This window comes from Planococcus citri, chromosome 5 (genome assembly GCF_950023065.1).
Source record: "Planococcus citri chromosome 5, ihPlaCitr1.1, whole genome shotgun sequence".
NCBI classification, from domain to species: domain Eukaryota; kingdom Metazoa; phylum Arthropoda; class Insecta; order Hemiptera; family Pseudococcidae; genus Planococcus; species Planococcus citri.
In genome coordinates this window covers 6,138,798-6,406,714 of record NC_088681.1, presented here as the reverse complement: position 1 = coordinate 6,406,714, position 267,917 = coordinate 6,138,798, and the positions used below count along the sequence as shown (strand labels likewise).

Below are 267,917 nucleotides of genomic sequence, written 5' to 3'. Positions count from 1 at the left end.
GTTCTCAAGAGTGTCGAATTCATTTTTGAAAACTATTTGATCCCAAACCCAAAATGAGCTCCAAAGAGGGGGGAGGCACAAAATTGCAAATTTTTTGAAGAAGTGCGCTGTTGATGTCAAAATTTGAAATTTTAATGGCGCTGAATCAATTTTTAAAGACCATTTGACCCCAAACCCCAAAATGGGCTCCAGAAGGGGAGGTATACAAAAGTACTTACAAAACCAAAAATTATCAAAAAAAATATATATGGGTATCAAAATCTCAAATTTATGGGTTCAGAATTCATTTTTCAAGACAATTTGACCTCAAACCCCAAAATGGGCACCAATGGCGGAGGTACAAAATTTTAAACTTTTTAATGAAGTACATTATTGATATCAAAATTTGAGTTTTCACTTTTCAATGGCACAGAATCCATTTTTGAAGACCATTCTACCCCAAATCTCAAAATGGGCTTCAATAGGGGAGGTACTTACAAAACCAAAATTTAAAAAAAAAATTGAAAACGTATGTTATTGATATCAACATTTGAGTTTTCAATGGCTCAGAATCAATTTTTGAAGACCATTCAATCCCAAACCCGAAAATGGGCTCCAAAGCTTGGGAGGTACAAAAATGAAAATTTTCCAAAAAAAGTGCAATAATGATGTGAATTGAAAATTTGGATTTTCAATGGTGTAGATCAGACTTACTTTTTGAAAATCATTTGATCATAAACCCCAAAACAATATCCACAGCGGAGATTCAAAACCAAAAATTAAATTTTCTTATATATTTGGACACAAAATTCATTTTTGAGAACGATTTGATCCCAACTTCCCAAAATGGACTTCAAAGGGGAAGTACAAAGTCGAAAATTTTCCAAAAAGATACAAAAATAGTACAATATTGGTATCAAAATTGGGATTTTCAATGCCCAGAAATAATGTTTGAAGATCATGTGACTCTAAAACCCAAAATGAGCCTCAAAAAGGTGTAAAATTGCAAATCTTCTCAAAAAAAATGTACAATATCGGTATTAAAATCTGGATTTTCAATGACACAGAATTTTTTGTTGAAGACCATTAGACCCTAAATTTGAATCTGCAATCCTTCATGTTCAAAATCGTATATACATAATCTGATATCTGCATAGCATTCTTCAAAACTTTTGAATTTTTTTCCTCTTCTCCCACCCTAGTTGGGGTATTTTTAGTTAGCAGGGCAATTGGTTGATGACATCACTGGTAAGGTGTACGTTTACTAGTAAATAACTATATTAGACCATTACTGTTCAGTAGGCAAACATGACTGCTGAGTGGTGCATTGTGTGGTAAATGATTATTGATGTGTAGTAAAAAACTACAACACATCTACTGAGTTGTAGTAAGTAACTACTGAGCCATACTACTCTGTAGGTGAACACCATTGTTGAGTGGTTCATTGAATGGTGAAATATTACCAATGTATAGTTAAAAACTACTAATCTACCACTGAGCTGTAGTAAATAACTACTGAACCACTACTACTGAATAGGTAAACACCACTGTTGAGTGGTGTATTGAATGGTGAAGTATTATTGAGTAGTAGTTAGAAACTACTAGTTTACTACTGAGCTATAGTGAATTACTGCAGAAGTCACACTACCCTGCAGTGCAACACTACTGTCCAGTAATGAATCAAGTACTGAAAGCACTACTGATGTGGTGTGAATTACTACTTAGCACTACTGTTAAGTAGTGAATTACCACTGCCCCCTGTAAGTTTTTTCTACGTGGGTAAAGATACCCAAAGAACGGAAAACTGGCTGAGAGGGAGCGTCCTAGCGTTCACCAGCAACTAACCGAGCGGCTCGCTTTTGAAGCATCAGTAGTGGCCGGATCCAGCATGTAGCCGCACCCCCCCCCACACTGCGATCCCAAACCTCAAGGTACCCTCAAACACAGCCACATAGAACCTCCGAAGATGAACACCAGACACCAAGCCAGACAAGTACCGAATCAGATACACAATTTTAGATAATTTTGCCCTCAAAACCAAACAGTGTTCCCTCCACGTCAAGCACTGATCTACCCACACGCCCAAGTACCTGTGTTTTTCCACCTGTACCAGAGCTGGACAGGAGCAGAGAGCACCGCACTCCCTCTCATGGAGGAAAACCTTACCTCTTAAGTCACGCACATATCGATTTTGAAAGCCAAAAACAACAAGCTCTGACTTCGCAGCATTCACCCTAAGCCCATGCTGAGAAAACCAAAGACTGATCCTTTGTAGGTCACTATTCAGCGCACTTATCAGTTCATCCTCGGAGTCAGCAGATACAATGAGTACCGTATCATCCGCAAAAGCACTTGCAATACCTCTCAAGGGCAATTTAAGCAACTCATTGATATAAATCAAGAGTAGGTAAGGACCTAAGATACTACCCTGCGGAACTCCATGAACAACCGGTACCTCCACACTCAATGAATCTCCTACTCGCACACTCTGAGCTCTCCCCGACAGATAAGAGCGAAACCACTCCACAGCCAAGTTATCAAATCCACAATTTTTCAAGAAGAATTTCATGGTCCACTGTATCGAAAGCCTTTGCAATATCAATATACACACACAGCTGCTACACACTTCCCAGCCTCCATCTCGCGCACAACCAAATCTACGTGAAACAGCAGCGCCTTTTCTGTGCTTCTGCCTGGGAGAAACCCAAACTGTAGGTCTGCAAAAAACTCCCTATCCATGAGATAATTAACCAGTAAAGGGCCTCTGTAGCGCCACCAAAGAATTTACTTTTCAATGAAATGAATTTTTTTTGAGTGTATAGGAAGTATTTTTTACTCGTAAAAATAAGATGGCCTACAGGGTCCTCAGAAATATCGAGTACTCTAAATAAAGTTGTTTTTTGTTAGAAATACAGATAGGTAGGTGTGTTGTCATTACCATTGTTATTCACTGTGACCAAACAAAATACATTACTAAACATATGTAGAACTTTTTTGGAGGGTATTCAGTTGGTGTATTTGCCATTTGAGCACCCTATAATATAATATACTTTATTCGTAGTTTGGATACACAATTATTGAAAAGAAAAGGATGTGTCATTTGCCCTATCCATGAGATAATTAACCAGTAAAGGGCCTCTGTAGCGCCACCAAAGAATTTACTTTTCAATGAAATGAATTTTTTTTTGAGTGTATAGGAAGTATTTTTTACTCGTAAAAATAAGATGGCCTACAGGGTCCTCAGAAATATCGAGTACTCTAAATAAAGTTGTTTTTTGTTTGAAATACAGATAGGTAGGTGTGTTGTCATTACCATTGTTATTCACTGTGACCAAACAAAATACATTACTAAACATATGTAGAACTTTTTTGGAGGGTATTCAGTTGGTGTATTTGCCATTTGAGCACCCTATAATATATACTTTATTCGTAGTTTGGATACACAATTATTGAAAAGAAAAGGATGTGTCATTTGCGATATGATTTTTTTTCTTGTAGGCAGAGGAACAGATGCGGGATTCATTGCCTTACTGCTGCGATATTTGTGATACAAAGTTTCCTTATAAACGTGATTGGACGAGACACCAGGAAGAACATGCGAAGCTATTTCAATGCCAAACCTGTGACAAACAGTTCACTGAAAAAAGCGATTTTATAAGACATGGATTGACACATAGTGAAGAGAAACGCTACAAATGCCGCTTATGTGACGCACGATTCAAGCACAATCACCATAAAGTGAGGCACGAACGCGTGCATGTGGAAAGAGCTTATTTTGAGTGCGCTGTTTGCGGAAAAAAGTTATCCCAGAAATACTCTCTCATTGCACACCTGAGACTGCATTCCGGTGTGAAACCGTTTTCTTGCCAAACGTGTAGCAAAAGTTTTGCTCAAAAAGGCGATCTTACTCGGCACCAACGGACGCATAGTACAGAGAAATCCTTCAAATGCCGCATATGCTACCAACAATTCAAGAATAATCGCAGTTGGGCAAGGCATGAACGTATCCATGTGGAGGGCCCTCGTTTTGAGTGTGCCTATTGCGGCAACAAATTCCGCTATAAGTTCGCGCTAGCCAATCACATATCATCTAAATGTACTTGAATATCAATGATTGACTACCTATCCGAATGTGTACACATTCAAATTTGTGTTTGTTTTTTTTTTTATCGACCTGAAAAAAACTTGACTTGATACTTGAGTAATTTCTCAAATTCAAGTTATACTCAGAGATTGGCGAGTAAATGCCTTATTGACACCCATCTTGTACTTCAACTTACATGGGAAAAAATACACGATGGTAGTTCATGTTTGCTGTTTTTTTTCTTTTTCAAAGGTTATCGATTAATGAAGTTACCAATTAGTCCAGGAAAATTAGATGAAAAAAAAGGGTCGTTGGGAAAAGTGAGGTAGAAAGCTGAATTTTGGTATACTGGTCAATTTTTTTGTGCTGAACACGAGTCCGATGAGTCCCCGGTCGTCCCTGGTGTGCGTTCTCCTCTATTGTGGATCTAAGCCCCCCAAAACCAGTTTTTTGCAATTTTCTCCCCCGCATTGCATTTTAGCGAAAAATATGTGGTTAGATAAAAGAATCTACGTCAGTCTTCAAATTTCCGATCGAATGATATATCAACTTTCCTTCTACACCCAAGTGGGGTGGAGCAGGAACCATTCAAATGTGAGGGGTTTTCTAAAAAACACAAAAGGGCTATCGGTGCATAAGAGGGGTGAAATGGTCCCCGAAAGCGTTCGAGTTGATATCAGCATTGAAAGTGGGTACCATCGAGAAACTACCCCGTGAAAAATTTCAGATCCACACCATCTCCCCTTTTTGCGGAACCCCCCTTTTTTTGAAATATCAGTAACACTTTTCACGCAGCCTCATTTCAAACGATTTCGAAAATTTTTCTGGAGGTTATGTATATCCTTGATAGGTATTCCCACAAAAATTGTCAACCCCCTCCCCTCATATTTACCCCTCAAAATGGCGTTTTTTTTCATTTTTTTATGCCTATTATCAATCAAGATTGCGAAGTACAATTTTGTAAACACGTTTTTTGGATGTATTTTTGGCCCCCAAACATCATATACTATATTAGAAATTTTTGCTTTGGTGCGCCGTGGTGAAAACTTCGGACACATTTTAGTCTATGACATTTTTTGAAAAACAGAATTTTCTAAAAAGCTTTTGGGAAGCTTCAAAACGTATTGAAACTGCCTGCATTCCATCGCGGAATCTCTTAAGGCTCCAGTAATTTCAAAAAATTCTTTTGAGGCTCCAAAACTAGGCAGTTACTTGAAATCTACGTGCGATCGATTTGATAGAGTATTGAAATTTGTTTACAGAATGAATTTCGGATTTCCAACTTCATTTGATGAGAATTTGTGGAAATTCCAAGTTTCAAAAATCTTCTGGAGACCCCAAAACTGCCAAAAACGCTTTGTTACGATTTTCAATAGATTTAGCAGGTCGAAAATTGGGCATATGCTAAACTTCAGCTTTCTAGATCAATTTGGTAAATTTTTCATTTCTTTTCTCATTTTTTGCCCGAATTTGATTTTTGAAAATTCACCCGAAAACGAAAAATAACTACCTACGCTATTTTGCACTTGAAATTTTGACTGGTGACAAATTTTTCCATGCTCATTCGATCAAGCTTTACCTGGTTCCAAAAATTTCTTGCTAATCGTATGTTGAAAAGCAAAATCTGTGATTTCGGCTGAACTGTCAATCAATCCAAATGCACTTTTTTTCGGCAAGTTTGCTTTTATTTAAAATGTTGATTAAGATCTCCCCTTTAAGAAAAAAGTTGTCCCAGAGGATCGGTCAGGGAGGAGGGATGCATCTATTCCTACTGCCATATGAAAAACTACAAGTGGTCTTGGATTTTAGTGGGATTGGCGATCGACGCAGAATCTCAAATGCTATATTTTGGAACTGGCCATTTTAGTGGCCATTTTTCTCGAAACAAGTCGTGTAGTGGCTAAAGCGAAAAATCCTCCAATTTTTTTCGAAAATAGTCTTCTTTGAGCCTCCCTTTGTAGGAGCATAATATTAAACATGAAACTTTTTATGATGGTGCTTACTCAGTATTTTTACGCACCATGCATATGTTTCATTTTGGTATTTAAGAGGCATAACTACTTACTATGTAGTTGACAACACAATTATTCAAAAGAAAACGAGGTGTAATTTGCGATATGATCTTTTATCCTGTAGGTAAAGGTACTAATACGGAATTTATTCCCCTTTCGCTGTGATATTTGTGGTGCAATGTTTTCCTGTCAACGTGATTGGTCAAGACATCAGCAAGAACATTCGAAGCCGTTTCACTGCCGAGTCTGTGACAAACAGTTTGCTTATGAAACCGCTTTAATTGAACATGGATTGTCACATAGTGAAGAGAAACGCCACAAATGCCGGATTTGTGACGCGCGATTCAAGTACAATCACAATAAATTGAGGCACGAACGCGCGCATGTGGAAAGACCCGGTTTTGAGTGCGCCGATTGCGGAAAAATGTTATCCTCTAAAGGGTCTCTCATTGCACACTGGAGAGTACATTCCGGTGTGAAACCGTTTTCTTGCCAAACATGTGGCAAAAGTTTTGGTCAAAAATGTGATCTCACTCAGCACCAACGGACGCATAGTGAAGATAAACTCTTCAAATGCCGCATATGCAACCATCAATTTAAGCATACCAGCAATAGGGCAACGCACGAACGTACCCATGTGGAGGGCCCTCGTTTTGAATGTGCCCATTGCGGCAACAAATTCAGCACTAAGCAAAACCTAGCCTCTTACATATCATCTAAATGTATACATAAAATTCTATAATTTGAATACTCAGCTATCTGAATGTGTACACTGTGCAGATTCAAATTTGTTTTTGTTTTGTTTTTTTTATCAATGTGAATAAAACTTGACTTGGTACTTGAGCTATTTCTTAAATTCAGTTTATTCTTAGAGATTGGCGCGTAAATGCCTTATTGACTCCCAACTTGTACTTCAACTTACATGTGAGAAAAATACACGATGGTAATTTATGCTCGCTGTTTTTTTTACTTTTTCAAAGTGTATCGATTAATTAGTCTTCCGTCAAAAGTAGTCTTCCGTCAAAAGTGTCGGGTTTCATAATTTCTCCAACTATTGGTGAGCAGCGACATTTACCAACATAGAAAAATACAAGTTATAGAGTGGTACTAAATTAAATTATAGGTGATTGTAAAATGCTCTTTTTTAGTCAAGCCCATGACAATAGAAATAATTGCATCCAATCCTCCTATCTCTCCGTTTCACTGAGAGAAGTGCATCTTAGGGAAGTTTTAAAGCAAACTTACCAAAAAACTAGACAATGCAAAGTGTGCGTAGCTAGCTGCCTTTTCTACAGCTATAACCACTATTACATATCTGGGTAGTGCATAAGTGACTCAACCATGTCACAGTGATGAGAAATAATAATATTTTCGAAACTCTCATTGCTTCAAAGTAATAATTGTTTTTCAGTGTTTTCATATCTTCCAAATTACAATAGGTATTTCATAGAATAATTTCTAAGCTTTCATTGCTTCTAAATTGAGTTGTTTTTCATAGTTTGCATTATTTTAAAATTTACAAAATTTCAAATCAATTTCGCGAATTCCCCATTGCTACAATTTCATAAAGTTTTCAATAAATTTTCGAAATTTTGCAGTGCTGCTGAGTTAGGAAACTTCCAATCAATTTTTAGAATTCACATTGCCTCTAAATGACCAAATTTTGAATAATTTTTCAGAATTCTTATTGTCTTCAAATTACAAAATTTCAAATTCAATTTTCAAGTTCATATTGTCCATAAATTGCAAAACGTTTACTCAATTTTTGGGATTAACATTGGCTCTAATTTGTCAGAATTTTCATTATATCTTAATAAATATTACAATTTACATATTATAATAACTCATGTTCACATTATATTATCTACAACTTACAGAACTTTTAATCAATTTTTGGAATTCTCAGTGTCTCTAAATCTAAGTACATAAATGACAAATTTTCATATTATTTTTTTAGAATTTCCATTGTCTTCAAATTTATATAGGTAATTTCAAACCAATTTTCTGAATTTGTCTTTGATTTTAAATTACATATTAAATCTTATAAAATATGTTCAGAATTCCCATTGCTTCAAAATTACACGAAAAAAATATGGATAATTTTTACAAAAAATTTTACTACATATGTACATACTATTTAGCACAATAACCAGATCCCATTCAAAACTACATAATATAAGTACATATCGCACCTCGGGAGTAATAAGGTCAAATCTAAAAAAAAATTGATTTTGATGTTTTTGCATTTTTGGAGTTTGTATGACCCCCCTCAACCAAAAATTACACTTTGAGTTGGGTACATTATCTAGGATCTTGTAAAAAACGCAAATGGCCCAACTCAAAATCTCAACAACATTGCAAGTTGTTTGGAGTTATAAGGGTACATCTCAAAAAACTCCACCTTTTTTGAGCAAATTTTGTACATACAAAGTGTTAACAAATAGTTTTGATTGTTTTGAATGTTTGTCAGTTAGAAATAGTCACAAAAAGTGCATTTTTTATTGGTTTGTACCAAATGGAAACATTTTTTTAAATTGGTCACTTTTCAGAAAAATGAATTTGCACATGTGATGAAATTTTAGTTTTTTGAGAAAAACTCAAAAACTAAGCACTCTAGAAAAAAACTAAGGACATTATGTCGATTGGAAATTTAATTCTCTACAACTTTGTTATCATAAATTTTTTTTTGGACGCTTCTTTTCACCTCCACATCAACTTTAATGAAAGGTTGTAACTCAAAATGTTTTCCAAGCATTGAAATACATATTTCCTCTTTTAAGATTTTATTTTTCAAAGTGTTCTTATGCTAAATGAAGGTAGGATACCAGATCTTTAAAATGAGGTGCTATTCATTCCTCACAATTAATTATAAGTTGATAAAAATAATGATATTAAAGTTTAAAAAAAAAAGAAAATCACTCTCCTGTAAAATTTCACTTTTTTGAGATGTGACCTTATTTCTCCCGAGGTGCGATATGATAACATTTTTTTTGAAACTCAGTATTTCTAACTATTCACATTCAGTTACAATAATAATTTTTACTGTGGGTATTATAGGTAATCTTATAGTAAAAATTATCATTTTAATAAACTTTGCTATACCAATAGTAAAAATCACTTTGTTTTAATAATTTTTAGGTAAGGTGCACCGGGGGAAGTCAGAACGTTTTTTCACAATTTCAACTTTGATCAGCTGTTACTCTCGTACTAATGAACCAATATGGCTGAAATTTGGTATGTAGGTTCCCATAAGGGTTCTTAACCTATGGTAAAAATTTCAGCGCGATTGTCGCAGTAGCTTTCGCACAATCGAATAAAATGTAACTTGTTCTGACTTACCCCACTTTGGGGTAAGTCAGAAAATCTACAAAATTAATTTGTATTATTAGGATTCGACCCTGATCGATGCGCAATATGTCGAATAACATGTTTTCGAAGTCGTAGAATCCAAATCTGGAGTTATTTTTTTTGTAGGAGTGGGGGGTGAGGCGTGGGGAGGGGGCAATTCCAAATTTTTCATACATTATTGTGTAATATGTCGAATAATATGTTTTTGAAATCGTAGAATCCGAATTTGGAGTAATTTTTTTTGTAGGAGTGGGGGGTGAGGCGTGGGGAAAAGGAAAATTTCAAATTTCTCCTACATTATCGTGTTATATGTCGAATAATATATTTTCTAGGTCGTAGAATTCGAATCTGGAGTTTTTTTTTTTTTGTAGGAGAGGGAAGTGAGGCGTGGGGAGAGGTAATATATCAAATTTTTCCTACACTATCGTGTAATGTGTTGAATAATATGTTCTCGAGGTCGTAGAATTCGAATCTGGAGATATTTTTTTGTAGGGGTGGGAGGTGAGTCAAGGGGAGAGAGAGTAAATTACAAATTTTGCCTATATGATTGTGTAATATGTCGATTCATATGTTTTTGAGGTCGTATAATTCGAATCTGCAGTTATTTTTTTTGCGGCGAGGCAAGAGGAGAGGAGAAATTTCAAATTTTGCCTATAATATTGTGTAACATGTTGGTTGATATGTGTTCAAGGTCGCAGAATTCGAATCTTGAGCTAGTTTTTAGGGTCGAGTGCTATTCAAGTATCACCGTTTGGGGAGAGAGCCCCACCCATGCGAACCTACGACTCATCTTCCACCTTCACCATAAAAAATGACTCCGGATTCGAATTCTACGACCTCGAAAATATATTATTCGACATATAACACGATAATGTAGGAGAAATTTGAAATTTTCCCTTTCCCCACGCCGCACCCTCCACTCCTACAAAAAAAATTACTCCAAATTCGGATTCTACGATTTCGAAAACATATTATTCGACATATTACGCAATAATGTACAAAAAATTCGAAATTTTCCCTCTCCCCACGCCTCACCCCCCACTCCTACAAAAAAAATGACTACAGATTCGGATTCTACGACCTCGAAAACATATCAATCGACATATTACACGAAAATGCACGAAAAATTTAGAATTGCCCCTTCCACACGCCTCACCCCCCACTCCTACAAAAAAATAACTCCAGATTTGGATTCTACGACCTCGAAAACATATTATTCTACGTATTACACATCGATGAAGTCGAATCCTAATTATCAATGTTCACTTTTCTGACTTACCCCATAGCACTAATTTAGGGGGTAAGTCAGAAAAAGCGATATAAATAATGAATAATTGAAAATTAACAAAAATTGAATACGTGGGGTTTTACATTATTGTTTTAGGAATACATTCACTTATAATATCACTTTTACTGATCATTTCTTTTGAGGTAAAAAGCAGTTTGAAAAACACTGATTACAATTTGAAATCAAATTCAAAACAGCAACTAAAAATGAACCAATGAAAAGCCTATAAAATGAAACTGGGTCGCGAAATTTTTTATGCTGTGATGAAGTAGGGGTAGTACCCTCAAGTTACCCCTGGGTAGCGCTTCGGCAGATATAAGCCTCTAAGAGCTAGAGCAGTTTTTCTGACTTACCCCAAATTCGGACTTCCCCCGGTGCACCTTACTAAAGCATGATAATAAAAATTACATAAACCAATTGTGTCAAGATTACTCATTTTAAAGTAATTTTTATATCATAAAAAGTAAAAATTACTCATGTCAAGGTAATTTTTACTGGTAGTAAAAAGTATTTGAATAAATGTAATGAAAATTACTCACTCCGAAGCTGGGATGGAAGAACGAACAGGAACGTAGAACAAAAGAATAACCAATTTTTGAAAGAACGAGCGAACGAAAGAACGAACACCTGGAAAAATCCCAGTGAAGAACATTGAGAACAAAGAACGGAAATTATTATTCGTCTTTGAAAAACAGAAGAACAAGAACCGTTCTTCTGATTTTTTATCTTGTTCCTGTTCTTCTTTTTTTCACTCGTGTTTTCAGTGTTTTTTCCATTTTTTTTATTCATTTTTCGAACATTTTGGGATATTTTGGGTCAAAATTTGAGAAAAAAGTGCCACAATTTGGCATATATGCAAAAAAAATTGAAAATTACGAGAACAAGAACACTGGGAATGGAGAACCAAAAAATCAAAGAACGAGAGAACGAACGCATGAAAGAACGAACGAAGTTTCCGAGTTTTGAGAAAGAAGGAAAGAAAGAACATATTGTGAAAATACATTTCAGGAACAAAAGAACGAAGAACAAAATTCCTTGTTCTTCCATCCCTGCTCCAAAGCATATACCTAGCCAATATTTCCAACAAAAAATCCGTCACCTACCTACCTATTAGAGCTGAAAACAGTTATGCTACCCGCTAACCAGTATCTGGTTAAAATACCGGCTAAACCCGCTAGTGGTTGTATCTGGTTGATTTGGATCTAGATAGTAGCGTATAGCGAGTACAACCCGAATGTTTTCGCACTTGGTCTGTGCACGCACCCCAAAATTTGATAATGCTTAAGTGGGAGGAGTTAAGCTTCGACACCTGTCGTTCGTAAGTGTGATTGACATTTGACATGATTGATGACAATGATGATGTCATGCCAGTACACCGTCTACGCATTCAATGCGCTACTAGTTATATCGTGAACTGGTGCGACATTTTTTCAACTTGCTACCCGCTACTAGCAAGAAGCGAGAATTTACAATAAGGGTACAGTAGTTACCCGCTGTCAGCGAGTACCGTTTTCAGCTCTACTACCTACCTCATGGGGATTCAAACCTGGGTCCCTACAGGGTGTCCAGAGATATCAAGCACCCCTAAAAAAGTTTTCTACTAAAATACTTTGGTTGGTCACAGTGAATGATAATAATGATAGCACATGATTGGTTGTTCGACTGGAGAGATAACATTCCACCAATCATATGCATCTATTTCACGTTGCCAACCTATATTTTTAATGACAAAATTTCTTTGGGTACTTGATATTTCTGGGCACCCTGTACAATATCCTATTCCTACCTAAATGTCCTGACCACTCGGCTATGAGTTCTTGTGGAGGATTAGGACATTAAGAGAATATATCACACCTCGGGAGTAATAAGGTCACATCTCAAAAAAAATTGATTTCGACATTTTTGCATTTTTGGGGTTTGTATGACCCCCCTCAACCAAAAATAACACTTTGAGTTGGGTACATTATCTAGATCTTGTAAAAAACGCAAATGGCCCAACTCAAAATCCCAACATCATTGCAAGTTGTTTGGAGTTATAAAGGTACATCTCAAAAAACTCCACCTTTTTTGAGCAAATTTTGTACATACTCGTACAAAGTGTTAACAAACAGTTTTGATTGTTTTGAATGTTTGTCAGATAGAAATAGACACAAGAAGTGCATTTTTTTATTGGTTTACACCAAATGGAAAAATTTTTTTAAAGTGATCACTTTTCAGAAAAATGAATTTGCATATATAATGAAATTTTAGTTTTTTTTTTGAGAATTACTCAAAAACTAAGCACTCTAGAAAAAAACTAACGACATTCTGTCGATTGGAAATTTAATTCACTACAACTTTGTTACCATGAATTTTTTTTTTGGACGCTTCCTTTAGCCTCCACATCAACGTTTAATGAAAGGTTACAACTCAAAATGTTTTCCAAACATTGAAATATTTCCTCTTTAGGATTTTATTTTTCAATGTATTCATATGCTAAATGAAGGTAAGATACCCAATGTTTAAAATGAGATGCTATTCATTCCTCACAATTAATTATACGTAAGTTGATGAAAATAATGTATCAAGTTTTTAAAAAAAAGAAAATTGCTCTCCTGTAAAATTTCACTTTTTTGAGATGTGACCTTATTACTCCCGCGGTGCGATATGTATCTATTGTTTGGTAAACGCCCCACCAAACCACTCCCACTTGAAATACACAGCGGGCAGACTGGGGGTATAGCTGGGTACAATGAGCAGTAGGTGTTCTACAAGTCCTCTTTTCCCTTTTTTAGGATTTAATGCATATAAATAATGAACTAAAATTGCAATTACTCAGCAATTACCCATCCGAATTGGATGAAAAATAATCTATACTCTCCGCCTTAATGATTCTCATATTCTGTCCGATAGGTACAAAAAACGGTTGGATAGTTTAAGAGAACATTCATTTCCAATGAAATTTCATTTCTCAAAGCGAAACCAATAGTGTTGGTCCTACTAACAGAATGGCGGTCATTTCGATTGGGAGGTCAGCTAAAATCGCGGATTTTGCGTTCCAACGTATAGGACTCACGTGAAATATTTTGACCTGGTGAAAGCTAGATCGAAAGAGCATGGAAAAATTAATCGCCAGCCGAAATTCCAAGTGTTGAATTGCTTGTTTCGATTTTTGGTGAATTTTTAAAAATCAAATTTAAGCCCAAAAAGTGAAAAAAAATTCAAAACTTTACCTACCAAATTGACATTGAAAGCTGAAATTCGGGATATCCCCTATTTTCTAGCTGACAAATCGATTGGAAACGGTTTCAAACTGTTTTAAGCAATTCTGAAGCCTTCAGCAGATATTCGTAATTCACTCTGCCCAATACGTGACAAAGTTAATTCGGACAGATTTTATGGTATTTTTTGAAAAACAGGAGTTTCTAAAAAGCGTTTAGGGAGCTTCAAAACGTATGCGGAATTAGTTTCAAACATCAGATGTACGTAAACTGAATTTCATCTTTCTACCACAAATGGAGGAGGAAGGGCAATATATGTATCGAATATTCGAAGGTGTATGATGAAATGGGAGTGGAGAAATAATTATTGATTTTTAGAACTTTTGGTATTATTTTTTGTTGTTGGAAATTTCGAGCTTTGGAAAATCTGCTCAAGGCTCCAGTAATTTCCAAAAATTCGTTGGGGGACTCTAAAACTAGGTACTTGAAATCTACGTGCGATCGATTTAATAGAGTATTGAAATTAGTTTACAGAATGAATTTCGGATTTCCAACTTCATTTGATGAGATTTTGTGGAAATTCCAAGTTTTAAAAATCTGCTAGAGACCCCAAAATTGCCCAAAACGCTTTGTTACAATTTTCAATCGATTTAGCAGGTCGAAAAATGGACATTATGCTAAATTTTAGCTTTCTAGATCAATTTGGTATTTTTTTTATTTTGTTTCTCATTTTTTGCCCGAATTTGATTTTTGAAAATTCACCAGGAAACGAAAAATAACTATATAGTACTTTGCACTTGAAATTTTGACTGGTGATAAATTTTTGGATGCTCATTCGATCTGGCTTTGTCTAGTTCCAAAAATTTCTTGCTAATCGTATGTTGAAAAGCAAAATCAATGGTAAATCAATCCAAATGCCCGCCATTTCGTTCGTAGAACCAACCCTTTTTTGGCAAGTTTGCTTTTATTTAAAATGTTGCTTAAGATGTTCCCTTTAAGAAAAAAGTTGTCCCAGAGGATCGGTGAGGGAGCGGGGATGCATCTATTCCTATTGGCATATGACGAAGTATAAGTAGTTTTGGATTCTAGTGGCGATGACCTACATCCATGCAGACTCTCAAATGCTACATTTTGGAACTGACCATTTTTCTCAAAACAAGTCGTGTAGTAGCTAAAGCGAAAAATTCTCCAATTTTTTTTCGAAAATAGTCTTCTTTGAGCCTCCTTTTGTAGGGGCATAATATTAAACATGAAACTTTTTATGATGGCGCTTATTCAGTATTTTTACACACCATGCATAGCCTATGTTTCATTTTGGCATTTATGGGGCATAACTATACTTAACTAGTCGACAACACAATTATTCAAAAGAAAACAAGGTGTAATTTGCGATATGATCTTTTATCCTGTAGGTAAAGGTACTAATACGGAATTTATTCCCCTTTCGCTGCGATATTTGTGGTGCAATGTTTTCCTACAAAGATGATTGGACAAGACATCAAGAAGAACATTCGAAGCCGTTTCACTGCCAAGTCTGTGACAAACAGTTTGCTCATAAAAGCTCTCTTATTTCACATCGATTGACACATAGTGAAAAGAAAGACTACAAATGCCGCATTTGTGACGCACGATTCAAGAACTACAACAATAAATGGAGTCACGAAAAACGCTTGCATGCGGAAAGACCTGGTTTCGAGTGCGCTGATTGCGGAAAAGTGTTGTCCTCTAAACATTCTCTCATTAGACACCTGAGTGTGCATTCCGGTGTGAAACCATTTTCTTGCAAAACGTGTGGCAGAAGTTTTGTTCAAAAAGGTGATCTTACTCAGCACCAACGGACGCATACAAAAGAGAAACCCCTCAAATGCCGCATATGCGACCAACGATTCAGTCAGAGAGGGGCTAAGGCACAGCACGAACGTTTCCATGTAGAGGGCCCTCGTTTTGAGTGTGCCCATTGCGGCAACAAATTCCGCCATAAGAGCACACTAGCCAATCACATTTCATCTAAATGTACCTACTTAAATTTCAGCAATTGACCACCTATCTAAATGTGTACAGATTCAAATTTGTTTTTTCTTTTTGTTTTTTTTTAATCAATGTGAATAAAACTTGACTTGATACTTGAGCGATTTCTCAAATTCAATTTATACTCAGAGATTGGCGCGTAAATGCCTTATTGACACCCAACTTGTACTTCAACTTACATGTGAGAAAAATACACGAGCGATGGTACCTAGTTTATGTTTGTTGTTTTTTTTTTCTTTTTCACAGTGTATCGATTGATGAAGTTACCAATAGCAAATCATAGTGAATTACAGAATATCTCAATTCGATAGTCGATTGATTTGTTTAAATTTTTGCAATCCTCGCCCAAATTTTCTGGAGGTTACGCATTACTTCTTGAACAATTTTTGTCCGTGCTTTTGTCTATCTCCGCAAATAATTTCAATCTGCATGTATAATTATGACGCAAATCTCCTCCTCTCTCCTTCTACTCTTCCTTCAAAAGTATGGGGTTTCATAATTTTTCCGACTATTGGAGAGCAGTGACATTTACTAACATCAAAAAATAAATGTTATAGGGCGGTATTAAATTTAATTATAGGTGATTGTACATAAAATGCTCTTTCTTAGTCAAGCCCACTGCAATAGGAATAATTTCATCCGACCGCCTACCCCTCCGTTTCCTGGGAGAAGTACTGTCTTTAAAAAGGCATCCTAGGGAACTAGTGAAGTTTTACAGCACACCTGCTAAAAAAAAAGTTGTCCTACTAACAAAATGTCGGCCATTTTGATTCACAGGTCAGCCGAACTCATAGGACTAACACAAAATTTTTCGACCAATCGAAAGAGCATGGAAAAAATCATAACCTGCCAAAATTTCGGGTGCTAATTTTCATTTTTCGATGAATTTTTGAGAATCAAATAATGAAGTAGCCAAAATGAAAAAGAAATCAAAATTTTACCAAATTGACCTGGAAACCTGAAAGGAATAAATCCTATTTTCGACCGATCAAATCGATTAGAAACGCGGTTTCCAATCGTTCTGAGCTGTTCGTGGAGCCTATTACAGATTTTTGAAACTTGAAATTTCCACAAAATTTCATCAAATGTAATTGGAAATCCGAAATTCACCATTCACTCCAGTTTAAACACGTTATTAAGTGGACTGCTGGTGGCTTCAAGTCATTTTGGAGCATCCAGCGACTTTTATTGAAAATGCTTGGGCACTCCGGGACAATTTTTTGAAATTAAAAAAAATTTCAAGATTCAAAAATCTGCTGGAAGCTCCAAAACTGCTGAAAACTGTTTGATACCATTTCCAATCAATTTAGCAGGTCGAAAATCAGCTAGTTACCTACGTCAATTTAGTAAAATTTTGATTTTTCCTCTCTTCTTTAGCCCAAATTTAATTTTCAAAAATTCACCCGGAAACGAAAAATACACAATTTTGCACTTGAAATGTTCGCTGGTGATAAAATTTAGCATGCTCTTCCGATCTAACTTTGCCCGGTTCCAAAAATTTTGTGCGAATCCTACTTCGGAAAGCAAAATCAACGATTTCGGCTCACTTGTCAATCAAAATGGCCGCCATTTTGTTAGTGAGTCCAAGTTTTTTTTTGACAAGTTTGCTTGAAATTGTTTCTTAATATGTCCCCTTTGAGAGAAAAGTTGTCCCAGTGGGTCGGAGAGGGAGGCGAGATGCATCTATTCTATACCTATTGGCATATGACGAACTACAAGTAGGCACATATGATTGGTCTAGGTCTTGGATTTTAGTGAGGTTGGCTTAGGTTGACGCCGAATTTCAAATGCTGCACCTTGGAACTGGGCCATTTTTCTCAATAGGTACTACATAGTCAAATTGGAGCAAAAGCGAAAAATCCGTCATTTTTTTGAAAATGATTCTTCTTTGAGCCTCCCGTTCTGCGGGCATTATATTTATGTTAAACATAAGGCTTTTTAGAGGATACCTACCTTGTACATATATGCTGTATTTTGGTATATAAATACCCAAATACAGTATACTATACAGGGTGCTCAAAAATGCAGAGTACCCCCAAAAAATACAATTATTCAAAAGAAGACGACGTGTCATTCGCAATATGATCTGTTATCCTGTAGGTGCAGGTACTGATCCGGAATTCATTCCCCTACTACTGTGATATTTGTGGTACAATGTTTTCCAATGAACGTGATTGGTCAAGACATCAGGCAAGACATCAGAAAGAACACTCGAAGCCGTTTCACTGCAAAGTCTGTGGCAAACAGTTTGCTTATAAAAGCTATTTAATTTTACACAGATCTGCACATGGTGAAAAGAAACGCTACAAATGCAGCATTTGTGACGCACAATTCAAGCGTAATGACAGTAAACTGGTGCACGAACGCGTGCATGTGGAAGGAGCTCGTTTTGAGTGCCCTGAGTGCGGAAAAAAGTTTTCCCAGAAACTGTCTCTCACTACACACCTGAGGGTACATTCCGGTGTGAAACCATTTTCTTGTAAAACGTGTAGAAAAAGTTTTGCTCAAAAATGCAATCTTACTCAGCACCAACGGACGCATAGTGAAGATAAACTCTTCAAATGCCGCATATGCAACCAACAATTCAAGCATACAAGCAATAGGGCAACGCACGAACGTATCCATGTGGAGGGCTTTCATTTTGAGTGCGCCCATTGCGGCAACAAATTCAGCAGAAAGATCACTTTGGCCAAACACATAGCATCTAATTGTGTACATAAATTTCAATAATTGAATAGCTATCTGAACGTGTACAGATTCAAATTTGTTTTTTCTTTGTTTTTTTTTTTTTCATCAACGTGAAGAAAACTTAACTTCAGTTATAACCTTGTAATAGTGACGCTAGGAATAAATAGCCAAATAGTGTACTGGTTAGATACAATACGAGGGATGACAATTTGAAAACGAGACTTTTGCCATTGCGCGAGTTGTAGTTACATTAGAACAACGGACGAGGTCTCATTTGAAAAAGGAGTGGATTTTCTATTACTGTACAAAATTTCAAGTTGATTGGATGATTTTTGCGTGTTTTACAGCTGCTTGAAGTGAACATCCTCCTTGGAGTCGGTCGTGAAACTTTGAGGAAGTCTTGAGGAGGGTCCTTATATTCAGGGAGAGGCGACTGTGAATTAGAGGAGTGGTGGAAGTCCAAAAAAGTCAAAAATGATGTTTAAAAGAGATAGGGAACTGTTGGAGGAAGCTCACTCAATCAAAACCTCACAAAAAGTAGGTCATGGGGAAAGCGTTTCCTAATGGTTGTGAGGAAACTCCCTCTGAGGTGAGTGTAAAATAATTTTTGGAGGAGATTGACCTCAAATATCTTCAGCGTAGTCATCCTTCAACAGAATGCCCCACAATTATTCTCCAAAAGGCCCTTCAAAAATCTGTAGGGCCTTATTCAGAGGCAGCTTCCTCAAAATTTGAGTGGAGGCTCTTCAGTCATGCTCAATAATGAAATGAATTTTGATTTTCAGGTAAAAACTTTCTGAGAACGAAGTAAAGGTTACTAGGAATTGAATTTGGGGAGTAGAAATGCTGAGGAGGCACTGAGATGTCTTGAGGAGGCAAAAATTCCTTAAGAAAAAATTTGCAACACTCATTTTCACGACGAGGGTAAAAAAGTTGCCAACTTTGAGAGGCTGTAAAACACGCAAAAATCATCCAATCAACTTGAAATTTTGTACAGTAATAGAAAATCCACTCCTTTTTCAAATGAGACCTCGTCCATTGTTCTAATGTAACTACAACTCGCGCAATGGCAAAAGTCTCGTTTTCAAATTGTCGTCCCTCGTACTTACGACGTTGGATAGACTAATTTGTTCGTGGGAATATGTTTAAAATTACTCCCAGGGAAAGGAGATTTTCCCTGGTCGTAGCTAGCTCGAGAGAATGAGTGTCTATCGTTCCTAGGCGACTATTCATCATTAAAAGAAGAGGTTTAAATAAAGAAACACCTCTAAAATAATATGTACATTCTGTTTTATTCTGATTTTTACATATTATACAAATTTATACTCAACGAGTTATTTAGATTAATAGCTACTTAACGTACATCATACAACTAGGCAATTTATTATACACTAGTGTTAGAGAAATAGCTGAATTATGTCACTCAAGAGGTGTAAGGCCTGGTGCGTAAGAATATTAATATACTTACCCTATTGAAGGAGCAATAAATCGTTCCTTGCGTCTGTGTAAGCTGGTTAGGCTTACTGCACATGATTTTATGACGATCACGTCATAAAACCCAGAAAAGAATGGGCGGCAATTATCTTACGATAATTACGGCAAAAACACTGTACACTTTCACACCCCTACTGAACGGCTCACGAATACTAGGCCTTATTGGTGTGTACATATCCTACTCTGCACTTTTACCGGATCACGCGGCTTGATGTCCGGAATCATCAGCCGTGAGTCGAAGATACCTTATTCCCTCAACGACATAACGGGGGACAAGTTAATAACAATTATATCAACCCTCGAGGGGGTTACAACGGGGGATGAATGTACAGCACAACCTAAATTAGATGGGTTGAATGTCACTTGACTAGATCCTATCATCGCGAATAATAAGAACTTGGTCTGTTAAGATGGAGATTCGACAACCGCGACACCACACTGGACCTCTGGTCCGGTGCATAACGACGATGTGAGAAGGCTCTTAAGAAGATGTTACCACTTCGGAAGACTTGAACGAACTCTCTTTCTTTTCTCATCCGATGATCCGTCGAGGCGCTCGCCCGGATCATTGTGGGAGTTAACAGTTTCCCGGTATAGAGAAACTTCTAGCAATTTCCCCTTATGCGGTTGGGCCATACCTGTACCTTACAACCTTATTGATTTGACACCCGACTTGTGCTTCAACTTACCTACAGGGTGCCCAGAAATATCGGGTACCCCTATAAAGTTTTCTGCCAAATACTTCGCGGTTGGTCATAGTGAATGATAATAATGATAGCACATGATTGGTTGTTGGACTGGAGAGATAACATTCCACCAATCATATGCATCTATTTCACGTTGCCAACCTATATTTTTAATGAAAAACTTTCTTAGGGGTACCCGATATTTCTGGGCACCCTGTACATATCTATGTGAAGAAATACACGATGGTATTTTATGTTTGGCTTTTTAGGGTTTTTGCTGCTAGCAGCATAAACCCTATTGCAATTGATTTTATTTTTTTTAAACTTTTAGCCAATCAGTGAACAGTATTTCGGAAAGCCCCATTCTGTGATTTGGATTGGAGAGTGCATAGAGTCTGCGTGACGTCATCACCGCGTATAGGCGACGTTTCGACGAAATGTGAGAATGTGTGTGTGATGTTCTATTGTTCTTTAGTTCTTTATTGTTTTGCTAATTAATTACGCTAATTAAGTAATTATCTCTGAATGAGGAATGACTGAATGTACATGATAGGGATGGAAAGCAGGAAAGCAGAAAGCTATAGCTCAGCTAGCTGAAAGCTGAAAGCTGAGGAAGTTTGGCTAGCTTTATTTATTTTTTTTTTAAATTCAGTTTTCTTAATTTTTTTTTTGCAAATTCATTGCTCTGTATTCTGTAATGTAAATTTCTTCTTTTTCTTGCTTTTGGCTGTGATCAAATTTACGAAAAAAAAAAAAAAAACCTAACAAAAAGCAAAAACCCTTTTGCGATCAGCGCATAGCTGATGGCTTGTTTTTTTTCTTTTTCAAAGTCTATCAATTTAATGAAGTTACCAAAAGCAAATCAATAGTGAATTACAAAATCTCTTAATTCGATAGTCCAATTATTTTTTTTAATTTTTGCAATTTTCTGGACAAATTGTTTAAGATTTCAAAAATGACTTCGCACAAAGCACCAATTTCACCCTCTGCAGTTTATGTATTATTTTTTGGTCAGTTTTCGTCCCCTTTTCAGCGTACCATCATATCCGCAAATAATGAGAAAACGATGTTCTGAGACAATATCAATCGTTATAACTATTGCATAAATCTTCCCTCCCCTCTCGTCCCCTTCCTTCAAAGGTACCAAATTACAAATTTTGTCTGACATTAATGAGCAACGACATGTACGTACTAACAACGAAAAAATTCAGTAAAGAATTAAATTAGGCGATGGTAATATGTTCTTTCTTAATCTGATAAATATACTCGTAATATGATATTAGAAATGAATAATAATGCACCTCTCCCCCGCCCACCGATCCTCTGTGACAACTTTTTTCTCAAAGAATACATCCTAAGGAAGATTTTAAAGCAAATCTGCCAATAAACAGTTGACCCTAATACCTAACAAAAAATGACGGCCATTTTGACTGACAGATCAGCTGAAATCGCAGAATTTGCTTTTCAACATTGAAATTTTTTAGCTTGACGAAGCTGGATCGAAATAGCTTGCAGAAATTCATCGCCAGCCAAAATTTCTGGGTCTGGAGTGCATTTTTCAGATTTGTGGTGAAATTTTGAAAATCATTTATGTGGGCTAAAAGTGAGGACAAAAATCAAAGTTCTACCAAATTCACCTTGAAAGCTATAATTTGGGATATTGCCTATTTTCGAGCTGTGAAATCGATTGGAAACGGTTTCAAACCGTTTTGAGCAGTTCTTGAGCCTGCAGCACATTTTTGTAACTTGAGATTTCCATCAAAATTTCATCAACTAACAAGGGGAGTGCCCCAGGATCGAACATAGTCTACCACAAAATTTTCAGCTGCTGAAGTTGATATTTAAGGAAAAAATTGGTACATAAATTTTTTCTTCGAGAATGTGTTCGGATGGACCCTCTGAACCACCAAAAAAAAGCCGACTCCCCTACCCCCGGAGGAAAATTTTTTAGGGGGCTGAAACCGGTTCCAATTCTCGTTTTTTGCGTTTTACTCCGTAAATATAAGGGTTTTGAGAAAAACTACCATAACAAAAAATGTTCCCCTTCAAATTCTCGACAATTTGATACTACGCTCGATACCCATTGCTCAAGGGAGGTGTCAAAAAAAGGGGGTGGAAAGAGTAGGTGTTTCAAAAAAAGTCAATCCAATAAATTGATCAAAATTCAGTGTTGTGCGTAACGATATTTTTTTTCGTTCCGTTATTTCGTTCCGTTACAAAATTAGCATTTTTTTCGTTACGTTTTTTCGTTACAGTACTTGTAACGGAAAAAATGCTGTAACGGTATTTTTCGTTACACTGGTACTTGAACTTTTTCGTTACGTTATTTTCGTTATTTCCGTTACGATTTTTTCGTTACAGAAACGTTTTTTCAACGTAGAATTGATGATATTTTCAAAGAAAAATGCATTTGTAACGAAAAATTGTAACAAAAATAGCTAAAATAACGGAACCAAAAGGTTTAAATACCAGTGTAACGAAAAAAATACCGTTACATTTTTTCGTTACAGATATAATCATGATACAATTACGTTTATTAAAAAGGGAATTTTTAAAAAAGTCAAACTTGGAAGGTAAAAAATCTCATTTTTTGACTCAACTTGAAAATATTGTAACTAAAAAAATAACAAAAAAGGTAACAGAATTTTTTCGTTTTTCGTTACGTTACATCAAGAAAAATATCGTTACGTTACGTTTCAGTTACACAACATCACATGATCAAAATAACGTTTTCGTTACAGTTCCGTTACCTGTAACGGAAAAAATTTCGTTATTTTCGTTTTTCGTTACAGTTATACCGTTACGGTACGCCAACACTGTCAAAATTACCACTTAAAATCATTAGTTTTCGCTCATTTTTTTTTTTACAAAGGCTACTCACCCAACTGCTAATCAAACTACCATTGGTTTGTCTTCAACCCTCCTCGGGGGTTCGTGAGGGTTGCTTGATTTTTCAAGTAACACACTACTGAATCATATATTTGAAAAACAAATCTGGACGTGCGATATATCGAATAGTATGTTTTCAAGGTCGATGAGTACGAATATGAACTTATTTTTTGCATACAACCCCTCAAAGCCCCTCTGTGCCCCAAAATGGGGGTCAAAATTTTGAAAAATTGTGAAAAGTCGAGTGATATATCGAATGGTACATTTTCGAGGTCACCGAGTGCGAATATGAACTTATTTTCTGGGTCCCACCCCCCAATGTCTCTCTGTGCCCTCAAAATGGGGGTGAAAATTTTGAAAAATCGTGAAAAGTCGAGTGATATATCGACTTGTATGTTTTCGAAGTCGCTGAGCACGAATCTGGCCTTATTTTTTGGGCCCAACCCCTCACAGCTCCCAACTGTCCCAAAAAAAGTCCGAAATTTTGAAAAAATGTGAAAAGTCGAATGGCATATTGAATGGTAGGTATGTTTTCGAAATCGCTGAGTACGAATATGAACTTATTTTTTGCCTACAACCTCTCAAAGCCCCTCTGTGACCCAAAATGAGGGTCAAAATTTTGAAAAATTGTGAAAAGTCGAGTGATATATCGATTTAAAAACTACGAACTGTAAATTTTCGGTTTTTTCTTCCATCAAAAAAAAATAATTTCATTTTTTTGTTTTCGATTGGTAGCCAATAATAAATGAAATCGAAAACTTTACAGGAAAACAATCAAAATGAAAACACTGAGATAGGCAAGAAGATTGACATCTTACCTACTAAAGACATTGAGGATAATTTTGGAGCGTTAGTAGAACGTTTGAATAGTAAAATGAGTGAAATAATAAAAATGAGTCTATAGTCATATTCAGCGATCTTAAAACATACTATTCGACGTAATACACGTTTTTTGACGACCTTTCGAAATTTTATCCAATGTAGGGAGTGTGAGGGGATTTTGAGGAATCGTAAGTAGAGCAGGAAAAAAGTGCATATTCCAGTTTAGTGTCTCAAAAACATACAAGTCGATATATCACTCGACTTTTCACAATTTTTCAAAATTTTGACTCTCATTTTGAGGCACAGAGGGGCTTTGAGAGGTTTTAGGCAAAAAAATAAGTTCATATTCGTACTCAGCGACTTCGAAAACATACAAGTCGATATATCACTCGACTTTTCACATTTTTTCAAAATTTCGACCCCCATTTTGGGGCACAGAGAGACATTGGGGGATGGGACCCAAAAATAAGTTCATATTCGCTCTCGACGACCTCGAAAACGTACCATTTGATATATCACTCGATTTTTCACAATTTTTCAAATTTTTAACCCCCATTTTGGGGCACAGAGGGGCTTTGAGGGGTTGTATGCAAAAAATAAGTTCATATTCGTACTCATCGACCTTGAAAACATACTATTCGATATATCGCACGTCCAGATTTGTTTTTCAAATATATGATTCAGTAGTGTGTTACTTGAAAAATCAAGCAACCCTCACGAACCTCCGAGGAGGGTTGAAGACAATACCAATGGTAGTTTGATTAGCAGTTGGGTCAGTAGACTTTGTAAAAAAAAAATGAGCGAAAACTAATGATTTTAAGTGGTAATTTTGATCAATTTATTGGATTGACCTTTTTTGAAACACCTACTCTTTCCACCCCTTTTTTTTTGACACCTCCCTTGAGCAGTGGGTATCGAGCGTAGTATCAAATTGTCGAGAATTTGAAGGGGAACATTTTTCGTCATGGTAGTTTTTCTCAAAAACCTAATATTTGCGGAGTAAAACGCAAAAAACGTGAATCGGAACCTGTTTTAACCCCCTAAAAAAGTTAGCTCCAGGGGTTGAAGGCGTGGTTTTTTTTTTTGGTGGTTCAGAGGGTCCATCCGAACACATTTCCGAAGAAAAAATTTATGTGCCAATTTTTTCCTTTTTAAAATCCCTATTTGCCCGCCCTAATAGCAGTTTTGAAAAATTGGCCAAATACAGTCGACGCAGGCCGCATACCGAAACCTTCAATATTATTTGGGCATTTCAATACGTACCTATGATAAGACTAGCCCACGGTGAAATTTTCAGCTGCTGAAGTTGATATTTGAGCCCTTCAAGGTGATTTCTTGATTTTCACATGGAAATTTTGAAAAATTGGGCAAAAATGGTCGGCGGAGGTCGCATACTGAAACCTTCAATATTATTTGGGCATTTCAATACATATGATGAGACTAGCCCACCGTGAAATTTTTTATATGCTGAAGTTGATATTTCAGGCTTCCAGGGTGATTTTTCGATTTTTTCAAAATTGCAATGTGAAAATCGAAAAATTGCCCTGGAAAGCTGAAATATCAACTTCAGCAGCTGAAAATTCGAGGTTAGGCTACGTTCGATGTCCTCTATCCAATGATGCAAGAATCGTTGAAATCGGTGGATGTCACCTGGGGCACCTCCCTTGTAAGTTGGAAATTCAAAATTCATTGTAGAGAATTAATTCTCTTTGAGATCACTGTCAACAGATTTTTCCTAAGATGTATGGTTCGTCCGGTAAATGCGGAAAACTAAAGGACAAAAATTAAATTTGTCAAAAAATTTTCATGTTGTGCAAATCTGGTACCTTGGTAAGTAATGGGCCACCCTGTATATGGTCCATTTTGGTATTTATGGGGCATAAATAGTTGGTAACACAATTATTCATAAGAAAAGGGCATGTCATTTATACTAATAATATGATATTGTTTTCCTGTAGGTAGTGGTACAGATGCAGGATTCATTGCCATACTGCTGCGATATTTGTGGTACGAAGTTTTCCTGTAAACGTGATTGGACAAGACACCAGCATGAACATACGAAACCGTTTCACTGCCAAGTCTGTAACAAACAGTTTGCTCGTAAAAGCTCTTTAATTTCACATGGATTGACACATGGTGAAAAGAAACGCTACAAATGCAGCACTTGTGACGCACGATTCAAGCACTACACCAATAAATTGAGGCACGAACGCGTGCATCATGTGGAAGGAGCTCGTTTCGAATGCGCTATTTGCGGAATAAAGGTTCTTTATAAACAGCATCTCATTACACACTGGAGAGTACATTCCGGTGAGAAACCGTTTTCTTGCCAAAAGTGCAGCAAACGTTTTTCATTGAAATGCGGTCTTATTAACCACCAACGGACGCATACTAAAGATAAACCCTTCAAATGCCGCATATGCAACAAACAATTCAAGCATGATAACAATAGGGCAGTGCACGAGCGTTTCCATGTGGAGGGCCCTCGTTTTGAGTGTCCCCATTGCGGCAACAAGTTCCGCTGTAAGAGCACTCTAGCGAATCACGTATCATCTAAATGTAAAAATTTGTTCTTCCCTAGAAGGTTGACTTGAATTATAAGGTTAACTTTACCGATTTTTAAAATTCAATCTTGTGCTTCAATTTATACCTACTTATGAGAAAAAATACACAATGGTATTATGTTTGCGTATTTTTATCTTCATCAAAGTCCATCGATTAATGAAGTAATCAAAATCCAATCACAGTGAATTATAGAATCTCTCAATTCGATAGTCGATCTATTTTTTTTGAATTGTTGCAATTTTCTGGACAATGCAGTCAAGTTTTTAAAAATGACTCCGTGCAAAATGTAGGTATGATACCTAATGATAATTTCAGGAAATTTATTTTTTCGAAACTTTCGGAAACTTTCCAGAAAGTATTTATTTTTCTTTGATGAATGAGGCACCCCATACCTGTTTTTAACTAGGTAATACCAGTTTTAAAATGCTATTGGTCAACTACAAACTGATGAATTTCCAATAATTCTGGTTTTCTTATTTCTGCAATAAAATGTTGTCATTTGTGTTGTGTTTTATGAATTAAAAAGTGTGACCAAGTTCAAGATTTCAACGATTATTGAAAAATAAAAACTCTCTCCTTATTTTGGGAGAGAGTTTTTCTTTTCCAATTATTGGACTCCTTAGTTTTGGTTCATCCTTTCCTTTATCAATTCAACGATTACTTCACAAAGAAAAAAAACTGCACCAGAAAAATTCTAAATGAAGGGAAAAAAATGCAGGGATGCGAACTGAAAGTTTCAACTGTATGTAACTGGAACTGGAATCAACCAGAAATTTTTTGGGCAAATGATTTTTAATTTTCCATCCAATTAGCAGACTGAAATCAAAAAAAAATTGGAATTGGAACCCTTTGAAATTTTCATTTTTCTAACGGGTCATTCCACGCCAATTGGACCAAGAAGTGGTAATTCGGCGATTTTTTTGAAATTTTTCCTGTGGAAAGACCTTCCGAAGGGATGACCAATGGCGCAAATCGCAGCCCTCTAGCCCATTTTTAACGGCAGCCAGGGGGTGTCAATGTTTTCAGTGAACCTAAAATATCATCCATTTCAGCAGTGGATTATTCGATAACCACGATACCTACCAACATAGAGCGGGAAAATAACGTAAAAAAACAGCGGCAAAAAGGAAAAAATTGGCACATCAATTTTTTCTTCGGGAATGTGTTCGGATGGACCCTCTGAACCACCAAAAAAAAGCCGACTCTCCTATCCCTGGAGGACAATTTTTTAGGGGGCTGAAACCGGTTCCGATTCACGTTTTTTTCGTTTTACTCCGTAAATATTAGGTTTTTGAGAAAAACTACCATGACGAAAAATGTTCCCCTTGAAATTCTCGACCATTTGATGCTACGCTCGATACCCATTGCTCAAGGGGGGTGTCCAAAAAAAGGGGTGGAAAGAGTAGGTGTTTCAAAAAAGGTCAGTCCAATAAATTAATCAAAATTACCACTTAAAATCATTCGTTTTGGCTCAAATTTTTTTTACAAAGTGTACTCACCCAACTACTAATCAAACTATCATTGGTTTGTCTTCAACCCTCCTCGGGGGTTCGTGAGGGTTGCTTGATTTTTCAAGTAACACACTACTGAATCATATATTTGAAAAACAAATCTGGACGTGCGATATATCGAATAGTATGTTTTCGAGGTCGCTGAATACGAATATGAACTCATTTTTTGCATACAACCCCTCAAAGCCCCTCTGTGCCCCAAAATGGGGGTCAAAATTTTGAAAAATCGTGAAAAGTCGAGTGATATATCGAATGGTACGTTTTCAAGGTCGCCGAGTGCGAATATGAACTTATTTTTTGGGTCCCACTCCCCAATGTCCCTCTGTGCCCCAAAATAAGGGTGAAAATTTTGAAAAATCGTGAAAAGTCGAGTGATATATCGAATTGCATGTTTTAAAAGTCGCTGAGCACGAATATGACCTTATTTTTTGGGCCCAACCCCGCACAGCTCCCAACTGCCCCAAAAAAGGCCAAAATTTTGAAAAAATGTGAAAAGTCGAGTGACATATTGAATGGTATGTTTTCGAAATCGCTGAGTACGAATATGAACTTATTTTTTGCCTACAGCCCCTCAAAGACCCTGGGTGCCTCAAAATTAAGGTCAAAATTTTGAAAAATCGTAAAAAGTCGACTGATATATCGAATGGTATGTTTTTTTTAAAAAAACACGAACTACGAACTACTAATTTTCGATGTTTTCTTCCATAAAAAAAAAAATGATTTCATTTTGTTTTTGATTGGTAGCCAATGCAGTAGACTCCCGATTATCCGACCTAATCGGGGGTGTAAGGTTGGTCGGATTTCAAAAAAGTCGGATAATCCAAAATTGATGTTTTAAGCGTAAAAATGAAGTGCATAAGCTTGAGACGACAAGCTTTCATTCAGAAAATCAAGTTTTGGCTCAAAACAGGAACAAAGAATCGAAAAAATAACTAATAAACAAAAATAACGTACTTTTGTACATAAAAGACAATGAAATACTGACTCAAATTATAATTTTTTGAGATAAGTTGGATCGATTTCAAGGAAAATAACACCGTTAGAATACAAAATGTAAAGTAAGTCGGATAAATTCGTACCGGATAACCTGAAAGTCGGATAATTGGGAGTCTACTGTAAAAAATGAAATCGAAAACTTTACAGGAAAACAATCGAAATAAAAACACTGAGATAGACAAGAAGATTGCCATCTTACCTACTAAAGACATTGAGGATAATTTTGTGGCGTTAGTAGGACATTTGAATAGTAAAATGAGTGAAATAATAAAAATGAGTCTGTAGTCGTATTCAGCGATCTTGAAAACATACTATTCGACGTATTACACGTTTTTTGGTGACTTTTCGAAATTGTATCCTATTTAGGGAGCGTAAGGGGATTTTGAGGGATTGTGAGTAGAGCAGGAAAAAAGTGCATATTCCAGTTCAGTGTCTCGAAAACATACAAATCGATATATCACTCGACTATTCACGATTTTTCAAAATTTTGACCTTAATTTTGAGGCACCCAGGGTCTTTGAGGGGCTGTAGGCAAAAAATAAGTTCATATTCGTACTCAGCGATTTCGAAAACATACCATTCAATATGTCACTCGACTTTTCACATTTTTTCAAAATTTTGGCCTTTTTTGGGGCAGTTGGGAGCTGTGCGGGGTTGGGCCCAAAAAATAAGGTCATATTCGTGCTCAGCGACTTTTAAAACATGCAATTCGATATATCACTCGACTTTTCACGATTTTTCAAAATTTTCACCCTTATTTTGGGGCACAGAGGGACATTGGGGAGTGGGACCCAAAAAATAAGTTCATATTCGCACTCGGCGACCTTGAAAACGTACCATTCGATATATCACTCGACTTTTCACGATTTTTCAAAATTTTGACCCCCATTTTGGGGCACAGAGGGGCTTTGAGGGGTTGTATGCAAAAAATGAGTTCATATTCGTATTCAGCGACCTCGAAAACATACTATTCGATATATCGCACGTCCAGATTTGTTTTTCAAATATATGATTCAGTAGTGTGTTACTTGAAAAATCAAGCAACCCTCACGAACCCCCGAGGAGGGTTGAAGACAAACCAATGATAGTTTGATTAGTAGTTGGGTGAGTACACTTTGTAAAAAAAATTTGAGCCAAAACGAATGATTTTAAGTAGTAATTTTGATTAATTTATTGGACTGACCTTTTTTGAAACACCTACTCTTTCCACCCCTTTTTTTGGACACCCCCCTTGAGCAATGGGTATCGAGCGTAGCATCAAATGGTCGAGAATTTCAAGGGGAACATTTTTCGTCATGGTAGTTTTTCTCAAAAACCTAATATTTACGGAGTAAAACGAAAAAAACGTGAATCGGAACCGGTTTCAGCCCCCTAAAAAATTGTCCTCCAGGGATAGGAGAGTCGGCTTTTTTTTGGTGGTTCAGAGGGTCCATCCGAACACATTCCCGAAGAAAAAATTGATGTGCCAATTTTTTCCTTTTTAAAACCGCTATTTGCCCGCTCTAAACATGGAACTTTTTTCCATAGTTGGAGGTTTTGAAAGTCTTTTTGGTGATATCATAAAAATCAGTGTTGCGACTTTTTTCCGTACAAAAAATTAGCTCAAAAAGTTTCAAAACGTAGTTTTCATATCGTTCAGACTCTCAAAAATTCTGAAAAAAATATATTATGGACAACTGTTCATGCTGAACAACATATTAAAAAATTGGGATGGTGACTTGTCGCAAAGTCGATTTAAAAAAATTTAAACTTTGCGAAAAAATCCGATTTTTTGATTTAAGACATGAAAAAATGTTGTGATTGGTAAAATTGACCCATTTGACCCCTATTTTTACATATCTGTTGAAGAAGTTGAAAAAGTTGAAAAACCCCTTTCTCTCAATAAAATGAACTCATCACAAAATGAGAAAAAATCAAAGTTCGAAAAAATTCAATTTTTCAATTCCAAGCATCAAAAAAAGTTTAAATTTATTCATTCGTCTTATTTTGACCTCTATCTGACGTATTTCATGAAAAAATTGATAAAAATCACATTCACAGCAAAAAATTAAAATTCGTTAATTTTTTGATTTTTTTTGAATTTTGATTTTTTGTGATGAGTCAATTTCACCGAGTCAAGGGGTTTTTTCAACTTTTTCAACGGATACGTTAAAATAGTGGTCAAATGGGTCACCTCTTCTTCAAGATTATCAGATTTCATAATTTGTCTGACTTTTAGTGAGCAGCGACATGAGTAGTAAACATAGAAAAATAGGTATAGATATCAGTGTTGCAAGAGTGCTGGTTTCAGCACTATACTCACTCCTTACTCACTCCAAAGGAAATGTTAACACTCTTACTCCACTCCTTACTCCCATTGTTTTTCATTATTTTTCAGGAATTTTGACTCTACAGATATTGAGTGATTGATTATATTTCATAAATTAAAGGTGTAAGATGGCAAAAGTATATCAATAATTGATAAAATGATATCATTGATGATAACTAATGAGAAAAACAGTAAAATAAACAACTAAAAAAATTGAAAATACTGAAGATACGTGAGTAACAGCAACATTTTGATGTAAATTAGTCACAAAATTAGGGGAAAAAAGAGGAGTAAGGAGTTTTGATTTGACAACACTCCAACTCCACTCCTACTCCTTTCAAAAATTCTCACTCCTTGCACTCCTTACTCCTACTCTTACTCCACTCTTGCAACACTGATAGATATTCGGTAGGTAAATTATTGTAAGTCTGGTAGGTGACAATAGGAATAATTGCATCTGCACCGCCCCTTTCAGATCCTCAGAAACGGCTTTTTTCTCGAAGGGACATGCACCGGGAGGAACAAATTTGGGTGAACTTTCCAACAAAAAAAAGTGACCCTACTAATGAAAATGGAGCCTACTTTGATTGACAAGTCACTTATCACCAGCCAAAATTGCAAATGGTAAGGTTCTATTCATGTTCATTTTTCGATTTTTGATGAACTTTAAATTTTAAATTTTTTCAATGTTTGAAGATCTGATTTAAATTTAATTTAAGTAAGCCAAAAATGAGAGGAAAATCAAAATTTTATAAAATTGACCTACAAGAAACAAAGCTGAAATTTAGGATATAGGTACCTATCTTATTTTCGACTTGCCAAATCGATTGAAAACTGTTTCAATACCCTTTTGAGTTGTTGCCACAAAATGCCACTGGCTCTTGCCACTTAAGCAATGTCTGAGAACCTTTTGCGAACCGAAACTGAGAACCAGTAATATTCTAAGGTTCTAAGAACCACCACCATCACAACCAATTCAATTTGAAACGGTTTTCAACCCTGCTTGCCAGTGCCCAGTCCCAGTCCCAGTGCCATAGACAAGTGAAGTGAAAGCGTAATATTTTCATTTCAAGTTCTCAAGTTTTTTTTCGTTCTAAATATTTCAATAGGTTTTTATTAATTAAATTAAAATTTTTTTCTCAGTTCATGTTTATTGTTTTCACGTTTTTAGAAAATGTGTATAATTATTAATTTTTCTTGTAGAGTGTTGTAGAAATCCGTAACTGTAACCGTAACCATACCGCATCGGTTGCAATGTTGCCAACGGTCACGTCAAGAAAACTTGCAACGTGTGAGACGAAAAAACGAAAACAAACAATTAATTTTTATTGATAATGTATAAATTTGTTGATAACATAACCGGCTAACCGGGCTTAGGGCTTACTTCAAATTTCAGTATTTTATACAGGTAACTTTTAAACGAATAATCCGATGAATGGTGTATTGTAATTTGAAAAAAATTTCCTCACAAGAACAGACGTTTGTAATAAGAAACCCATTAAATAATTTTATCGACGCATGTGTCAACAATATGGATTTATCTGATGGTTTTTCTGAAGAGAAATCCGAGCAGGGTATGCTTGGAACTTACAGTGATCATCTTACCTCAAACCAGTTCAATAATAATATCTCGTTTAAGATCGAAAATGATGCTTATCCGTCTGCTCAAGAAAAGTAAGTCGACTCTTTAAAAAAACTATCGCCTTTCAACATCTTTTTCTAATTTGTTGTTGAAACAATGCATCTTTTATTTTAATAGCGACGAGCTTTACGAAATTCAAAGCAATACTGAAGAGCAATTTACAAAAAATGAAGACCTATGCGTCGTATGTGGACATGTCTCAGCGTACGAATTTTTTAGGTAAGTAAACAGTAATTTGCGTACCCATGTACAGTGCACATGTAACTATTGATTTCTCATTCTAATTAGCTTGAATTTTTTAAATTCTAGTTTCCCGATCAATGCTGATATTCGACAGCAGTGGGCGAAGTTTTGTGATATAAATTTAGATAGAATAAAACCACATTTTCGGCTATGTGATGGACATTTTAAACCCGAAGACTACCAAATCTCGATGCAACGTAGAGTATTGATGCCGACAAGTGTTCCAACTTTACGACCAAAAGTGAAACACAACTTCATGTCTTCGATTAGTCAGAGCTTTCAATTCGGTACAGATGTAATTAGTTTCTCAATGCCAAAGTTGAATATAAACACATCGCAAAATACGATCTGCAGCTCGGACTTTGAAAGTAAAATACATTAATTTATTATCATACTCGTCGTCTTCGATAACCACGATATAATTTGATAATTTTGGTTTTGGTTTAGGAAATACTACCATCGACGATGCTCCTAATAAAGAATTGTGCGAAAATTTTAAAGATATTACGAATAATCAGGACACCATTCCTCCAAAGACAGCGAAATCGACATCGACGAAAAACTGGAAACATGAAAAGTGTCACCTATTAGAGAAAAATTTACGATCAGAAATTTTCAGATTGAAAATACGATGTTCTCGTCTCGAAGATACTGTAGCCAACTTTGAAAATAAAATCAAGCAACAGGTTGAAGAGTGTTTAGGTTAGTACCATCGACGACGTAGTTCTTATTGCATATATTTATCTTTAAAATTTATCGTTATTTGCAGGGGGAAAATATTAGATTATTTTTACTTCAATTTTCTGTTTCTTTGTTCATTTTTCAGGTACACGAACAAATACTGCCGGAAATGTTGCGAGAGATATTCAAAACTCGACTTTATCGATTAACGCTTCCTCAGAAAAATCGGTGCACAATCTTTGTAATACGGAGGCACGAACTGATCAACGTTCTGTAAAAGGTCAGTAGATATTTAGTATTAGTCAACTTACAATTTCAATAAGTTTTGTTCCAAAAACTATCAATTTATGAAGTGCATTCATGTTCATTCAACTTTTGTAGTGCTCTACATAATCTAATAATCCTGAAGTTTTTACTTTTTTTAATTTCATTTTTACATGATAATTAATTGTTGGAAAATGAAGTGAGAAAACAGATAGCTCATTTGCTATTAGTTTCAATCATTTTTATATGACTCGGAAAATAAGGTCCAGTAAATATACTTCCTTGTATTGGTGAAATAAACAACTTCGAACTATGTTTTTCAGATGCGCTTGTAGGATCTGCCGAGCATGTAACCGAAGATGGTTACTGTACGGATACCAGTGTGGCTTCTCTAGCTATATCGATCGACGATCCTCAGACGATAGAAGTAAAATCAGAACTATTTACCGAAGAAGGTTAGTAATTACGTTAGTTTGTGGAACATGTGGTGTCATCCTAAGGGTTATTTTAAAGCAAAATTGCCAACTAAAAGTGTTTCTGGATTTTCAGTTAGGCTCGATGAACCTGCCGAAAAGGTTGCCGAAGATAATCACTTTGTAAATTCGACTATTTCTCCCAGAGAAATATCTACTGACCGTCTTCATTATGCGAAGGCGAACTTCAAACATGTTCCCATAAGAGGTGAGTAAGAAATCATAGGTATTTTAGAATTATTATTATGGTGTCTGTCATGAGAAGAAACACGCTGTTGGCCTTATACGTGTATTTTTTTTTTTTTCAGTAGTGAACGCAGAAACTTCCAGAATTGTAGCTGAAAATAATCGCTATCCTGTGATTACGTTTTCTTCAGAAAATTCGAATAGCAGACGTTGCAGTACAGAGGATTCACTTGAGCAACATTTCGAAGAAGGTGAGTGTAAAGTAAGAGTACATCGGGTGATTTCATTTTTTTTTTAATTTAATTTTTCGGTACCTTTTTTATTTTTTGAATTTGACTACTCACCTGCTGAGTATAAGAGTACGAATATTTTCAAATTGAGAGGTAAACAAAATTCTATATAAAAAATGAATTATTTCTTTATTTCTCCAAAGAAGATGTACCAGTTAGTTCCCTACCTCCGTTTTAATTCCAATTTTTATTTTTCTGTAGCACCTCCGGAACCGGAATATTCTGACGAAGATAGTCAATCTCCAAATTCTACCATTCCTTTCTCAGAAAAATCGTTAGAGAGACGTAATAACGTAGAGGCGCGAGCAGGATGCTCAAAAAATCAAGAAAACTCCGGTCAAGGTCGGATTACTCGATCTGCAAAACAGAAAAAACATCTCCCAAGCGTAGAAAAGCCAACGCGAAACTCCAGCAGTGTTTCAAACAAGGTTAGTACGTCAATATACTACATTAGGGTAGATGGTAGGGGGAAAAAATGTAAGAGGATTTCGATCGAAATTAGTGAAGACGTGTACTTCAAGTTTAAAGTTGCTCGGAAAAAAAATTAGTTCTGGAGGTGCTCCTGAAGGAAAGATATGGATCCTCGAAAAAGGAGCGTTTTCGCGATTTTTTTTCGCTCTAGCTCCCACCAACCTTTTTTTTTAAAGAAGAATAGCCCAGTTACAAAAGTGTAAAGGTAGATAGGTAGCTTATAGTTATGTATTGTTTAAGATTCCGCATAAATCTACTCCCATTGAATATTCCAGAGCACTTTTAGGGTTCTACTGAAGGATTGGAATGGGATATTTACAAATCTCGTATTTTCGAGTGAATTCGTGTTTTGAAAATTTTTTCTTTCGAAATATTTCACATTTGTTGAGCCAAAATACCGAATATAAGTCAATATTTCAGAATGCAGTGGTGCCAATTTTTAGCAATTATTGCTATAAAATTTCTGAAAACCAAAAAATTTTTAGTTTGATAAGTTTTTAGCTGCTGATCTCGTGAGACTACATTCTGGTGTGAAACCATTTTCTTGCCAAACGTGTAGCAAACGTTTCACTCAAAAAAACATTTTACTCGGCACCAACGAACTCATAATAAAAAGAATCCCTTCAAATGCCGCATATGCAACCGACAATTCAAGTATGATCGCTATAGAACAGTGCACGAAATTATCCATGTGGAGGACCGTCGTTTAGAGTGTGCCCATTGTGGCCACAAATTCCGCCATAAGAGCACCCTAGTCAATCACGTATCATCTAAATGTACCTACTTAAATATCAATACCTGTCTAAATGTGTTCAGATTCAAATGTGTGTTGTCCTAGTTTTGTTTTTGTTTTTTTTTTGAATGTGAAAAAAACTTGACTTAGAGAAATTTTTTTTTTTTTTCAAAATCTATTAATCGATTAATGAAGTAATCAAAATCTAATCAGATCACAGTTGATTGAAGAATCTCTCAACTCTATGGTTGATGTATTTTCTTGAATTTTCACAACATCTCACAATATTTTTTGAACTGTGCAGAACTAGTAGATCGAAGGGTCATGCAAAAATTTGTAATCAGCCGAAATTCCAAATGATAAAGTGCATTTTTTGATTTTTAGTTAATTTTTGAAAATCAATCCGAAAATACATATGTAAGAAAAAAATCAAAATTTTACCATTTTGACCTGGAAAGCTAAAATTTGGGATAGGTCCAATTTCCGAGCTGCCAAATGAATAGAAAACGGTTTACAACCATTTTGAGCAATTTTGAGCAATTTTGGAGCCTAAAAGTTGAAACTCCGAAATCCGTTCTGTAAACTGATTACAATGCGCCATGAAGTCGGCTGCAGGTGGATTTCAAGTCATTTTGGAGCCTCCAGTGACTTTTTGAAAATTCTTGGAATCTGCAATAGTTTTTTTAAACTTGAATATCCCATAAAATTTCATTAGGTGCAGTTTCAAGCGGTTTTTTGAAAACTCCTACAGGGGGTCCACTCTCATGGAAAACATGGAAAAGTCAGGGAATTTGGTGGATGTTTTGTAACTTCCACGCAAAATCCATCGAATTAGAAAAAAAAACGATCAATTGCAAATTTCAGATAAAGACCTGAGATGAAAAGAAAACAAAAAATAAATTCCTCACCTTAAAAAAAAAACCTCGTTTTCGGGCAACTCGAAATAAAAATTTTCAAAAGCTCTCGCTTCGCTTGGGTCAGTTTGTTTTGACTTGCCAAAAACACTGGATACCATGTCCTACAGCCTCCAGAACATTTATCAGGTCATCCCCACCCCATTTTAGGTTGGAGAAACCATAGTCTACCCCTATTTTTGATCCCCTCACCCCTAAAATTGACCTAGGGGGTCCAAATTTTCAGCATAGAAGGAGAGAGTGCCCCTTGAGTGCTTTTTGCAGGATTCAACCTTCCAACACCATTTGACCCCTCTCCAGGGTCAAAAAAGTGTATTTTTACATGTTTTTTGACGTTTAGCCAAACCTACAGCCCCTTCAAATTGATGTAAAGGTAGAGGGTCCAAATTTTCACAGTACAAATGTGTTTTTCAATGTTTAGCCAAGCCTACAGTCCCTCGAAATTGACTTAAAGGGTCCAAGTTTTCACAGTACAATGGGAGGATGTACCCAAAGTGCCAACGCAATTTTGAAAAAAGCACAACGTGAATTTGATAAAATAGCACAACTGAAATTTGCAAAAAAAAGCACTGCACGATTTTGAAAAAAAGCCCTACTTACACAATTTTGAAAAAAAGCACAACACGATTTTGAAAAAAAAGCACAACGCGATTTTGAAAAAAAGCACAACGCAATTTCAAAAAAAAACAATGCAAATTTGAAAAAAAGTACAACGTGATTTCGAAAAAAAACAACACAAATTGAAAAAAAATCACAATGCAAACTTTCAAAAAAAGCACACAGTGCAAATTTGAAAACAAAACGCGATTCTGAAAAAAGAGCACAACGCGGTTTTGAAAAAAAGCACAACGCGAATTTGAAGAAAAAAGCACAACGTGATTTTGAAAAAAAAAGCAACACGATTTTGAAAAAAAGCACAACGTGATTCCGAATACACTATGCTATTCTAAAAGCTCCAGAGCACAACGTGATGTATCTCAAAAGCATAATGCGACTCCAAAAGCACTGTAGTACTGTGAGAACCTCTTGGGAGCACAGCAAAATCACAAATGACTGGTGTGATTTGATTCTGAAAGGGTAACCACCTGCTTTCATTGTCTAGGTACTGAACTTGTGTAAATGAAACACCTGCAGGTGTTCTAAAAACATTTCTCAAAATTGAACAATAGAGAAAATTTTATAACCCCTGTGGTGTTACATTTATGTATAAGCGAGAGCGAGACAATAGGCGGCAAATCACTTTGATTTATAACTTTTAGAGAATAACCAAATTTGAAATGTTTGAAATTGAACAATGGGAAAGATAACACTGTAGATAAGAATATTTTACGACCCCCTGCAGTGTTACATTTTAAAACTGATGTCGGCTTCACTTTTGATAAATATAACGCCGCAGGGGTCGTCTTCGCTTTTGATAAAATCCTTTCCCTTGTTCAATTTTGAAAAGTAAATTCGAAAATTGAACAATAGAAAAAATTTTAGAACCCCTGTGGTGTTACATAAATTTTGAAATTTAACTGAAGTTGGTTTCACTTTTGATATGGCCCTTTTCCCCTTTTTATTCTTTTTTTGGTACAAATTTTCGTAATTAATTGCAATTACTCAAGAAGCTACTTGAGTAATTGTAATTATAATTACGGCATTACATGCCTCAAGTTAGACCTCATCTACCTATGAAAATTTCAAGAAAATTGGCCCATCCATCTAAGAGAACATTTGTTCCAAAAAAATTTTCACTTTCAGAACGAAAAATGGCGGCCATTTTAATTGACAGGTCAGCCACAATCGCGGATTTTGCTTTCCAACGTAGGACTCACGCGAAATTTTTTGACCCGGAGAAAGCTAGATCGAAAGAGCATGAAAAAATTAATCGCCAGTGAAAAAAATTCAAATTATACCAACTAAATTGACATTGAACGCGGAAATTTGGGATATTCCTATTTTTGAGCTGGCAAATCGATTGCGTTTTAAGCAATTCTGAAGCCTTCTGCAGATATTTGTAATTCACTCTGTCCAATACGCGACAAAGTTAATTAAGACAGATTTTATGACACGTTTTGAAAAACAGGAGTTTCTAAAAAGCTTTTGGGGAGCTTCAAAACGTTTTGAAACTGCCTGCATTCCATCGCGGAATTAGTGTCAAACATCGGATGTAAACTTAATTTCATGTTTCAACCACAAATGGAGAAGGAAGGGTAATATATCGAATATTCGCATGATGAAATTAAATTGGAGTGGAGAAATAATGATTAATTTTTGGCACTTTTGGTTTTTTTTTCGAGCTTGGAAAATTTGCTTAAGGCTTCAGTAGTTTCCAAAAATTCGGTGAAGGCTCTGAAACTAGGTACATTGGTACAACTTGAAATCTACGTGCGATCGATTTAATAGAGTATTGAAATTAGTTTACAGAATGAATTTCAGATTTTCTAACTTCATTTGATGAGATTTTGTGGAAATTCCTAGTTTTAAAAATCTGCTGGAGACCACAAAACTGCCCGAAATGCTTTGTTACAATTTTAAATCGATTTAGCCGGTCGAAAACTGGACATATCCTAAATTTCAGCTTTCTAGATCAATTAGGTAAAGTTCCAAAATTTCTTGCTAATTGTATGTTCAAAAGCAAAATCTGTAATTTCGGCTGAACTGTCAATCAATCCAAATGCCGGCCATTTCGTTAGCAGAACCATCTTTTTTTTTGTTGGCAAGTTTGTTTTACCGACTTTGCCGTGAAACGGAAAAGTAAGGTATTGTATTTGTCATGATGGTTGAGGATTTGGGTGGGGGTGGGTTTTCTTGACGTTTTGAAGTGTGCTGATCACGATAAGACATATGGCGCAAAACGAGATAAATTTATATATATATTTATTTATATATAGCCGCATACAGGTAAACTCATAACGTTTTGTATAAACAGCAATCTCAAGACCCCTCTGTAACTTCGTTGATGTGCATACGCTCGACGCGTCACCCCATAGGCCTGATAGTACTCGATGTTAGGCCGCGTTATATTCGTTAACTTGATTTTTGGGTCACCTGTGGAAAGGTATTTCATTACCAGAACATCAATTTTTCAGAAAAGCTTTTTTTTAAAAGTCTCATACGTCTCTGTTTTTCGCAAATGCTTTTTTAACAAAGCATCCTACAGAAAAATAACCAGCTCTGAGCAGAAAGGAAATTTAATTCTCTACAATTTCCTTCATTGCATTTTTTTCCTAGGGTTCATACTTTTCCCATAAAATCAATGTTTAGATTGAAAAACACGAAAATTTGGACCTGTATAATCAACTTAAAATTAAAATTCAGCAGTCAAAAATTTATTTTAGACGATTTTTGACCACGCCATGTGAAAGAGGACATCTTCAACCACCAAAATCACCAAAAAGAATGTAAAAAACGTAAAAAATGATTCTTGGCAATAAACACCTTTTCCTCATGTCCTTGTACATAGTAATTAGCCTATGTACTCATTTGAAAATTGAGTCAAAAGAGAAAGTGTATAAACGGCAATCTCACGTCCCTGCTCAAACTTTGCCAGTAGACTCCCCACACCTTGTAGATTCATATGGCACCTCATCGAAAAGTCACGTCCTAAAAAGGTTACGAGTTTGTCAAAACGTTATGAGTTTGCTGGTTAATCTAGAAAAAAGTTACGAGTTTACCCCCTAGAATATTTATATATTTATTTATATATTTATTTATTTATATATCAATTTATGTATAAATTTGTGTCACGCTGAACTCAAAAGCTCCGAACTTTAAGTCGAAACTGATGATGGCAAAATATTGCTTTGATACTGAACTAGAGAAATTTTTAATTTGGTCGAAATCGGTTCAGCCATTTACGAGATATGAACGTTTAAGTGTGTTTCAACGTTATGGATAAGCAGAAATTTGTGTAAACCCTTATATCTCGCAAACGGCTCACCCCCAACAAACAGATGGGGTGGTTAGGGTGTGTAGGTTGCAGATTGGTACGCCGAAGGTCGGGTGTTCGAATCCCGCGCGAGTCAAGAGGAGAAAATTTTTTGTTGATTTTTTTGTTAATTTTTTTGTTAATTTTATCCGTCCAAAATTTTTTTGCCATAAAAAATCAAAATTTTTCAAAAATTTCTAGTGTAATTTTTGTTTTAACAAAAAACATTAAGTTTTTGGTAAATAGCCAGTAAATTTTGATAATTTTTTTTTTTTTGTTAATTAATAGTAATTTTTAGTAAATAAAATGATTAGTTATTTTTGGTGAATTACTCGTAATTAAAGTTGGTCGAAAATTTTGGTAAATTGCTTGGGTAATTTTTGGTAAATTGGTAAAGTTTGGTAAATTGGTAAAAACCTTTGACAGTAAATTACTGGGGTAATTAAAATTCGGTAAAAAATTGGTAAATTAGTGAGGAAATGTCTCGTAAATTACTGAGGTGAATGTTGGTAAATTGCTAGGGTAATTTTTGGTAAAATGGAAAATTGGTAAATTAGTGGGTAATGTCTGGTAAATTACTGAGGTAAATGTTAGTAAATTGCTGGGGTAATTTTTGGTAAATTCGTAAATTTTTGTAAAGTTGTAAATTTTGGTAAATTAATAAATTTGGGTAAATTCGTAAATTTTGGTAAATTTGTAAATTTTGGTAAATTGGTAAATTTTAGTAAATTGGTAAATTTTGGTAAATTGGTAAATTTTGGTAAAATGGTAAATTTTGGTAAATTGATAAATTTTGATAAATTCGTAAATTTTAGTGAATTGGTAAATTTTGGTAAATCGGTAAATTTTGGTAAATCTGTAAATTTTGGTAAATTGGTGAATTTTGGTAAATTGGTAAATTTTGGTAAATTGGTAAATTTCAGTAAATAGCTAAATTTCAATTCTGGATATAAATTAAGCCATTAAAAACCTCTAAATTTTGGTAAATCGGTAAATTTAGGTAAATTGGTAAATTTTGGTAAATAGGTAAATTTTGGTAAATGGGTAAATTTTGGTAAAATGGTAAAATTTGGTAAATCGGTAAATTTTGGTAAATCAGTAAATTTTGGTAAATTGGTAAATTTTGGTAAATTGGTAAATTGGTAAATTTCGGTAAATAGGTAAATTTTGGTGAATAGGTAAGTTTCAGTAAATAGGTAAATGTCGGTAAATAGGGTAAATTGGTAAATTTTGGTAAATTGGTAAATTTTGGTAAATAGCTAAATTTCGGTAAATTGGTAAATTTCGGTAATAATTTTGTTTTTTGTCAACAATTTTCCTGATATATTATTCCACTTGTAATATGACGGTTACGTCTTCATAAGTACGCTAATTTTTATTTGAAAATCAATTTCATAAAAGTGTAATATGATGGCTACTTATGATTGACTATTTTATTTTGTCGATGTTTTCGACTTTTCGTATTCATTAAATCGGTAAATTTGGGTACTTCCGCGCATTTTGATAAATTGGTAAATTTTTAAGTAATGTCTGGTAAATTACTGAGATAAATGTTGGTAAATTACTGGGGTATATTTAGAGCAAAGTCGGTTGATCTTGCGAACTGCGCAAGATGTTTTTTATTTTTAAAATGGTGTAAGATGTCTCCTTTAAGAAAAAAGTTGTCCCAGTGGATCGGTGAGGGAGGGGGGATGCATCTATTCCTATTGCCACATGAGGAACTATAAGTGGTTTTGGATTTTAGTGGGGTTGGCTTAGATCGACGCAGAATCTCAAATGCTACATTTTGGAACTGGTCATTTGTCTCAAAACAAGTGATGTAGTGGCTATAAAGCGAACACTCCGCCAAATTTTTTCGAAAATAGGCCTTCTGTGAGTCTCTCTTTGTACGGGCATAATATTAAACAATAAACATTTCATTTTGGTATTTATAGGGCACAACTAGCTGGCAACAGATAGAAATTATTTCAAAGAAAAGCACGTGTCATTTGCGATATGATTTTTTTTCTTGTAGGTAGAGGGGCAGATGCAGGATTCATTCCCTTACTGCTGCGATATTTGTGGTACGAAGTCTTCCAGTAAACGTGATTGGACAAGACACCAGCAGCAAGAACATTCGAAGCCGTTTCACTGCCAAGTCTGTAACAAGCAGTTTGCTCACAAAAGCCGTTTTATTGCACATGGATTGACACATAGTGAAAAGAAAGACTACAAATGCAGCATTTGTGACGCACGATTCAAGCACAATTTCAGTAAATTGAAGCACGAACGCATGCATGCGAAAGGAGGTTGTTTCGAGTGCCCTGATTGCGGAAAAAAGTTTTCCGATAAACATCATCTCATTAGACACCTGAGACTGCATTCGGGTGTAAAACCGTTTTCTTGCCAAACGTGTGGCAAAAGTTTTACTCGAAAAGATCATCTTACTCAGCACCAACGGATCCACAGTAAAGAGAAACCCTTCAAATGCCGCATTTGCAACAAACACTTCAGTCACCAAGGGGCTAAGGCAGAACATGAACGTTTCCATGTGAAGGTCCCACTTCCTTCAAAGGTACCAAATTACAAATCTTGTCTGACATTAGAGTACCTTAGAGTCAAACCCAGAATTCTCCACTTTTCACCATTTTGAGAAAAACGCAAAAAACTGATGAAAGGTGGGAATCAGTAGTAGCAGGTTTCTGATCTCGCCTATATATAGTGCTTCAGGTAACAATCGAATTGACAGAAAAAAAAAATTTTCAAGTCTTTCCATAGCAGTAATTCACGATACCATTTTGGAGAATTCTGGTTTTGACTCCAAGTTTGTAAAAAATATCGAAAATACACGAAAACGCATGATAAAATGAGGGATAATTTTAGATTCAAGTCTGTTGAAAGTATCTCAAGGTTGTTTATAGTCGACTAGAATGAAAAAAAATTTGTTTTGAAGTATTTTTTTTCAAAGTTTGACTCGAACTCGGTACTTTGAACCCCCTAACCATCATGGTATCGAATGGGGTAAAATGTTGAATGGCAATTGATGCGTACCTACTAAATGTACCCAAAACGACCATAATCTCATTTTTGAAAATTTTGGACATTTTTCGGAATTTCACTCTGACCCGGTACTTTGGACCCCCCCTGACTGCGTCATTGTGTCAGGTAGGTATTTGTATCAATGTTTTTTGTACCGTCGAACCCGAATTTGCAATCATTTTTTCGATTCCAAGGGGAGGGGGGTGAGACCATGTAGGGGAGTAGGTCTATTTTTCACAAAAAATCGACATGTATATCAAAATGTAGGTTTTCAAGGACGCTGATTTCAGAAATGCTATCAGTTTTTCATTTTGGTTGAAGCTAAGGGGATGATACTGCATTCAAGGGGTGGGGGATGAAATTTTTCACAAAAAATCGACATGTATATCGAAATGTAGGTTTTCAAGGATGCTGATTTCAGAAATTCTATCGATTTTTCATTTGTGTTTAAGCCAAGGGGATGATACTGCATTAGAGAAAAGAAAGCTTGTGCTATTCGTACAATTTTTGACAAAATGAGAATTGCTTTTTCACTTCATTGTGAGTTATAAAAATATTTTTCCAACTTTTTCCTCGGGTAGCTTTCTCAACCTCATTCTCACATTATTCTTATGAGAGGTCTAAGCGTACATTTACATGGAGAAAGTGTCTTTGGAATGAAAAAATGAGATATGAAAGGCTTGTTAAATTATCATGATTATGGAATACATAGTAAAATCATATTCAAGATGCACAAATTTTTTATGCCACAATTTTTATTCTAAAAAATCTTTATCTGGTAACTAGCCACTCACGTTAATACCACGAATAATCGGAAATATTTGAACAAAATTATGTCGAATTTATTCAGACTCTCACTTCTCTGAGCCGGAACACAAAATGTAATTGAAAGAAAAAGATTGATGTACATGTCGATTTTTTGTGAAAAATTTCACCCCTCACCTCTCGAATGCTTTTTCATCCCTTTGGGATCAACTCAAATGAAAAACTGTTAGCATTTCTGAAATAAGTATCCTTGAAAACCTACATTTCGATATATATGTCGATTTTTTGTAAAAAATTTCATCCCCCACCCCTTGAATGCAGTATCATCCCCTTGGCTTAAACACAAATGAAAAATCGATAGAATTTCTGAAATCAGCATCCTTGAAAACCTACATTTCGATATACATGTCGATTTTTTGTGAAAAATTTCATCCCCCACCCCTTGAATGCAGTATCATCCCCTTAGCTTCAACCAAAATGAAAAACTGATAGCATTTCTGAAATCAGCGTCCTTGAAAACCTACATTTTGATATACATGTCGATTTTTTGTGAAAAATAGACCTACTCCCCTATATGGTCTCACCCCCCTCCCCTTGGAATCGAAAAAATTATCGCAAATTCGGGTTCGACGGTACAAAAAACATTGATGCAAACATCATCACCTCGGTTGTAAGAAAATGTACACTTAAGTAGATTACATTTCTAAAATTGATTCAACATAAGCAAGATGAGGGTCAAATTTGACCCCCTCCACTACCTCCCAGGAGGAGCGTAAAAAGTGCCTCCGAGTCTTATTCGATGGCATTTGCTTTGTAGTATTCGAAAATTGACATTAGAACCTTCCCCCGCTAATTGTATCCGGTGCACAGTTCAAAAACCCCGATTTTTGCAAGAAAATGCCGGAAAAACGCCAATTTTTAACCCCTTTGGACCCCTCTGTACACCCAGGGTAGAGATATGCGAAAGTATTGATGGTCGATTCGCATTGTAATTGACCTGTAGAATCCGAAAATGACCATAAAAATGTCGATGGAAGGTCAACGTGTCGTCTAGGGTTAAAAAACTGTAATTTTGGGGTATTTTTGAGAAAAATGCAAAAACTTCACTCAGAAAATCTCAAATTTGAGGCATGCCTTTTCCTCAGATTTTGAAAGTAATGGTATATTCGAACTCAGCGGGGTTCAATCATATGGAATTGACTCCAATATTGCCCGGTTAGCCCCATTTGGAAAAATGGGAGGTTGAACCCTCCCCCCCCAAATCACCCTCATTCCCCTCCTATGGGACTTGGCGATTGCCTCCCGGGCTTAAAAATTTTCTTCTGGTGTCCTTGTTCATCATACCAAATTTCAAAGCTTTATCATAATTTGTCGTTTATCGCCCAGAATATGCATTTTGCCACTGAACAATAATACCTAACAAAATGACGGCCATTTTGATTGACAGGTCAGCTGAAATCGCAGAATTTGCTTTTCGACATTGAAATTTTTGAGCTGGACAAAGCTATATCAAAATAGGTATAGCTTGCAGAAATTCATCGCCAGCCAAAATTTCTGGGTCCGGAGTGCATTTTTCAGATTTGTGGTGAAATTTTGAAAATCATAATTATGTGGGCTAAAAGAGAGGAAAAAAATCAAAGTTCTACCAAATTGACCTTGAAAGCTATATAATTTGGGATATTCCCTATTTTCGAGCTGTGAAATCGATTGGAAACGGTTTCTAACCGTTTTGAGCAGTTCTTGAGCCTGCAGCACATTTTTGTAACTTAAGATTTCCATCAAAATTTCATCAACCAAGTTGGAAATTCAAAATTCATTGTAGAGAATTTAATTCTCTTTGAGATCACTGTCAACAGATTTTTGCCAAGACGTACGGTTCTTCCGGTAAATGCGGAAAACTAAAGGACAAAAATTTGTTAAACATTTTTCATGTTGTGCAAATCTGGTACCTTGGTAATGGGCCACCCTGTATATAGTCCATTTTGGTATTTATGAGGCATAACTAGTTGGTAATACAATTATTCATAAGAAAAGGACATGTCATTTGTACTACATAATATGATATTGTTTTCCTGTAGGTAGTGGTACAGATGCAGGATTCATTGTCATACTGCTGCGATTTTTGTGGTATAAAGTTTTCCTGTAAACGTGATTGGACTAGACACCAGCATCAACATACGAAGCCGTTTCACTGCCAAGTCTGTGCCAAACAGTTTCCTAATAAAAGCAGTTTAATTAAACATGGATTGACACATAGTGAAAACAAACCCTTCAAATGCCGCCTTTGTGACGTACGATTCAAGTCGAATACTAGTAAATTGACACACGAACGCGTGCATCATGTGGAAGGAGCTCGTTTCGAATGCGCTATTTGCGGAGTAAAGGTTCTCTATAAAGGTCATCTCGTCACACACCTGAGAGTACATTCCGGTGAGAAACCGTTTTCTTGCCAAAAGTGCAGCAAACGTTTTTCATTGAAATGCAATCTTATTAAACACCAAAGGACGCATAGTAGAGAGAACCCCTTTAAATGCCGCATATGCAACAAAAAATTCAAGGGTGATTACTATAGGACAGTGCACGAACGTTCCCATGCAAAGGGACCTCGTTTTGAGTGTGCCCATTGCGGCAACAAATTCCGCTGTGAGAGGACTCTAGCGAATCACGTATCATCTAAATGTAATTAAATATCAGTAATTGACTAATTGAGTAAGTACCTAATTTTCTGAATGTGTACGGATTGAAATTTTTTCTTCCTTTGTTTTGTTTCTTCTTTAAGGTGATAGAAGCTTGACCTGAGTTATAAGGTTAACTATACCGATTTCTTAAATTCAGTCTTGTGCTTCAATTTTTTTATACTTATATTATGGGGAAAAAATACACAATGGTATTTTATGTTTGCGTATTTTTTTCTTCTTCAAAGTCTATCGATTAATGAAGTAATCAAAATCCAATCACAGTGAATTATAGAATCTCTCAATTTGATAGTCGATCTATTTTTTTAAAAATTATTGCAATTTTCTGGACAATTCTGTCACGTTTTCAAAAATTACTTCGTGCAAAATGCCACTTTTACCCAATTTTTCAGGAGTTAACGCATCATTTCTCAGAGAATTTTTCTCCTCCTTTCAGCCTACCTTCGCAAATAATGAGGAAAATATGTTTTGTGACAATTTTAATCGATATAACTGCGGCACAAATCTCCCCTAACCTCTTTTCCTCTTCCTTCAACATTACCAGATTTCATAATTTCAAATTTGTCTGATTTTTAGTGAGCGATGACATGTAGTAACATAGAAAAATATATACATAGATAATATGTAAGTAGGCAAGGTAGTAAAATTATTGTGAATCCGGTAAGGTAAGTGACAATTGGAATAATCTACACCGCCCCTTTCAGATCCTCAGAAATAGCTTTTTTCTCGAAGGGGCATGCACCCAAAGGACCAAACTTGAGCGAACTTGCCCAAAAAAAAAAAAAAAAATGGACCCTACTAATGAAATGGAGCCCACATTGATTGACAGGTCACCCAAAATCGCAGATTTTGTTTTCCAACGTGGTACTAGCACAACATTTTTGAACTGGACAAAGCCACTGTAAGCCAGATTGTAAAAGTATGCACAAATTTTATCACCAGCCAAAATTGCAAATGGTAAGGTTCATTTTTCGATTTTTGATGAATATTTTCGAAGATCTGATTCAAGTAAGCCAAAAATGAGAGGAAAATCAAAATTTTAAGAAAATTGACCTACAAAGCTGAAATTTGGAATATATATCTTATTTTCGCTTTTTCGCCTTGCCAAATCGATTGAAAACGGTTTCAAAACCGTTTTGAGTAGTTGCCACTGGCACTGGCACTTGCTAGTAGCAGGTATGTTAACCTTAATGAAAAAAATTTCGGTTAGGGTTAAAGGTTACATTTTCTTTCCATGTTGATTATTTCGGTTACAGTTTTGGTAAAAATTAATAGATGAATAAAGGTTACAGTTACGGTTACAGCTGCAGATTTTTGATGGAATTTTTTCAGTTAATTTGGGTTACAGTTACGGTTTTTTTTTATGGAGTCAAATTTTTAAAACTTGGAATTTTCAAGGCTAATATAAAATGAAAAATCACCAAAAAGTCTCATTTTTCTGTTGAAAATTTCTAAAGTGTCACTTTTTTGCTAAAAATTAGGTCTAAAATGTTGCTCTTTTACTTTTACACAACGTTTCAATTTCCCCCCAAAAAATTCCAAAAAAGATTTAAAAATTTCAATTTTTTCAAAAATTTTCAAATTAGCTCTGTGTTATGCTTAAATTCATAAATTGTTGAAATCTCGCTTTTTTGCCAGTAATCACTAAACGTTCTCACTCTAATGTCAAAATTTCCAAAAAAAAAGTCTTGATTTATTGCCAATTGCCATAAAGCTGCAAAATCATCTCACTTTTTGGATAAAAATGTGAAAAAATCTTTTTTCTTGCCCCAAGTAGTTGACAAAATTGAGAAAAACTTTGAAAAATTGCTCAAAAATCAAAATATTGTTGAATTGAAATTGAAGGGTGACTTTCCAAAACGCACTAAGTCCAAAAACCGGTTTTTTCAGAAATTGTAAAAAAATGCGGATGCGAAGTACTGTGAATTCTCCATCACCAATGATGATAAAGTTGCCTATTCGAGGTGCTTAGGCATCGGTCTCTTTTAAAATCCGGAGTTACCTAACCATATTTTTGACGTACGGAGTTGTGAAATGTTGAACACTGGATTTAGTGCGTTTTGGAAAATCATGGATTTAGTGCATTTTGGAAAACCAATCAAGTTCAAAAAGTTACTAAATGTCTTTAACAAATTTCATCAAATTTGTGAAAATGAATAAAATTTTTAACAAAAACAAAACAAAAACACTACTAACTGCTCTACAAAAACCAGAAGCCGAAGGTGAAAAAAAAATGGAAAAAATTTTGTAATTATAACCAGTTTTTTTAACAATTTTTAACCGCAATTTTTGAAGTTAAGGTTACAGTTAAGGTTATCAAATTTTGGAATAAAGGTCAAGGTTATTGATTGACAGGGTTGCGGAACGATAACACAAAACGGTATTGGTATATTTCAAATGCTGTGGCTAAAACGGTATTGGTATTTCGGTTTTCATCAATTTCTACTTCAAAATTTCGGTTTTCGGTATCGGTTTTTCCAATTTTCATGGATTTTATTTCGGTTTTTTGTTTCGGTATTGGTACATATTTTACCAACATGACACTAGAATGAAAAATGTCAAAAAACAAGCTAATTACAGAACACTTTGGCTTAGAAGTTAAAATTCAGAAATTGAGAGGTAGTTATGTAGTAGTATAAATTATAAAAGTTGAAATTAGAATGAAATGAGAGGAAAATCAACAAAGAAAAGTGATCATTGAAATGAATAAACTCATTTTGTTTGATGTTGGAATTGTTTCATTTGCAGAAATTTGAAAAAATGACTACCAAAATACAGATTTCAAAATAATTTCGGTAAGTATTGGTTTTCGGTATTTGTTTTTGTACCGATTTTGAAAATTAGATTGGTATTTTATAAATCGGGTTTTCATTTGTCAACTTATTGGTATCGGTTTTCAGTTTTTTCAAATTTTTTCAAAAATTAGGCAGTTTTGCCAGTATTGGTTTTTCAGTATTGGTATCATTATTCCGCAACCCTGTTTATTGGTTAAGGTTACTCAAATTTAAATACGCCATTTTTTCCGTTTATTTCCCGAATTGGCCGAATTAAGATTAAGGTTAAAAACCGGTTAAAATCCCTGGCTAGTAGAAGGCAGGGGTGCTAACCGTAACCGCAAAAAACCGAAAACCGTAACCGAAACCCAAACAAGAACCTAATTTTAGCCATTTTCAAACCCAAACTGAAAACAAAAACCGAAATTACATAAGTTTTTTAAAACCCCTAAAAAACCATAACAATAATAATGAAGCAGAGTGAGTGAAACCGAAACCTAAACCGATATAATTTATTTCGGTTTTTTTCGGTTTTCGGTTTGGGTTTTTTCAGTTTTTTCAATTTTTTGGGGGGGATTTTTTCACATTTTCGACTTTTGAGACTCGAAATCGACGAAATCCGGGGAAATTGATAAATTTAATGAACCTATCAAATTGGGTCCTTGGTTGTTGTTGTTGACTTGTTGCTTTTTGGGTTGTTAAATCACTTTGTGTTTTGAGATTGAGAAATTTTGAAGAAATTTTTAAAAAATACGTAAACCGAAAAAAACCGAAAACTGAAACCAAAACCGAAATTTTTGTAAATAAAACCGAAACCCAAACCAAAATTGAAATTTTGAATTTTAAAACCAAAACCGAAACAAAAACCGAAAAATGTCAACGAAAAAATTGGAGTGAAACCGTAACCTTAATAAAAATAATTAAGGTTAGCACCCCTGGTAGAAGGTGAAGTGAAAGCGTAATATTTTCAATTTATTTCAAGTTCTCACGTTTTTTTTTCGTTCTAAATATCAGAGATGGGGTGATTCACAAAAAAAATGAATCGGATTCAAACGGCGCGATTCGCCCAAAAAATTGAATCCGTTTCAAAATCAGCGATTCAGTTTTCAAAAGAATCCGATTCAGAATTTCTGAATCGGATTCAATGAACTCGCGATTCAAAAATTGCGATTCGCGATTCAATGTTGCTATTTTTCAGTATTTTTGCTTTACTTGCTGCTGACCTGAAATGAGGAGGCTCCAGCAATTTCAAAAATGTCGCTGGGGGCCCCAAAACGACTTGAAATCTACCTGCATGGTGCATGCAGTCAACTTTCTGCTGTAATGTGGCCAAAAATTTGTGTTTTCAATTTTTAGGTAAGACATTTTGCATCACAAAAAGTACAAAAATACTCCTCAAAGAGAAAAAAATTGGAAAAATCAGAAAAATGGTTGAATCACAAAAAATTGAATCGCGACCTTGCAATTCAGTTACGCATGCGAATCGGATTCAATTTTCAAGATTCATTTTTATTTTGAATCCGATTCAAAATTAATCCGCGATTCGAATCGCCCCATCTCTGCTAAATATTTCAGTGGGTTTTTAATGTTTTTATTAATTAAAATTTTTTTTCTCAGTTCATGTTTTCACATTTTTAGAAAATTTTTATCTTGTAGAAATCCGTAACTGTAACCGTAACCATACCACATCGATTGCAATGTTGCCAACATACTTTCACGCGCAGAACGCACGCGCACTTGCATTTCATGTGAGATGAAAACAAACAAAATTTATTGGTAATGATAAATTTGTTGATAACCTAACCCGGCTTACTTCAAATTTCTGTATTTTTCATCATGCAACAGGTACTTTTTAAACGAATAATCCGATGAATGGTGTAGTGTAATTTGAAAAAAGTTTCCTCACAAGAACAGATGTTTAAGATGAACACCCCTTAAATAATTTTATTGACGCACGTGTGAACAATATGGATTTATCTGGTAGTTTTTTTGGAGAGATATTCGAGCAGAGCGTGCATGTAACTTCCAGTGATCAAGTTACCTCAAATCAGTTCAATAATAACATGTCGTTCAAGATCGAAAATGATGCTTATCCGTCTGCTGAAGAAAAGTAAGTCAACTCGTTGAAAAAACTATCGCCTTTCAACATCTTTTTCTAATTTGTAGTTGAAACAATACATCTTTTATTTTAATAGCGATGAGCCTTACGAAATTCAAGCTGAAACTGATGAGCAATTTACAAAAAATGAAGACGTATGCGTCGCATGTGGACATGTCTCAGCGTACGAATTTTTTAGGTAAGTAAACAGTAATTTGCATACCCATGTATGTACAGTGCACATGTAACTATTGATTTCTCATTCTAATTAGCTTGAATTTTTAAATTCTAGTTTCCCGATCAATGCTGATATTCGACAGCAGTGGGCGAAGTTTTGTGATATAAATTTAGATAGAATAAAACCACATTTTCGCCTTTGTGATGGACATTTTAAACCCGAAGACTACCAAATCTCGATGCAATGTAGAGTATTGATGCCGACAAGTGTTCCAACTTTACGACCAAAACTCAAACACAACTTCACGTCTTCGATTAGTCAGAGCTTTCAATTCGGTACAGATGTAATTAGTTTTTCAATGCCAAAGTTGAATTTAAACTCATCGCAAAATACAATCTGCAGCTCGGACTTTGAAAGTAAAATACATTATTTATTATCATACTCGTCGTCTTCGATAACCACGATATAATTTGATAATTTTGGTTTTGGTTTAGAAAACACTACCACCGCAGGTGCTCCTAATAAACGATTGTGCGAGAATTTTAAAGATATTACGAATAATCAGGACACCATTCCTTCAAAGACAGCGAAATTGACACCGGAGAAAAACTTGAAACACGAAAAGTGTCACCTATTAGAGAAAAATTTACGATCAGAAATTTTCAGATTGAAAATACGATGTTCTCATCTCGAAGATACTGTAGCTAACATTGAAAGTAAAATCAAGCAACAGGTTGAAGAGTGTTTAGGTTAGTACCATCGACGTAGTTCTTATTGCATATATTTTTCTTTAAAATGTCTCGTTATATTCAGGGGAAAAAATATTCGATTATTTTTACTTCATTTTCTGTTTCTTTGTTCATTTTTCAGGTACACGAACAAATACTGCCGGAAATGTTGCGAGAGATATTCAGAACTCGACTTCATCGATTAACGCTTCCTCAGATAAATCGAGTCACAATCTTTGTAATACGGAGGCACGAACTGATCAACGTTCTGTAAAAGGCCAGTAGATATTTAGTATTACATAGTTCAAAACATTCATCACTACTTACAATTACAATAAGTTTTGTTCGAAAAACTATCAATTTATGGGGTGCATTCGTGTTCATTCAACTTTTGTAGTGTTCAACATAATCTAATAATGCTGAAGTTTTTCCTTTTTTTTATTTTATTTTTACATGAAAAATAATTGTTGGAAAATCAAGAGAGAAAACAGATAGCTAATTTGCTATTAAATTCAATCATTTTTAAATGACTGGGAAAATAAGACCCAGTAAATATACTTCCTTGTATTGGTGAAATAAACAACTGTGAACTATGTTTTTCAGATGCGGTCGTAGGATCTGCCGAGCATGTTACCGAAGATGGTTACTCTACAGATACCAGTGTGGCTTCCGTTGCTATATCGATCGACGATCCTCAAATGGTAGAAGTACAATCAGAACTATTTACCGAAGAAGGTTAGTAATTACGTTAGTTTGTGGAAAATGTGGGTTCATCCTAAGGGATATTTTAAAGCAAAATTGCCAACTAAAAGTGTTTCTGGATTTTCAGTTATGCTCGATGAAGCTACCGAAAAGATTGCCGAAGATAATCACTCTGTGAATTCGACTGTTTCTCCCCGAGAAAGATCTACCGACCCTCTTCATAATGCAAAGGTGAACCGAAAACAAGTTCCCGTAAGAGGTGAGTAAGAAATCATACGTATTTTAGAATCATTATGGTGGCTGTCATGAGAAGAAACACGCTGTTGGCCTTATACATGTATTTTTTTTTCAGTTGTGAACGCAGATACTTCCAGAATTGTAACTGAAAATAATCGCTACCCTTTGACTACGTTTGAAGATTCGAATAGCAGACGTTGCAGTACAGATGATCCACTTGAGCAACATTTCGAAGAAGGTGAGTGTGAAGTAAGAGTACCTACATCGATGTGATTTCATTTTTTTTTTTAATTTAATTTTTCGGTGCCTTTTTTATTTTTTGAATTTGACTACTCACCTACTGACAAGGGAACCTCTTGAGGTGTCCGCCTCCGATTTGAACGGGACCGCGATTTTTGGAAAGAGAATGTTCTAAAACCCCCAAATACAAATTTTCAGCTGCCCAAGTTCATTTTTCGATTTTTGGCGAATTTTTGAAAATCCAAAATTGACCATTTTGGTGATTTATGCTTTTTTAAAAAAAGTACGTACTTGATCAGTAAAAATGTTCAACATAAGTCCTAAAACTGATATTAATCCCCAAATCCAAATTTCGTCATTTCCAGCCATTCTGGAGCCTCCAGCACTATTTTTCAATTTCTCCAGAATTTTCAATTTGATCCAGAAAGCGAGAATATGAAGTTGGGCAGCTAAAAATCGAGTTGTGTGTTATACTCGACCTATTTAACGAATTTATCCACATTTGAGTCGATTCTGGAGCGGACACCTCAAGAGTGGTTTTTTATGACCAGCTTTTTTCATAATAAGAAATCCAAAGAAATCAAAATTTTACCGCTTCCGAGAAAATTTTTGAAATTTGCGCGAATCGCTGTATTTTGTCATGAACTAACCCCACGAGGGCGAATTTCGCCATTTCCAGCTATTCTGGAGGCTCCAGCGCGATTTTTCAATTTCTCCAGAAGGCGTCAATATGAAGTTGGGCAGCTAAAAATCGAGTTGTGTGTTATACTCGACCTGTTAAACGAATTTATCCATATTTGAGCCGATTCTGGAGCGGACACCTCAAGAGTGATTTTTTGACCACTTTTTTTCAAAATAAAAATATTCAAAAATCAATTATAAATTTTCCGTTTGCGAGAAAATTTTCGAATTTTGCGCGAATTGCAGTATTTTGTCATGAACTAACCCTACGAGGGCAAATTTCGCCATTTTCAGATATTCTGGAGGCTCCAGCGCGATTTTTCAATTTCTCCAGAATTTTCAATTTGCTCCGGAAGGCGTAAATATGAAGCTGGGCTAAAAATCGAGTTGTGTGTTATACTCGACCTATTTAACGAATTTATTCACATTTGAGCCGATTCTGGAGGGGACATTTCAAGAGTGGGTTTTTGACCAGCTTTTTTCATAATAAAAATATCCAAAAATAAAAGGGAGGCCCAAGGAGGCTGGAAATGGCGAAATTCGCTCTCGTGTGCTTAATTAATGACAAAATATAGCGATTCGCGCAAATTTCAAAAATTTTCTCACAAACGAGGAATTTTGGATTTTTGAATATTTTTATTTTGAAAAAAAGCCGGTCAAAAAACCACTCTTGAGGTGTCCTCACCAGAATCGGCTCAAGTGTGGATAAATTCGTTAAACAGGTCGAGTATAACACACAACTCGATTTTTAGCTGCCCAACTTCATATTCTCGCTTTCTGGAGCAAATTAAAAATTCTGGAGAAATTTAAAAATCGCGCTGGAGGCTCCAGAATGGCTGGAAATGGCGAAATTTTGATTGAGGGGGGGGGGGTAATATCAGTTTTAGGACTTATTTGGAACATTTTCACTGATCAAGTACGTACTTTTTTTTTAAAAAATCATAAAATACCAAAGTAGTCAATTTTGGATTTTCAAAAATTCGCCAAAAATCGAAAAATGAACTTGGGCAGCTGAAAATTTGGATTTGGGGGTTTTAGAACATACTCTTTCCAAAAATCGCGGTCCCATTCAAATCGGAGTCGGACACCTCAAGAGGTTCCCTTTTGAGTATAAGAATGCAAGTATTTTTAAATTGAGAGGTAAATAAACTTCTACGTAAAATGAATTATTTCTTCATTTCTTCAAAGATGTACCTACCATTTAGTTACCTACCCTCCGTTTTAATTCCAATTTTTATTTTTCTGTAGCACCTCCAGAACCCGAATATTCTGACGAAGATAGTCAATCTCCAAATTCTACCATTCCTTCCTCAGAAAAGTCGTTAGAGAGTCGTAATAACGCAGAGGCGCGAGCAGGATGCTCAAAAAATCAAGAAAACTCCGGTCGCCGTCCGATGCCTCGATCTGCAAAGCAGAAAAAACATCTCCCAAGCGTAGAAAAGCCAACGCCAAACTCCAGCAATGTTTCAAACAAGGTTAGTACGTCAATATACTACATTAGGGTATAGATGGTGAAAAAAAATGTAAGGATTTCGATAAAAATTAGTGAAGACGTGTATTTGAAGTTGAAAGTTTGCTCGGAAAAATGTTTAGTTCTGGAGGTGCTCCTGGAGGAAAGATATGAATCCTCGAAAAGGAGACGTTTCCACGATTGTTTCGCTCTAGCTCTTACCAACCTTTTTTTAAAAAAAGATTGGCCCAGTTACAAAAAAAGTGTAAAGATAGCTTGGTTATGTAATTATTCAAGATTCCGCATAAATCTATAAGCCATTTCCATTGAATATTCCAGTCCACTTTTATGGTTCTAATGAGGGATTGGAATTGGAAATTTTACAAATCTTGTATTTTCGAATGAATTCGTGTTTTGAAATTTTTTTTCTTTTATGGTGACGCCAATTTTTGGCGATTGTTGCTTTATAATATTTTCTGAAAACCGAAACAATTTTGAATTTGATAAGTTTTTGTGTAGCTGCTCATCTCGATTTTTTGAAATTGGTAAAACATTGGTACCACTGTGTTTCGATTCGCACAATATCCACCCACTCAGTAAGTAAGAAACCCGCAATCAGTTTGGTCCCAGCTCCCTCAAAGGGCGGGTAGGAGGGCTTCCATTATTTTAACATTGTCTCGAGGTACTCAACTTCAGCAGCGCATTCCTCCAAAACTATGATACTTTGATCAAAGCTGATTTCACAGTTTAATAGGGTATTCAATTTTGAACTTTTTAAGCATTTTGAAATTTTCCCAATTTGAAAGTTCAAATTTAAAAATGACGCTGTAAGTGGGAGCTACCGTTTAAAATTCGGAGAAAATTTCCATAGATGCACCTTTTAATGCTTTTTTGAAATATTCGAGTTTCGTGATGGGATCTCTTTAATTGTGGGGAAGCACCCCCTCCCCTAATTTTGGGCAAAGCTTTCAAAAAAAAATCTGGGGCATGTGATATATCGAATTGTATGTTTTTGGTAACGCTGAACACGAATATAACGTTAGATTTTTGATTGGGTCCCATCCACGGCCCCCAGCACCTCCCCAAATGGGGTAAAAGTTCAAAATATGGGTTCTTTCGTGCGACACATTAAATAGTATGTTTTTGGTGACGCCGAATACGAATATGACGTCAGATTTTTGATTGGACCAATCCACGGCCCCCAGAACAACCCCAAGGGTGTAACCTTGTTTTGGGTGTGCCCAAATGCCCATTGTGGCAACAAATTCCGCCATAAGAGCCCCTACCTATTTAAATGTGTAAAAGATTTAATTTTTTTTTAATGTGAAAAAAATTTGACTTGACGCTTGTGATGCTGTGTGTCTTAAATTCAGTTTATTTTTAGAGATTGACGCGAATTAAGTTCCTTATTGACATCCGACTTGTATTTCAACTTATATGGGAAAAGTGGTGTTTTTTTTAAAATCCTTCGATTAATGAAGTTATCAAAATGAAATCAGAGTTAATTAAAGAATCTCCCAACTCTGTAGGTAGTCGATCTATTTTTTTGTATTTTCGCAAAGCCCACAATATTTTTTGAACTGCGCAGAACTTGATCGAAGGACCATGCAAAAATTCATAACTAGACAAAATTTCAAGTGATAAAGTGTATTTTTTGATTTTTGGTGAATTTTTGAAATTAAATCCAAAAATAGAGAGAAAAAAATGAAAAATCAAAATTTTACCAAATTGACCTTGAAAACTGAAATTTGGAATACGTCCACTTTCCGACCTGCCAAATCGATAGAAAACGGTTTCCAACCATTTTGAGCAGTTCTGAAGCCTGCTGCAGATTTTTGAAACTTGAAATTTCCACAGAATTTCATCAAACGAAGTTAAAAATCCAAAATCTATTCTGTAAACTACTTGTAATTTCAATACGCCATGAAATTGGCTGCAGGTGGATTTTAAGTCATTTTGGAGGCTCCAGCGACTTTTTGAAAATTCTCGAAGCCACCGCTACATTTTTGAAGCTTGAAATTTCTACAGAATCTCATCAAATGGAGTTGGAAAGTCGAAAGTCACTCTGCATAGTACGTAACGAAGTTAATTCGGACAGATTTTATGGAATTTTTTGAAAAACCAGAAGCCTTTAGAGAGCCGCTTGAGCTTCCAAAACGGATTGAAACTGCAAATTTTTTGGAAATTTCGAAAATTAAAAAAGCTGCTGGAGGCTTCAGTAGTTTTCGTCTGCGATACAATAGGGTGTACAGGTCTAAACTAAATTTCATTGTCTTAACCCAAACGGAGGCGAAACAGTAATTGATCACATTTTCAAACGTGTATGAAGAAGTTGAGGTGAAGAATGAATTATGGATTTCCAGCTCTTTTGGTGAAATTTTATGGAAATTTCGAGCATTGAAAATCTTCTGAAGGCTCCACCAATTTCCAAAACGTGCAATCGACTTCATAGAGTATTGAAATTACATAGTATACACTTATATACAGAATGAATTTCTGCTTTCCAACTTCATTTGATGAGATTTCAGCTCTGTTAAAAACCAAATTTAAGCCAAAAATAAGTTTAAAAAATTCAAAATCCTGACATATGGACCTAGAAAGCTGAAATTTGGGATACCGCAGTACCCTATTTTCGACCTATCAAATCAAAAGAAACACGTTTCAAACCAAACCATGTTGAGCAGTACTTTTGGCTGCAGTAGGTAGATTTTTGTAATTTGAAATTTCCACAGAATTTCATCAAATGAAGTTGAAAACACGAAATTCAAGCTGCACTCCAACTTAAACACACCGTTGCGTCGAAAGTTGGTAATTTTAGGTCATTTTGGAGCATCCAGCGATCTTATTGAAAATTCTCGGAGACTGCAGTACATTTTTAAAACTTGAAAAAATTTCCAAGATTCAAAAATCTGCTGGGAGCTTCAAAACTACTGAAAACTGTTTGATACCACTTCCTGGTTTCCAATCAATTTGGCGGGTCGAAAATCAGCTAGCTACCTATACGTCCATTTAGTAAAATTTTGATTTTTCCCTCATTTTTAGCTCAAATTTAACTGTGAAAAATTCACCAAAAAACGAAGCATACACAATTTTGCATTTGAAATGTTCGTTGGTGATAAATTTTAGCATGCTCTTCCGATCTAGCTTTGCCAGTTCCAAAAATGTCGAGCGAATCCTATTTTGTAAAGCAAATTCTGCGATTTCCGCTGATCTGTCAATCAAAATGGCCGCCATTTTGTTAGTAAGGCCACGTTTTTTTTCTTGGCAAGTTTGCTTGAAAATGTTTCTTAATATGCATGTCCCCATTAAGAAAAAAATTCTCCCAGAGGATTGGCGAAGGAGGGGAGATGCATCTATTCTGTACCTATGGGCATATGCAGTGGCGTAGCCAGGATTTTCTCAAGGAGGGGGCAAAACCAGACTTTTAGGCATGAAAAATCGAAATGAGGGGTAATTTTCTGGAAATGTATTGTAATGTGTGGTGATTTAATGAAAATGAAGGCAAAATTACTGCTCGAGCGAAGCGAGAGCGAAAATTTTTGGAAAAAATGGGTCCAAACATCGAAAAAACGTCCATTTTTGCATCTTTTCTTTCAAATTTTCGCTCTCAAGGGGGGGGGGGCATGGCCCCCTTCGCCCCCCTCCCCCCTTGGCTACGCCACTGGGCATATGATGAACTAGGTAAGTATATAAGTATAAAATGGTCTTTGATTATAGGGCTTAGGTGTGTACTCAGAATTTCAAATGCAGCATTTTGGAACTAGTCCATTTTTCTCAATACTAAAAATGCGCCATTTTTTTGAAAATGATTCTTCTTTTAGACTCTTCTTTTGTGGGTGTAATATTAAACATAAGAATTCGGGCATATGCCCCATATGTACCAAAATAAAGCATATACAGGGTGCCCAAAAATGCATAGTACTCCCAAAAAACAATTATTCAAAAGAAGACGAGATGTGTCATTTGCGATATAATCTGTTATCCTGCAGGTGAAGGTACTGATACAGAATTCATTCCCCTACTGCTGTGATATTTGTGGTGCGATGTTTTCCTGTGAACGTGATTGGTCAAGACACCAGCATGGACATACAAAACCGTTTCGCTGCCAAGTCTGTGGCAAACAGTTTGCTTATAAAAGCTATTTAATTTTACATAGATCTGCACATGGTGAAAAGAAAGACTACAAATGCCGCATTTGCGACGCACGATTCAAGATCTATCACAGTAGATGGAGGCACGAACGCGTGCATGTGGAAGGAGGTTGTTTTGCGTGCCCTGATTGCGGAAAAAAGTTTTCCTCTAAAAGTAATCTCTTTACACACCTGAAACTACATTCCGGCGTGAAACCATTTTCTTGTAAAACGTGTAACAAAAGTTTTGCTCAAAAAGGCAATCTTATTTTGCACCAACGGACGCATAGTGAAGAGAAACTCTTCAAATGCCGTATATGCAACCAACAATTCAAGCATACCAGCAATAGGACAACGCACGAACGTTTGCATGTGGAGGGCTCTCGTTTTGAGTGTGCTCATTGTGGCAACAAATTCCTCAGTAAGTCCACCTTAGCCAATCACATATTATCTAAATGTACTTTTCTAAATTTCAATAATTGACTTCCTATCTAAATGTCTAAATGTGTACAGATTCAATGTTTTATCATTGTTTTGTTTGTTTTTTTCAACGTGAAAAAACTTGACATCAGTTATAACCTTATCGATTTGACAACCGACTTGTACTTCAATTAACCTACATATCTATGTGGAAAAATACACGATGGTATTTTATGTTTGGCGTTTTTTTTCTCTTTTTCAAAGTCAATAGATTTAATGAAGTTACCAAATGAAGTCTTGCAATTTTCCGGACATATCGTTTAAGATTTCAAAAATGACTTCGCGCAAATTGCCAATTTCGCCCACATTTACTGGTGTTGACCTATTATTTTCTGGTCAGTTTTCGTCCCCCTTTCAGCGTACCACAATGAGGAAAAGATTTTCTGAGACAATTTCAATCTTTATAACTATGGCACAAATCTCCCCTCCCCTCTTGTCCTCTTTCTTCAAGAGTACCAAATTACAAATCTTGTCCGACTTTAATGAGCAACGACATGTACGCTAATTTTAATTCCAATAATTATTTAGGAATATGTACTTGTAGGTACAAAGGGGGCAATCCAGAAAAAAATCTCTAAAAAAGAATTCATACCCCCCCCCTCCCCCTCCTCCAATAAGGAAACATGTAACAATTAGGAAAATAATAGTAAGAAATAAAAAATAAACAAGGGACCAGCGGGTCCGCTGATCCAAGATGTAGTTTTTGCGATTGCGTTTTGTGCTTTTTTCATGAGAAATCGTAATTTATTCAACTCAACTATTGAGTAAAAGTGATTTTCGACGAATTTTGAGGTGTATTGTGAATTGTCCGAGCAAAACGAGGGAAATAAACCTCAAAATTCGTCGAAAATCACGTTTACTCCCTGGTTGAATAATACATCATGAGAAGGGAATTTTTTGTTTTCAACTTCGCTGTTTTGTATCATTGTCGTTTGGCCATTGGCATATGAAAAAAGGGACCTTTACAAATTGCTAAAATTTAATAAAAGAAATAAGAAATAACTTTGACAACAATTCTGTGTTTCAACTTTCATTGTGTTATTTCATTTGAACTACACAAAAAATATGAAAATGTAATTTATTTCAGTTTATAAATTCAGTCTCGCAATCGGTTTCTACGAATACTAATCGTTGATTGGTTTTATAGAAACGCTATTCTCTGATTGGTTATATTTTCAAATACTGTATGCTAATTGGCTATTGGCTTTCGGCAATAAGTTTAAAATTCACGATTTTCATGTGTTGGAACAACTGACAAAAAGTGAAAAGTGAAAACAATATAGTTTTTCTCGACCAGCGCAAAAACTATAATAAATAAGTATCAAAATTTACTGATATATGTAGTGAGAGTGAATTCTCTGCCTTTCAAGGCATTACTCCGTTATTTGAGTGCCTATGAATGCAGATTTTGAAAAAAATGTAGTTTAGTTAAGAAATCTTTGTATAAAACGATGCATTTCGCTGTCAAAGACCATAAAACATTTTTTATAATTTGACTGAGGAATGTACGAGTATATGATTGTAGTGGAAGAAAACAAACTCATGAAATGTTTTTAATACTTAGTATATTATGTGACAGGAGCGGAAAGTATGCGATTAACGAGTGCGAAGTTTGAGGAGCAAGGCGAAGTCGAGCGACTTAAATCGCACAAGTTAATCGCGTTACTGTCCAATCCTGTCGCGTATACCATTTTAATTTCATATGAGAGGAAAATAAATGCTGAAATCTTAAAAAATGGCTAATTTCGAATTTGTAAACATGTGCGGAAAACAGTTACTCTAGGGAGGAAAGTGACTGTTTTCCGCACATGTTTAGGTAGATGCGTTAAAGACGTATTTTCCAACCACAAAACTGTCTAGGAAAATACCCATTTTCCGATCATATGAAATTAAAGTTTTATTAATGTTTTTATTTTGAAACACAAAATACGTAGTTTATTCGCGGATTACACTTAACCGAACTTTACACGTCTTATACTTAGTCGCGAATAGTTCTAAGAGAACAGGTCCCAAATGTAGGTAAGGTTTTAACCTTTGCACGTTCAGACAAACCAAAGATCTCCAATAGTACTAGGTATCCACTGGGAGGATCAATGAGATCCCTATACGACAAACCAAAGATCTCAGATGGTACTAAGTATCCACAGTGAGAATCAATGAGATCCCTATAAGGCTAACCAAAGATCTCAAATGGTACTGAAGCAGCCACAATGAGAATCAATGAAGTGCGGCCTACACATAAGCGAAGTTCTACACCTATGTTAAGGTAGGCCTCCCTATCTCTTCTAGCTAAAGAAGATTAGACTTCAATAGCCAGAAGAGAACTGATTTTACCAGTGAGTTGGCTGAGTTTATATACTCTGAAAAAGGTGGGTGCACTAGCTTCTCAGCTGATGAGGAATCTATGTCAGCTGATTAAGATTAGTATCAGCTGATTGAGTTGTATATCAGCTGAATAAGATGTATCTCAGCTGATTGAGTTAATCATAGAAATGTATGGTTAAATAAGACCTATCAGCTGACTGAAAATGCTCCTTAATGGTAAGATAAAACAGCTGACTAAGCATATTGAAATTAGTTTAGGTAGACTTCCTATAGGATCGCTAAGTAGATAAAATAGTTGACAGTTTGTTTATGTTGATAAATCAGCTGATTGCTATGATGACTTGGTTCTTCAGATGTCCTATAGGATCGCTAATAGTATTATGAAGTGGAACAGCTGACTGTTTGAAAAATAGATTAGGTAGAATTTATACCTATAGGATCGCTAAAGTATTTATTTGGTTTTCTTCCACTACAATGATTAAAAATCGTAATGCTTAGAGAAATCGGCAGTAATACTTATTCTCTCCTTAAAAAATAAAATGAAAATAAAAAGAGCGGACAAAAGCCTTTTTACCATTTCTTTACAAATTAGAGTGAATTTCTACGTACTTTTCCTAACAAATTATTGTAAAAAAGTTTTGGGCTTTTGAACCCAAAAATAAGAAAAAAAATTCAAAGTCCTGACAAATGGACTTAGAAAGCTAAAATTTGGGATACCGCAATACCTCACTTTCGACCTACCAAATCAAAAGAAACAAGTTTCAAACAATGTTGAGCAGTAACTACTTGTGGCTGCAGTAGATTTTTGTAATTTGAAATTTCCACAGAATTTCATCAAAATGAAGTTGCTGGAAATACGAAATTCAAGCTGCACTCCAACTTAAACGAACCGTTGCGTCGACTGTTGGTGTTTTTCGGTCATTTTGGAGTATCCAGCGACTTACTGAAAATTCTTGAGGACTCCAGTAGATTTTTAAAACCTGAAAAAAATTTCAAGGTTCAAAAATCTGCTGGAACTTGGAAGCTCCTGTTTGAATACCTACCAAAATTTTATTTTCAAAAAGTCACCAGACAACGAAAAAATACACAATTTTGCACTTGAAATGTTCGCTGGTGAAAAATTTTAGCATGCTTTTCCGACACAGCTTTGCCCAGTTCCAAAAAAATTTCGTGCGAATTCTATTTAGGGAAACAAAATCAACGATTTCTGCTGACCTGTCAATCAAAATGGCCGCCAATTTGTTAGTGGGGCCAAGTTTTTTTTTTTGGCAAGTTTGCTAGAAAAATGTTTCTGAATATGTGGATCGGCGAGGTAGGGGAGATGCATCTATTCTATACCTATTGGCATAATATGACGAACTACAAGTTCATATAAATGGTCTTGGATTTTAGTGAGGTTGGCTTAGGTCGACGCAGAATTTCAAATGCTGCATTTTGGAACTGAACCATTTATCTCAATACTAAAAATGCGCCATTTTTTTGAAAATGATTCTTCTTTGAGACTCTTATTCTGCGGGCATAATATTAAACATAAGACTTTTTAATGGGTACCCTGTATTTCTGGGCAGTGGGCAGTGGACACCCTGTGTGTGCTGTATGGGGCATTGGCAGTAGTTATGCCCCATAAATTCCAGAATACAGCATACAGAGTGTCAAAAAATACAGGGTGCCCAAAAATACTGATTACCTCAAAAAACACAATTATTCGAAAGAAGACGACGTGTCATTAGCTATATGATCTTTAATCTTATAGGTAAAGGTACTGATACGGAATTCATTCCCCTACTGCTGCGTTATTTGTGGTACCATGTTTTCCTGTGAACGTGATTGGTCAAGACATCAGCAAGAACATTCGAAGCCGTTTCACTGTCGAGTCTGTAACAAACAGTTTGGCCATAAAAGCACTTTAATTGCACATGGATTGTCACATAGTGAAAAGAAACTCTACAAATGCAGCACTTGTGACGCACGATTCAAGAACTACTACAATAAATGGAGTCACGAACAACGCGTGCATGCGGAAAGACCTGGATTCGAGTGCGCTGATTGCGGAAAAGTGGTATCCTCTAAAGGGTCTCTCATTACACACCTGAGTGTACATTCCGGGATGAAACCATTTTCTTGCAAAACGTGTAGCAAGAGTTTTGCTCAAAAAGGCAATCTTACTGCGCACCAACGGACGCATAGTGAAGAGAAACGCTTCAAATGCCGCATATGCAACCAACAATTCAAGCATATCTGCAATAGGATAACGCACGAGAGTACCCATGCAAAGGGCTCTCGTTTTGAGTGTGCCCATTGCGGCAACAAATACCGCATGAAGCACACCTTAGCCAATCACATATCGTCTAAATGTACTTAAATATCAATAATTGACTACCTATCTGAATGTGTACAGATTCAAAGGTTTTTCTTTGTTTTGTTTTGTTTCTCAACGTGAAAAAACTTGACTTCAGTTATAACCTTATCGATTTGGCACCCGACTTGTGCTTCAACTTACCTACATAGGTAATAGGTATCTATGTACCTATGTGAAAAAATACACGATTGTATTTTATGTTTGACATTTTTTTTCTTTTTCAAAGTGTATCGATTTGATGAAGTTACCAAAAACAAATTATAGTGAGTTACAAAATCTCTCAATTCGATAGTCCAATTATTTTTTTGGATTTTTGCAATTTTCTGGACAAATCGTTTAAGATTTCAAAAATGACTTCGCACCAAGTGCCAATATTTCACCCTTGGGTATAGGAAGATAAGGTACGGTTTTGGGCCCAAAAATGGATTTCGATGTGGGTCACCCCAAAGGTTACCCATGATGAGAAAATATGCTGAAAAAATTTTCACACCCCCAGACTTTTTTTCAGGGGGGGAGGGGCCAAAATGTGTTTTTTAAACTTTATTTTCAAGTTTTTCGCCAAATGTAGATAAAAATTTCGCGGTTTTTGTTGTATCGATTCTTAAGGGTGAGGGGAAGCCCCTGAAATTTTTTCAAATTAATTTTTTGGACCATATTTTCACCAAATTGTGGCGTTTTGAAAATTTTGAACGGCCATTTTGTAAAGAAGTTGCGGAGGTACAGTCACCATTTTTGCCCCTAAAATACATTTTTTAATCAACATTACACCATAAAAGTTCCAGCGAGTTTGAGTTGGTGCAACATTGTCAAAAAAAATAAAAACTGACCAAGCGTCATATTTGCCGGGGGTGGGTGTGATAGTCCACGACGCTATCGTGGGAAGTTACGTAGCGTTCGCCCGCGTTACCGTCATTCATGAATCATGATTTTCTCGTAGTCTGGTCAAATAGGGGAAAAATGGGTGAACCATATACTCGTAATTCGGATCGAAGATTTTTCTGGTGAATATTGTCCCCCGCCGTCACCCTTAGTGCAAATCATCCTCCCACAGTGGATCAAACCCCTTCAAAATCTGTTTTTCGTCAAAAACTCCTAAAATATCAACTTTTGAGTAGAATGAGCTTAGTGATAATTTCATGTTATCTCAAATACCTATCGAATGAGCTATCGACCAACTCCCTAGCCCCAAGGGGGTAGCTCTACGATCCCTCGAGGTGACGTAATTTCAGTAATAATTGTTCAAGAAAATCTGAAATGGCCTCCGAGAGCTTTCGGGTTGATATTTGCATGGTAGGTAGGTAGAGGTACCAACGAGAAACTTCCGCATGGAAAGTTTCTGACCTCCAGACCCCCCGCCCCATCTTTGAAAAATTCCCTTTTTCTGAAATTGGAAAAAAAATGTTTTCTCAGCCCCATGTGAACCGAATTTTTCCAATTTTTTAGTATCTTGTAGACATTTTTTGTACGAGGTATACTTACCCACAAGAAATTTCAACTCCCTCTCTTCATATTTACCCCTCATAATGACGTTTTTAGCCAAATTTTTGTGAAAAATGATGGCTGTTGCGGTAGGCCCAACTTTGAATAAAAAGGTCGAGGGTCAAAAATTTTGATGGTTCTCGACGTTTTGAGCTCAGACTAGACGATTCCTGGTGTGTCAGATGCTATATATATATATATAGAAATTTCACCAAAACTTGAATTTTTTACATTTATGACCTGGAACCTGTTCTAATTGACCAAATCAACTCAAACTTGGCAAATGGGGTTCTTTTAGCACCTGGAATTGACCCTCAAAGTTTTGAGGGTCAAAGTTGAAAATTACAGAAAAGTCATTTTTTCGGAGGGGCATAATATGGCCCCAGATAAACGAAAAGGGTTCAAAATCATACCATTGGTCAGTATTTCTATTGTGGCTAACATATCCAAATTTCAGCTTCCTAGGTCATCCCCACCCCATTTAAGGTGGAAAAAACAACATTTTACCCCTATTTTTGACCCCCTTGCCCCTCAAATTGATCCAGGGGGGCCAAATTTTCAGCATACAATGGGAGGATGCCCCATGAGTACTTATTGTAGGTTTCAACCTTCCAACCCCATTTGACCTCTCTCCAGGGTCAAAAAAGTGGATTTTTTTGCTATTTTACTCGTTTTCCAATTTTTCAGACAGCCTGTAGCCCCTCCAAATTGACCTACAGTGTCCAAATTTTCACAGTACAATGGGAGGGTGTACCCGAAGTGCCTTTTGCATGTTTCAACCTTCCAACCCTATTTGACCTCTTTCCAGGGTCAAATGTGTTTTTCGACATTTAGGAAAGCCTACAGCACCTCCAAATTGACCTAGAGGGTTCAAATTTTCACAGTACAATGGGAGGGTGTACCCGAAGTGCCTTTTGCATGTTTCAACCTTCCAACCCTATTTGACCTCTTTCCAGGGTCAAATGTGTTTTTCGACATTTAGGAAAGCCTACAGCACCTCCAAATTGACCTAGAGGGTTCAAATTTTCACAGTACAATGGGAGGATGTACCCGAAGGCCCTTTTGCCGGTTTGAACTTTCCAATCCCATTTGACCTGTTTCAAAGTCAAGCCAGGTTTGTTAACATACTTTTTGCAGGAGGAAGGAGAGAGATGGGCGAGACCCCCCGCGAATACATGAAGGAAATGGCGAAAAGAGCTCGGGAGGTTTGAAACATATGAAAACAACACCGTAACGATATTTCAAGAATAATAAAAATTGAGGTAGAGGCTGAAGGCACTGAAGGGGGCTAGATGAGTGCAGCAGAAAATCTGACGTCATATTCGTGCTTAGTGGTATCGAATTATGCGGAAACGACACCTCACTCAATAATAGTTAATTCTCTCAAAATTCTTATTTTACCCCCTCTATGGCTATTTTTTTCAATTTTTCATCATGACGCACCAAAACAAAAATTTCGAAAAAATATATGATAGATATTGAGGGGGCATAAGTAAGTAAGTATGTACTTACATCCTAAAAACGTGTTCAGAAAATTGTACCTCGCACGTAATTTTCATTGTTAAAAAACATATAACAAGATGAAAAAAGCCATTTTGAGAGGTATATAATGAAGGGAGGGGGTTGACATTTCTGACAATATTCACCACAAAAATCTTCGAACCGAATTACGAGTACTTATGTGGTTCACCCATTTTTCCCCTTTTTGACCGGATTACGAGAGAATCATGAATGACGGTAACGCGCGCGAACGTTACGTAACTTCCCACGATAGCGTCGTGGACTATCACACCCACCCCCGGCAAATATGACGCTTGGTCAGTTTTTATTTTTTTTGACAATGTTGCACCAACTCAAACTCGCTGGAATTTTTATGGTGTAATTTTGACTAAAAAATGTATTTTAGGGGAAAAAATGGTGACTGTACCTCCGCAACTTCTTTACAAAATGGCCGTTCAAAATTTTCAAAACGCCACAATTTGGTGAAAAATGGTCCAAAAAATTTTGAAAAAATTTCAGGGGCTTCCTCTCACCCTGAAGAATCGATACCAAAAAAACGCGAAATTTTTATCTACATTTGGCGAAAAACTGGAAAATAAAGTTTTAAAAACACATTTTGCCCCCCCCCCGAAAAAAAAGTCTGGGGTTCTGAAAATTTTTTCAGCGTATCTTCTCATCATGGGTAACCTTTGGGGTGACCCACGTCGAAATCCATTTTTGGGCCCAAAACCGTATCGTACCTTATCCTCATTATACCCTTTCAAGTTTCAAAAATCTGCTGGAGGCTCCAGAACTGCCCAACACGGTTTGAAACCGTTCTCAACCGATTACACAGGTCGAAAATGGGATATATCCCAAATTTCAACATTCTAGGTCAATTCGGTGAAATTTTGATTTTTTTTCTCATTTTTGGACCGAATTTAATTTTCAAAAATTCACCAAAAATCGATAAAAACTATTGATTTAACACTTGAAATTTTAGCTGATGATGAATATTTCAATGCTCTTTCTATCTAGCTATGTCCAGTTCCAAAAATGTTATGGGAATATTATTTTGGAATTTGGGAAGCAAAATCTGTGATTTCGGTTGACCTGTGAATCAAAATGGCTGTCATTTTGTTAGTGAGGCCAACTTTTTTTTTTTTTTGTTTGGCAAGTTTGCTTTAAAATGTTTCTTAAGATGATGTAGATAGACAGAAATAGGTAGAAAAAAAGGGCCAATATGACGTCACCATACAATTTACTTTTTGATGAAATTCACATTTTTTCGAGTATGCAGGATATATTTTTTCCTCGTAAAAATAGGCAGGATAACGGTCATAGTTTTTTTTGTCAAAAATACATGTTGGCAACGTGAAATATAATATGCATTGTCATCACCCTAATCCAACGACCAATCTTAAGCTGTCATTACTGTTATTCACTTGTGACTGTGTCACCAAACTAAATTACATAAACATGGACCTTTTTTGGGAGTACTCTGTAATAATGACAACTCTGTATAAATGTTTTATCTTTTATTTCGGTATTTGTTGCGCATAAGTAACTATAGTTGGCTTCTCAATTATTTAGAAGAAAAGAACGTCTCATTTGTGATATGATCTTTTGTCCTGTAGGCAGAGGTACAGATGCAGGATTCATTGCCTTACTGCTGCGATATTTGTGGTGCAATGTTTTTCTACGAAGGTGATTGGACAAGACATCAGCAGCGAGAACATTCGAAGCCGTTTCACTGCCAATTTTGTGACGAACAGTTTGCTAATGAAAGCGACTTAATTGCACATCAATTGACGCATATTGAAAAGAAACGCTACAAATGCAGCATTTGTGACGCACAATTCAAGTACTATCACAGTAAATTGTCGCACGAACGCGTGCATAATGAAGGAGCTTGTTTTCAGTGCCCTGATTGCGGAAAAACGTTTTCCTATAAACGTATTCTCATTAGACACCTGGATCTACATTCCGGTGTGAGACCGTTTTCTTGCCAAACATGTAGAAAAAGTTTTACTCGAAAAGATTATCTAACTCAGCACCAGCGGTCGCATACTAAAGAGAAACCCTTCAAATGCCGCATATGCAACCAACAATTCAGTCAGATAGGAGGTAGGAATACGCACGAACGTAACGTATGCGTGTGGAGGGCCCTCAATTTGAATGCGCCCATTGCGGCAACAAATTCAGCAGAAAGATCGCCTTGGCCAATCACATAAATTTCCATATCTGACTATACCTATCTAAATGTGTACAGATTCAAATTTGTTTTTTCTTTGTTTTGTTTTTTTTAATCAACGTGAAAAAAACTTGACTTGATACTTGAGCGATTTTTCATAAATTCAGTTTATTCTTAGAGATTAACGTGTAAATGCCTCACTTATTGATACCTGACTCCTGCTACAATATTTACTTATATGGGAAAAAATACAGTATGGTATTTTATGTTTGGCGTTTTTGTTTTCTTTTTCAAAGTCTATCGATTAATAGTGTTACCAAAAGCAAGTCACAGTGAATTACAGAATCACTCTATTTGATTGTCGAGTTATGTTTTTGAATTTTTGCGATTTTCTAGACAAATTAGTTAAGTTTTCAAACATGACATGACTTCGCGCAAAATTAAAATTTTACCCATTTTCTGGAGTTTACATACGCATTATGTTTCGCACAATTCAAGTCTCTCTTTCAACCTAACATATATGTATATCCGCAAATAATGGGGAAAAGATTTTCTGAGACTTCAGCTGTTTTTTTTTTTTTTTTTTTTATCCAAAGAAATATATTCAAATTCAAATGGTTTATTATTGTAAGGTGAAAAAATGTTGAAAAATTATTTTTTTAAAACTCGCTAAAGTGAACAAAAAATCAACTATTGATCATTTCTGATGTTTTTTATGTAAAAAACTCGTCATAGAAATACATTTTTCGTCAAATATATTAGTAAAACGTTAAAAAGGAGCAATAATTTTAAAATTCAGTAAAACTGTTAATCATTTCTCTGACGCGTAACTCATCATGTGACTGTGGAAGTTTATTTTTTTGTAATTTCGGACCATTTTCAAGTTGTTTAGGGCAAAAAAATATTTGTGGTAAGTGCAAAAATGAAAAAAAAAATCGTTTTTGCAATTACCCCGAGTCGGTTTTTTCTGGGGTAGTTGCAAAAACGCAATTTACCGCCAAAATAAGAAAAAAATTTCAAATTGCGATATCTTACCTTAAACCTTAATCCTTCATGACCCTAAATCGTAAAAATTCCAGATAAATCGACAGTTTTTTTCATTTCACATGCATTTGTTTAAAAACCACCTCTCACTTTACTTATGAGTGATTTCAACATGCTTTGGTAAAAGTGTTTCCTACGGAGCAACAAGTTGAACCCCGCAAGTTGTGACCAAGTGAATATGTAGGTAAAGGTTGTTGCTTCGACACCCCCTAGTTGGCACAACCAGAAAATTGATTTTTTTTTGCATGCGGTCACAATTATGCGATTACCTGGTTTTTGCAATTTCCCCACTCTACCTTAGATTAAATTAAATAAGTTATATTTGGGAGAATATTTGCTAATTTGTTACACTGTTATATAGTCTATTTACAAGTGCTATTATTTAGTTTTAGATTGGGTGTTGGGGGAGGTCCAGTTACATACCTTCATGTTGATAGGTATCTCCCTGAACTCTCTTACAATGATTGACCATACCTGGCCCCAGTCAAGCTGGACCAGCCCACATCCAATCCGTGGGATATTGAGTTTTTTGATTTTTCTTCTGGTACATTCCCTGGCAAGATTTTGGATGCCAAGGGAGAAATCCTTATATGTTGGTTTGTCATAGTAATGGATTTTTGTGATGATGCAGAATATTATATTATAGTGACCCTGGCTCACTATTCCTTTGATTTTACGCTTTAGAGTAGCCACTTCCCCAACATTGTGTGGTTGGGTCAGCAGCATCTCTCTACCTCCAAAGTGGCGGATGAAGTCCCTCGCTATCCCAGCAGACATTCTGAGGTCTTGTCTGACACAGTGTGCCAGTGCAAAGGAGGGTCCTTGTAGAAATATGTCTTCGTTGGCTTCCTCCAGCGTGAGTAGGCCATTGGTCTCGACCGCTGTTAAAGCCATATTTCCCAAGCTTCTTCTCCTCATTACTTCTGCAGCAGAGGAGATGAGTCTGGTCTCCACATCACGAGGTGTTGGTTTGTGCATGTCAAGATATTGTTTGTATGGGAGAAGATCCCCCACACTGGCAGCACTGACCGGGGTGTAGAATCGCTCTTGGATTCCACGAAGCACCAGATATTGCATAGCTGGTATGTAGACATGGTCACTGAATATCAGGGAGTATGGATGATTCAGGCCTCCTTGTGTGAGCAACTGTCTCTGGGCTGTTGAGATTATCCTCCTGGGTTCAGCCTCCTTTGAGGCCTCTTCCCAGTGCTGGTATGCCACGGAAGTGGAGAGCTCAGAAAGCACAGTAATTGATATAAATAATTAAATAGAGGGTTAGAGTTTACCCTGGAACTCATCTACACAATAAAATGTCTCCTTGAATTGCCATTTTTTGGAGAACTATTTTAAATAATTTGGTATTATGCATATCTCTGATTTGTGGAGGGAGACATTGAAGATTTTGACTGCCATAGTATCTATATTCCTTCCCTGTTGATTTTGGTCCTCATTTGATCTGCAAAAAGATTGAGTTTATCCCTCTAGTATTATAGTTATGGGTCAGTACTGAAGGCTGAATAGTATTCTTTTTCATCATTATTGATCCCCCACCCTCTAAAACATCTTCTTTAATTAAAGAATGGGGTATCTGTTTGTAAGTATAGAAAATGAGAAAAAAAACTGTCTGGAAAATTGGTCTGGAAAACCCGGAAAAGTCAGGGAAAGTGGATACCATGTCCTACAGCCTCCAGAACATTTTTGAATCTTTGAATTTCCACAAAATGTCATCAAATGGAGTTAAACTGTCGACATTCTTCCTGAGAACAAATTTCAATTCGCTATGAAGTCGACTGCAGGTGGTTTCAAGTATGTATGTAGTTTTGAAGCTTACAGGTACTTTTTGCACCTTTGTGGCTGATAAGGTACACGTTATTTTTTTTCTAAATCGGCATAATTCCAGTCCGAAACATATTTTTGTCTGTCAGTTTATATGCACTTTTTTGATCCCACCTCGATTTGAGGTACCTACTTATAAAAATGAAATTCAGTTTAATCCCTATTTTTGACTTTGATTTCGACTCAATTTGATGTTTTGTGAAAATTTCATGTTTAAAAATTCTGCTGCAGGCTCCAGAACTGCTCAAAACAGTCAGAAACTTCTTTTTCCAATCGATTCGGTGGATCGAAAATAGGGTAGGTTTAGTTACCTATTCTGAATTTAAGCGTTCTAGTTCAATTTGGTAAAATTTGGATTTTTGTCTCATTTCTGGTTTTTTGACTTTCAAAAATTCACGAAAAATCAAAAAAATATATAGCTACTTTAGCACTTGAAATTTCGCTTGGTGATACATTTTTGCATGCTCTTTTGATCTAACTCTGTCCAGTTCAGAAAATTTTGTGTGAATCCTGTGTTGGAAAGCAAAATCCGCAATTTCAGCCGACCTGTTAATCTAAATGGATGCAGTTTTGTTAGGAAGTAGTGCCAACTTATTTTTTTTTTGGTGATTTTGCGTTAAACTGTTCCTTAGGAGGTCCCCTTTAAGAAAAAAGCTGTTCCAATGGATCGCAACTGTCAAATGCACGGATATCAAACTTGAAACTTTTTTGGGGGTATCTACTCGGTATTTTTGTGCACCCTGCATACTTGTATGCTTCATCTTGGTACTTATATGGCATAACCAGTTGGCAACACACTTATATTTGCGATATGATCTTTTATTCCTGTAGGTAATGGTACAGATGCGGAATTTATTCCCCTATCGCTGCGATATTTGTGGTGCATTGTTTTCCTCCAAAGGTAATTGGACAAGACACCAGAAGCGAGAACATACGAAGCCGCTTCACCGCCAAACCAGTGACAAACAGTTCACCTATAAAAACGATTCTATTGCACATGGATTGACACATAGTGAAAAGAAACCCTACAAATGCAGCACTTGTGACGCACAATTCAAGTACAAACGTAGTAAATGGGCGCACGAACGCATGCATGTGGAACGAGCTTGTTTTGAATGCGCTGTTTGCGGAACTATGTTTTCCTATAAACATAATCTCGTTACACACCTGAGACTTCATTCCGGATCCGGTGTGAAACCGTTTTCTTGCCAAACGTGTAGCAAACGTTTTGCTCGAAAATATCATCTTACTAGGCACCAACGGGCAGCGCATAGTGAAGAGAGACCCTTCGAATGCCGCATTTGCAAGCAAAAATTCAAGCAAAATTACAACAGGGCAAAGCACGAACGTATGCATGTGGAGGGTCCTCGTTTTGAGTGTGCCCATTGTGGCAAGAAATTCAGCGATAAGACCAACTTAGCACATCACATTATATCATCTAAATGTACTTGAATTTCAATAATTGAATACCTATCTGAATGTGTACACATTCAAGCTTGGCTAAATACATAAAATGAAAAAAGTTGTTTTTTCTTCGTTTTGTTTTTTTTTATCAACGTGAAAAAAACTTTAGTTGATACTTGAGCAATTTCTTCAATTCAATTTATTCTTAGAGATTGGCGCTTAAATGCCTTATTGACACCCATCTTGTACTTCAATTTACAAATGGGAAAAATTACATGATTGTAGTTAGTTTATGTTTGCTGGTTTTTTAGCCAAATTTTTGTTAAAAATGATTATTGATAGTTCTCGACGTTTTGATGTTAAACTAGACGATTCTTGGTGTGTCAGTTTTTATTGTATGTACGTACTTATTTGTATAGATATTATACAGGTTTATAAGTTTCAGCAGGATGGTGATTTTTACATTTTATGACCTGGAACCTGTTCTAATTCATCAAATCAAGTCAAACTTGGGAAATGGGGTTCTTTTGGGAGCTGGAGTTGACCCCTGCAGTGGGGAGGGTCAAAGTTGAAAATTATAGAAAGGTCATTTCTTTGGAGGGGCATAATATGGCCCCAAATGAACGAAAAGGGTCCAAAATCACACCATTGGTCAGTACCTCCATTGTGATCAACATATCCAAATTTCAGCTTCCCAAGTCATCCCAACCCCATTTTAGGTGGGAAAAACCACATTTTACCCCGATTTTTGACCCCCTCACCCCTAAAATTGATCTAGGGGGTCCAAATTTTCAGCATACAATGAGAGGGTGCCCCTTGAGTGTTTTTTGCAGGATTAAATCTTCCAACCCCATTTGACCCCTCTCAACGGTCAAAAAGTGTATTTTTTGTGTTTTTTGACGTTTAGCCGAACCTACAGCCCCTCCAAATTGACCTAGAGGGTCCAAATTTCCACAGTATAATGAGAGGATGTACCCGAAGTGCCTTTTGCAGGTTTCAACCTTCCAACCCCATTTGACCCCTCTCCAGAGGCAAAAAAGTGGATTTTTTTCTTCTATTTTACGTGTTTTTTTTTTTGAAAATTTCAACGTTTAGGAAAGCCTACAGCCCCTCCAAATTGACCTAGAGAGTCCAAATTTTCACAGTACAATGGGAGGATGTACCCGAAGTGCCTTTTGCAGGTTTCAACCTTCCAACCCTATTTCACCCCTTTCCAGGGTCAAATGTGTTTTTTTGACGTTTAGGAAAGCCTACAGGCCTTCCAAATTGACCTGCAGGGTCCACATTTTCACAGTACAATGGGAGGATGTACCCGAAGTGCCTTTTCCAGGTTTCAACCTTCCAACCCCATTTGACTCCTCTCCAGAGTCAAAAAAGTGGATTTTTTCCTATATTTCACGTGTGTTTTTTTTTGAAAATTTCAACATTTAGGAAAGCCTACAGCCTCTCCGAATTGACCTAGAGAGTCCAAATTTTCACAGTACAGTGGGAGAATGTACCCGAAGTGCCTTTTGCGGGTTTCAACCTTCCAACCCTATTTCACCTCTTTCCAGGGTCAAATGTGTTTTTTGATGTTTAGGAAAGCCTATAGGCCTTCCAAATTGACCTGGAGGGTCCAAATTTTCACAATACAATGGTGGGATGTACCCGAAGTGCCTTTTGCAGGTTTCAACCTTCCAACCCTATTTGACCGCTCTCCAGTGTCAAAAAGTGGATTTTTGATCAGGAAAGCCTACAGCCCCTCCAAATTGACCTAGAGAGTCCAAATTTTCACAGTACAATGGGAGGATGTACCAGAAGTGCCTTGTGCTGGTTTCAACTTTCCAACCCCATTTGACCCGTTTCAGGGTCAAGACAGGTTTGTTACCATATTTTTTGAAGGAGGAAGAAGGGAGTTGGGCGAAGCCCGAGGGGGGTACAAGGGGGACGTATTCCCCCCGCGAATATAAGAAGGAAATAGCGGAAAGAGAGCGTTGGACGTAGCTCAAGGGGGTGCTGGGGGAGTCCCCTACGCTAATATATGAAGGAAACAGTGAAAGGAGAGAATTAGGTGAAGCCCGAAGTGGGTGAAGGGGAAGACGAGGTCTCCCCAAATACAGGCGAAGCACATGAGCAAAGCGAGGGTGCGAGTAGTTCAAGCGAAGCGCAGAACATGAAAAAAACACTTGTAGGAGGTAGTTGGGTAAAGCCCAAGAATGGTTGTTTCTACTTACTAACAGAATGGCGGACATTTTGATTGGCAGGTCAGCCAAAATCACGGATTTTTCTTTCCAACATAGGACTCACGCGAAATTTTTTGACCTGGCGAAAGCTAGATCGAAAGAGCATGGAAAAATTAATCGCCAGCCGAAATTCCAAGTGTTGAATTGCTTTTTTCGATTTTCGGTGAATTTTTGAAAATCGAATTTAAGCTCAAAAAGTGAAAAAAATTCAAAACTTTACCTACCAAATTGACATTGAAAGGTGAAATTCGGGATATTCCCTATTTTCCAGCTGACAAATCGATTGGAAACGGTTTCAAACCGTTTTAAGCAATTCTGAAGCCTTCAGCAAATATTTGTATAATTCACTCTGCCCAATACGTGACAAAATTGATTCGGACAGATTTTATGATATTTTTTGAAAAACAGGAGTTTCTGAAAAGCTTTTGGGGAGCTTCAAAACGTATTGAAACTGCCTGCATTCCATCGCGGAATTAGTGTCAAATATCGGATGTAAACTGAATTTTATCTTTCTACCACAAATGGAGGACGAGGGGTGATATATCGAATATTCAATGGTGTATGATGAAATTAGAGTGCAGAAATGTTAATTTTGATTTTTAGAACTTTTGGCATTATTTTTTTTTTTGGTTGGAAATTTCGAGCTTTGGAATATCTGTTTAAGGCTCCAGTAATTTTCAAAAATTCGTTGGAGGCTCTAAAACTAGGTACTTGAAATCTACGTGCGATCGATGGATATAATAGAGTATTGAAATTAGTTTACAGAATGAATTTCGGATTTCCAACTTCATTTGATGAGATTTTGTGGAAATTCCAAGGTTCAAAAATCTGCTGGACACTCCAAAACTGCCCAAAGCGCTTTGTCACAATTTTCAATTTATTTGGCAGGTCGAAAATTGGGCATATCCTAAATTTCAGCTTTCTAGATCAATTTGGTAAATTTTTCATTTTGTTTCTCATTTTTTGCCCAAATTTGATTTTCTAAAATTCACCCGAAAACGAAAAATAACTACCTACACTACTTTGCACTTGAAATTCTGACTGGTGATGACTTTTTGGATGCTCATTCGATCTAGCATTGTCTAGTTCCAAAAATTTCTTGCTAATCCTATATGTTGAAAAGTAAAATCTGTGATTTCGCCTGAACTGTCAATTAATCCGAATGCCGGCCATTTCGTTGGTAGAACCAATTTTTTTTGGCAAGTTTGCTTTTATTTAAAATGTTGCTTAAGATGTCGCCCTTAAGAAAAAAGTTGTCCCAGAGGATTGTCGAGGGAGGGGGGATGCATCTATTCCTATTGGCATATAACGAACTATACGTGGTTTTGGATTTTAGTGGTGTCGGCTTTGATCGACGCAGAATCTCAAATGCTATATTTTGGAACTGGCCATGTTTCTCAAAACAAGTCGTGTAGTGGCTAAAACCAAAAATCCTCCCAATTTTTTTTAGAAAATAGTCTTCTTTGAGCCCCCCTTTGTAGGGGCATAATATTAAACATGAAACTTTTTAAGATTGTGCTTACTCAGTATTTTTACGCACCATGCATACGTATGTTTCATTTTGGTATTTATGGGGCATAACTACTAACTAGATGACAACACAATTATTCAGAAGAAAACGAGGTGTAATTTGCGATATGATCTTTTGTCCTGTAGGTAAAGGTACTGATACGGAATTCATTCCCCTACTGTTGTGATATTTGTGGTACAATGTTTTCCTTTCAACGTGATTGGTCAAGACATCAGCAAGAACATTCGAAGCCGTTTTGCTGCCAAGTCTGTGACAAACAGTTCGCCTATGAAAGCAAATTTATTGCACATGGATTGACACATAGTGAAAAGAAACGCTACAAATGCAGCATTTGTGACGCACGATTCAAGCGTTATCACCATAAAGAGAGGCACGAACGCGTGCATAAGGAAGGAGCTTGTTTTGAGTGCTCTGATTGCGGACAAAAGTTTTCCTATAAACATCATCTCATTAGACACCAGAGACTACATTCTGGTGTGAAACCGTATTCTTGCCAAACGTGTAGCAAAAGTTTTACTCGAATAGATTATCTTACCAAGCACCAACGGACTCATAGTAAAAAGAAACCCTTCAAATGCCGCATATGCAACAAACAATTCAAGGATGATTCCTATAGGGCAGTGCACGAACGTTTCCATGTAGAGGGCCCTCGTTTTGAGTGTGCCCATTGCGGCAACAAATTCCGCACTAAGCCCTTCTTAGCCAATCACATCGCATCTAAATGTGTACTTAAATAAATTTCTATAATTGAATACTTAGCTATCTGAATGTGTACACTGTGCAGATTCAAATTTGTTTTTTTTTTGTTTTGCTTTTTTTTATGTGAATAAAACTTGACTGACTTGATACTTGAGCGATTTCTCAAATTCAGTTTATTCTTAAGAGATTGGCGCGTAAATGCTTTATTGTCACCCAACTTGTACTTCAACTTACATGTGAGAAAAATACACGAGCGATGGTAGTTTATGTTTGCCGTTTTTTTTTCTTTTTCAAAGTGTATCGATTAATGAAGTTACTAATAATAGCAAATCAGAGTGAATTACAGAATCTCTCCATTCGATAGTCAATTGTTTTTTTTTTTGAATTTTTGCAATCTTTGCGCAAAATGCCAATTTCACCAAAATTTTCTGGAGGTTACGCATTACTTTTTGAACAATTTTGTGTACTTACCTTCTTTCGCCCATCTCCGCAAATAACTTCAATCCACATATATAATTATGACGCAAATCCCCCCCCCCGGCTGACTTGTCAATCAAAATGGCCGCCATTTTGTTAGTTTTTTTGGCAAGTTTGCTTGAAATTGTTTCCTAATATGTCCCCTTTGAGAAAGAAGTTGTCCCAGAGAATCGGCGTGGAGGGGAGATGCATCTATTCTGTACCTTTTTGGCATATGACGAACTACAAGTACATGTAAATGGTCTTGGATTTCAGTGAGGTTGACTTAGGTCGACGCAGAATTTCAAATTCTGCATTTTGGAACTGGGCCATTTTTCTCAATACTAATAAAAGGGGGGCTAAAGCGAAAAATCCGCAATTTTTTAAAAATGATTCTTCTTTGAGCCTCTTCTTCTGCGGACTTAATATTAAACATAAGACTTTTTAGGGGTTACCCTGTATGTGCTGTATGGGGCATTAGTTATGCCCCGTAAATTCCAAAATACAGCATACAGGGTGCCCAAAAATACAGGGTACCCCAAAAAACACTATTATTCGAAAGAAGACGACGTGTCATTAGCTATATGATTTTTTATTTCTGTAGGTGAAGGTACTAATACGGAATTAATTCCCCTACCGCTGCGTTATTTGTGGTACCATGTTTCCCTGTGAACGTGATTGGTCAAGACATCAGCAAGAACATTCGAAGCCGTTTCACTGCCGAATCTGTGACAAACGGTTTGGTCATAAAAGCACTTTAATTGCACATGGATTGTCACATAGTGAAAAGAAACTCTACAAATGCCGCATTTGTGACGCACGATTCAAGCACTACTACAATAAATGGAGTCACGAACAACGCGTGCATGCGGAAAAACCTGGTTTCGAGTGCGCTGATTGCGGAAAAGTGGTATCCTCCAAAGGGTCTCTCATTACACACCTGAGAGTACATTCCGGTTTGAAACCATTTTCTTGCAAAACGTGTAGCAAAAGTTTTACTCAAAAAGGCAATCTTATTGCGCACCAAAGGACGCATAGTGAAGAGAAACGCTTCAAATGCCGCATATGCAACCAACAATTCAAGCATATCAGCAATAGGATAACGCACGAGAGTACCCATGTGGAGAGCCCTCGTTTTGAGTGTGCCCATTGCGGCAACAAATATCGCATGAAGCTCAACTTAGCCAATCACATATCATCTAAATGTACTTAAATTTAAATAGTTGACTACCTATCTGTATGTGTACAGATTCAAAGGTTTTTCTTTGTTTTGTTTTGTTTTTCAACGTGAAAAAAAATTTGACTTCAGTTATAACCTTATCGATTTGACAACCGACTACTTGTGCTTCAACTTGTGAAAAAATACACGATAGTATTTTATGTTTGGCGTTTTTTTTTCTGTTTCAAAGTCTTATCGATTTAATGAAGTTACCAAAAGCAGAGTGAATTATAAAATCCCTCAATTCGATGGTCCAATCATTTTTGCAATTTTCTGGACAAATTGTTCAAGATTTCAAAAGTGACTTCGCACCAAGTGCCAATTTTACTCAGATTTTCTGAAGTTGACGTACTTATTATTTTTTGGTCACTTTTCGCCCCCCTTTCAGCGTACCACATATCCGCAAATAATGAAAAAAATATTTTCTGAGACAGTTTCAATCGTTATAACTTTGGCACAAATCTCCCCTCCCTTCTTGTCCTCTTCCTTCAAGAGTACCAAATTGCAAATTTTGTCTGACTTTAATGAGCAACGACATGTAAGGTAGAATGGGGTGATTGCAAAATTGTGACCTCATGCAAGAAAATATCAATTTTCTGGTTGTGCCAACTAGGGGGTGTCAAAACAACAACCTTTACCGACATGTTCACCTGGTCATAACTCGCAGGGTTCAACTTGTCGCTCCGTAGTAAACACTTTTATCAAAGCATGTTGAAACCACTCATAAGTAAAGTGAAAGGTGTTTTTTTTTTTTAAAAATGCATGTGAAATAGAAAAAACTGTCGATTTATCTGGAATTTACACGATTTAGGGTCATGAAGGATTAAAGTTTTAGGTACGATATCGCAATTTGAATTTTTTTTATTTTGGCCGTAAATTGCGTTCTTACAACCACCCCAGAAAAAATCGACTCGGGGTAATTGCAAAAACGATTTTTTTTTTCATTTTTGCACTTACCACAAATGTTTTTTTGCCCTAAATAACTTGAAAATGGTTCGAAATTACAAAAAAAATAAACTCGCACGGTCACATGATGAGTTACACGTTAGAGAAGTGATTAACAGGTTTACTGAATTTTGAAATTATTGTTCCTTTTCAACGTTTTACTAATATATTTGACGAAAAATGTATTTCTATGACAAGTTTTTTACATTAAAAAAAAAAACAGAAATGATCAATAGTTAATTTTTTGTTCATTTTAGCGAGTTTTAAAAAAAAAAAAAATTTTCAACAGTTTTTCACTCCCCTAAAAAATTTATTGGGAAGTGGAAAAGTTATCGAATTTTTTACCGAATCAAGACCACGAATGCATCAGAAGTTAGCAAATGACACGTAGAATACAGTGAGTGTGTTGAAAATGCAAAAAAAATAATTTAAAAAAATATCCCCCACTTATGCATTTACACCAAGTTAGGGTAAATGCAAAAGTCGATTTTCAAATTTTAAAATTGCAATTTTCTCCACGATCTGTGAACGAAATTGTACCAAAATTTTATCATTGATAGAGAACCCCCTGAAGTATAAGTGGTACAAATTTCAGCTTCATCCGTACAATGGTCTTCTCACAGCGCCCTCTTAAAGTGTCACTAATCAAATAGTGCTTTGCAATTACCCCACTCTACCTTACGCTAATTTTAATTTCAATACACACAGAAATACTCGTTGGTACAAAAAGGACCAATATTGCGCCACCATACAATTTATTTTTCGATGAAATGAACTTTTTTTCGAGTGTTTAGGAAATGCTTATTTTCTCCTAATATATGCTTCATTTTGATATTTATGCACAGGGTGTCTACAGGACGAAAAAAGTACGAATTTACAAAAACGGTACAAAATTGGAAAATGGCCCAAAAAAGTACAAAGAAACGTCAAAAATGTACGAAATTTACGAAATTTGTACAAAATTTTGAAAGGATTTAAATGTTAATTTGACGACAAAATTACCATAATGTATCCTCAACATTTTAATTTTTTTCAAAAGCTTTTGCCCTCGCCTCGCTCGGGGGTCATTCCACGTCAATCGGACCAAGAAGTGGTAGGTGGGTTCGCCGATTTTTTTGAAATTTTTCCTGTGGAAAGACCTCCAAAGGGAAGACCAATGGCGCAAATCGCAGCCCTCTAGCCCATTTTTAACGGCAGCCAGGGGGTGTCAAAGTTTTTAGTGATCCTAAAATACCATCCATTTCAGCAGTGGATTACTCGATAACCGCAATACCTATCAAAATGGAACTTTTTCCGATAGTTAGGGGTTTTGAAAGCATCGACCTTTTATTCCCTATCTGGACAGCGATTCCAATCGGAATTCAAGCAAATCTCTGATGCAAACCTCCCAAATCGAGTTTGTAAAGAATGCCTCTGCGCATTGCGCGAACTCGTCTCTTACCTTACCCCACTTACCAAGGGTACGATCATAATCGCGTGTGGAAGGTGGTTATCTCCTTCCACACGCGATTATGATCGTACGCGGTGGTACGCTTGGTAAGTGGGGTAAGGTAAGAGACGAGTTCGCGCAATGCGCAGAGGCATTCTTTACAAACTCGATTTGGGAGGTTTGCATCAAAATGAACCCTTGGAATCGCGGTCCAGATGAGGAGAATAAAAGGTCGATGTTTGAAAGGCTTTTTGGTGATATCATAAAAATCAGTGTTGCCACTTTTTTTCGTACAATAAATTAGCTGAAAAAGTTTCGAAACGTAGTTTTCATATCGTTCCGACTCTCAAAAATTCTGAAAAAAATATATTACGGACAACTTGTCATGCTGAACAAAATATTAAAAAATTGTTGAAAAAACCCTTTCACTCGATGAAATGAACTCCTCACAAAAAATCAAAATTCGAAAAGATTCAAAAAATGAACGAATTTTTATTTTTTTGTTGTGAGTGTAATTTTTATCAACTTTTTCATGAAATACGTCAGAAAGAGGTCAAAATAAGACAACTGAATAAATTTAAACTTTTTTTGATGTTTGAAATTGAAAATTGAATTTTTTCGAATTTTGATTTTCTTGTGAGGAGTTTATTTCATCGAGTGAAAGGGGTTTTTCAACTTTTTCAACAGATACGTAAAAATAGGGGTCAAATGGGCCAACTTTACCTATCAAAACTTTTTTTCATGTTTTAAATAAAAAAGTCGCATTTTTTTGGCAAAATTTAAATTTTATTAAATCGACTTTGCGCCAAGTTACCATCCCAATTTTGTAATATGTTGTTCAGCATGACAAGTTGTCCATAATATATTTTTTTCAGAATTTTTGAGAGTCGAAACGATATAAAAACTAGGTTTCGAAACTTTTTCAGCTAATTTTTTGTACGAAAAAAAGTGGCAACACTGATTTTCATGATATCACCTAAAGCTCTTTAATACAAGTATGGAAATAGATTATGCTCTCAAGAAAGTCTTAGCATTTTACGTATGTATTACGTACTGCGCATGACAGGTTGGTGTCGTCACGCGGTGGAGGTGGGTGGAGCAACCAATGGGGTGCAACGTTGTACGTGAACAGCTGATTTGATGCTTGCTCGCGCACTGCGCAGTACGTAAAACTTACGTAAAATCCTATGACTTTCTTAAGAGTATAATCTATTTCCATACTTGTATTAAAGAGCTTTAATATCACCAAAAAGCCTTTCAAAACCCCTAACTATCGGAAAAAGTTCCATTTTGATAGGTATTGCATTGCGGTTATCGAGTAATCCACTGCTGAAATGGATGGTACATATTTTAGGATCACTGAAAACTTTGACACCCCCTGGCTGCCGTTAAAAATGGGCTAGAGGGCTGCGATTTGCGCCATTGGTCATCCCTTTGGAAGGTCTTTCCACAGGAAAAATTTCAAAAAAATCGGCGAACCCACCTACCACTTCTTGGTCCGATTGACGTGGAATGACCCTCGCGCCTTTCCTCTTTTTTTTCAAAGTCTTGTTTTCAAGTCTTTTGAAATCAAATTTTCAAAAACTTTCGCCCTTGCTTCGCTCTGGCAAATTCTTCTTTTAGAATTTGAGAAAAAATCACTTCTGGGCCCCCAAAAATTCAAAACAGAAAATTAACATTTTTGTAAGTCTTATTAAATATGATATCAATCAGCAAAATGGGAAGTTTTTCCGTAGTTCTGTTGACAAATTTTCAGTCAAACCCCCTCCCCCTCTCAAAAAACCTCAATGGACCAAATTATATGTATTCGTTCCGGGCTCGCATCGGATGTAGACTACCCAGACCACACTGCTCAGAACGTTAAAATTTTGCTTTTTGCAGCCGAAATGACATGATACACCCCCTCCCTCCAATGTACCTACAAAGTATAACTATTAAAAATATAGTGTACCAAAAAAATACGATAAAAGTACGAAAAAGGTACAAAATTTTGTTTTTTGGATTTAGTAGAGACCCTGAAAAAACTCCACCTTTTTTGAGCAAATTTTGTACATACAAAGTGTTAACAAACAGTTTTGACTGTTTTGAATGTTTGTCAGATAGAAATAGTCACAACAAGTGCATTTTTTTATTGGTTTGTACCAAATGGATAAAAAATTTTAAATTGATCACTTTTCAAAAAATGAATTTGCACATATAATGAAATCTTTAGTTTTTTGAGAAAAACTCAAAAACTAAGCACTCTAGAAAAAAACTAACGACATTTTGTCGATTGGAAATTTAATTCTCTACAACTTTAGTAACGTTAAATTTTTTTTGGACGCTTCCTTTTCGCCTCCACATCAACTTTAATGAAAGGTTATAACTCAAAATGTTTTCCAGACATTGAAATATTTCCTCTTCAAGATTTTATTTTTCAAAGTGTCCTGATGCTAAATGAAGGTAGGATACCAGATCTTTAAAATGAGGTGCTATTCATTCCTCACAATTAATTATAAGTTGATAAAAAATAATAAATCAATTTTTTAAAAAAAGAAAATCACTCTCCTGTAAAATTTCACTTTTTTGAGATGTAACCTTATTTCTTCCAAGCTGCGATTTATACCCTTATCGATTTGCAATCTGATCTTTTATCCTGTAGGTGCAGGTACTGATACGGAATTCATTCCCCTACTGCTGTGATATTTGTGGTACGTTGTTTTCCTGTGAACGTGATTGGTCAAGACATCAGCGGGAACATTCGAAGCGGTTTCACTGCAAAGTCTGTGGCAAACAGTTTGCTTATAAAAGCTTTTTAATTCTACATAGATCTGCACATGGTGAAAAGAAACCCTACAAATGCCGCATTTGCGACGCACGATTCAAGATCTATCACAGTAGATGGAGGCACGAACTCTTGCATGCGGAAAGACCTGGTTTTGAGTGCGCTGATTGCGGAAAAGTGTTATCCTATAAAGGGACTCTCATTACACACCTGAAACTACATTCCAATGTGAAACCGTTTTCTTGCAAATTGTGTAGCAAAAGTTTTACTGAAAAAGGCAGTCTTCTTCAACACCAACGGACGCATAGTAAAAAGAAACCATTCAAATGCCGCATATGCAGCCAAAAATTCAAGCATTATCGCAATTTGACAAGGCACGAGAGTACCCATGTGGAGAGCCCTCGTTTTGAGTGTGCCCATTGCAGCAACAAATTCCGCAATAAGATCACCTTAGCCAATCACATAGCATCTAAATGTACTTAAATATCAATAATTAACTACCTACCTAAATGTCTAAATGTGTACAGTTTCTAAGTTTTTTTTGTTCTGTTTTTTTTTTTTCAACGTGAAAAAAACTTGACTTCAGTTATAACGTTATTATCGATTTGACACCCGACTTGTGCTTCAACTTACCTACATACCTATCTATGTGAAAAAATACACGATAGTATTTTATGTTTGACGTTTTTTTTCTTTTTCGATGTCTATTGATTTAATGAAGTTACCAAACGCAAATCGGAGTGAATTACAAAATCTCTCAATTCGATAGTCCAAATTATTTTTTTGAATTTTTGCGATTTTCTGGACAAATCGTTTAAGATTTCAAAAATGACTTCGCGCAAAGTGCCAATTTCACCCTTTTCTGAAGTTGACGTATTATTTTTTGGTCGGTTTTCGTCCCTCTTTCAGCGTACTATATATTCGCAAAGGATGAGGAAAAGATTTTCTGAGACAATTTCTATCGTTATACATAACTATGGCTCAAATCTCCCCTCCCCTCTCGTCCTCTTCCTTTAAAAGTACCAAATTACAGAATTTGTCTGACTTTAATGAGCAACGACATGTACCTACCCTAATTTTAATTTCAATAATACAGAAATACTCGTTTGTACAAAAAGGACCAATATTTTGCCACCATACAATTTATTTTTTGATGAAATGAACTTTTTTTCGAGTGTTTAGGAAATGCTTATTTTCTTTGATATTTGTGCAGCATGATTAGAGCTCAGATTTTTATGCTCTTGAAAAATCATTTTATGTGCATAAAACATGCATTATTATGTTTTTTGATCAAATTATGACAAAAGATGCCCTCATCCATCAGAATATGCACATTTATGCAATATCAATATTGGTATCTATAGAACAGATTTTTCATTTTAAAGGAGAAGGGATGGCTATAAAATTAGGAAAAATGAGAAGTTTAAATCATAAATTTTACTTTGAATAATCAATTTCAGGTTGAGCGGGAAAATAACGTAAAAAAGCAGGGTCAAAAATGAAAAAATTGGCACATAAGTTAAATGTTTTCTTCGGGAATGTGTTTGGATGGACCCTCTGAACCACCAAAGAAAGCCGACTCTCCTACCCCTGGAGGAAAATTTTTTAAGGGGCCGAAACCGGTTCCGATTCATGTTTTTTGCGTTTTATTCCGTAAATATTAGGTTTTTGAGAAAAACTACCATGACGAAAAATGTTCCCCTTCAAATTCTCGACAATTTGAGAGGGGGTGTCCAAAAAAAGGGGTGGAAAGAGTAGGTGTTTCAAAAAAGGTCAGTCCAATAAATTGATCAAAATTACCACTTAAAATCATTCGTTTTCGCTGAAATTTTTTTTACAAAGTCTACTCACCCAACTACTAATCAAACTACCATTTGTTTGTCTTCAACCCTCCTCGGGGGTTCGTGAGGGTTGCTTGTCGATTCATATGGAAACGACACCAACTTTATGAAAATAGCTCAACTTTTAATTAATTAGTAAAAATTGTGGTGGGGGTACTGGCACTGGAGGAGTGTGGATAAGGGTAATATTAAATTGGACGTCGTATTCGTGTTCGGGGGGTTCGATTCATATGGAAACGACACCTCGTTTACCAAACACAATGATTTACACCAGAATCCATGTTTACCCCCTCTGTAAGCCTTTTCAATTTTTGACCACGGCCCACCTCAAATTTTTTTTTGAAAAAAATATATGTTTTTTAGGAGTCAAAGACACACTTGAAAATGCTATTCCCATTTTTGTGCCGAATCATGGTCATCGCTAAAACGGGTAAACAAAGCTAAAAAAAACTCCATTTTGAGGGGAAATTATGGGATGAGGGGGGGTGACAATTTTTGTGGGGATACCTCTTATGGATGTTCACAACATACTAAAAAATTGAAAAAATCAGTTCACATGGGGCTGAGACATTTTTTTAAATTGTAATTTCAGAAAAGGGGAGGGGGGTCTCAAAAACGGTGGGGAGGGGGATCTGGGGCTCTGAAACTTTCCTGACGTAAGGTGCTTTAGGGTACCCACCTTTCATGCAAATATCAACCCTGATGCTCTCGGGGGCAAATTCACTATACTTATCCACCTATAGCCTTTCCAAAATACGACTGATAAGTGATTAAATGGAAAAAATGGTCAAAATAATATAACGATTATGCGCTTAAAATGTCTGAGATATGTATGCAAGATATGCGTCAACTGCCAATAAGTTGGGTTCATTTTACTCAGAATTGTATGATTCACATAAATCCATAGGATATGCGCGATCTTCTGCGATGAATGAAAATATGACCAATCATGAAAATCCGAGCTCTAAGCATGACTATGTGTTGGCAACACAACTATTCAAAAGAAAAGGACCTGCCAAATCGATTGGATACGGGTCGATTATGCAGCGAATCCTAAATTTCAGATTACTAGATCACTTTGGTAAAATATTGATTCCTCGCCCCTCATTTTTAGTCCAAATTTGATTTTCGAAAATTCACCAGAAAACAAAAAAACACAATTTCGCACTTGAAATTTTAGTTGGTGATGAATTTTTGCATGCTCTTTTGTCTATTTGTAGATCAGAAAATTGCATGCGAGTCCTACGTTGGAAAGTAAAATGTGCGACTTGGCTGACCTGTTAATCAAAGTGGCCTTTATTTTGTTAGTGAGACCAACTTTTTTTTCTAACAAGTTTCGTTTAAAATATTGCTCAAGATGTCCCCTTCAAGAAAAAAAAAGTTGTCCCAAAGGATAAGAGAGTAAGGGGGTTGCATCTATTCCTATTAGCATGCTGAACTATAAAGTAGTCTGGATTTTAGTGATGTTAGGTTAGATCGATGCATGCTACATTTGGGAACTGGACAATTTTTCTCGAAACAAGTTGAATAGGGAGCTATGGCGAGAAAACCGCGTTTTTTTTTTTCGAAAATGCTCTTTTTTGAGTCTTCCTTTCCAGTAGTACAGGTACCATGTCGGTCTATCGTTTCAAAATCGCAAGAGTGGCATCGGAAAGATATAAAATTTTTGCGATATTCCTTCGAAAGGGGACCATTTCCCGACCCCAAAACCACCATTACATTTTTGAGATCGAATTGCAAAACCGATCCAGGGGGTTCCCAAAATTGTGAAAATTGAGCACCTCCGTTGTCATCTGTTTTGGCCAATAAATTCTAACCAAAAGGAGGTAGAGGGGTGCTTATGGTCTCAAATAACTCGTATTGGATCACTCTTGAAATATCTACCCATGACCGTTCTCATTTAGTGATACCCAACATTTCAGTGGTTCCCAAAGTTGAATTTTTGTATTCCAAGTTTTTGAAGTCACGCATTCAAACAAATATTGTCAGTAAATGAATTTTGCAATCAAAAAATGTTTCAGATAAAAAATTTGCAAAATTTTATGACGATTTCAAAAATGTGTCATTTTTTCCCTTAGCATTGATAGGGGTCGAGGTGAGGGGGTTGGAACGTCTAAAAACGTGATCTAAAAAAGTTGCATCCAAACCTGAATTTGAATTTCTCACGAGGTTTTACCATTGAACTGTTCTCTTCAGTTGAACCTAAGGTTGTTCTCGATACACGCGACCACAATCCACTCCCCCACGCCTCAACCCCCTCGCTAGATATTCAATACCTACTGAAAGTGCACTCTGAACCTGAAATAGCTTTACTTATGAGGTGTATGTTGCTAAAGTGTTGACTCTAATTAATGAACTTTACATATTTTCCGATGCACGTATCCACAATCAACCCCCACACCCCCACTTAAGCCTCCATAATCACTCGAAGTCCACTTTTGACCCCAAGATTGCATTTTACGCCAGAAATTGATAGAAAACAACATATACCAACGGCTAGTCGGCTACTAGTGATTTAAAAGATATATTTTCGCGATATTTCCTTGGAAGGGGACCATTTCCTGACCCCGAAACCACCATTACATTTTTGAGATCGAATTGCAAAACCGATCCACGGGTTCACAAAGGTTGTGAAAATTGGTGTCCAGTGTGATTTTTTTCTGTAAATGTGAATTTCAATTTTCGATTTTGAAAAATTGAAATTTATTAAAAATTCTATTTTTAAAGACATCTCATCCATCTTTTATTTTTGAGGTAAAGTGAGTGGAATAAATTGTCACCAGTTCCACCGGAGCTTATTTTGTGAGGGAGAGCGATGGAGGGACGCAGTGTAGCAGTTTTCTCAAAAGGAAAGTTCGAAAATATCGAAAAATTGCCATACAAAACTAAAAAAATAAATTCTGGTAACTTTTTCAAAAAATTTTGAATTTTTTTTAGGTCAAAATTATCCAATTAGTACAAAATCTATCAAGTTTGCCACATTGAGAATTTCGATTCATGAAATATTATTACCGGGAGAGCTAAAAAGTGACCAAAATTTTTCATTTCAAAAAGCTTATATGTATGTACTTCCAAAAATATTTTTTTAGTATTTGATTTTTTTCTCAAAACAGTGCTAGCCACCAGGCGGGGTTATGAAAATTGGGGAATTGCAACTTCAATTTACGATTTAGCGTCCCCTAAAGAAGGAAATACAAAAAAGACCTGATTGTCCGGTCACTATACATGTATATTTTATTTCAGTTTTCAACCCCTTATACTATCCTATAATTATCGTTTTTCTTTTTTCATTTTATTTCATAGAATAATTTTGTTGTAAAAATATTACAACTTTCAAGTTCAGAAATGTATGTACCTTTATTGATAATGGAGCAGTAACAGAAGGAGGAGGGGTGGTATCATGGCCAAGTGCATCGAGAGGTATCTTTAGCTCATTTCGAGTCAACACTTCAGCAACATAACCTCATATAAGTGAAGCTATTTCAGTGCACTTTTAGTAGTTATTAAAGCTCTAGCGAGGGAGGTGAGGCGTGGGGGAGTGGATTGTGGTTGCGTGTATCGAGAACAATCTCAAGTTCAACTGAAGAGAACAGTTCAATGGTAAACCCTCGTGAGAAATTCAAATTCAGGTTTGGATGCAACTTTTTTAGATCACGTTTTTAGACGTTCCAACCCCCTCACCTCGACCCCTATCAATGCTAAGGGAAAAAATGACACATTTTTGAAATCGTCATAAAATTTAGCAAATTTTTTATCTGAAACATTTTTCGATTGCAAAATTCATTTACTGACAATACTTATTCGTTTGAATGCGTGACTTCAAAAACTTGGAACAAAAAAATTCAACTTTGGAAACCACTGAAATGTTGGGTATCACTAAATGAGAGCGGTCATGGGTAGATATTTCAAGAGTGATCCGATACGAGTCATTTGAGACCACAAGCACCCCTCTACCCCCTTTTGGTTAGGATTAATTGGCAAAAACAGATGACAACGGAGGTGCTCAATTTTCACAACTTTGAGAACCCCTGGATCGGTTTTGCAATTCGATCTCAAAAATGTAATGGTGGTTTCGAGGTCGGGAAATGTTCCTCTTTCGAAGGAATATCGCAAAAATTTTATATCTTTCCGATGCCATTGTTTTCATAATTTTCACTTTGGTCCTGTACTACAGGGGCACGTTTGAAGTCAAACAATTTTCTGAGTAACTTTTCAATCTCAAAAAAGTCAATACCTTTATGAAATCGTCTGAAAATATACAGAAATACTCGTAGGTACGAAAGGGCCAATATACAATTTATTTTTTGACGAAATGAACTCTTTTTTTTTTTGAGTGTGTAGGAAATGTTTTTTTTCCTTATAATTTATGCTTCATTTTGATATTTATTCAGCATGAATTTGTTGCAAACACAATTATTCAAAAAAAGGACTTGTCATTTACGATACGATCTTGTTTTCATGTAGGTAGAGGTAAGGATGCGGAATTCATTCTCCTACCCCTGCCATATTTGTGGTACAATCTTTTCCTGCAAACGTGATTGGGCAAGACACCAGCATCAACGTACGAAGCCGTTTCACTGCCACTGTGACAAACAGTTTGCTAATGAAAGCGATTTAATTGCCCATCGATTGACACATAAAGAAAAGAAACGCTACAAACAGTCCAATTCCGATAAATTGAAGCAAGAACGCGTGCATATGGAAAGAGATTATTTTGAGTGCACTGTTTGCGGGAAAAAGTTTTCTTGCAAAAATTCTCTCACTCTACACCAGAGAATACATTCCGGTGTGAAACGGTTTTCTTGTCAAACGTGTAGCAAACGTTTCACTCAAAAAGTACAACTTACTTCGCACCAACGGACGCATACTAAAGAGAAACCCTTCAAATGCCGCATATGCAACCAACAATTCAGGCACCAAGGGAATAAGACAAGGCACGAACGTTTCCATGTGGAGGGCCCTCAATTTGAGTGTTCCCGTTGTGGCAAGAAATTCAGCGATAAGCGCACCTTAGCACATCACATATCATCTAAATGTAGGGCTTACTTAAATTTCAGTATTTAAGTAACTACATACCTAAGTGTGTTTAGATTCGAATGTGTTTTTTCTTTGTTTTGTTTTTCTTTTTCAATTTGGAAAAACTTGACTCTAAACTTGAGCGATTCCTTAAATTCAGTTTATTCTATACCGAAATATCGATAATATCCCATCACGCGATCTCCGATATTCTAATTCGCTAATTACGTATTCATATTCGTTAACGTTTGCATTGTGCGGTTTTCTATTTTTTTTATTTTAATGTACCTACATATTTTTATCCGTTGTAAATACGAGTAGTATGTTTAAATACTTGAATCGAGTATTTCAAAGTGCAGTTTATATTTCATCAATTATAAGTTGATAAAATAATGAAACCAATTTTTAAAAAAAAAGAAAATCACTCTCCTGTAAAATTTCACCTTTTTGAGATGTAACCTTATTACTCCCAAAGTGTGATATATGATATTAGAAATAAATAATAATGCACCCCGCCCCCTTCCTTATTTGGATGTATTCTGTGAGAAAAAAGTTGTCCCAGAGGATTGGAGGGTGGGGGAGGGGTGCTTTATTATCAATTTCTAATATTGGCATAAATGTCGAATTTTTTTTTTCTCATATCTGGTCAACATGCCTAAATTAACATGAAAAACGCAATCTAAATCTTAATCTACATCTAAATCTAAATACCCTTCCCCTGCCAGTACTCCAGGAATCTAACTGCTTCATCATCAAGTGTCCCATTCAGATAGTTCACACTCAAATAAGTGTCTGTCAGTCTGAACATCGCCGCATTCACACAGATCATCATCAGCCAACTGCCATCTATGAAGGTTGTACTTTGACCTTGTGACTCCGCTCCTCAATCTGTTAAGTGTTTTCCACAGTCCATATTTCAAGTATTCTCCACTTGGTAGGCCTTCCTGCCTAGTTCTTCCCTGGCCACCTGCATTCCATATGCGACATCTGTCTGTGCTAGGAGTATCTATTAGTTCTTCAACTGTTTTCATGAAACTGTGTCTAGATCTGAGGCAGGTTTCTGTCAGTTCTTCATATCCATTACATAGGATGCAGCAGATTTTTTAGCATCTTGGTCTTCTCTACCCTGGATGCAACTTCACGTCTGACTGCTGGTGGGGCAATTCCACTCAACTCATATAGGGTATTCCATGGTGTTGGGCGTAAGCACCCTGTCACTAATCTACATGCTTCGTTTAAGGGTATATCAACTTTGCTTGGATGTGCTGAACGACTCCAAACAGGGCAGGCATACTCGCCCACTGAATAGCACAGTGCCAGTGCAGATGCTCTCATAACTTGGGGCTTAGCTCCCCAGCTGCTGCCTGCTAGTTTGCGAATTATATTTGTTCTGGCTGCAACTTTCATTTTAGTTGCCTCGCAGTGCCTTTTGTAGGTCAAAGACCTATCTAGGGTTACATCCAGGTATTTGGGGTTATCTGCATGCTTCAGATCTGTTCCACCACATTGAATATTCAATTAATTGTTCCTTTGCTTCATGGTTTCTGAGATGGAAAGAGCATGTCTCTGTCTTTGTTGGATTTGGTTTGAGGTGGTTATCTTTATAGCATGTGTCCAGTTCTTCTATAGCCTGGTTTAGTGTGTCCTCCACCTCCGCAAACGTATCATGTTGGGCAGTTAGTGCAAGATCATCTGCATACAGAAAGTGGTTAGTATCTGGTCCAATTGGTTGGTCATTGGTGTAAATGTTGAAGAGAATTGGTGACAGAACACTACCCTGAGGCAATCCATTCTTTTGCCGCCTCCAGGTGCTGTTTTTACCATTGAGTGTCACATAGAATCTTCTGTCTTTCATCATCATAGTGACTATCTGTGTAAATTTAAAATCCTTTGTAAGTTGGTACACCTTATACTGGAGTAGTCGGTGGCATACTGTGTCAAAAGCTGCTGTGAGGTCAACAAACACTACTCCAGTGACTTTCTTCTTTTCAAAGCCATCCTCAATGTGCTGTGTTAGGTGTAATATCTGGCCAGTGCATGATTTTCCAGGTCTAAATCCAGCTTGCTGTCTGATTAGCCCTTCATCTATGCAGTCAGCCATGCGATTTAAAATGACTCTTTCAAAAATCTTGTATAGATGACACAACAGGGAGATAGGCCTGTAACTCTTTGAGTCATTTGCATCTTTGCCTGGGTTCTGTAATGCAATAACATGTGCCTGTCCCCATAGTCTTGGCATTTTTGAAGTTTCTATACAGGCATTAAACATTTTTTGGATCCAATTTATTGCCTTTGGTCCAAAGTTTTTGATCTGTTCAGTGTACATGTTATCCACACCAGCAGCCTTCCTATTTTTGGACAATTTGATTGCGGACTTCACTTCTTTGTTAGTAATTGGTGTGGCAAAGTTATTTACTTCCCCATCCATACATCTTACCACTTTTGTTCGGATGCTTTTGCTGTCTGTCTTGCCATTCAGGAGTAGTTGATGGGCTACTTGGTTAGCTGTAATCTGAGTTAAATTACAAAGGTCAATCAACAAGTAAGTTTCCCTTGTTCAGAAAATTAGGAAGGGAAATACCTAGGAACTTGAAATTTTCAGGGAATCTTGATACAACCTTTGAGCACCACTCTGCAAAATTTTATTCGGATCCGTTCAGTTGTTCATTTATAATGAGAGTTTGAAGATGTGGTAGGAGTTGTATAGCGGGTTCGAGTTGAAACTTAAATTGATTTCACGATGGGGATTGTGCCAAATTTGCGAGGCATAGTGATGCACTCAACCCTGTTTTTGGTTACCATTGTGTTAAGGAACTTGTTTACATCATTCTTACACAAATTCTGACAATTCTTTTGACATGCAGCAACATGAACAGCGAAATTTTGTTTGTGATGCAGCACATTCAAATTTTGGGGTACTGAAAATGACTTTCAAAGTTCAATAATGTTTTTTAGGCAGTCAAATATGAAGCATCATGCTCATATATGATGTTTTTGATACTGATATTAAGATTATTGCATATAATTTTATCAATTTTGGCTGCTGAGTTTGTTTTTGAAACTCTAGTTGTGCAACCTACCCTGTGATCACTTATCACACTCGTGCGCTCCCGCTGGATTTTCAGCACCACTCACATATTGTTCAAATTAGGACAATTTTTTCTTCATGGAGGATCAGTAGGCATCTGTAAAAATCCATTGACGTATTTTTTTCGAAATTAAAATTTTTTTTACTCCTAGTTGAGCCTCTTGAACCTCGGACACGCTATAAAACTCCTATCACATCTTCAAACTGTCATTATAAACGAACTACTGAACGGATCCGAATAAAATTTTGCAGAGTGGTGCTCAAAGGTTGTATCAAGATTCCCTGAAAATTTCAAGTTCCTAGGTACTTCCTTTCTTAATTTTCTGAATAAGGGAAACTTACTAGTTGATTGACCTTAGTACTCTGTTGAGTTTTGCCTCCGTCAAGTCTCTTCAACAGTTGCCAGGCTCTTCGGCTATCTTTGCAGAAGTCCAGATTTTCTACTAATTCCTGCCATTTTTTCTGTCTGGATTCTGCTATTTATCACTTGCTAATTGATTTCCTAGTTCAATGGTTTCCTCACTGAAGGGATTTTCATTGAATTTTTTAACATACTCCTTATATTGTGTCATGAGGTGCAGCTCCATTCCGGAGATGTACTCATTTCTTGCTCCCCTTGGAATATGATCTTTTGAGGCTTTCTTAACAATTTCATTGAAGAGTTCATAATTTTCTGGTATTGGCAGTAGGTCGTCTATCTTTTCTTCAATTGCCTGTTTAAAAGATTCCCAATTGGCCTTTTTGAAATTGAATCTAGGAGGTGGGTTTTCACATTTAATTGGGCTGATGACCGCCTTAATTTCGCATATAATTGGCCTGTGTTGGGTTCGGGGAATTGGATCTGCTACTCGTTTGTGACATGAACTATAAGTGCGTGGTCTTGGATTTTAGTGGTGATGGCCTAGATCGACGCAGAATCACAAATGCTACATTTTGGAACTGGACAATTTTTCTCAGAACATGTTGAATGTTGCGAATGGCTTCTCGACATTTTTACAAAACCATCATTCAATTTCTGTTCCCAATTTCAATTTCAATATGTACCTATAAGTACCTATGTTCAAAAATACTTGTTGGTACAAAAGAGCCAATATTGCGCTACCATACAATTTTATTTCTTGATGAAATGAACTTTTTTCCGAGTGTGTAGGAAATGCTTATTTTCTCGTAATATATGCTTCATTTGATATTCATGCAGCATGACTGGAGCTAGGATTTTTATGCTTTTGAAAAATAATTTTATATGCATAAAATAGGTACGCATTTATTTTGATCAAATTATGACAAAATATGGCCTTATCCATCAAAATCACATCAATAAGTACCTATGGGTATCTACAGAAAGGATTTTTCATTTTTTATGTTGGTGAGGGGAAGACTAGAAAATCAAGAAATTCAAAAAAATAAAAGGTTTAAATCTTCAATTTTACTTTGAATAATCAATTTTATGTTATCATACAAATCGCTTCAACGCGATGAGAAAAAATTTTTAAAAAATTGTTTTTCCAATTTTTTCCCGAGTTTTTCCATGTGCATTTATGATAAAAATCCGAGCTCCAAGCATGACTATGTTGGCAACACAATTATTCAAAAGAAAACGACCTGTCATTTGCAATACGATCTTGTTTTCCTGTAGGTAGAGGTACGGATTCGGAATTCATTCCCCTATCGCTGCGATATTTGTGGTGCATTGTTTTCCCGCGAACGTGGTTGGTTAACACACCAGCAGCAACAACATCCGAAGCCGGTTTGCTGCCCAGTCTGTGACAAACAGTTCACTAATAAAAGCGATTTTATTGAGCATGTATCAACGCATAGTGAAAAGAAACCTTACAAATGTAGCACTTGTGGCAGACGATTCAACCGGTATGCCAGTAAATTGAGGCACGAACGCTTGCATGCGATTAGACCTGGTTTTGAATGCGCTGATTGCGGGGAAAAGTTATACTCCAAAGATTATCTCATTAGACACATGAAACTACATTCCCGTAAGAGACCATTTTCATGCAAATCGTGTAGCAAACGTTTTGCTCGAAAGTATCATCTCAAGAGGCACCAACGGGCGGCGCATAGTGAAGAGAGACCCTTCGAATGCCGCATTTGCAACCAAAAATTCAAGCATAATTACGGCATGGCAAGGCACGAACGTATCCATGTGGAGGGCCCTCGTTTTGAGTGTTCCCATTGTGGCAAGAAATTCAGCGATAAGACCAACTTAGCACATCACATTATATCATCTAAATGTACTTAAATTTCAGTATTTAACTACATACCTACCTATATCTAAGTGTGTTTAGATTCGAATGTGCTTGTTGTTTTTTTTTTTTTTTTCAATTTGAAAAAACTTGACATTAAACTTGAGCGATTTCTAAAATTCAGTTTATTCTTAGAGATTAGCGCAGTGTCGCATTAAGGGTTTCGTGAGCTCTAGTCCCTAATTCCGAAAAATTTTGTGTCCTCACTCCCTCCCCCCCTCCCCCAAAAAAACCAATCCAACAAATATGTTTCACCAAATTTTTTATCAGGGCTTGAAACCACCAAAACCTAATAAAACCATCATATTATTATAACCATGTTTTTCAATTGATTTTAACCATTACTTACTACAACCATTTCAACTTCTTATTGTAAAATTTAAAAACAACAACGAAATACCAATATGTTGGAAAAAATGAAAACCAATTTATTCAAAAATAACAATTTAGAAAAAAAGAAATTGAATTGAAAAAACCAAACCCACCATATATCGTTTTCGTTTCGTTTCAGATTTGTAAAGTTTTTCGTTACGTTATTTTTCCATTATTTTGTTACACAGATATTTCTGTTTATCGTTATATTTTAATTTCAGTTTCCCGTTATTTCTTTATTTCGTTTCGTTTTTCGTTAGAGTACAAAAATGCCCAAATTGGGGGTTACTCTGAAAAAAAAAAAAAAAAAACTGAAAAAAGTACAAAATGGTTTAAGAATTTCTCAGTATTTTATGCTCGTGTGTGTGAATCGAAGTTATGAAAGGAGGAGGGTTTTATAAAGTTGCTGTTTGAGTGACCATTTTTTGGTTTTGAATTTTGAAAGAGGCTCTCCTTAATTTGGGGGAAGTTGCAAAATTGTGGGCAAGTTTTTTACAAATTAAATTTCATTTCAATCATTTTTAAAAATCAATTTTCTAGTAATTTCTAATTTGAGAGATTTCGGTGACACCACTTTTTTCAATTTTGAGAAATTTAATTAGAATATTTTCATTTTTTAAAAAATGTATATTTTTTACAGATTTTTAGTCATTGAATTTTGAAACTTGAAAGCAGCAATTTTGTTGATCAAGTTGATTTTGATGTCAATTGACTATTGAGCCATTTATGATTATTTTTATGAAATTTTTCCGTGATTGTCAGTACTTCTAGTTTTCAATACATAATTAGGTATGTATTTTTCTCATGCCATGTGTTTCATTAATTTTTACAACGAATTTCAACTAAGTACAGTATTTTCAAACCAACTTTTTTAATTTTTTATTGATTGATAATTTTTCAATCATTTTGCACAACATTTTAATAATTATTTTGTACATTTTTTCAACAATACCTAGTAGGTAAAAAAACGAAAGAAAATGACGTATTTTTTTCGTAATAAAAATATTTTTCGTATCTTCTTTTTTCATTTTTTTTTTTTAGAGAGAGAGAGAGCAATGTCCTATTACTTAGCCTGTTTATCTAATTTAGGCAAAACTTACGACATATCGCACCTTGGGAGTAATAAGGTTACATCTCAATAAAAATCGATTTTGAGATTTTTAGATTTTTAGGGTTTGTATGACCCCCCCCCCCCCACAGTGGGATGTGAAAATATTTAGGAGGAAAAAAATTGAAATTTGGGGTATAGGGGTTTTTTAATGCGCTGAACACGATTTTGAAGGTATTTTCACTCAAAACCCCAAAGGGGAGGTAGGGGGAGGGGGTAAAAACTCAAAATTTTGAAAATTTTCATGTGGGGTGTCTAAATGTAGGTTTTTTAATGCGCTGAACACAATTTTGAAAGTATTTTTACTCAAAACCCCACAGGAGGGGGAGGGGGAGGGGGTAAAAACTCAAAATTTTGAAAATTTTCATGCGGGGTGTCTAAATGTAGGTTTTTTAATGCGCTGAACACGATTTTGAAGATATTTTCACTCAAAACCCCAAAGGAGAGGTGGGGGGAGGGGGTAAAAACTCCAAATTTTGAAAATTATCATGTGGGGTGTCTAAATGTAGGTTTTTTGATGCGCTGAACACGATTTTAAAGATATTTTCACTCAAAACCACAAAGAAGTGGCAGGGGGAGGAAGTTAAAACTCTTGATGTTGAAAATTTGTGGATGTCTGTATAATCTAGTCAAATTAGCTCATATGAGAACTCAACTTGGAATAAATTGGGGGACATTTTTTTTTGCACAAAAATGCTCAGAATGGTGTCCTAAATGACATACTAAAACCCACTCTTAAATCCGCGTGAAGCTTCTTTTCCCCCCAGACCCACATTTGTGCTGCCTAGCACAGTTTATTGCGATTTTCTAGCGAGGAGTTGAGTTTACGTCGAAAATAGCTTTATTTTTGTGTTCTATGTCAAATTTCCGATCTAGTTAGTGATATATTAACTGTCCTTCTACCCCAAGGGGGGTGGAGCCAGAACCATTCAAATAAGGGGGGCTTCCTGAAAAATACATGAAGGTTATAGGCGCCTAAGAGAGGTGAAATGGTCCCCGAAAGCGCTTGAGTTGATATTAGCATGGAAGATGGGTACCATTGAGAAACTTCCTACTAAGAATTATACATAACATACTGAAAAATTTTCAAAATTGGTTGAAATGGGGCTCAGAAAAGTGTTATTGAAATTTCAGAAACGGGGGGTTCCTCAAAAGGGGGAGAGGATGTGGATCTGAAATTTTTTACACGGAAGTTTCTCAATGGTACCCATCTTCCATGCTAATATCAACTCGAACGCTTTTGGGGACCATTTCACACCTCTTAGGCGCGTACAGCCTTTATGTGTTTTTCAGAAAACCTCCCTTATTTGAATGGTTCTAGCCCCACCCCCTTGAGAGTAGAAGGACAGTTGATATATCACTAGATCGGAAACTTGACATAGAACACAAAAATGAAGCTATTTTTGGTGTAAAATCAACTTCTCGCGAGAAGATCGCGAAAAACTGTGCTAAGTGGCACAAATGTGGGTCTGGGGGGGGGGAGAAGCTCCACGCAGATTTAGGGTGGGTTTTAGTATGTCATTTAGGACACCATTCTGAGAATTTTGTCATAAAAAAATTTCCCCGAATTTATTCCAGGTGAAATCCCTATTTGTCTGTTAGTATGTATCTACCTAATGTACAATAACATGCCTATTTTGTTTGATCGACTACTGAACTTTTTTTTTTTAAATTACGCTCGTTTTAGGTGGCCTCCTGGCCTATAGTGTGTCAAATGTTTTTTTCTCGCGCATATTTCGCGCATTTGGTCAAAATTGGTAGACATAAATCCGCCCATATGCGCAGCGAGCATATGCTCATAACATCACTGGTCATATTTTTACCCACCAAACCCTTATTTCCAAAAAATTGATGATTTGTAGCAATAATACATCAGTTTTGGTTGTATTTTTCCTGTTTTTGCCCAAGGTGGCGAGTTGTGGCAAAAACTGATAAAAGCATGTAAAAGCATACATTTCAGTGGTACTTTTCATGAAAAAAGGTTTTCAAGGAACATCAAGGATTTTTTTATAATTCGAAGTTTATGTTGAATTTACACAGTAAAATGTACTGGCTTTGATTAAAGATTACTCGGCCTATGGATCATCGAAACTAAAAAACAAGCATATTTTTGGAATCTACGTTGAAAATGCTACAAGAAAGCATCAACAGTATCAACATCAACGCACATGTCACGAAAATTCACGCATGTTCAAACAAGTGCATCTTGTCATGAAACCAGGTGCCTCTATTCAACACACTGCCATAGCAACATAACATGTGTTCATACTGCCAGCACAAGTGAAAGCAAATCATTCGAGGGTTATAGTACACGTTGGGATTGAGTTTTGGTCATATTGGTGCAGTTCGTTTTTTTCGATTTCTTGATTTTTTTCCTCCTAAATATTTGCACATCCCACTGTGCCCCCCCCCCCCTTCAACCAAAAATAACACTTTAGAAACGCAAATGGCCTAACTCAAAATCCCAATAACATTGCAAGTTGTTTGGAGTTATAAGGGGACATCTCAAAAAACTCCATTGTTTTTGAGTAAATTTCGCGCATACAAAATGTTAAAAAACAGTTTTGATTGTTTTGAAATGTTTGTCAGATAGAAATAGTCACAAGAAGTGTATTTTTTATTGGTTTGTACCAAATGGAAAAACATTTTTAAATTGATCACTTTTCAGAAAATGAATTTGGCAATATAATGAAATTTTAGTTTTTTGAAAAAAACTCAAAAACTAAGCACTCTAGAAAAAAAACTAACGACGTTATGTCGATTGGAAATTTAATTCTCTACAACTTTGAGAAGTTGACATTTTTTTGGACGCTTCCTTTCGCCTCCAGAACAATTTTGATGAAAGGTGATAACTCAAAATGTTTTCCAAACATTGAAATATTTCCTCTTTAAGTTATTATTTTTCAAAGTTTTCTTATGCTAAACGAAGGTAGGATACCGGATCTTTAAAATGAGGTGCTATTCATTTCATTCTTCACAATTAATTATTGTTGAAAATAATGTAAAAATCGTGTCTTGGTAATTGTTTATTTCGTCGTTATAATTCATCAAACTATCGAGATCATTTCTATAGTATATATACACAGCTACATACAAGCAAAACAAGTTCATCAGGCTCTCATTCAGCCCCAATTACACGTAGGAAGCTAATTTTTTTCTAATAAAAAGCCTTCGACGAGTACTTGATGCGAAACATATAGCGAAGGCCAAATTTTGAATTTAAGGGCCCCAAATTTGGGGAAAAGGGGCCTAAAATCGACATAATTTTTTTTTGGAAATACGTTTTCTTCCAAATTGCAATTTGAACTGAATTCCAAAATTTGAACCGATTTGGTTCCGTAAGGGGGTGGGGAGATATGCCAGAAAAACTCATTTTTGGGCCCCCTCCTCTAAATTTTCGAAAAATGGAACGATAATAGTAGGGGAACAACTGCGGTGGGTAATTCTCAAAAAAAAAGGTCAATTTTGATATGCATAATTTTGAAAAACAAAAATCATTTTTTTGGAAAATTTCAAGTGGGAATCATTTGTATAGGTGTCCCAGATCCCTTTTCTAGTGTTGGCCTCAATTCAATCCCCCCCACTGTGGGCCCTGACCCCCTTAAAACGGCGATAATTAGGATTCGACCCTCTAGATGTGTAATGTGTCGATTAATATGTTTTCGAGGTCGTAGAATTCGAATCTGGACCTTTTTTTTTGGTAGGGGTGGTGGTGAGGTGTGGGGAGGAGGAAAATGTCAAATTTTGCTTGTATTATTGCGTAATATCTCAACTAGCGCGATAAAAGTACAGCTGTCTGAAATTTGGACAAGTCGAAGGACAAATGAGCGCTGGACAAGCCGAAGGACAATCTCAATGTTTTTTCGTTTCTAGCTTTACTTACTGGACATAATTTGATTTTTAACATGTAATAAATGTGTACTTATAATGCAGAATAACTTCCCTTTCTCAATTATCGTTTTTGGCGGGTTCATCCGGGTAAATAAAAAGGCAAGCCGAAGGACACATTTTTTTCCACACATCAAAACTTTATAGATTAATACGATCAGAACGAGCTGTTACGTAGGTTTTTGAAAAACACGGTGCGGGGTAACATTTCTATGAGGACAGTGAACCAGTGTGCAGCCACTCACCAGAAAAAAAATGTTGGATTGGGAAGTCAGCAAAAATAATTGAAAATTGCTCTAAAATTGGCGCAAAAACTGTGAGACAGTTTTCAAATGTGAAATGTGAGCTTCCTATGGACCTATTGCAATTGCAATTTGCACAATAATGGACCTTCGTGTTCTATGATAATGAGAATGTGTCAATTTTTCCCCCAAAAAATGAAGTTCATGACACTTTATAACATTCATTTTCAAAAACATGGTGTGAGACAGGCAAGTCGAAGGACATTTGGGGTATAAAATCGAATGTACACCAATGACGGGAGGGGGGCTGGACAGCTCAATATCAAGTGTAAAATGTGAGGGAGGTGATGCTTGTATGGACAAAAAATTTTTTTTAAAAATTATGCTAAAACCATTTAGAAATTTGCTGTGGACACGAAATTTACCATTTTTTGAGAATTACCCATTTGGGGATAGTCTATACTTTTTGCTTCACAACAAGGCCATTCCGAGCACTGTAGCATTATTTGGTGCAGAGGAATTCGCTTTTGAAAAAAGTGATGCGCAAAATAAAAAAATGGATTTCCATCATTTTTGCATTGGAGTATAGAGTTGTCCCAGAGGATTGGATGGTGGGGGGGGGGGGGGTGGTACATTATTATTTATTTCTAATACAGTAAAAGCCGCTTAATGTTATAACGTTTGTTCCAGGCCAATTTAATAACACAAACCGATTGAGCAAAAAGTGATTTTTTTGCCAAAAATTTTTATATGGTCAATTTTTTACTAAATATGTTGTCATTGAACTAAAATTTCGCTAAAATTGAGAGAAAAAGTGTTGAAAATGGGTTGAAACTTCAAAAAGTGATGAAAAAAGTATTAAAAAATGATGTCAATCAGAAAAAAGTCTGAAATTTCAGAAAAATCAGGGAAAAACTGGGTGAAAAAGTGTTAATACCTAATATTTAAAAATTACATAAAAATGCAAAAAAAAGTTTGAAAATCACTTAAAAATTACATATAACATTAACCGATGCTCTAATTACAATAACCGATGGAATTTCAATGTAATGAGATATAAAAAATTGGGACCAAACCATTTTAATAACATAAAGCGATTTATAACATTAACCGTTATAATAATAAGCGGTTTTTACTGTATCATTTTATCACACATTGGGAGTAATAAAGTTACATCTCAAAAAGGTGAAATTTTACAGGAGAATGATTTTTTTTTTTTTAAAACTTGATTCATTATTTTCATCAACTTGGAGAGGAGCGGAAAGTCGTAGTTGAAGATATCAAAACTAGAAAGCTAAAGTATTTAGCTCATAAAAAACGAGAAAACGGTATTTTCATGCTAGCGGTACAGGGGAAAATCCAAGGAAGATCGACGAGAGGGAGGAAACGATCGGAGCTGTTGACAACAAACTCACCAGCCAACTCTCCCTGTAAGACCCTGAAAGAAACGATCAGATACGCTAGATACCGGCTAATATAGGTGGACATATACGCTATCTCCTGTAAAGGAGCGCGACTACGACGACGACGATCTTTCAAAAAAAGTTGTCCCAGAGAATCGGCGAGGGAGGAGGGATGCATCTCTATTCCTATTGGCATAAATGTCGAACTATTAGTGGTCTTGGATTTTATTTTGGAACTGAACAATTTTTCTCAAAACAAGTTGAATAGCGGCTATATGGCGAGAAAACCACGATTTTTTCAAAATAGTTCTTTTTTGACTCTTCCTTTCCAGGGACACGTTCGAAGTAGAACAATTTTCTGAGCAACTTTTCAATTTAGATACTGAACTCAAATAGTCAATCCCAATACCTTTATAAAATCCTCTAGAATTGTTTTTTTTGCCTTGTGGCATCCTGATACGTATTAATTAGCCTATGTACTTATTTGAAAATTCAGTCTAAAGGCAAAGTGTACAAACAGCAATCTCATGTCCCTGATCAAACTTTGCCAGTAGAATCCCCACACTCTCTTAATTTAAAGCAGTCAATTTCACTGCTTAGCAGTCACGACATTTTGCCTTTTTAAAGCAGTAGTTTTTTTTACTGCAAAACAGTGAAAAATTACTGAATTGGTCAGTCAAAATGATTTTTTACTGACCAATTCAGTAATTTTTCACTGTTTTGCAGTAAAAAAAAACTACTGCTTTAAAAAGGCAAAATGTCGTGACTGCTAAGCAGTGAAATTGACTGTTTCAAATTTAGAGAGCACCTTGTAGATTCATATGGCATCTGATAGCAAAGTCACGTCCTAAAAAGGTTACGAGTTTGCCAAAACGTTATGAGTTTGCTGGTTAATTAAGAAAAATGTTACGAGTTTGCCCCCTAGAACATTTATTTATAAATTTAAATATATTATTATGATTGTGTTCTAGGTTTAGCTCCTTAAAGAAATCACGTCTCATAGGAAGTTTATTAACTCTGTTGTGAACGGCGCGGCTTCTCGAAATTTTTACAAAACCATCATTCAATTTCTGTACCCAATTTCAATTTCAATATGTAGTTATATAAGTACCTATGTACAAAATATTGCGCCACCTTACAATTTATTTCTTGATGAAATGAACTTTTCTTCGAGTGTGTGGGAAATGTTTATTTTCTAGTAATATGTACTGTATGTATATGCTTCATTTTGATATTTATGCAGCATGTATTTTTAGTCCAGTCATTTTAGCAAAATTTTTAGTCGAACCTCGAAAAAATTGGGGGCAAGCTGAATTTCACATTATTTGTTCAGATTGGTCTCTAAAACAACCCATCAAAAGTTGCACCCCCCAACTTGACCGCTACCCCCGCAAGAGGTCATTAACCTTTGCGGATACAGGTTTTTCGGCTGTATCGCCAAAATGAAGCGTCCGAGAGGAAAAATGTTCGAAAAACATTGTTCTATGCTAAATTTCCTATCAGTATGACAAGTCCAGCTTTTCCCAAAATGGCGATTTCACCCTTACTGAGAAGGGGGTGAAATTGTCAATTTTATGAAAATTGTTTTAAAAAATGAAAATCGGCAATTTAAAACGTGAACTCGATTCACGGTAGACTCTAAAATATTTCGACCAAAGTTGCATACTGCAATTTGTCTGCTACCCCCGCAAAAGGTCATTAACCTTTGTCAATCTACGTTTTTCGGCTATATCGCCGAAATGAAGGGTCGGAGGGAAAAAAGTGATTGAACTAAAGTTATTCTACGTCAAATTTCCTATAAGCATGACCAGTTCAGTTGAAATATATTTTTCGATTTTTGGTGAATTTTTAAAAATCAAATATAGGCCAAAAATGAGAAAAAAAATCAAAATTTTTACCAAATTGAGCTATAAAGCTGAAATTTGGGACATGCCTTATTTACGACCTGCCAAATCGATTGGAAACGATTTCAAATCGTCTTGAGCAGTTCTGGAGCCTCCAGAACATTTTTGAAACTTGAAATTTCCACAAAATTTCATCAAATGAACTTAGAATGCGGAAATTCACGCTGCAATCCAATTTAAACACGCTATTAAGTCAACTGCTGGTGGGTTTGAGTCATTTTGTGGCTACCAGCGACTTTTTGAAAATTATTGGAGTCTCCAGCAGATTTTTGAAACTCAAAATTTTCATAAAATTTCATTAAAAACAGTTAGAAAGCTAAAATGTATTCTGTAAACTAATTTCAATACGCTAGGGAGTCGACTGTAAGTACATTTCAAGTCGTTTCGGAGCATCCAGCGACTTTTTGGAAATTACTGGAGCCTCCAGTAAATTTTTGAAACGTGTAATTTCTGCAAAATTTCATAAAAAGGAATAGATTTTGTGGCATTTTTTGAAAAACAGAAGTTTCTAAAAATCTGCTGTAGACTCTAAAACGGATTGAAACTGCCTGCGATCTACCTCGGAATAATGTCAAAAATAAGGTGTCTCTGTTTGGTGAATTTTTATGGAAATTTCGAGCATTGAAATATCTGCCGGAGGCTCCGGTAATTTCCAAAAAGTCGCTGGAGGCTTCAAAACGTCTTGAAATCTACCGGTAGTCAACTTCATATGCATACTGAAATTAGTTTATAGAGTGAATTTTTGCTTTCCAACTGCCTTTAATGAAATTTTAAGTTTCTAAAATCTGTTGGAGGCTCTAGTAATTTTCAAAAGGTCGCTTGAGGCTCCAAAATGACTTGAACCTACTTGCAGTCGACTTGATAGCGTATTGAAATTGGAGTACTCAGTACGCAGTCAATTTTGGATTTCCAACTCTGTTTGGTAAATTTTTATGGAAATTTCGAGCATTGAAATATCTGCTGGGGGCTCCAATAATTTTCAAAAAGTCGCTGGTGGCCACAAAATGACTCAAACCCACCAGCAGTTGACTTAATAGCGTGTTTAAATTGAATTGCAGCGTGAATTTTCGCATTCTAAGTTCATTTGATGAAATTTTGTGGAAATTTCAAGTTTCAAAAATGTTCTGGAGGCTCCAGAACTGCTCAAAACGATTTGAAATTGTTTCCAATCGATTTGGCAGGTCGTAAATAAGGTATGTCCCAAATTTCAGCTTTATAGCTCAATTTGGTAAAATTTTGATTTTTTTTCTCATTTTTGGCCTATATTTTTGATTTTTAAAAATTCACCAAAAATCGAAAAATACCTATATTTCAACTAAACTGGTCATTCTTATAGGAAATTTGACGTAGAATAACTTTAGTTCAATCACTTTTTTCCCTCCGACCCTTCATTTCGGCGATATAGCCGAAAAACGTAGCAGATTGACAAAGGTTAATGACCTTTTGCGGGGGTAGCAGACAAATTGCAGTGTGCAACTTTGGTCAAAATATTTTTGAGTCTACCGTGAATCGAGTTCACGTTTTAAATTGCCGACTTTCATTTTTTAAAACAGTTTTCATAAAATTGACAACTTTTACCTCCTCCTCAGTAAGGGTGAAATCGCCATTTTGGGAAAAGCTGCTGATAGGAAATTTAGCGTAGTACAATTTTTTTCGAACATTTTTCCTCTCGGACTCCTCATTTTGGCGATACAGCCGAAAAACCTGTATCGGCAAAGGTTAATGACCTCTTGCGGGGGTAGCGGTCAAGTTGGGGGGTGCAACTTTTGATGGGTTGTTTCAGAGACCAATCTGAACAAATAATGTGAAATTCAGCTTGCCCCCAATTTTTTCGAGGTTCGACTAAAAATTTTGCTAAAATGACTGGACTAATGACTAGAGCTCGGATTTTTATGCACATTCATAAAATATGCATTTATTTTGATCAAATATTATGACAAAATATGCACTAGCCAACGTTTCCAAAATATGACTGAAAAATGGAAAAAATTGGCAAAATAATGTGACAAGCATGCGCTTAAAATGTCTAAAATATGCATTTATGATAAAAATCCGAGCTCCAAGCATGACTATGTTGGCAACACAATTATTCAAAAGAAAAGGACCAGTCATTTGCAATACGATCTTGTTTTCCTGTAGGTAGAGGTACGGATACGGAATTTATTCCCCTATCGCTGCGATATTTGTGGTGCATTGTTTTCCTACAAAGGTGATTGGACAATACACCAGCAGCGAGAACGTATGAAGCCGTTTCACCGTCAAACCAGTGACAAACAGTTTGCTTCTAAAAGCGATTTTATTGAGCGTGGATTAACGCATAGTGAAAAGAAACACTACGAGTACAAATGCAGCACTTGTGACGCACGATTCAAGCACAATCACAGTAAATTGGAGCACGAACGCGTGCATGTGGAAGGAGCTTCTCTTGAGTGCACTGTTTGCGGAACGAAGTTTTCCTATAAAGGTAATCTCATTGCACACATGAGAGCACATTCCGGTGTGAGACGGTTTTCATGTCAAACGTGTAGCAAACGTTTTGCTCGAAAATATCATCTTACTAGGCACCAACGGGCGGCGCATAGTGAAGAGAGACCTTTCGAATGCCGCATTTGCAACCAAAAATTCAAGCAAAATTACAACAGGGCGAAGCACGAACGTATGCATGTGGAGGGCCCTCGTTTTGAGTGTTCCCATTGTGGCAAGAAATTCAATGATAAGCGCCCCTTAGCACGTCACATATCATCTAAATGTACTTAAACTTCAGTATTTAACTACATACTTATATCTAAATGTGTTTAGATTCGAATATGTTTTTTCTTTGTTTTGTTTTTGTTTCTCCAATATGAAAAAACTTGACTTTAAACTTAAGCGATTTCTTAAATACCATACAAAACCATGTTTTTCAATTGGTTTTAACCATTACTACAACCGTTTCAACATATTTTTGTACATTTTAAAAACAATAACAACTAAAAACCAATAGGTATGTTGGAAAAAATGAAAACCAATTCAACAATTTGGAAAAAAATTGAATTGAAAAAGCCGAAAACACTAACAAGGGAACCCCTTGAGGTGTCACACTCCGATTTGAACGTGACCGCGATTTTTGGAAAGAGCATAGTCATAGTCTAAAGCCCCCAAAACCAAATTTTCTGCTGTCCAAGTTCATTTTTAGATTTTTGGCGAATTTTTGAAAATTCCAAATTGACTGTTTTTGGCGATTTGTGCTTTTTTTTAAAAGTACGTACTTGATCAGTAAAAATGGTCAAAATGAATCCCAATGCTAATATTAATTACCCAAATTCATATTTCACAATTTCCAGTCATTCTGGAGCCTCCAGCGCGTTTTTCAATTTCTCCAGAATTTTGAATTTGCTCCAGAAGGCATGAATATGCAATTGGGTGGCTAAAAATCGAGTTGTGTATTATGCTCGACCGGTTTAACGAGTTAATCTACACTTGAGCCGATTTTGGGAGTGACACCTCAAAAGTGGTTTTTTGACCAGCTTTTTTCAAAATTAAAAAATCAAAAAAATCAAAAATTTCTCGTTTGTGAGGAAATTTTTGAAATTTGTGCGAATCGCAGTATTTCTTTATGAACTAACCCCAGGAGCTAAATTCTACCATTTCCAGCCGTTTTGGAGCGAGAGTGACACCTCCAAAAACCACTGTTGAGGTGTCACTCTCAAAATCGGCTCAAATGTAAATAAACTCGTTAATCGAGTCAATTCAATACACAACTCGATTTTTAGCTGCCCAACTTCATATTTACCCCTTCTGGAGCAAATTCAAAAATTCTGGAGAAATTGAAAAACCGCGCTGGAGGCTCCAGAATGGCTGGAAATTGTGAAATTTCGATTTGAGAGGTTAGTTATGGACAAAATATATCGATTCGCGCGAATTTCAAAAATTTTCACACAAACGGGAAACTTTAGATTTTTGGCATTTTTAATTTTGAAAAAAAGCTGGTCAAAAAACCACTGTTGAGGTGTCACTCTCAAAATCGGCTCAAATGTAAATAAACTCGTTAAACAGGTCGAGTATAATACACAACTCGATTTTTAGCTGCCCAACTGGATATTCACGTCTTCTGGAGCAAATTCAAAATTCTGGAGAAATTGAAAAATCGCGCTGGAGGCTACAGAATGGCTGGAAATTGTGAAACATGGATTTAGGTAATTAATATTAGTTTTGAGACATATTTTGACCATTCTTACTGATCAAGTACATACTTTTCAAAAAACACAAATCGCCAAAAACAGTCAATTTTGAATTTTCAAAAATTCGCTAAAAATCTAAAAATGAACTTGGGCAGCTGAAAATTTGGTTTTGGGGTTTTAGACTATGCTCATTCCAAAAATCGAACCAACTTTCGGTAGGTACTTGTTACATGTTGTTGGATGGTATATGCCTTAAAAACTTTAAGATAAATTTTGAACATCGATTCATGTGTAAATGGGTAGTTCTACCAATTTTACACTTTTTGTGTCCGTGTAAAATTTCACTTACAGTATGCACATGAAAAGTAATGGTGAATGGTTTTGTCAATAAAAGTTGTCCCCATCTAATCATTTTCAGGCACTACAATGAATTTAACCCCCTCCCCCCGGGCCACAGACCCCCTTATATGATCAAAAGTTCCATCGTCATGGCTGTCTCACATCTCGTTTTCAAATAGTTACATCGCTGGTTAGCAAAGAGTCGTGATGTTCTGCAATTTTGACATTCGTTTTTTTATTCCTGAAAACTACACGAAAATTACAGTATGAACACAATTCACTTCAGTGACACCTATATGCTGTGGAGTGACCTCACACCTCTGTCTTCGAGTTTTTGTTCCCTCGGCGTGGTTAATTTTCAATGCATTCCCAACGGCTCACTACTTACAAATTTTGGTGTTTGAAAATGGCAAAATTGTTTAGGTAGTTAACCAAATCTTGTCCCCTGATAAAATACTGAATCCGAACACTGCTACCCAATATAAAAACGTGATTCCATGAAAATATGGTTATTCATCTTTTGCCGATTCTTTCGTCATGGTTTCTCAGCTTCGCCATACACAAACAGAGAAAAACTGAGAAATGTTGAAAAATTATTATGTGGTGAGTACTGATACTACTTACACTAAAAAACACGAATTTAAACAATTTTACATTTATATTATCCCTACTTAATGAAGTTTTATCCACCGTCATGGGGAATGACGTTTTTTCCTTCGTCATGGAATTTATACTTTTTTGACCAAGCCGGAGAAATTTTCACCTAGAAATCCTTAAAATTCGTGGTATATTCTCAATTTAAAAATTATTTTAATTACTGAAACACATTTCTTAATTTTGTAGGTGATCAGTTCTCTCAAAAAAGACCAGTTTTGATTCGAAATTTGCAGAAAAGTCCCACATTTTCAAATGGCTCTCCCCCCTCCCCTGAGAGATATGAATTGGGCACAACACCATCAATGAAGTCTCAAGTGTATATATTAACCATTCCAACCAAAAAAAATTCTCAAAAAATTTTTTTTTTGGCGAGGAAACATACTGCAAAATTGTGTAAAATTGATAGAACTACCCAAAAATCGAAATTTGGAATTCTCAATCAATAATTTTTTTTTTTTTTTTACAAGTGATAGTTATAATGCAATTTGTCGATGATTTTGTTCAACGATGCAACCACGTCGTGGTAAATTTTTGGATCGTTTCGATAAAGTTATACACGAGCTGCGGTAGAGCTCAACATATTTACTCTTTCATATTACGTAAGCAAAATTTTTCGTTTAAATTAGCGTGGTTCTTACTTTGGTTTGCTTATTATTTCGATTACGTGAATTAACAACAGTGCTTTTGATTTTAGATCTAAATGATTACCTACTTACTATGAACCAGCATACGTTTTTATTTTTTTTTTTTCATTTTGTGCTACCTGATTTGGTTTTTTAATTTTTATCAACTCGAAAAGTATACCAGAGATGTGATTTTTTTTATATTAAGAATTCAATTTTTTTTACCAAGGTTAACATTAAGGGCCGATTCCGCATACTTTATTGCATAAGCAGCAGGCAGAATCCTTGACTAAGATTCACACGTTGCAAGTTTACTTAATTCAAGTACATTCACTTTCAAGTACTTGATCATCTCTGATCAAATAAATTTACTTGTATTTATTATTTTTCATCGTGAAACAGAATGGATAATCTGTCAATTAATTAAAAAATCAAGTTACTTGCGGTAGTTTGAATTGAATAAACTAGCAGCGTGTAAACCTTGCTTATCAGCATGCATCTTCAGATCTGGAGATCTACTGAACAGAATTAGATGAAATTTGAAATATATATACTTTGAAACAATTAAAAGAAAATGTCGGAAGCGATTTTCATTTGATTGAGTATTTTTCGCAGAATTTGAAATTGAAAATGAACGAAATTTGAACACTTTTCAATCATTGATAATTCCAAAACTATTCAAGTAATTAAAAATCCCATCCGACATTTTTTTCTAATTGCTTCATAGTATCTATATTTCAAATTTCATCGATTTTCGTCGGATAGATCTCGAGATCTCAACACTCGAAAATCAGGCGGACCGGGTATGCAATCGTGTATGCGGAATCGGCCCTTAAAGTTCCAAGATTGTGATGATTTTTTCCATAGTTTGTTCCATGACGGAATAAAGAACATGTTTAAGTTTTAACAGCATTTATTTTCAATAAAGAGTACAAATTATATGTATTTAGTTTTATAATTTTTTGCATTTTTATATCGTATAAATTAGATACTTAAACCAACTCTTAAGTATTTTTTCTTGATTTTTCTGCCCCTGAAACAAACATATCAACATTAGTAGGTTACGAGATTTTTTACTTTATTTCTTTATAAATATATACATTACACACGTTACCAATCTTTCAGTATAAGGGCTACGTAATATAAGCACTACCATTGGCAGTGGGCCCTATGTCAAACCTTTCATAAAAATTGATCTGGAGGCAAAAGGAAGCTTCCAAAAAAAATTTCATGTTAGCAAAGTTGTAGAGAATTAAATTTCCAATCGACATAATGTCGTTATTTTTTCTCTACAGTGCTTACTTTTCGAGTTCTGAGTTTGTATGGCCCCCTACAACTAAAAATAACACTTTGAGTTGGGTAGTGAGTACCCTATCTACATATATCCTGTAAAAACGCAAATGGTATAACTCAAAATTTCAAACAACAGCACAAGTTGTTTGGAGTTACAAGGGTACATCTCAAAAAACTCCGCTTTTTTTGAATAAATTTCATACATAAGTATACGAAGTGTTGACTGTTTTGAATGTTTGTATGATAGAAAGAGCCACTAGAAGTGTATTTTTTTATCGGTTTGTAACGCTTTGATACCATTTTCAATCAAATTAGGCAGGTCGATAATGGGGCATATCCTACATTTCAGCATTCTAGATCAACCTGGTAAAATTTTGATGTTGGTTCTCATTTTTGCCCGAATTTGATTTTCAAAAATTCTCCAAACCAACTTTTTTTTGGCGAGTTTGCTTTAAAATGTTTCTTATGATGTCCCCTTTAAGAAAAAAGCTGTCTCAGAGAGTCGGCGACGGCATGTGGGGATGCATCTATTCACATTGCCCATTAGCATATGACGAACTACATAGAAATATACTCATAATTGATGTACTTGTGGCACCATTTTATATACTTTACACACGTTCAGGCACCAAAATTTACGTTGTGGCACCACCAAATGGTGCCACAACGTATTTTATTTGAAATCGTGTGGAATGTCATCAGGGCACTGCCAGGGGTCGTTAGGCAAATTTTTGTAATGGTGCCACAACGACATTTAAAAGTCCCTTTTAATATACTGGTAAAATTATATAGTCAACAGACGTTGTGGCACCATTTTCAGGTCTCATTGGTTTTCGATGTATTTTTTTAGTGTGCGTAGCACACTATTGGTTTCGCTTTGAGAAATTGAAATTTCAATTGCAATGAATGTTCTCTTAAGCTATCCAACCGTTTTTTGTGCCTATTGGACACCATTTGAGAATCATTAAGGCGGAGGGTATAGATTTATTTTCATTCAATTCGGATGGGTAATTGCTGAGTAATTGCAATTTTAGTTCATTATTTTAATGCATTAAATCCTAAAAAAGGGAAAAGGGGACTTGTAGAACACCTGCCGCTCATTGTACCCTGCTATACCCCCAGTCTATTCCATCACCAGCTGTGTTTCATTGTACCCTGTTACACCCCCGGTCTGTTAGCTGTAAATTCCAAGTGGGAGTGGTTTGGTGGGGCGTTTACCAAACAAATATATTATTTTAATGCCATAACCCTCGTAGCGAAGTGGTGGCTGAGTGGTTAGGGCATGTAGGTAGGAATAGGAAATTTAGGGACCCGGGTTCGAATCCCCGTGAGGTAAGTAGGTAGGTGACAGATTTTTCGTAGGAAAATTGGATAGATAAATGCTTTGGAGTTACCTATGTAGTAGGTACATGATAATGGGGTAAAAATAATGCTGAAATTGAGTTATGAATTATGATATATTTGCTAACTAAAAATTCATTTCATTAATTTTTTGTCTACCTATAGATATAATTATAGTAAGAATTACCTTGACATGAATAATTTTCAACTTTTTACTTATAATTTAAAAATTACTTCAAAATGAGTAATTAAACTAATTTTTGTACAATTGAAACATGTAATTTTTATTAAGTATCGGGATTTAGTAAAAATTATTAAAACAAAACGATTTTTACTATTGGTACCTATAGCAAAATTTATTAAAATGATAATTTTTACTATATGATTACAGTAAAAATTATTGAATGGGATCTGGTACTTAATTGTGCTAAATACCAGTATTTAGTTAAATTTTTTTGTAAAAATTACCCATATTTTTTTGTGTAATTTAGAGGCAATGCAAATTCTTAACATAATATTCTATAAGATTTAATTCTTTTTTTTTTTTAAATTTCATTTAATGAGCCATATACAGCAACTTATCTTAATTTAGAATAAAAAGCAAGTTCTGAAAATTGGTTTGAAAATTTATAAATTTGAAGACAATAGAAATTCTAAAAAAAAAATAAATTTGAAGACAATAGAAATTCTAAAAAAAAAATAATATGAAAAATTTGTATTTAGAGACGCTGAGAATTCCAAAAATTGATTAAAAGTTCTGCAAGTTGCAGATAATGTGAACTTGAAAATTATATGAAATAAGTATTGTAATATTTATGAAGAAGATGAGAGTTCTGAAAAATGGGAGGCAATGTGAATTCCAAAAATTGAGTAAACGTTTTACAATTTGTGGACAATATGAACTTGAAAATAGAATTTGAAATTTTTTAATTTAAAGACAATAAGAATTCTGAAAAATTATTCAAAATTTGACTATTTAGAGGCAATGTGAATTCTAAAAATTGATTGCAAATTTCCTAACTCAGCAGCAATGCAAAATTCTGATGATTTATTGAAAACTTTATGAAATTGTAGCGATGGGGAATTCGGGAAATTGATTTGAAATTTTGTAAATTTTAAAACAATGCAAACTATGAAAAACAACTAGAAATTTCTTAATTTAGAAGCAATACAAGCTTATAAATTATTCTGAAATACCTATTGTAATTTGGAAAATATGAAAACACTGAAAAACAATTATTATTTTGAAGCAGTGAGAGTTTCAAAAATTCTCATCACTGTGACATGGTTGATTCACTTATGCACTACCTAGATGTAATAACGGTTATAGCTGTAGAAAAGGCAGCTAGCTACGCACACTTTGCAGCTAAGCTTTGCTTAGCTGTCTAGTTGTAAAAATGCGTTGTAAAATGTTTCGATTAGATGGCGCTGTTGCTTATACCCTTAATCATCACTCTATACTCATATAATATAGAGGCACAAGTTGGTTTTTATTAATGAATAATCCATTGCCAGAAAAATGCTCGCGTAAATGACTAAGTTTTCTTCACTTGCTACCTGGTGCCACAACGACGTTCAACTAAATGGTGCCATAACGTTACAAAAGTAGATGTTGATATATATAAGTGGTCTTGGAATTTAGTGAGGTTGCTCTAGTCGATGCAGAATCTCGAAAGCTACATTTTGGAACTGAACAATTTTTTTCAAAACAAGTTGAATAGGGGCTACAGCGAGAAAACCACGATTTTTTCAAAAACAAATTTTTTTTACTCCTCCTTTCCAGGGGCTCTTTTGAAGCCAAAAAATTTTCTGAGTAGGTGACTTTTCAATTTAGATACTGAACTCAAAAAGTCAATGCGTTCATAAAATCCTCTGAATTTTTTTTTTTTTTTGCATTATGGTACCCTAATACGTATTACATAGGTATATGATCTTATGATTGTGTACTGGGTTTAGCTCTTCAGAGAAATCACGTCTCATAGGCACTTAATACAAAAGGCCCAATATTGCGCAACCATACAATTAATGTTTTGATAATACGCTTCATTTTGATATATTTATGCAGCGTGACTAGAGCTCGGATTTTTATGCACTTGAAAAATAATTTTCTATGCATAAAATATGCATTTATTTGTATGCCCTTATCCATCAAAATATGCACTTCTACGAAACATCAATATGGGTATCTATTGAATAATCAATTTTCGGTTAACATACAAATTGCTTCAACGTGATAAGAAAAAATTGAAAAATTGTTTTTCCCAAATTTTTTTTCGAGTTTTTTCATTTATAATGAAAAATAGTACTGAAAAAGGATTTTTTAGCCAACGTTTCCAAAATATGACTGAAAAATGGAGAAAATTGCCAAAATAATATGACGAATATACCCTTAAAATGTCTAAAATATGCATTTATGATAAAAAAAATCCGAGCTCCAAGCATGACTATGTTGTCAACACAATTATTTAAAAGAAAAAGACCTGTCATTTACAATACGATCTTGTTTTCCTGTAGGTAGAGGTACGGATACGGAATTTCTTCCCCTATCGCTGCGATATTTGTGGTGAAATGTTTTCCTACAAAGGTGATTGGACAAGACATCAGCAGCGACACCGTACGATGCCGTTTCACCGCCGAATCAGTGACAAACAGTTTGCTTCTAAAAGCGATTTTATTGAGCGTGGATTAACGCATAGTGAAAAGAAACACTACGAGTACAAATGCAGCACTTGTGACGCACGATTCAAGCACAAACACAGTAAATTGGAGCACGAACGCGTGCATGTGGAAGGAGCTTCTTTTGAGTGCACTGTTTGCGGAACGAAGTTTTCCTATAAAAATAATCTCGTTGCACACCTGAGAGCACATTCCGGTGTGAGACGGTTTTCATGCCAAACGTGTAGCAAAAGTTTTGCTCGAAAATATCATCTTACTAGGCACCAACGGGCGGCGCATAGTGAAGAGAGACCCTTCGAATGCCGCATTTGCGACCTAAAATTCAAGCAAAATTACACCAGAGCAGAACACGAACGTGATGCCCATGTGGAGGGCCCTCGTTTTGAGTGTGCTCACTGCGGCATCAAATATAGCAAAAAGTGGTTACTAGACAAGCACATATCATCTAAATGTAGGACTAAATGTAGGAACTTAAATTTCAGTATTTAACTATGCATTACCTATAAGTATTTAAGTGTGTTTAGATTCGAATGTGTTTTTTCTTTGTTTTTTTTTTTTTTTCAATTTGAAGAAACTTGACTTTAAACTTGAGCGATTTCTCAAATTCAGCTTATTCTTAGAGATTGGCACAGTGTCGCATTAGGGCTTTCGTGAGCCCTAGTCCCTAATTTCAAAATTTTCGTGCCTCCACCCCCTCCCCCCAAAAAACAATCCAACAAAAATGTTTCACCCAATTTTTTTTAGCAGGGCTTAAAACCACCGAAACCAAATAAAACCATCATATAACCATGTTTTTCAATTGGTTTTAACCATTACTACAACCATTTCAACTTCTTTTTGTGAATTTTGAGTACAACAACAACAACAACAAAAAACCAATATGTTGGAAAAAATGAAAACCAATCCAAAAGCAACAATTTAAGTAGAAAAAAAAATTGAATTGAAAAAACCGAAAACGCTAACAAGGGAACCCCTTGAGGTGTCACACTCTGATTAGAACGGGACCGCGATTTTTGGAAAGAGCAGTAGTCTAAAAGCCCCAAACCTAATTTTCAGCTGCTCAAGTTCATTTTTCGATTTTTTGCGAATTTTTGAAAATTCAAAATTGAGTGTTTTTGGCGATTTGTGCTTTGTTTTTAAGGTACGTACTTGATCAGTAAAAAAGGTCAAAATAAATCCCAATACTAATATTAATTACCCAAATCCATATTTCACAATTTCCAGCCATTCTGGAGCCTCCAGCGCGATTTTTCAATTTCTCCAGAATTTTGAATTTGCTCCAGAAGGCGTGAATATGCAGTTGGGCAGCTAAAAATCGAGTTGTGTGTTATACTCGATCTGTTTAACGAGTTTATCCACATTTGAGTCGGTTTTGGGGCGGACGCCTAAAAAGTGAATTTTTGACCAGCATTTTTCAAAATTAAAAAGTCCAAAAAATCAAAAGTTTCCCGTTTGTGTGAAAATTTTAGAAATTCACGCGAATCGCTGTATTTTGTCCAAAACTAACCCTCTAATTCCGAATTACACAATTTTCAGCCATTCTGGAGCCTCCAGCGCGATTATTCAATGTCTCCAGAATTTTGAATATGCTCCAGAAGGCGTGAATATGCAGTTGGGCAGCTAAAAATCTAGTTGTGTATTGTACTCGACCTGTTTAACGAGTTTATTTAGGTACATTTGAGCCGATTTTGAGAGTGACACCTCAAAAGTGATTTTTTCACCAGCTTTTTTCAAAATTAAAAAATCCAAAATTTCAGGTTTGTGAGGAAATTTTTGAAATTTGTGCGAATCGCAGTATTTCTTTAAGAATCAACCCCTGGAGCCCAAATTCTACCATTTCCAGCCGTTTTGGAGCGAGAGTGACACCTCCAAAAACCACTCTTGAGGTGTCACTCTCAAAATCGGCTCAAATTTTGTGGATAAACTCGTTAAACCGTTCAAATAAGAAGAAGTCTCTTTTCTTTTTACCGACCTATTTAAATGACCTGTTTTCTAATGCCTTCTTCTTATTTGAATTATTCTCACCGGCCTAAAAGTAATTTCCTCGCAGGTTGCCTACCTGTACTTCGTCGTTAAACCGGTCGAGTGTAATATACGACTCGATTTTTAGCTGCCCAACTGCATATTCACCCCTTCTGGAGCATATTCAAAATTCTGGAGACATTGAATAATCGCGCTGGAGGCTCCAGAATGGCTGAAAATTGTGTAATTCGGAATTAGAGGGTTAGTTTTGGACAAAATACAGCGATTCGCGTGAATTTCTAAAATTTTCACACAAACGGGAAACTTTTGATTTTTTGGACTTTTTAATTTTGAAAAATGCTGGTCAAAAATTCACTTTTTAGGCGTCCGCCCCAAAACCGACTCAAATGTGGATAAACTCGTTATACAGATCGAGTATAACACACAACTCGATTTTTAGCTGCCCAACTGCATATTTACGCCTTCTGGAGCAAATTCAAAATTCTGGAGAAATTGGAAAATCGCGCTGGAGGCTCCAGAATGACTGGAAATTGTGAAATGTGGATTTGGGTAATTATTATTAGTATTGGGACTTATTTTGACCATTTTTACTGATCAAGTACGTACCTTTAAAAAAAAGCACAAATTGCCAAAAACAGTCAATTTTGAATTTTCAAAAATTCGCCAAAAATCGAAAAATGAACTTGAGCAGCTGAAAATTAGGTTTGGGGCTTTTAGACTATGCTCTTTCCAAAAATCGCGGTCCCGCTCAAATCGGCGTGTGACACCTCAAGCGGTTTCCTTGTAAGAAGTTGTGTTCTTTGGAGAAAACCATAATCACAAGAACCATTTCAATGAATTTCAAACCAAAACCATAACCAATTTATAACCAATTAATGAAATAGTTCTTTTTGGTCCCGTAATTTTTTCAATTTTTCTAGATCAGTTTTTTTTTTTGTCTCAAATAAGCTTTTAGGTAGTCCAGTTTATGTACTCGTACCTTAATTTGTTTTCCAATAAATTTTTTAATTGGGTTTTTGAAAAAAATTCAATGTAATTTGAAAATTTAAAATGGTTTTACCAACTTTCGGTAGGTACCTGTTACGTGTTGTTAGATGGGATACGCCTTAAAAACTTAAAGATAAATTTTGAACATCGATGCATGTGTGAAAATCGAAATTTGGAATTCTCAATCAATGAAATTTTTTTAAATTTTATTTTACAAGTGATAGTATAATAATGCAATTCGTTGATGATTTTGTTCGATGCTACAACCACGTCGTGGTAAATTTTTGAATCGTTTCGATAAAGTTATACACGAGCTGCGGAGAGCTCAACATATCTATACTCTATTATATTACGTAAGCAAAATTTTTCGTTTAAATTAGCGTGGTTCTCATTTGTCTTGTTTTTTACATTACGTGGATGCACAAGTGTGCTTTTGTTTTTAGATCTAAATGATTACTATTTTTTTTTCATTTTGTACTAGGTACCTGGTTTTATTTTGTTTTTTAATTTTTGTAAACTCGAAAACTATACCAGAGATGTGATTTTTTTAAATTAAGAATTCAGTTTTTTTAAAATCAAGGTTAACATTAAAGTTCCAAGATCTTGATTTTTTCCATGGTTTGTTCCATGATTCAATAAAGAGTACAAATTATATTTAGATTTATAATTTTTTGCATTTTTATATCGTATAAATTAGATAGATAAACCAACTCTAAGTAAGTATTTTTTCTTGATTTTCTGCCCCTGAAACAAACATATCAACAATAGTATTAGTATTTAGCAGTACAAATATTCCGTTACGAGTTTATTGTATTTTATTTCTTTGTTACTTAATAAAAATCTAATCAGAGTGAATTACAGAATCTCTCAATTCGATATAGTCGGTTCATTTTTTTGAAGTTTTGCGATTTTCTGGACAATTCAGTCAAGTTTTCAAAAATGACTTCGTGCAAAATGCCACTTTTACCCAATTTTTCTGGAGGTCACGTATTATTTCTCAAAGAATTTCTCCCTTTCAGCCTACCTTCGCAAATAATGAGGAAAATATTTTGCGTGACTGCGACAATTTCAATCGATATAACTGCGACGCTAATCTCCCGTTACCTCTTTTCCTCTTCCTTCGAGATTATCAGATTTCATAATTTGTCTGACTTTTAGTGAGCAACGACATGTAGTAAACAATATAGAAAAATATAGATAATCGGTAGGTAAGTAGTAAAATTCAGATTCTCAGAAGCAGCTTTTTTCTCGAAGGGGCATGCACCCGGAGGAACAAAGTTGAACTTGAGCGAACTTTACAAAAAAAAAATGGACCCTACTAATTGATATGGAGCCCACTTTGATTGACAGGTCACCAAAATCGCAGGTTTTGTTTTCCAACTTGGTACTAGCACGGAAAATTTTTGAACTGGACAAAATTGCAAATGGTAAGGTTCATTTTTTGATTTTTGATGAATTTTTGAAAATCTGATTTAGATATTGTGGAGATAGATTTTACCTGCACATTACGAATAATGTATTTATCAAGCACATCTCACTGTATAGGATCGTCACATGTGCTAGCTACCTACTAGAGGCCTAGCAGTACCTAGCTTCTCTGAGCTTCCCGGGTACCTGGCGACTTACTGCCTCGTTACCTACTTTTCGGACACTGAGTGTATTTACGTAACACAACACAGACATTCATCTTAAAGATAATTATCTTACAAAATAAGAATTCCTTCAGTTGGTATTTGTATCGTTTATTTATCAATTACAAAGTAACAACTTACTCAAGCTAATTATTATACCGGCCTGTACAGTATTACGTAAGGAGAGATGGCATTTCATGCCTAAGAAAGTGCAAAGCACATCTCCACGGGGAATGGGAACTATAAATGGTTGTGGGAAGGTCCATCTACGTTACTCTTTAAGAAGAGATTTTCAATAAGGATCAACAGTCGTTTTACATAGTAACTCCTGGACCCGAGTCCATCTGGTCAACTCAATCAGTATAACTGGAACAAAATCTATTTTGAAATAGATCACTCGCGAATATCTTCACCAGTTGATATTTCGAAATATGACTGGGCTTCCCCGACTTGTTTGACTGCAAGATTTACGCAAACATAAATAGGTAAACTATTTATCTCTGGAACACTGATGTACCATAGCTTACACTATGGGAGTCATCAAATGACTGGTTTCTCTAGCGTTTCTCTTCCAACACGAAGTTGTAAAAGAATTAATTCGCTAGATGTCCTATTACGGAACTATTTCTAATGTTGACTAGAGGCAGAACGAATTCCTCTCGCTTACGCGACTGAAAATGCTGTACAATCTGTCTCTAGAATATGTAAGCCAAAAATGAGAGGAAAATCAAAATTTTATAAAATTGACCTACAAAGCTGAAATTTGGAATATCTTATTTTCGACTTGCCAAATTGATTGAAAACGGTTTCTAAAACCTTTTGAGTTGTTTCCACTTGCCATCACCCGTACAACAATGACCATGCTAATTTCGACGTGAATGTCGACCCATCCACATCCGTCACTTTTGGATGCCACATGTTGATGTGAATTTTGACCCTGTGTCGAGCTAATTGTCGATGTAATTGTCAACTGATGTTGATCTACATTCGTGTTGACAATTGGCTCCACACAGGGTCGAAATTCACATCGACATGGGGCATTCAAAAGTGACGGATGTGGATGGATTGACATTCACATCAAAATTTATGTCGACCTCCTGCTTCGTTAAGTTATAGAATTTGAGTTTAAAAATTTTTAATTTTTTTTCCAAAAATTATTTCCTTTGATGTGGCTATTGCTAGTGCTGAAAACAGCATCGATGCAAAGTCCACTTCCGAAGAACAGACGAAAAGTCTGTATAATCAAGAAGTTCAACAGAAATCCCTTTTATCAAAGATGGTGCAATACTTTATCTGCGAGTACTAAACTAATCCATTTTAATGTTGACATGTCGATGTTAATGTTGATGTGAAATTCGACATCAACAAATACATCCACAATATCAACATCATATCATCTACAACTCCAAACTGCGGAAAAGTGAATAATTTCATCAATTCCCTAAAAAATTTGTTTTCCACATTGAACAAGATCATATTTTTGAATGTTTACTAAAATTTTAAACAGTAAAACAGAAATTTTAATTCTGAAAAATTGGTCTACATAGTTGTGAGGTAAAGTGGGGTAATTCCGATGGCAAAATTCAAAATTTTAGCAATTTCTCATTTTTTGGATTTCCTGTACATTTTGGGGCAAAAATGATGTAACAACTTTATTCCTGCGTCCTTCAGCTACACATTGATGACATTGACTATATTGAAGAGTGATTTGTGTGAAGGCTTCATACATATAATTGAAAAAACATTTTGTGAGGTTGAGTTATCAGAATTACCCTAAAAATGGGGTAATTCCGATAATGAGTTTTATAAGGAAAGGAATTCTCCCAGGGTAATTCGGAGCCAGTAATGTTGAAATATACCATTTATTGCATATTTAGGTTTTTATTTCATGTAAATTGAATCATTCGAACAAAAATTTAATTTTTTTTACAAATAGGTATGCATTTTTGAGGCATAATTTTTGAAAACTAGACCAACTAGAGAAAAATTCCCGGTTTTGAGGATTTTCTTTGATAATTTCGACCCCCTAAAACTATAATACATCAAAACAGAGAAAAAAACATTGCAGGACAATTTTGCTGGGGCTATCGGAATTACCCCGCTGCATGAAAAATGATCGACATGTTTAATAATTCAATGCCACCAAACAAATGATTATAAAAGCAAAATCAAAAGAGGTACTGACACTTTAACATGTATTCATTGATCACTTTTCCATCATATGTTGGAAAAAAACGTAGTTGATGTAAATGTCGACGTTGACAATTGTTGTGCGGGTAGATGAGTAAAGGCATAATAACTTTAATATTTTAAATTTATTTCAAGTTCTCAAGTTTCTTTTTGTTTTCAATATTTCAATAGGTTTTTATCAATTAAATTTTTTTTTCTTACCAAATTTTCAGCTGCACAACTTCATATCTCGACATTTTGCGAACGTTTGAAAATTCAAAATTGACTGTTTTTGGTGATTTATTCTTTTTTCAAAAAAGTACCTGCATGATTAGAAAAAAAAAATGATCAAAATAAATCCTAAAACTAACATTAATTCCGCAAATCCAAATGTTGCCATTTCCAGCCATTCTGGAGCCTCCAGCGTGATTTTTCAATTTCTCCAGAATTTTCAATTTGCTCCAGAAGGCGTGAATATGAAGTTGGGGAGCTAAAAATCTAGATTTGTGTTATACTCGACCTGTTTAACGAATTTATCCACATTTGAGCCGATTCTGGAGAGGACACCTCAAGAGTGTTTTTTTTTGACCAGCTTTTTTCATAATAAAAATATCCAAAAATTGAAGGGAGGCCCCAGAAAGGCTGGAAATGGCGAAATTCGGTCTCGTGAGGTTAATTAAAGACAAAATACAGCGATTAGCGCAAATTTCGAACATTTTCTCTCAGAGGAGAAATTTTTGATTTTTGGATAAGTATTTCTATTTTGAAAAAAGCTGGTCAGAAAACCACTCTTGAGGTGTCCTCTCCAGAATCGGCTCAAGTGTGGATAAATTCGTTAAACAGGTTGAGTATAACACACAACTCGATTTTCAGTTGCCCAACTTCATATTCATGTCTTCTGGAGCAAATTGATAATTCTGGAGAAATTGGAAAATCGCGCTGGAGGCTCCAGAATGGCTGGAAATTATGAAATGTGTATCATCAGTTTTGGGACTTATTCTGACCATTTTTACTGATCAAGTACGTACTCTAAAGAAAAAGCACAAATCTCCAAAAACAGTCAATTTTGAATTTTCAAACGTTCGCCAAATATCAAGATATGAAGTTGGGCTTGGGCAGCTGAAAATTTGGTTTTGGGGGTTTTAAACCATGATCTTTCAAAAAATCGTGGTCCCGTTCAAATCGGAGGCGGACACCTCAAGAGGTTCCCTTGTTAGTTCATGTTTTTACGTTTTTAGTTTTTATTTCTTTTCATTTCAGTTTTTTAAGGTTTTTTCCTTTTTCCAAGCCCGCAGGGCCGCAGCCCATGTGATTATTCTTTATTAATTATTTTATTATATTAATTTATTTCATATAGAAATCCGTAACTGTAACCGTAACCATAACACTTAGTACCACATCGACAGCAATGTTGCCAACTGTGACGCTAAAAACACTTGCATTCAACTATGATGAAAACAAACAAATTTATTGATAATGATAAATTTGTTGATAACCCAACCCGGCTTTTTTCATGCACGTGCAACAGGAGGTACTTTTTGAACGAATAATCCGATAAATTCTGTATTGTAATTAGAAAGAAATGAAATGTCGCGACCGAGAAAAGACGCATGTGTCAACAACAATATGGAATTATCTGATAGTTTTTCTGAAGAGAAATCTGAGCAGGACGTGCTTGGAACTTCCAGTGATCAAGTTACCTCAAAGCAGATCAATAATGATGCTTCCTTAAAGATCGAAAATGATGCTTATTTGTCTGATCAAGAAAAGTAAGTCAATTCGTTAAAACACCCATCGCCTTTGAACATGTTTTTTTGATTTGTTGTTGAAACAATATATCTTTTATTTTAATAGCAACGAACCTGACGAAATTCAAAGCAATACTGAAGAGCAATTTACAAAAAATGAAGACCTATGCGTCGCATGTGGACATGTCTCAGCGTACGAATTTTTTAGGTAAGTAAACAGTAATTTGCGTACCCATGTACGGTGCATATGTAACTATTGATTCGTCATTCTAATTAGCTTCAATTTTTAAATTCTAGTTTCCCGATTAATGCTAATATTCGACAGCAGTGGGCGAAGTTTTGTGATATCAATTTAGATAAAATAAAACCACATTTTCGCCTTTGTGATGGACATTTTAAACCCGAAGACTACCAAATCTCGATGCAACGTAAAGTATTGATGCCGACAAGTGTTCCAACTTTACAACCAAAAGTGAAACACAACTCCACGCCTTCGATCAGTCAGAGCTTTCAATTCGGTACCGATGTAATTAGTTTTTCAATGCCAAAGTTGAATATGAACACATCGCAAAATACGATCTGCAGCTCGGACTTAGAAAGTAAAACACATTATTTATTATCATACTCGTCATGTTCGATAACCACGATGTAATTATTTGATAATTTTGGTTTTGGTTTAGAAAACACTACCACCGCAGATGCTCCTAATAAACAATTGAGCAGGAATTTTAAAGATATAACAAATAATCAGGACACCATTCCTCCTAAGGCAGCGAAATCGAAGAAACACTTGAAACACGAAAAGTGTCACCTATTAGAGAAAAAATTACGATCAGAAATTTTCAGATTGAAAATACGATGTTCTCGTCTCGAAGATACTGTAGCCAACTTTGAAAATAAAATCAAGCAACAGGTTGAAGAGTGCTTCGGTTAGTACCATCGTAGTTTTTATTACATATTGTCTTTTTCTTCAAAATGTCTATTTATTTTCAGTGAAAAGAATGTATTCGCTTATGCTTACTTTAATTTTCTGTTCCTCTGTTTATTTTTCAGTTACACGAGCAAATACTGTCGGAAATGTGGCGAGAGATGTTCAAAACTCAACTTCATCGATTAACGCTTCTTCAGAAAATTCGAGGCACAATCTTTGTTATACGGAGGAGGCACGAACTGATCAACGTCCTGTAAAAGGTCAGTATCTAGATATTATTACTTAATATTAGTTCAAACATATTATTTTTTTAAAAATTTAATTAATTGTTGGAAAATGAAGAGAGGAAAGAGATGGCTCATTTGCTATTTGGTTCAATAATTTTTAACTGACTGAGAAAATAAGATCCAGTACATATCCTACTTCCTTATTTATGTATTTGAGAAATTAACAACTTTGAAATATGTTTTTCAGATCCGCTCGTAGGATCTGCCAAACATTTTACCGAAGACGGTAACACTACTAATTCGAGTACGCCTCCCCCAGAAACATCGATTGACGATCTTCAGAAGATAGAAGTAAAATCAGAACTTACCGAAGAAGGTTAGTAATTACGTTAGTTTGTGGAAAATGTGGGCAGTGGGGTCATCCTAAGGGATATTTAAAAGCAAAATTGCAAAAAAAAATTAATAAGTTGGCCTTATTAACAAAATTGCGGCCATATTGGAATTTTTTGAGCTGGACAATGATAGATTGAAAGAGCATGCAAAAATTCATCGCCAGCTAAAATTTCATATACCAAAGTGCATTTTTCGATTTTTGGTGAATTCACATAATAATCAAATTTAAGCCAAAACTGTCGGGAAAAAAATTAAAATGTCACCAAAATGACCTAAAAAGCTGTTTACTATATCAAACTAATTGGACTTTTGAAACTTGAAATTTGTAAAATTCCATCACAAGTGGTCGGGAAGCTGAAATTCATTTCTGTAATAAACTAAGTCCAATGCACTATGAACTTTTTTGCAAGTACGCTTTAAAATGTTTCTTGGAATGTCCTTTTTCGAGAGAAAAGTTGTCCCAGAGCACTGACAGGCTAGGAGGGTCATTCCATGTTAACTCAACCAGAAAAAGGCGATTTTGAAAGTCATGTATTTCGATTTCGCTCAAATTTTTTCTACAGTATAATATCCACCCAGTAAGTAAGAACCCCGCAATTAGTTTGGCCCCATCCCCCTCAGGGGGCGGGTGGGGGGACTTCCATTATTTTCACATTGTCTCGAGGTACTCAACTTCAGCACCCCATTCCTCCATAACTATGATACTTTGATCAAAACTGATTTCACAGTTCGAATGGGCATTGCATTTAAAACTTTTTAAGAATTTTGAAATTTTTAAAAGTTGAAAGTTGAACTTTCAAATTGAAAGTTCAAATTTCAAAATGGCGCTGTGAGTGGGAGTTACCAAATTTTGAAAAAATTTCCATAGATGTACCTTTTGATGCTTTTTCGAAATATTCAAGTTTCGAGATTGCATCTCTTAATGGTGAGGGAGCACCCCCACCCCCAATTTTGGGCCAAACTTTCGAAAGAAAATCTGGGGCATGTGGTATATCGAATTGTATGTTTTTGGTGACGCTGAACACGAATATGACGTCAGATTTTTGATAGGACCCCATCCACGGCCTCCAGCGCCTCCCCAAAGGGGGTGAAAGTTCAAAAAAGTGTTTTGTTCGTGTGACACATGGAATAGTATGTTTTTGGTAACGCTGAACACGAATATGACGTCAGCTTTTTAATTGGACCCCATCCACGGCCCCCAACACCTTCCTAAAGGGAGTGACCCCCCAAAAAAATGGTTACATTCGTGTGACGCATGAAATAGTATGTTTTCGATATCGCTGAACACGAATATAGTCATAGTTTTTTAAATCGATTTCACCCATGGCCCCCAGAACCTCCTCCGATAGGTAAAAGTCGAAAAAAATTGTTGGGGGCCGTGGATGGGGTCCAATCAAAAATCTGACGTCATATTCGTGTTCAGCGTCACCAAAAACACACTATTCCATGTGTCGCACGAACAAAACACTTTTTTGAAATTTTACCTCTTTGGGGAGGTCAAAAAAAATTGTTGGAGGCCATGGATGGGGTCTTATCAAAAATCTGACATCATATTCGTGTTCAGCGTCACCAAAAACATACAATTCGATGTATCACATGCCCCAGATTTTCTTTCGAAAGTTTCGCCCAAAATTGGGGGTGAGGGTGCTCCCTCTCCATCAAGAGATCCCATCTCGAAATTTGAATATTTCCAAAAAGCATCAAAAGATATATCTATGGAAGTTTTTTCAAAATTTTAAATGGTTGCTCCCACTTACTGCGCCATTTTGAAATTTGAACTTTCAAATTGAAAGTTGAACTTTCAACTTGTGAAAATTTCAAAATGCTTAAAAAGTTTTAAATGCAATGCCCATTCGAACTGTGAAATCAGTTTTGATCAAAGTATCATAGTTATGGAGGAATGGGCTGCTGAAGTTGAGTACCTCGAAACAATGTGAAAATAATGGAAGTCCCCCCACCCACCCCCTGAGGGGGCTGGGACCAAACTGATTGCGGCTTTCTTACTAACTGGGTGGGTAGATATTGTAAAAAAAATTTGAGCGAAATCGAAAGACATGACTCAAAAACGTTGGTTGAGTTGACATGGAATGACCCAGTAAGTAATGATCCCTATTGGCATAATATTCCGTACTATAAGAGAAGAATAAATAATTCTGAGTTGATAAATGTCAGTATTTCTGGATTTTCAGTTATGCTCGATGAACCTGCTGAAAAGGTTGCCGAAGATAATCTCATTGTAAATTCGACAATTTCTCCCCCAGAAATATCTACCGACCCTCTTCATAATGCGAAGGCAAACCCTACACAATGTTCCATAAGAGGTGAGTAAGAAATAATACGTATATTAGAATTATTATGCTGTCTGTCATGAGAAGAAACACGCTGTTGGGCTTATACGTGAATTTTTTTCAGTAGTGGACGCAGAAACTTCCAGAAATGTGACTGAAAATAATCGCTGCCCTTTGACTACGTCTTCTGCAGAAAATAATTCGAATAGCAGACGTTGCAGTACAGAGGATTCACTTGAGCAACATTTCGAAGAAGGTGAGTGTGAAGTAAGAGTACCTACATCGATGTGATTTCATTTTTTTTTTTTAATTTTATTTTTCGGTACCTTTTTTTTTTTTTTGAATTTGACTACTCACCTGCTGAGTATAAGAGTACGAATATTTTCAAATTGAGAGGTAAACAAAATTCTATAAAAAATAAATCATTTCTTCATTTCTTCAAAGATGTGGCAACCATTTAGTTACCTACCTCCGTTTTAATTCCAATTTTTATTTTTCCGTAGCACCTCCGGAACCGGAATATTCTGACGAAGATAGTCAATCTCCAAATTCTACCATTCCTTCCTCAGAAAAGTCGTTAGAGAGTCGTAATAACGCAGAGGCGCGAGCAGGATGCTCAAAAAATCAAGAAACCTCCGGTCGCCGTCCGATGCCTCGATCTGCAAAACAGAAAAAACATCTCCCAAGCGTAAAAAAGCCAACTCGAAACTCCAGCAATGTTTCAAACAAGGTTAGTACATTAATATACTACATTAGAGTAGATGGTGGAAGAAAAAATGTAAGAGGATTTCGATCAAAATTAGTAAAGACGTGTATTTGAAGTTGAAAGTTGCTCGGAAAAAATTTTAGCTCTGGAGGTGCACCTAAAGGTGTGATATGGATTCTCGAAAAGGGGACGTGACCCCGATTTTTTTCGCTCTAGCTCCTACCTTTTTTAATTTTTTTTTTCAAGAAGAATGGCCCAGTTACAAAAGTGGTTTAGTTTTGTTTCTGTATTATTTAAGATTCCACGTAAATCTATAAGCCATTCTCATTGAATATTCTCCAGACCACTTTTAAGGTTCTACTGAGGGATTGGAATAATTGACAAACCTCGTATTTTCGAGTGAATTCGTGTATTGAAAATTTTTTCTTTCGTAATACTTCACATGTGTTGTACCAATACACCGAATATCACTTTTGAAGCTACCCAAGTCAATATTTCGGAACGTAGTGATGCCAATTTTTGGCCATTATTGCTATTATTATAATTTCTGAAATCTGAAAACCGACAATTTTTTGAATTTGATAAGTTTTTATGTAGCTGCTCATCTCGATTTTTTGAAATTTGTAATACATAAGTATTTACCAAAAAATTAGCACCACAATGTTTCGAAATATTTTCTAAGTTTCGGAAACGATACCTACTTAGTTAGATACAGGGTGCCCAGAAATATCGAGCACCCCTAAAAAAGTTTTCTACTAAAATGCTTTGGTTGGTCACAGTGAATGATAATAATGATAGCACATGATTGGTTGTTGGACTGGAGAGATAACATTCCACCAATCATATGCTATGCATCTATTTCACGTTGCCAACCTATATTTTTAATGAAAAATTTTCTTAGGGGTGCTCGATATTTCTGGGCACCCTGTATCATTCGATGTTTTAGCATGGGTAGGTAAGGTACTTATTCCATGCGAAACATTTCAGAAAAAAACATTTCAAAACACCAATTTATCGAAGTAGACCGGGCAAATAGCAGTTTTAAAAAGGAAAAAATTGGCACATCAATTTTTTCTTCGGGAATGTGTTCAGAAGGACCCCCTGAACTACCAAAAAAAACCCGACCCCCCTACCCTTGGAGCTAATTTTTTTCGGGGGCTAAAACCGGTTGCGATTCACGTTTTTTGCGATTTACTCCGTAAATATTAGGTTTACGATAAAAACTACCATGACAAAAAATGTTCCCCTTCAAATTCTCGATAATTTGATACAACTCTCGATACCCATCCCTCAAGGGGGGGGGGTGCTTAAAAAAAGGGGTGGAAAGAGTAGGTGTTTCAAAAAAATGTAAGTCCAGTAAATTAATCAAAATTACCACTTAATATTATTCGTTTTCGCTCAATTTTTTTTTACAAAGTCTACACGCCCAACTACTAATCAAACCACCATTGATTGGTCTTCAACCCTCCCCGGGGGTTGGTGGGGGGTGCTTGATTTTTCAAGTAACACACAACTGAATCATGTATTCGAAAAACGAATCCGGACGTGTGATATATTGAAGAGTATGTTTTCGAGGTCGCTGAATACGAATATGAACTTATTTTCTGGGTCTAACCCCTCAAAGCACCTCTGTGACCCAAAAAGGGGGTCAAAATTTTGAAAAATCGCGAAAAGTCGAGTGATATATCGAATGGTATGTTTTCGAGGTCGCTGAGTACAAATATGAACTTATTTTTTTGGGCCAACCCCTGGAAGCCCCTCTGTGCCCCAAAAAGAGGGTCAAAATTTTGAAAAATCGCGATATAAGTCGAGTGATATATCGAATTTGTAGCCTACTCACTTGTTCTATTTTTAAATCATGAAACAAAAGTTTTAAGACTTCCTTCTGAAAAAATTGAAGTATTTTTGAGAGAAAATGGCTTGTCTTTTCATATTATAACTAAAATTTTTTGCTTTTTTAATTTATTATTTCTTCTTCGTCGTCTTCTTCTTCTTCTTATTTTTTTTTTGCTGAAAACATGAATGTCTAAAAATTTTCTACCAAGTGATGGTAAATTTCAGGGGGAGGGGGGGAGACATCAAAGCATCTGAAAATTTTGATTTGAAAAAAAAAATCGAAATGCTTTTTGAAGTAGTGAAAAAATAATATTGAACCCCTCCCCCTTCCATTCAAATAAAATTCGAGAAATTTTCTTGCTTTCCCTTTTTTACTATTTTTCAATCATAAAACAAAAATTTGGGGCCTCCCCTTTCTGAAAAATATTGAGGTAGTTTTGAAAAAATGGCTCGTATTTTCATATTTTGAATCAAAAATTTTTCAATTTCCCACTTATTCTTCCCTAATTTTGGAAATTTCAATTTCTAAAAATTTTTACTCTAGTAATGATAAATTAGGGAGGGAAAATCTAAACATTTTAAAATTTTGAATTGAAAAAAAAATCAAAATGTTTTTTAAAGTAGGTAGTGAAAAAAATCGATTGTAATAATATTGAACATCTCCCCTTCCTTCAAAATAAAATATGGGAAATTGTCCTGCTTTTATTACCCTATTTTTTAACATCACTAATTGGTGGGAAGTGTAAAGAGTAAAATGAGTGATATATTGAAAATGAGTCCATGGTCTTGTTTTCAACGATCTTGAAAATATAATATTCGACAAAATATTACACGATTTCTGGCAACTTTTCAAAATTTCATCCTATTTAGGGGAGCGTAATGGGGTTTTGAGGAATCGTTAGCAGAAAAACAGTTCATATTCGTACTCAGCGACTTTGAAAACATACAATTCGATATGTCACTCAACTTTTCAAAAATTTTCAAAATTTTGGACTTTTTTGGGGCAGTCAGGAGCTTTGTGGGGTTGGGGGCAAAAAATAATACCATATTCGTACTCAGCGACTTTGAAAACATATCAATCGATATATCACTCGACTTATCGCGATTTTTCAAAATTTTGACTCTCTTTTTGGGGCACAGGGGAGTTTCCGGGGGTTGGCACAAAAAAAAAATAAGTTCATATTTGCACTCAGCGACCTCGAAAACATACCATTCGATATATCACTCGACTTTTCGCGATTTTTCAAAATTTTGACCCTCTTTTTGGGCCACATGGGGGGCTTCGAGGGGTTTGCCCAAAAAAATAAGTTCATATTTGTACTCAGCGACCTCGAAAACATACCATTCGATATATCACTCGACTTTTCGCGATTATTCAAAATTTTGACCCCCTTTTTGGGGCACAGAGGGGCTTTGAGGGGTTAGACCCAGAAAATAAGTTCATATTCGTATTCAGCGACCTCGAAAACATACTCTTCGATATATCGCACGACTTTTCGCGATTTTTAAAAATTTTGACCCCCTTTTTGAGGCACAGAGGGGCTTTGAGGGGTTAGACTCTGAAAATAAGTTCATATTCGTATTCAGCGACCTCGAAAACATACTCTTCGATATATCGCACGTCCGGATTCGTTTTTCGAATACATGATTCAGTTGTGTGTTACTTGAAAAATCAAGCACCCCCCACCAACCCCCCGGGAGGGTTGAAGACCAATCAATGGTGGTTTGATTAGTAGTTGGGTGAGTAGACTTTGTAAAAAAAAATTGAGCGAAAACGAATGATATTAAGTGGTAACTTTGATCAATTTACTGGACTTACATTTTTTTGAAACACCTACTCTTTCCACCCCTTTTTTAAAGCACCCCCCTTGAGGGATGGGTATCGAGAGTAGTATCAAATTATCGAGAATTTGAAGGGGAACATTTTTCGTCATGGTAGTTTTTATCGTAAACCTAATATTTACGGAGTAAAACGCAAAAAACGTGAATCGCAACCGGTTTTAGCCCCCTAAAAAAATTAGCTCCAGGGGTAGGGGGGTCGGGTTTTTTTTGGTAGTTCAGGGGGTCCTTCTGAACACATTCCCGAAGAAAAAATTTATGTGCCAATTTTTTCCTTTTCGCCTTCGCTTTTTTACCTTATTTTCCCGCTCTAAAGAAGAGACAATTTAAAAATTTTTAGTTGCTCAGTAGAACCTTATGCTTAGCAGTCCGGCAAATGACAGTAGGAATAAGGAATAATTGCACACCCCCCCCCCCCACCACTGAAACTTGAAACAACTTTTTTCTTAAATGGAACATTGAAAAAATCTGCTTTCAACCATTTTGAGCAGTTCTGGAGCCTACAGCAGATTTTTGAAACTTGAAATTTCCACAAAATTTCATCAAATGAAGCTGATGGGCCATAACTAGTTGGATACACAATTATTCAAAAGAAAAAGGAAGTGTCATTTGCGATATGATCTTTTTTCCTGTATAGGCAAAGGTACAGATGCGGAATTCATTGCCTTACTGCTGCGACATTTGTGGTACAATGTTTTCCTATAAACGTGATTGGACAAGACATCAGCATGAACATACGAAGCCGTTTCACTGCGAATTCTGTGATAAACCGTTTCCTAATGAAAGCTGTTTCATTAAACATCGATTGAAACATAGTGAAAAGAAACGCTACGAATGCCGCATTTGTGATGCACGATTCAAGCACAATCGCTATAAATTGGAGCACGAACACGCACATGTGGAAGGAGCTTGCTTTGAGTGCGCTGATTGTGGAAAAAAGTTTTCCTATAAACATAATCTCATTACACACCTGAGAGTACATTCTGGTGTGAAACCGTTTTCTTGTCAAACGTGTGGCAAAAGTTTTGCTGATAAAAGCAATCTTACTCGGCACCAACGACGAACGCATAGCAAAGAGAAACCCTTCCAATGCCGCATATGCAACCAACAATTCAGTCACCAAGGAGATAAGGCAAAACACGAACGTTTCCATGTGGAGGGCCCTAGTTTTGAGTGTGATCATTGTGGGCACAAATTCCGCTATAAGAGCACCCTAGTCAATCACATATCATCTAAATGTACCTACTTAAATTTTTATAATTGAGTACCTACCCAACTACCCATTTAAATGTGTAAAGATTCAAATTTGTTTTTTTTTTGTTTTGTTTTTTTGTTCAATGTGAAAAAAACTTGACTTGATTTGACGGGTTTCTTAAGAACAATTTATTCTTAAAGATTGGCGCGTAAATGCCGTATTGACAGCCGACTTGTGTTACAACTTACATAATATGGGAAAAAATACACGATGGTATATTGTATGTTTGGCCTTTTGTTTTCTTTTTCAAAGTCTATCTATATCGATTAATGAAGCTATTAAAATCTAATCAGAGTTGATTAAATAATCTCTCAACTCTATAGTCAATCTATTTTTAAAAATTTTTGCAAACCCCACAATTTTTGTTTTGAACTGTGCAGAACTAGTAGATCGAAGGAGCATGCAAAAACTTATAACTAGCCGAAATTTCTAGTGGTAAAGTGTATTTTTTGATTTTTGGTAATTTTTGAAAATCAGGCCAAAAATGAGGGAAAAAATCAAAATTTTACCAAATTGACCTAGAAAGCGAAAATTTGGGATATGTTCCATTTCCGACCTGCCAAATCGATGAAAAATTGTTTCCAACCATTTTTGAGCAGTTCTGGAGCAGGCAGCAAATTTTTGAAACTCGAAGTTTCCCCAAAATTTCTTCAAATTAAGTTGAATATCCGAAATCCATTCTGTAAACTACATAGGTTCAATTCGCCATGAAGTCGGCTTCAAGGAGATTTCAGGTTATTTTGGAGCCTCCAGCAACTTTTCGAAAATTCTTGGAGCCTCCTGTAGATTTTTGAAACTTGAATTTTCCATAAAATTTCATCATTCATAAAGTTGTAATGGTATATTTGGCACACTTGTGCTAATTACTCATACATAAGCTCATCTACCTACTTGTAGTGAGCTTCTCCTAGACTCTAGGGCTTCACGAGTACCTGGCGACTTACTGCCTCACTGCCCAGTACCTATTTTTCGGATACCTACATACAATTACAAAACACATAACATGTATTAGGTACGAATACTTTAATAATAAAAACTCCTTCAATTATTCTTTTATGCACTGTTTATTCGTAGATATCATAAGCACACTTAGAATAATCTACTCTAGTTATAAGAACCAGTAAAATATAAGTGTTGGGATAACACTGAGTGTTGTAAAGGAGTGTAATAATAAGTACACATCACCTCAGGAGGGATCAACAAACGGGTGAGGGAAGGTCCATCAGTGATACTCAATTAATTAAGATTTGTAATAAGCACTCACCAGACTTATGCACAAATGTTGCTAGGCTAGAGTACATCATTAAGTACGGAACACATCTGTTATCAGGAACCGTTGTATTACAAAATAGATCACATGATCACTGGAACTTTGAACTACATAGTTCATATTTATGGAATGCTGGAACAGTTTTACTCAAACAGATTGAAAAATCAACCATGTCTTACGTAAACTAGACAGCTAAGCTTAGCTGCAAAGTGTGCGTAGCTAGCTGCCTTTTCTACAGCTATAACCGTTATTACATCTAGGTAGTGCATAAGTGAATCAACCATGTCACAGTAATGAGAATTTTTGAAACTCTCACTGCTTCAAAATAATAATTGTTTTTCAGTGTTTTCATATTTTCCAAATAACAATAGGTATTTCAGAACAATTTATAAGCTTGTATTGCTTCTAAATTAAGAAATTTCTAGTTGTTTTTCATAGTTTGCATTGTTTTAAAATTTACAAAATTTCAAATCAATTTCCCGAATTCCCCATCGCTACAATTTTCATAAAGTTTTCAATAAATTTTCAGAATTTTGCATTGCTGCTGAGTTAGGAAATTTGCAATCAATTTTTAGAATTCACATTGCCTCTAAATAGTCAAATTTTGAATAATTTTTCAGAATTCTTATTGTCTTTAAATTAAAAAATTTCAAATTCAATTTTCAAGTTCATATTGTCCACAAATTTGTAAAACGTTTACTCAATTTTTGGAATTTACATTGCCTCCAATTTTTCAGAATTCTCATCTTCTTCATAAATATTACAATACTTATTTCATATAATTTTCAAGTTCACATTATCTGCAACTTACAGAACTTTTAATCAATTTTTGGAATTCTCAGCGTCTCTAAATACAAATTTTCATATTATTTTTTTTAGAATTTCCATTGTCTTCAAATTTATAAATTTTCAAACCAATTTTCAGAACTTGCTTTTTATTCTAAATTAAGAATTAAATCTTATAAAATATGTTAAGAATTTGAATTGCCTCTAAATTACACGAAAACAATATGGGTAATTTTTACAAAAAAATTTAACGAAATACTGGTATTTAGCACAATTAAGTACCAGATCCCATTCAATAATTTTTACTGTAATCGTATAGTAAAAATTATCATTTTAATAAATTTTGCTATAGGTACCAATAGTAAAAATCATTTTGTTTTAATAATTTTTACTAAATCATGATAATAAAAATTACATGTTTCAATTGTACAAAAATTAGTTTAATTACTCATTTTGAAGTAATTTTTAAATTATACGTAAAAAGTTAAAAATTATTCATGTCAAGGTAATTCTTACTATAGGTTGACAAAAAATTAATGAAATTAATTTTTAGTTAGCAAATGAATGGTGCTTTTCAAGAAGGTCCTATCGACAAAAAACTGGTTTTGAGAAATACGCATTTTTATATTTCAGTGTTTTGCCATTTTGGTTTAAAATGATATAGCGAGCTCCGGTTTTTTTTGTTGAATAGAAGCATCTTTCCACTATTTATTTCCTGCGTAGTAATTTTTTTTCCACCACCAACATTTCCATGGGAGCGCTTTACAAAAGAGACCTCGATAGGACCTTCTTGAAACGACAGGACCTTCTTGCGGTTATTCACCTAAAAATCGATTTTATTCCTTCTCAAACCCACCAAAAACATGAAATAGTCACTCTTCAGTAGTAATTTTCAACGCAGAATTCAAATTTTGAGTCAATTTTGCCCCTCGACCCCCAGGGGGGGTGGTACCAAATGAAAATTTGGGGAAAATGTGAAAAAATCGAGTATAGTGTCAAAATCTTGATACTTTGAGTTAAAAACCACGAATTTTGAGTCAATTTCCCTCGTAGCTCCCCAGGGGGGTGGCACCAAATGAAAATTTGGGGAAAATGTGAAAAAATCGAGTATAGTGTCGAAATCTTGATACTTTGGGTTAAAAACAACGATTTTTGAGTCAATTTCCCTCGTAGCCCCCCAGGGGGGGTGGTACCAAATAAAAATGCGAAAAAATCGAGTATAGTGTCGAAATCTTGGTACATTGGGGTGAAAACCCGATTTTCGAGTCAATTTTGTCCCTCGGCTTCAGAGATTCAAATTTCATGAACTCCTCAAAAAGGTCCTATCGGTCGATAGGACCTTCTTGAAAAGCACCATTCAAATGATATCATAATTCATAACTCAATTTTAGCATTATTTTTGCCCCATTATCATGTATGTACTACATAGGTAACTCCAAAGCATTTACCTATCCAATTTTCCTACGAAAAATCTATCACCTACCTACTTACCTCACGGGGATTCGAACCTGGGTCCCTAAATTTCCTATTCCTACCTACATGCCCTAACCACTCAGCCACGAATTCACTACGAGGGTTAGGGCATTAAAATAATAGGTATATTTGTTTGGTAAACGCCCCACCAAACCACTCCCACTTGGAATTTACAGCTAACAGACCGGGGGTGTAACAGGGTACAATGAAACACAGCTGGTGATGGAATAGACTGGGGGTATAGCAGGGTACAATGAGCGGCAGGTGTTCTACAAGTCCCCTTTTCCCTTTTTTAGGATTTAATGCATTAAAATAATGAACTAAAATTGCAATTACTCAGCAATTACCCATCCGAATTGAATGAAAATAAATCTATACCCTCCGCCTTAATGATTCTCAAATGGTGTCCAATAGGTACGAAAAACGGTTGGATAGCTTAAGAGAACATTCATTGTAATTGAAATTTCAATTTCTCAAAGCAAAACCAATAGTGTGCTACGCACACTAATCTATATACATATTGTCGGATGTTACTTATTACTGGGTGATAAAAATGATTATGGAAACTATGAAAGCTAGAAAGCTCAAATCTATATACATATTGTCGGATGTTACTTATTACTGGGTGATAAAAATGATTATGGAAACTATGAAAGCTAGAAAGCTCAAATTTGAGATGTGAAAAGATTTTTGTAACAGGTCATCAGGAAAAATCTAAAAAGTTCAAAATGTCAATTAGGAAAGCTTCTGGAGCAATTTAAAGCTCAAAAAAGCTCAATAATTATTAAAAATTCATCTCTTGGTAACACTGTAGCAAAAAACTTTATGGCAAATGCTTAGCAAATAAGAAATACATCACATTATCGCTTCGTTCATAAAGCTCAATAATTATTAAAAATTTATCACTTGGTAACACTGCAGCAAAAAATTTATGGCAAATGCTTAGCAAACAATTTCTTCTTCATACCTATAAATAAACTTTTTGAAAAATTTGTATTCACTGGCTGCATTTTACAAATAGCTGAGAGAGACTTAGCGGCAACCTCGAAAAAACGAGTTCTGAGAGCGAAAAAAGAAATCAACAGGTGGTTTGGGGGCGTCAAGAGCGAGTTTCGAGGGCAAAGCCAGAGGAAAGAGTATGGGGGTGAGTTGAAAATAGGCCGCGACTTGATTTTTAGCTGTTCAAGTTGATTTTTGTGTCTTTTTCTGAAAACTGGAGGCTTCAGAATGAGTGAAAATGAAGAAATTTGGTTTGTGGGAGTTGATATTAGTTGTGGGACTAATTTTCGTAATTTTACCTAATAAATACCTCAATATGTGCGCTTATTTTTTTAAACGAGCAGAAATCACCGAAAGTGGTCAATTTTGGATTTTTGAAAAACTTTCAAAAATTGCAAAATTAATCTGACGAGAAGTCAAAATTTTGGTTATGGGAATTTCAAGCCATGCTTTTTCTAAAAATTGCGATCCATGCAGGGGCAGACATCTCGATTTGATGATATACTATGTATAATTGGGAGATTTGATCATAATTTGTGACTCTTGTGTCTGTTGGGGGGGGGGGGAATGTTGAGAGTCAATTTTGAAAATTAGTTTATTAAAAAGAGACTAGAAAAGGGTCTTAATTTTTTCAAATTTTTAAATGGTACCACTAGCCTATCTATTCTCTCCAACACAGATACCTAAGTACCTACGCAACGTATATGGAGTCCTATGATGACTAGTTTTTCGTTCGTTTCTCTTTCAACTTCTTGGTTTAAAGAGAAAACTTTTTTTGATGATTGAAATTGAAAATTGAATTTTTTTGAATTTTGATTTTTTTGTGAGAAAGTCATTTCATTGATGAGTGAAAGGGTTTTTTCAACTTTTTCGACAGACTTCAGCAGTTGAAATTTTAGCTAGTGAAAAATTTTAGCATCCTCGTTTGATTTAGCGTTGTCTAGTTCTTTAAATTTTGTGCGAGGTCTTTGTTGGAAAGAAAAATCTGCAACTTTAGCTAACCATTCTGTTGATGAGGCCAATTTTTTTTTGCCAAATTTGCTTTGAAATATTTCTCAAGATGTCCTCTCTAAGATAGAAGTTATCCCAGAGGATGTGCGAGGGAGGGGAGAATGCATCTATAATTCCTAGGTATTAGCATATGCCGAACTATACGTGGTCTTGGATTTCAGTGGGGTTGGCTTAGATCGACGCAGAATCTCGAATGCTACATTTTGGAAGTGGCCATTTTTCTCAAAACAAGTCGTAGTGGCTAAAGCGAAAAATCCTTCAATTTTTTTTGAAAATGAGTCTTCTTTGAGCCTCCCTTTATAGGGGCATAATATTAAACATTGAACTTTTTATGGTGGTGCTTACTCATTTTGCGCACCATGCATATGTTTCATTTTGGAATTTATGGGGCATAGGAAAGCAACTGTCATTTGCGATATGATCTTTTTTTCTTGTAGGCAGAGGAACAGATGCAGGATTCATTGCCTTACTGCTGCGATATTTGTGGTACAATGTTTTCCTGTCAACGTGAATGGACAAGACACCAGCAGCGGGAACATTCGAAGCCGTTTCACTGCCAAGTCTGTGACAAACAGTTTGCTCATAAAAGAAATTTAATCAAACATGGATTGACACATAGTGAAAAGAGAGGTTTCAAATGCCGCAGTTGTGACGCACGATTCAAACACAACTACAGCAGATTGGCACATGAACGCGCGCATGTGGAAGGAGCTTGTTTCGAGTGCTCTGATTGCGGAAAAAAGTTTTCCTATAAACAGAATCTCATTACACACCTGAGAGTACATTCCGGTGTGAAACCGTTTTCTTGTCAGACCTGTAGCAAAAGTTTTGCTAATAAAAGCAATCTTACGACGCACCAACGGACGCACAGTGAACAGAAACCCTTCAAATGCCGCATTTGTGACGCACGATTCAAGCGCAATGACAATAAAGTGATGCACGAACGCGTGCATGTGAAAGGAGCTAGTTTTGAATGCGATGTTTGCGGAAAAAATTTTACCTATGAACGTAATCTCATTAGACACCAGACACTACACTCCGGTGTGAAACCGTTTTCTTGCCAAACGTGTAGCAAAAGTTTCACTCGAAAAACTCATCTTACTAGGCACCAACGGATGCATCGTGAAGAGAAACCCTTCAAATGCCGCATATGCAACAAACAATTCAGTCAGCAAGGACATAAGGCAAGGCACGAACGTATCCATGTGGAGGGCGCTCGTTTTGAGTGTGCCCATTGCGGCAACAAATTCCGCACTAAGCCCGTCCTAGCCAATCACATATCATCTAAATGTACTTGAATTTCAATGATTGACTTCCTATATCTAAGTGTGTATAGATTCAAATGTGTTTTGTTCATTTTATCAATGTGAAAAAAAAACTTGACTAGTTAATTCTTAGTGATTGGCACGTAACTGCCTTATTGACACCAGACTTGTGTTACAACTTACACATTACAGGATGGTATTTTATGTTCGGCGTTTTTTTTTTTTTTTACAAAATGTGTAAATATCGATTAATGAAGTTACCTAAATCGTATCAAGAGTTAATTAAAGAATCTCTCAACTCTATTGTCGATCTAATCAAATCAAATCAAATTTATTTTTTGCATTAGGCAGCATATATGCTGCAATTACAAAGTCAACTTATTAGCTAACAGTATTAGTCCGGCATATGACAATAGGAGTAATTGCACCCCCCCCCCGCCGATCCTCCGGGACAACTTTTTTCTTAAAGGGGACATCCTAAGGAACATTTTAAAGCAAAGTTGCCAAAAAAAAAGTTGGCCTTACTTACAAAATGGCGGCCATTTTGATTGACAGGTCAGCCGAAATCGCAGATTTTGCGGTTTAACATAGGACTTGCACGAACTTTTTCAAACTTTACAAAGGTAGATCGAAAGATCATGCAAAAATTTATCACCTTTCAAAATTTTAAGTGCTAAAGTGCGTTTTTCGATTTTTGGTGAATTTTTGAAAATCGAATTTAAGCCAAAAATGAGGGAAAAAATCAAAATTTTACAAAATTGACCAAGAAAGCTGAAATTTGGGATATACCCCATTTTCGACATGCCAAATCGATTGGTAACGGTTTCAACCCGTTTTGAGCAGTTCTGGAGCCTCCAGCAGATTTTTGAAACTCGAAATTCCCACAAAATTCCATCAAATTGGAGTTGTAAAGCTAAAATTTATTCTAAAAGCTAATTTCAATACGCTACGAAGTATTGCAAGTGAATTTCAAGTCGTTTTGGAGCCTCCAGCAACTTTTTGAAAATTCCTGAAGCCTCCAGCAGATTTTTGAAACTTTAAATTTTCACAAAATTTCATCAAATCGAGATGAAAATCTGAAATTTACTCTTCACTCCAATTTTAACACCCTCTGAAGACGACTTCAGGTGGGCACAAGTAATTTTAGGGCCTCCAGCGACTTTTTTTAAAAAATTACTGGAACCTCCAGTAGATTTTTGAAACTTTAAATTTTTACAAAATTTCATTTAATGGAGATGGAAATCTGAAATTTACTCTACACTCCAATTTTAACACCCTCTGAAGACGACTTCAGGTGGGTTCAAGTCATTTTAGGGCCTCCAGCGACTTTTTTGAAAATTACTGGAGCCTTCAGTAGATTTTTGAAACTTGAAATTTCACCAACAATTTATCAAAATAGAGTTGGCAAGCTGAAATTTACTTCGCAGACTACATGGTGGTTTCAAATGGTTTTGAAGCTTCCAGCTACTTTTAGGAAATTTTAATTTTCCAAAAAAACGTCATACAACCTTTCAAAAAGTTGCTGGAGGCTCCAAAACAACTTGAAATTCACCAGCAGTCAACTTCGTAGCGTATTGAAATTAGTTTGCAGAATGAATTTCGACTCTCCATCTTGGTTTGATAAAATTTTTGGGAAATTTAAAGTTTCAAAAATCTACTGGAGGCTCCAGTAATTTTCAAAAAAGTCGCTGGAGGCTCTAAAATGACTTAAATCCACCTGAAGTTGTCTTCAGAGGGTGTTAAAATTGGAGAGTAGAGTAAATTTCAGCTTTCCATCTCCATTTGATGAAATTTTGTAAAAATTTAAAGTTTCAAAAATCTGCTGGAGGCTTTAGGAATTTTCAAAAAGTTGCTGGAGGCTCCAAAACGACTTGAAATTCACCTGCAGTACTTCGTAGCGTATTGAAATTAGCTATTAGAATAAATTTTAGCTTTACAACTCCAATTTGATGGAATTTCGAGTTTCAAAAATCTGCTGGAGGCTCCAGAACTGCTTAAAACGGGTTGAAACCATTACCATTCGATTTGGCATGTCGAAAATAGGGTATATCCCAAATTTCAGCTTTCTTGGTCAATTTGGTAAAATTTTGATTTTCTCCCTCATTTTTGGTCTAAATTCGATTTTCAAAAATTCATCAAAAATCGAAAAACGCACTTCAGCACTTGAAATTTTGACAGGTGATGAATTTTTGCATGATCTTTCGATCTACCTTTGTAAAGTTTGAAAAAGTTCGTGCAAGTCCTATGTTAAAACGCAAAATCTGCGATTTCGGCTGACCTGTCAATCAAAATGGCCGCCATTTTTTAAGTAAGGCCAACTTTTTTTTTGGCAACTTTGCTTTAAAATGTTCCTTAGGATGTCCACTTTAAGAAAAAAGTTGTCCCGGAGGATCGGCGGGGGGGGGGGGGGGTGCAATTACTCCTATTGTCATATGCCGGACTATATAGGAAATTATAAAAAAGATACATAATAAAATGAAAGCTCGGTGTACAGCATTATAGAGGTATGCATAAGGAAGATTAGCACGCATATTCAATTCTTATATAATTAAGGTGCACCGGAGGAAGTCAGAATTCGGGGTACCTAAGTCAGAAAAACTGCTCTAGCTCTTAGAGGCTTATATCTGCCGAAGCGCTACCCAGGGGGTAACTTGAGGGTACTACCCCTACTTCATCACAGCATATAAATTTTCGCGACCCAGTTTCATTTTACAGGATTTCGATTGGTTCTTTTTTAGTTGCTGTTTTGAATTTGATTTCAAATTGTAACCAGTATTTTTCAAACTGCTTTTTACCTCAGAAGAAATGATCAGTAAAAGTGATATTATAGGTGAAAGAATTCATAAAACAATAATGTAAAACCCCAAGTACTCAATTTTATTTAATTTTCAATTATTCATTATTTATATCGCTTGTTCTGACTTACCCCCTAAATTAGTGCTATGGGGTAAGTCAGAAAAGTGAACATTGATAATTAGGATTCGACTTCATCGATATGTAATATGTAGAATGATATGTTTTCGAGGTCGTAGAATCCGAATCTGGACTTTTTTTTTGTAGGAGTGGGGGTGAGGCGTGGGGAGGGGGTGATTCCAAATTTTTCCTACATTATTGTGTAATATGTCGATTGATATGTTTTCGAGGTCGTAGAATCCGAATCTGGAGTTATTTTTTTTTGTAGAAGTGGGGGGTTGAGGCGTAGGGAGAGGGAAGAATTCAATTATGACAATATTTTTCACATTGGAGGACAATACGGTCAAAAAACATATATGTGACGCAACGCGACAAAATCGACCTTCGGACCTAAAAAATTATTTTTCACTTTTTGACGGATTTTTGGTACTCGGACATTCAAAAATCATTTAAAACCACCCAGAAGTTCCTATGATTTGCATAGCTCCATATACAGGGTAATCCAGTCAGAAGTGTGCTCATTTTTTTGATTTTTTTGATTTTTTTTTGATTTTTTCATTATTTCAACTTTTAAATCGATCTGGAGGCGAAACAAAGCGTTCTACGAGAAAAATACATCGAGCAAAGTTGTAGAGAATTAAATTTCCAAAAACCTATAAGAGGTTTATTTTTCTCGAAAATGCATAGTTTTTCCGTTATTCTCAAAAAACAAAAACCTCATGATGATTACCATAAAATTTCTGTTTTTTGAGAATAACGGAAAAACTATGCATTTTCGAGAAAAATAAACCTCTTATAGGTTTTTGGAAATTTAATTCTCTACAACTTTGCTCGATGTATTTTTCTCGTAGAACGCTTTGTTTCGCCTCCAGATCGATTTCAAAATTGAAATAATGAAAAAATAAAAAAAAACATTGAAAAAATGAGCGCAATCACGACTGAGCCCCCTGTATCAATGTAAATAACCATTTTACCCAGTGATACTCACACAAAACAGGCAAGAAACGTTATCCAAGACTATGTTTAGCTCAGTTCAGCCGGAGAACCTGATTAGAACGTACGCGCTTCCGCTAAACGAGCAGAACTGGACTGAAAACTTTAACCCCCCATAACTCAAAAACTTTTTTTCGGCTCGAAGGTCGATTTTGTCGCGTTGCGTCACATATTTTGATGTATCACAAAGCCATATTTGCTGAATTCATTAATACTCCCCTCACGCCCCTCCCCCCAAAAAATGAAAATTTTGAAAAATTTTGGTGCCTAAGAATCATCTTAGCCATAGAGCATTTCGTTTAACTGCTTGAAAATAATTTTAAACCCAATTTTGTAGCTTTTTATGAGAATTTAGCCCAAAAATATGAAATTTGTCAAATTTGCTCCCCTTTTGACCCAGTCTGGCGGGGCTTTGGCGGCACTTATGGGTCGGCAGACCGATATATTCGGATTCAGCGCGAAAATGCTATAATTAGGCATTAATTTCAGCCATCAGTTTTCTCAGCTGAAAGTTCAGAAAAATTTTGAACTCTCGAGCTTTCACTGAGCTTTAAAGCAGCAGCTGCGGATCGGCAGACCAAGTGTTTTCAAAATAGGGGTATGTATACTAACTTTTGAGACCATCCCCAGCTTTCAGTTATTTTGGCCCAATCACAGTGGTATAGCTCTTGGACTAATATTTTGTGTAATATGTCGAATAATATGTTTTCGAGGTCGTAGAATTTGAATCCGGAGTCATTTTTTGTGGTGAAGGTGGAAGGTGAGTCGTAGGTTTGTATGGGTGGGGGATTTCAAATTTTGCTTGTATTATGGTGTAATACGTCGATTGATGTTTTCAAGGTTGTAGAGTTTGAATCTGGAGTTGGTTTTTCAAAGTTGACAGTTTTTTTTATATGTGTTACCTGACGGTACAAAATCGACCTTCGGACCTAAAAAATTATTTTTCACTTTTTGACGGATTTTTGGTATTCGGACATTCAAAAATCATTTAAAACCACCCAGAAGTCCCTATGATTTGCATAGCTCCATATACATGGTAATCCAGTTAGAAGTCGCACCTCGGGAGTTATAAGGTCACATCTCAAAAAAGTGAAATTTTACAAGAGAGTGATTTTCTTTTTTTTAAAAACTTGATTCATTATTTTTATCAACTTATAATTAATTGTGAGGAATGAATAGCACCTCATTTTATAGATCTGGTATCCTACCTTCATTTAGCATAAGAACACTTTGAAAAATAAAATCTTAAAGAGGAAATATTTCAATGTTTGGAAAACATTTTGAGTTATAACCTTTCATTAAAGTTGATGTGGAGGCGAAAGGAAGCGTCCAAAAAAAATTTCATGATATCAAAGTTGTATAGAATTAAATTTGCAATCGACATAATGTCGTTAGTTTTTTTCTAAAGTGCTTAGTTTTTGAGTTTTTCTCAAAAAACTAAAGATTTCATGATATGTGCAAATTCATTTTTCTGAAAAGTGATCAATTTAAAAAAAATTTTCTATTTGGTACAAACCAATAAAAAATGCACTCCTTGTGACTATTTCTAACTGACAAACATTCAAAACAATCAAAACTATTTGTTAACACTTTGTATGTACAAAATTTGCTCAAAAAAGGTGAAGTTTTTTGAGATGTAACCTTATAACTCCAAATAACTTGCAATGTTGTTGAGATTTTGAGTTAGGCCATTTGCATTTTTTACAAGATCTAGATAATGTACCCAACTCAAAGTGTAATTTTTGGTTGACGGGGGTCATACAAACCCCAAAAATGCAAAAACATCAAAATTCAAAATCAATTTTTTTTGAGATGTGACCGTATTACTCCCGAGGTGCGAAGTGTGCTCATTTTTTTGATTTTTTTTTTTGATTTTTTCATTATTTCAACTTTTAAATCGACCTGGAGGCGAAACAAAGCATTCTACGAGAAAAATATATGATGCAAAGTTGTAGAGAATTAAATTTCCAAAAACCTATAACCGGTTTATTTTTCTCCAAAATGCATAGTTTTTCCGTTTTTATCAAAAAACAAAAACCTCACGATGATTACCATAAAATTTCTGTTTTTTGCTCGTTTTAGTATTACAAAGATTCTCTGCATTAGACTGATATTTGCGCCCCAAAACGCCAAGCCATATGCCATATTAGACTGGAACAATCCATAATATGTAATTGCCATTTTTAAAATTTGCACATTGGTGACACCTTTTAATTGCCAAAGAAGATAATTTATTGATGATAGTTTCCCAGCAAGATGATCTATGTGATCAGTCCAAGTTAGACTGGAGTTGATGTATACCTTTTTTTTAAATTTTCACAAACCCAACAATATTTTTTGAACTGCGCAGAACTAGATTGAAGAAGCATGCAAAAATTTATAACCAGCTGAAATTTTAAGTGATATGTAAAGTGTATTTTTCAATTTTTGGTGATTTTTGAAAATTAAGCCAAAAATGAGAAAAAAAATCAAAATTTTTACCAAATTGACCAAGAAAGTTGAAATTTGGAATATGTCCAATTTCCGACCTGCCAAATCCATAGAAGACGGATTCTAACCACTTTGAGCAATTTTGGAGTCTGTATAGCAGATTTTTAAAACTTGAAATTTTCCCAAAATTTTATCAAATGAAGTTGAAAATCTGAAATCCATTCTGTGAACTAATTTCAATAAGCCATGAAATCAGCTGTAGGTGGATTTTAAATCATTTTGGAGCTTCTGCAACTTTTTGAAAATTCTAGGAGCCTCCAGTAGATTTTTGAATCTTGAAATTTAATTTATTCAGAATTTCATCAAATGCAGTTGATGGAAAGCCGAAATTCACCCTGCTCAGTATGTGACAATTTCGGCTAAACTGTCAATCAATCCAAATGCAGGTCATTCCGTTTGTGGAACCAACTTTTTTTTGGCAAGTTTGCTTTGAAACGTTGCTTAAGATGTCCCCTTAAAAAAAAAAGTTGTCCCTTTGTCCCAGTTGATTAGCAAAGGAGCATCTATTCCTATTGGCATATGACGTACTATAAGTGGTCTTGGATTTTAGTGCGGTTGGCTAATGGGAATGGCTTACATCGACGCAGAATCTTAAATGCTATATTTTGGAACTGCACCATTTTTCTCAAAACAAGTCGTGTAGTGGCTAAAGCGAAAAATTCGCCAATTTTTTCGGAAATGAGTCTTCTTTGAACCTCCTTTTGTAGGGTAATAATATTAAACATGAAATTTTTTATGGTGGTGCTCAATCAGTATTTTTGCGCATCATGCATAGGTACCTAGATATGTTTCGTTTTGGTATTTATAAGGCATAACTAGTTGACATCACAAATTATTCCAAAGAAAAGCACGTGTCATTTGCGATATGATTTTTTTTTCTTGTAGGCAGAGGAACAGATGCAGGATTCATTGCCTTACTGCTGCGATATTTGCGGTACAAAGTTTTCCTATAAACGTGATTGGTCAAGACATCAGCAAGAACATTCGAAGCCATTTCAATGCCAAGTCTGTGACAAACAATTTACTAATAAAAGCCGTTTTATTAAACATGGATTGACACATAGTGAAAAGAAAGAATACAAATGCCGCAGTTGTGACGCACGATTCATGCGCAATGGCAGTAGATTGGCGCACGAACGCGTACATATGGAGGGAGCTTGTTTTGAGTGCAGTGTTTGTGGAGTAAAGTTCTCCTATACACATCATCTCATTAGACACCTGAAACTACATTCCGGTGTGAAACCGTTTTCTTGCCAAACGTGTGGCAAAAGTTTTGCTCGAAAAGATTATCTTACTACGCACCAACGGATGCATACTGAAGAGAAACCCTTCCAATGCCGCATATGCAACCAACGATTCAGTCAGAAAGGGAATAAGACACAGCACCGTTTTGGGTGTGTCGATTGTGGTAAAAAATTCAGCCATAAGAGCACCCTAGCCAATCACATATCATCTAAATGTGTACTCAAATTTCAATACTTACCTATCTGAATGTGTACACATTCAAATTTGTTTTCTTTTGCGTTTTCTTAAATTCAATCTATTCTTAGAGATTGGTGGATTGGTGCGTAAGTGCCTTATCGACACCCAGCTTGTACTCCAATCTTACATATGGGAAAAAATACACTATAGTAGTTGATGTTTGCTGTTTTTTTTTCTTTTTTTTTTTAAAAAAAAGGTTGTTTCTACTAACAGAATGGCGGCCATTTTGATTCACAGGTCAGCCGGAATCGTGGATTTTGCTTCCCAACATGGGATTAACACAAAATTTTTTGACTTGGAGAAAGCTAGATCGAAAGAGCATTGAAAAATTTATCACCACTTCACCAGCCACAATTTCAAGGGCTCATTTTCATTTTTCGATTTTCGATGAATTTTTGACAATCAAATAAGGTAGCCAAAAATGTAAAAAAAAATCAAAATTTTACCAAATCGACCTAGAAAGCTGAAATTTTTAATAAATCCTATTTTCGACCGATCAAATCGATTAGAAACTGTTTCCAACCGTTTTGAGCTGATCTGGAGTCTCCAGCAGATTTTTGAAACTTGAAATTTCAACAAAATTTCATCAAAATGAAGTTCGAAACCGAAATTCGCCATTCACTCCAATTTTAACACGTTATTAAGTCGACTGCTGGTGGATTTAAGTCATTTTGGAGCCTCCAGTACATTATTGAAACTTGATATTTCTACAGAATCTCATCAAATGGAGTTGGGAAGTCGAAGTCACTCTGCACAGTACGTGACGACGTTAATTCGGACAGATTTTATGGGATTTTTTGAAAAACAGGAGTTTCTGAAAAGCCGTTGGAGGCTCTCAAACGGAACAGATACGTCTGCAATACATCCCGGAGTTAATCTCAAAAATAGGTTGTAAGGGTCATTTCTACCTCAACACAACCAACGTTTTTGAGTCATGTCGTTCGATTACCACTCAATTTTTTTTTTACAGTGTCTACCCACCCAGTAAGTAAAAACCCCGCTATCAGTTCGGTCCCAGCACCCCCCGGGGTGTGTGGGGGGGGGGGGGGCTTCCATTATTTTCACATTGTCTCGAGGTACTCAACTTCAGCAGTGCATTCCTCCAAGGCTATGATACTTTGATCAAAACTGATTTCACAGTTCGAAAGGGCATTGCATTTAGAACTTTTTAACCCTAAAACACCCAAGCAAATCCTGAGATGTTATGAAAAAATGCTTTCAATTTCCTGAATAAGATCATCACAAGTATCACTTTTACTCACAGTTCACCCCCCCAGCCCCTTGAAGTCACCTCGATAATGATAGACTTGTTTATTTGATTATCGTCAAAAATTGAGGAAGCAAAAAACCCGATTGGGTCAATCTTGGAACTGAATGATATAGTTTCATTAGATGTAATGAATGAGTGAAAGCATAATTCCAAAGAACACCTGACCCTTTTTTGGGGGGCAAACATTGATAAAAGTTGGGATAAAATACAGAGACCCATGTCCCATTTTTGGATGAACATATTGATGGTTGAGCTTTCACAAAATGAAATCAAGAAAGGTGTGTGCAGGGTGGACCAGAGCAATTTCTTGAAAATTTGATACGCTTGTCTCGATAAAAACCTGAAAAAACAGAGCATGAATACACAGAGTACATAAATTATGGGAAATATTCTCAAGTAGGCTTGAAATGACAGAAACAAGAATTGAAAGGAACACAAACGCTCTTCACTGCACATAAGTTCAGAAAATCTACAATCCACCCATCAAATCTGTTCATCACACCGTGGATATTCTTTCTCGATATTTGTCACCAAATAGTTACATCCCACAAAGGTTAGCAGTACAATTGAATCGGTGGGTGCAGAAAGGGAACAAGTCACATTTTTGGAAATTTTTTTTTCACGGATATAGGGGTTTCAAAGTAAGGCGGATCCACTAGTGATGTCAGATTTCCGCAAAACTGCCGGGAAAGTGGTATTTGGGCGCAGAAAAAGGGCGGATCCGCATTTATGACTTTTTTGTAAAATTTTTAAATTCCTTGAAACATAACTAACATTTTTGAGAAGACCATTTTTTGAAATTTAAGTTAATCTTTGAACTGAAAAATGATGAAAAAATTAACAACTTCGGCAAAAAGTCTTAGAACTCAAGGGGTTTTTGGTCAATTTAAACGAGATAGCAGTCTAAATGATGTACTTAGATGTAGAATCAAGCCCCATTCGTGCCCGAGCAATTTCAAACAAAATTTTGTCGATTGGGTGCAGAAAGGGTCTAAGTCCCATTTGTTTAGGCAGCAACAGCGCCGGCGCACGTGAATATTTTTTTTTCTAAACAGTGCTAAAAATTGTGTCTTGGGGTCCTCTTTCAATGACCTTAAGCATGTTTACCAAAAATTTTTGATTTTCAAATAAATCAGTTTTTTGTTATTCCTGAAAAGTGCGAAAATGGACTTGTTCCCTTTCTGCACCCACCGATTCAATTGTTTTTCTGCAGAAATATCGAAATAGGTTTATCTACGACTTTGAAAAGCTTTACACAGTCAAATTGCAGCGCTACCTGACATTTCATAATGTTCAAGCATTCATGAAGAGGTCACTATCCCTCCTTGATCATATATAATGTAGTTCTACAGAATCCAGTAGTCATAAGCCAGATGCAATCTCATGATTGTAAACAACGGCTTCTGCGTGTGCAATTTTCATGATGTAGAACTACATTATCTATGATCGAGGAAGGATAGTGACCTCTTCATGAATGCTTGAACATTATGAAATGCCAGGGAGTGCTGCAATTTGACTGTGTAAAGCTTTTCAAAGTGGTAGATAAACCTATTTCGATATTTCTGCAGAAAAACAATTGTACTGCTAACCTTAGTGGGATGTAACTATTTGGTGACAAATATCGAGAAAGAATATCCGTGTGATGAACAGATTTGATGGGTGGATTGTAGATTTTCTGAACTTATGTGCAGTGAAGAGCATTTGTGTTCCTTTCAATTCTTGTTTCTGTCATTTCAAGCCTACTTGAGAATATTTCCATATTATGTACCTACTCTGCGTATTCACGCTCTGTTTTTTCAGGTTTTTATCGAGACAAGCGTATCTTCAAAAACTTGCTCTGGTCCACCCTGCACACACCTTTCTTGATTTCATTTTGTGAAAGCTCAACCATCAATATGTTCATCCAAAAATTGGACATGGGTCCCTGTATTTTATACCATCTTTTATCAATGTTTGCCCCCCAAAAAGGGGTGAGGTGTTCTTTGGAATTATGCTTTCACTCATTCATTACATCTAATGAAACTATATCATTCAGTTCCAAGATTGGCCCAATCGGGTTTTTTGCTTCCTCAATTTTTGACGATAATCAAATAAACAAGTCTATCTTTATCCAGTTTTTGAACTTTTACCTATTGTGGGAGGTTCTGGGGGCCATGGATGAAGTCGATTTGAAAAACTGTGGTTATATTCGTGTCTAGCAATAACGAAAACATACTATTTCATGTGTCACACGAACGTAACAATTTTTTTTAGGTCACCCCCTTTGGGGAGGTTCTGGGGGCCATGGATTGGTCCAATCAGAAATATGACATCATACTCGTGTTCAGCGTCACAAAAAACATACTATTCCATGTGTCGCATAAACAAAACACCTTTTCGAACATTCACCCCCTTTGGCGAGGTCCTGGGGGCCGTAGTGGATGGGGTCTCATCAAAAATCTGACGTCATAAAATTATAGTTACATGTGACGAACTAGGTACATAATGTATAAATGGTCTTTGATTTTATTTAGTGAAGTTGGCTTAGGTCGACTCGGAATTTCAAATGCTGCATTTTGGAACTGGTCCGTTTTTCTCAATACTAGTCAAATAGGGGCTAAAGCGAAAAATCCGTCATTTTTTTGAAAATGATTCTTCTTTGATCCTCTCCTTCCGCGGGCATAACATTAAACATAAGACTTTTTAGGGGGTACTCTGTATGTGCTGTATGGGGCATTAGTTATGCCCCATAAATACCAAAATACAGCATACAGAGTGCCCAAAAATACAGAGTACCCCAAAAAACACAATTATTCGAAAGAAGACGACGTGTCATTAGCGATATGATCTTTTATCCTATAGGAGGAGGTACTGATACGGAATTCATTCATCTACTGCTGCGATATTTGTGGTATGATGTGTTCCTGTGAACGTGATTGGTCAAGACATCAGCAAGAACATTCGAAGCCGTTTCACTGCCGAGTCTGTGACAAACAGTTCACCTATAAACGTGATCTTATTGGACATGAATTGACACATAGTGAAAAGAAACGCTTCAAATGCCGAATTTGTGACGCACGATTCGAGAACTATCACAGTAGATGGAGGCACGAACACTTGCATGTAGAAAGACCTGGTTTTCAGTGCGCTGATTGCGGAAAAGTGTTATCCTCTAAAGGGTCTCTCATTACACACCTGAGAGTACATTCCGGTGTGAAACCATTTTCTTGCAAAACGTGTAGGAAACGTTTTGCTCAAAAAGGCAATCTTACTCAGCACCAACGGATACATAGTGAAGAGAAACCCTTCAAATGCCGCATATGCAACCAACGATTCAGTCAGAAAGGGAATAAGGCACAGCACGAGAGTACCCATGTGGAGGGCCCTCGTTTTGAGTGTGCCCATTGCGGCAACAAATTCCGCACTAAGAGCGCCTTAGCCAATCACATATCATATAAATGTGTACTTTAATTTCAATAATTGACTACCTATCTAAATGTGTACAGATTCAAAGGTTTTTGTTTGTTTTGTTTTGTTTTTCAACTTGAAAAAAACTTGACTTCAGTTATCGATTTCACACCCGAATTGTGCTTCATCTTACCTACAATTATCTATGTGAAAAAATACACGATGGTATTTTTTGTGTTCGGCGTTTTTTTTTCTGTTTCAAAGTCTATCGATTAAATGAAGTTACCAAAAGCAAATTAGAGTGAGTTACAAAATCTCTCAATTCGATAGTCCAATTATTTTTCTGAAGTTTTGCAATTTTCTAGACAAATCGTTTAAAATTTCAAAAATGACTTCGCGCAAATTTCCAATTTCACTCACATTTACTGGAGTTCACCGATTATTTTTTGGTCAGTTTTCGTCCCCTCTTTCAGCGTAGGTACCACATATCCGCAAATAATGAGGAAAAAGTTTTCTGAGACAATTTCAATCGTTATAACCATGGCACTAATCTCCACTCCCCTCTCGTCCTCTTCTTTCAAGAGTACCAGATTACTAGAGCTCGGATTTTTATGATTTGTCATATTTTCATTCAACGCAGAAGATCGCGCATATCCTATGGATTTTTGTGAATCCTGCAATTCTGAGTAAAATGAGCCCAACTTGTTAGCGCATATTTTGCATATTTTGGGCATAAATGCATGAAAATGCATATCTTAGACATTTTAAGCGCATATTCGTCATATTTTGGCCATTTTTCTCATTGTTCAGTCATATTTTGGAAATTTTGGTAAAATTTTCATTAAGAATAAAAAAACTGAAAAAAACTTGAGAAAACGATTTTTAAAATTTTTTTTACCACGGTGAGGCGATTCGTATGTTAACTTAAAATTGATTATTTAAAGTAAAATTGAAGACTCTAATCTCTTTTTTGAATTTCTTAATTTTCTAGCCTTCCCTATACCTTTGAAATGAAAAATCCTTTCTATAGATACCCATTTTGATATTGCATAAAAATGCATATTTTGATGGATAAGGGCATATTTTGTCATAATTTGATCACAATAAATGCATATTTTATGCGCATAAAATGATTTTTTAAGTGCATAAAAATCCGAGCTCTACAGATTACAAATTTTGTCTGACTTTAATTAGCAACGACATGTGCGTTAATTTCAATTTCAATAATTATACAGAAATATGTATTTGTAGGTACAAAAAGGCCAATATTGCGCCACTATACAATTTATTTTTTGATGGAATGAACTTGTTTTCGAGTGTGTAGGAAATGCTTATTTTCTCGTAATATGTGCTTCATTTTGATATTTATGCAGCATGACTAGAGCTCGCATTTTTATGCACTTAAAAAATCATTTTCTGTGCACAAAATATGGAATTAATTTTGATCAAATTATGACAAAATATGCACCTTTATGCAACATCAATAATATTGGTATCTATAGAAAAGATTTTTCATTTTAAAGGAGAAGGGAATGCTAGAAAATTAAGAAATTCCATAAAATGAGAGATTTAAATCTTCAATATTTTACTTTGAATAATCAATTTTAGGTCAACATATGAATCGTCTCAACGCGATGAGAAAAAATTTGTAATAATTGTTTTTTCCAATTTTTTTCGAGTTTTTCCATTTTTAATGAAAAATATATGGCCAAAAAAGGATTTGTTAGCCAATAGTCCAGCATATGACAATAGGAGTAATTGCACCCCCCTGCCGATCCTCCGGGACAACTTTTTTTCTTAAAGGGGACATCCTAAGGAACATTTTAAAGCAAACTTGCCCAAAAAAAAGTGGGCCTTACTTACAAAATGGCGGCCATTTTGATTGACAGGTCAGCCGAAATCGCAGATTTCGCGTTTCAACACAGGGCTTGCACAGAATTTTTCAAATTTTACAAAGGTAGATCGAAAGATCATGCAAAAATTTATCACCTGTCAAAATTTCAAGTGCTAAAGTGGGTTTTTCGATTTTTGGTGAATTTTTGAAAATCGAATTTAGGCCAAAAATGAGGGAAAAAATCAAAATTTTACCAAATTGACCAAGAAAGCTGAAATTTGGGATATACCCTATTTTCGACATGCCAAATCGATTGGAAACGGTTTCAACCCGTTTTGAGCAGTTCTGGAGCCTCCAGCAGATTTTTGAAACTCGAAATTCTCACAAAATTCCATCAAATTGGAGTTGTAAAGCTGAAATTTATTCTGAAAACTAATTTCAATAGGTACACTACGAAGTACTGCAGGTGAATGTCAAGTCGTTTTGGAGCTTCCAGCAGATTTTTGAAACTTTAAATTTTCACAAAATTTCATCAAATGCAGATGGAAAGCTGAAATTTACTCTACACTCCAATTTAAAACCCTCTGAAGACGACTTCAGGTGGGTTCAAGTCATTTTAGGGCCTCCAGCGACTTTTTTGAAAATTCCTGGAGCCTCCAGCAAATTTTTGAAACTTGAAATTTCCCCAACATTAATTTATCAAATGGAGTTGGCAAGCTGAAATTTACTTCGCAGACTACATGGTGATTTCAAGTCGTTTTGAAGCTTCCAGCTACTTTTAGGAAATTGCAATTTTCCAAAAAAACATCATACAACCTTTCAAAAAGTTTCTAGTTTGATGAAATTTTGGGGAAATTTCAAGTCTCAAAAATCTACTGGAGGCTCCAGTAATTTTCAAAAAAAGTCATTGGAGGCCCTAAAATTACTTGAACTCACCTGAAGTCGTTTTCAGAGGGTGTTAAAATCGAAGTGTAGAGTAAATTTCAGCTTTCCATCTCCATTTGATGAAATTTTGTGAAAATTTAAAGTTTCAAAAATCTGCTGGAGGCTTCAGGAATTTTCAAAAAGTCGCTGGAGGCTCCAAAACGACTTGAAATTCACCTGCAGTACTTCGTAGCGTATTGAAAGTAGTTTTTAGAATAAATTTTAGCTTTACAACTCCAATTTGATGGGATTTTGTGGGAATTTTGCGTTTCAAAAATCTGCTGGAGGCTCCAGAACTGCTCAAAACGGATTGAAACCGTTTCCAATCGATTTGGCATGTCGGAAATAGGGTATATCCCAAATTTCAGCTTTCTTGATCAATTTGGTAAAATTTTGATTTTTTCCCTCATTTTTGGCCTAAATTGGATTTTCAAAAATTCACCAAAAATCGAAAAACGCACTTCAGCACTTGAAATTTTGACAGGTGATAAATTTTTTCATGATCTTTCGATCTACTTTTGTAAAGTTTGAAAAATTTCGTGCAAGTCCTATGTTAAAACGCAAAATCTGCGATTTCGGCTGACCTGTCAATCAAAATGGCCGCCATTTTGTAAGTAAGGCCTACTTTTTTTGACAAGTTTGCTTTGAAATGTTCCTTAGGATGTCCCCTTCAAGAAAAAAGTTTTCCCGGTGGATCGGGGGGGGGGGGTGCAATTACTCCTATTGTCATATGCCGGACTAATACATATTATGTCTGCAATGGTGTAAGGGTCATTCCACCTGAACTCAACCAATGTTTTTGAGTCATGTCCTTCGATTTCGCTCAATTTTTTTCCCAATGTCTACCCAACAAGTAAATTAAGTAAAAACCCCGCAATCAGTTTGGTCACAGCACCCTTCAGGGGTGGGTGGGTGGGGCTTGATATTTTCACATTGTTTCGAGGTACTCAACTTCAGCAGCGCATTGCTCCAAGGCTATGATACTTTGATCAAAACTGATTTCACAGTTCGAAAGGGCATTGCATTTACAACTTTTTAAGCATTTTGAAATTTTCAAAAGTTGAAAGTTTAACTTCCAAATTGAAAGTTCAAATTTCAAAATGGCGCTGTAAATGGGAGCTACCATTTAGAATTTTGAAAAAATTTCCATAGATGTACCTTTCGATGCTTTTTGGAAAAATCACAAGTTTCGAGATGGCATCTCTTAATGGTGAGTGAGCACTCCCACCCCCAATTTTGGGCGAAACTTTCTAAAGAAAATCTGGGGCATGTGATATATCGAATTGTATGTTTTTGGTAACGCTGAACACGAATATGACGTCAGATTTTTTATTAGACCCCACCCACGGCCTCCAGCACCTCCCCAAAGGGGGTAAAAGTTCGAAAAAGTGTTTTGTTCGTGCGACACATGAAATATGTAGTATGTTTTTTGTGACGCTGAATACGAATGTGATGTCAGATTTTTGATTGGACCCCATCCACGGCCCCCAACAATTTTTTTGAACTTTTACCTATTGTGGGAGGTTCTGGGGGCCATGGATGAAGTCGATTTGAAAAACTGTGGTTATAATATATTCGTGTCTAGCAATAACGAAAACATACTATTTCATGTGTCACACGAATGTAACAATTTTTTTTAGGTCACCCCCTTTGGGGAGGTTCTGGGGGCCGTGGGTGGGGTCTAATAAAAAATCTGACGTCATATTCGTGTTCAGCGTTACCAAAAACATACTATTCCATGTGTCGCATAAACAAAACACTTTTTGGAACATTCACCCCCTTTGCGAAGGTGCTGGGGGCCGTGGGTGGGGTCTCATCAAAAATCTGACGTCATAAAATTATAGTTACATGTGACGAACTAGGTACATAATGTATACTTAAATGATCTTTGATTTTATTTAGTGAAGTTGGCTTAGGTCGACTCGGAATTTCAAATGCTGCATTTTGGAACTGGTCCGTTTTTCTCAATACTACTTACTTAGTCAAATAGGGGCTAAAGCGAAAAATCCGTCATTTTTTTGAAAATAATTCTTCTTTGAGCCTCTCCTTTCGCGGGCATAACATTACATAAGACTGTTTTAGGGATGCTTGGTATTTTTGCGCATCCTGTAAGTATATGCTTCATTTTGGTACATACGTTTCATTTGCGATATGATCTTTTTTTCTGTAGGTGATAGTACAGATACAGAGTTCATTCCCCTACGGCTGCGATATTTGTGGTACAATGTTTTCCTTCAAGCGTGATTGGACAATGCACCAGAAGCGAGAACATTCAAAGAAACGCTACAAATGCCGCGATTGTGACAAACGATTCAAGCACTACTGCAATAAATGGAGGCACGAACGTACGCATGCGAAAGGAGCTTGTTTTGAGTGCGCTGATTGCGGAACAATGTTTTCCTATAAAGAAAATCTCGTTAGACACCTGAAACTCATACATTCTGGTGTGAAACCGTTTTCTTGCCAAACGTGTAAGAAACGTTTCTCTCAAAAACACCATCTTACTCGGCACAAACAAACGCAAGCGCACCTTAGCAAATCACATATCGTCTAAATGTACTTAAATTTCAGTATTTACTTAGTAATTCTCAGAAAAAGGTAAAATTCGTGTACATGGCGAAATTCTCAAAGGTTTTAGCATGAAATTTTTTTTGGACCATGCAAGGATCACCCCCACACATTTCATATGTGGTATTGAGATTTTTAGCCCTCCCCCCTTTCATTGGTGTACATCTGTACATTCTATTTTATACCCATAATGTTCTTCGACTTGTGTGTCACACACTATGTTTTTGAAAATAAATGTTATAAATTCTCATGAACTTCATTTTTTTTTTTTTGGAAAAATTGACACGGGCTCATTCTCATTAAACACAAAGCTATATTTTTGTGCAAATTGCAGTCTCAATAAGTCCATAGGAAGCTCACATTTCACATTTGAAAATTGTCACACAGTTTTTGCACCAATTTTAGAGCAATTTTCAATTATTTTTGCTACCTTTCCTATCCAACATTTTTTTCTGGTGAGTGGCTGCACTGGTTCACTGTTCTCATAGAAATGTTACCCCGCATTGTTATTTTCAAAACCTATGTAACAGATCGTTCTGATCGTATTTATCTGTCAAGTTTTGATGTGTGGAAAAAAATGTGTCCCTCGGCTTGTGTTCTTAATTCTTATTTACCCTAATGAACCAATTACCAAGAAGGCCAGAGCACTGGTTTTCTGACGTCACATTCATCTATCTACCTTCCTCAAACGGAGGCGGAAGGGTGATTTCTCAAATTTTCAAAGGTGTATGATGAAATTGAAGAGCAGAAAGAATTATTCAAGAAAATGTGGTCAAATACCTTGGTATGCACTTTGATAGCAGACTCACATGGAAAGACCATATGAAAAAGAAGAGAAAAGAAACGTACCTACAATATAAAAAAATGTATTGAACAATGCGAGGAATAGCAGAGACTCCACCTAGACAACAAACTGCTTTCATACAAAGTTATACTCGAGCCAGTTTGGATGTATGGTGCTGAAATATGGAGCACAGCAAGCATAAGCAACATATAGAAATAATATAAACAGCCCAAAACAAAATCCTCAAAATGGCATCAAACACTCCTCGCTACACAACCAACAAAGATATCCATGCACACTGCAGTATTCCTTATGTAAATGGTGTGTGTAGTCAATGAGATAAAAACAAGACACCTGGAGAGACTAGAAAAGCACTCAAATATTGAAGCAATTACACTCATGGACAACAACACAGTCAGGAGACATGAAGCGCAAACACATCTTAGATTAGATTGAAAAGTTATGCATAAGAGACCACTAGACCCCCTCCTGTCGAAATATTGTAAATAATGTTAAAATAAATAATTAGGACTGAATTTGCCGTTGTAATTTTAGATGTAAATAAAAATAAAAAAAGGATTATGGATTTTTAGTTTTTTTTTGGTAAAATTTTATGGAAATTTTGAGCATTGAAAAATTTGCTGAAGGGTCATTCCACGTCAATTGGACCAAGAAGTGGAAGGTGGGTTCGGCGATTTTTTTTGAAATTTTTCCTGTGGAAAGACCTACAGAAGGGATGACCAATGGCGCAAATCGCAGCTCACTAGCCCATTTTTAACGGCAGCCAGGGGGTGTCAAAGTTTTCAGTGAACCTATAAAATATCATCCATTTCAGCAGTGGAATACTCGATAACCGCGATACCTACCAAAATGGAACTTTTTCCCGTAGTTAGGGGGTTTGAAAGGCTTTTTGGTGATATTAAAGCTCTTTAATACAAGTATGGAAATAGATTATACTCTTAAGAAAGTCATAGGATTTTACGTAAGTTTTACGTACTGCGCAGTGCGCGAGCAAGCATCAAATCAGCTGTTCACATACAACGTTGCACCCCATTGGTTGCTCCACCCACCTCCACCGCGTGACGACACCAACCTGCCATGCGCAGTACGTAACACATACGTAAAATGCTATGACTTTCTTGAGAGCATAATCTATTTCCATACTTGTATTAAAGAGCTTTAGGTGATATCATAAAAATCAGTGTTGCCACTATTTTTCGTACAAAAAATTAGCTCAAAAAATTTCAAAACGTAGTTTTCATATCGTTCCGACTCTCAAAAATTCTGAAAAAAATATATTATGGACAACTCTTCATGCTGAGCAACATATTAAAAAATTGCGATGGTAACTTGTCGCAAAGTCGATTTATAAAAAATTTTAAGTTTGCAAAAAAATGCGATTTTTTGATTTAAAACATGAAACAAAGTTTTGATTGGTAAAGTTGACCCATTTGACCCATATTTTTACGTATCTGTTGAAAAAGTTGAAAAAATTCCTTCACTTGTTGAAATTAACTCGTCACAAAAAAATCAAAATTCGAAAAAATCAAAAAAAATAAACAAATTTTAATTTTTTTGCTGTGAGTGTGATTTTTATAAGTTTTTTTATGAAATACATCAGATAGACGTCAAAATAAGACAACTGATTAAATTGAAACTTTTTTTTATGTTTCGAATTGAAAATTGAATTTTTTCGAATTTTGATTTCTTTTGTGATGTGTTCATTTTATCGAGTGAAAGGGGTTTTTTCAACTTTTCAACAGATACGTAAAAATAGGGTTCAAATGGGTCAACTTCACCTATCAAAACTTTTTTTCATGTTTTAAATCAAAAAATCGCATTTTTTCGCAAACTTTAAATTTTTTAAAAACAACTCTGCAACATGTTACCATCCCAATTTTTTAAGGGGAAATATTTTTTGCACGACGAAATAGGGTGTCATCACGACAAGCATTTTTTCATTCATAAAATATGAATGAACGACAAACAATGATGAGGTTTCACGCCAGATGAAGCCCGACAAAAAAGTATTTTTGAACGACTATACAATTTAAAAACGAAATAAGCAGTATTCACGCCAAAATAATTTCATACACGACAGAACATTATCGGTTCGATTATGGTTAAATTAACGACTTTACAGTTATAATTTTGAGGGTTTCTTTCAAAAAAATTTGAGTGAAATTGTAACTCAGTAGAAGAGAACCAAACTGGCCTAAGCGAAGCGAGGACGAAAGCTTAGGGAAAAAATGAGAATTTTTCCTACTTTTGCGAAACCGGAGGGGTGCTTACTGTCACCTCGTAGCCCACTTTCGCTTCGTCCCTGAGGTCAAAAGAGGAAGAGGGGTCAGGTCGCCCATCAAAATCCACAAAACATTACTTCTATTAACAGCAATTTTCTACATACCTACTTCGTTTTTTTGGTATCATTTTAATATTTTTTAAACGTTTATTTATGTCGGTGAAATATATCTATTTGACAGAAAAACTTTTGTCGTGCATGGCCTTATATGGCAGTTGCGAAATTATCCCCTTAGGTCAAAAGAGGAGAGGGGTCGCCCAACGAGGTCAACAAAAGCTTTACTTTTATTAACACTAAACAGAAATTTTTCTAATAGATACTTCGTTTCTTTGTACAGTATATTTTTCAAAAATTAATTTCTGTCGGTGAAATGCCTGTTTTTGATAGAAAAATTGTGTCGTGCATTGCCTTATATAGCAGTTGAAAGTAATAAAATGTCGTGAATTTTTTAATTCGTCGTTTGATACAATATTTTGTCGTTGAAGTACCTTTTATGTCGGGGTAAGCTCTTTATTGTCGGGAATTTCCAATTTAGTCGTGGTAATGATTTTTCTGGCGTGAAAGTGCCTATGCTTGTCGTGCTGACGCCCTTTTTTGTCGTGGTATTAAATCACACCCATTTTTTAATATGTTGTTCAGCATGAACAGTTATCCAAAATATATTTTTTTCAGAATTTTCGAGAGTCGGAACGATATGAAAACTACGTTTTGAAACTTTTTGAGCTAATTTTTTGTACGAAAAAAAGTGGCAACACTGATTTTTATGAAATCACCAAAAAGCCTTTCAAAACCCCTAACTATGGAAAAAAGTTCCGTTTTGGTAGGTATCGCGGTTATCCAGTAATCCAATGCTGAAATTGATATTTTAGGTTCACTGAAAACTTTGTCACCTCCTGGCTGCCTTTAAAAATGGGCCAGAGGGCTGCGATTTGCACCATTGGTCATCCCTTCGGTAGGTCTTTCCACAGGAAAAATTTCAAAAAAATCGCAGAACCCACCTACCACTTCTTGGTTCAATTGACATGGAATGACCCTGAAGGCTCCAGTAATTTTTAAAAATTCGCTGGAGGCTCCAAAACGGCTTGAAATCTACTTACAGAAATGTGTACTTGTAGGTACAAAAGGGTCAATATTGCACCACCATACAATTTATTTTTGGTTGATGAAATGCACTTTTTTGAGTGTGTAGGAAATGCTTATTTTCTCGTAGATAATTATAATATGCTTCATTTTGATATTTTTGCAGCATTGCTAGAGCTCGGATTTTTATGCACTTGTAAAATCATTTTATGTGCATTGTGTATAACATATGCATTTATTTTAATCAAATTAGGTAGGTACATATGACAAAGTATGCCTTTATCCATCAAAATATTCACTTTTATGCAATACCAATATGGGTATCTAAAGGATTTTTCATTTTATAGGCGAGGGGAAGGCTAGAAAATTAAGAAATTCAAAAATACCAGAGGTTTATATCTTCAATTTTACTTCGAATAATCAATTTTGACCTTAGGTTATCGCACAAATCACCTCAACGCAATACAAAAGAAATTAAAAAATTTTTTCAATTTGTTTGACTTTTTCCATTTTTAATGAAAATAACTAGAAACCAAAACAGAATTTTTTTAGCCAATATTTCCGAAATAGGTCTGAAAAATGGAAAAATATGGCCAAAATAGTATGACGAATTTGCGCTTAAAATGTCTAAAATATGCATTTATACCCAAAATATGCAAAATATGCGGTAACAAGTTGGGCTCATTTTACTCAGAATTGTATATGATTCACAAAAATCCATTGGATATGCGCGATATTCTGCGATGAATGAAAATACGACCAATCATAAAAATCCGAGCTCTAAGCATGACTATTTTGGCAATACAATTATCCAGAAGAAAAGGACCTGTCATTTGTAATATAATCTTGTTTTCCTGTAGGTAGAGGTACGGATTCGGAATTTCTTCCCCTATCGGTGCGATATTTGTGGTGCATTGTTTTCCTACCAAGGCGATTGTACAAGACACCAGAAGCGAGAACATTCGAAGCCGTTTTGCTGTCAAGTTTGTGACAAACAGTTTAGAACAAAAGGCAGTTTGATAAGACATGGATTGTCACATAGTGAAGAGAAACTCCACAAATGCCGGATTTGTGACGCGCGATTCAAGCACTATCACGGTAAAGTGGCGCACGAACGCGTGCATGAGGAAGGAGCTTGTTTTGAGTGCGCTGAATGCGGAAAAAAGTTTTCCCAAAAAATCCATCTCATTGTACACCTGAGACTACATTCCGGTGTGAAACCGTTTTCTTGCCAAACGTGTAGCAAAAGTTTTACTCAAATAAATCATCTTACTGATCACCAACGCACGCATAGTGAAGAGAAACCCTTTAAATGCCGCATATGCAAACGACAATTCAAGCAAAAACGCCTTAGGGCTAGACACGAACGTAACCATGTGGAGGGCCCTCGTTTTGAGTGTGCCCATTGCGGCAACAAATACCGCGATAAGCGCGACCTAGCCTATCACATATTATATAAATGTACTTAAATTTCAGTGATCAACTACATTACATACATACATACATTCATATACCTATATCTAACTGTGTTCGGATTCGAACGTGGTTTTTCTTTGTTTTGTTTTTTTTTAATTTGAAAAAACTTGACTTACTTGAGCGATTTCTTAAATTCAGTTTATTCTTAGAGATTGGCGTTTGAATGTCTCACTTATTGATATCCGACTTGTGCTACAATAAGCCACAATTTATATGCGAAAAAATACAGTATCGTATTTTATGTTTGGCGTTTTTTTTTCTTTTTCAAAGTGTATCGATTGATGAAATTATCACATTCAAATCAGAGTGAATTACAAACTCAACCAACTTGATAGTCGACTCGTTTTTTTTTGCACATTTGCTGTCTTCGGGTCAAATTAGTTAGTTGAGTTTTCAAAAATGACTTCGTGCGAAATGTCAATTTTCCTCGAATTTTCTGAAGTTTACGAGTTATTTTTTGGACAATTTTTAGCCCCTATTTCAGCCCACCTCCGCAAATGATGAAGAAAATATATGGGAGACATTGCAAACCTCGCCTTTCTTCTTCTTCTCTTCCTTCAAAAGTATCAAATTTCATAACTTGTCCGACTTTTAGGGTGCAGCGACATGTAGGGATAAGGGGGGCCACTTTAATTGACAGGGCAGCCAAAATCGCAGATTTTGTTTTCCAACGTGATACTCGTATGAAATTTTTTGAACTGGACCACAGCTCCTTTTTCGCATGTTTTTACATGCAATAATAAGTCACCCCTGTGAAGTCGACTGCAGGTACATTTCAAGTCATTTTGGAGCCACCAGCGACTTTTTGACAATTCTTAGAGCCACCAGCAGCAGTGGAGGAAAACTAAAACTGAAACTAGAACTGAAATGAGAAAAACTTAAACTGAAAACTGAAAACTTGAACTGAAACTAAAAACTGAAAACTTGAATTGAAAAAAATAAAACTGAAACTAAAACCTAAAAACTTGAACTGAAATGTAAAAGTTTTGCCATTCACTGAATTTTGTCGACAAAATCATCAATCTATTCTCAAAATTATTCTTCTTCTTTTTTTTCAAAAGCTTGCCCTCGCTTCACTGCGGCCAATTTGAATCCCTTCTCTCTGCTTAGAGTGAGAGTTTTAAAAAACCTTGATGAAATTTGGAAAAAGTTGAAATCAGAAAAACCGAATGGCAAATTCTCTCATAAAAAAATTGATATTGTTCTATACTTTTTGAACTAAAAACTATCCGATCTTTTGCCCTCGCTTTGCCTGGGTGGGTCAATTCAATTTGATTTTCTTCTCAGACCTCAGAGTTACAGTTTCAAGAAACCCAATTGAATTTGAAAAATGTTGAGATCAGAAAAACCTAATGTTTTCATTAAAATTAATGTTGTTCTACTTTTTAAATCACAAAGTTTCCAAAACTGAAAACTTTTGCCCTCGCTTCGCAGGGGCCATTCAAGATGCTAAAAGTGCAAAATTTTCACTTTTTCTGAACAAAACAGAACTACAGGATTTTAAAAGTTTTTTGATACTACAGTGCTCAGCACTTTGATTAAAATTTTGATTATTGTGGCAAAATAACAATTTTTTGTCGGCAAAAGGACGATGCAATCCTCCTCTGAAGTAGCATAACTGTCTTTTCTTCGCCCCCCTCCCAGACCCGGATTTTCTCTGCACAGCCCTGCATATTTATTCATAATTTTTGAGTTTGAAATGTTTGAATTTGAAATTTGAAGTTTTTGTTGCCAAGTAGCAAATTAGATTAGTGTTTAAAAATTGAAAGTTCATGAAAGAAAAGAAAAAAAAATCATTCCGTTTTGAACCTTGAGAAATTATTAAAACTGAAACTAAAAATGGAAAACTGAAAACTTGAACTGAAAAAAGTGAAACTGAAAACTGAAACTAAAAACTGAAAACTTGAACTGAAAAAAATAAAACTGAAACTAAAAACTAGAAACTTGAACTGAAATATAAAAGTTTAGCCATCACTGTTGTATTGTACAAAATTTACTTGAAAAAGGCGGAGTTTTTTGAGATGTACCCTTACAACTCCAAACATCTTGCAATGTTGTTGAGATCTAGATAATGTACCCAACTCAGGGCCGGTTTCTCAATTGTCAGTTAGCGGCAATTTAACTGCTGACTAGTCTAACCAACAGTTAAATTGCCGCTAACCGACAATTGAGAAACCTGCCCTCAAAGTGTTATTTTTGGTTGAAGGAGGTCATACAAACCCCAAAAATGCAAAAATGTCAAAATCAATTTTTTTTAGATGTAACCGTAGTACTCCCAAGGTGCGATATAAGCAAAATTTGACATTCCCCCTCCCTACATCTCACCCCCCCCCCCCCCACTACAAAAAAAATAACCCCAGATTCAAATTCTACGACCTAGAAAACATATCAATCAACATACTTGTCAATTCAAAATCATTCAAAACTAGAGCGTAATGCTAACCTAAAATATATAATAAATCCAACCATCAATCATCATCTTCGACCCAGACTTTTCCAAGATATTCAGGTTTAAAATCCTGCCCCTTTAATTTTTATCTTTAAATGATTGTTAATACCTATTATATTTTTGTGATAAAGTTGTAAAAACCATACCAAATAAAAAAAAAAAGAAATTCAAGACATACTTCAAATCAAATCAAATCAAGTATATTTTTTGTAATAGGCAGCGTATGCCGCATTTACAAAGTCAACTTATTTGCTAACAGTACAATAAATAATAAAGATACATAAAAAAAAAATAATAATAATAATAATAATAATAATGAAAAAAATGAATAATAAGATAAAAAAAAAAAAAAAAAAATTAAAAAACTAAAAAATAACATGAAATGGAGGCGCCAAAAGTTAAGCACACATATTTAAATCTAATATAGGTAGGTATCTTTTAGAGGAAAAAAAAAAAGAAAAAGAATGAATACCTAATAAGATAAAATAAAATAAATTGAAATAGAGGCACCGAAAGATAAGCACACATATTTAAATATAATATAGGTAGGTATCTTGAAGATAATGGTGCACTCAGTTATGCAACAGCGTCCATATACTCATCTATTGTATAGAATGCTTTTTTTAGTAGCCATTTTTTCAGGGTTTTTGAGAATAATTTTGTGCAGTTGATAATTTTGATTTCATCTGGAATTTTGTTATAAATTTTTGCAGCCATGGAGTCTATACTTGTTTGGTAAAATTTATTCCTGAATTGTGTGCTATGGAGTTGTTGGCTATTTCTAGTATAATGACTGTGTTGAAGAGTATGTAACTTTACTATGCCCTTCTTCACAATTTGAGCTATCAGATATATGTATAAGCAGGGTAAGGTTAAAATTTCATTTAAGAGAAAGACATTCTTGCATGATTCTGTGGCTTGCATTCGATAGATGATTCTAATTGCTCGTTTTTGTATTACAAAAATTCTCTGCATAAGACTGATATTAGCGCCCCAAAACACCAAGCCATATGCCATATTAGACTGGAACATTCCATAATATCCCATTTTTAAAGTTTGCACATTGGTGACACCTTTTAATTGCCAAAGAAGATAATTTACTGATGATAGTTTCCCAGCTAAATAGTCAATGTGATCAGTCCAAGTTAAACTGGAGTTGATGTATACTCCCAAAATTTTAGACATTCAACTTTAGTAATTGGTAGTGCCAAATTTAAATTTTGTGAACTGTGACCAAAATATATCAGGTTTGTTTTCTCAACATTTAATTTCATTTTATTTATTCTGAACCATGCTACCAAATCATCCACAACCTGCTGTACTGAGATACCCATATTCATAGGAATCAGTGCTGTAGTGTCGTCTGCAAATAGGATCAAATTACTCCTTACATTTTTTGGAAGGTCATTGACATAATAAATAAAGAACAAAGGTCCTAATATTAACCCCTGTGGAACTCCTTGATCAACTGGATATTGTTCAGAGAAATGGTATTCTCCATTTATATCTTCTGTCTTAACAATTTGAGTTCTATTTTTGAGAAAGGATGTGGTCCAGTCCAACGCCACCCCTCTAATGCCATACTTTTCTAGTTTACCTCGCAATATTTCATGATTAATCATATCAAATGCTTTTGAAAGATCACAAAAAATCCCTATAATGTCATTTTTGTTGAGGAGATTTTCCAAGATATTGTGAATAAGTTGGTAAATGGCACCTGTTGTATTTTTATTTTTGCAAAATCCAAATTGAGAGCTGTGTAACAGATTATTATCACTGAAAAATTTAGATATACGTTTATAGAATAAGCTTTCTAGGACTTTGGAAAACACTGATGTTATAGATATGGGTCTGTAATTATTCATGGCACTTCTTTCCCCCTTTTTGAACACATTACACATTGATGAGGGTTGAATTCCAATTATCGCCATTGTACTGCAGTCAGGACCCACTGTGGGGGTGATTGAATTGAGGCCAACACTAGACAAGGGGTTCTGGGGCACCTATACAAATGACTGAATGAGTCCCAGTTGAAATTTTCCAAAAAATGATTTTTGTTTTTCAAAATTAGGTATGCATATCAAAATTGTCCTTTTTTGAGAATTGCCCTGAAATAGTCACAAGAAGTGTATTTTTTATTTGTTTGTACCAAATGGAAAAACATTTTTAATTTGTCACTTTTCAGAAAAATTAATTTGGCAAAAAACTATAAGCACTAAAGAAAAAAACTAACGACATTATGTCGATTGGAAATTTAATTCTCTACAACTTTGTGAATATGAAAATTTTTTTGGACGCTTCCTTTCGCCTCCAGATCAATTTTAATGAAAGGTTATAACTCAAAATGTTTTCCATCCTCTTTAAGATTTAATTTCCAAAGTGTTCTTATGCTAAATGAAGGTACAATAGCAGATCTTTAAAATGAGGTGCCATTCATTCCTCATAATTAATTATAAGTTGATGAAAATAATGAATCAAGTTTTCTAAAAATAGAAAAATCACTCTCCTGTAAAATTTCACTTTTTTAAGATGTAACCTTATTACTCCCAAAGTGCGACATGACAAAGCTAATTCAAACAGATTGTATGACATTTTTTGACAAACAAGAGTTTCTAAAAAGCTGTTGAAGATGGAGGCTCCAAAACGTACCTAGGCTATATTGAAACTCATCATCAACGTCATAGTTGTGAGCGACTAGTGTGCCCCAACAACAACCACCACGCCTCTCGCAATTGAGCCAGTTACGTATTTTCCGAACTGTATCGGTCCACCTTGTTGGAGTTCTTCCTCTCCCTCGTGTTCCAGGGACCTTGCCAAAGACAATTCTCTTTTCAATGTTTTCCAGTCCTTTTCTGGCTATGTGTCCAATATAACTCATTATCCTGGTCTCACATATTTTATTCAGCCTGGTTGGTTCTTGCAGTTGTTCCACAATTGATGCATTTGTTCGGTGCGCAGTGTATGGTATCCTCCGCATCCTGCACCATACCCACATTTCAAAAGCATCAATTCTTCTTCGATCATCTTGCTTCAATGTCCAGGTCTCCGCTCCATACAAGAAAACTGGGAAAACTAGCGTCCTGATTAGTCTCTTCCTTGTTTTTATGGAGATTTTCCGGTTGGTGGTGACTTTTCTCAACCGAGACATCGCTGCTTTCCCAAGAGCTATTCGTCTTCTAATTTCCTTGTCTGATCCTCCATCAGCATCTACCAGTAGAGATGTGCAGTCTGAAAAGTGAAAAGTGAAAAGTACTTTTCATTCAATGAAAAGTTGAAAAGAAAAGTTCCTACTTGTCATCATACTTTTCAGTTTTCACTAAAAAAAAAAGCAAGTGACCAATCAATTTACTCATCAGAGATCACTGGCCACATTGATGAAGTCAAATATCAAGTTTCACTCTCTCCACTCTTCAACCTTCGCAATTCAGCGCCCATTTTTGATATTTTTCACGACATTTTTCACAAAACTGAAAAACACAAACATTTAATGGCTCTAGATAGGCTCAAAACTATCACTAATCGATTAAGTAGGAGAAAAAAATGATTTTGTTTTTTTGTATGCTTTAGATAGGCAAAAAATACATCAATTTGAAGCTCTTACAGAGAGCTTCTCAAACGATTTACTTTTCACACTTTTCACAACTTTTCACACTTTTCAATGAACTTTTCACTTTTCATTTCACCAAAAGTACTTTTCTGAAAAGTGCACATCTCTATCTACCAGTGAACCCAAGTAGATAAATGAGTTCACTTTTTCAAATTCATTCAAGGCTTCAGATTCTGGTAGGTGTCCAGCTCTATCAACTACCATGACCTTGGTTTTCCCCACATTTATGAGGAGTCCCATGTCTTCACTGACCATCCTGACTCGCTTGATCAGTTCTGCCAGTTACTCTTCATTTGCGGCTATTAAGGTGGTATCATCAGCGTAGTGGAGATTGGAGATTCTTCTTCCTCCTATCTTGATGCCACCTTCCCAGTTCTCCATGGCTTTCCGCATGATGTACTCGCCGTAGATGTTGAACAACAGAGGCGAGAGTATGCAGCCCTGCCTTACTCCTCGTTCTGACTGAAATGTGTTTGACTCTTCTCCGCCTACTCTCACCATCATCTCGTTCTTGTCATACAGCGATTTGATCAGCTCAATTAGGTGCTCTGGAACTCCCATCTCGCGTAGTATCTCATATAGCTTTATCCAGTTGACACAGTCGAAGGCCTTTGCATAATCAATGAAGCATAGTACTGCAGGGATGTTGAATTCGCGGAACTTTTCAATTATTTGTCTGATGTTCAAGATCTGCTCTCTTGTGCCTCTTCCAGGCATAAATCCTGCTTGTTCAGGTGGGATCTGCCTATGTAAGTATGCCTTGATTCTGTTGTTGATTATTCGGACCATCATTTTACTGGCATGTGGAATTAGGGCTATTGTGCAATAGTTGACACAATTTTTTGTATCACCTTTCTTGTGTAGTGGGATTAACACTGATTTGCACCAATGTTCTGGCCATTCTCTTTTGTGCCATATGTTGTTGCATATCTTCCAGATCACCTTCCGCATATTTCCCATTAACTATTACCGCTACGCCAGTGTGTTTGCCAGCCCCTGAAGAGAAAACTAGATTTCCCTCTGAAGATCGGTCGACTGCCAACAATCTATTTTGGAAGTAGTGTTAAAAATTGGATGTAAACTAATTTTTTCATCTATCTACCTTCCTCAAACGGAGGTGGAAGGGTAATTTATCAAATTTTCAAAGGTGTATGGTAAAATTGAAGAGCAGAAAGAATTATTCAAAAAAAATGTGGTCAAAAATACTTAGGTATGCACTATGCACTTTGATAACAGCCTTATGGAAAGACCATGTAAAAACGAAGACAAAAGAAATGGACCTACATTCCTACAATGTAAAACAATGTATTGCATAATGCTAGAAAATGCATAGCAGACCCCCACTAGACAACAAACTACTTTTATACAAAGTTAGAGATTTAGAGTCAATCTAATTTGGATGTATGGTGCCGAAATATGGAGCATAGCAAGCATAAGCAACATAATATGCTTACTTGGAAAAATAATACATATAAACAGCCCAAAACAAAATCTTCAAAATGGCATCAAACTCTCCTTGCTACACAACCAACAAAGATATCCATGCACACTGCAATATTCCTTGTGTAAATGATGTAGTCAATGAGATAAAAGCAAGACACCAGAATAGAGTATGTAGAAATAGAAAAGCACTCACATATTGAAGCAATTACACCCATGGACAACAACACAGTCAGGAGACTGAAGCGCAAACACATCTTACAATTAGATTAGATTGAAAAGTTATGCATACTTAAGGGAGGGGACCACAAGGCGCCACATGCCAAAAACATTGTAAATAATGTTAAAATAAATAATTGGGACTGAATTCGGCCGTTGTAATTTTAAATGTAAATAAAAATAAATAAATAAAAAAATAATAATTATGGATTTTTAGTTTTGTTGGTAAAATTTTATGGAAATATCGAGCATTGAAAAATTTGCTGAAGGCTCCAGTACTCTCCAAAAATTCGCTGGAGGCTCCAAAACAGCTTAAAATCTACTTACAGAAATGTGTACTTGTACCTAGGTACAAAAGGGCCAATATAGCACCACCATACAATTCAAGTACTTATTTTTGGTTGATGAAATGAACTTTTTTTCAAGTGTGTAGGAAATGCTTATTTTCTCATAGATAATACATATAATATGCTTCATTTTGATATTTATGCTGCATGACTAGAGCTCGGATTCTTATGCACTTGAAAAATCATTTTATTCGCATAACATGGCTATGCATTTATTCAAAATATGCCCTTATCCATCGAAATATGCACTTTTATGCTATACCAATATGGGTAATTAGGTACCTATAGAAAGGATTTTTCATTTTATAGGTGAAGGGAATGCTGGAAAATTAAGTAATTCAATAAAATAAGAGGTTTAAATCCTCAATAATTTTACTTTGAATAATCAATTTTCGGTTAACATACAAATCGCCTCAACGTAATGAGAAAAAATTTAAAAAATTATTTTTTCCAATTTTTTTCCAATTTTTCCATTTTTAATGAAAAATACGACTAAAAAAGGATTTTTTTAGCCAACATCTCCAAAATATGACTGAAAAATGGAAAAATATGGCCAAAATAGTTTGACGAATTTGCGCCTAAAATGTCTAAAATATTATGCATTTATACCCAAAATATGTAAAATATGCGCTAACAAGTTGGGATCATTTTACTCAGAATTGTATAATTCACAAAAATCCATTGGATATGCGGGATATTCTGCGATGAATGAAAATATGACCAATCATAAGAATCCGAGTTCTAAGTATGACTATGTTGGCAATAGAATTATTCAGAAGAAAAGTACCAGTCATTTGCAATATGATCTTGTTTTCCTGTAGGTAGAGGTACGGATTCGGAATTTCTTCCCCTATCGCTGCGATATTTGTGGTGCACTGTTTTCCTACGAAGGCGATTGTACAAGACACCAGAAGCGAGAACATTCGAAGCCGTTTTGCTGTCAAGTTTGTGACAAACAGTTTAGAACAAAATTTCATTTGATAAGACATGGATTGTCACATAGTGAAGAGAAACCCCACAAATGCCGGATTTGTGACGCGCGATTCAAGCACTATCACGGTAAATTGGCGCACGAACGCGTGCATAAGGAAGGAGCTTGTTTTGAGTGCGCTGAATGCGGAAAAAAGTTTCCCCAAAAAATCCATCTCATTGTACACCTGAGAGTACATTCCGGTGAGAAACCATTTTCTTGTCAAACGTGTAGCAAAAGTTTTGCTCAAATTAATGCTCTTACTGATCACCAACGGACGCATAGTGAAGAGACACCCTTTAAATGCCGCATATGCAAACGAAAATTCAAGCAAAATCGCTTAAGGGCATCGCACGAACGTATCCATTTGGAGGGCCCTCGTTTTGAGTGTGCCCATTGCGGCAAGAAATACCGCGATAAGCGCGACCTAGCCCATCACATATCATCTAAATGTACTTAAATTTCAGTAATTAACTAGATACATACATCATACATTCATTCATTCATTCATACCTATATCTAACTGTGTTCAGATTCAAATGTGGTTTTTCTTTGTTCTTTTTTTCAATATTTCAAAAAAACTTGACTTACTTGAGTGATTTCTTAAGTTCAGTTTATTCTTAGAGATTGGCGTGTAAATGCCTCACTTATTGATATCCGACTCGTGCTACAAGCTACAATATTTATATAGGAAAAAATACAGTATGGTATTTTATGTTTGGCGTTTTTGTTTTCCTTTTTAAAGTGTACCTATAATCCCGCATATGACATTAGGAGTAATTGCACCCCCCCCCCCGACCGATCCTCCGAGACAACTTTTTTCTTGAAGGGGACATCCTAAGGAACATTTTAAAGCAAACGTGCCAAAAAAAAGTTGGCCTTACTTACAAAATGGCGGCCATTTTGATTGACAGGTCAGCCGAAATCGCAGATTTTGCGTTTTAACATAGGACTTGCACGAACTTTTTCAAACTTTACAAAGGTAGATCAAAAGATCATGCAAAAATTTATCACCTGTCAAAATTTCAGGTGCTAAAGTGCGTTTTTCGATTTTTGGTGAATTTTTGAAAATCGAATTTAAGCCAAAAATGAGGGGAAAAAATCAAAATTTTACCAAATTGACCAAGAAAGCTGAAATTTGGGATATACCCTATTTTCGACATGCCAAATCGATTGGAAACGGGTTCAATCCGTTTTGAGCAGTTCTGGAGCCTCCAGCAGATTTTTGAAAATCGAAAATCCCACAAAATGCCATCAAATTGGAGTTGTAAAGCTAACATTTATTCTAAAAACTAATTTCAATACGCTACGAAGTATTGCAGGTGAATTTCAAGTCGTTTTGGATCCTCCAGCGACCTTTTTTTTGAAAATTCCTAAAGCCTCCAGCAGATTTTTGAAACTTTAAATTTTCACAAAATTTCATGAAATCGAGATGAAAATCTGAAATTTACTCTTCACTCCAATTTTAACACCCTCTGAAGACGACTTCAGGTGGGCACAAGTAATTTTAGGGCCTCCAGCGACTTTTTTTGAGAATTACTGGAGCCTCAAGCAGATTTTTGAAGCTTGAAATTTCCCCAAAATATCATCAAACTAAGATGGAGAGTCGAAATTCATTCTGCAAACTAATTTCAATACGCTACGAAGTTGACTGCCGGTGGATTTCAAGTCGTTTTGGAGTCTCCAGCAACTTTTTGAAAGGTTGTATGACGTTTTGTTGGAAAATTGAAATTTCCTAAAAGTAGCTCGAAGCTTCAAAACCATTTGATACCACCATGCAGTCTGCGAAGTAAATTTCAGCTTGCCAACTCCATTTGATAAATTAATGTTGGGGAAATTTCAAGTTTCAAAAATCTACCGGAGGCTCCAGTAATTTTCAAAAAAGTTGCTGGAGGACCTAAAATGACTTGAACCCACCTGAAGTCTTCTTCAGAGGGTGTTAAAATTGGAGCGTGGAGTAAATTTCAAATTTCCATCTCCATTTGATAAAATTTTGTGAAAATTTAAAGCGTCAAAAATCTGCTTGAGGCTCTAGTAATTCTCAAAAAAAATCGCTGGAGGATCCAAAACGATTTGAAATTCACCTGCAGTACTTCGTAGCGTATTGAAATTAGTTTTTAGAATAAAATATGTTAGCTTTACAACTCCAATTTGATGGCGTTTTGTGGGAATTTCGAGTTTCAAAAATCTGCTGGAGGCTCCAGAACTGCTCAAAACGGGTCGAACCAGTTTCCAATCGATTTGGCATGTCGAAAATAGGGTATATCCCAAATTTCAGCTTTCTCGGTCAATTTGGTAAAATTTTGATTTTTTCCCTCATTTTTTGCCTAAGTTCGATTTTCAAAAATTCACCAAAAATCGAAAAACGCACTTTAGCACTTGAAATTTTGACAGGTGATAAATTTTTGCATGATCTTTCGATCTATCTTTGTAAAGTTTGAAAAAGTTCGTGCAAGTCTTATGTTGAAACGCAAAATCTGCGATTTCGGCTGACCTGTCAATCAAACTGGCCGCCATTTTGTAAGTAAGGCCAACTTTTTTTTGACAAGTTTGCTTTAAAATGTTCCTTAGGATGTCCCCTTCAAGAAAAAAGTTGTCCCGGAGGATCGGCGGGGGGGGGGGGGGTGGTGCAATTACTCCTATTGTCATATGCCGGACTAGTATAGATTAATGAAGTTATCACATTCAAATCAGAGTGAATTACAAAATCAACCAACTTGATAGTGGACTCGTTTTTTTGCACATTTGCTGTCTTCGGGACAAATTAGTTAGTTAAGTTTTCAAAAATCGACTCCAGGTCGTTTCAAGCAGTGATGGCAAAACTTTTACATTTCAATTCAAGTTTTTGGTTTTTAGTTTCAGTTTTACTTTTTTCTGTTCAAGTTTTCAGTTTTCCATTTCAGTTTCAGTTTTCATAATTTCTTGAGGTTCAAAACGAAATGAAATTTTTTTCTTTTCTTTCATGAATTTTCAATTTTTATACACTAATGTAATTTTCTTTCTTGGCAACAAAAACTTCAAATTTCAAATTCAAACATTTCAAACTCAAAAATTATGAATAAATATGCAGGGCTGTGCAGAGAAAATCCGGGCCGGGGGGGGGGGCGAAGAAAAGACAAGTTATGCTACTTCGCAAGAGGGTTGCATCGTCCTTTTGCCGACAAAAAATTGTTATTTTGCCACAATAATCAAAATTTTAACTAACGTGCTGAGCACTGTAGTATCAAAAAACTTTGAAAATCCAGTAGTTCTGTTTTGTTCAGAAAAAGTGAAAAATTTTCATTTTTTTGCATCTTGAATGGACCCAGCTAAGCGAGGGCAAAAGTTTTCAGTTTTGGAAAATTTGTGATTTAAAAAGTAGAACAACATTAATTTTAATGAAAAAATTAGGTTTTTCTAGTAGTAGTAGTAGGTAGTAGTAATATTTATTCAATCTGTTACTTAAGTAACATTCAGAAAACACAGGTGAAGAGGGGTTTAAACCTCTAAAAATTAAATAAATTATATTATAAATCTAAATTTTAGATCACTTAGGTATATGATATCTACTAAGTCGATATGTATCTACAGAGTTCACCGTTTCTGATCTCAACATTTTTCAAATTCAATTGTGTTTCTTGAAATTGTAACTCTGAGGTCTGAGAAGAAAATCAAATTGAATTGACCCAGGCAAAGCGAGGGCAATAGATCGGATGATTTTTAGTTCAAAAAGTAGAACAATTTCAATTCTTTTAATGAGAGAATTTGCCATTCGGTTTTTCTGATTTCAACTTTTTCTAAATTTCATCAATGTTTTTTTAAAACTCTCACTCTAAACAGAAAGAAGGGATTCAAATTGGCCGGAGTGAAGCGAGGGCAAGCTTTTGAAAAAAAAAATAAGAAGACGAATTTTGAGAATAGATTGACGATTTTGTCGACAAAATTCAGCGAATGGCAAAACTTTTACATTTCAGTTCAAGTTTTCAGTTCTTAGTTTCAGTTTTACTTTTTTCAGTTCAAGTTTTCAGTTTAAAGTTTTTCTCATTTCAGTTCTAGGTTTAGTTTTAGTTTTCCTTTCCATCACTGGTTTCAAGTTGCTTTGAAGCTGTCAGCTACTTTTTGGTCCTTCATGACCGATGAGACGATGAGGTATCCATCCGTTATTTCTTTTTCAAACCATTTCCAAGAAGAGAAATTTGCTGTTCGTTTGTATTATAATTTTTATTTTATGGTTTTTCAACTCCTTAAGTACCTACCTATTTAGGATGATGTTCCCTTCTCGCAAATTTCTCTTGATTTTATTCCTCAAATTCCAAGTAGGTAGATCCTCGATGAAAAACTAAAAAGTGTATTATTGGTGAAATAAAAAAACAAATTCGATTGATTGGAAACATTTTATTGTCGTCAATTATTATTCATTGAAGTTTCCAGAAATTCAATTTCGGAAACTTTCCAGAAACTAGAAAGTTACTGGATAGGTAAAGGTAGGCATTCATATTTCTCCGAACCTCTCCTTGCCACTTGCCAGTGGCAGTAGACAAGTGAAAGCATATTTTCAATATCGATTATTATGGTTTATGGTTATGGAGATCTCAAGTTTCTTTTCAGTAATTCAATATTTCGATAGGTAGAGGTTTTTGATTAAAAAAATTAGTTCATGTTTTCACTTTTCTTCGCGTTTTTTAGTTTTTATTTCTTTTCATTTTTAAAATTTTTTCCTGCCCGCGTGATTTGATTAATTTCTTGTAGAACGCCGTAACTGTAACCGTAACCATAACATATCGATTGCAATGTTGCCAACTGTCGCGCTAAAAACACTTTGCATTCAACTTGTGACATGAAAATGAAAACAAACAATTGATAAAAAATGTTGATAACGTACAGTCGTACACCGGCTAACTTCACTTCAAAGTTCAGTTTTATTCATGCAACAAGTACTTTTTAAACGAATAATGTGTGGTGTATTGTAATTACTCGTAGAAAGAAATTTCCTCACAAAGAAAAGACGTTTGTGATGAAAACGAACCCAGTTTAAATAATTTTACTGACGCTTGTGTCAATAATATGGATTTATCTGATAGTTTTTCCGAAGAAAAAACCGAGCAGGGCGTGCTTGGAACTTCCGGCGATCAAGACGTTACTTCAAACCAGTTCAAAAATAACATCACCTGTAAGATAGAAAATGATGCTTATCAGTCTGATCAAGAAAAGTAAGTCAACTCGTTTAAAAAACCATTGCCTTTCAACATTTTTTTCTAATTTCTTGTTGAAACAATACATTTATTATTTCAATAGTGACGAGCCTTACGAAATTCAAGATGAAACCGATGAACAGTTTACCGGAAATGAAGACATGTGCGTCGCATGTGGTTATGTCTCAGCGTACGAATTTTTCAGGCAAGTAAAACGTAATTTGAGTACCCATGTGCAGTGCACATTTAACTAATGATTCGTCATTCTAATTAGCTTCTATTTTTAAATTCCAGTTTCCCGATTAATGTTGATATTCGAAAGCAGTGGGCGAAGTTTTGTGATATAAATTTAGATAAAATAAAACCACATTTTCGCCTTTGTGATGGACATTTTAAACCCGAAGACTACCAAATCTCGATGCAACGTAGAGTATTGATGCCGACAAGTGTTCCAACGTTACGACTAAAAGTGAAACACAACTTCACGCCTTCGATTAGTCAGAGCCTTCAATCTGGTCCAGATGTGAATAGTTTTTCAAAGCCAATGTTGAATAAAAACACATCGCAAAATGCAATCAGTAGCTCGGACTTTGAAAGTAAAATACATTATTTATTATCATACTCGTTATCTTCGATAACCACGATATAATTTGATAATTTTGATTTTGGTTTAGAAAACTCTGCTGATTCTCCAAATAAACGATTAGGCAGGAATTTTAGAGACATTACCAATAATCATGGCACCGTGCCTCCTAAGGCAGCGAAATTGACATCGAAGAAAAACTTTGGAAAGTATCAACTGTTAACGAAACATTTTCGATCCGATATCTTCAGATTAAAAATACGATGTTCTCGTCTGGAAGATACTGTTGCCAACTTTAAAAATGAAATCAAGCAACAGGTTGAAGAATGTTTCGGTTAGTACCATCGTAGTTCTGATTACATATATTTTTCTTTAAAATGTCTCGTTATTTTCAGTAAATCAGTAAAGAAAATATATTCCCTTATTTTATACTTTGATTTTCTGTTCATTTGTTTATTTTTTAGTTACACGAGCAAATACTGCCGGAAATGTTGCGAGAGATATTCAAAACTCGGCTTCATCGATTAACGCTTCCTCAGGAAATTCGAGGCACAATCTTTGCAATACGGAGGCACGAACTGATCGACGTTCTGTTAAAGGTCAGTAGATAATTTATTACTAGTTCAGAACAATATTCATGTATATTAGTCCGGCATAATTATGACAATAGGAGTAATTGCACCCCCCCTCCGCCGATCCTCCGGGACAACTTTTTTCTTAAAGGGGACATCCTAAGGAACATTTTAAAGCAAACTTGCAAAAAAAAAAGTTTGCCTTACTTACAAAATGGCGGCTATTTTGATTGACAGGTCAGCCAAAATCGCAGATTTTGCGTTTTAACATAGGACTTGCACGAACTTTTTCAAACTTTACAAAGGTAGATCGAAAGATCATGCAAAAATTTATCACCTGTCAAAATTTCAAGTGCTAAAGTGCGTTTTTCGATTTTTGGTGAATTTTTGAAAATCGAATTTAGGCCAAAAATGAGGGAAAAAATCAAAATTTTACCAAATTGACCAAGAAAGCTGAAATTTGGTATATACTCTATTTTCGACATGCCAAATCAATTGGAAACGGGTTCAACCCGTTTTGAGCAGTTCTGGAGCCTCCAGCAGATTTTTGAATCTCGAAATTCCCACAAAATTCCATCAAATTGGAGTTGTAAAGCTAAAATTTATTCTAAAAACTGATTTCAATAGGTACGCTACGAAGTACTGCAGGTGAATTTCAAGTCGTTTCGGATCCTCCAGCGACTTTTTGAAAATTCCTAAAGCCTCCAACAGATTTTTGAAACGTTCAATTTTCACAAAATTTCATCAAATGGAGACGGAAAGCTGAAATTTACTCTACACTCCGATTTTAACACCCTCTGAAAACAACTTCTGGTAAATTTCAAGTCATTTTAGAGCCTCCAATGATTTTTTGAAAATTACTGGAGCCTCCAGTAGATTTTTGAAACTTGGAATTTCCCCAAAATTTCATCAAACTAAGATGGAGAGTCAAAATTCATTCCGCAAACTAATTTCAATGCGCTACGAAGTTGACTGCTGGTGAATTTCAAGTCGTTTTGGAGCATCCAGCAACTTTTTGAAAGGTTGTATGACGTTTTTTATAAAATTGAAATTTCCTATAAAAGTAGCTGGAATCTTCAAAACCATATTTTGAAACCACCATGTAGTCTGCGAAGTAAATTTCAGCTTGCCAACTCCATTTGATAAATTAATGTTGGGGAAATTTCAAGTTTCAAAAATCTACTGGAGGCTCCAGTAATTTTCAAAAAATCATTGGAGGCTCTAAAATGACTTGAAATTTACCAGAATTCGTTTTCAGATGGTGTTAAAATCGGAGTGTAGAGTAAATTTCAGCTTTCCATCTCCATTTGATGAAATTTTGTGAAAATTTAAAGTTTCAAAAATCTGCTGGAGGCTTCAGGAATTTTCAAAAAGTCGCTGGAGGATCCAAAACGACTTGAAATTCACCTGCAGTACTTCGTAGCGTATTGAAATTAGTTTTTAGAATAAATGTTAGCTTTACAACTCCAATTTGATGGAATTTTGTGGGAATTTCGAGATTCAAAAATCTGCTGGAGGCTCCAGAACTGCTCAAAACGGGTTGAAACCGTTTCCAATCGATTTGGCATGTCGAAAATTGGGTATATCCCAAATTTCAGCTTTCTTGATCAATTTGGTAAAATTTTGATTTTTTCCCTCATGTTTGGCTTAAATTCGATTTTCAAAAATTCACCAAAAATCGAAAAACGCACTTTAGCACTTGAAATTTTGACAGGTGATAAATTTTTACATGATCTTTCGATCTACTTTTGTAAAGTTTGAAAAAGTTCGTGCAAGCCCTATGTTAAAACGCAAAATCTGCGATTTCGGCTGACCTGTCAATCAAAATGGCCGCCATTTTGTAAGTAAGGTAAACTTTTTTTTTGGCAAGTTTGCTTTAAAATGTTCCTTAGGATGTACCCTGTAAGAAAAAAGTTGTCCCGGATGATCGGCCGGGGGGGGGGGTGCAATTACTCCTATTGTCATATGCCGGAGTATATGTACTTAGAACAAGTTTTGTTCCAAAAACTAGCAACTTATGGGGCAAACATTATAGAAATTTTTCGCCATTTTCGTATTCAACTTTTATAGTGTTCAACAATATCTAATCCTTCTGAAATATTTTCATTTTTTCCTCCCCCCCCCTTTTTTTTTGTTTGATAATGAAGAGAGGAGAGAGGATAGCTCATTTGCCATTTGATTCAATCATTTTCAACTGACTGGCAAAATAAGGTTCAATAAACAACTTTGAACTACGTTTTTCAGATGCGCTCGTAGGATCTACCGAACACGTTACCGAAGATGGTTACTCTACGGATACGAGTATGGCTTCCCTAGCTATATCGATCGACGATCCTCAGAAAGTGGAAGTAAAACCAGAACTATTTACCGAAGAAGGTTAGTACTTACTACTTACTAATTACTAATTACGTTGCTTGTGGAAAATGTGGGGTCGCCCTAAGGAACATTTTAAAGCAAAATTGCCAAAAAAAAAAGAGTTGGTCTTATTAACAAAATTGCGGCCATTTTCGAATTTTTTGAGCTGGATAAAAATAGATCGAAAGAGCATGCAAAAATTCATCACCAGCCAAAATTCCATGTGCGAAAGTGCATTTTTCGATTTTTGATGAATTTAAAAAAATCAAAAAGCCACAACAGAGGAAAAAATTCGAAATTTCACCAAATTAACCTAGAATGCTGAAATATGGCATATACCATACCCTATTTTCGATCTACCGAATCGATTGGAAACGATTTCAAACCATTTTGAGCAGTTCTGGAGCCTCCAGCGGATTTTATAAACTTGAAATTTTCACAACATTTCATCACAAGCGGTTGGAAAGGTGGATTTTGCATAGTTTTTGGAAATTACTGGAGCCTCCGGAAAATTTTTCAATGCTAGGAATTTACATAAAATTTTACTAAACCGAGCTGAAAATCAAAAATTCACTCTACACTTCAATTTCAACACGCTATTGAGTCAACTGCTGGTGAGTTTAAGTCATTTTGAAGCCTCCAGCGATTTTTTGAAAAATTTTGGCGCCTCCAGTTAGGCTTTTGAAACTTGAGATTTCCATAAAATTTTATAAAATGTAGTTGGAAAGCCGAAATTTATTCTGTAAACTAATTTTAATACTCTATGAAGTCGACTGCAGGTAGATTTCAAGTCATTTTGGAGCCTCCAGTGACTTTTTGGAAATTACTGATGCCTCCAGCTGATTTTCCAATGCACGAAATTTCCACAAAATTTTACCAAAAGAGCTGGAAATCCTATTTTTGACATGCTGAATCGATTGGAAACGTTTTCAAATTATTTTTAGCAGTTCAGGAGCCTCCAGCGTATTTTTGAAACTTGAAATTTTCACAGAATTTCATCAAGTGGAGTTAGCAGAAATTTACTCTGTAAGCTAATTTCAATACGCTATGAAGTCGACTGCTGGTGGACTTCAAGTCGTTTTGGAGCCTCCAGCGACTTTTCTGAATCTACTGGCTGAATCTACTGTAGCCTCCAGTAGATTTTTGAAACTTGATGGAGTTGGAAATCCAAAATTAACTCTGCACAGAACGTGCTAAAGTTAATTCGGACAGATTTTGAGGATTGTTTGAAAAACAGAAAGCCTTTAAAAAGAAGCTGTAGCCTCCAAACGGATTGAAACTGTAAATTTTTTGAAAATTTCGAAATTAGTTTACGGAATGAGTTTTGGCTATCGTCTGCATTTGATGAAATTGTTTGGAAATTTCAAATTTCAAAAATCTGCTGGAGCCACCAAAATGACTTTAACTCACCAGCAGTCGACTTAATAGCGTGTTCAAGTTCGAATGCATCGTGAATTTCGGATTTCAAATTTCAGTAAGTTTTAGAAATCTTCTGCAGGCTTCAAAACTGCTCAAAACGGTTTGAAACCGTTTCTAATCGATTTGGCAGCTCGAAAATAGAGCACATCTCAAATTTCTGCTCTCTAGGTCAATTTGGTAAAATCACCCCCCCCCCTTATTTAGGATTAATTTTGATTTTTAAAAATTCATCAAAAATCGAAAAATCCGCTTCAGCTCTTGAAATTTTGGCTGGTGATTTTCTTACGAGTCCTGTGATTTTCGCTTACCTTTCAATCAAAATGGTCGTTATTTTGTTTACAAGACCAATCTTATTTTTTGGAGAGTAAGTATGCTTTAATTAAGTTATCCCAGAGGACTGGAAGGCGGGAGGAGCAATTATTCCTATAGTCATATAACCGTACTATAAGAGAAGATAAATCAATGCTGAGTTGATAAATTAATGTCAGTACTTCTGGATTTTCAGTTATGCTCGAATTCGATGAACCTGCCGAAAGGATTGCCGAAGAAAATCATTCTGTAAATCCGACAATTTCTCTTCGAAGAATATGTACTGGCCGTCTACAGAATGCGGTGGCAAAACTTGAACAATTTTCAAACGAAGGTGAGTAAAAAAAATTCATATGGTTCTTAGAAATATTATCATTTCATGAGAAGAAGCACACTTTTGGGCTCATACGCGTATTTTTTTGTCAGTAGCGACCGCAGAAACTTCCAGAACTGTAACTGAAAATAATCGCTGCCCTTTGACTACGTCTTCTGCAGAAAATTCGAATAGCAGACGTTGCGGTACAGAAGATCCACCTGCGCAACATTTCGAAGAAGGTGAGTCTAAACTAAGAGTACATCGCGCGATTTCATTTTTTTTTTCAATTTAATTTTTCGGTACCTTTTTTGACTACTTACTTGCTGAGTATAAAAGTACGAATATTTTTAAATTGAGTAGTAAACAAAATTCTATAAAAAATGAATGATTTTTTAATTTCTCCATAGAAGATGTACCATTACTTACATACCTCCTTTTTAATTCCAATTTTTATTTTTCAGTAATTCCTGCGGAACCGGAAAATTCTAACGAAGATAGTCAATCTCCAAATTCTACCATTCCTTCCTCAGAAAAGTCGCACGAGAGTCGTAATAAAGCAGAGCCGCGAGCAGGATGCTCAAAAAATCAAGAAAAATCCGGTCAAGGTCGGATTACTCGATCTGCAAAACAGAAAAAACATCTCCCAAGCGTGAAAAAGCCAACGCGAAACTCCAGCAATGTTTCAAACAAGGTTAGTACGTCAATATACTACATTATGGTGGATGGTGAAAAAAAAAATTGTGAGAGGATTTTGATCAAAATTAGCGAAGACGTGTATTTGAAGTTGAAAGTTGCTCGGAAAAAATCTAGTTCTGGAGGTGCTCCTGGAGGAAAGATATGGATCTTCGGGACATATCCCTAATTTTTTTCGCTCTAGCTCCTACCAACCTTTTCTTTTTTTTTGAGAAAAATGGCCCAGTTACAAAAGTGTAAAATATACGTATAGTTTAGTTGTGTATGTATTATTCAAGATTCCGCATAAATCTGCAAGCCGTTTCCATTGAATATTCTCCAGACCACTTTCATGGTTCTACTGAGGAATTGGAATAATGGAAATTCACAAATCTCGTATTTTCGAGTGAATTCGTGTTTTGAACATTTTTTCTTTTTAAATATTTCACATTTGTTGAGCCAAAACGCCGAATATCACTTTTCAAGTTAAGTCAACATTTCAGAACGCAGTGTGCCAATTTTTGGCCATTATTGTTAAGTATATAATTTTTCAAAAACCGAAACAATTATGAACCTTGATAAGTTTCTATGTAGCTGCTCATCTCGATTTTTTGAAATTGGTAATATTTATCAAAAAATTGGCATCAATGTGTCTCGAAATATTTTCTCAGTCTCAGAAACGATAGTCAAGTATCTTTCAATGTTTTAGCATAGGTACTTACTTATTCTATGCGAAACATTTTGAGAAAACATTTTTTCAAAATACCAATTTATTGGAGAATAGGTGATTTTCAAATTTTCAGCTGCTCAGTAGAACGCTGTACCTAGCAGTCCGGCGTATGACAGTATGAATAATTGCAATTCCCCCTCCCCCTTCCCCTTGTGATCCATTGGAACTGTTTTTTTCTTAAAGGGGATCATCCTAAGGAACAATTTCATGCATGCTTTCCAACATAGGACTCGCAAGAAATTTTTTGAACTGGAAAATATGAAATAAATGCATACGATGGGTGGAATGTTACCACCCCAATTAAATCCAACGACCAATCATGTGCTATAATTGAAGAGCTCTATTCCAAAGTGGGTTACGTCATTTTTTCCCCTGAAAAATGCGTTCACAATTTTTGATGCTGAAATTGGTTCTGTTTTCAAAGATCAGTGCACCTTTTCTTTCTTTGGACATAGAACCATTGCTTGTAGAAAAATTCACTTTGAAAAATTGATAACTTAACCCGGTTTTGATGTAAAAATCTCCGTAAAACGTGCCTTTTTTCAAAATGACTTGACCCACTTTGGAATAGAGCTCTTCAATTATTGTTATTCACTACGACCAACCGAAATGCATGTTAAACATGGGTACTAAAACTTTTCAAGGGGGTACTTACTCAGTTTTTTTGTTTTGCACACCCTGTATATGCTTCATTTTGGTATTTATGGAGCATAACTAATTGGCAAAACAATCATTCAAAAAAAAAAAAAGTCATTCGCGATATGATCTTTTTTCCTGTAGGTGAAGGTAGAGATGGGGGATTCATTACCTTACTGCTGCAATATTTGTGGTAGAAAGTTTACGTATAAACGTGATTGGACAAGACATCAGCATGAACATACGAAGCCGTTTCACTGCCAACTTTGTGACAAACAGTTTGCTTATCAAAGCAATTTAATTGCGCATCAATTGACACAGTGTGAAAAGAAACGCTACAAATGCAGTACTTGTGACGCACAATTCAACCACTATGGCAGTAAATTGAGGCACGAACGCTTGCATGTGGAAAGAGCTTATTATGAGTGTGCTGTATGCGGAAAACAGTTATCCTCTACAGGGTCTCTCATTAATCACATGAGACTACATTCCGGTGTGAAACCATTTTCTTGTCGAACGTGTAGCAAAAGTTTTGCTCGAAAACATCATCTAACTGATCACCAACGGACGCATAGTGAAGAGAAACCCTTCAAATGTCGCGTATGCAACCAACAATTCAGTCACCGAGGGAGTAAGGCAAGACATGAACGTTCCCATTTGGACTTTGGAGAGCTCTCGTTTCGAGTGTTGACGACTTGATACTTGACGGATTTCTTAAATTCACTTTATTCTTAGAGATTGCCGCGTATAGGTATTAAATGTCTAATTAACATCTGCCTTGTGCTTCTACTTGATACCTATGGGAACAAATACACAATTGTATTTTCTGTTCGGCGTTTTTTTCCTTTTTCAAAGTCTATCGATTAACTAAGGTATCTTACCGAAATCAAATCAGAGTAAATTACCTACAGCTAGTCCAGTCATTAAAGACATTTTTACAGGAAAAATTAATATCAAACGGATCTTTCGCAGATATTGTTCACAGAGGTTCCCTCAACAACATACTAAAAGTCCTGCTCCCTACGGAGTCCGGAATTCCCTCAACGTCGGGTGGACCCCCCCCCCCAATCAGTTTTTCGTAATTTTATCCCCCGCATTGCATTTTAGCGAAAAATATTTGTATGCAGTTAGATAGTTAGATAAAAGAATCTACGTCGAATTTCCCATCTTATGATGTATCGTCAACTTTCCTTGTATGTTGAAAGGGGGCGGAACTGCAACCATTCAAATGAGTTTTTTTTTTTGAAAAATACATAAAGGCTATAGGCGCCTGGGAGGGGTGAAATGTCCCCGAAAACGTTCGAAATGATTATAGCATGAAAGGTAGTACCATTGAGAAACTTCGACGTGGAAAGTTTTAGATCCACACCCCCTCCCCTTTTTGGGGAACCCCCCTTTTCTGAAACTTCAATAACACTTTTCTAAATTTTTCAGTATGTTATGTACATATATCCTTATTAGGTATCCCCACAAAAATTTTCAACTCCCTCCCCTAATATTTACTCCTCAAAATGGTGTTTTTTTTTTCATTTTTTATGCCTATTTAGAATCAAGATTGCGAGGTACAATTTTAGAAATGCGTTTTTTTAATGTTTTTTTGACCCACAAACATCATGTACTTTCTTCGAAATTTTCGCTATGGTGCGCCGTGCTGAAAAATTGAAAAAAATGTGTCTTGTGGGGGGGGGGAGGGGGTGAAATGGGAATTTTGGGAAACATGAATATCGATGAGTAGGGTATCGTTTTCTTATGATTCGATACCGCCGAGCACGAATATGACGTCAGATTTTGTTTTACACTCACACAACCCCTCCGGAGCCCTCAGCCCCCACCTCTATTTTTAAAATTAACTTACTTTGATGATTTTGGTGTCGTTTTCTTATGATTCGATACCGCTGAGCACGGATATGGTGTATTTTTACGCCACGGCGTGGCCGTTGTGACCAAAAAATTAATTTTTTCAGTGTTTCTGGAGGGGGGTCGTATTTACAATACTGGCGCAAAATTTCTGAGTAACTTTCAATTTAGGTAAATCGGGAGTCGATGTAAAATCCGCTAAAACTTTTTTTAGTTTTTTAAGATCCATCGTAATTACTTTAGGTTTATTCGAGCGCTTTCAATTTAGAGCTAAGCGGAAAATGGCTGTACCAAAGATGGATGAACATTATTAGTCAAGAGATACCAACAAGCCAGGACATAGAAGAAGAATGGAAAAATATCAAATCCATTGTGACAAAAGCGGCAAAAGAAAGCTTAGGAATGGTTCCTTGCAGAATTGGGGCGAAGCGAATAAAGAATTGAGACAACGAAATCCAAGAACTCATACAAAAGAAAAGACAGGCATTTAGAAAATTCATGAGCACAAAAAGCGAGGTTGATGGTGAAGAATATCGAAAACAGTCGTCAAAAGTCAAGAGAAAGTCCAGGAAATTAATTGGTCAATTTCTAAACAAATAACTCTGCACTCCACAGTCTGGAGACACCTTCACTGAAAGTACTCAGCAAAAGTTTCAGTTTTGCTGAAAATTGAAAGCGCTTGAATCTTGAATGAACCTATAATATTTATGTCATTATGTGTATTGGGTTAAGCTTCACAAATGAAGCACGTTTCAGTTGCAGTTGTTTAACACTGCAGTGAACAGTTCCTCGGAATTTTTATAAAACGATCAGTCATTTTCTGTAGTTCTGTAGGTATGTAGATTACATATACACAAATACATAGGTAGAAAAAGGGCCAATATGGCGCCACCAAACGATTTACTTTTTGATGAAATGAATATTTTTTCGAGTGTGTAGGAATAATGTTTTCTCCTCCTGAAAATAAGATGGCCTACAAGGTCCTCAGAAATATCGAGTACCCTAAAGAAAGTTTTTTTGGTAAAAATACAGATTGGCAAGTGGCAACGTGAAATGGGTGTGTTGACATCACCCCTGTTATTCAATGTGACCCAACGAAATATTAATCTTAAAACTTTTTTGGGGGTATTCTGTATGTTTGCCATTTGCGAACCCTATTATAAATGCTTTATTCTTAGTTGGATACACCATTATTCAAAAGAAAAGCACGTGTCATTTGCGATATGATCTTTTTTTCCTGTAGGCAAAAGTACAGATGCGGGATTCATTCATCCCTTACTGCTGCGATATTTGTGGTACGAAGTTTTCTAATGAACGTGATTGGACAAGACACCAGCGAGAACATTCAAAGCCGTTTCACTGCCAAGTCTGTGACAAACAGTTTAATAAAAAAAGCTCTTTAATTACCCACGGATTGTCACATAGTGAAAAGAGACGCTTCAAATGCCGCAGTTGTGACGCACGATTCAAGTACAACTGCAGTAGATTGGCGCATGAACGCGCGCATGTGGAAGAAGCTTGTTTCGAGTGCCCTGATTGCGGAAAAAAGTTTTCCTATAAACAGCACTTCATTAGACACCAGAGACTACATTCTGGTGTAAAACCGTTTTCTTGCCAAACGTGTGGCAAAAGTTTTACTCGAAAAGATTATCTTACTAAGCACCATCGGACGCATACCAAAGAGAAACCCTTCAGTTGCCGCACATGCAACAAACAATTCAAGCATAATCGCAACAGGACAATTCACGAAAGTATCCATGTGGAGGGCCCTCGTTTTGAGTGTGCCCATTGCGGCCGCAAATACCTCCATAAGCGCAACCTAGCCAATCACATATCATCCAAATGTACTCAAATTTCAATACCTAATTATTGACTTCCTATCTAATTTTTTTTTTATCGACGTGAAAAACACTCGACTTGATACTTGAGCGATTTCTTAAATTCAGTTTATTCTTAGAGATTGGCGCCTAAATGCCTATTGTTAGTATCGACATCGGACTTGTGCTTCAACTTGCATATGCTAAAAATACACGATGGTATTTTATGTTTGGCGTTTTTTATTTTTTTAATGTCTTGTCTATCGATAAATGAAGTTAGCAAAATCAAATCTGAGTGAATCACAGAATCTCTCAATTCGATTATTTTTTTTTCAATGTGAAAAAAACGTTTCTTAAAACTTGACGGATTTATTAAATTCAGTTTATTCTTAGAGATTAACGCGTAAAATACCCGTTCGACACCGGACTTGTGCTACGACAACCTAAATACATACTTATGGGAAAAAATACGCGATGGTATTTTATGTTTGATGTTTTTTCCCTTCTTTTTCAATATCTATATCGATTAATGAAGTAATCAAAATCTAAGCAGCATTAATTAAAAAAATCACTCTACATATATCGCACCTCGAGAGGAATAAGTTCACATTCTCAAAAAAAAAATCGATTTTGACATTTTTGCATTTTTGAGGTTTGTATGACCGCCCCCCCCCCCCCATACCAAAAATAACACATTGAGTTGGGTACATTATCTAGATCTTGTAAAAAACGCAAATGGCCTAACTCAAAATCCCAACAACATTGCAAGTTGTTTGGAGTTATAAGGGTACCTACATCTCAAAAAATTCCCTACATTTTTTGAGCAAATTTCGTACATACAAAGTGTTAACAAACAGTTTTGATTGTTTTGAATGTTTGTCAGTTAGAAATAGTCACAAGGAGGGCATTTTTCATTGGTTTGTACCAAATGAAAAAAAAATTTTAAATTGATCACTCTTCAGAAAAATGAATTTGCACGTAAGTATAATGAAATTTTAGTTTTTTGAGAAAAAATCAAAAACTAAGCACTCTAGAAAAAAACTAACGACATTATGTCGATTGGAAATTCAATTCTCTACAACTTTGTTATCATGAAATTTTTTGGACGCTTCCTTTCGCCTACACATCAACTTTAATGAAAGGTTATAACTCAAAATGTTTTCCAAACATTGAAACATTTCCTCTTTAAGATTTTATTTTTCAAAGTGTTCTTATGCTAAATGAAGGCAGGGGTGCGGTGATCCCCCTAGGGTCAATGAGTAGCGCCCCCCAAACTAGCATTAGTTTCCCCCCTCATTTGACCCTCTCCTTATTTTTTCAAAATTCGAACTTCAAATTTTCCTATTTTTGGTCTCATTATTACTTTTTTTCTAAATCAAAAAAAATGTTCAAATGATCAACAATTTTGAGTTTTTATTGCACGAAAATGGCTCTCTGCGATGATCTTGGCTTCCAAAAGTGATATTTTTAATGAAATATCCAACGATGAGATGATTGAAATGGTCGCAGGATCATCGAGTGTGTACAGTCGAATATTGTTTAGAAAATGATTTTTGATTTCAACTTTATTTGCTCATTTTTATTTTCTCTAGTAATTAATTATTATGTAGTATCTAATACATAACTGATTTTGGTGATTTTTGAACTGTTATTCAGAAAAAATTTTTTTTTTTTTGAATTAATCGATTTTTTTAGGAAATACGGAGATTACTTTGATTATGGTGCTGGTGGCACTCCAATTTAGGAGGTTGTTCAAATTTAGGGGGGCATTTACAACACTATGTCTATGCGGAATGAAAAAAGTTGATCATTTCCCCCTTTTTTAGAAATGTTGAAGAAATAGGGAAATAGTTGGTCATTTTTTGGTAGGTATTATAATTGTTTTTTAAAAATAGTTTGAAAATATAAGGGATAGGGGGGGTCGTGAAGATTGGGGGGGGGCATCTACCAACTTTTTTTGCTGTGTGCAAGTAAATATTCACGAATTTATATTTTTTTAAAAGGCCCCCCCAAACTCGTCAACGAGGAGTTGCTACTCAAGAAAGTGCCTTCACCGCACCCCTGAATGAAGGTAGGATACCAGATTTTTAAAATGAGGTGCTATTCATTCCTCACAATTAATTATAAGTTGATAAAAATAACGAATCAAGTTTAACCCTTAAAGACCCAGGCTAATCCTGAGATATTGTGTGAAAATGCTCTCAATTTCCTGAATTAGATCATCACAAGCATCACTTTAACCCACAGTTTGCCCCCCAGCCCCTTAAAGCCGTCTCGTAAAAGCCGTACCAATTTATTTAATTTTCCTTGAAAACCGAGAAAGCAAAAACCCCAATGAGGTCAATCATGGAACTGAATGATATAGTATCATTAGGTGTACTGAATGAGTGAAAGCATATCCCCAAAGAACACCCCACCCCTTTTTGGGGGGCAAATTTTCAAAAAAGTTGGGATAAAAAAATTGGACCCATGCTCCATTTTTGGATAAACATATTGATGGTAGACCCTTCACAAAATGAAATCATAAAAGGTGTGAAAATGGTGGACCAGAGCGATTTTTTGAAAATTTGATTCGCTTGTCTCGATAAAAACCCGAAAAAACAGAGCATGAATACGCAAAGTACATAATATGGGAAATATTATCAAGTAGGCTTGAAATGACAGAAACAAGAATTGAAAGGAACACAGATGCTTTTAACAGCACATAAGTTCAGATAATCTACAATCCACCCATCAAATCTGTTTATCACTCCGTGGATATTCTTTCTCGATATTTGTCAACAAATAGTTACATCCTACAAAGGTTAGCAGTACAATTGTTTTTCTGCAGAAATATTGAAATAGGTTTATCAACCACTTTGAAAAGCTTTACACAGTCAAATTGCAGCACTCCCTGGCATTTCATAATGTTCAAGCATTCATGAAGAAGTCACTATCCCTTCCCGATCATAGATAATGTAGTTCTACATCATGAAAATTGCACGAGCAGAAGTCGTCGTTTACAATCATGAGATTGTGTCTAGCTTATGACTACAGGATTCAGGGGATTTGAGATTCAGTAAAAAGCTTTCAACTGTTGTTCAACCACAACTCTGGACTTTTGAATGTTTTGAGAAATTCCTGCTGAAGTTGATATTCTTTCTCGATATTTGTCAACAAATAGTTACATCCCGCAAAAGGTTAGTGGTACGATTGTTTTTCTGCAAAAGTATCGAAATAGGCTTATCTACCACTTTGAAAAGCTTTACACTGTCAAATTGCAGCTGTCTCTGGCATTTCATAATGTTGAAGCATTCATGAAGAAGTCACTATCCCTCCCCGATCATTGATAGTGAAGTTGTACATCTTGAAAATTGCTTGAGCAGAATTCGTTGTTTCCAATCATAATATTTCATGATGTTGAACTACACTATCAATGATCGAGGAGGGATAGTGACTTCTTCATGAATGCTTCAACATTATGAAATGCCAGGGAGTGCTGCAATTTGACTGTGTAAAGCTTTTCAAAGTGGTAGATAAACCTATTTAGATATTTCTGCAGAAAAACAATCGTACTGCTCACCTTTGTAGGATGTAACTATTTGTTGACAAATATCGAGAAAGAATATCCACGGAGTGATAAACAGATTTGATGGGTGGATTGTAGATTATCTGAACTTATGTGCTGTTAAAAGCATCTGTGTTCCTTTCAATTCTTGTTTCTGTCATTTCAAGCCTACTTGATAATATTTCCCATATTATGTGCTTTGCGTATTCATGCTCTGTTTTTTCGGGTTTTTATCGAGACAAGCGAATCAAATTTTCAAAAAATCGCTCTGGTCCACCATTTTCACACCTTTTATGATTTCATTTTGTGAAGGGTCTACCATCAATATGTTTATCCAAAAATGGAGCATGGGTCCAATTTTTTTATCCCAACTTTTTTGAAAATTTGCCCCCCAAAAAGGGGAGGGGTGTTCTTTGGGGATATGCTTTCACTCATTCAGTACACCTAATGATACTATATCATTCAGTTCCATGATTGACCTCATTGGGGTTTTTGCTTTCTCGGTTTTCAAGGAAAATTAAATAAATTGGTACGGCTTTTACGAGATGGCTTTAAGGGGCTGGGGGGCAAACTGTGGGTTAAAGTGATGCTTGTGATGATCTAATTCAGGAAATTGAAAGCATTTTCACACAACATCTCAGGATTAGCCTGGGTCTTTAAGGGTTAAAAAAAAAAAGAAAATCACTCTCCTGTAAAATTTCACTTTTTTGAGATGTAACCTTTTTGCTCCCGAGGTGCGAAATGAATCACGGTTCATTGGCAGTTGATTAACGCTGCGGTGAACAGGTCCTCGGAATTGATATAAAACTATCAGTCAACTTCTGTATGTGAATTTGATGTAGATATACAGCAGGAATAGGTAGAAAAAGGATCAATATAGCGCCACCAACAGTTTACGTCTTTTTGATGAAACGAATATTTTTTCGAGTGTGTAGAAAATGTTTTTTCCTCGTGAACATAAGAAAGCCTAAGTACAGGGTTCTCAGAAATATCGAAATCATAAAACTTTTTTGGGGGGTATTCTGAATGTTTGCCATTTGAGAACCCTATTATAATTATGCTTTATTCTTAGTTGGATACATACACATTTATTCAGAAGAAAAGGATGTGTCATTTGCGATATGATCTTTTTTTCCTGTAGGCAGAGGAACAGATGAAGGATTCATTGCCTTACTGCTGCGATATTTGTGGTACAAAGTTTTCCTATAAACGTGATTGGGCAAGACATCAGGAAGAACATTGGAAGCCGTTTCATTGCAAAGTCTGTGACAAACAGTTCGCCTATAAAAGCAATTTTATGAGACATGGATTGACACATAATGAAAAGAAAGGCTACAAATGCAGTACTTGTGACGCACGATTCAAGTCCAACAGCAGTAAATTGAGGCACCAACGTGTGCACGTGGAAGGCGCTTGTTTGGAGTGCCCTGATTGCGGAAAAAAGTTTTCCTATAAACATAATCTCATTATACATCTGAGACTACATTCCGGTGTGAAACCGTTTTCTTGCCAAACGTGTAGCAAAAGTTTCACTCAAAAAAACAATCTTACTGTTCACCAACGGACGCATAGCAAAGAGAAACCCTTCAAATGCCGAATTTGTAACCGAAGATTCGGACATGATAACAATAGAGCAGCGCATGAAAGAATCCACGTGGAAGGCCCTCGTTTTGAGTGTGCCCATTGCGGCAACAAATTCCTCAAAAAGCGCACCTTAGCCAATCACATATCATCTAAATGTACTTAAATTTCAATAATTGCCTACAGTATCTAAATGTGTTCACATTCAAATGTTTTGTTTTTTTTTTCAATGTGAAAAAAACTTTACTTAAAACTTGACTGATTGATTAAATTCTGTTTATTCTTAGAGGTTGGTGTGTAAAATGCCTTATTGACACCCGACTTGTGCTACAACTTAGATACCTACATATGGGAAAAATAAACGATGGTATTTTATGTTTGGCGTTGTTTTTTTTTTTCAATTTCTATATCGATTAATGAAATACCTAATCAAAATCTAATCAGAGTTTATTAAAGAATCTCTCAACTCTACATATTATAGTCGATAAGTATATTGTTTTGAATTTTTACAAACTGCACAATATTTTTCAAACTGTGCAGAGTTAGATCGAAGTTAGTGAAGACGTGTATTTGAAGTTGAATGTTGTTCTAAAAAATGTTTAGCTCTGGAAGTGGCCCTGGAGGAAGGATATTATGGACAAATGCTGTCAACTAACAATACTGGCAACTCCGTTTAAAATACATTGGGCGTTTTTGTCACAAAAGGGCGCTATCTGAGCGGCTTGGTATGAAAGTATGTAATACTCATGTCAAGGGCTGTGATTGGTCGATTCAAATCTTGCGGCTGCTCGCGGCTATCAGTACCACATAACAAACTGATCTGATAGGATTTTGTTATATACCAGACCGCTAGGAGGATTAAACATCATTTTTCAACAGAGTTGCCAGCATTGTTAGTTAACAGTATTTTTTATGGGTCTTTGAAAATTAGACGTTTCCTAAAAATATCGTGATTTTTAGCGCTCTAGCTCCTACCCAAACTTTTTTTTTTTGGAGGAGAGAATGGTCCAGTTTCGAAAGACTTGAGTAGGGATACCTGCCATCGTGGCAATAATTATTCCTTCAGAATGTCCCCTTTGAGGCTCATTGCGGCAACAAATACCACCTTAAGAGCGCTCTAGCCAATCACATAGCATCTGAATGTACTTAAATTTCAGTAGTTGGTTATCAATTTAAATGTGTTAAGTTTTATCTTTGTTTTGTTTTTTTTCAACGTGAAAAAAACTTGACTTGAGTCATAACCTTACCGATTTCTTAAATACAGTTTATTCTTAGAGACTGGCGCTTATTGAATGCTTATTTGGCACCCGAATAATTGTGCTTCAACTTGCATATGAGAAAAAAATACACGATGGTTACGCTATGAGTTTTTTTTTCTTTTTAAAAGTCTATCGATTAGTGAAGTTACCAAAAGCAAATCAAAGTGAATTACAAAATCTTTCAATTCGATGGTCGAATTATTTTTTTGAATTTTTGCAATTTTCTGGACTAATCATTTAAGATTTCAAAAATGACTTCGCCACCAAATCGATTGGAAACTGTTTCAAACCGTTTTGAGCAGTTCTGGAGCCTTCAGCAAATTTTTGAAACTCGAAATTACCACATATTATACGTACAAAGTAATTAAAACAGTGAAATTTTCGTATTTCTGCTCTCGGTTAGTGTCGCTATGCAGATGAATATTCAAAAAGTCCTTCTTTGTGCCCGAGGTCCTTCTTTTTCCGAATTTTCAAATAATTCTTTCATTTAATCAAAATCAGGAATGGTGTTGTTTTACGTCTCATTTTATCAATTTTCCTCAGCTTTCGCCCTCGCTTCGTTTGAGCTAAATCATTTTTTTTCTATGTATTGTCTGACCGAAGTCAGAGGGTAGAAAAATTGACTCCTCAAATCTAAAATAATGCTGGTTTACCCCCCTCAGGAATTGTGAATTTGCAAAAGCTTTTGCCCTTCCTTCGCTCGGATGGTTACTCATATATTTTTATACATCATAAATAAGTTATCTATAGTTACCTATAACCTATGCAGTTTTCTAAAAACTTTCAGCATTTGAAAGTTATGAAGCTCTGAAAATTAACTTTTTGCATAAAAAATGATGTTTTACGTTTCAAATTACTTATCAATTTTTCACAGCTTTCACCCTCGCTTCGCTCGATCAGATTTGAATTCTATCACATCAATTTTCAAACATTTCCTAGAATAGAAAAAACAACTCGAGAAATTCGTAAAACATGATCCAATCAATGAAAAAATGCTAATAAATTTTTTATTAGACATTTTTGTTTCCAACACCCCTTTTTAAAAAATGGTTCGAACCACATCTGGCCAATTAAATGGACAAATCGCCTCTGTTTTTTACAATAGGTATTATAAAATTTTTTAGTCACTTTTTTGATTACTTTTTGGTTACTGAAATTACTTTTTTGAGAAAAATTTGAGTACAATCCCTGATTTTTAAAATTTTCATCAAAATAGCTTCCCAGTTAGGGTACTCAATTTTTATGTCTAATAAGTAAGCGAGGGTGCGTCTCGAAGTAAGTACAACTTGAAAATATGTCGTGTGAAAAAAATATGAAAAAAATACCAAAAATGTACAAAATTTTGTTTTTTGGGTTTGGTAGACACCAGACACCCTGAAAAAGAAGTTGATCGGGTCTATTTGAATATTATTAATTTTTTCGTTTCCAATGGATCGGAGAGGGCGAAGTTGCAATTATTCCTATTGCCATTTGCCCGGATATTAAACTTGTGACTGGGGGGGGGGGGGGGGTACATACCTACTCGATATTTTTGTAAACCCTGCATATGTTTCATTTTGGTATTTATGGCGCATAACTACTTGGCAACACAATTATTATTCAAAATAAGACAACGTGTCATTTGCGATATCATCTTTTTTCCTGTAGGCTGAGGTACAGATGCAGGATTCATTCCTTTACTGCTGTGATACTTGTGATGCAAAGTTTTCCTACCTACGTGATTGGACAAGACACCAGCAGCAAGGACATTCGAAGCCGTTTCACTGCCAAGTCTGTAACAAACAGTTTGCTTATAAGAGCTCCTTAATTGAACATGGATTGACACATAGTGAAAAGAAACGCTACAAATGCCGCATTTGTGACGCACCATTCAAGTCCAATAGCAGTAAATTGAGGCACGAACGCGTGCATGTGGAAGGAACTTGTTTTGAGTGCGCTGAATGTGGAAAAAAGTTATCACAAAAAAAGTCACTCATTGAACACTTTAGAGTACATGCCGGTGTGAAACCGTTTTCTTGCCAATTGTGTAGCAAAAGTTTTGCTCGAAAACATCATCTTACTCAGCACCAATTCAAAAAGAACATCTTACCAGACACCAAGGGACGCATAGTGAAGAAAAAACCTTCAAATGCTGCATATGCAACCGACAATTCAAGCATAATCGCAGTAGGGCAAGGCACGAAAGTACCCATGTGGAGGGCACTCGTTTTGAGTGTGCCCATTATGACAACAAATTCCGCCTTAAGAGCGTTCTAGCTAATCACATAGCATCTGAATGTACTTAAATTTCAGTACCTAAATGATTAGGGGACCCTGCCCTATGATGGCGCAGTTCCTAAGATGGCGCAATTCAAATTGCTGGCATCTGGCAGCGCTGATGTAAAAACCAACTGCACCGTGTCTTTGTGCTTCACATTCTTGACTTTTTACTGTAGTCATATCCGCTTAAACAATTACCTTGCGTTCTTGAAAACGTATTTTTCTTTTCTTGCTTAAAAATTCGATCATTTCAAATTTTTGGTGGAAGCTCTTTCAAATTGGTTTCATTTCTAAAAGTGACTGAAAGTATCTTATAATGTGCGAAATTTCATCTATGTACTTTCTAATGCGCTACTCAGTTTTTTCATTAGAGTTCATGTTCATTCATAAATTGACTGAAATTTGAATTTGTATAACCAGTCCTATGATGGCGCAGCCGCAAAAGCAGGCGCTTTTCAGCAACAAAAATGGGTAGATTTAGGTGAATCCTGTAGTAGTGTATATAGTGTGCCTAATCTTACATGTTTCTGTTCAAAATATTTCATAAAAAGGTATTATTGTGAAAATATTGAAAAAAGTGGGATTGTCAGCCAAATCACTAAAAAAAACTTCTAACAGCATCAAATAAAAAAATTGGGGGTAAATTAGGGATCCTAATACATTTAAAATAATAATTTCAATCGAATTCAAACGATATAGTTACAGTTTTACATTTTAATTGAATTTGCGCCGTCTTAGGAATGGTTTTGCACCGTTGGCACATTTGAACTGATTCACAGTTCATTTGATTGAGACAAGAGATTGAAACCAAAAGTTTTACGTTTCTGGTGGTAAGTAGTGGATAGTCTGAGGGACCTTCCATCAAATTTTTGTCCATTTTGGTTGGATACTTTAGGAGCACCAGGCTTCAGAAAAAAAATTGCGCCATCTTAGGGCCGGGTCCCCTACCTATTTGAATGTGTTAGGATTCTAAGCTTTTTCTTTGTTTTGTTTTTTTTTTCAAGGCGAATAAAACTTGACTCAAGTCACTACCTTATCAATTTCTTAAATTCAGTTTATTCTTAGAGATTGGCGTCTATTGATATTGAATGCCTATAGGTAAAGGATGAACCAAAACCAAGGAGTCCAATAATTGGAAAAGAAGAAACTCTCTCCTTATTTTTAAGCTTTATATTGCAAAGATCTTTTCAAAAAGTATAACTTTTCATCATCAGGCAAGAGCACTTAATGAACTAATACAATGTGTACATCTTAAAGTAAAGGTTGGGTATGGTCACTTCTTTGGGTGTGTCAATTTCTCTGTGTTGTGATTGGTCCTAAAACTTGGGTGTGGTCACTACCAGGATGGATGTGTCTATTTGTTGGAGTGTGTATGTGACTGGTTCCATATAGGCATTTGAGCAAGTCAATGTCCAAAGGTCCCAAGTCATCATTAAGGAGTTTTTCTCTATTGCTTTTGTGCATGGCTATTGCTTCCCTAATTGGTAGTTCTGATATTCTGGCAACTGGTTTTTCTAGGGTCAAGTTGAATTCAGTTATTGTGTGTCCGGTTGCTATAATGTGGTCTCCTATATTGCTGATTTTCCTTCAATATTGTATCTGGCTTTGTGCATATGTTCTTTGTGTCTGGTTATGATGTTTCTCTTAGTCTGTCCAATGTAAAGTTTGTCACAGCCAGAGCATGTGATCTTATAAATTCCTGATTGGTCAGTTTGTGTTCTTGTCCTTGAGGCTTCCCAGTAAGGTTTTCAGTTTATGTTGATTAGTTGTAACAGGTTCTAAATCATTTTTCCTGAAGATCTGGCAAAGTTTGTTGGTTAAGACTGGGTAGTGGGTCAACTTGATTCTTCTATTGTCTGGTTCATCTCTTTGGAATGTGGTGATCTCTTTCAGTCTTTGTTTGCTTAAATGGTTTTTGATGAGGGTGTCTATTGTTCTAGTCTTGTTACCCAGATTGTTGGCTACTCTTTTAATATGGTCAAATTCTCTCTTCCTATTTCCTGGGCTCAAGGGTAGTGGACAACATCTATGGACCATGCTGTTAAAAGCAGCCAGTTTTTGGCTCCAGGGCGGGTAAGAGTCAGCAGGAATGTAGTTGTTGGTGTGAGTAGGCTTCCTGTAGATGTCATATTCCAATTTGTTGTCTTTTCTGGTGATTAGGATGTCTAAGAATGGCAGTTGTTGGTTGTTTTCATATTCATAGGTGAACTTGATGGTTGCATATTGTTTGTTCATGGTCTCAAGGAAACCATTTATGTTGAAGTCCTCTGGTACAATGCTGAAGATGTCATCCACATATCTGAACCAAATTTTAGGGAAGTCTTCTTCTTTTTCCTTCAGTTTGGTTTCCAAGTGGCCCATGAAAATGTCTGCCATGAATGGTGACAAAGGGTTCCCCATTGCTGTTCCTCCTGTTTATTGATAGAACTTTTCACCATATTGGAAGATGGTTTGTTTCATGCATAGTTCTGTGAGGTTCATGAGTTCAGCAATCCTTTCTTGGGATACTTTCTCTTTTTGAAGCCAGTCTTTCATTATAGCCAAGGTTTCCAGTATGGATACACTAGGGAATAAGTTGGTGACATCAAAGGAGATGAGTCTGTCTGTTGGTGTTATCTAGGTGTTTTTCAGTTTCTCCACTAGCTCCTCATTATTCCTTATTTGATATGTGATAGGCTGATTAATGGCTTGTAATTCAGTGATATGTTGTTTGGCAATCAGGTATGTGGGTGCATCTATGTTGGATACTATTGGTTTCTTTTTAAAAGTCTATCGATTAGTGAGGTTACAAAAAGCAAATCAAAGTGAATTACAAAATCTTTCAATTTGATACTCGAATTATTTTTTTTTTGAATTTTTGCAATTTTATGGACTAATCATTTAAGATTTCAAAAATGACTTCGCACAAAATGCCAATTTCACCCAAAGGCTATAGGTGGATAAGTATGGCGAATTTGCCACCGGAGAGCTTTGGGGTTGATATTTGCATGGAGGGTGGGTACCCTTGAGCACCTACCGTCAGAAAAGTTTCAGACCCCCAGACCCCCCCTCCCCCGTTTTCGAGAATCTCCCCTTTTTGGAAATTACAATAAACAAATTTTTCTCAGCCCCCTTTTTGGTATGTTGTAAACATCCATAAAAGGTATCTCCACAAAAATTGTCACCCCCCCCCCTCCCATCCGTATTTCCCCCTCAAAATGGAGTTTTTTTAGCTATGTTTATTCGTTTTAGCGATGACCATGATTCGGCACAAAAATGCGAATAGCATTTTTAAGTGTGTTTTTAACCCCTAAAAAAAATATTTTTTTTTCAAAAAAAAATTTGAGGTGGGCCGTGGTCAAAAATTGAAAAAACATACAGAGGGGGTAAAAATGGATCCTGGTGTAAATTATTGTTTTTGGTAAACGAGGTGTCATTTCCACATGAATTGAACCCCCCGAACACGAATATGACGTCCAATTTTATGCTACCCTCATCCACACCCCTCCAGTGCCTCTGCCCCACCTGAATTTTTACAATTTTGAAAGTTGAGCTATTTTCATAATGTTAGTGTCATTTCCATATGACTCGAACACCCCGAACACGAATATGCAGTCCAATTGCCTCAGAAATATCGAGTAGGTACCCTGAACTGAGTTTTTTTGTTAGAAATACAGATTGGCAACGCGAGATAGGTGTGTTGTCATTTCCCCTTTTATTCACTGTGACCAAACAAAATATTAAACACAAAGCTTTTTTGGAGGGGGGGTTATTCTGTATGCTTGTCAGTTGGACACCCTACACATATATTATACTTTATTCGTAATTGGGCACACAATTATTCAAAAGAAAGGATGTGTCATTTGCGATATGATCTTTTTTTCCTGCAGGCAAAGGTACAGATGCGGGATTCATTGCCATACTGTTGCGATATTTGTGGTACAAAGTTTTCCTACAAATGTGATTGGACAAGACACCAGCAGCAAGAACATTCGAAGCCGTTTCACTGCCAACTTTGTGACAAACAGTTTGCTTCTGAAAGCAATTTAATTGCACATGGATTGACACATAGTGAAAAGAAACTCTACAAGTGCAGCATTTGTGATGCACGATTCAAGTACAATCGCAATAAATTGGAGCACGAACGCGTGCATGCGAAAGGAGCTTGTTTCGAGTGCCCTGATTGCGGAAAAAAATTTTCCTATAGAGGGTCTCTGAATAAACACATGAGACTACATTCCGGTGTAAAACCGTTTTCTTGCCAAACGTGTAGCAAAAATTTTACTCGAAAAGATCATCTTACTCAGCACCAAGGAACGCATACTAGCGAGAAACCCTTCGAATGCCACATATGCAACAAACCATTCAAGCAGGATCGCAGTAGGGCAGTGCACGAACGTATCCATGTGGAAGGCCCTCATTTTGAGTGTGCCCATTGTGGCCTCAAATTCAGCAAGAAGCGCAGCTTAGCCAATCACATATCATCTAAATGTACTTGAACTTCAATAATTGACCACCGTTCTTAATGTGTTTACATTCAAATGTGTGTTGTCTTTGTTTTGTTTTTTGTAAATGTGAAAAAAATTTACTTAAAACTTGACCGATTTATTAAATTCTGTTGATTCTTGGAGGTTGGTGCGTAAAATTCCTTATTGACACTCGACTTGTGCTGCAACTTAGATACATATGGGAGAAAATACACGATAGTATTTAATGTTTGACGTTTGTCCCTCTTTCAATATCTATCGATTAATGAAGTTATCAAAATAATTCAGAGTTAAGTAATTCAAGAATCTCTCATCTGTACATATAGTCGATGTTGGTATATTTTTTTTTGAATTTTTGCAAACTGCATAATATTTTTTGAATGATGCAGAGTTAGATCGAAGTTAGTGAAGGCGTATCTATTTTGAAGTTGAAAGTTGCTCTAAAAATGTTTTAGCATTGGAGATGCTCCTGGAGAAAAGATATGGATCTTCGAAAATGTGACGTTCCCTGAAAAAAATCGTGATTTTTTGCGCTCTAGCTCCTACCAACCTTTTTTTTGTTGGAAAAATGGCCCAGGGATGCATTATTTAAGATTCTGCTTATTACGTTCCAAAGCATTTCCATTGAATATTCCAGACCACCTATAGGGTTTTACTGAGCGGTGGAAAATTCACTCTGCAATTCAATTTCAACATGCTATCGTGGCAATTTTGCATTAAATTGTTCCTTAGAATGTCCTCTTTGAGAAAATATTTGTTCCAATGGATCGGAGGGGGTGGAGGTGCAATTATTCCTATTGCCATTTGCCCGGATATTAAACTTGTGACATTTGGGGGGAGGGGGGGTACATACTCGATATTTTTGCGAATCCTGCATATATTTCATTTTGGTATTTATGGCACGTACCTACTTGGCCACACAATTATTCAAAATAAGACGACGTTTCATTTGCGATATGATCTTTTATCCTGTAGGCAGAGGTGCGGATGCAGAATTTATTCCCCTATCGCTGCGATACTTGTGGTGCAATGTTTTCCTACAAAGGTGATTGGACAAGACACCAGCAGCGAGAACATAATAAGCCGTTTCACTGCCAAGTCTGTAACAAACAGTTTGCTTACAAATACCTTCTTATTAGACATGGATTGACACATAGTGAAGAGAAACGCTACAAATGCCGCATTTGTGACGTCCGATTCAAGCACAATCAGCATAAATTGAGGCACGAACGCGTGCATGTGGAAGGAACTTGTTTGGAGTGCGCTGAATGCGGAAAAAAGTTTTCCTACAAATATTCTCTCATTAGACACCTGAGAGTACATTCTGGTGTGAAACCGTTTTCTTGCCAAATGTGTAGTAAAAGTTTTGCTCGAAAACATCATCTTACTCAGCACCATCGGACGCATAGTGAAGAGAAACCCTTCAAATGCCGCCTTTGTGACGCACGATTCTTGCACAATGGCCATAAATTGGAGCACGAACGCGTACATGTGGAAGGAGCCCGTTTTGAATGCGCTGTTTGCGGAAAAAAGTGTTCCTATAAACATCATCTCATTAGACACCTGAAACTACATTCCGGTGTGAAACCGTTTTCTTGCCAAACGTGTAGTAAAAGTTTTGCTCGAAAAGAACAACTTACTCAGCACCAACGGACGCATAGTGAAGAGAAACCCTTCAAATGCCGCATATGCAACCGACAATTCAAGCATAATCGCAGTAGGGCAAGGCACGAAAGTACCCATGTGGAGGGCACTCGTTTTGAGTGTGCCCATTGCGGCAACAAATTCCTCCTTAAGAGCGTTCTAGCCAATCACATAGCATCTGAATGTACTTAAATTTCAGTAGTTGGTTACCAATTTAAATGTGTTAAGATTCGAAGTTTTATCTTTGTTTTGTTTTTTTTTTCAACGTGAATAAAACTTGACTAGAGTCATAACCTTACCGATTTCTTAAATACAGTTTATTCTTAAGAGGCTGGTGCTACTTGAATGCTTAATTGGCACCCGCGTGATTGTGCTTCAACTTACGAGTACATAATATGGGAAAAAATACATGATGGTATATAATGCTAGGAGTTTTTTTTCTTTTTAAAAGCCTATCGATTATTGAAGTTACCAAAAGCAAATCAAAGTGAATTACAAAACCTTTCAATTCGATAGTCGAATTATTTTTTTGCAATTTTTGCAATTTTCTGGACTAATTATTTAAGATTTCAAAAATAACTTCGCCAGGGTAGGTATCTATCAGTCCTTCCGGTCCTTCTAGGTCAGTAAAAGTTTTTCTTTTTGCGTATGAGTCCTTCTTTTCAAAAAAGTCGGTAAAAAGTCCTTCTTTTTGCCCGAAGGTCCTTCTTTTTTCCGAAGTTTCAAATAATTCTCTCATTTAATCAAATTCGGGAATGGTGTTGCTTTACGTCTCATTTTATCAATTTTCCTCAGCTTTCGCCCTCGCTTCGCTCGATCAGTTTTGAATTCTATCACATCAATTTTCAAACATTTCCTAGAATGGAAAAATCAACTCGAGAAATTCCTAAAACATGATCCAATCAATGAAAGAATTCTAAGAAATGTTTATTTGACATTTTTGTTTCCAACTCCCCTTTTTAAAAAATGGTTCGAACCACATTTGGCCAATAAGATGGACAAATCTTAGTGTTGAGGGGGGGGGGACTGGCGTAAAAAATTTGGGAAAATCTAGCAATAAAAGTTGGGAAAATTTCTCAGTCTCGCCCCCTTCCTCCCCTCCCCCTCAATCACCCATCTCACATCGCTTCGTCGCGCCTCTGAAAATGAGACGTGATGTTTCGTATGCAAATTTTTTTACTCGCCTCTGTTTTTTACAATATTAAAAAATTTTTTAGTCACTTTATTCATTACTTTTTGGTTACTGAAGTTACTTTTTTGAGAAAAATTTGAGTACAATTCCTGATTTCAAAAATTTTTATCAAAATAGCTTTCCAGTTAAGGTACTTAATTTTTATGTCTATAAAACGTAAGCGAGGGTACGTCTCAAAGACAACTTGAAAATATGTCGTGTGACAAAAATATGAAAAAAATACCAAAAATGTACAAAATTTTGTTTTTTGAGTTTGGTAGACACCAGACACCCTGAAAAAGAAATTGATCAGGTCTATTTGAATATTATTAATTTTTTCGTTTCTTTTAAAAATTATAAATTTTTACCAAATTGACCTAGAAAGCTGGAATTTGGGATATACTCGTACCCTTTTTCGACCTGCCAAATCGATAGGAAACGGTATCAACCCGTTTTGAGGAGTTCTTATACCTGCAGTAGATTTTTGTAACTTGAAATTTCCACAAAATTTCGTCAAATGCAGTTGGAAATTCAGAATTTACGTTGCACTACAACTTTAACATGCTATTACATCGACTGCTGGTGTGTTCTCAAAATTAATTGAAGTACTGGTTAGAGGGTCATTCCACGTCAATTGGACCAAGAAGTGGTAGGGGGGTTCGGTGATTTTTTTGAATTTTTTTCTGTGGAAAGACCTTTAGAAGGGATGGCCAATGGCGCAAATCGCAGCCGTCTAGCCCATTTTTAAAGGCAGCCAGGGGGTGTCAAAATTTTCAGTGAAACTAAAATATCATCTATGTATTTTAGCAGTGGATTACTCGATAACCGCGGTACCTACCAAAATGAAACATTTTCCCATAGTTAGGGGTTTTGAAAGGCTTTTTGGTGATATCATAAAAATCAGTGTTGCCACCTTTTTTCGTACAAAAAGTTGATTATTGATTAACACTGCAGTGAACAGTTCCTCGGAATTTTTATAAAACTATTAGGCAACTTCTGTACGTAATTTTGATGTAGTAGATGTACAGAAATAGGTAGAAAAAAGGGCCAATATGGCGCCACCGAACAATTTACTTTTTGATGAAATGAGCATTTTTTTCGAGTGTGTTGGAACTGTTGTTTCCTCGTAAAAATAAGATGGCCTACAGTGTCCTCAGAAATATCGAGTACCCTGAAGATAGTTTTTTTGTTAGAACTACAGATTGGCCACGTGAGATAGGTGTGTTGTCATCGCCCCTGTTATTCACTGTGACCAAACGAAATATTACACATAGGACTTTTTTTTTGGGGGGGGGGAGGTTATTCTGTATGTTTGCCAGTTGGGCACCCCATATATACATATACTTATTCGTAGTTGGCAATACAAATTATTCAACAGAAAAGGATGTGTCATTCGCGATGTGATCTTTTTTTCCTACAGGCAAAGGTACAGGTGGGTGATTCATTCCCTTACTGCTGCGATACGTGTGATGCAAAGTTTTCCTACAAACGCGATTGGACAAGACACCAGGGAGAACATGCGAAGCCACTCCAATGCCAAGTCTGTGACAAACAGTTTGGCCATAAAAGCACTTTAATTGCGCATGGATTGACGCATAGTGAAATAAAACGCTACAAATGCAGCACTTGTGACGCACAATTCAAGCACAATTGTAGTAGATTGGAGCACGAACGCGTGCATATGGAAGGAGCCCGTTTTGAATGCGCTGTTTGCAGAAAAAAGTTTTCCTATGAACATCATCTCATTAGACACCAGAGACTACATTCTGGTGTGAAACCGTTTTCTTGCCAAACGTGTAGCAAATGTTTCACTCAAAAAGAACATCTTACCAGACACCAAGGGACGCATAGTGAAGAGAAACCCTTCAAATGCCGCATATGCAACAAACAATTCAAGTATACCCGCAGTAGAGCAGCGCACGAAAGTATCCATGTGGAGGGCCCTCGTTTTGAATGTGCCCATTGTGGCCACAAATTCAGCAGGAAGCGCACCTTGGCCAATCACATATCATCAAAATGTACTTGAATTTCAATAATTGACTACCGTTCTAAATGTGTTCACATTCAAATGTGTGTTGTCTTTGTTTTGTTTTTTTTTCAATGTGAAAAAAAACTTTACTTACTTAACACTTGACCGATTTATTAAATTCTGTTGATTCTTAGAGATTGGTGCGTAAAATTCCTTATTGACACCAGACTTGTGCTACAACTTAGATTGTACATATGGGAGAAAGAAAATACACGATGGTATTTCATGTTTGACGTTTTTCCCTTTTTCAATGTCCAAATGTCAATCGATTAATGAAGTTATCAAAATACATATAATCAGAGTTGATTAAAGAATCTATCAACTCTACATATTGTAGTCAATGTATATTTTTTTGAATTTTTGCAAACTGCATAATATTTTTTGAACTGTGTAGAGTTAGATCGAAGTTAGTGAAGACGTATATTTGAAGTTGAAAGTTGCTCTAAACATTTTCTAGCTCTGGAGGTGCTCTTGGAGAAAAGATATGGATCTCCGAAAATGAGACCTTTAGTCCAGTCATTTTAGCAAAATTTTTAGTCGAACCTCGAAAAAATTAAGGGGCAAGCTGAATTTCACATTATTTGTTCAGATTGGTCTCTAAAACAACCCACCAAAAGTTGCACCCCCCAACTTGCCGGCTACCCCCGCAAGAGGTCATTAACCTTTGCCGATACAGGTTTTTCGGCTGTATCGCCAAAATGAAGGGTCCGAGAGAAAAAATGTTCGAAAAAAATTGTTCTACGCTAAATTTCCTATCAGCATGACAAGTCCAGCTTTTCCCAAAATGGCGATTTCACCCTTACTGAGGAGGGGGTAAAGTTGTCAATTTTATGAAAATTGTTTTAAAAAATGAAAATCGGCAATTTAAAACGTGAACTCGATTTACGGTAGACTCAAAAATATTTTTACCAAAGTTGCACACTGCATCTTGTCTGCTACCCCCGCAAAAGGTCATTAACCTTTGTCAATCTACGTTTCTCGGCTATACCGCCGAAATGAAGGGTCGGAGGGAAAAAAGTGATCGAACTAAAATTATTCTACGTCAAATTTCCTATAAGCATGACCAGTTCAGTTGAAATATATTTTTCGATTTTTGGTGAATTTTTAATAATCAAATTTAGGCCAAAAATGAGAAAGAAATCAAAATTTTACCAAATTGAGCTGGAAAGTTGAAATTTGGTACATACCTTATTATCGACCTGCCAAATCGATTGGAAACAATTTCAAACCGTTTTGAGCAGTTCTGGAGCCTCCAGAACATTTTTGAAACTTGAAATTTCCACAAAATTTCATCAAATGAAGTTGGAATGCGGAAATTCACGCTGAAATCCAATTTAAACACACTATTAAATGAACTGCTGGAGGGTTTGAGTCATTTGTGGCCACCAGCGACTTTTTGAAAATTCTTGGAGCCTCCAGTAGATTTTTGAAATTTGAAATTTCCATATAAAATTTCATTAAAAACAGTTGGAAAGCTAAAATGTACTCTGTAAACTAATTTCAATACGCTAGGGAGTCGACTGTAAGTACATTTCAAGTCGTTTCGGAGCATCCAACGACTTTTTGGAAATTACTAGAGCCTCCAGTAAATTTTTGAAAGGTTAATGACCTTTTGCGGGGGTAGCAGACAAGTTGCAGTGTGCAACTTTGGTAAAAATATTTTTGAGTCTACCGTAAATCGAGTTCACGTTTTAAATTGTCGATTTTCATTTTTTAAAACAATTTTCATAAAATTGACAACTTTACCCCCTCCTCAGTAAGGGTGAAATCGCCATTTTGGGAAAAGCTGGACTTGTCATGCTGATAGGAAATTTAGCGTAGAACAATTTTTTTCGAACATTTTTTCTCTCGGACCCTTCATTTTGGCGTTACAGCCGAAAAACCTGTATCGGCAAAGGTTAATGACCTCTTGCGGGGGTAGCCGGCAAGTTGGGGGGTGCAACTTTTGGTGGGTTGTTTTAGAGACCAATCTGAACAAATAATGTGAAATTCAGCTTGCCCCTAATTTTTTCGAGGTTCGACTAAAAATTTTGCTAAAATGACTGGACTACTTTCCTGAAAAAAATCGTGATTTTCTGCACTCTAGCTCCGATTCAACCTTTTTTTTTTTTTGTGGGAAAAATGGCCCAGATTCGAAAGACAAGAGTATAGGGATGTATTATTTAAGATTCTGCGAATTATGTTCTGACAATGAGTCATTTCCATTGAATATTCCAGACCACTTATAGGGGTTTACTGAGCGGTGGAAAATTCACTCTGCACTACAATTTCTACATATTTATTATCGTGGCAATTTTGCATTAAATTATTCCTTAGAATGCCCTCTTTGATAAAATATTTGTTCCAATGGATCGGAAGGGGTTGAGGTGCAATTATTCCTATTGCCCCGCTATTAAACATGAGACTTCTGGGTGCTACATACTCGATATTTTTGGGCACTCAGTATATACATCATTTTGTTATAATTATACCTATGGGTCATAACTATGTAGTTGGCAACACAATTATTCAAAAAAACACGACGAGTCATTTGCGATGTGATCTTGTTTTCCTGTAGATAGAGGTACGGATGCGGAATTTATTCCCTCATCGCTGCGATATTTGTGGTGCAATGTTTTCCTACAAAGGTGATTGGACAAGACACCAGCAGCGAGAACATACGAAGCCGATTCACCGCCAAACCAGTGACAAACAGTTTGCTTCTAAAAGCGATTTTATTGAGCGTGGATTAACGCATAGTGAAAAGAAACTCTACAAATGCAGCAAATGGGCGCACGAACGGGTACACAGGGAAGGAGCTCGTTTTAAATGCGTTGATTGTGGAAAAAAGTTTTCCCATAAAGAAAATCTCATTAGACACCTGAGAATACATTCCGGCGTGAAACCGTTTTCTTGCCAAACGTGTAACAAACGTTTTACTCGAAAAGATCATCTTACTAATCACCAACGTTCGCATAGTAACGAGAAACGCTACAAATGCGGCATTTGTGATGCACGATTCAAGAACTATGCCAGTAAATGGAGGCACGAACGCGTGCATGCGGAAGGAGCTTGTTTGGAGTGCGCTGTTTGCGGGAAAAAGTTATCCTATAAACATGATCTCATTAGACACCTGAGACTACATTCTGGTGTGAAACCGTTTTCTTGTCAAACGTGTAGCAAAAGTTTTGCTGAAAAAGCCAGCCTTACTAAGCACCAACGGACGCATAGTAAAGAGAACCCCTTCAAATGCCGCATATGCAACAAACAATTTAGTCAGCATGGTTGTAGGGCAAGGCACGAACGTACGCATGTGGAGGGCACTCAATTTGAGTGTGCCCATTGCGGCAACAAATTCAGCAGGAAGCGCACCTTGGCCAATCACATATCATCTAAATGTACTTGAATTTCAACAATTGACTACCTTTCTAAATATGTATTGTACAGATTCAAATTTGTTTTGTCTTTGTTTGTTTTTTTTTAATCTGAAAAAAAAACTTGACTTTATAAATGTGAGTACTTGACCAATTTTTTAACTTCACTTTATTTTTAGAGATTGGCGCGTATTAAATGTCTGTTAAACATCCGACTGATGCTTGTACTTATTTGGGAAAGACATGATGGTGTTTTGCGTTTGACGTTTTTTCCCTTTTTCAATGTCTATCGTTTAATAAAGGGCTGTAGGTGAGTTGATTCCCGTTTGATTTTTTTTGAAATGAAGGTGTCCGAATTGATTCCCACCTCTTCTTTTCACATGTACGAACTGATTCCCACATTTGTATTTTCGAGTGTACGAATTAATTCCCATGTAATTTTTTATTGCATATGAATGAATTGATTACATTTCGCACCTTGGGAGTAATAAGGTTACATCTCAAAAAAGTGAAATTTTACAGGCGACTAATTTTCTTTTTTTTAAAAACTTGATTCATTATTTTCTTCAACTTTTTTATTTTTTATTTTATTTTTTATTTAACAAGGTTTATTACAATCTTAAGGAGACCTTAAATAAGTAATATTTCTGACTTTAAACAAGTTAGTTACATGACATGTGCAGGGTTCTCTCCAGTGAGAGTATACTCTGCTATTTTATAAAGTATCTCTCCAGTGAGAGTACTCTATTTTTTATAATATCCATGACTAAGTCGTGAGGTTTTAACTGATGGATGTTTCTTTGCTTTGATCTTGTATTGTGTGTTTTCAACTTGAGAAATTCTTTTATCCATTTTTTTAAGCAGCTCCCAAATGTATTTTAAGCTCACCTGCTCTTCTAGTTCCACTGGTTCATCCGATTCATCCGTGTTATTCTTTGGAAGGTTTCTTTTGACAATTTTGGCTTGTTCAGGTTTCTCAGTTGTTATCTGCTCCTGGCTTTGAGTGGTCCTTTGCTTAACACGATCAATTACTGTCATCTTTGGTTTAGATATAGCAGCAATTTTTGCTTGTTTTACTGGACACCCTCTCCAGTTGGCTGTATGATCTCCATCACAATTGGCACACTTGGCGTGGTCTTCTTTCTTCTTCCTACATTGCTTTGTTTCATGGTCTAATCCACACTTAACACATTTGGGTTTCCTTGCACAGTATGTTTTGGTATGACCAACCTGCTGGCAGTTTTTACATTGAGGTAGCTCCCTTTTTTTTGCTGGAGGTTCTCTACCTTCACTTTAGTGTGCAACAAGAACCCCATTTCATAAATGGTCTTGTTGTTTTCTTTTGGGCTGAGATATACATAAAAGAGTGGTAATGCCACCTTATATGATTTCTTACTCACAATTTCTCCAGATTCATCTTTTTTCACCTCTGTTTTTTTAATAATTACATGGGTGACATTAATGGCATCATGTCCGATTTTAATCAATTCTAATTTGATATCCTCGGGTGAAGTGGAGCGGTGTAGCCCTCTTATAACAACCTGATAGGGTTTATCTTGTTTCAACTGATATGTATGGTGCCCAATTCCATACATTTTGTGACTAGGATTCTTCCTCATAGCCTCCAATGCCCTATACACTGCTCTAAAGCTTTGCTCATTTGAGCATGCTATTTTAACATCTCCATTAGAGAGGGTTTGCATTGTAGGGGTTTCACACTCTTCCATGCTTTCTAACATTGCAGTAAATTCAGTATTATTTTTTATTCCACTTACGTAAATAGGTGGAATACGTTTCTTTTTGAGTTTTTCACTGTAAGTTTCTTTTGACTGGATGGATTTAATGCTGTCTATTGTCATATTGCTATGATTTTCCTCTGACTCGTCTGTTGATGATGTTTGTTCGCTGAGATGGTTTTCATCCTCTTTTGACTTGCCTTGATAGTGAGCTACTACTTCTCATAAGTGGTTGATTTGTCTCTGCTGTTCTTCTAACTGTTTTTGTTGAAGTTTATTCTGTTTCACAATGTCACTGTACATAGCTGTTAGCTGGAGTTGTACGTGGGATCGCCATCGTTCATACCCATCATAGTTCACATTCACTATTTACATTCCCGACGCGCAGTATTTTAATTGTTTACAAATAAAAACACTCAAATAGGTAAATTATAAATCGTTTCTTATGCATACGTGCTGCCATGAACACAGCAAAATACGTGCATCACAATACTATAACCTCCGCAAACTATATCGTTATTCATTTGGTACAAACAAATAAAAAATGCACTTCTTCTGACTATTTCTATCTGACAAACATCTTTTAATATATAAGGATTAAAGAATCTCTCAACTCTACATATATCGCACCTTGGGAGTAATAAGGTTACCTACACCTCAAAAAAGTGAAATTTTACAGGAGAGTGATTTTCTTTTTTTAAAAACTTGATTCATTATTTTTGTCAACTGATATACTTAATGTCGTTAGTTTTTTTTCTAGAGTGCTTAGTTTTCTACTTTTTCTCAAAAAACTAAAATTTTGTTACATGTGCAAATTCATTTTTCTGAAAAAGTGCTCAGTTTAAAATTTTTTTCCATTTGGTACAAGCTAACTGACAAACATTCAAAACAATAAAAACTGATTTCAACACTTGGTATGTACGAAATTTACTCAAAGGTTTTTTTTTATATGTACCCTTATAACTCCAAACAACTTGCAATGTTGTAGGGATTTTGAGTTAGGCCATTTGCGTTTTCACAAGATCTAGATAATGTACCCAACTCAAAGTGTTATTTTTGGTTGAGGGGGATCATACAAACCCCAAAAATGCAAAAATGTCAAAATCAATTTTTTTTGAGATGTAACCTTATTACTACCAAGGTGCGAATCATCTAAATGTACTTGAATTTCAACAAATGGCTACCTATATCTAAGTGTGTACAGATTCAAATTTGTTTTGTCTGTGTTTTGTGTTTTTTTTTTTCAATTTGAAAAAAACTTGACTTGGTATTTGATCGATTACTTAAATTCAGTTTATTTGTGGAGATTGACGCGTATTAAATGTATAATGAACATCCGACTTGTGCTTCTACTTATATAAGGGTGTGATTTATCGGCACGACAGAAAAAGGCGTTTTCACGACGAGAAAAGGGCATTTTAACGACAAAAAAGGACATTGCACGGGAAAATAATCATTTCACGACGAAAAAAGTTTTCAAACGACGGTAAATGAATTTGAACGACGATGTAAGATATTGCCCGACAGAATAATTTATTGCACGTCTATATAATATACTCAACGACGAAATGTGCACGACAAAAAAATGTAGAAATGAACGACAAAAAAAATGCAAGTTTATAGGAAAACGAACGACATGAAAAATTACAAAAGCACGTCACAAAAAATTAAAAATAAAAAGTTCGTCTACTGAACCAGCAGTGCTTTTTTCGATTTCGCTGACCTTCCAGAAGAACGAAGTATGAAGAAGTGTTCAGATCAATCAAATAGGGAATTTGTATAGTGTATGTACCTGGGTAATTCTCTAAAAAAAAGGTCAATTTTGATATGGTGCGGGGTAACATTTCTATGAGAACAGTCAACCAGTCCTGCCACTTACCCGAAAAAATGTTAGATTGGGAAGCTAGCAAAAATAATTAAAAATTGCTCTAAAATTGGCGCAAAAAGTGTGTGACAGTTTTCAAACCTGTGTGTTCTATGATAATGGGAATATGTCAATTTTTCCCCAAAAAAATCATTTCTTTTCAAAAACATGGCGTGTGACAACCAAGTCCAAGGACATTTGGGGTGAATGTACACCAATGAAAGGAGGGGCTAAAAATCTCAATACCAAATGTGAAATGTGGGGGGGGGTGATCCTTCAATGGACCAGAAAAAAAGAAAAATTCATGCTAAGATCTCTGAGAAATTTGCCATGTACCTATACGAATTTTACTTTTTTTGAGAATTACCCACCTATATACCTAAATGTACTATCAGTTTTCTCTTCTCGTAAATTCATGTTCACAAGTTGTTTTTTTTTCAAAAAGAGTAAATTTTTCGAATTTTTTTTTTGGCGGGGAATAATTTATTTTCCCGGGCAATTACTTTTTAGGCGGGCAATAATTCATTTGGATGTGGATTACATTTATTTCGTCGTTTGTATGAAATCAAATTGTCGTTCGTATTACCTAACTTGTCGTGCTGAACTGTCGTTAAAAATCGTCCTTGAAATAGCCTATTTTGACGTTCAAATGTCCTGTCGTTTGAATCACTTTTTCTGTCGTGCCGATATATATTTCCCCTTATATAATGGGAATGAATACAAGATGGTGTTTTGTATTTGACATTTTTTCCCCTTTTCAATGTCTATCGATTAATAAAAGTTACCAAAATCTAATCAGAGTTAATTAAAGAATCTCTCAACTCTACATATTATAGTCGATATATATATATTTTTTAATTTTTGCAAACTCCGCAAAGTTGGAGATCGAACTTAGTGAAGAAGTGTATTTTAAAGTTGACAGTTGCTCTGAAAATGTTTTAGCTTTGGAGGTGCTCCTGGAGGAAAGCTATGAATCTTTGAAAATGAGACCATTTCTAAAAAAAAAATCGTGATTTTTTGCGCTCCAACTCTTTCCCAAGCTTTTTTTTGTGGGAAAAATGGCACAGATTCGAAAGACACGCGTAGAGATGTATCATTTAAGATTCTGCGAATTATGTTCCAAGTTATTTCCATTGAATATTCCAAACCATTTATACGGTTTTACTGAGCGGTGGAAAATTCACTCTGCACTCCAATTTCAACATGCTATCGTAGCAATTTTGCATTAAATTATTCCTTAGAATGTGCCCTTTGAGAAAATATTTGTTCCAATGGATCGGGGGGGGGGGGGTTTGAGGGGCAATTATTCCGATTGCCCCGCTATTAAACATGTGACTTGGGAGGGAGTGGGGGTACATACTCGGCATTTTCGCGAACTCTGTATATAATATATATATAGGCATCGCGGCAGGCTTATGAGCCAATTTTTCAAAATTTCAAAATTTTAAAAATCATTTTCAATTTTTGTTCTAATTAACTAATCGAAATTCTAATTGCACAGTCATTGAAATATATAATTTATCAGTATCAAGAAATAGAATAAAAAATTTTTGGAGAAAATTTTTTCAAAAAAATTTTAAAATTTTTTGAACTATATTGAATTTTGTGAAAATTGCTTGGTTGTCAAAAAGTCTGAACCACATCAAAATTTTTGGTATCAACAGTATTCCCATAGAGCAATAAAATACAGAAAAATCATTAGTCAAATTTATCACCGTGCATACCCAATTTCAACAGGGCTTCGGGTATGCCGACCAGTACTTCCTATTCTATAGGCCTCATGTTAGTACTACATCTAGCGAACATCTCTGAGAAACATTTGGTGCGCGCAGCTAACTTTGACAAAACTAGTTTGAAACAGGTGGCTCACTTGTTATGTAACTTTAGCCTTTACAAAGTGAGCCAGGCTGGTAAACCTACTGGTTCACTTCTTATGCAAGATTAACCCATACATGGGTTCATAAGTGTGCTGTCGTGAACGTATATATATATATATGTACTTCATCTTGGTATTTATGTCGCATAACTACTTGGCAACACAATTATTCAAATGAAGATCACGTGTCATTTGCGATATCATCTTTTATCCTGCAGGTAAATGTTGTGATACGGAAGTCATTCCCCTGCTGTTGTGATATTTGTGGTACAATGTTTTCCTGTCAACGTGATTGGTCAAGACATCAGCAAGAACATTCGAAGCCGTTTCACTGCCAAAGCTGTGAGAAACAGTTTGCTTCCAAAAGCGATTTAATTGCACACGGATTGACACATAGTGAAAAGAAACGCTACAAATGCCGCGTTTGTGACGCACAATTCAAGTTCAATTACAATAAATTGAGGCACGAACGCGTGCATATGGAAGAACCTCGTTTTGAGTGCGTTGATTGCGGAAAAATGTTTTCCTATAAACACACTCTCATTAGACACCTGAAAGTACATTCCGGTGTGAAACCGTTTTCATGTCTAACGTGTGGCAAAAGTTTTGCTGAAAAACATCATCTTACTCGGCACCAACGGGCGTATTGTGAAAAGAAACTCTACAAATGCCACATTTGTGATGCACGATTCAAGTACACTCGCAATCAATTGAGGCACGAACGTGTGCATGTGAAAGGAGCTTGTTTTCAGTGCGCTGTTTGCGGAAGAAAGTGTTCCTGTAAACATCATCTCATTTCACACTTGAAACTACATGGATTTCTATAATTGAATACCTATGTGAATGTGTACAGATTCAAATTTGTTTATGCTTTGTTTTGTTTTCATTATCAACGTGAAAAAAACTTGACTTAAAACTTTACGAATTTCTTAACTTCAGTTTATTCTTGGAGATTGGCTCGTAAATGCCTGATACTGATACTGATACCGACTTGTGCTTCAGTTTATATGAGAAGAAAATACGCAATGGTATTTTTATGTTTGTTTGTGTTTTTTTTTTCAAATTCCTTCGATTAATGAAGTTATCACAATCAAATCAGAACGAATTAAAGACTCTCTCAACTCCGCAGTCAATCTATTTTTTTGAATTTTCGCATACCGCAAAATACATTGTTTGAACTGTGCAGAGCTAGATTAAAGTAACTTACAAAAATGTTTAACCAGTCAAAATTTTAAATGATGAAGTGTATTTTTTGATTTTTGGTAAATTTTTGAAAATTAGCCTAAAAATTAGAAAAAAATCAAAATTTTACCAAATTGACCTGGAAAGCTGAAACTTGGGATACGTCCTAGGAAACGGTTTCTCACTAACTTGAGCAGTTCTGGAGCCCACAACAGATTCTTGAAACTTGAAATTTCCACAAAATCTGATTAAATGTAGTAGTAGGAAATCCAAAATCCAATCTGTAAACTAAATTTCAGTATGCCATGAAGTCGGCTGCAAGGGGATTTCAGGTCATTTTGGAGCCTCCAGCGACTTTTTGAAAACTCTTGGAGCCTCCAGTAGATTTTTGAAACTTGAATTTCCCATAAAATTTCATCAAGAGTGCAGTCTCAAGCGGCTTTTTGAAAACTCCTCGAGTCGACTCTAGAACATTTTTGAAACTTTAAAGGAGGAGTCCCGATAAGGCCACTTTTTGGCCCCAGGTCAGTTATCAACTCGACCACTCTTAAAATGTTGTAATAAATGTCCCAAATACGAATCCGTGGTTAGTTAACCAAAAATTACCATTTTTTGATTCCAGGGGTTCCCAAAGTTGTGAATAAAAAAAATAATGTTTGGAACCACTGAGTATTATTTTCAAAAACTTCTTTAGCGTAAAATATCTGTTTGAACCCGATAAACGTTGTGCGAAGTGATTTCCCCATTTTCGACCCTCGGGGGCAGAAGTTGGGAGGGGGGGTTTAATTTTTGGAAAATTTTGGAACCACCATTTTGAACTTACCCCTTTGAACCTCCCTAAAAAGCTTTTTACAGTTTATTAGTATCTGAAAGACCTCCATCCTACCGAATTTTACGCTCAATAAAATTTTGCGATGGTACTCAAAAATCCAATTTTCCAATTTTTCGTAATTTCGATATTTTGAGAACCCCTGGGAAGCTAGAAACCTGCGATTTGCGCCAAACGTAACGTTTTGAGGTATATATTCGATTATCTAGATGAAAAAGTTCAATTAAGCTCCCACTAAATTCGTAATTTTGAATCCTTCTTTTAGAGCCCCCCACTTTAGGAACCCCTAAACAAGGCATTTATGCACATTTTTTCAAATACATTGAAGAATTTACATTTTGAACCACACTGGCAAGTGCTCGATAATTTTTCATTTGATTTTCCCTGTAACTTTTAAAATTAAGCTTTTTGGGGCCAAATTCTGAGATTTTACTTCGTTGAAATCATGAAAATGTGATTTTGGCGTTTTTTATAAGAGTAAAATCTTAGAATTTGGCCCAACAAAGCTTAATTTTGAAAGTTACAGGGAAAATCAAATGAAAAATTATCGAGCACTTGCCAGTGTGGTTCAAATGTAAATTCTTCAGTTTATTTGAAAAATGTGCATACACACCATTTTTAGGGGTGCCTAAAGTGGGGGCTCTAAAAAAAGGGTTCAAAATTACGGATATACAGGGAGCTTAATTAAACTTTTTCATCAAGATATTTGAATAAGTATATACCTCAAAAGTTTACGTTTGGCGCGAATCGTAGGTTTCTAGTTTTCCAGGGGTTCCCAAAATTTCGAAATTGCGAAAAAATGGAAAACTGTATAAATATTAAACCTAAACCTTTTATTGGGGTGCTTGGTATTTTTGTGCATTCTGTATTATGCTTCATTTTCGTATTCATGCAACATGACTAGAGAGCAACTCAATTATTTAGAAGAAAAGAACGTCTCAATTTGCTATATTATGGTCTTTTTTTCCTGTAGGCAGAGGAACAGATGCAGGATTCATTGCCTTACTGCTGCGATATTTGTGGTAAAAAGTTTTCCTATAAAGGTAATTGGACAAGACACCAGCAGCGGAAACATTCGATGCCGTTTCACTGCCAATTTTGTGACAAACAGTTTGCTTATAAAAGCTCTTTGATTTCACATGGATTGTCACATAGTGAAGAGAAACTCCACAAATGCCGGATTTGTGATGCACGATTCAAGCACAATCACAGTAAATTGCTGCACGAACGCGTACATGTGGAAGGAGCTTGTTTCGAGTGCGCTGATTGCGGAAAAAAGATATCCTATAAACATGATCTCATTAAACACCTGAGAATACATTCCGGTGTGAAACCATTTTCTTGTCGAACGTGTAGCAAAAGTTTTACTCAAAAACAGCATCTTACTGATCACCAACGGACCCATAATGAAGATAAACCTTTCAAATGCCGCATATGCAACCAACAATTTAGGTATAGTCAAAGTTGGTCATGTCACGAACGTAAACATGATGAGGGTCCTCGTTTCGAGTGTGCCCATTGCGGCAAGAAATTCGGCAAGAAACGCACCTTAGCCAATCACATATCATCTAAATGTACTTGAATTTCAACAATTGACTAGTGACTACCTATCTAAATGTGTACAGATTCAAATTTGTTTTGTCTTTGTTTTGTTTTTTTTTTCAATGTGAAAAAAACATGATTACTTGATACTTGACCGATTTCTTGAATTCAGTTTATTTTTAGAGATTGGTGCGTATTAAATGTCTAATTAACATCTGACTTGTGCTTTTCTTTTCTTTTCTTTATTCTTTATTTGAGATACATTCGGCAGCATTGCTGCCATCATATCAGGTTAAGCATTACATAGATAATTATTTGAATATTAATTACATGGGTATCTATAGAATACAAATCTTAGATTTAAATTGGATAAACGTACAGGATTAAAACATAAAAAGATGAGGAGTTAAAACTATAATGTATATAAAATTCTACACCAGGTTATTTCAAAAAAAAAAAAAAAAAAAAAATAGAATAAAAAAAATAAAAGTGAAGATTGAATGCTTATTGATCCAGGGAGCTGAGATATTCTTCCAGGGTATAATAAGCCCTAGTTATCAGCCATTCTTTGAGGGCATTTTTGAATTTTTTTTTGCAGTGGGCTGGTTTTTTACACTCCCTGTAATACGATTATATACTTTTGCTGCAGATGATACAGTACTACACTGGAGAAGTTTTGTGCGGTGGTCGGGAGTTCTAAGGTTACCTTGTGATCTGGTACGGTATGGATGGGTAATTTTTGGAAAGGTTATAACCCCAGTATAAACCATGAGAGATATGTCCAAGATATATTGTGAAATTGTAGTGAGAATTTTATTATCAACAAAGAAGGGCCTGCATGTTTGTCTTAGAGGTATTTTATAAATTGTTCTTATCGTACGTTTTTGTAGTGTGAGAGTTTGCTTGACATATGATGCTACCTCCCCAAAAAACCACCCCATAGGCCATTGTAGAGTAGAATAGTCCAAAATAGGCAAGTCTGAGAGTTTTTTGATTTGTAATTTGGCGTAGCTGAAAGAGAAGAATACATCGCACCTCGGGAGTAATAAGGTTATATCTCAAAAAAGTGAAATTTTACAGGAGAGTGATTTTCTTTTTTTTAAAAACTTGATTCATTATTTTCATCAACTTATAATTAATTGTGAGGAATGAATAGCACCTCATTTTAAAGATCTGGTATCCTACCTTCATTTAGCATAAGAACACTTTGAAAAATAAAATCTTGAAGAGGAAATATTTCAATGTTTGGAAAACATTTTGAGTTATAACCTTTCATTAAAGTTTATCTGGAGGCGAGAGGAAGCGTCCAAAAAAATTTCATGTTATCAAAGTTGTAGAGAATTAAATTTCAAATCGACATAATGTCGTTAGTTTTTTTCTAGAGTGCTTAGTTTTTGAGTTTTCATCAAAAAACTAAAATTTCATTATTAGTCCAGGCAAATTGCAATTTAATTATGACAAAATTGCTACATGAAATTTTATTGTTGGAATATGTTTATAAGGTCCATAGAAGTAAAACCGCACAACTTCCCCCACCCGATCGCGTGTGCGTTCTCCCCCAGAGTGGATCTTAGCCCCCCAAAATCAGTTTTTCGCCATTTTCTCCCCCGCATTGCATTTCAGCGAAAAATATGTTATTAGATAAAAGAATCTGGGTCAAATTTCCGATCTAATGATGTATCAACTTTTCTTGTAGGTCCAGGGGGGGGGGGTGGAACCACAGTCATTCAAAAAAAGGGGGTTCCTGAAAAAAACATAAAAGCTATAGGCGCCTAAGAGGGGTGAAATGGTCCCCGAAAACGTTCCAGTTTGTATTATCATGGAATGTGGGTACCATTGAGAAATTTTCGTGTAAAAAATTTCAGATCCACACCCCCTTCTTTTTTTGGGGAACCCCCCTTTTCTGAAATTTCAATAACGTTTTTCTCAGCCCCATTTTAACCGATTTTGAAAATTTTTCAGTATGTTATGTATATCCTTAGTAAGTATCCCCACAAAAATTTTCAACCCTCTCCCCTCATATTTACCCCTCAAAATGGTGTAAAATGTATCTTAGGGAGGGTTGGGGGTTAAATAGGAATTTTGGGAGAAATAACTAAGTATCAATGAGTAGGGTGTCGTTTTCATATGATTCGATACCCCTAAGCACGAATATGACTTCAAATTTTTTACTACCCTCTTCTAGCTCTCTCCAGCGCACTTAGCCCCTTCAATTATTACTATTGTTGAAAAGCATAAAAAATGAATAAAACGCCCTTTTGAGGGGTAAATATGAGGGGAGAAGGTTGAAAATTTTTGTGGGGATACTTACTAAGGATATACATAACATACTGAAAAATTTTCAAAATCGGTTAAAATGGGGCTGAGAAAAGTGTTATTGAAATTTCAGAAAAGGGGAGGTTCCCCAAAAAAAGGAGGGGGCGTGGATCTGAAATTTTTTACACGGAAGTTTCTTAATGTTACCCATATTCCATGATAATATCAACTCGTACGCTTTCGGGGACCATTTCACCCCTCTTAAGGGCCTATAGCGTTTATGTATTTTTCAGGAAACCCCCTTTTTTTGAATGACTGTGGTTCCACCCCCCTTGGACCTACAAGAAAGGTTGATACATCATTAGATCGGAAATTTGACCCAGATTCTTTTATCTAATAACATATTTTTCGCTAAAATGCAATGCGGGGGAGAAAATGGCGAAAAACTGATTTTGGGGGGCTTAGATCCACTCTGGGGGAGAACGCACACGCGGTCGGGTGGGGGAAGTTGTGCGGTTTTACTTTTATGGACCTTATAAACATATTCCAACAATAAAATTTCATGTAGCAATTTTGTCATAATTCAGTTATTTTTAGTTCTAATTTGCCTGGACTATATGTGCAAATTCATTTTTCTGAAAAAAGATCAATTTAAAATTTTTTCCCATTTGATACAAATCAATAAAAAATGCACTCCTTGTGACTATTTCTAACTGAAAAACATTCAAAACAATCAAAACTGAAATCCAAAATCCATTTTGAAAACTAGTTTCAATATGCCATGAAGTCGGATGCAAGGAGATTACAGATCATTTTGGAGCCACCAGCGACTTTTTGAAAACTCTTGGAGCCTCCAGTAGATTTTTGAAACTTGAATTTTCCATAAAATTTCATCAAGTGCAGTCTCAAGCGGCTTTTTGAAAACTCCTAGAGTCTCCAATTTCAATACGCTATGAAGTTGTCCGCAGATGGTTTCAAGTACTTAGTTTTGAAGCTTCCAGGTACTTTTTAGAACTTTGTGACCGATAAAGTACCCGTTATTTTTTTCAAAATCAGCATATTCCACTCCAAAACATACGTATATTTTTGTCTATTGTTTCATAATTTTTAAAAATTTGAAAAATTGCTCTTCCGCTTCAGTTAGAGGTACATATGTATATAGAAAATTGAAATTCAGTTTACTGCTTATTTTTGACGTTATAGTTTCAACTGTATATTTTGATGAAATTTTGTGGGACTTTCAAGTTTCAAAAATCCACTGCAGGCTCCAGAACTACTCTATCGGTTGAAACCCATTTATTGATTATTGTCTCATTTTTGACTTTTTGACTTTCAAAAATTCACAAAAAATCAAAAAATGCACTTTAACAATTAATATTTTGTCTGGTGATTAATTTTTCACCAGCTAAAATTTCAAATGCTAAAGGGCATTTTTCGATTTTTGATGACTTTTTGAAAACAAAATTTGAGCAAAAAATGAGAAAAAATCAAAATTTCACCAAATTGACCTAGGAAGCTGAAATTTGGAATATACCCCTTTTTCAACCTGCCAAATCGATAGGAAACAGTTTCAAGTCGTTTTGAGCAGTTCTTGACTTTTCTAAATGCACTCTCAGAGGCAAAAAAAAATTCTCGAGTAACTTTCAATTTGGGTAACTCAGAAGTCTATGTAAAATTCCCTGAATTTTTTTTGTTTTTTAGTTTATTGAGATCCATCCTAATTACATTAAGTATTTATGTTGCTATATGCATTGGGCTCATCTCCACAAATGAAGCACGTTTCATTGGCAGTTGATTAACACTGCAGTGAACAGTTCCTCGGAATTCTTATAAAACAATCGGTCAACTTCTGAGTGTAGTTTTGATGTAAATATACAGAAGTGGATAGGAAAAGGGCCAATATAGCGCCACCAAACAATTTACTTTTTGAGGAAATGAATATTTTTGCGAGTGTGTAGGAAATGTTTTTTCCTCGTAAAAATACGATGGCCTACAGGGTTCTCAGAAGTATCGAGTACCCTAAAGAAAGTTTTTTTTGGTTAGAAATACAAATTGGCAATAGTACTTTTTAGGGGGGAATTTTGTATCATAACCAGTTGTGCACCCTATATACATACATATTATACTTTATTCGTAGTTGGATACACAATTATTCAAAAGAAAAGGATGTGTCATTTGCGATGTGATCTTTTTTTCCTGCAGGCAAAGGTACAGATGCGGGATTCATTGCCATACTGCTGCGATATTTGTGGTACAAATTTTTCTTATAAACGTGATTGGAAAAGACACCAGGGAGAACATGCGAAGCCGTTTCACTGCCAAGTCTGTGACAAACAGTTTGCTCATAAAAGATATTTAATTAGACATGGGTTGACACATAGTGAAAAGAGACGCTTCAAATGCCGCATTTGTGACGCACGATTCAAGCACAACTCCAGTAGATTGCTGCATGAACGCGCACATGTGGAAGGAGCTTCTCTTGAGTGCGCTGTTTGCGGAACGAAGTTTTCCTATAAAGGTAATCTCATTGCACACCTGAGAGCACATTCCGGTGTGAGAACGTTTTCATGCCAAATGTGTAGCAAAAGTTTTACTCGAAAAGATCATCTTACTAGGCACCAAAGGGCGGCGCATAGTGAAGAGAGACCCTTCGAATGCCGCATTTGCAAGCAAAAATTCAAGCATAATTACACCAGGGCAAAACACGAACGTATGCATGTGGAGGGCCCTCGTTTTGAGTGTGCCCATTGCGGCAACAAATACCGCTGGAAGAGCACCCTAACCAATCATATATCATCTAAATGTACTTGAATTTCAATAATTGACTACCTACATACCAAAATGTGTAACAGATTCTTTGATTTGTTTCTTTTTTTTCAATTTGAAAAAAACTCAACTTGATAGGTACATACTTGACCGATTTCTTGAATTCAGTTTATTTTTAGTGATTGGCGCATATTAAATGTCTAATGAACATCTGAATTGTGCTTCTACTTATATGAGATAGAATACATGATGGTGTTTTGTGTTTGACGTTTTTTCTTGTCGTTTTTCCCCTTTTTCAATGTCTATCGATTAATGAAGTTACCAAAACCAAATCAGAGTTACTTGAAGAATTTCTCAACTCTACATATCGCACCTCGGGAGTAATAAGGTTACATCTCAAAAAAAAAATGATTTTGACGTTTTTGCATTTTTGGGGTTTGTATGACCCCCCTCAACCAAAAATAACACTTTGAGTTGGGTACATTATCTAGATCTTGTAAAAAACGCAAATGGCCTAACTCAAAATCCCAACAACATTGCAAGTTGTTTGGAGTTTTAAGGGTACATCTCAAAAAACTCCACCTTTTTTGAGCAAATTTCGTACATACAAAGTGTTAACAAACAGTTTTGATTGTTTTGAATGTTTGTCAGTTAGAAATAGTCACAAGGAGTGCATTTTTTATTGGTTTGTACCAAATGGAAATTTTTTTTTTAAATTGATCACTTTTCAGAAAAATGAATTTGCACAAGAGATGAAATTTTAGTTTTTTGAGAAAAACTCAAAAACTAAGCACTCTAGAAAAAAACTAACGACATTATGTCGATTGGAAATTTAATTCTCTACAACTTTGTTATAATGAAATTTTTTTGGACGCTTCCTTTCGCCTCCACATCAACTTTAATGAAAGGTTATAACTCAAAATGTTTACCAAACATTGAAATATTCCCTCTTTAAAATTGTATTTTTCAAAGTGTTCTTATGCTAAATGAAGGTAGAATACCAGATCTTTAAAATGAGGTGCTATTCATTCCTCACAATTAAGTATAAGTTGATAAAAATAATGAATCAAGTTTTTAAAAAAAAGAAAATCACTCTCCTGTAAAATTTCAATTTTTTGAGATGTAACCTTATTACTCTCGAGGTGCAATATAGTCGATATATTTTTTGGAATTTTTGCAAACTGCGCAATATTTTTTGAACAATGACGACGTGTATTTGAAGATGAAAGTTGCTCTAAAAATTTTTAGCTCTGGAGATGTTCCTGGAGGAAAGATCTTCGAAAATGAGACGTTTCCTAAAAAAATCGAATTTTGTTGCGCTCGAGCTCCTACTGAACTTTTGGGGGGGATGGCCCAGTTTCGAATGACACCAGTACGGATGTATTATTTTTATCATTCTAGTCATTTCCATTGAATTTTCCCGGCCACTTTTAGGGTTTTACTGATTGTGAGTTGTGGAAAATTCACTCTGCACTCAAATTTCAACATGCCACCGTGGCAATTTTGCATTAAATTGTTCCTTAGAATGTCCCCTGATGAAAAAATTTGTTCCAATGGACTGTAGGGGGCGGAGGTGCAATTATTCCTATTGCCATTTTTGCTGGGCTATTCAACTTGAGATTTTTTGGGGAGTACATACTCGATATTTTTGCGAACCCTGCATGTGTTTCATTTTGGTATTTATGGCGCTTAACTAAACATAATTTTTCAAAAGAAGACGACGACGACGCGACGTGTCATTTGCGATATGATCTTTTATCCTGTAGGTAAAGGTACTGATACAGAATTCATTCCCTTACTGCTGCGATACTTGTGGTGCAATGTTTTCGTGTCAACGTGATTGGTCAAAACATCAACAGGAACATACGAAGCCATTTCAATGCCAAGTCTGTGACCGACAGTTCGCCCACAAACGCGCTTTTATTAGACATGGATTGATACATAGTGAAAAAAAACGCCACAAATGTCGCATTTGTGACGCACGATTCAAGCGCAATAACAGTAAAGTGGCGCACGAACGCGTGCATGTGGAAGGTGGTTCTTTCGAATGCCCTGATTGCGGAAAAAAGTTTTCCTATAAACATGATCTCTTTAGACACCTGAAACTACATTCCGGTGTGAAGCAGTTTTCTTGTCAAACGTGTAGCAAACGGTTTACTCGAAAAGACTATCTTATTCGGCACCAACGGACTCATAGTGAAGAGAGACCTTTCAAATGTCGCATATGCGACCGACAATTCAAGCATCATCGCAATAGGGAAGTGCACGAAAGTATCCATGTGGAGGGCTCTCGTTTTGAGTGTGCCCATTGCGGCAGCAAATTCCGGTGTGAGCAAAACCTAGCCAAGCACATATTATCTAAATGTACTTAAATTTCATTAATCGACTAGGTAAGTACCTATCTACAAGTAAATGTGTACTGATTCAATGCTTTAGTATATTTGTGTCGTTTTCGTTTTGAATTTGAAAAAACCTGGCCTCAATCGATTTCTTGAATTCAGTTTATTCTTAGAGATCGGCGTGTAAATACGTACCTTACTTATTGATTCCCAACTTGCGCAACAATTTTAATGAGTAAAAATACACGTAGTATTTTATGTTTGGCGTTCAATTTTTTTCAAATTCTATCAAATTTAATGAGGTTATCACATTCAAATCCGAGTGAATTACAGAATCTTCCAACTTGCTAGTCGACTCGTTTTATTAAAGGGCCTTCCTCTATAAGATGGGTGAAATGGCCTTTGATTCATAATGAGTTGAAAGTGGTCCAAAAAGTCACCCTTGATGTAAAAACCCTACGTACAAATGTTTGACCTCCCACCCCTCCCCTTTCGGAGAAACTGCCCCTCAAACATCAAAAATTCAAAGTTTTGTTTTTTTGGCGGAGGGGGGGGGGGTTGATGAAAAATGTTGAAATTTTCACAGATTGTGTACATTATGTAGGGATAAACACAGTAATTTTTTGAAATTTTTCCCCTCCATTTTTTTAGTTTTTCAAGGGGTTGAAAACATCGAACATTGAAAAAAAATGTTGAGGGGGGGGGGGTACATGGTTGAATTTTTTCTGCATGGCTTAGATCAACGAAAAATCTCAAATGCTACATTTTGGAACTGGGCCACTTTTCTCGAAACAAATCAAGTAGTGGCTAGAGCGTAAAAAACCCACAATTTTTTCGAGAATGATTCTTACTCTTTGGGTCTTCTTTTCTAGAAACACTCTCAAAGGCGAAAAAAAATTCTGAGTAACTTTCAATTTAGGTAACTCAGAAGTCAATGTAAAATCCCCTGAAATAGTTTTTTTCGTTTTTCAAGATCCATCCTAAATTACATTATTTATGTCATTATGTGTATTGGGTTAAACTCCACAAATGCAGCACGTTTCATTGGCAGTTGATTAACACTGCGGTGAACAGTTCCTCGGAATTTTTATAAAACTATTAGACAACTCCTGTATGTAATTTTGATGTAGATAATGTACAGAAATAGGTAGACATGCGGCCAATAAAGTGCCACCAAACAATTTACTTTTTAATGAAATGAACATATTTTCCAGTGTGTAGGAAATGTTTTTTCCAGATATAGGAATTATGCAACCCCCCCCCCACCCCCACTATTCGATGCTCTGGGACAATTTTTTTCTCTAAGGGTACATCTTAAGAGAGATTTCAAAGAAAATGGCGGCCATTTTGGTCGACAGGTCAGCAGAAATCGCAGATTTTTCTTTCCAATATTGGACTCACATGAAATCAAGAAAGAGCATGCTAAAAATTTAACACCGGCCAAAATTTCAAGTGCTGAAGCGCAGTTTTCGATTTTTGGTGAATTTTTGAAAATCAAATTTAGGCTAAACATGGGAAAACGGTTTGGACCCGTTTAGAGCAGTTCTTGAGCCTGCAGCAGATATTTGTAACACTCGTACCGTGTATGATACTTACTCTTTGTGTAGTAAAAATTCTCACATCGCTCGTTGAAAAGTGTAAGCAAACGATAACATAAATGATGTTTTAATATCGGTGACAGAAAAAGCGGCGACATTTTATACATAACAAATGATACGATGCTGCACGAGTCGTCACATGTGCATTTTCAAAACGTCAATAGGTATTTGTAACTTGAAATTTTCATCAAAATTTCATCAACTGAATTTGGAAATTCGAAATTCGCGCTCCAACTTGAACATACTTTTGCGTCGACAGCTGATGAGTTTGAGTCATTTTGAGCCTACTGCCGCTTTTTGAAAATTTTGGCTCCTCTAGTAGTTTTTTTGTAAGTTGAAATTTCTTCAAAATTTCAATAAAATGGAGTTGAAAAACCAAAATTCACTCTGCACAGTACGTGCAGACAAAGTTCATTCGGACAGATTTTGTGGCATTTTTTGAAAAACAGAAGTTCATGAAACCCCGCTGTAGGCTCCAAAACGGAATTAAACCATGTACCAGCAATCCGTCTTGGAATTAATGTAACAAATAGGGTGAAAACTAAATTTCGCAACTTGGGAGTAATAAGGTTACATCTCAAAAATGTGAAATTTTACAGGAGAGTGATTTTCTTTTTTTAAAAACTTGATTTACCATTTTCATCAACTTATAATTAATTGTGAAGAATAAACAGCACCTCATTTTAAAGATCTGGTATCATACCTTCATTTAGTATAAGAACACTTTGAAAAATGAAATCTTCAGGAGGAAATATTTCAATGTTTGGAAAACATTTTGAGTTATAACCGTTCATTAAAATTGATCTGGAGGCGAAAGGAAGCGTCCAAAAAAAATTCGGCTTAACAAAGATGAAGATCATTAATTTCCAATCAAAATAATCTCGTTAGCTTTTTTTCTAGAGTGCTTGGTTTTTGAATTTTTCTCAAAAAACTAAAATTCAATTATATGTGACCCCCCCCCCTGACAAAATCGACCATTTCAACAAAAAAAGTGTCCAAAATAATGAGGTTTAAAATGAATCTCAAGGGTTGAAAGATCAGATTTTTGAAAAAAAAACATTTTTTGAAATTTTCTCAAAATGGTCAATTTTGTCAGGCGGGGTCACATAAATATGCAAATTCATTTTCTGAAAAGTGATCAATCAACTCCAAACAACTCGCTGGTGCAAATCAGTGTTAATCCCGCTACACAAGAAAGGTGATACAAAAAATTGCGCTAACTATCTCACAATAGCCCTAATTCCACATGCCAGTAAAGTGATGCTCCGAATAATCAACAACAGAGTCAAGGCATACTTACATAGGCAGATTCCACCAGAACAGGCAGGTTTTATGCCTGGAAGAGGTACAAGAGAGCAGATCTTGAACATCAGACAAATAATCAAAAAGTTCCGCGAATTCAACATCCCTGTGGTACTATGCTTCATTGAGTATGCAAAGGCCTTTGACTGTGTCAATTAGATAAAGCTATATGTGACGCGGCACAACAAAATCGACCTTCGGACTGAAAAAATTATTTTTCACTTTTTGACGGATTTTTGGTCCTCGGACATTCAAAAATCATTTAAAACCACCCAGAAGTCCCTATGATTTGCATAGCTCCATATACATGGTAATCCAGTCAGAAGTGTGCTCATTTTTTTGATTTTTTTGATTTTTTAAAAAATTTTTCATTATTTCAACTTTTAAATCGACCTGGAGGCGAAACAAAGCATTCTACAAGAAAAATTCATCGAGCAAAGATGTAGTTAAATTTCCAAAAACCTATAAGAGGTTTATTTTTCTCCAAAATGCATAGTTTTTCCGTTTTTCTCAAAAAACAAAAACCTCATGATGATTACTATAAAATTTATGTTTTTTGAGAAAAACGGAAAAACTATGCATTTTGGAGAAAAATAAACCTCTTATAGGTTTTTGGAAATTTAATTCTCTACAACTTTGCTCGATATATTTTTCTCGTAGAACGCTTTGTTTCGCCTCCAGATTGATTTCAAAATTGAAAATAATGAAAAAATACAAAAAAAAATTGAAAAAATGAGCGCAATCATGACTGAGCCCCCTGTATCAATGTAAATAACCATTTTACCTAGTGATATTCACACAAAACAGGCAAGAAACGTTATCCAAGACTATGTTTACCTCAGTTTAGCCGGAGAACCTGATTAGAACGCAAGCGCTTCCGCTAAACGAACAGAACTGGACTGAAAACTTTAACCCCCCCATAACTCAAAAACTTGTTTTCAGTTCGAAGGTCGATTTTGTCGTGCCGCGTCACATGTGAGATACTGCGCGAGATGGGAGTTCCAGACCACCTAATTGAGCTGATCAAATCGCTGTATGACAAGAACGAGATGATGGTGAGAGTAGGTGGAGAAGAGTCTAACCCGTTTCAGTCAGAATGAGGAGTAAGGCAGGGCTGCATACTCTCGCCTCTGCTGTTCAACATCTATGGCAAGTACATCATGAGAAAAGCCTTGGAGAACTGGGAAGGCGGCATCAAGATAGGAGGAAGAAGAATCTCCAATCTCCATTACGCTGATGATACCACCTTAATAGCCAAAAGTGAAGAGGAACTGGCAGAACTGATCAAGCGAGTCAGGATGGTCAGTGAGGACATGGGACTCCTCATAAATGTGGGGAAAACCTAGGTGATGGTAGTTGATAGAGCTGGACACTTACCAGAATCTGAAGCCTTGAATGAATTCGAAAAAGTGAACTCATTTATTTACTTGGGCTCACTTGTGGATGCTGATGGAGGATCAGCCAAGGAAATCAGAATAAGAATAGCCCTTGGGAAAGCAGCGATGTCTCGGTTGAGAAAAGTCACCACCAACTGGAAAATCTCCATAAAAACAAGGAAGTGACTGATCAGGACGCTAGTTTTCCCAGTTTTCTTGTATGGAGCACAGACCTGGACACTGAAGCAAGGTGATCGAAGAAGAATTGATGCTTTTGAAATGTGGGTATGGCGCAGGATGTTGAGGATACCATACACTGCGCACCAAACAAATGCATCAATTGTGGAACAACTGCAAGAACCAACCAGGCTGAATAAAATAAGGTGCACCGGGGGAAGTTGGAATTCGGGGTAAGTTAGAAAACTTGCTCTAGCGCCTAGAGGTTTATATCTGGCGAAGTGCCACTAAAGGTGACTTAAGGGTACTACCCCTACTTCATCACGGCATAAAAATTTTCGCGATTCAGTTTCATTTTAGATGTCTTTGGTTCAATTGTATTTTGTTGTTGTTTTGAACTTATTTTGAATTTTGTCTAAAATACAGACTTTCTATTTCTTAGTTTTTCGCATATAGCGGACGAACCGTGCGTCCTAGTGAAAATCTGATAAGAGTGATCTCAAAGAGAATTAAATTCTCTACAATTTTGGTTCTATGCAATTTTTCTAGGACGCTCGGTTTGTGATCTACGCCTCTGCAAAGTTTAGCCTGTTCTGACTTCCCCCAATTGGGGTAAGTCAGGACAGTTTATATTTTATTCCACTGAGTAAAAGCTACTGTGTCAATCGCGCTCAAATTTTTACCATAGGTTAAGAACCCTTATGGGAACCTACATAATAAATTTGATCCATTTTGGTTCATTAGAAGGGGAGTAACAGCTGGTCAAAGTTGAAATTGCGAAAAATCATTCTGACTTGCCCCGGTGCACCTTATGTGAAACCAGGATAATGAGATATTTTGAACACATAGCTAGAAGAGGGCCGGAAAACATTGAAAAAAGAATTCTCTTTGGCAAGGTCCCCGGAACAAGAGGGAGAGGAAGATCTCCAACAAGGAGGACTGATACAGTCCGGAAAATAGTTGGTTCAGTTGGGAATGCGGCCACACTAGCTCAAGACAGAGAGGAGTGGTGGTCGTTGTTGGGGGCACACTAGTCGCTTGCAGAACAACATCAACGTTGTAACCTATTGGACGACTTGCTAATGTAATTAAAGAAGACAGGAGATTGCAAATCAGCAGGTTAGGAATAAGTGAGACCCGATAGACTGGAAATGGTAGAAACCAGGTAGATGAAGAATATGAAATGATCTACACTGGGAAAGACACACATGAACAAAGTGTGGGTATATTAATACATACCAGAATCAGCGATAAAATCAGTGCCATAATTCCAAAATCAGAGAGGATACTACTCGTGAGATTGGAGGTCAAGTCAAAACCAATTGTGATAATAAAAAAATTAAATCACAGATTGGAATGGCAAAAACCGTTTTCAACAACCTTGCTAATGTGCTGGGAAATCAAACGATGAGTATAGATCTGAGGAAGAGAATTATGCGATGCTACGTATGGACCGTTCTGAAGTATTCCTGCAAAACATGGACGATGAGTGCAGAATGTGAGAATAAAGTATCCGCTTTCGAGATGTGGTACTATCGAAGGCTACTACAGATCTCATGGAAGGACTTCATTACCAACAAGGAAGTATTAGCAAGAATATGAGAGGAGCGGAAAGTCATAGTTGAAGATATCAAAACCAGAAAGCTAAAGTATATAGCTCATAAAATACGAGAAAATGGTATTTTCATGCTAGAAGTACAGGGGGAAATCCAAGGAAGATCGACGAGAGGGAGGAATCTGATCGGAGCTCTTAACAACAAACTCACCAGCCAACTCTCCCTGCAAGACCCTGAAAGAAACGATCAGATACGCTACATACCGACTAATATAGATGGAAGTATACGCTATCTCCTGTAAAGGAGTGCTACACTACGAAGACGACAAGATGTAACCTCATTACTCCCTAGGTGCGATTTATGCTTTTTTCAAAAAAATACGTACTTGATCAGTAAAAATGACCAAAATAAGTCTACGAGTAAAGCTAATATGAATTCCTTAAATACAAATCTCACCATTTCGATCCAGCCATTCTGGAGCCTCCTGCGCGATTTTTCAATTTCTCCAGAATTTTGAATATGCTCCAGAAAGCGTGAATATGAAGTTGGGCAGCTAAAAATCGAGTTGTGTGTTATACTCGACCTTTTTAACGAGTTTATCCACATTTGAGCCGATTGCACGACTCGCTATGTTATTTTGTCCAGAACAAACCCCACGAGGGCGAACATTGCCATTCCAAGTCATTCTGTAGCAGTGGAGCCTTTCTCGTGAGGTTACTTCATGAAGAAATATAGCACGATTCACGCAAATTTTGAAAATTTCCTCACAAACGGGAAATATTTGATTTTCTGGTCAAAAAACCCACTCTTGAGGTGTCATGTCCCTCCCAAGATTCGGAAAAACATTAATAAGTAGGTACACTTTGGCACTTGAAATTTTGCATGATCATTCGATCTAGCTTTGTCCAGTTCCAAAAATTTTGTTCGAATTCAATGTTGAAAAGCAAAATCTGCGACTTCGCGACTGCTGACCTGACAATCATAGTGGCTGTCATTTTGTTAATGATAATGCCAACTATTTCGTGGCAAGTTTGCGTTAAAATGTTAATTAAGATGTCCTCTTTAAAAAAATAAGTGTCCCAGAGGATCGGCGAAGGCGGGCGTATGCATTTATTCCTTTTCTAAAATCATTCTGTCTTGAGCCTCCTGTTCTAGGGCCGTATACCTAATACATATTTTGACATGAAACTTTTTTATGTAGAGGTGATTGGTGTTTTTGCTCATTCTGTATTATGCTTTCATTGTCGTATTTATGGGACATAACTTACGCACGAGTCATTTGCGATATGATCTTGTTCTCCTGCAGGTAATGGTACAGATTCGGAATTCATTCCCCTACCGCTGCGATATTTGTGGTACAATGTTTACCGACAAACGTGATAGGACAAGACACCAGCATGAACATACGAAGCCGTTTCACTGCAAAATCTGTGACGAACAGTTTGCTTCTAAAAGATCCTTAATTGACCATGGAGTGACGCATAGTGAAAACAAACGCTACAAATGCAGCATTTGTGACGCACGATTCAAGTACAATCGCAATAGATTGGATCACGAACGCGTGCATATGAAAGGAGATTGTTTCCAGTGTACTGTTTGCGGAAAACAGTTATCCTATAAACAGAATCTCATTTCACACCTGAGATTACATTCCGGTGTGAAACCATTTTCCTGCCAAACGTGTAGCAAAAGTTTTGCTCAAAAACAGGTTCTCACTCAGCACCAACGGACGCATAGTGAAGAGAGATCCTTCAAATGCCGCATATGCAACCGACAATTCAAGCATCAACGCAATAGGTCAGATCACGAAAGTAACCACGTAGAGGGCCCTCGTTTTGAGTGTGCCCATTGCGGTAAGAAATACCGCCATAAGCGCGACTTAGCCAATCACATAATATCATCTAAATGTACTTAAATTTCACCGACTAGGTACCTATCTACTAGTGTTGCTCAAACAACCGGGTCAACCGGTTGCACCATAAAATTTGCACCCGGTTGGGGAGCAACCGGGTACCCGGATTCGCAACCGGTTTGAAATTTCATTGAAAAAGTAAATGAATGTTGTGAAATTAGGAATGTCCGCGATTTTTTATCAAAATTCAATATTCGCTAAGAAAATTATTTATTTGACATTTCGGATTTTCGGCAGTAATAATTTGTAGATTCGCGTCGTCTTTGAATTAAAACATCGACATTTCGCTAAATTTAGCTTAAAAATCGCAATTTTTCTTGATTTTTTCATTTTTCATCAATTTTTGAGGTCGGAACCGGTTGCCACCCGGGTACCCGGATCATATTATCAAAACAACCGGTTGTCCGAGAAACCGGGTGTTTGAACAACACTACTATCTACGAGTAATTGTGTACAAATGCAATGTTTTGTATTTTTTTCGTTTTCGTTTTCAATTTGAAAAAACTTGGCCTCAAACTTTATTGATTTCTAAATTCCGTTTATTCTTAGAGATCGGCGTGTAAATATGTACTTTCGTTTATTAATAGGTACCCAACTTGTGCAACAAATTAAATGGGTAAAAATACACGTCGTACCTAAGTATCTTATGTTTGGTGTTTGATTTTTTTCAAATTCTATAAATTTAATGAAGTTATCACATTCAAATCAGAGTGAATTACAGATTCTTCCAACTTGATTGTGGACTGGTTTTTTTAAGGGGTCTTCCCCTATAAGATGAGTGAAATGGCCTTTGATCCATAATGAGTCGAAAGTGGTCCAAAAAGTCATCCTTGATGTAAAAACTCTCTATACAAATGTTTGACCTGCCACCCCCTCTCTTTTCGAAGAAACAGCCCCCTAAACACCAAAAATTCAAAGTTTTTTTTGGTGGGGCACTCTCCAACTTCGTTTTTTTTAGAACCCTATTGAAATACCATACTTAATTGCCATCAAAGTTTTTCTTGTGAATATTTTCTAAGGTGATGTGGTGAACAACTGAGGTTATACCTACAAGAATTTCGAACGCCCTCCCTTCATATCTACCCCTCAAAATTGAGTTTGCATTATGTCATCATTAGGGCAACCCAAAATATGCTCTCATTCAAGGTAAAATATTCAATATATATTCGATTTTTTGAGGTGAAATATTCGACAAAAATATTCGATTACTCCTAAAATATTCGAAAATATTCGAAATCAAATTTGGTATCGTTTCACTCGCCTTTACAAGCACATTACAAAAATGGGTACATCGTTGGGTTTTGTTTCCTAAATCACATGCACTATTCGCAATTTCGCAAAATGGAACAAAATTGTTGAATTAAAATTCTATTTTGATCGTCAAAAAAAGAAAAAAAATCAAAGCTTAATTTAAAATTCAATTTTCATCATGATTTTCATCAATCATCAATATCATCATCATTAAAAATAGCCATTTTTTTCATCTTCAACATTCTGTGAAAATGACGTTTCCTGCGTTGCAATTCTCAAAATGCAAAAATTTCCAAAATATTCAAAAATATTCGATAAATTGCGAAATATGTGGTAATTTTAGACAAAAATATTCAAATAGCAATCAAATATGTGAAAATATTCATTTGAAGGCAAAATATTCGAAAATATTCGAAATGAAGTAGGTCTTAAATGAAAGGCAATTTTCTGAAACATAAAATGATTTTGTTACATTTGTAATCGGAGTGCAACAAAAAAATATTCAAAAAAATATATTGGGTTGCCCTAGTCATCATGATAATGGATTTTTAATGGTGACAGTTATTCTTATTGGCTTATGACAAAATATAAGTAGTCTTGGATTCTAGTGGAGATGACTTAGATCAACGAAAAATCTCAAATGCTACATTTTGGAACTGGGCCACTTTTCTCAAAACAGATCAAATAGTGGCTAGAGCGAAAAAAAACACCATTTTTTCGAAAATGATTCTTAATCTTTGGGCCTTCTTTTCTAGAAACACTCTCAGAGGCAAAAAAGGTCTGAGTAGCTTTCGATTTAGGTAGGTAACTCAGAAGTCGATGTAAAATCCCCTGAAATTGCTTTTTTTCCTTTTTTAGTTTCTTCAGTTCCATCCTAGGTAATTACATTATTTGTGTCATTATGTGTATTGGGTTAAGCTTCATTGGCAGTTGATTAACACTGCTGCGAACAGTTCATCGGAATTTTTATAAAACTATCAGTCAACTTCCGTTCGTAATTTCGATGTAGATATACAGAAATAGGTTGATGGTTGAATTAAAAGGACCAATATGGCGCCACCTAAGAATTTACCTACTTTTTGATGAAATAAACATTTTTTCGAGTGTATTTCCTCGTAAAAATAAGATGGCCCACAGGGTCCTCAGAAATATCGAGTACCCTAAAGAATGTTTTTTTTTTTTGTTAAAAATACAGATTGGCAACGTGAAATGGGTGTGTTGTCATCACTAGGGCAGAAGAACATATTCTTTGGCATATTTTTTTCTGTGCTAGGTATTAGGTAGAGAATATCCAACACATCTTTGCGAATCAAGAGATTTCGAGTCGAATAAGCCAATGTTATTTGGCATATTTTAGCATATTTTGACCATAAATGCACGTTTTAGCATATTTTTACCTGTTTTAGCGCATATTTCAGCATATTTAATCAATTTTTACAGTTTTTCCCTCTTTTTGGGGAATATTTTCAAAAAATTTCAAAATTTCACTTCTTTGTATATTTTTGAACACAATCTTTTTTGGGTGGATTTTTTTGTAATCTTTTGTAATTTTTTGAAACACACATTTTTTTGAATGTAAAATGTCAACACTGCATAAAAAACTGCCTCAAAATATAAGATTTATCACTTTATCAAAATTATTATTGTTACCTTCGAATTCACTTTGTTTTTCCCTGTAAAATGATACCCATATTGTGTAGGAAATTATGGGAATATTTTGGCATATTTTGACTTTTTAGGGAATTTTTTGGCATATTTTTGACAAAATTAGCGCATAAAATATGCGCATATTTTCAGTTTTTTTGAGCATATATTCTTCTGCCCTAGTCATCACCCCTGTTATATTCACTGTGACCAAACGAAATATTTAACATAAAACTTTTATAGGGGGTATTCTGTATGTTTTCCGTTTGGGAACCCTGTATATGCTTTATTCCTTATTGAATACACAATTATTCAAAAGAAAAAGGTTGTGTAATTCGCGATGTGATCTTTTTTTCCTGTGCAGGCAAAGGTACAGCGGGATTCATTGCCTTACTGCTGCGATATTTGTGGTACAAAGTTTTCCTATAAACGTGATTGGACAAGACATCAGCATGAACATACGAAGCCGTTTCACTGCCAAGTCGGTGACACACAGTTCGCCTATAAAAGCGCTTTTATTACACATGGATTGGCACATAATGAAGAAAAACCCTTTAAATGCCGCCTTTGTGACACACGATTCAAGCACTATCGCCATAAATTGAGGCACGAACGCGTGCATGTGGAAGGAGCTTCTTTTGAGTGCGCTGTTTGCGGGAAAAAGTTTTCCTATAAACATCATCTCATCAGACACCAGAAACTACATTCCGGTGTGAAGCAGTTTTCTTGTCAAACGTGTAGCAAACGGTTTACTCGAAAAGACTATCTTAATCGGCACCAACGGACGCATAGTGAAGAGAAACCCTTTAAATGCCGCATATGCAACAAACAATTCAAGCAAAATCGCTATAGGGCATCGCACGAACGTATCCACGTGCAGGGCCTTCGTTTTGAGTGTGCCCATTGCGGCAACAAATACCGTAAGAAGTTCACCTTAGCCAATCACATATCATCTAAATGTACTTGAATTTCAATAATTGTTTACCTACCTGAATGTGTACACTTGTTCAGATCCATATTTTTTTTATCAACGTGAAAAAAACGTCGACTTGATACTTAAGCGATTTCTATAATTCAGCTTGTTCTTAGAGATTGGCGCCTATTTAATGCCTAATTTGACATCCGACTTGTGCTTCTACTGATATGAGAAGAAATACACGAATGTATTTTGATGTTTGACGGTTTTTTTCTTTTTTCAAAGTCTGTCGATTAATGAAGGTACTGAAATAAAATCAGAGTGAATTACAGCATTTATACTCGTATCTCAATTCAAAAGTCGATTTATTTTTTTGAAATTCTATTGCGATTTTCTGAACGAATCACGAATCAGTCAAGTTCTAAAATAAGACTTCTGGAGTTGACGCATTATTTTGTGGACAATTTTTCCCCCACCTTTAGCCCACCTCTGAAAATAAATTTTTTTCACCATTTTTTTTTGTTCCTAACCTAAAAAGGTTATTTACAAGTTCTTCGATTTGATTTTCTGAGGAAAATATTTTTAGGAACAATTTCAATCTATACATATTATTATGGCGAAAATCTCACATTACCTTTCCTACTTATCCTTTTGAACTGGACAACTCCAGATTGAAAGAGCATGCAAAAATTGATCACCAGCCAAAATTTCAAGTGCTAAAGTGTAGCCTATTATCTCGATTTTTGATGAATTTTTGAGAATCAAATTTAAGCCAAAAATGAGGGGAAAAATCAAGATGTATCGTATTTTCGATCTGTCAAATCGATAGAAAACGGTTTCCAGCAGTTTTGAGCAGTTCTGGAGCCTGCAGCAGATTTTTGAAACTTTATGTTTCCACAAAATTTCACCAAATGGAGTTGATCCGCCGAAATTCTTCCTGAAAACTGATTTCAATACGCTGCACTGTGAGGTCGACTGCAGGCGGTTTCAAGTACATTGTTTTAATGCTTTCAGGTACTTTCTGAACCTCTGTGGCGGATAAGGTATCTGTTGCTTTTTTCAAAATCAGCATATTCTAGTCCGAAACATATTTTCGCCTATCCTTATAATTATTTTTGAAATTGTCTAAGCTGATTATGAAATGAATTTGTTCGTTCGATCTTAGAAAATTTGAAAAATTGCCCTTCCGCCTCGGTTTGAGAAACAAATACGAAATTCAGTCTACATCCTATTTTTGACATTAATTCCAACTCCATTTTATGAAATTTAGTTTCAAAAACTTGCGGCAGGCTTTAGAACTGCTCAAAATGGATGGAAACCATTTCCAATCGATTTTGCAGGTCGGAAATACGGTATTATTGGTATCTCAAATTTCGACGTTTTAGTTCAATTTGATAAAATTTTGATTTTTGTCTCATTTTTGACTTTGTAGTTCGTGGAGGTAAAAGTATTATGATGCACATATTTTGCTGTGTTTGTGGCAGCACATATGCATAAGAAACGATTTACAATTTACCTATTTGAGTGTTTTTATTTGTAAACAATTAAAATACTGCGCGTTCGGAATGTAAATAGTGAAAGTGAACTATGATGGGTATGAACGATGGCGATCCCACATACAACCAGCTAACAGCTATGTACAGTGACATTGTGAAACAGAATAAACTTCAACAAAAACAGTTAGAAGAACAGCAGAGGCAAATCAACCACTTACGGGAAGTAGTAGCTCACTATCAATCTAAGTCAAAAGAGGATGAAAACCATCTCAGCGAACAAACATCAACAGACGAGTCAGAGGAAAATCATAGCAATATGACAATAGACAGCATTAAATGAAGAGCTCTATTCCAAAGTGGATTAAGTCATTTTTTTCCCCAAAAAATGCGTTTAAAATTTTTGTTGCTAAAATTTGTTCTGTTTCGAAAGGTCGGTGCACCTTTCCTTTCTTTGGACATTGAACAATTGCTTCTAGAAAAAATCATTTTGAAAAATCGATGACTTTACTCACTTTTGAAGTAAAAATCTCTGTAAAACGTGTTTTTTTTTTTTAAAATGACTTAACCCACTTTGGAATAGAGCTCTTCAAATATATCCAGTCAAAAGAAACTTACAGTGAAAAACTCAAAAAGAAACGTATTCCACCTATTTACGTAAGTGGAATTTAAAGGAAAGCATGGAAGAGTGTGAAACCCCTATAATGCAAACTTTCTAATCGAGATGTTAAAATAGCATGCTCAAATGAGCAAAGCTTTAGAGGAGTGTATAGGGCACTGGAGGCTATAAGGAAGAATCTTAGTCACGAAATGTATGGAATTGGGCACCATACATATCAGTTGAAACAAGATAAACCCTATCAGATAGTTATAAGAGGGCTACACCCCTCCACTTCACCCGAGGATATCAAATTAGAATTGATTAAAATTGGACAGGATGCCATTAATGTCACCAATGTAATTATTAAAAAAACAGAGGTGAAAAAAGATGTATCTGGAGAAATTGTGAGTAAGAAATCATATAAGGTGGCATTACCACTCTTTTATGTATATCTTAGCCCAAAAGAAAACAACAAGACCATTTTATGAAATGGGGTTCTTGTTGCACATTAAAGTGAAGGTAGAACCTCCAGCAAAAAAGAGGGAGCTACCTCGATGTAAAAACTGCCAGCAGGTTGGTCAAACCAAAACATACTGTGCAAGGAAACCCAAATGCGTTAAGTGTGGATTAGACCATGAAACAAAGCAATGTAGGAAGAAGAAAGAAGGCCCTGCCAAGTGTGCCAATTGTGATGGTGATCATACAGCCAACTGGAGAGGGTGTCAAGTATGTCAAGCAAAAATTGCTGCTATATCTAAACCAAAGATGACAATAATTGATCGTGTCAAGCAAAGGACCACTCAAAGCCAGGATCAGATAACAACTCAGAAACCTGAACAAGCCAAAATTGTCAAAAGAAACCTTCCAAAGAATAACACGGATGAATCGGATGAACCAGTGGAACTAGAAGAGCAGGCGAGCTTAAAAGACATTTGGGAACTGCTTAAAAAAATGGATAAAAGAATTTCTCAAGTTGAAAACACACAAAACAAGATCAAAGCAAAGAAACATCCATCAGTTAAAACCAGGGATGTTCCGTAAATTTACACGTGTAAAAAACTCCTTTTTTTTACACAGTGTAAATTTACATTTTAGCCAAAAAATATGTCAAAAAACGTGAAAAATCAAATGGTATATAGCTGTATACATTATTATTAGTGTTAAGAATCTTAGAATCTTGAATAAATGGTAATGATAAGTGATAATGCATGCATTATGCCAAGTCTAAACCATGTCTGAACTCGAATGAAAAATTGCCATCTTCTTTGATTTTAGATAGGGATATGGGATAGGACAAATTTACTAGGTTTTTAATTGGTTTAACTTTATTTTATACTCATTTATAGAGTGTTAATAACTCAAAACAATCCTAAATTCGTTCACAATCTTCGCATTATCACTGTTATCAACATTTATTCTTGATTTCTGATTGGTTGAATTATTTTACACATATGTGGTGTAAATTTACATGAAAAGTGTAAATTTACACGTTTTTCGTGTAAATGTAAAAAAAAAGTTATTTTATACATGTAAAGGAACATCCCTGGTTAAAACCTCACAACTTCGTCATAGATATTATAAAAAATAAATAGAGTACTCTCACTGGAGAGAACCCTGCACATGTCATGTAGGCTAATTAACTTGTTTAAAGTCAGAAATATTACTTATTTAAGGTCTTCACACTTTTGCTCTTGAAATTTCATCTGGTGATGAATTTTTGCATGCTCTTTCGATGCAGCTCTGTCCAGTTCAAAAAATGTTGTGTGAATCCTATGTTGGAAAGCAAAATCTGCGATTTCAGCTAACCTCTTAATCGAAACGGCTACAATTTTGTTAGCAGGTCCAACTTTTTTTTGGTAGCAGTTTTACATTAAATTACTCCTGCGGATGTCCCCTTTAAAATAAAAGTTATTCTAATGGATCGCAGGGAAGGGGAAATTATTCCTATTATCATATGCCCGGCTATTAAACTTGAAACTTTTTTGAGGGTACCTACACGGTATTTTTGCGCACTCTGCATATGCATCATTTTGGTACACATTTATGGGGCATAACAATATGACAACACACTTATCCATAAGAAAATCACGCGTCATTAGCAATATTATGCTCCGCGAGGGCACAGGTTGTTGTCGCTAGAGGTAGTCTCTAGGTAGTAGCTCGGATCATCAAGAGGAGCCAGTCCCCCAGGACAGATGAGAAGGCGAAGACAACACCAGGGGTATTCTGCGCGTCCACGTCGTGCGGAGTGGTAACATGTTGCTGTTCGATGGACTCGGAATCGATAAACATGGCTAAAGCAGAATTCTCCAGTTGGTGGAACGACGGGGAGGAGTGGCAAGTCGAAGGCCAAGCCTCTACATAAATCCGGATTACAAACAAGAATGCATAAGAGCTGCAGAACACCAACAACTCACTCGTTCCAGCCCCAGGGAAGCGCAAGAGCTTCAGAGTGAGTAGGCGAATACCAGCGCCTAAAAACTGGCAAATTCGGCTAAGGGAGTAAACCCCAACAGAAAATCATGGTGGAAGGCAACGGGAAACCAACACCATTATATTTCCCTAGAATTATATGGACATCAATTTAGCAATGGCCCTAAGTCTCCGTCAGGCTGATCCTCATCCGCCAAGGCAGCCGGATAGGGTGCTAAGAATACGCGGAGTTAAAACAAGGCGGAACAACATCAACGTCGCAACCTGGAATGTACGAACTTTGTATAAAATTGGACAACTTGCTAGTGTAATTAAAGAAGCCAGGAGATTGCAAATCGACGTGTTAGGAGTAAGTGAGACCCGATGGACTGGAAACGGTAGATACCGGGTAGATGAGAATTATGAAATGATCTTCGCTGGGAAAGACACACACGAACAAGGTGTGGGTATATTAATACATACCAGAATCAGCGATAAAATCAGTGCCATAATTCCAAAATCAGAGAGGATACTACTCGTGAGATTGGAGGTCAAGCCAAAACCAATGGTGATAATTCAAGTTTATGCGCCAACAGCGGAAAGCAGTACAGCAGAAATCAACAACTTCTACAACGACCTAGAAGAAGTGATGAGATGCTCGAAAAACAATGATGTTGTGTTTTTGATGGGAGACTTCAATGCCAAAGTTGGGAAGGATCATGGCAGCCAAGTTGCAGGGAGATACGCACTTGGAGAGCAGAATGAAAGAGGTGAAATGCTCGTAGAGTTTGCTGAAAGACACGATCTAGTAATATGCAATACCTGGTTCAAGCAGCATGAAAGAAGATTATACACTTGGGTCAGTCCTGGAGATCGAGTCAGAAACCAGATAGACTATATACTTGTAAAAAGAAGATTCAGGAACACAGTGAAGAACTGTCACACATATCCTGGTGCTGACTGCAACTCTGACCACAAACTACTGGCTGCAAAATGCCAGCTAGTCTTGAAGAGCCAGAAGAAGAGCAAAGAACGATACCAACAACTTGACATTGCAAAAATCAAATCAAAAGAAGTTCAAAAGAAATTCCAAGAAGAACTGGAAAAGCAAAAGGAAGACAGGTTGGAAGAAGAACAAGGTATCGAGGAAAAGTGGCAAACATGGAAGTGAAAGGTTAAAACAGCAGCAGAAAAGTCTATTCCATTCAAAGGAAGAAGAAAACACAAACCATGGATGACTCAAGAGATACTGGATCTGATGGAAGAACGAAGACAAGCAAACAGACCAAGTAATGAATACACAGTGATAAATAATCAGATCATGGGAATGTGCAGAATGGCCAAAAACAAGTGGTATGAGGAGAAGTGTCAAGAAATAGAAGATCTGGAGAAAAGGCACAACTCTAGAGAAATGCATACCAAAGTGAAGCAGATGATGGCCACCCACAAGAAAAGGAGAAGTGGAATAGCATATATGCGAGGAAAAGACGGAAAGTACTGTGTTACCAATCAAGAAACTGAAGAGGTCTGGATCAGCTATATACAAGAACTGTATGGAGATGATACACGTCCGGCTCAATTTGCAGTTTCATCCACAGAAGAGGCACCACAAATTGAAATGTGGGAGCTGAGGAATGCTGTGAAGCGAGCCAGAAACCACAAAGCAGTGGGAGAAGATCTCATACCAGCAGACTTGATCAAGCATTTAACACCAGAGTATGAAAAGGAGCTGCTGAAGATAATAAACAAAATATACGATGAAGGCACTCTGCCTAAGGACTTCAAAGCAGTAAATTTTGTACCAATACCAAAAAAGAACAACTCGCAAAAATGCTCTGAATATAGAACCATCGCACTGATGAGCCACGCACTGAAGCTACTACTCTCCATCATAAATGCCAGAATTGAAAAGAAGATAGATGAAAATCTAAGTGAAACACAATATGGCTTTGTAGCAAAAAAAGGGACGAGAGATGCAATTGCCCTGCTGAAAGTGATCATTCAAAGAGCACTGAATGCAAATAGGGAAATCATTGCTTGCTTCGTCGATTATGAAAAAGCATTTGATCGTGTCAACCATGAGAAGATGTTGGAGATCCTGGAAAAATACAATATCGATAACAAAGACCTGCAAATAATCAAGAACCTGTACTGGGAGCAAAGCGCTAACATCAAGATTGGAACTGAGTACTCGGAGAACGGATGCGGAATAAAGAGAGGTGTGAGGCAAGGATGCCCCCTCTCACCCAGGTTGTTCAACGTGTACGCAGAAGAAATAATGAGAGAAGCGCGAATCGAACGAATGGGATTCAAGATCAACGGCAAGAGAATAAATGAAATAAGTTATGCAGACGACAAAGTGATCCTTGCTGAGACAGAGGCGCAGATGCAGAAAATGATCAACCAAATCAACAGTGCTGGATTAAAATATGGAATGAAAATAAATGCAGGCAAGACCAAGGTGATGAGATTTACGAAAGGAGATGATAAAGAGGTCAAAATCAACATCGGATCACAAGAAATTGAAAATGTAAAGCAATTCAGGTACCTTGGAGCACTGATAAACAACGATGCTAGAGATCATAAAGAAATCAAATCACGGATTGGAATGGCAAAGACTGCTTTCAACAACCTTGCCAATGTGCTGGGAAATCGAACGATGAGTATTGATCTGAGGAAGAGAATTATGCGATGCTACGTATGGACCGTTCTGAAGTATTCCTGCGAAACATGGACCATGAGTGCAGAATGCGAGAAGAAAGTATCCGCTTTTGAGATGTGGTGCTATCGAAGGCTACTACGGATCTCATGGAAGGACTTCGTTACCAACAAGGAAGTACTAGCAAGAATAGGAGAGGAGCGGAAAGTCGTAGTTGAAGACATCAAAAACAGAAAGCTAAAGTATTTAGCTCATAAAATACGAGAAAACGGTATTTTCATGCTAGCGGTACAGGGGAAAATCCAAGGAAGATCGACGAGAGGGAGGAAACGATCGGAACTGTTAACAACAAACTCACCGGCCAACTCCCCCTGCAAGACCCTGAAAGAAACAATTAGATACGCTAGATACCGGCTAACATAGATGGACATATACGCTATCTCCTGTAAAGGAGCGCGACTACGACGACGACGAGCAATATTATATTCTTTTTTCCTGCAGGTAAAGGTACTGATACGGAATTCATTCCCCTACTGCTGCGATATTTGTGGTACAGTATTTTCCTGTCAACGTGATTGGACAAGACATCAGGAGCGAGAACATTCGAAGCCGTTTCACTGCCAAGTCTGTGACAAACAGTTTGCTCATAAAAGCTCTCTTATTTCACATGGATTTGCGCATAGCGAAAAGAAACACTACAAATGCCGCATTTGTGATGCACGATTCAAGAACTATGCCAGTAAATGGAGGCACGAACGCGTGCATGCGGAAAGACCTGGTTTTGAATGCGCTGATTGCGGAAAAGTGTTAACTTATAAACAGAATCTCATTGCACACCTGAGACTACATTCCGGTGTGAAACCGTTTTCCTGCCAAACGTGTAGCAAAAGTTTTGCTCTAAAACAGCTTCTTACTCAGCACCAAGGAACGCATACAAAAGAGAAACCCTTCAAATGCCGCATTTGCAAGCGAAAATACAAGCAAGATTACTACAGGGCAAGGCACGAACGTAAACATGTGGAGGGCCCTCGTTTTGAGTGTGCCCATTGCGGCAGCAAATTTCACTGTAAGATCACCCTAGTCAATCACTTATCATCTAAATGTACATAAATATCAATAATTGAGTACATACCTTTCTAGATGTGTATACAGATTCAAATTTGTTTTGTCATTGTTTTGTTGTTTTTTTTTTCAAATTTCTCAAATTCAGTTTATTTTCCTTAGAGATTGGGATCTATTAAATGCCTAATTGACATCCGACTTGTTCCTCTACGTACTTATATGGAAAAAATACACAATGATATATTTATATTTGGCGTTTTTTTCCGATTTCAAAGTCTGTCGATCGATGATGTCATCAAAACCAAATTAGAATCTCTCAATTCGATAGTCTGTTTATTTTTTTGAATTTTTGCGATTTTCTGGACGAGTTAGTCAAGTTTTCAAAAAAGTGTTCGCGCAAACTTTCTAAATCCTACCCATTATTTTTTTGGTCAATTATTTTCCCACTTCTAGCCCAGCAACTCCGCAAACAATGAGGAAAACATTTTTTGAGACAATTTCAATCGATATTATTATGGCACAAATCTCACCTTACCTCTCCTACTCATCCTTTTGAACTGGACAAAGCTAGATTGGAAGAGCACGCAAAAATTTATCACCAGCCAAAATTTCAGGTACTATAAAGTGCATTTCTTGATTTTTGGTAAATTTTTGAGAATCAAAATATTTAAACTAAATAGAGCGGGAAAATAACGTAAAAAAACCAGTACAAAAAGGAAAGAATTGGCACATAAATTTTTTCTTCGGGAATGTGTTCGGATGGACCCTCTGAACCACCAAAAAAAAGCCGACTCTCCTACCCCTGGAGGAAAATTTTTTAGGGGGCTGAAACCGGTTCCGATTCACGTTTTTTGCGTTTTACTCCGTAAATATTAGGTTTTTGAGAAAAACTACCATGACGAAAAATGTTCCCCTTCAAATTCTCGACAATTTGATACTACGCTCGATACCCATTGCTCAAGGGGGGTGTCCAAAAAAAGGGGTGGAAAGAGTAGGTGTTTCAAAAAAGATCAGTCCAATAAATTGATCAAAATTACCACTTGAAATCATTCGTTTTCGCTCAATTTTTTTTTACAAAGTCTACTCACCCAACTACTGATTAAACTACCATTGGTTTGTCTTCAACCCTCCTCGGGGGTTCGTGAGGGTTGCTTGATTTTTCAAGTAACACACTACTGAATCATATATTTGAAAAACAAATCTGGACGTACGATATATCGAATAGTATGTTTTCGAGGTCGCTGAATACGAATATGAACTTATTTTTTGCATACAACCCCTGAAAGCCCCTCTGTGCCCAAAATGGGGGTCTAAATGTTGAAAAATCGTGAAAAGTCGAGTGATATATCGAATGGCACGTTTTCGAGGTCGCTGAGTGCGAATATGAACTTATTTTTTGAGTCCCACCCCCCAATGTCTCTCTGTGCCCCAAAATGAGGGTGAAAATTTTGAAAAATCGTGAAAAGTCGAGTGATATATCGATTTGAATGTTTTCGAAGTCGCTGAGCACGAATATGGCCATATTTTTTGGGCTCAACCCCTCACAGCTCCCAACTGCCCCAAAAAAAGGCCAAAATTTTGAAAAAATGTAAAAAGTCGAGTGACATATTGAATGATATGTTTTCGAAATCGCTGAGTACGAATATGAACTTATTTTTTGCCTACAACCCCTGAAAGCCCCTCTGTGCCCCAAAATGAGGGTCTGATGTTTATAATAATCATTCATTGAAACTTTGATGTGGAGAGAACTGAGAAGGAGAGAGAGATTCCAACCAGCAGGAAAATTTTCGAACAAAACTACGTAAACTAAAACTAAAGAGCATGCAAAAATACCCAACAGCAAAAATTTCAATTCTAGGCATTTCAAGTCCATTTTTTGATTTTTGGTAAACTTTTTAAATCGTTGCAAAAAAATTATTTTAAAAAAATTAAAATTTCTCGTAACTAAGCAGACGTTTTAGAGTTATTTTGAGCACTACTGGAGTCTCTTGCAGATTTCTGGAAGTTGAAATTTTCACAAATGCTACCAAGAATTTTCAAAAATCTGCTGGAGGCTCCAGAACGACTCGAAATGGCTTGAAAGTGTTTCCAGTCGATTTAGGGAATCGAAAATAGAATACATACCAAAACAGCTTTCTAGCTTTATTAAGTAAACATATTATCCTATTTAGGGGACGCAAGGGGATTTTGAGGAATCGTAAGTAGAGCAGGAAAAAAGTGCATATTCCAGTTCAGTGTCTCAAAAACATACAAGTCGATATATCACTCGACTTTTCACAATTTTTCAAAATTTGGACTCTCATTTTGAGGCACAGAGCAGCTTTGAGGGGTTGTAGGCAAAAAATAAGTTCATATTCGTACTCAGCGATTTCGAAAACATATCATTCAATATGTCACTCGACTTTTTACATTTTTTCAAAATTTTGGCCTTTTTTTGGGGCAGTTGGGAGCTGTGAGGGGTTGAGCCCAAAAAATATGGCCATATTCGTGCTCAGCGACTTCGAAAACATTCAAATCGATATATCACTCGACTTTTCACGATTTTTCAAAATTTTCACCCTCATTTTGGGGCACAGAGAGACATTGGGGGGTGGGACTCAAAAAATAAGTTCATATTCGCACTCAGCGACCTCGAAAACGTGCCATTCGATATATCACTCGACTTTTCACGATTTTTCAACATTTAGACCCCCATTTTGGGCACAGAGGGGCTTTCAGGGGTTGTATGCAAAAAATAAGTTCATATTCGTATTCAGCGACCTCGAAAACATACTATTCGATATATCGTACGTCCAGATTTGTTTTTCAAATATATGATTCAGTAGTGTGTTACTTGAAAAATCAAGCAACCCTCACGAACCCCCGAGGAGGGTTGAAGACAAACCAATGGTAGTTTAATCAGTAGTTGAGTGAGTAGACTTTGTAAAAAAAAATTGAGCGAAAACGAATGATTTCAAGTGGTAATTTTGATCAATTTATTGGACTGATCTTTTTTGAAACACCTACTCTTTCCACCCCTTTTTTTGGACACCCCCCTTGAGCAATGGGTATCGAGCGTAGTATCAAATTGTCGAGAATTTGAAGGGGAACATTTTTCGTCATGGTAGTTTTTCTCAAAAACCTAATATTTACGGAGTAAAACGCAAAAAACATGAATCGGAACCGGTTTCAGCCCCCTAAAAAATTTTCCTCCAGGGGTAGGAGAGTCGGCTTTTTTTTGGTGGTTCAGAGGGTCCATCCGAACACATTCCCGAAGAAAAAATTTATGTGCCAATTTTTTCCTTTTTAAAACCGCTAATTTGCCCGCTCTAAAAAATGAGGGGAAAAAATCAAAATTTCACTAAATTGGCCTTGAGAGCTGAAATTTGGATTATTCCCTATTTTCGAGTTGTCAAATCGATCGGAAAGGGTTTGAAACCGTACCAATCCGATTGGCCACCATTTCATTAGTGGAGCCAACTTTTTTTTTTGCAAGTTTGCTTTAAAATGTTGCTTAAGATGGCCCCTCTAAGAAAAAAGTTGTCCCAGGGTCGGCAAGGGAGGGGGATGCATATATTCCTATTGACATTTATAACGAACTATGTGGTCTTGAATTTTAGTGGGATTTGCCTAAATCGACGCAGAATCTCAAATGCTGTATTTTGGAACTGGACCATTTTTCTCAAAACAAGCCATTTATATTGAATGAAGCGAAAAAACTCGTTATTTTTTCGAAAATGATTTTCTTTGAGCCTCCCTTTCAAGGGACATAACTTTTAATAAAGGTGGTACTTCCTCAGTATTTTTGCGCACTCTGTATGTATACTTCATTTTGGTATTTATGTGGCATAACTTGTTGGCAATACAATTATTCAAAAGATGATGACGTGTCATTTGCGATATGATCTTTTATTCTGTAGGTAAAGGTACTGATACGGAATTCATTCCCTTACTGCTGCGAAATTTGTGGTACAATGTTTTCCTGTGAAGGTGATTCGTTAAGACATCAGCAAGAACATTCGAAGCCGTCTCACCGCAAAGTCAATGACAAACAGTTTGCTTATAAAAGATCTTCAAGTGAACATGGAGTGACACATAGAGAAAAGAAAGTGTACAAATGCCGCCGTTGTGACGCACGATTCAAGAACTACTGCAATAAATGGAGGCACGAACGCGTGCATGCGGAAAGACCTGGTTTTGAATGCGCTGATTGCGGAAAAGTGTTAACTTGTAAACAGTCTCTCATTAGACACCTGGAACTACATTCCGGTGTGAGAGCATTTTCATGCCAAACGTGTAGCAAACGTTTTACTCAGAAACATCATCTTACTCAGCACCAACGGACGCATACAAAAGAGATGCCCTTCAAATGCCGCATATGCAACCAACAATTCAAGAATAATAGCAATTGTACAAGGCACGAAAGTGCCCATGTGAAGGACCCTCGTTTTGAGTGTGCCCATTCCCAATTGACAACGAAAAACGCGATCCGCTAGCGAAAACGCTGGCGGATAGCTAGTTTGTCCTAAAAAGTCGCTAGCGTTTTCGCTTTTCGCCATTAAAAACGCTATCTGGAGTTCTTTTCACATGGCGGAAATGACAGCGGATAGCGAAAACGCTACTGCCAGTTTTTATCACAGAGCATTTTTGTGGGTGAAAAGCGAAAACGCTGGCGTTTTTGAGAGCGAAAAGCGAAAACGCTATTTCAGGTATTAATTTACTTCAGCATTTCGCTTTTTCGCTGGCGTTTTTATGATGCATGTTAGAATTTGGAATAGTTTAGCTACGAAAACATCTTTTAACGTTTTGCTGTTGAATTTTTCGTGAAAAGGAACTTGAATTAAATAATTAATTCTAAAATGGATTTAAATTTAGAAGGTTGAAAAACATTTATTTTGATGCTTCATTCAACAGAGTTAAAAAATTTCATTTTTTTCCATCTCCCTCCCTGAAAAATTTTATTTATTGAGTCTTTAGTTTTGGATAAAAATAAAATTACAGTTTTCTGACTAAAAAATCCAAGGAATTAGGAATTAGCCGATAATGCGAATTTCAAAGCTCTATCCTTTTTTTGTGAGGATTTTGTGTGCCTTTAAATTCAAGTGAAACTGTTGTCCATTTATTACAATTTTTTGGGACTAAAATTTGAAGATTGTTTTTGACTCAAAAACACCTTAAAATTTTGACTGCTATGTACCCCAAATCGCTTGTCTTATCCTCTTAATGATTGTGTGGATATATGTGCTCAGGTATGCGATTAAGTAAGTAGTAAGTACATATCTTTTTTTTAGTGTGAAGCACTTTCAGTTTCAGAAACCCATGAAAAGCAGCATGTTTTTCTTTTTGCTGGAAATGTTTCACAAATGATCAATTTCTTTTTTAAAAAAATATTTCACTATCATAAACATATCACATACTGTTCAAACACATCTCAAAAAATTTGAAAAATTATTGGCTACACATACATATGTTTGGGTGGATAAATTTCTCGAAATTGATCAAAAAAAATTACCTCCCTGAACAAGGATCAATTGCCATATATGCTTAATCTAATACCAATTTCTAAACCTGCACTAGTGGTGTACTCCTGTAAATGAAGTTGACAAACATCCCTACATCAGTACCAGATACGCGGGGTAGGAGGAGATCAGCAAGAACCAAACTAAACATCCCAGAGAAAGTAAGAGAAGAAAACAGGTTCCATCACTCATCAGTTGGAGTGTAAGGGGGAGATAATGACTTTTCTGTGCAACTACAACATACTACCTAGGCACCTAGCCTACACATTCGTATTTCTGTTAATTGTGGTTGTAGTTTTGTCACAAAAGGAATCTTTTTCTTTTGTTTGGTTACATGTTCCAGCTACACATTACCCCCTACAGTGAATAGCATACCTTGTAGAGCGTTTTCGCTATCTGCTAGCGGAAACGCTATAGCAAAGTGGTCCTAAAAAGTCGCCAGCGGAAACGCTCTCATATTTTGTCACTAGGGTTGCGGCAACAAATACTGTCATAAGCACACCCTAGCCATTCACATATCATCTAAATGTTCTTGAATTTCAACAATTGACTACCTACCTACCTACCTATCTGAATGTGTATACGGATTCAAATCTGTGTTGTTTTTTTTCAGTTGAAAAAAACTTGACTTGATACTTGACCGATTTATTCAATTTAGTTAATTTTTAGAATCACACTTGTGCTTCTACCCACATATGGGAAAGAATACTTGATGATGTGTTGTGTTTGACGTTTTCCCCTCTTCTCAATATGTATCGATTGATGAAGTTACAAAAATCAAATCAGAGAATCTCTAAATAGGATAGTCGATGTATGTACTTATTTTTTTGGATTTTTGCCATTTTCTGGGCGAATCAGTTGAGTTTTCAAAAATTGCTTCGTGCAAAATGCCAATTTCACCCAAATTTTCTTGAGCTTACGCATTTATTTTTTGGACAATTTCCCCTCTCCGCAAGTAATGACGAAAGAACGAAAATATTTTTTGAAGCAATTTCAATCGATATTATTATGGCGCAAATCTCCCCTTTCCATTCCATACTCTTCCTTTAGAAGTATCCGGTTTCATAATTTGTCCAACTTGGGACTTGGAAAAGCGACATTTACTAACATTGAAAAATATAGGTGATAAGTGGAGGTGCTAAAAATCGTAAAATTTTCAATGAAACCCGGCTGTAGGCTCCAAAACGGAATGAAACTACTTCCCTGCAATCCATCTTGGAATTAATGTGCATACCTATCACATAGGGTGAAAATGAAATTTCATCGTTCTACCTCGAACGGAGGCGGAATGGTAATTTATCAAATTTTCAAACGTGTATGATGATTGATGATTGATGAGATTGGAGTGCAGAAAGAATTACAAATTTTTAGCACTTGGCTTCAGCGATTTCTAAAAATTCGCTGGAAGCTCCAAAACAAGTTGAAATCTACCTGCAGTCGCCTTCATGTGGCGTATCGAAATTAGTTTACAAAATGAGTTTCTGCTTTTCAGCTCCACGAAAGATGAAATTTCCCAAGTTTCAAAAATCTTCTGGAGGCTCCAAGAATTTTAATAAAGTCGATGGAGGCTCTGAAATAACTTAAACTCGCCAGCAGTCGATTTAATAGCGTGTCTAAGCTGGAGTACAGCGTGAATTTCAGAATTCCGACTTCATTTGATGCGATTCTGTTGACATTTCAAGTTTCAAAAATCAGCTGGAGGCTCCAAAAGTGTCCAAAATGCTTTGAAACCATTGTCAATCGATCTCGTACGTCGAAAATGGGGCATACTCTAAATTTCAGCTTTCTAGATCAATTTGGTAAAATTTTGACTTTGTTTTTTCATTTTTAGCCCAAATTTGATTTTCAAAAATTATCGCAGAAAAAGAAAAATAGGTACCTACACTTTAGCACTTGAAATTTTGGCTGGTCAAGTGGCTGTTATTTTATTAGCTAGACCAACTTTTTCGTAACAAGTTTGCTTTTAAATGGTAGTTAAAATGTCCTCTTTAAGAAAATAAGTGTCCCAGAGAATCGGCGAGAGCGGATGGATGCATCTATTCCTTTTCTAAAATGATTCTTTCTTGAGCTTCCTGTTCTATGGGCATAATATTTAATATAAAACTTTTTTGGAGGTGCTTGGTGTTTTTGCGCATCCTGTGCATGCTTGTTTTTGATATTTATGTGGCATGACTAGTTGGCAACACAATTATTTGAAAGAAGACGTGTCATTTGCGATTTGATGTTTTTTCCTGTAGGTAAAGGTACTGATACGGAATTCATTCCCCTACTGCTGCGATGTTTGTGGTGCAATGTTTTCCTACAAAGGTGATTTGACTGTACACCAGCAGCGAGAACATAGGAAGCCAATTCAGTGCCAAGTCTGCGACAAACAGTTTCCTTATAAATGTCATCTTATTCGACATGGACGGGCACATAGCGTAAAGAAACGTTTTAAATGCAGCATTTGTGACGCACGATTCAAGGATTACAGCAATAAATCGAGGCACGAACGCGCGCATGATGGACCTTGTTTTGAATGCGCTCATTGCGGAAAAGTGTTAACTTATAAACAGACTCTCATTGAACATCTGAGACTACATTCCGGTGTAAAACCATTTTCTTGCCAAACGTGTAGCAAAAGTTTTGCTGTGAGAGGCAATCTTATTCGGCACCAAAGGACGCATAGTGAAGAGAACCCCTTCAAATGCCGCATATGCAACAAACAATTCAGTTATGAAGGTAGTAAGGTAAGGCACGAACGTATCCATGTGGAGGGCCCTCGTTTCCAGTGTGCCCATTGTGGGTATAAATTCCCCGATAAGCGCGCCTTAGCCAATCACATATCATCTAAATGTATGTAATTAAATGTCAAAGTTCTGTTTGTTTTTTTTTCAACGTGAAAAAAGCTAGACTTGTGTTATAACTATTCTTAGAGATTAGAGTGTAAATACCTTACTTATTGATACTGAACTTGTGCTACAACTTGTGTGGGAATTGGGAAAAGATTGGTATTTTAGTGTGTTTAACGTTTAATTTTTTAAAAATGTAATCAGTTTAAGAGTGAATTACAGTATTCCCCAACATGATAGTCGACTCATTTTCTTGAATTTTTGCCATTTTCTGGGCAAATTTGTCAAGTTTTTTAAAATAATTTCGTGCAAAATGCCAATTTTACCCAAATTTTTCGAAGTTTACGCGTTATTTTTTGGAGAATTTTTATTCCCCAGCCAAAATTTCAGATGTTTAAGTGTATTTCTCGATTTTTGGTAAACTTTTGAGAATCAAAAAGCCAAGAATGAGAAAAAAAAATCAAAATTTCACTAAATACATATACCTTGAAAGGTGAAATTTGGATTATTCCCTATTTTCGAGTTTTCAAATCGATTGGACAGGGTTTGAAACCGTTTTGAGCAGTTCTTGAGCCAGCAGTAGATTTCCATAACTGAAAATTTAAATATAATTTCATCAAATGAAGTTGGAAATTCGAAATTCGCGCTGCACTCCAACTTAAACACGCAACTGCGTCGACTGCTGGTGATTTGAAGTCATTTTGGAGCCTCCAGCAACTTTTTTGAAAATTCTTGGAACCTGAAGTATGATTTTTGAAACTTGAACTTGAATTTATATCTGCACAGCATGTGACAAATTTAATTCAGACAGATTTTATGGCATTTTCTGAAAACCAGGAGTTTCTATAAAGGCGTTAGATGCTCCAAAGCAATGCATCTCCGTTTTAATGTCAAAAATTGCGTGTAAACTGAATTTCATGTTGTCTCGGAGGGAGGAGGAAAGGGTACCTACGCAATTTATCAAAGGGTACCCCCGGATAAGATAGGCAAAATGCCCTTAACCTCGGATTTCGATGAAACTCACAGGGTATGTTAAGTACCCCCAAAAATAATTTTAGGCCCATAGCCCGCTCCCCACCCCCACCCCCTCAGCCAGGGGGGGCAAAAAACGGGGTTTTCAGGGGGAAAATTCTGTATCAGCGCGTAATTGAGATAAAGTTATTTTGTAAACGAATATAGTTCTGGCCATTTGGAGTGGTGGGTCAAGCTCAAACGCTCAAAAAGCTCTCAAAAAACCACGTTTTCCACGTTTTTCTCCAAAAATATGGACAAATGGCGGAAATCGAAGAGAACCAAGTTGTTCAGCGTGAAATTTTACCTCAGAATTGTGTAATTGAAAATTCATTTATACCGCGTGATCGTAAAACTACAGGTGCAGAAGTATTTACGCTTATATCAAGATAGTTTGAAGGGTATTCCTGGGTAAAATAGGTGAAATGCCCCTGTCCTCAGATTTCTGAAATTTTTATGAAACATTGTTGAGTACCATTAAAAAAAATGTCGGAGCCAAAAAATTCCCCCAAACCCACCTACCTTACTCACATTAGCGAAAAAACGCATTTTTTAGGGGAAAAAAATCATGCTTCAACGAGTTTTGAAAAAAAATCTGTATTCACTCAAAATACTTGAAGAAGATAATGATCCTAGCAACGTGAATTTTTCTCAAAAATTGTTGGCCCCCTGGAGAGAGATATTGACAAAAGAAAATTTGAAACCGCCGTATCTCCAAACCTAATCCAAGCACATGAAATTTTTTTTCAAAAATGTATCTGCATGAGTACTATAATTGGTATTTTTTCAAATTTTCCCTCCAGGTGAGCCATCTTCAAAAACTCAAAAAACACTCAAAATTGTGTTTTTTGTGTCACGGCACCATAAAAAAAAGAATTATGGATTTCCAGCTGTTTTGGAATAATTTTATGGATATTTCGGGCATTGAAAAATCTGCTCAGGGCTCCAGTAGTTTCCAAAAATTTTCTGTAGGCTCGTAAACGACTTGAAATCTACCTGCAGTCGACTTCATAACGTATTGAAATTAGTTTACACCGTGAATTTGTTCATTCCAACCAACTTTATTTGATGAGATCTTGTGAAAATTTCAAACACGCTTTGAAACCATTTTCAATCGATTTGGCAGATCGAAAATTGGGGCATTTCCACGAAGTTCACCAAAAATTGAAAAATATACACTATAGCACTTGAAATTTTGACTTGTGATGATGATATAATATTGGCATGCTCATTCGATCTAACTTTGTTCAGTTCCGAAAATGTTGTGCAAATCCTACTTCTATTAGATTGCAAAATTTGCGATTTCGGGTGAACTTGTCAATCAAAGTTTTTTTTTTTTTTTTTTTTTTTTGGTAAACTCCTCGGTTGCACTAGGCGCCGAGGGTTTAATTTATTTAAAAAGAAAAAACAATCTTAATTTTAGGGTTACTAATATTAACTACTATTAATTATTCTAGAATATAGCTATACCTTCACCCCAAGATTAAGACGAGGGACGGGAAGGGGAATGGGGGGGAGAGTGAGACGGATCGTCCACCCTGACCCAGACCCCTAGGCGGTTGCCTAAGGCTCGATCTCTGCCAAGCTTCAGGAGTCGTTATTCACGCATACCTGTCTGACAGCAGACTGGGCCCCCGACCCATCTCTGGGGGAAGTTTGAAGGGGGAGTGATTTCGCCTAGGGGTGATCCCAACAAGTTGGGGCCCCTAGTTATAAGACCGTGAGTACATTGGGATATTTGTGGGGCGGTCAGCGCACTTGCTGCTTGCTTCTCACCAACCGCCCACAATGAAGATTGCTATGTTTTTCTATGCTAGTCTAAAGTTACTATATACAATTTTAGATATCTTGATCCAGGACTGTCTTCAAATTGCGACTTCTGGATGTTTGGATAACTTTTCTGTATTTGGGTATCAGTATTTTGGGGATTAATAAAAAAAAAGAAAGATATTATAAAATGAAAAAGTATAAAAAGTATATAAAAATGTATGAAAAGATACAATATTTACAGTTATTTTAAATATTTACGTTAAGTATTTTGAGTTTATCAGGCCATATCTAGACAAACTAAATTACACCTGAAACCCTAATTACAAACATTTACATGAATATATGAAGAGTGATATTCCAAAACTCGCTTTGTCCATTTTTATAAAAGTTGGGTTTTCAGTGGTACCTGGTAGATGAAGTATCAACTCACATTCCTACATCATCAACCTACCAAAATGAGGTGTTGAACTCACCTAAATAGCCAATTCACTAAAAATTAAAAAAAAAATAATGTTCCAAAACGTGCTTTTTCCATCTTTATTGAAATTTTTTTCAGCAGTATTTAGTGGATGAAGTGTATACCTACACTCCTACATCATAAATCCACCCAAATAAAATGCTAAACTCGCCTAAAAAGCCAATTTACCCGTTTAAAGGGAAACTGTTTTTCCTCTCTCCTGAAAAGTTGTGAAAATGGACAAAGCGAGTTTTGGAATATCACTCTTCATATATATATAAGGTGGAGGGTGTCTATTTAATATAGAAAAAGGTATTTATTTACATCTTAATGCTAAAGTCTAGATCGGGAATCAGGTTGTCGCTTGGTACTGGCTACACATATCTTCTCGATTGGGTGCACACTCGGACTGTAATTGGAGAATTCTTGAAAAACTCGATTATCGCATGTCTCACAAGATTCCAATCCATTTCATCCAGTCCGCAGCCCAACCTGGGTATAGCCAGCATCTCGATTTGTAGTTCTAAACATTTTTGGACTAGGTTTTTTAATGTTATTAGAAAGTCCCTCTTAGTAGGTTTGTCTTTATAATTTTCTTTGGTTACCATATAGAGAACATAGTTGGTTGTTTTATGGCCATCGAGTTTCCCTTCTTTTAGCTGCCCTCATTTTGTTAGTGAGGCTAACTTCTTTTTTTTTTTGGAAAGTTTGCTTCAAAATGTTGCTTATGATGTCCTCTTTGAGAAGAAAGTTGTCCCAGTGGATCGCAGAGGTAGAGGGGATGCAACTGTTCCTATTGGCATATGACGAACTACATAAATAGGGCTACGTGGTCTTGGATATAGTGGGGATGACCGAGATCAATGCAGAATCTCAAATGCTATGTTTGGGAACTGGACTAAAAAAAATTAGCTATATCAATCTTGGCATATTTTTTTTGAGAATTTAGACAGTTTTTGCGTTCATTTTTGTTGAAAAACGATAAAAATAGTATTACCTGTTGGTAGTATTCTTCTCTGGTAGTTTTAGTACTACTGAACAACTTGAAGCGTTGGAGGTTTTCGGTAGTTTTTGGGAAACTACCCATTATTCTCTTGTAGTTTTTCCTCCGCCTACACCACTAAACATTCAATTAATATCGGTGTACAGAAGTACTTGTAGGTACCTACGAAAAAGGCTAATTATTGCGCCACCATACAATTTATTTTTTAATGAAATAAAGTTTTTTTGAGTGTGTAGTTAGAAAATGTTTTTTTTTTTCTTCTCGTAATATATCGCACCTCGGGAGTAATAAGGTCACATCTCAAAAAAGTGAAATTTTACAGGAGAGTGATTTTCTTTTTTTTGAAAACTTGATTCATTATTTTTATCAACTTATAATTAATTGTGAGGAATGAATAGCACCTCATTTTAAAGATCTGGTATCCTACCTTCATTTAGCATAAGAACACATTGAAAAATAAAATCTTAAAGAGGAAATATTTCAATGTTTGGAAAACATTTTGAGTTATAACCTTTCATTAAAGTTGATGTGGAGGCGAAAGGAAGCGCCCAAAAAAAATTTCAGGATAACAAAGTTGTAGAGAATTAAATTTTCAATCGACGTAATGTCGTTAGTTTTTTTTCTAGAGTGCTTAGTTTTTGAGTTTTTCTCAAAAAACTAAAATTTCATGATATGTGCAAATTCATTTTTCTGAAAAGTGATCAATTTAAAAAAAATTTTCCATTTGGTACAAAGCAATAAAAAATGCACTCCTTGTGACTATTTCTAACTGACAAACATTCAAAACAATCAAAACTATTTGTTAATACTTTGTATTGTACAAAATTTGCTCAAAAAAGGTGGAGTTTTTTGAGATGTACCCTTATAACTAACTCCAAACAACTTGCAATGTTGTTGAGATTTTGAGTTAGGCCATTTGCATTTTTTACAAGATCCAGATAATGTACCCAACTCAAAGTGTAATTTTTGGTTGAGGGGGGGTCATACAAACCCCAAAAATGCAAAAACATCAAAATCAATTTTTTTTGAGATGTGACCTTATTATTCCCGAGGTGCGATATGTATGCATCATTTTGATATGTATTTATAATGTATGACTATGTTAGCAACACAATTATTCGAAATAAAAGGATCTGTCATTTACAATGCGATCTTGTTTTCCTGTAGGTAGAGGTACGGATGCGGAATTTATTCCCCTTTCGCTGCGATGTTTGTGGTGCAATGTTTTCCTACAAAGGTGATTGGACAAGACACCAGCAACGAAAACATTCGACGCCGTTTTGCTGCAAAGTCTGTGACAAACAGTTTACTAATAAAGAACATTTAATTAGGCATCGACTCACACATAGTGAAAAGAAACCCTTCAAATGCCGCATTTGTGATGCTCGATTCAAGTACAATGACAATAAAGTGACGCACGAACGCAAGCATGAGGAAGGACCTTGTTTTGAGTGCTCTGAATGCGGAAAAAAGTTTTCCTATAAACAAAGTCTCATTGAACACCTGAGAGTACATTCCGGTGTGAAACCGTTTTCTTGCCAAACTTGTAGCAAAAGTTTTGCTCGAAAAAGCAATCTGACTCGGCACCAACGTACGCATAGTGAAGAGAAACCTTTCAAATGCAGCATTTGTGACGCACGATTTAAGTACAAATGCGGTAAATTGGCGCACGAACACGTGCATGTGGAAGGAGCTTGTTTCGAGTGCGCTGTTTGCGGAAAAAAGTTTTCCTATAAAGATAATCTCACTATACACCTGAGAGTACATTCCAATGTGAAACCGTTTTCTTGCCAAACGTGTAGCAAAGGTTTTACTCGAAAAGATCGCCTTACTAAGCACCAACAACGGACGCATGGTGGAGAGAAGTCCTTCAAATGACGCATATGCAACCAACAATTTAAAGGTAATTGCGATTGGACAAGGCACAAAAGTATCCATGCGGAAGACCCTCGGTTTGAGTGTGCCCATTGCGGCAAGAAATACTGCGAGAAGCGCACCTTAGCCCATCACATATCATCTAAATGTACTTAAATTTCCATAATTGACTAGGTACCTATCCAAATGTGTACAGATTCAAAGTTTTACATTTGTTTTTTTTTTCAATTTGTAAAAAATTGACCTCATACGTTGTTGATTTCTTGAATTCAGTTTATTCTACAAGGTTGGCGTGTAAATGTCTTACTTATTGATACCTTTAAATTAATGTGAAAAGCTTGGTGTGTGGAATTTTGAATTTTCAAATAATGAGTCAAGTGACATTATAGATGTGTTGGTACACCTCCTGACTACAAATTAGCGCATTTTTGTTCATGTGCCAAAGTTCTTCCCTGAGGAGTAAAAAAATAATATTCAAACTGGGGTAACTTTGAAGGCTATAAAAAAATCATGAAATTTCAGTAAAATTGGCCAAAAATGCATGAAAATGCTTGAAAACTTGTTAAAAACGATGTGAAAACTTGAAAAACAGCTCTAAAATCATTGAAAAATCATGAAATGGAACATTTAAAAGCAAGCTTGCCAAAAAAAAAGTTGGCTCTACTAACAAAATGGCGGTCATTTTGGTTGACAAGGCTGCAGAAATCGCAGATTTTTCTTCCCAACATTGGATTCACACGTATTTTTTTGAACTGGACAAAACCAGATTGATTGAGCATGCAAAAATTTAACACCGGCCGAAATTTCAAGTGCTGAAGCGCATTTTTCGATTTTTGGTGAATTTTTGGAAATCAAATTTAGGCTAAAAATGAGAAAAAAATCAAAATGTTTCTAAATTGACAACCTTGAAAGCTGAAATTGGGAATATTCCGTATTTTTATGCTGTCAAATCGATTGGAAACAGCTTCAAATCGTTTCTGGCGGTTCTGGAGCATGCGACAGATTTTTGAAACATGGAAATTACCTCAAAATTACATCAAGTGATGTTGGAAATTCGAAATTCGCGCTGCACTCCAACTTGAACCTACTATTGCGTCCACAGATGGTGAGTTTGAGTCATTTTGGAGTCTCCAGCCATTTTTTGAAAATTTTGGCTCCTGAAGTAGATTTTTGAAACTTGAAATTTCATAAGTTTATGAAGACCCGCTGTAAGCTCCAAAACGGAATGAAACTACCCGAAATCCATCTTGGAATTAATGTAACAAATACTTAGGGTGAAAACTAAATTTCATCGTTCTGCCATGAACAAAGGCGGAATGGGATTTCAAGTCATTTTAGAGCCTCCAACGACTTTTTTGAAAATTACTGGAGCCTCAAGTTGATGTTTGAAACTTGAAATTTCCCCAATATTAATTTAATTTATCAAATGAAGGGCGGTTTTCCAAAAAGCGATAAGTCAGAAATCACGATTTCGAGATAAATGACGTTTTTAGTGCCCATTTGAAGCCATGATGCACTTGGAGTCTGTAACCTGTCCTGCATGTTGCATTAGGTCTACCTCAACACGTACGTGTGGATTTCGCGGCAATGTAACTCGAGCTCGCAGCGCTTCTGCGGCAGAAAAAGTAAACTGACTTATCGCCTTTTGGAAAAACGATTTTTCAGTTTTTCATTTATATGATAAAACCAGTGGTGCAAATCGATGTAAGTCAACTGTAAATCACGATACAAAAGAAGAAGACCAAAAAAAATCGATTACAAAAAAATTAACCTAAATGATCCATTTTGGCAATCAAATAAAAACAAAAAGTACCTATATTACGGTACTATCTAAGTATTGAAAAAAAACAATTTTCACAGTTCTACTTCAACGAACACGAAGTATTACAGTAGGTACAAAAAATTTAACCCATATTTTTGACACCGAATTCAAAGGTTCACTGGATAAATTGTGACTAATCGCGTTTTGGAAAAACGATTGCGATCTGCAACCTACGGAAAAGCTGAATTGTGAGTAAATAAATAGGTATTTTGGGTAGGTTAAGCATTAAATAGGTGAGATACGACCTATAGAACAGAATGGCGTGAAAAACTCAATTTTCAAAAAAATTGACTTATCCACTTTTGGAAAACCGCCCTTCAAATGGAGTTGGCAAGCTGAAATTTACTTCGCAGACTACAATGGTGTTTTCAAACATGGTTTTAAAGCTTCCAGCCACTTTTAGGAAATTACAATTTTCCAAAAAAAAAGTCATACAACCTTTCAAAAAGTCGCTGGAGGCTCCAAAATGACTTGAAATTCACCAGCAGTCAACTTCGTAGCGTATTGAAATTAGTTTGCGGAATGAATTTTGACTCTTCATCTCAGTTTGATGAAATTTTGTGAAAATTTAAAGTTTCTAAAATCTGCTGGAGGCTTTAGGAATTTTCAAAAAGTCGCTGGAGGCTTCAAAACGACTTGAAATTCACCTGCAGTACTTCGTAGCGTATTGAAATTAGTTTTTAGAATAAATTTTAGCTTTACAACTCCAGTTTGGTGGAATTTTGTGGGAATTTCGAGTTTCAAAAA

At 35.9% G+C, this 267,917-nt stretch overlaps 5 protein-coding genes across 41 annotated transcripts; all 5 read left to right on the top strand.

Moving 5' to 3' along the window:
- Positions 1 to 33,179: 33,179 nt before the first annotated feature.
- Positions 33,180 to 48,386, top strand: LOC135849101 (zinc finger protein 37-like). 2 transcript variants are annotated; one of them, XM_065369312.1, is made up of 11 exons: positions 33,180 to 33,572; positions 33,658 to 33,759; positions 33,850 to 34,151; positions 34,231 to 34,485; positions 34,610 to 34,744; positions 35,052 to 35,183; positions 35,278 to 35,409; positions 35,513 to 35,638; positions 35,879 to 36,105; positions 43,723 to 44,262; positions 47,570 to 48,386. In XM_065369312.1, the coding sequence occupies exons 1-11, from the start codon at positions 33,334 to 33,336 to the stop codon at positions 48,176 to 48,178; spliced, it is 2,799 nt and encodes a 932-aa protein (XP_065225384.1). In that variant the 5' UTR covers positions 33,180 to 33,333; the 3' UTR covers positions 48,179 to 48,386. The 2 variants fall into 2 exon arrangements, with proteins under 2 accessions (XP_065225384.1, XP_065225382.1); XM_065369310.1 differs by having other exon boundaries at positions 33,183 to 33,572; positions 35,510 to 35,638.
- A 4,311-nt stretch (positions 48,387 to 52,697) lies between these two features.
- LOC135849107 (zinc finger protein 37-like) lies at positions 52,698 to 111,159 on the top strand. 11 transcript variants are annotated; one of them, XM_065369344.1, is made up of 11 exons: positions 52,698 to 52,737; positions 52,807 to 53,071; positions 53,157 to 53,258; positions 53,352 to 53,653; positions 53,732 to 53,986; positions 54,108 to 54,242; positions 54,569 to 54,700; positions 54,795 to 54,926; positions 55,020 to 55,142; positions 57,074 to 57,300; positions 61,265 to 62,059. In XM_065369344.1, the coding sequence occupies exons 2-11, from the start codon at positions 52,929 to 52,931 to the stop codon at positions 61,886 to 61,888; spliced, it is 2,175 nt and encodes a 724-aa protein (XP_065225416.1). In that variant the 5' UTR covers positions 52,698 to 52,737; positions 52,807 to 52,928; the 3' UTR covers positions 61,889 to 62,059. The 11 variants fall into 11 exon arrangements, with proteins under 11 accessions (XP_065225416.1, XP_065225418.1, XP_065225419.1 ...); XM_065369346.1 differs by lacking the exons at positions 52,698 to 52,737; positions 61,265 to 62,059 and adding an exon at positions 110,527 to 111,159 and having other exon boundaries at positions 52,744 to 53,071; XM_065369347.1 differs by lacking the exons at positions 52,698 to 52,737; positions 61,265 to 62,059 and adding an exon at positions 98,852 to 99,527 and having other exon boundaries at positions 52,744 to 53,071.
- A 16,519-nt stretch (positions 111,160 to 127,678) lies between these two features.
- Positions 127,679 to 177,468, top strand: LOC135846727 (zinc finger protein 37-like). Of its 9 annotated transcripts, XM_065365984.1 has the most exons (11): positions 127,679 to 128,015; positions 128,101 to 128,202; positions 128,292 to 128,593; positions 128,675 to 128,923; positions 129,048 to 129,121; positions 129,161 to 129,185; positions 129,400 to 129,528; positions 131,735 to 131,866; positions 131,958 to 132,089; positions 132,337 to 132,563; positions 143,446 to 144,455. In XM_065365984.1, exons 1-11 carry the CDS (start codon positions 127,834 to 127,836, stop codon positions 144,304 to 144,306), a joined length of 2,415 nt encoding a protein of 804 aa, XP_065222056.1. In that variant the 5' UTR covers positions 127,679 to 127,833; the 3' UTR covers positions 144,307 to 144,455. The 9 variants fall into 9 exon arrangements, with proteins under 9 accessions (XP_065222056.1, XP_065222055.1, XP_065222054.1 ...); XM_065365983.1 differs by having other exon boundaries at positions 129,048 to 129,185; positions 131,961 to 132,089; positions 143,446 to 144,456; XM_065365982.1 differs by having other exon boundaries at positions 127,680 to 128,015; positions 129,048 to 129,185.
- A 4,110-nt stretch (positions 177,469 to 181,578) lies between these two features.
- Positions 181,579 to 265,547, top strand: LOC135849535 (zinc finger protein 37-like). Of its 18 annotated transcripts, none has more exons than XM_065370037.1 (10): positions 181,579 to 181,997; positions 182,083 to 182,184; positions 182,274 to 182,575; positions 182,654 to 182,896; positions 183,027 to 183,161; positions 185,379 to 185,510; positions 187,414 to 187,551; positions 187,647 to 187,772; positions 187,995 to 188,224; positions 207,333 to 208,315. In XM_065370037.1, exons 1-10 carry the CDS (start codon positions 181,852 to 181,854, stop codon positions 208,191 to 208,193), a joined length of 2,415 nt encoding a protein of 804 aa, XP_065226109.1. In that variant the 5' UTR covers positions 181,579 to 181,851; the 3' UTR covers positions 208,194 to 208,315. The 18 variants fall into 18 exon arrangements, with proteins under 18 accessions (XP_065226109.1, XP_065226108.1, XP_065226110.1 ...); XM_065370036.1 differs by having other exon boundaries at positions 181,581 to 181,997; positions 187,644 to 187,772; positions 207,333 to 208,307; XM_065370038.1 differs by lacking the exon at positions 207,333 to 208,315 and adding an exon at positions 213,759 to 214,684 and having other exon boundaries at positions 181,584 to 181,997; positions 187,644 to 187,772.
- On the top strand, positions 246,875 to 248,344 carry LOC135847364 (craniofacial development protein 2-like; the record flags this gene model as incomplete). The annotated part of the gene is made up of 1 exon (XM_065366842.1): positions 246,875 to 248,344. A coding segment is annotated over exon 1 (1,002 nt), but the record flags the coding sequence as incomplete, so codon positions are not given.
- Positions 265,548 to 267,917: the final 2,370 nt, after the last annotated feature.

What these genes read in the sequence shown, in the direction of transcription:
- LOC135849107 (XM_065369344.1), top strand. Translation starts at nt 52,929, where the DNA reads ATGGATTTATCTGGTAGTTTTTTTGGAGAGATATTCGAGCAGAGCGTG. An exon ending in TATCCGTCTGCTGAAGAAAA is followed by an intron (nt 53,072 to 53,156) that starts GTAAGTCAACTC and finishes TTATTTTAATAG; the next exon opens with CGATGAGCCTTACGAAATTC. An exon ending in TGAGCAACATTTCGAAGAAG is followed by an intron (nt 55,143 to 57,073) that starts GTGAGTGTGAAG and finishes ATTTTTCTGTAG; the next exon opens with CACCTCCAGAACCCGAATAT.
- LOC135846727 (XM_065365982.1), top strand. Translation starts at nt 127,834, where the DNA reads ATGTCGCGACCGAGAAAAGACGCATGTGTCAACAACAATATGGAATTA. An exon ending in TCAGCGTACGAATTTTTTAG is followed by an intron (nt 128,203 to 128,291) that starts GTAAGTAAACAG and finishes TTTAAATTCTAG; the next exon opens with TTTCCCGATTAATGCTAATA. An exon ending in TGAGCAACATTTCGAAGAAG is followed by an intron (nt 132,090 to 132,336) that starts GTGAGTGTGAAG and finishes ATTTTTCCGTAG; the next exon opens with CACCTCCGGAACCGGAATAT.
- LOC135849535 (XM_065370036.1), top strand. Translation starts at nt 181,852, where the DNA reads ATGGATTTATCTGATAGTTTTTCCGAAGAAAAAACCGAGCAGGGCGTG. An exon ending in TATCAGTCTGATCAAGAAAA is followed by an intron (nt 181,998 to 182,082) that starts GTAAGTCAACTC and finishes TTATTTCAATAG; the next exon opens with TGACGAGCCTTACGAAATTC. An exon ending in CCAGCAATGTTTCAAACAAG is followed by an intron (nt 188,225 to 207,332) that starts GTTAGTACGTCA and finishes TTTATCCTGTAG; the next exon opens with GCAGAGGTGCGGATGCAGAA.
- LOC135849101 (XM_065369310.1), top strand. Translation starts at nt 33,334, where the DNA reads ATGGTGTATTGTAATTTGAAAAAAATTTCCTCACAAGAACAGACGTTT. An exon ending in TATCCGTCTGCTCAAGAAAA is followed by an intron (nt 33,573 to 33,657) that starts GTAAGTCGACTC and finishes TTATTTTAATAG; the next exon opens with CGACGAGCTTTACGAAATTC. An exon ending in AGGTCCCACTTCCTTCAAAG is followed by an intron (nt 44,263 to 47,569) that starts GTACCAAATTAC and finishes GTTTTCCTGTAG; the next exon opens with GTAGTGGTACAGATGCAGGA.